The following is a 246930-nucleotide window of genomic DNA, read 5'->3' as shown; positions in this document are numbered from 1 at the left end:
CACAGAGGGAATCGCAAGTCCCATATTTCTACCCTGCCCACCTGTAAAGAGCGCGTCGTAACAATGCCTCGCACATGTACCGGATTTTATCTCCTGCACCTTCTCATTGGATGGCTTCCATTTTCCCGGGGACAGATTTAGAGTTGGCCATAGGGCTGCTATTATAAAAATATGGTTGACCTTTGAGGACCAGGGATGGTTTAGAGCCAGATTGTTCCTCCCCAATGCTGTTTGGGCAGCCTGCTCTTCTCAGTCTTATTAACATATGCCAGTCTCTCTAAATGTTCTCAGTCACTTTATTAAAAAATTTAAGTACAACAGTATAATTTTTATGAGGCCTATAAAGGCAGAGGTAGCCCATATTCATTTTTTCATGAACAGTGAACTTTCGGAAAGAACCTCAATGGGTTACATAATTAATTTGTGCTTTCTGCGAGTCCGTTGCCATCCATTCTAAAGGCCTGCTCTTTTGGTTTTTGCTTGAACCTTGTTTATCTAGCCATCTCAACAATGCTGCCATTATTCAACAGGAGTTCTCTCATAGAAGGTGTTTGATTGGGACATTATATTTTTCTATTTTGAAACATAATTCAACAAATAGCTAGATGGAAATACTTTCTGGTGTCTGGTGTGTTTGTCAATAAGAGCGGTGCTGCAGAAGCAGTGCAGCAGTAACTGTGCTTCTGACCCCATCATGCTATCTGTTCTAATGATGCTCAGGCCTCCATCAAAGTAGGGACCCCCTGTGGCTCCTGGGGGCCCCTGGGCTCAGGCACAGTTGCTCTGGTTCTGGGTTTTTTTCCTCCCCTCACTGCTTGAGGCTCGGCACAGTAATGAGAAACAGAATTTAAAGAAAAGCAAAACAAAACAACAAAAACCCCTCAATCTTAGACTGACATGCAGTCTGTGTTCAGTCAGCTTGCTCTGTTTCTCCTTGTCTGTATCAAAAACAAAGATTGTTTTAATGGAGCAGTTCAAACACACTGGGCAGCTTTTGTTCAATGCAACATTTTTTTTCTCTTCCTCACACGCACACATGCAACTCACATAAACAGAGGGGTGGGGGGTGGGATTAGTGCAGAGCGTGCACACATATGGATTGATATGTTACAGTTTACTGGACCGACGCAAGACAGAGGGGGAAAAAGTATTGATTTTTTGCCAATATGGCTGCGTGTTGATCCTGGGGCCACATTCATTTTCATCACTCAGATGTGGTGGTGCTGGTGGTGGTGGGGTGTCACACTTGTTTTGCCAGTTTCCATGGCAACGAGGATCATCCAAGTCAGAGGAGGTCAGGCCGCTGGTGAGAGGCGAATCTGGGTTCACTGAAATCAACATTACATGAAATGCCCTCCACAACTCTCTGTCTGTCGGTCTCTCTGTGTGTCCATCACCTCTTCTGTCTCTCTTTAAGCTGCGCTTTCTGCTTTTCCGCGAGCACAATCACTTATCCTCACCGTTCAAACTATTTTCTGGTGTTCCCGCATCAGCTAGGAAAAATCTCTGACGGTATGAATAAGAGCACGGGTGCCCTAGGGGTTCTTGTGGATCTAGCCAGCAGCCGCCACTAAAACACAGAGGACCTTCCCTGCATTTATGAAGTTTAAACAGATCACTTGTCTCTCTCTCTCGTGCTCCTCCACTCTCATTTTAATGTACTGACAAGGCAGCATCCTTCATCCCTCAGTCTTCTTCTTATATTAGAGTTTATTACTGCCATCCCAGATTTGTTGTCACTTTGTATTTGGGTGAAAATTTGTTTCATGGCTCCTCATCCAATTTGCTTGGGGCTGACGGGCGGCTGATTTCAGGAGAAGTGTGAGAAGAGGAAAGGATAGCTGCCAACTGACTGAGGCCAACTGACTCTCCTCAGGTGATAATTGGCTGCTGATCCAACATCCAGGCCCTCGTAATTAATCTTTGTTGTTGTTTTTGTATGTTTGCGTGTATGTGTGTGTGTGTGTGTGTGTGTGTGTGTGTGTGTGTGTGTGTGTGTGTGTGTGTGTGTGTGTGTGAGAACATCACAAATGTGATTATCTTACGTTATGTAATCTGTGTTAAAATAGTTCTCTGGTTTGGAGGTTATCCCTTGAATGCAAGCGCATAGAGTTGGATGGTTTTTTTTTTTACTTTATATCGTGATGTATTTTCTTAGGTGTAAATATTATATTGCTGACATGCTTTATCTGGCCAGTATTTGATTACTGTAAAAATCGGAGTTTATTAGACACAGTGAGTCTGAAGAAAGTTCCCACAGTTTGCGAGTTTATGTAATAATCCACTTTGCTTGGTCTTGGTGTTGAATAATAATGATAAGTCAGAAAGGGAAGAAACTCTTTGAGGACTCACTTTTAAATACCATCCCATCGGTTCACATGTGAAAAAAATGAAGAAGCAAGGATTCACTAACATTATAATCAAAACCACCATTGTGCAAAACACAAGACTGGATAGGGATGTTGCCATTTTAGTCAGCAGAACCACCATTCCCTTTGCTTAAAAAGCACTTTAGTTGCCATAACAATAACCATAGCAAATATTTTTTTCTGTTATCAGTCCACCTTACCATCCAGTTCACTTGTTTTATCTGCTATTGTGACATGAAAAGAGATAGGGGTCTATCTGCAGCTTCGCTACACGACACACACCGCCGCCACTTAAACAAACTCCTTGAAGTAAGCTAAGCTAAGTCTGTGATGGAGGAGGAATAATACCAGTAACAGCTGTCATTGTTTGTTTTTACTTTAGCAAAACCAGTATGTTGGGATGACTACACATCAGCTCCAGCTTTAAACAACAGTGGATTCAGAAAGATACAATGAGCTCTAGTGTTGGTTAGGGAAAACTGAATCCTCTCCTCAATCAACATCAGTTTGTGAAAAAGGTTTGCCACACCAAAGAAGAATCTGTTATAAACAACCCACCAACTGGAATGGTTAAAATAATTGCCAAGTCCATAAATCTAAGTTTCAGAATTATAAAAAATAAAAGAGCAGCGTTCACAACTTTGAAATGTTGGCGTCATGTCCACTGAGGAGACTAATTCACAGCTCTTAGATCAGCTCAGGTAGACTGTCCCAAGTAGGCAAATGAAGCAGTAAATCATTTTGTCACGTTGGCGCTCCTTTTATGTGCGGTCAGTTTGGACAGCTAAATTTAAAACTATCCAACAAGGTGGCTGGAAGATGTGGATGTTGATGGGATTGCAACTTATTGTCTGGCGCTCTGTGTTGGCCCTGTGATGGACTCAATGGTACCGTGAAGTGGAGTGTCACTGTTGCTAATATTAACATAAAATCTTCATCGGTAACTTTTGTCAAAGCTGAACTGTTGCACCTAAGAAACACTCACCATGACCTACGCAATCAACTAACCATAAGAATGAGATAATAATCTACATTCACCAGTAAGCGCTTGCAGAGCTGTGAGTGGTTTTAAGGCGTTGGACTCGAAAACTAATAGGGTTTTATTGTGTAGGTTCAAATTCTGCTCACAGAATTAACATCTTTACCTGGTCAGGTGACCCACTCCTCTCACAAATCAGTCCAAAGCAAAACCTTTTGAAGTATGGCTGTAGCTCAGGACATAGAGCAGGTCATCTATTAACTGGCTGGTGGTTCGATCCTTAGATGCTTCAGTCTGCATGGCAGAGTATCCTTGGGCAAGATACTAAACCCCAGATTGCTCTCTGACACATTCATAAGAGTGTGAATGTGAGATAGAAAGCCCTTAGGCGTAGAAAAAAGTGCTTGCATGAATGAGGCATGTTGTATAAAACACTTTGAGTGCTCAAATAGAAAAGTGCTATACAAGAAACAGTCATTTACCAGTATGAAGTGCCAACTGTGACCATGTGCCCATTCTGAAAACTTCCACTATTTTAAAAACTGAATACACTTACCTGCTTAGCCATTCACCCCTAACTGCATCCTTGCTGCCTGTTAAATGTATCTGCTTATTAATAAATCAGTTAAACTGGTGACAGTTGTCTTGGTCTGCTTCTAGGTGTTCTGCTCACGATTAAAGTTTTTGCTGTTTGAGGGTCTGGTGCATTAAAGTAAGTATTAACAAAATACCAAAATCTTTTCAGGAATCTCCTAGCAAAGAACTATATCAATGACAAAAAGCCTCAGTTAGCATGTCAAATGTTAAAGTTCAGGATGGTATAATTAGTTTATGGTTTATTTGGAAAGGTTGCCAGCAGAAAGCATCTACTCTCTAAAGCAAAGCTGCATCTTAACAAACCACAAGCCTTCTGCAACTGTGCTTAGAAAGACGCGATCAAAGTGACAATACAATGCACAGCAGATCAGCACAAACACATTTAGGAACTGTCAAGCATGGTGGTGGAGGAGTGATGATTTGGGCCTGTTCTGAAGCCACAGGACCTGGGCATGTTGCAGTTACTGAGTCACTCATGAACTCTTCTTTTCTCACAAATTGGGTCACACAAAAGGACAATGACACGAAGCACAGCAGCAAATCTACAACAGAATGGATGAAAAAGACAGGGATCAAGGTGTTGCAATGGCCTAGTCAAACCTCAACCTGGCTGAAATACTGTGGTGCCACCTTAAAAGAGTTGTGCATAGATGAATACCACAAACCTAAAAGAACTGAAGCAATGTTATAACAAAAAACAATGTTAAGACCAGAGTTGGTCAAGTTACTTGAAAAAAGTAATCAGTAACTAATTACTGATTACTTCCCCAAAAAAGTAATCCCGTTACTTTACTGATTATTTATTTTCAAAAGTAATTAATTACTTAGTTACTTTTAAAAACACGATTTACAACCTGAATAGGTGATAAAGCGATAGATCTTTCAGCCCAATTCTACTTTTTCTGCATAATTCATCATACAAAATGTAATCAAATGGAAAAGTCCCTTTTTAAAACTTGTTTTATTAGTTTTAATCTTTTAACTTTATGCATCAAGCAAAAATTTAATTAAATGCAACATTGTCTGACTGGAAGAAATTTGTTTAATATTTAAACCTATTTTCTGCACATTCCAGCACATAAAATATTTTTTTTATGTGTTTACACTCACTCTTTCAAATAGATGCAAGTAAAGCACAGCAGAAAATAAATAAAATCAAAGACTAGCGGTCCTTTTGCTCTATTTTCACCTGTAAAGCAGGAGTAGGTAGGCGGAGGTTTACCCTGGTGCAGGTGTGGCGCAGCGGTCAGTGGAAGGATACGGCAGTTTCTCTGTGAGTTTCCCATTACGTCATAGCGCACTCGGTGCTTGCTTGGAAGTTTAGGGGGTTTTTTTCGCTGTAAAAAGAAGTTTTCTTCCCATGTGCAATGCTAATGGACGCTAATGTTTTTGTCACTTTTTATGGAATCAAACTCAAAGTAAGGTCAGTACTTCCATGCTTTAAACGCTGCACGCTCATACTCGCTCCGGCACTCGATATATTGGGCCTTTCTCAATATGCGTACTTGTGCGTACTTGCATTCTCGTGTACTCGTGATACGTCATCAGTCGGAGACCAAGTACTGTTCCAATTCAAAGTACGCATTGTATAGGAATTTCTTTCACTAAGGTATTAATCACATTATTTCATTGTTTTAACATGTCTGACACTCATACTTAAGACAAATGGTAGGGGGTGTAGTAAGGCTGTTGGGGGGAAAACAGGAACTCCACAGGAAGAGTCTTTTGTCTCTTCGAGGACTCTGGGAGGTAGCAAGGGAGTGTGAACCTTAAGGTGTGAAACAGCTGTGTACTGCCTTTTGTTCCTGGAGAAGGTATTTAACTGAGAGCCATGCTAGGCTCAGTGAGACTCTGCTGACCGTCTGTCCCGCGGCCATGGGGGCTCCACAAGCTTGGTTGTATGTTGTGTGCTTGGATTAAAAGAATGTTAGCTACCGCTCACCGCTCGTGGCAATGGCGGACGAGCGGGGCTAAAAACTTTTAAATATTACTCTTTCTGGGTCACAAAATAAACTTTTAAGTTCTTTTTAAGCGAGAATGTAGTTGTGTAAACTTCAAATATTTGCTCAATTTATCAAGATATCATATATTTCCAAACGAGCTCCGACGTTTTCGGAGACGTCTGTGATCCGCCAGCTCCATAACAGACAGCGAGGTCGAGGATTATTACAGCCGGCGAGAACAGCGGACTCCCGGCACATCGTTTTCAACCCCCCCCCCGCGGTCTTTTTGCTACTCAGGTTAAACAAACCCCAAACCCCAGTAGCTGTCTATTGTATTGAGTGTCCACTAAAATAAAAATAAAAGCGTTCTAACATCTCACCTGCTTGTTTTTATTAAGGTATGTACACATATGTACATGTACACTATTTTTATTAATAGAGATTTCACTACTGAGGTTAAACATGATATATAAGTCACTTAGATCACTTCTAAATGTTAATGTTTGGTTTATTTCAGTGTTTTATTTGTTCCTGAGTAAACCGGTTTGGCTGTGATTAAAGTTAAGCTTCATAACATATTACTCACAGTTAAATTAAGAGGGGACGGCAGTAAAAACTCCGGACCTGTGACATCATCAAGTACGCTGGTGTTCCAATTGTACAAATCGCGACTCCGTGCTCGCGTTCTCGGCGAGTCCATACTCCCGTACTCGCCGAGACTTGAGAATTGAGAAAGGGCCGTTATCCATTGTTGATCTGCACACAGCTGTTGTCACGAACGTCGCACTCGCTTAAGTCACTGTCATGAGACATTCTCGCAAAAAAATCACAGTTTTAGTAACGCAGTAACGCAGGGTTCCTACGGGAAAGTAACGGTAATCTAATTACCGTTTTTGCAATAGTAATCCCTTACTTTACTCGTTACTTGAAAAAAGTAATCGGATTACAGTAATGCGTAACGCGTTACTGCCCAGCTCTGGTTAAGACTACTTCAACTTATTGCTGCTAAAGGTGGTTCTACCAACTACTGGATCATGAAATGTACTTAGTTTTTCACAGAACTACACAGAGACCTGTGAAAAGCATCTTTTTCACATGACTGCATAATCTTTTAGACAAACAAATATTTGAATTTTCTTCAGACTTTAAACTGGAGGCAACATCAGACTGAAGACAAAAAGAAGTGTAACAAACTGACAACTCTCTCTGATATCAAACAATATGTTTTTGCCAAAACCAAACCCTCAACCAGTACAAATAAGTGCCAAGTGCAGATAGAAAATGAAGAAAATATTGACAAAAAATGATATTGGATGTAATATACTTCATAATCAGCACTTTTTTGTTTGGCATTAGGGTAGAATTACACACGGTTATGTTATTTTTATGCATTATTGTATTTCAAAGACCAAGTTTTAATGAACAGTTAGTGTCAAATGCTGTTTATTATTTTTACCCAACCAGTGATTACAACAACACTGTTTTGCATTTCATTTCCAAATCATGCTCATGGTGATATTTGAAATACAGTATATTGCTTATTCTTCTAGAATCCACTGGCAAACACTTGAGTATCAGCTTATGGGATAATTTTATGTAAAATTTGCAAAGAATAGTGTATTATTCTACAAAGTTAATTAGAATACATTTTTTTGAAAACAATATTACAGTATAACTTTTCACATAATACAGATCCGGCAGTTCAAGTCATTACATTGCAGTTGGTGATAAGCCATGAAAATTACCTGACAGAGTACAAGGTAGAGATAAGAGGCAGATAGAACGAGCATCTATCTTACCGTGTTAATTAAAGATAATCAGTCCTTAAAGACATCCAACTCTTCAAATTAACACAAAATGGTGAGCCCAGCACCCACCTCAGAGGGAAATAGACTGAAAACAGAGATATAAACACAAATAGAGATAGAAACTGTTTCCAGGCAACTGTCAAAAAGACTTATAAAATGTCACCAAAAAGTAAAATGTTAATTACGTGTGTTTGAGCTGAGATGGTGTCATTATACACTTCTTAAACATAGAACAGATATATAACAAAAATATATGCAGGAGATGGCTAAAGCTGATGAGTACATTATTTATTCATAGCTGATGTGGTCGCGTGTCATGTTGTCTGAGAATGAGCACAAAGAAATATGTATGATAATCTACTAATTAAGCGTTCCTTAATTTCAAATCCTGTGTCACTCTAACACCAGTGGAGTTATTATAGCCCTGAAGTCAGTAGTTTCTTGTGTCTTGAGGCTTTGTTTCTCATTTTTTTTCCTATAAGATTCATAATTTTGTAAGGGCAAAACTTCAGGGTTTGAAGGAAGACAGTCATAATCATTAAGCCGTGTTAACAGGCAGAAGCAGTTATCTACCATTTTCAACAGCCTATAGGAAAGAAATAACACAAGAGCCTATTGCAAACAGTGTTGGGGTCATTACTCAAGAATAAGTATGTATTTACTTTTAACTTTAAAAAAAGCAACATATTACATAATTACTTCCTGATGAAAGTAATTTATTACTTTGTTCATTGCATTACGTATTTTTTATTCTGCAGCATGGCCTGAGATCCATTGTCACATAATTACCAGTTAACAATATAAACCTTAGGCTACATGCCCACACACTGACACAAATCCCTATCCTAATGCGGCGAACAAACAAAAGATCGTTCTTTTAGCATTAACACAAAGCTGACAGAAAAGTTGGTGGAAAATCAGCCCGAAGAGCACTTCACAGACAAAAGCTGTGGCCACTGTGGAAACAGGTATGGATAGGTTTGCTACAAGCCTGACTGCGAATCGCTATTTTGATCAAAATCCAGCTTTGGCTTCCCGCTGGAGTCTGCTTACACTCAACTTTAACATCACGCTGGGTCCTGGGTTCATTGCAACTAGCATTGTTGTCTTTGCAGATGTTTGCAGAGTCTGTGTCATGTTAACAGCAGTGCATTTTAGTTTTTAGTACGGGCACTACTGGTACTTTTCTGTTATGTTTCACACAGTAAAAAGGAAACTAACTTTTATATGCCCATTTCTCATAAGATGTAGATTGAGGTGCTATTTTTTTTTCTCTCACCAGACAAACTGACGTCAGCTGAGCAAGAGTGCAGAATTATTTGATCATTTTTATCCACTAAAAAAGGAGGCAACTGAAAAACATGATTTCTTGATTAGTAACTGTATTGTGATTACTTTAGTACGGTAATGGGTAACATTAAAGCATCATAGAAAAAATATAGTGAACTTGGAATTGAAGATTTTGGAATGTGTTACTAACCAAACCTATGGCTGATTATAGACTCACTGCACTTTGTATTTTCCTTCCTATTGTTTGTCTTCTTCTGGCCAAGCTTACATATTATTACTATTAGGGATGCACCGATACCGATACTGGTATCGGGTATCGGGGACGATACTGTAAAATGTGTGTGTACTCATACTCATAAAAGTTAACCGATACCATGAACCGATACTAACTTATTTCATTAATCAGAGGGTGGCTTGTCATTTCTGTTGTAGTTTTTTAGATTGGCCACTAGGGGGACATCCCGCGCTAAACAGGCACAGGGTTAGGCGAGTGAGACTGGCGGCTCCAGATAAAAAAGAGAAACTGGAGGCTGCTGTAGCTAGGCTAAACAAAATGTCAGCAGTGTGGACCGGAACAGCCAACTTTAACTCAGGTTTTGGAAAAGCGATGAAAAATGTCAAGAGAAAATCCATGGGCAGTTAAAATAACAGAGGCTCTGACTCATTTTATCGCTCTGGATGACCAGCCAATGCGGGTCGTGGAAAATCAGGGAGATAATGGTGCCAAAACTTTCTGATGAGGTAAAGACAAGCAGTGTGTGTGCGATGTCAGTTCTTGGTTTAACGGCACAGTGGACTGATGATCCACGGGCAGATGAGGAGTTTGTTCGTCAATGCCGAATACTTAAGTTATTTTGTTTGTTTGTTGACAGTATGGACACTCTGCAATAATTTAAAAGATTATTTTATTCTCAAACCTAATTTGTATTTATTTTATTCCAAACAGAAGTGTTTATTTATTATTCTGAAAGCTCGAGACAGTGCCAATAGTTCAGTGATATTTTGTTAAATTACAATGTGGAGACTGCAATAATTTAACAGAAGTGCTTATTTTTTATTTGAAATTTTTTTGTGGTCATTTTTATTAAGATTTTATTTTTTATCGGCAGAGAATAAAATAAAACCTGTCTTCCAATTCATTGTATTTGTGTGTGTGTGTGTGTGTGGTAGAAGTGTCGGTTTTTGTACTCGGTATCGGCAAGTACTCAGATCCAAGTATCGGTATCGTATGGGTTTGAAAAAATTGGTATCGTTGCATCCCTAATTACTATTGTTCAAATTATAACACAAAAATGGGCTGAAAATTCAGGGTTCAGTTCAGTCCAATTCAATTTTATTACTATAGCACCAAAATCACAACATCACTCCAACAATTAGAATTTTCTGGCAATTATTTCATGGTTCAGGCTTTAAGGGTTAATACGGGCACTAAAGTATCCAGGATGACTCCAGGGTTCCTCACAGTGGTACTGGAGGCCAAGTAACAGTAATGCCATCCACGATAAATATTTGGTTAGATACCATGTTTCTAAGGTTTTTAGGCCTAACAGGAAATCAAGGTCATCCTGGTATTTTTGTCTTTAAGTCATTCCTGCAGTTTAACTAATTGGTTTGTCTTTATCAATAGATAAAGCTGGTTATCATATGCATAGCAATGAAAATGTACGCTAAGCCTTCTAATGCTACTGGCTAATGGAAGCATGTACTTTGATTCAAGTATGTTCAGCCTCAATACAGTGAACAGTATTTTTACTGTATGTCACCAATTTTTAAGTATTTAAACTGTTTAATTTGCACAGTATCAGTTAACTCAGTTGCAAAATTAAGATTTTGAAGCAAGGAAACAAAATAAAAGCTGTTCGTAAGTTGCTTCTGGAATCTTAGATTTAATAAAAGTTTGCAAGCAAATAAATTTTTTTCCAAAAAAAAGTAGCTAAAATTGGTAAAATGGTTCTGAGGTTAATGTTTCCAATAATTGCATAATTGCCAGAATTATTCTTCAGCTCATCTACACTGGTTCTTTCAGCATTACACTTTGACTGCAGCCACTTTTTCTTTTTGTGTTAAGGTCACATGTAGCCAGTAAACATAGACAGTCAGTATATGGATACACTTGGCACAAATCCTATCGTGATTTGTATAAAAAACCTGGGTACTGTGGTTAACGAGTATAATTTCTGTATTTACCGAATGATAATCCACAAAATAACAGATCATTTTCTAATATTGCATGATTTCCAGAGGTAGCTTTTATAAGACAAATGAAATGAATGTCTTTTTATAGAATTGTGCCAGTTCATCACCTATGTCTTAGGCAAACCACACAAGCAAAGGCCTGTCTGGGTGTCTGCTGCTTTTTTTCCAGTGATCCAGTGGCTGGCAACAGTAGGAAGCCGGGCTTCCTCACCAGGCTTTGTTCTCTGTGACTCCCCAACGGTAGCTTTCATTTGACTCCCAGTGTGAGTTCCGTGTTAATTAGGTAAATGAATACATGTGTACAGACGGGGCTGCCCCGCACTAATAGCGACACCAGCACAATTGCAACAAAAGGGCCCCACCAGCTAAGGCTAAGTTTGTGATTAAAGAAAAGGCCTCTACGGTGAGGTGTAACAAAATGGCATACAGCAGGCTTTGAAGCTTATTTATGGCGCTTTATCTAATCCCTACCACCCGTGGCTATGGAGGAGATATGGATGTATTATTCATGATAATGTATGGTGGTGACTCTTATGCAGATTCACAACAAAGGCAAACTTTCTTTTTGTGCCTCCAAACGGCCAATTAATTTTTTTGCTCTTTTAGACTGATGTTGGAAGGATCAGATGATGAAAAAACCCTGTGTTTATGACGTTTGGCGGACCGATTTACTGTATGTTCTTGTCTGTCTTGTGAGCCTTGTGTGTGTCTCTGAGCCCTCCAGCTATGGGCTTCCTTGGCAGAACTTCTGACTACAAATCACAGTTTTATTCTTCTCACCTAGGGGATGCCAGAGATCCTCTATAGTCCTAGTAGTAAAATTTGAACTCAGTCCAAAACCACATTATGAACACACAGGTTGCAAAATGTAGAGTGTTCCTTAAAAACACAAGTCTACACAAAAATATTTAAAAAGATGAGTATTGTAATGAGTATGATGGCATCATACTTTGCATTTCTTTGTTTTTTGGTAATCGTTCTTTTCCCTTCCTCGTGTCATCTGTGGATTTGCAGTGTGACATTGAAAACATGTTGTGGATTGCTGATTATTTGATTTACATATGGAATTTTTCCAGGAATGATTTGTCACAGAGAGCTGGGAGTGAGCATGGAGTATAGTAGAATATTTTTTCTTTAACCAAAAATAACCACATTAAGAAAGAATCCATTTAATGAGGGGCTGTTAAATGCTCACCCAGTGCAAATGAGAATGTCATAAGTTAATCTGTGTCCTAATGAACTAAGTATACAAACAAACAAAAGTCTATTAAATGAGAAAGTTGGGGTATTAGTGCCATTCACTGAAGAATTTTACAGAAGATTGGAGGGAGTGAGTCCCACAACAATGATGGCACCATCAGAGAACGCAAAAAGCCCTGGAGTTATCTTCTCTGGGTTAAAAAAGAAAGTTGATAATGACCATTTTCAAAGAGATTATTAGGGCTTAACTGTTGTCAAGCTAGTTTTTGCAAAAACACACCTTTGGATAATGTCTGTATTTATTGGGGGTGAATTGCTGTCAGAGTTTACTTTACCTTTAAAACACCTGAACCCTCACACACATATATCCACTCCATTTTGTATGTCAGCCACAGGTGGATGGCTGCTTTTTCACTCATTTTCAGTCCAGATGTTGTACCTGTCAATATTCAGAAGAAATTGTCTTTATTAAGCCACTTAACAATCACCACCTGTGGATCATTCAAGCTTAATAAAAGCACGTAACACTAGAGATGAAATAATTTTGTCTCTATGCATAAAAGACAGCTTAGCAAAGAACTAATTTTAAATTGTATATTTAGGGACTTGCTAGCTGCCTGTCGCAAAAACATATCATTTGTTCCCATTTCTGAAGTTGAAACTATAAAAAAATGCCAAAGATAACACAGTTTGACAGGAGTAGAATAGTATTTTTCCACCAACAAGTTGATTAGCTGAAAACTTGGCATATCTCAGCATGGTGTGCAATGTGTCCTTAAAACTGGACACGCTGAGGACAAAAAAAGAAGTGGCAGGGCTAAAAATAATATGTACGGAAGATGAACATTGTCTAAAATAAATATCCTTAAGAAATTCAGCAAAGGCCTGACACACGACCTGAAAGATGTATCTGGCTCTTCATTTGATTAAGCTACTGTTCACTGAAGCCTCATCAGAAATGGTCTCAGTGGAAGCGTGGCTATCCAGAAGCCATTCTTAAGGAAGGTAAACAGGGAGGAAAGGCTTAGGTATGCCAAACAAGACCTGGACAGAAAATCAGAGGTGACAGGTCTTCTGGAGTGATAATTTGAAAGTTTTGATAAAGATCATTGTCAGTTTGTACATCAGAGGTCAGGAGAGAGGTGAGTGTCTGCAGTCATCTGTATAACATGGTGGAGGCTCTGTCATAGTTCGGGGCTGCATTTCAGCCAGTGGCGTTGGTGGAGTAATGAACGCAAAAGATTTTGATCCACTGTTAAATACTATCTGGAAAAGCAGAAAGTTTGACAACATCTTGACAATCATCTCAAACACACAGCCAATGCAAAAGCATACCTGGATAGAAAAACACACAGTGCAACAGTATCACTTTGGAGTCCATTTGAAAGTTATTTTGCTTATTTTTAAATACTTAAATAGTCCTGCCCCACCTTACCGCTCTGACCTGCTGACCCCTACACTTCTCTCTGAGCCAACTGCTCCAATGTACAAAAATCGAAGCAGAAGTTCAGACCTCAGAGGGGACAGTGTCTGAAAAAATGTCCTAGAGCAGCGGTCCCCAATCTTTTTTGCGCCATGGACCAGTTTAATGTCAGACAATATTTTCATGGACCGGCCTTTAAGGTGTCGCGGATGAATACAACAAAATATATAATAATAAACACTAATTCGCTGTGTAATTGTGTAACTTTATTAGCAGCGTCCTCCTGAAATGTGCCAACAACATTCAGAGTAACATCCTCCTCTCTGCCCCTTAATGCTCTCTGGTTGCTATGGTAACGTGTAAATACTTCTTTCAAAATAAGACACACAACTACAACACGGGAAAAGACCTAGGGAAACCGAGTTAACGATAAAAACCCTGAAAACCTGGACCGGTACCAGTCCGTGGCCCAGGGGTTTGCGGACCGCTGTCTTAGAGCATTTTCTATCTCTGTCCCTAGGTTATGAAATAAATCGCCTTGGCACTAAAGACAGTCACATACATTGTCCATTTTTAAGTCTCATTTTAAAACACATTTATACTCTCTATCTTAATAAACTCAGCATCTTATTTGTTTTTATTGTTTTATTATCGCTGCTTTTATTGGTGTCTTTTAATCTTTTTTAGTATATTTTTTCATTTTTGTGTACAGCAATTTGTAGTTGCTGTTGCTGTTGTTAAAGTGCTTTGTAAATAAAGTTGTTATGGTATGGTATGGTATGGTATGGTCTCCCTGGAGCCCAGACCTCAACATTATTGAAGCAGTGTGGGATCATCCCGAGAGAAAGCAGAACTATAAGCAGTCAGCATCCAAAGAAGAGCTTTGAATGCCCTTCAAGAAGACTGGAGAACTACTCCTGAAGACTGCTTGAGAAAATGAAAAAAAGAGTTCAGCCTGTGTTGAAGAATAAAGGTGGTCACAGCAAATATTGACTTTGAAGTTTGCTAGAATTGTATAAACTCAATTTCATGTGTGTTTGCACATCTTTCAGTAAATGCTGCACCTACTTCCCATGTTCCTAGCAAAACATAAAGAAATGAGGGATGGCTCATTTGCACAGTGCTATATCTCCAAGTTGGTGATTTAAAAAAAGAATATGGGTTTCTTGTTTTTAATTAATTACATGTTAGCTCATTAGTCTATTTATTGGCATATTATGACCAATGTGACTGATTAGTGATATAATGTGATGCCACAGATAGGGCTGTATATTGCATGACCCATGGGCTTGTTCATGCATGTATGCATATACTCCTATGTATGCTTAAAATAGACAAAATGGGAATTTATTCCTTAAAAACCTAGCGCTGTAGCATTTCCAGAGGTCAAAAGCTCCACGTGGAACCATAGTGTTGGATATTTCCAATACCGAGTTTGTTTGAAGAGACATCAGCAAAGCAAGCAAGAGCAGTAAGTCACTCACATAGTTTGGGGGGCTTTAAGCTTTTTTTTCTGTGCAAAGGTAGGAAATGCAGACTGAAGTTAAAAGTAAAAAGTTTCCAACAGTAGAGATTATCCAGCTGTAAGAGAATGCCTCAATTTTCAACTCATTCTAATTACAGGCAAGAGCAGAATTGCTGCTGGATGGATAAGTCAATGGCAAACAATCCCACTTGTGCAAAATAAAAGACTGTCATTAATTCAAAAGCAGTTAATAATGGATGAGGGAAGACATCACTGAAAGCTATTTACAGTTTGAGGAGGCAGACATATGAATAGATGACCCTTCCCTCTCTCGCAGTGACAGTCGAGGGTTACTTTACAAAACTGTTGGCAGCAGAAGATCTTCCTGTAGCAGACAGACAGAGCTGCTGTCACTCAACACAGAGCTGTCACCTTCTGTAGAGATACCACGAGTGCATATGTGTGTGTGCGTGTGCGTGTGTCGATATGACAGGTCTGAATTAATGAGAGGTATGTGTCAAGGGGAGGGAGAGACGTTGAGAAGTAAAGAGGGCAAAGATGGTGAATGAGTAGTGGCGACTACAGCATGTGTGTGTAGCAGTGGCACTTAAAAGAATAATTCAAATGTTTCCTGCCTGGTTATTTAAGGTGAAGTCAGAATCAGTCATCGTGAATCTTTAAAGTTACAATCCCGCTTTCCCAGTTTCATCGTAAACCATGTCCTAATACTCAATAATCCTGGTGTAAATACACCAGCAACCAGTACGTAGACTAAGATTTTGGACTGTTCTTGTAAAAGTAAGTGTATGGTTTGTTGGTCTGTAGTCACAGGGGATGATATCATTTATATTTCAGCTTGGAATACAAAGACAAACTCCTGCAATAATGTGCTGAACCTCAAAGAGACAGACAAGAAGAGTCTACAACAGCGCTACACTAGCAGATCTGTGAGGCTGTATTTTGACAAATAATTCTAAAATGTTACGTTTTGATAGATACATGCTCACAGAGTTAATGATTACATGTTGATGCACACTTGATGCAGGGGTAGATGCCAGAATATCAGTAGCTTTACGGATATTCTGGCCATAGAGATAGTATTCGGAAAACAAAAAAATCTGACATGATGGTGGGAAATCTTAAATGTTTGTGCCAGATTTAATTTCATTTTTCAAGAAATTTGCTTAAAAGGCTCCTTAAAAGCTCCCACCACAGTATTTCAATCAGCCTGAGGTCTGGACTTTGACTTGGCCATTGCAACACCTTTATTCTTTTTTTGTTTTTCAGCCGCTTCTATAGATTTCCTGCTGTGCTCCATTGTCCAGTTTTGGCCAAGCATTAGCTGACGGACAGATGGCTTCACATTTGACTCCAGAATACTTGGTATACAGAAGAGCTCATGGCCAGCTCAATGACTGCAAGGTACCCTGATCCCATGGCTGTAAAACAAACCCAAGTCAGCATCCCTTCTCGGCCATGCCTGACAGTTGGTATGAGTTGTTTGTGCAGACATAGTGGTGTTTGATTTACTCCAAACATGTTGCCTTGCATTATCTCCACTTTGGTCTCATCTGTTCAATGGGCATTGTTCAGATGCTACTTTGCGATCTTAAGCAGTGCTGCCATGTTCTTTTTGGAGAGAAAAGGCTTTCCTGGCAAAACTTGCAAACAAGTCAGACTTGTTCAGTCTTTTTCTAACAGTGCTGCCATTAACTTTAGCATCTAATGCTTTAACTGAGGCCTTTAGAGTCTGAGTTGTAGCTCTTGGGTTTTTTGCAATTTCTCTGAGCGTTGCAAAATCTGACTTTGTGGGCAAATTTTCTGGGATATCCACTCCTGGGAAGAGTGTGACATTCTGTGAACACACACCAGAAAACTGCCAAAATTCCTGCTTTTACAGAAATGCTCACACTCCCTTCCGATCAGTTAATGAAAAGCATTTGATTAGCAGCACATGGCTGCTACTTACCCTTTTAACTCCTGCAGAAGTAGTGAAGGTGCACTTAGTTTCTCACCACCGTGACATGTCTTATGAATTATACCTTACAAATTCATACGCTTTGTGTTCGATTTTTAACATAGAAAAGCATTAAAAAAAAACAACTCCACCAGAACCATTTGAAGTATTTAAATATTAATACACAGCTAACTTACTGCCTTCATATTTATGCGCCTTTCTTTCCTAACCAGCATGTCAAATATGATACCTTGCCTTTGAAAGGATGTGATGCTCCACATAAAGAACAAGATACACGCAGGTGACTCAGATGGGTAAAACTCAGTGTGTGTGTGCGTGCCAGTTTCCCCTCCTGACTGAAGGAGAAAAACAGCCAGGGAGAGTCTATCAGCGTGGCACCCTGCTCCAGAACATTCTTGATGAAGCAAAGGTTGTCTTCATTAGGTGCATTAATATTCATGACGAATGGTAATTTTGACACAGAAAAGGTCTCAGTAACCTTTTCTCGTGCATTTTTTCACTTCTCAAGGAAATTACAGTCCGGCAATGACTTAATTAATGCTTGGTTTCCTCACCAAGTCGTTTGAGGGCCTGTCACTTTGAGGTTGGGGTATCTGTCTCACACCGACAGCGATTGAGAGAGAGAGATAGAAGTAGAGGGGGAGAGACAGAGGGAGAGAGAGAGAGGAAAGTAGAATTTCAGAGAGATAGGCAGGGACAGGATCAGTTGCTTCTGCACAGGCTTATTTACTCTTAAATCCTCCACTGTTTTTCCTCCATATGCTCCATCCCTCTCATTCTCTCCTCTCCATGCCCCCCTCCTTCATTCACTGCATTGTGGTGCATTGGTATATGGAGGATGTCACCCTCAAGGCCCTGCAAGCCTCACATTTCAGCCAGGAGATGATGAGATGTGACAGGATGTGACTTTTCACTTTCCTCTCTTTATCATCTCTGGGATCGTTCTGCAACATGGCTTCAATGCCACTGAACAGAGAGACACTGTGGTCTTTGATGCGTTTGTAGTCCAGGGGCTATTGCAGAGACGGGGGGAAAAAGAAAAGAAAAAAAAACTAATTTCAAATAATACTGTAAACGAACTGGGTGTGCACATAAATGCTTTAGGTGTCTTAATTCGCAGTTTTAACGTGCAATTTGAGCTGTTGAGCTGTTTATTTTTGTGTAAATGTGGAATTGCATTGGCTAGAAAGTACACGTCCAAATGTTATGATACCCCCTTTTTTAAAAGTTGAGCCCAAGTCATAAAAGAGAGTAAAAAATTTCAGAATATTTCTAACTTTTTGCCTAGTTCTGTAAACACAATTAGTATTTAAAAAAATAAAAAATAAAAAAATATCAGTGTTTCTATACAATCATAAAGACGTAGGCCCATCTTTTGGCAGGGTATTACATTTTAAAAGCTTTATTGCATTTTAACCCTGTAGGAACACACTTTTATGAGCTTCAGCCAATGGTTGCATTATCCATCAGGCGTAACTGCGCTGGCTGCCACACGCAAACACAAAGATCAAAACCGCATGGCAATCTGCAACGCTCAATCCTTCCCATTTCCTCCAAGACAGTTACGTATCTGAGCATAAGGCAGCATTTCCTTTATCATGTCCCATAAAAATAGTAATTTGCTGGAGCCCCTTGTAGCACAATATGGTAGGCAGTGTGTTTTCCTGATAATGTAGAGATGACAGATAGGTCCATACTGGGAGGTTTCACTTCACTCTGGATACCAGTGTAATAAATTGCAGAGAGGAGGAAGGAGAAGGAAAGATGGAGTGGGAAGAGGGAAAGATAGAGCAACAGATAGAGACTCCTCCAACATCTCTCTTCTCTGGCCAGTAGAAGGCTGCACTGTGGGCAGTGATTATACGCTATGAAAATGTAGGATTAATTAGGCCGGCAAGGGAAGGCAACCCTGTCTCATTACTGGCACACTATCCCCCCTCAAAGATATCACGGCTAACACGGCCATCGCGCTAATGCCAGCAGACAAAGTCCTCTCTTTTCTGCCCATCGCCCTTATTATCTTATTTAAGGCCACTTAAGGAGGGCCCAAAGGTGGGCGACACTGTGGGTTCTCTTCACTATACGCCGCCTTAATCAGAGCCTCTCCTTTGCTCTCACCTAGAGTTTTAAATATATATATATATATATATATATATATATATATATATGACTTTCAGAGAAGAACGAGTTTCTTTTTCATTTCAGCGCTACATGTGTGATTGGGTGGAGCGAGGACAATGGTGGCACAGTTTCCACTTTGTCACAGGAATAATTAGTCTATGGAGACTTTGCCCTCACTGTGTTGATCCTCTGTTCTTCTTGCTTTATCCATTTTCATAGATAAAGTGTCACACGGCCAGAGCCTTCCCCTCCCATAACATCTGTGATTCTCCATCATACACTGTTCATCTTCCAGGTCTTTATCTTTCTTATTCATCAGATAGATCACATGACGGAAAGGCAATTCTCCACAGAGTCGCACAGATGATGTGTGACTTAACAGGGATCATTTAATTGGTTTGTCTGGCTTGTTTTTTGTTTTATTACATTTTCTTGTATTACTAGTATTGTTAAGTTGATTATTAAACAGAATTAAATTGTTTCGTGGTCACCTCACAAAAAAAGAAGTTCTGGGCTTGAATCTGTTGGTCAGCTGTGTGGAGAATTACCTTCATGTGCCATTGCGGGTTTTCTCCAGGTCCTCTGTTTTTGTCTCACAGTCCCATACCAACTACATGCGTGTTAGGTTAATTGGTGATTCCTAATTGGTTGTAGGCGTGGGTGTGAGCGTGAAGGGTTTTCTGGCTCTCCCTGTTAACAGTGCAATAGAAGGTCAACTATGATTAGCTCCAGATCCCCCATAAAAGGTTAAGCAATTGAATGGAAAGGCACATTCATTTTTTTTGTCATTTAAAGCAAAAAAAAAAAGAAGTTTGATTTCAGCTTCTTATGATTTCATTTCATGTCCTGTATATTTTTTGTGAGATAATGAATTGAATACATTTTTTTGCCTGAAATGATTTCCACTAATTTAAGATGTTTTGTGCACAATTTAGAAGGCCAATAATTTTTTTCAATCATAAAACACAGAATTCTCATTTGTAGCTCATCAAATAGTTAAAATAATAGCTGCTACCAACTGTCTTTAGAACGAGCTGGTGTTCCTCACCAAAACCAAAAGAAACTTTTATGCTGAAAGATATTCTTCCTTTAATCACAGCAACAGCGTTATTCAAGTGCGAGCCAACATTAAGACAGCGTTTCTTTGTCTGTGTGAGGCTGAGAGGCCAGAGAGAAGCCTTCCTTTGGGGTTTTCTTTCCTTTTAGATTTCTTTCAGTTACCAGCCACTGTTTGGTTACGTTTAGGCGACAAAACTCTTTCTTGGTTGAGATTAAGGAGAAAGTTTGAGTTACAATGCAATCCTTTCAGCAGTGCTCTCGGAAAGCCTGTCTGTCAGAGAACTTCTCCTCTGTGAGGTCAATGGAGGTCGCTTGTGTGTGACGCTTAAAGAATATGTTACCCCGTGTGCCATATGGGCCTCGCTGCCAATTGTAACGCATTGTGGTGCCTACATAACGAAACCTAATTAGATTGTTGAGTCAATCAGCATCCCACAGGTACGTAACATGGCTGTAGAGAACAACAAACCTGTCTAATTACCCTGAACATGATTACACCTCTCACCAGGACTGAGTGCTTCAAACACGGCTGTTTTTGTTTTTGATTGCAAAGTCGTTACATGTGCTAATTGTAGCATGCGAACCTGTGTGAGCAAGTGTCAGCCTTCAGATGGAAGTTTAAATTGCTAAACGTTCAGCGTAATAAATTGCATTCTTCCCCGCTACATATGCAGAGAGCTCTTCGCTCTGGAAGTAAAACAGCTTCTTTTGCACGCACGTTCCTCTAACTCCGCTGTTTATAACCACGCCGAGAGCCTCACCTCCTCCGAGCCAGACTTAGCCAAACATAATTACCCAGGGCGCTCTGCGATAACGCCTACTGTCACTCCTCATTTACAGGGCCTGCTGGAACTCCACTCAATTAAGTAATAAAACATGTTCTCTGCTCTCACATGCACGTTTCAATAGTGCACATCCATAACTGATGCGAGCTCCTCTCCCTTTAAATTGGCAAGTGAGCAGTCTGAGAAAGAGAGGAGCATCATTTAGTCGAAGCGCTTACGCGTCAGCTCATCCCATCCTCACAATCACCCACATGTAAGAAACAATACTCAAAAATTCAATGCAAATAAATGTCTGTTTTTCTGCTGGAAGCTTGCGCCTTCGATTTTCTACACACTTGGCATTTTAGTTCTAAGGAATTATCTGATAAAAATGACAATAAAAAACAAATGGAGACAAACAATAACTTCCAGGTTAAGAATCCGTTTTTTTCTTTTCTTAAGTTTTAACATATTACATTTAACGGCAGACACAGAATATAATGAATGACTACATTAAAAAGCAGATAAAAGTAAGTAAGTAATATGGAACAACTCGTGTTATCGCCACCCTACTGCAATAATGTAAAACAACTGTCACATGTGCTTTTGTTTACAGGGGACAGAATAAAGGGATCTTTGGGAATTAGGGATTTGTGGACTGACGCAAATATTGCTGAGTCCCCAAATGTCCTCTGGCAACCGCTGTAGCCAAGCGCGACCTAACTGCTGAAGTAGAGATGAAGCCTGACGCAAACTTTGAGTCGTCCTGCAGTCAGAGCTGTAAGTTGACCCTGAGGCGGTTAGCTAGCTCTCACACTGCCACGTACAGTACTGTGGAGTTACTGTAGTTGCACTGTAGCTCTGCTGTAGGTGCTGGGCTCACTGTTTTTCCACTAGCTGCTCTCCAGGGCCCCTACTGCTCCACCCCCGTTCACCTACAGTGATGTCTGAGGCCACCACTACAGGCAGCTGCCACACCTCTGCTCAGGCAAGAGGCTCCTTCTATAAACTTGGGTAATATTTCAAATATGTTGCCATTAAATGCCCAAGGGACCTGGCGTGCACACAGTTTGGAGGAAGGAAGTCGGCACAGGCCTTCGCAGCTAATCATGTAAAGGGAAATATGTTTTAACGCTCGTGATCACATGTAAACGTTTCTGAGCGTCATTAATTATAACAAGCTCAATCATAATCTCGTCACCGACGTACAGTACTGTGCTAAGGTTTTAAGCACTTAAGATCTTTACATTTTTATCCATCATGCAACACCATCAAGGAGACATCTGATCGATCCTAAAGTCATTCCCCTGCATGGCAAACATACAGTCATCAAGTCATAAAGAGATACTGTGTCTTTAGCAATGAGCCGGACAAGGAGCCTCGATGTCAGCATCATCAAGTCAGCCTGTAATTACACAAAGACGGAGAAGCAACTGAGACAGAATGAAAATGCACAGAACTCAGTCTAACCCTCCATGTGCTTAAAACAACTGACCTGCCAAGTACCTCGAGAAAATGTGAATAAGAGTGCTTTATTTTTTTCTGCACCTTATATGAAGTTAAACGCTAAATACAAGTCTTTTCAGAAAGCATCCTCACTGTCTTTAAACTGCAGAGTACCGTACATTATGACATCACAGGTTTTTCTCTTTAGTCACATGGCTTCAACCTGGAATTCAATACAGTACATTGGGTGTACACTTGTGCTTTTGTCTGCTTTATTTTTTAGGACAAATTCCTTTGATCATGCCATGCAAAATGGGATTAAGTGTCAGAGATGAGACATAGCCTCTTGTTTTCTATTCTAACTTGGAGCACTGTATTGAATCCTCGGAATACAATGAATACTTTTGTGCACGCTGAGTAGGTGTTCTTATTTTAGTCATTCTTTGGGGATAAATGCAGCACAGCTCGGGTGAGGTAACCCTCGTATCAACTGTATTGCTGCGAGCCACATGTCATCATGCAAGTGTTGCATAAAAAGGGCATATGATCAGCACTGAGAGGAGATGGGAGACGGATACGTTGATTTTCAAAGATGCAGTGTTAAATCATCAATCAGCGATCTGAGGTCAGTCTTTCTGCTAATAACATCGGGATTAAAACACAAGCTTCAGCTCAGCACACAGTCTTCACTTGACCTTTAAGACTGTTATGTGGTGGAAGGAGGGAGTATGGAAAATGCTTCACTTTGTAATTTGTTATTCGTGTGTGTGGTTCAATGTACTGAATTTAAAGACAGGGTTTTTTTTATTGTTTATGCGCATGTAAACCATGCTTCATCCTTGCAAATAATATGGAATCTTGTTAAAAAAAAAAGTAACTTGTGCAGTATAGCTTTACCTTATTTTTGATATTGAGCTCTTGTTTTTGTTTTTGTTTTTAATTTTCACCTAATTTTAATGTCAAAGTTCACCTGTTTTCACCTGTGTGACCAGATCTACTAATTGCAGCAGTTCCACACAGATGAAATTATTTCAGGCTGAGGCGTCCTGTTTTTTTTTTTGTTTTTTTTTAACTGAATGAATAGGTGACAGTTCATTCATCTGTGCACGTGAGTGTGCATTTTTTAGTATTTCTGTGTTACGGGATCTACCCGCTGATTACTGTGGCCGAGTCCCAGCCTTTGGGAGGTGGTTAGGCACTGGCTAAGCTCTTTGTGATGTCAGTGATGTTTAACGTAAGGGGAAAAGTCTCTGCAGAGTCGCTCACTGAGCTGGACTCTGACTGCTGCGTGTTTGTGTTGGACGTCACTGTGTGACGTTTGATGCTGAACAGACCCCGGACCAAGGCCAACACAGTAAAAAAGGGGAATGGGCGGAAGAACCTGGGGCATGCTGGGAAACGAGCTCCAATGAGACCGGGGACTGGATCATAGCAACCTGCCATGCTTTATGGTTGTGAAGTCAGAGTTCAGGGTCACCATTCCTTTGCCTCTACACTTACTTTTTTAACATAAGTCTGATGCAATTTGTGTTTTGTGAAGCTGTTAAAAAAGAGACTGGAGAGGGAAGAAAAAGCAGGTGACAAGCAGCACAGACTAGATCTAAATGTCACAGCTGAATAAAACGTACTATTTTGAAACCATAAACTATAAAAGATCAGATGTTTTGTTTAGAAGCTTCTATTAAATAAATTGCTTTGTTTCTGGTACACTCAGCCGTCTCTGTTGACTTACCAAATTCAGGATAAAATACTGCATTTAGTCTATAACAACCAAATGAGGTGAGATCAAGAGGTTTCCCAACTGTGAACATGTAAAACTTAGAGGACAGCAAACAACACAAACTCTGGCTTATGTCATTCATAGTCACAAAGCACAAAAATACACTTTGTTCGACCTACCACCACAAACTTCACTCATCACTAATCCTACTCTCCAGATTTTGCTCTTCCCCAACACAAAAATCAAACTCAGAAGTCGCTGTTCTAAAAACGGCAGCAGAGCTGAAGAGGTGCAGTGCCGCCCGGGGCTAAAGAGGACAGATTTAAATCTGGTATCGTTTTTGCTTTTTATGGGTGGGGGGTCACTCAACATTTAAGTTCTTAAATATGTGAATTCTATATCTTTGTATTTTTAACCAGTTTCTCCTTTTCATACCAATACACTTTGAAATGTCCCACTGATTGCGGTCTCTTCTTAGTACTTTTTTTCTTTTGGTTGAGCTGCTGTTGGTGAATTGAGTCACGCCCTCCACACATGTTTCACATTCATATTAAAAGCTTCCTTAACAGCTCCCACAGAAGTCTAGAAGTCTTTACTTGTGAAACCTTTGCCAGAGGTGTTGTGGTTCATTGAAAGTGAGACAGTTAAGCACTGACTTAATAATAATAATAATTTTTTTAAAAAACAGAAGGAAAACAGAGGAGAAGGTTGATTTTTGTTCTAAACACTAGCCTTTACTGTTGGCTTTATTATCTTGTAATTGAAAATTCAAACAGCTCTTGAGCCACTCCCCAATTCTTTATTATTATTATTTTGCTTCTAAAGCACAAATTTGAATTTAAAAGTAGTCTTGTGCAGTAGTTCTCCAGGCTTTCTGATGGACTTTCAAAGTATTTCTTTGGACATTGACTGCTTTTTCACTTACTTCCAATCCCCCTACCTGACTTTTTACAGAAGTTTTTTCTTCTTCTTTGTTTTCTTAAGCCACTTAATACTGATCTATGAACCACTTAAGTCTCAAAAACACCTGACTCAAAGAATGAATCAGTGTTGTGTCTGTATGTCGTAGACAACTTAGCAAAGAACCAAATTCAAATGGTAACTTTAAGTACTTACTAGCGACTTGTGGCAAAGACAGATTGTAATTTTTGGTTCAAATCATCCTCCGCGTGTACAGAGGAGGTCAGGAGAGAGGTACATTAGTGAGCGTCTGCAGGAATCGGTAAAACAAGGTGGAGGCTCTGTCATGGTAGGGGTTACTTTTCAGCCAGTGATGCTGGAGGTCTTATTGAAAACATCGCCAGTGCTGTAAGAGCATACCTGGATAGAAAATCACAATGAAACTAGAGATGGCACGATACCACTTTTTTATGTCCGATACCGATACCGATATCATAAATTTGGATATCTGCCGATACCGATACGAATCCGATATAGTGTGTTTTTTAATCAATAAAATTTTTTAATATCTTGCTGCATTTTGTATAAGTTTATACTCAAGTTTAAATAAATAACAACACTAACGCTATTCTGTTAAACCTGTATGTAAAAAATACACTGCGCCCAAAATATTTCATAGTTCAGCAACACTGATCAATCTAATAAACTTAAACCTGCTCCATCCTCCCTATTCTGGTATGAGTACTATACTAATAGGGTTGCAAACTCCCAGCAAAAAAAAAAAAGGGAACCACCCTCCACCTCATGATGCTTAATCGATGTAATCAAAATTAATTTGATGCAGGGGGGAAAATGCACAAAAATTAATTATTTTTCAAGAATAATTAAATAGATTCAACATCTTTCTTCAACAGAATTGCAGACTGCACGGATGGTATCTTCCCGAAGGAAAAAGTAGTATAGCTTACTATATTAGACTTAACAGTTACTATATACAGTAATGGACTTCTATATATTTTACATCAGATTAAAACTTTGGGTGTAAGAGTCAGATAATTATTTATTAAAAGCTAGACATTTTAAATGAGAATAAGAAAGAAAAGTATGTCTTTGTGCCCCCTTTTGCCTGTTCATGCCCTATCGGCCCCCCCTGGCTACACTTTGCTAGATCCGCCCCTGCACAGTTACCAGCGGTCAGCTGCTAGAAAAGGATCCTGGTGTAGAAAGTAATATTAAATAAATTCTAACAACAGCATATCAAGCTTAAACGTGCTGCTGTTGTTCAGCCGCTGGTTTCCTCTTTCTGGTGAGAAGTGGGCCAAAAACAAACAAGAGAGACGGACTCGCGACAGAAAAGCCGATCAGCTGATCATTAAGCAGTTTCACGATTGAAGCAGCAGCAGGAGAGGGAGAGAGAGAGGCAGTCGCTCCATATCTCGGTTGTTAAGCTTAACGTGGGAACGCTTTACAAACATTCAGAGATGAACTTACACACTTGCTTTACTTCTCTCTGGGATAACTTCCTCGGAGATGAAATGCTGGTTTGCTAGCAAGGCTACAAATACACACAGCTGCTCTATCACGTGATGCATACTGCTGCTACGTGCTACGGTTATGAGCCGAGTTACGCCGTGTCGCAAGTTTTGTGAGGTGCTTTTTTGATATTTAATGGATCGGATTACATTTTTTATTTCTCACCGATATCCGATCCAGTAATTTGGGTCAGTATCGGACCGATACCGATACGTAATATCGGATCGGTCCATCTCTAAATGAAACACTATCAGTCATGGATTGGCCTCCCCAGAGTCCTGACCTCAACATTAGTGAAGCAGTGTGGGATCTGACTACAGGTCTATCACAAGCTGGTAATCCTTCATCATCTATTTTCTTCCACTTATGCAATGCAGGGTTGGGATAGAGCGTATCCCAGCTATCACAGGATGAGGCGCTATTGTGGGACTAACACACAGACACAGACAACCATTCACACTTCTGGCCAATTTGGAGTTACCAATTAGCCTAACGTGTATGTCTTTGGACTGTAGGAGGAAACCAGAGTGCCTGGAAAGAACCGACACAGACATGGGGAGCATATGCAAACGGCACACAGGAAAGCCCCCAGTTGCCCAGTGAATTCAAACCCAGTCCCTTATTGCAAACTGGAAATCAGTACACCATTATTCACCTCCACCCCAGAATACGAAGATAATGAAATGGATTGTGGCTCCCGTGACAAAGATGTTAAGGTGGCGGCATGGAGAAGAAGTGGGAAGAGAAAATGAAGATGTGGAGCATTAAAAGGAATCACCATAGCACGACAAGGCTCCCATTACATCATGTGTCAGCTCACAAACTAATGGAAGCGTTAGCATAGCTTATAGTATGACTGCAAGACACCGAAGACGGTGCTTAATTTAGAGAATGTGGGACTAAGCCCTTAAAATGGTGATTCCAGTTTACACCGCTCTTGTTGACGAGACTCCTCAGCAGGTGTAGGAATGCACTGTTACTCATTTGTGCGTGCCTTTGTCGGCTTTATCCCACTCACACACAGACACACACTGACACACACATGCAAACACGTACACACACTTGCATCAGGAGGCTAATTACTGTAGCTCATGCGTTACTGATACCATCTCTTATTTTTTCTCCCCTTCCATGTCTAATGGTTGTGACAGTAAATGAAGAATGCCTGGGGTGGGGAGGGGCATTTTCATTGTGACACATTTAAGAACGCCATCAAAAGCACGTGACTTGTGTGTGTGCAGCTTTGCGTGCCTCTTTTTAATTCTTCAAAACACTGTCACAAAACACACACACAGATAAGATTTGCTCCAAAACTCCATCAAACAATCACCATTAATTGCCATCTGTCACAGCTGAAGCGGCGTGAGGGCGGCGTGGTTGCATTTTTGATCAAGATGAGCGCAGAAAAGTGGCTGATAGGCTGTGACGGCTCCGGGGTGCGCCTGGCGTCTCCGGGGCATCTCTCTGCCCGGAATCAAGCCTTCATTGTGGGGGAAGGAGCTCTCAGGGCCTCCTTCTAATCTGACACCCATTCTCCTCTCTGTCTCACCTGCAGGTGGGAGCTCACACTGCTAAAGGCCTCCTCACAATCAGCGCGCCGTTTCTCTCCCCCTCCTCTCTCCTTTCTCCCTCCCACTTCTTCGTTTTAATCCCCCATCCATCCATCTATCGCTCTGCTCGCAGGTGCCTTCCTCCACACTTGTTCACAATTAGTCGCTTTCATTTTCTTTTCCTTTTTTTTAGGGGAAATTAAGCTCTGCTGTTCTTTTTGGTAAACTCGCTTTAATATCGTTTTTCTCTTTGAATTTGTCTCACTTTTCTTTTTGTTTCTATCCTTCTTTCTTTTTATTTTTTCATTGCCCTCCTTCCTTTCCCTCTCCTCCCTCCCCTTCTGCTATACCTATCTATCTATAGTCCGGCAGATGCTGTCCCATTTGTACTCTCCCCCATGACATTCCTACGGGGGATTGCTTAAGGATTCAGGAGCCTCTGTGCTCATGGATCACACTGACACTTGGTCAGCATCAGCAGATTATGAACTATAGGCGCCTGACACCCCGCCATTGTTCCTCCATCTAAATATGAACAATAAGGACCATCCGACGCCCACGCTGACAGCTTATTCGCTCTTATCACTCCTGTGGAGTCGCCCGGCATGATCTGGGCGCCTCCTCCTTCCTCCTCTCCACATGTACACGCCTCCCCTTGCCTCCCCACGACCCTCCAACTCCCTACATTGTATCCCCTATCTCAGCCCAGGCATGGGACAAGGGTGGAAGAAGAGAAGCAACGAAGTGAAGACAAGGAAGGAAGTGGGCAGATAGAAAAGCTGATAGGAAGATGGTTGGAAGGTCACCAGGGCCTCATTTGGAGGATTCTCTTATCTAGAGCGGCACTTTGGCGCGGGGGTGATGGGAGAATCCTAAAATTTTACATGATTCTGTTATGGACCAGTCACATTAAATCAGCTTGGACAAGCAGCTGGGGGCATCTTTGAGGCTCACTTGGCTAATATACTTATAATTACTACACATTGAATCTGATACTGGCCCAAGACCTTTCCTTTAATTACTTATCACGCTGTTAACTGTCACGTCACACAAGAGAGAAAGAAAGTTTGTTAGGGAAGTTCTTGCTTTCTAGTGTTTTGTGGATAACAAACGAAATGTTGGTGATGAGAAAACTTGTTTTGAAAAAATTAACTAAAACAAAAAAGTGATCGGTGCTAATTCCCATCAATTTCGTCAGTCTCTACCTCTGCATGTGCACGAGCACAAACTGCAGAATCATCTAATATCGATGGTATTCATAGAGAACACTGGACTAATTCCACATCACATTTCAACCATACATCAGCAGGGTTTGTATAATGGACTGTTTCTCCATCCACTACCCTGCCACTGATCTTCACATCTCTGTCACTGTCGCAACTTCACAACCTCCACCGGCTCTTTAATGAGACTGGCCAAGTTCCCTGTTGACAGCACACCTTCTACAAAAAGAACAGAAAGAGAGAGCGAGAGCATGATAGGTGGATGAAGAGGAGGAGAGGAGAAGTATAAAAAGAAGGGGCAGGAGAGCACTGGAGAGTGGCGAGGCTTTCTGAGCAGAGCAGGAATTAACAGGACCCCAGGGACGGCCAGATCAGAGCCGGGGTCCCCAGAGAGCACTTACCACAGGGGCCCCCCCATGCTTGTTACAGCAAGGCAGGGGCCACTAGGGGACTCCCAGGGCTACACTTCACAAATGTGGGGCTCGGTTCACCATGCTAGATGGTTAAAAGGCAGACGGTCAGGGTGGCTGGGAAGAAAGCGCAACGCAATTATGCCTTGCTTTGAAAATCTCCTCTACGAGAGAGCCAGAAAAATTATAACAAGCTCAGATACGTTTAAGATCAATTTGGGAATAAATCCCCACAAATGACATATTCCACTTTTCTGAAAATATTATACTCAAAACTCCTATGCAGGATTTTTTTAGGGAGCTGAATTGCCAACTAGATCACTAGGGATGAGGGAATTAGCCAATAAAATGAGCCCTGTTGAATGACACAGACACCACCCATTGGCAGCACCATAAATTCGTGACTGCACTTCTTTCATTGCACAGTCAGAAGTAGTATCACATCAAATCCAATATCTGTGACACTAAAACTCAATCCAGCAAATGAGATCACCCTGAGAGTTGAGGCCTCACTTCCTTGTAGTACATTAGGGGAAAGATGCAGAAAAAGGAGCATAACAGACAGTAACAGATGACTAAGAAGAAAGCCTAATGCCAAAGAAATTTTTGCTCATGCACATGCACACATGGGCCTATTTTCACATTTTATACGCTGGTGATAATTGAACCAGACTGTACTGTAAGTGTACTAAATAAAAACCATTGTTTTGGAGGGCAGTCTATTTGTCCGTATGGAATCTGACACATCTATTCTAAAACTGCTCAAGTACTTTCCCGATACTGTCGGTTTGACCATTGGGCATGCAGTGAGTAAGTAGGTCAAAGTTCTCAGGGAAGCTGACATGGACAGTGATTACCTGTATTCACAGGACGGGACTGACCTCACAGTGTTACATTTAATAACAGCTTTGTTGCCATTCAACTGACAAGCACATTTTTTTAGCCAGCTTTTGAAATGCCATAGGAATTTCGTTGTGATCACTCAGTCAGCTTTGTGAACGTCAAAAACAGGCAGATCCACGAGAAAAATGGGACTAGTCTCAATACGGGCTAAGATATTCACACTATAAACAACTAGCCCTTCCCATCATGTTTCTCGTGTTTCAACCATAGTTGTAGTTGAAGTTGTGTACATGAGAAAAAATATATAGTAAACATACTGGAACGCATCCCTAAGCCACAATGAGAGCCTCACCTACTGCTTTGCTGCTCTCTGTTCTCTGTTTCACGGTGAAACAGAGAACAGAGGAGAGCAGCAATACACCTCAATAGACTCTCAAAATACTGAATCGACTGCACACAAATGACATAAATAAAAGCAATGAAAGACTTTTCTTTCAAATTCTTTTGTTTTTATATGCTCTGCAGTGCACTCCACCACGCCACCGTTTTTAGTTTCACTTTCTTGTCTCCATGCCAATATTTTAAAAGGAATGGATTTGCTTGCTATCTTTACACAATTTCTGCTTTATTAGTGTATGAAATTTGTAGAACGATGGAACAATTTCAGTCAGGTTATTATTTGTTTTCAAATGTTGAGCATATGACCAATTATTAAAGCGTAAAAAGTAAAAAGAACATCGTGTCAACAAATTAAAGTCAGTAGCTGTGCTGCTAACACAGCTGCTAGCAGAGCTGTATGCTGAGTCTTGTTACTTTCTTTCTTTCAATAAACTCTATTACTATTGTATTTGCATTGTAACCTAAGCTATTCTGTAGTGAAGAACCAAATGTTAAACTTTACAATCAAAGTTTCACTTCTGATCTCTTCAGTTCATTTTGTGCATTATTTACAGATATTTCCAGTGTTGGTACAGGTTGTTATTTTCCCTTTGCCGCATCCTGTAAGTATTTACTGCTGAAGTGACCCAATTTTTTGGCAAATAAAACATTAAAGTTTCACTTTATCGTGACATATTTTCAGAATCAAGAAAAATCAAATCATTTTTTCCTTCTCTTCATCTGTCACGCTGTTTGTTTTGCTAAAATGAATATACCAACAGAATTAACCCCTATATGGCAGTGCTGACATGAAGCAGATGGCTGCAGCAGCTATGTAGAAAGGTGTTATCGCAGGCTGACAGTGAAGATCTGCTATTTAAACAGAGTGGTGTGTTGGCGCGGGGTAGCGTGCCGACTTCCCTGAGTCTATACACGTGAATCAGACTCTGCGAGCGCCTCTGATATAAAATTGACGATGTCAAATTCTGTAATTCAAGAGTGCAGATTAAACGCCTAACATTTTCTTACCCTCTAGAGGTGTATCTAATTTTAAATATTGTAAATCTAAATGGAGACGAAGCTAAACTAAAAAGGAGAGTAGTAAAAAAAAAAGTGTTTTGAGAACATTTCCTAGATGCGCATAATGTTGAAAAAGTGATGTTCTTGTTAGGGCAGAGGGAATAGGCTTCCCACTGATCCTCTCTTTGCTTCGTCATTTGCTCTCCCTTCTGCTGGAGACACTCTGTCTTTCACTCTCTCTTTTTTATGTTTTGAAGTGCTATTCCTCAGTGTTGTGTGCCTAATTAAAAAGCACTTACAGTTGTTTCTGGTTCAAGGTTGAAATATTGCTATCTCATCATAGTGAGCTAATCAGATCCCTTTTCAATCACTGCTATTGCTTAATGAAGTGCTGCAGACTGTCAATTCCTGCCTGCCTGCCTGCCTGCCTAGTGTTTTTATTTCATTCTTTATTTGGGTTTGGGGTAAGCTGCTCAATGGTGGAATGAAGAATGCATGCCATTTTGGAGGGGGTGTGTGGGATAGAGTGGGCTGTCAATTTCTGTCAGGCACTGAGGTGTGTGTGGCAGTGAGTCTATGGCAGGAAGACTGGGGGGGTGGGCGCTAGGCAGGGATTAACATGATCAAAGACACAAATGCAGAGCCACATAGGAAAAGTAAGAGAAAGGGAGAAGAGCCACGCAGGGCTCCCCACGTACCCTCCCCTCCCTCCCCGCCTTCTCTCCGTTTTCCCATAACAACTCCCATGGAAGAGATGAACCATAACTGAACTGTGGCTTCCACTGCCTCAAACAGCTATCGATTTACAGCTACAAAAATGATGAAAAAAAACACCCCCAACAAAACAAATATACACTGGATTCTGACTGTGCGTTCATCTATACGTGTGCGGCCTGTCGTTAACATGAATGTACGTACAGACCTGGATCCGGAGTCCTAGCAAGCAGGGGACATGTAGAGGGAGGCAGACAGGAAATAAACAAACAAGTCTGGTTTAATAGAATTGTACCTGGAGCCCCGAGGACACGCACACACACACAAACAGAGCATATCAGCCGGCATGTTAATACAGCCAAAGGGAAGCCAAAACTAATAGTGGAGACATTAAGGAAATGATCCTCAGGCTGATATGTTTTCTATAGATGGCAACTAAACAGAATTGCCATATTTATCATACTCAGAGAAACAGAGAGAGCGAAAAAGAGAAACCTCCATCCACGCTGCTGTCCCTCTCCGCTGTGCCCAGGAGAGTGATGAGAGTTGCCCCAAGGAGACCGTGCAAGTGCTTGTGTGTATGAATGTGTGTGTGTGTGCATTACCCATCATACTATGTTACACGTTCGCACTGAGCCAGTGGTTGAAGGCTTTAGAAGTATTTTAAGCATCAATGTAAAAAATAAATAAATAAAGCGTTGCAAGTATATGTCTTTATATGAGAGTGTAAAGGCATTACCCTAACAAGACTGAATTATAGCCTTGGATGTCAACAACTTCAGTCTGTCTCGAAAATAAACCGGCAATTCAGAGCACACCACTGGAACCTGACAAGTAAATCGTGTCTTCAGTTGTAGGTTAGCAACGCATGCTCAAATTGGCTATGAAGTATTGGTGAACTTAACAACAGACATTTAACAAGTGAACAAACATCATGTTCACACAGCCAGATAATTAGCATTAGCATGGAACCTGAATTCCATTCTCTCTTAATGATCCAGGTTTGGTCTCCACCACCTATTAGGCACATCAGAGGCTTCAGCCGCCTCATGTGCCACTGTTTTTCACTACTTACTTGCTAACTGCGTCTGTCTGCTGTTTGTGTCCTACGTTTTTCTTTAGCTCAGTTTTGCTTAAAATTTGTGGCTCCAGCTGTGGCTGAAGTGCAAGAAAATAATAAGTGACCCAGATTTAAAGCTGCAGACCAAAACAATGGACAAAGGACAATGCAAACCTGAAGAGAGCTGCAGAATGTGGTACATTATATATGGACAATATGGTGTGCTACTCAAATGCATATACATTTAACATAAAAATAATGACTATTCAGTTCAACATATTTATAGGAAACGATTAATGGAGAACTTTACACAGTATGCTGCTAGATTTGGATTATGCCTTAACATTTTAATGTAAACCTTGAGCTGGTTTCTGGTTAGTCTAATTTACAGTGCGCAGCATTTCGGGAGGTAAAATTGCTTTGGCTATCTCTTTCAGCACCTGATTAATAACAATGACAGGAGTAATTATTATAGTATGTTAAAACTACACTTTTGTCCACTGCGCTTCATCTATTATGCCCACAAAGCCTACTGCTGATACAGAAGTTGAATTACTGCTTGTGAAACTCAGTTAAGAGTTAGACCCTTAACATTACCGTTATGACTTTACCCTGATCTCTCCATTTTTGCCCCTCCCTTCCTCTCCCACTGGCCTTTTCCGGCTCTCCAATTAAGCTTCAGTGGCAGGTTTCCATCAGCCGTCTGGTCGTCTGCAGCAGGACTCTTCGGAGCAGAGGCCTGTCAGGAAATGAACTCATCACTGGATGACAGCTGCTAATTTCTCCCTCTTCCATGTCACTCGAGTGGCCTGCTGCAGTTAATAATGAGCCATCCAGCCCTGATTAGAGAGATACACGGAGAGGGTGGGGATGCACACAATACAGTACACAATCACTCAGATGGACATGTAGAATAATCTGCATTCCTATTCAGAGGGGGGGGAAAAAACAAAAGAACATTGAACTTGCGACCTTATTGAGGGCAATAGGATTAGCCAAGGTCATGCACTGCAGAATGAAGTTTTAGAACGCCCAAATGTTTAATTTTTTTTTATTGAAAATGATGCAGTTTAATGTCTCACTGCACTCTGAAATGAAAGCATAGTACAAATAAGCAACCATGGAATCAATTTATAGACCAAAATACTTTTTAAATTTCTGACTCATCAAAGCCACCTTTGGCAGATATAACAGCTGAACACACCCGAGGCACTCTTTGTACAATAGAAATCAAATATCCTTCGGAAAGTTCTTCCCATATCTGTTGCAGAAGTTCCCATAAATGTGTGGCACTTGTCGGTTTCTTTGCATTGTCTCTTCTGTCCAGTTCATCCCAAACCATCTCGATGGGGTTTAAGTCTGGAGACTGTGCTGACCACTCTATGTTTTCAAGCTTACCATCTTGTTCTTTTTTCCTGAGGTAGTTCTGACATAGCTTGAACTTGTGTTTCGGGTTATTTTCTTGCTGTAGGATGAACCCCTGACCAACTAGGTGCATCCCAGAGGGTATTGTATGGTGCTGCAGAATGGTGTGGTAGCTGTTTTGGTTCAGGGTGCCTCTCACTCTGTCACCCTGGATCCAGCAAAACAGCCCCAGAACATCACACTTCCTCCTCCATGTTTGATGCCACACACTGTGGAACCATCCTTTCACCTACTCGACGGTGTAAAAAGATCCTGTGTGATGAACCAAATATTTCAAATTTTGATTAATCAGCCCATAATACATGCCTCCAGTCTTCAGTAATCCAATGGCGATGTTATAGCCCGTCTAGAGATGGCCAGGTCACAACATTAGGGTGATCCCTCCTCGTCAGACCTCAAGCAGCCATATCGCACAATTGGTACAGTTTGATAATGATTTATTTACAATATGTTAATTCGTTAGGGATGGACTTAATGCCAAAACAACAAACAAAAGGAGACAAAAGGAGCCTATCTCGAGGATTTACGAAATTTACATAATCAAAAGAATCAAACCAAATGACAACAACTTACCTCCCTAACTAAGAAAAACAGAAGAAAACTAATCAAATAAAAAGCCAGTCCACCCCTACAAACTCCTGTATATAACCAACAACACTGGGCATGTTTGCAAAACTCTGCTGGTTGGGATGAGCCGAAGATGAATGAATGGGAGTCCATGGCGGCATCGTCACATAATATCATCATATCATATCCAGCTAGTTAGCCAATCCATATGGGCCGTCCTCTGGATCCACCAGTCAGAGAGAGGTGGATGCACTGAGATTTGCATATTAGACAATCCTACGACAGCAGTCTTAACAGCGGTGTTTCATGGTCCAGGCAAGCCTCTTCGTCTTATTTTCATGCCTTAGTAATGGATTTCTTGCTGAAACTCATCCTGTCAAACCTGCAGCTCGAAGTCTTCTCGAGTCACAGCTGAAACTGAGACTTGCTTACTACGACCACGAGCGGTTAACTCTCAGAAACTTGTCCTCTGATTCAGTTGTGGCTTTGGGTCTGACAGACCTCTTCCTGTTGGTTTGCCCTGGTCTCTGAGTGCCTTTTGATGGCGAAGGAAACTGTACTGACTGACACCTTGACTTTCTTTGTAATTTCTTTGAAGGAAAGACCTACATTTTGATAACAGTGTCATGATGGTCTGTCTCTCTTCCATTGTTAATTGCTTTTTTCTCACCATTTTTGCAGCAACACTCTACTTTCTGCAGTACAATAGTGTTCAACTGATGCTCATGAGGGTATGGTACCACAGTTTGTTCCAGCACTGCTTTTATGCAGACAGAGGGGGCTGTAAGTAATCCAGAAAAGTTGGAACACCTGTAGGAATTAGCAGCACCAGCTTTCAAGGCTTGATCAACCTCCATTCCTGCAGAAGAGCTTTAATTTGTTAACTCATTTAAAAAAGGCCTGAAAAAGGCCTTTTTGTATAATTCTGAAATATACATTATTTTTCAGTTTTGGGTAACCTTTTATTTTAAACCTCTGGCAGTAGTAGTGTATGTAGATATCTATATCTATATATAGTTTACAGTGTACCATATTACATTACCTTCTAATATTATTCAAACATGTGCATAACCGTTATGAGATTAGCCAATTTAAATCAAAATATTATAATTAATGAGTACATACGCACCAAAATAAATATTATTCCTCAGTGCAGTGCATCTATTTGACTGAACAGCACTTCTCTTCAAAATTCATTATTTAAAGCAGCGCTGCTCAACCTTGGCATCAGGAGCCCACTGAGAGGTCACAAAAGAAGTTGCACATACTGCTGTTGTTGTGACATGACTCTTGAATAACACATATTTGGAAGCATTATAAAAACAAACTGTAAGTTCTATAAATGTGAGGCATCTAAATGCTATCGCTGCATTCTCACCACTCAGTGGGTGTTGACAAACCTTGGCTCTCACAGGCACGTATGGTTGCTCACACAGAGAACGTGACCTCCGTTAAATGCGCCCATCTCCGCTGAATAGAAGGAAGAAGAGCATGAAAAGACTGTGCGAGCTTATAAATGCAACATGAGGCTGGGAGCAGGAGACAAAGACAGGCTGAAAGGCAGACAGGTGTTATGTGAAATTACAGGCTCCCTTCTCTCTGTGTGGCTGTGGATTTCACCGCTCTTTCACTTCTCCCTGGCCTCACCTCTCTCAACATCCATCTGTAATGCTCTCATTTTTCCTGCCCACTCCTCCACCACTTTCTCCCTCTCAGCCCACCTTCTTGCTCTGCTCGCGCAGCGCGTGTGTGTTAAAGGGATGATCTTTTGATGCCCTCAGTGTGTACGAGTGCTTTCTCTCTACTTTCAGTGGTTGGCCATTGTGTTTGCAGCCGTCACACCGCTCTCCCACTCACTCCATCAGAAACCAGGCTTGTGTAGGGGCCTAAATGAATATTGATTCTCCCTCCAGTGCTGAATAGTGCTGTGGGGGGGGGGGGGGGGGGGGGGGGGGGAGGGAAAAAATGCAATGAACAGAATGGGCCTGATAGGGGGACGAGATGAGAGGATGGCGATTAGGATGATGGTGATCATGATGACGATAATGATAATGGTGATGATAATGACGGTGTTAGTGATCAGAAAGCTTGATGGGAACCATCAGTTGATGCATGTATGTGCATGTCGCCTGTACGATGCTGCTGCACTGTATGCACGATAGCATCGTGCTGATGACATAACTATCAACAGCGCTAACTGCCAAGAAAACAAATGTGGGCACACTTGTTAAAAATTAGGCTCAATCTTTATTGTCAAAAATGAAACTGCACTCATGTTTTGTTTTTTTAAACAGGCCTTCCACACAATGAAGGACTGTCAAAAATCTAAAACGTATAATTGTCATTGCTTTACTTTTCGCTACACAGAAAATATGTATAAGGTCCATTTGGGAATTCATTCGTCGTATTACTGATTTGGAACTAATAGTACACACACAAAGGATTTGAAGAAAAAGAAAAGATTGCTCGCACAAATTAAACCACTGCGTTATCAAAAGAAAAAAAACATCTATTTTGCTACAGAAAAACTTTAGGTTGCAACATAAATGTACCACAAAGAAATCAAAAAGTTAGAAAAAAAACCTGTTAGCTCTGTTATAAATGAAAAGATAGACTTTCTTTATAACAACTTGTTTAACTCTTAGCACATTAGAAGCATTTTAAAAATATTTCATGACAATGTGTACTCATTCCTTTCCTTAAGTTGCATTAATTAATTAAAGCAGTCTTGGCGGCTGTGTGGATTGCAGGTTAGCTCACTTAGCACCAAAACCTTTTTTCCTTTACTGTCACTTTGAATAAACGATGTTTAACCTGAGTTCAGTGTAGCCCAAGAGAAGATGGTAGAAGTGATGTACGAAGTGAATGAAGCAGGGTGAAATTAAACAGAGACAATGCAGAACACAACATCTGGGCTAACGTGAGCTTTAACATAGCTAAACGGGGGAAGTGAAATAAAATGCCCAATGTGCATCATTCAGGGATGTCTCTCTCCTCTACCCTTCCAGGACAATACTGCGAGCAGCTCAATCCAGGTACACCACTATCTCTTCTCCTGTCTGCTGCTCCGCCTGGTGCACCTCCCCGTCACCTGTCCCGGCCTCTCCATACACTTCTCCCTCCACCTGTAAGGTGCAGTTGTCCAGCTCAGTCACAATGTAGTGCGTGCCCTCATCATTGACGATGACCTGGGTCAGGCCTTCCTTCATCATCTGGGACGCGGCGAGTTGCAGCACTTCCTGCATGTCCTCCTGGCCGGTCCCCTGGATGACCTGCACCTGCTCCTCCCCCTCCTGCTTCGCCTCCCCCTGCACTTCACTCTGCACAGCCTCAGCTATCTCTGGGGTCAAGACCTCATGAACGATGGCTGCCTCTCCTTGTATTTCCTCCTGATGGCCCATTTCGCTGACTGCGCTGAGCAGAGCATCGAGAGCTGTGGAGGACTCTGAGACAATGTGACTTTGTCCAGCAGCAGCTGCGACTGCTACCCCTCCTCTGGCCACAGCCTGAAACTCCTTTCTGGCCTCCCCTGACTCTAGGACCACGTACTGGGTGCTGCCTCCGGCCAGGTGGGCTCCTGCGGATGCCACTTCCCTGCCCGAGGCTATGACTTGTCCATCTTCAGTGATGTGGAGCACCTCGGCCACCTGGCCGGCCATGGCCAGCGTCTGCAGGGTGGCAGCGGCTGACTCCTCGAGGGTCTGGTCGATAGCCACCTCTCCGTCACCATAGCCCTGGATGATGATGACCTGTTGGATCTCGTCATGGCCCGGTAACTCAGAAGAGTCTTTCCTGTGCAAAGGGGAGCCCATATCCTCTGCTTCCACAAATGTAGCCCCCTGGCCTTTCAGACGACACTCAAAGGACTTGGAAACGATACCTGGGAAACACAGTGATGCATTTCTTATTAGTTAATATGTTTATTATAAGCAGCCAATAATGACATAAAGAAGCTCCATTTACCAGACTGCTAGAAATTAAAGAAGGAAAAAGGTGTCTGAGAGTGACTGCAACCTTCCTGTCATTCTAGCAGCCAGTATGACACAAAGGATCTTTTTGAGGCCCAATCACAGCATAAAAACATGAAAGTCATTTAGTGGCTAGATGGACAGGATCTCATTTAAAAGTGGTAAATGAGGAGTGCCAATTACTGTCTGTACCACACATGGCAATGCATATATTATTCTTTCTTTCCTATGTGTGTGTGCATCCATCACTGTGTAAAAAAAAAGAGAGAGGGGAAAACTACATGGAAAGTTGACATAAAAGGTGATGTAACACTTCACGTATTTGTGTCACTTAATGCATGAAAGGAGACAGAATATGGAGATATTCTTCTGGCGGGAGAGTGCGGTGAGATACGGCTGGTGCTAATTGAGCCACACTGTGCCCTCTCAGATCACAGGTTGCCATGGCGTTTCCAAGGTGATAGGAACAGTGTTAGAAATGCCATTGTTTAAACAGCGCCTGGCTTAGACACTTGTAGACTAATCTATGCAGAAAAATGGGAATTTGAGAGAGTGAAAAAGGGACTCTCACACCTAGGTTGCTGAGTGCAGATGAACTTACTGTAAAATAACTGTAAAAAAACAAACAAACATACATTGTCATTTCAAATGTACATTGGTTTTACAAACCCCATAGGAAAGACTTTCCTAACTTCTTAGGAAATAAAACTGTCCCTTTTTTCTTCTTCTTCCTTTCTTTCTTTCTAAAGTTTCTAAAATGCTAACATTGGAGGTACAAGGTTTACACCCAAGGGCAACACACAAGATCATACAGATCTCACAGTACATAAAGGAAAAAACTCATCAATCATTGATATTCCTATCTACAGCTAACATTTAATGTCCTCCACTCACAGGGTGGACAATGTGATCAGAAAGTCAGAGTTATGCCGCAAACAGCTTCTGACCCAACGGTGCCACGTCCTCCTCAAACACGACCAGAGACACATTTGTTTTAACTCCCACACTTACTAGCCAAATAGAAAATGACCATTCATTCTTTGGTGACAGCAAAACAGATAATACTGCAAAGGTGCTTTTGGAATAAACAACATTTTACACAGCTGTAGGTGAATGAAAGGAGACAGAAAACCCTTTATGTGTTACAACTGCTTCTGACAAAAGAGTGAACTATTAAGGCTTAGATGGATAGAGCAGAAAATTCTACTTGGAGGCGGCAAAGTTAAAGATTTTTAATACAGTCTGGCCTTTTCTAGCAACTAAGTAGCAACCTCAAGGGCAAAAGAAATTTACTCATTCTAAAAAAGCCACTTGAGAATGGCCTCAGGATTGTCTGAAGCAAGGCTTACGTGGCCAGTCGAGGAACTGCAGCATGCTTTGGTTTCAGTTTTTAGTCCTGAAGGTTGCTGCTTGGTTGCCAAAAATATATCCAGATATTGTTAAAACTCCCAACTTCATAGAAGAAATTGTTTAGAGCCTGGTCTCTGCAGCTGTAGCTACTAGCTTTCTGTAAGACCTTGCCACAAGTTGCTTAAACAAAACCAAAGTGTATTTAGAGTCTTGCTGCCTTTTTGAGTATTTTTAATTGTTCAACAAGTAACACAGCTTTCTGTGTCACTCAGCGCACCACCGACAAATCTGAGAAATCTGAGCTCCAATTAGAAATTGTGAAATTCTAGTAAACGAGTGTTTGTTTCTTAGCATTAATTATCAAGTGTCTCTTTTTTGGATAGACAGGTTTGCTAGCGTTAGCGGATAACTTAGTGCTTCACCCTTTTTTTAAGGGTCAACTATATGGTCACGTCTGGCTCTGGTGGCAACCAAAAATACTAAAATCAAGGCTTTAAAACAGACAATAAACCATGGCTAAGCGGATCTTTTATATATAGTCTATTCTGGCAACACAGCTTTGATTAAGGCTTTATTATTATTAATAACCTTAGCTTTGCTGTAAGCTGTAAGATTTATGCAGAATGCTAATGACATGACAATGAATTAAAAAATGACTCTACACATAAAAGAAGAAAATAAACTCATAATAGAGGACTGAAGAGGTAGTGTAACAGTTGAAGTGTAGATGGACAAGGTGATTCTCTTTAAATCAAGATGTTTCCTCTCCACGTGGAATGGCAACTTTAATGAAGAGAGCAATCAGACTGCAGCTTTGTTAAGAGGGAGCAGCACCCTTCTCTTAGAAGGATATATAGTATACATTGTGCATTACAGCTTAAATACTCATAAGTAGAGTGTTCAACTCACTGATTCTAACCCTCTTTATTCAGTCTCTCCTCTCATGTTTGAAGTGTCTTTCTAAATCTACCCTATACATCGATCTCATTGCATATGCAGGTAAAGCTAACACTATGCATTTGTTTAAGGGCAAAACACGAAAAAAAAAGGAAAAAGATTATTGTGGCACTGCAGCACAGAGGCAACAAGTCTCTGTAGTAAATATCAATTCAGGCCCTGCTATTTGTAACCCAAGTGACAAGCGCTGTAGTTAGTGTGTGGAAGGAGTCAGTACTGTCAAAGGCAGCCAGAAGAAGGTGGCATTTTGAGCAGCAGAGGTTAGCTATTTACACAGAGCTACAGGGCCAGTGCTAACTGCCTACACCAAAATGCTTCGAGCTGAGAGGTCGGCCGGAGAGGACAATAACTCAGTGGCTGTTCAGTTTCTACCACTGCACCATAGAACCTGTTTGTAAGAGTGTGTGTGTGATTTTAGGAGAGAAAAAGCACATTAGTGTAGAAACTAATGAAGCTCGGGTGACTAAAGCTCAGTCTCTGCCAGTTTTTGTGTGAATCTCTAAGTTCACGTGTTGTTTATGTCAGCATTGTGGGTTAAGGTCAGGCTTTACCGATGTGTGTCTCTACCACATGTGCTCCTATTCCTATTTGTCTCTGCGTGTGCTCTCTGTGCTGCAAAAATGTGTTGGTGTTGTGCTGTGGGGGTGGCGAGGCTACGCGTTGCTAGTGTGTGTCACATTAGCCATGGGGTGCTGTCGGCGGGGCCCAGCGGCGGCCCGCTGAGGTTTATGGAGTGTCACTCAGTCGCCGCAGCCGTGAATCAAGTTAATGTTGCAGATCCCATCTCTTCAGTTGTCCTGCGCTCCCGGTGGAAGAACAACATTTGAACAGCGTGATTTGGCCCCGGCGAGAGGCTGATGCCTGTTTAATATGTGTTTTGAGTGTTCTGACTGACTGACTCCTTTAACAGGAAGAAGGAGAGAGGATGAGAGAAAGAGAGAGAGGTGCAGGCTGCTTTATTGGCTGTGATCTGAAACAAGATGGAGGCTCCCTGAGAAGAATAAAAGAACGGGAGGAGGAAAAGGATGCACAGACAGGTGATGATGTTGCTCTCATTTCCAAAACGAAAGAAACAAAAAAACCTTGAGGTATGCTTTTAATGCTGATAATGAATTTGTACAGGGGATATAACACTGTATTTGAGGAAGCACTTTACTTCTTATATCAGATAACAGGGGTGATGGTGCTTTTACTGAACTATCAGATGACTAGTTTATATATGAATTTGCAAAGCAAACAGAAATATGGAAGAATCAGCGAGAAGAGCGCAGAGAAAAGCATGATACATGTATGAAAAATATGATCAGTATTAAATCAAAGGCCAATTTTCTAGTTTTCTTTCCAATTAATACCAGAGAGCACACGGGATTGCCGGCACAACTACTTTTTGGGATCAGACCTGGCTGCACTGCTACAATAGACTCATGCTCCCAAAAACTACCTGATAAAATTTGATGTCTGCTGCTAAGAAGCAATAGCACAATTTACAGGAAGTTATTTTAATGCCTGCTATTGTTCACTGTTTGATTAACTGTTGGAGCATGATCAGAAAATAATCCAAGGAGGACACAACTGTGTGCACTGTATGGGGAGAAAAGTGCTGCAAAGGACTCTGGTCTCAGAACATGATAACTTTATATGAAATGAAACGCTACTGGAATTAAACATAACCTTATTCTGCTTGGGGGCTCCTCTGGAACCACTTCAATGACCATTTGGTGACCCTCAGACCTCAGTTTGATAACCATTCAGTGACACTTTGTTCTAGACACTATTCTGTGTGTAAGCATCAGTGCAGAAGCCTCACACACACGGTGTGTGGTACAGATGTGATTATTGATCAGCGGATCAATGTGCTGGCCAGCGGTGGGGGCCCAGGGGCTCTAAGTGGCATTACTTTAGCTCGGAGAGGCCGCCAAGGGAACGGTCAGACATCACTTACCAGCAGTTAGAGAAATTAACCTTAACACCGAGACACCAGCACACACACAATCAATTACACTCATGGTAACACAGGTCAGGGTGCTGTGAATATAAGCTTACTCGCACATACACATGTAATCAGGGGAGAGCACAGTGTGAGTCTTGTTATATTCATCAGGACGTCGCAGTAGTCAGAATCCTTAACTCAAATTTGCACCCCTCACTTTAACCTGGAAGTAACCCAGAGCAAGTCCTAGGTGGTTGCTGACAGTACAGAAGACAAAGAAATCAACGTGAATAGACACCACAGCGAGCAAAGTCAATTATACGGTTTCAAACTATAACACAAGAAAGGGAAAAAAAGGCTCACCAAATCAATTACAAGGTCAATAACAGGACCATGAAAAAGGCAGCTTATTTTTGGAATTTTGCACAAAACCCTTTACAATCCTTTTACCAGCTGATTACCTTCAATTATAGATATGAAGCCAGTGCCTTAAAATGATGGAGACCCCTAAACCTGACACACATGTGGCTGTTATTTGTGGAGGGATTTTTACAGATGAGGTGGTTTGTGAGTGTGTATGTGTGTCCGTTTGTGTCAGAAGCCTTTGAAGGTGACACTGTTAAGTAGATAAAGCATCACTTCTGGGTGGATCCAGGTCACCGAGGATGGCCTGCATATGATGATGTTCAGAGTGTGTCTGCATGGATGTCTGTGCACATGTGACTATTTTAATGCATATAAATGTATATTTGTGCGTACTCTATTTATTTTGGCTACATGATGGCAACATTTCTGTATTATCCCTACATACATTCATCCCCTCTATTCTTAAGTACTATGACTCTTCAACTCCCTGTTGGAAACTCTTTGAATTTGGCCAAAACACTCAAAGATGAAGGGATTAAATTTTAATGGTTAAAGGTCACCGAAATGTGACTTCATTAAACCGTGGCACTATATAACGAACTCACCCACTATGAATCACTTACTGGTCCTTAAAACCCTAATCTTAAAGCTTGCATTTGAAACTGAGACACCGCACGCTCATACAGTAGCATTATGACAGTTACAAGCAGGCCCGTCCTAAGGCACATCTACGTTAACTTCCTTTTATTTTTATTTTTTTGCTGGAAATCACAATCACAGCATTAACATCATGTTTTTTAATAATAATATTTACTTTGGTAATATATATAAAGTATGCAGTAGGCTCATTTTCCCTTAGACGTCTTCATATTCTGATTTCATTTTACAACCAGAGGAGTCGACCCCTGCTGGTCATTAGAGACAATGCAGCTTTAAAGAAGATATGTCCATCCTTTATATACAGTCCATGCACAAAAGATGTTTGGCTTTAACTCAAGAATCCATAAATCCTTTAAATATAGATATATTTCACACAATAATATAGTAGACATGGCATGGTGGTTATATCATTTTTTTGTAAAACATATTTCATGCCATTGTATGCACGTGCATTTTCCTTGTTTACATTTTTTAAAATGCATTTCAATATATTTAATCTTAATTTAAAAAAACACACATATGCTACTTTTTTCTTAAGTTTTATACTTTCTGAATGACTTTATTCACACACGTGTTTCCTATGCATCTCTACATATGGGCAGGTGTGTGTTTGCGTGCCTGAGTGTGTGCGAACAAACTAGCAGGTCAGCCGAGGTCCAGCTAGCGATGACTCTACTTTGTCTGATAGGGACAGCCGCTACTGTCACCTTTACAAATGCTATGAATCAATGCCAAGGAGGGACAGGCCGGCAGACCAAAAAACAACCAATTATACAGCATCCAGATTGACACTGGGTGGACAGGGCAGAGAGAGAGAGAGATGGAGGCACACTGAACTCACTCCAAGGACGAATAAACACAAGAGAATGAGGCCACAGACTGACAGGGGACCTTCTGGGCTGTAACACCAATACACTGACTTTGAGGGCCAATGTGAATCCATCAGTGACTAGGTGGACCTTAAAGAAAACGTTTAATGCTTTTTCATAATTAATCGTGTCAGAAATGAATGACTACATTGGTATTTACTATTGTATTTTCTCCAGCCCACTAAAGTTTTGTTTTATGTGCTCTCTATTGTGTTCCCTTCTTCCTGTGAAAGGTTAAATGTTTTTTTATAGATTACAGGCTGCTTTTACTTTCATTGTTTTAAATGTTCCCAGACTGAGAGAAGAGCTTAGCTCTGGCAGGAGAGCTGTAAATAACCACAATTTTCCCCTGTCTGCCCGTTTTGTCCTGTGGACTATGGAAGGTAAGCAGATCAATCAATCAACAAACATCAAAAATCTGAAAATCATAACTACAGATTTTTGTGAGCTTGCAATTTCAAACAATGGCTTGAAGACAAAAAAAACACCTCAAAACTAAAACAACAAAAATGTGGATGTTTGCTAATGTTTTACACTTCTTCCCACACACGCAACAGAACAAACATTCAAATTAGTTGTATTTTCAGAACATATACTAAATGTCAGCCACATATAATCAAGGACTTGGAAGGCTTGGAATCCACTGTAGAAAAGCTTAAGAGTAGCATAATATGTTTTAACTGATTATAGTTTCAATGAAAAGCATCATAGTGTTGTCTTATTTTCTCTTAAGAAATTCAAGAAGCCACCCACAATTTTCCAGCATTTTCTTAATTGCTTCTTCAACTGGGGTCGTGGGGGGCTGAATATCCCAGCTGACAGACTGAAAGGCAGGGTACACCCTCGACATGTAACACAGAAAGACAAGCAACCTTAAAAAAATGGACAAAGCAGCAGATTTGAACCCAGAACTTTCTTGCTGTGAGGCAACATGGCACCACTTTGCCACCCAAGTAGCAACCCCCAGGGCTGAAAAATGAAGCCGGTTGCTTCATTTTCTCTTGTCCCCCCCCCTGCATAACAACTCTATGTGAAGTGTTTTTTAAAGTTTTTTATTCCAAGCTGTTTTGGATTTTGTTAAGACTTAAGCTCCACACTGGATGTGATTTGTTTGTCGCACAGCTCTCTGAAGCTGACATATGGCCACTTGAGGACATTTCAGGTGTTGGTTGTCTAGGTAACCCTCTAATTTAATTTACTAAAACATTATATGTCAGTCATGGTATCCTACACTCTCATTGGTAGTCACTCGCTTAGAAGAGAAAAGTTTCTCTTAGGTCCCGCCCATTTTGCATCACTGGCGGTTTTCTCCCACCGTTTGAAGTCACTGAATGTCAGCCACCTGGTGTTTGGTTGCTACGCTGCTGTAGATCACTTTCCAGTGTGGAAGCAGCTTTAGGGGCAGGGATGCTTTGATTGACAGCTGTCACGATACGAGTAGCTGTAGAAGCAGCTGTCTGCCAGGTCTCCCCTCTGCTAACAGACTGAACTGGGCCACATCGCGGTGTTAAAGCATCAGTGCCTTTTGAAGCATTTTTAATTACACTAACTGACAAATAATGTGGTCTGCTGTCAAATACAGCCTCACAGTCTGTGCTTCACTTCTGGTAAGTGAAACTTGTATATTTCATTAACCTGTTACTCAGCACCAAACAGTAAACTGGGTCAGTTTCACCCTGTTTATTGATGGAGCTTGCTAACCAAGTTAGCTCCCATTAGCTTTCTTGGTTAGCAATGCTATATGGCGGTTGCACAAACTCCAAATGCACACAAGGAACACAAGGAACATTTTACACTTTCATGTCTGACATGAAAGTGTAAAATAAATAACCAAAATTATTTTAACTGTAATAACATCTAAAGCACTGAACAATAAAATATACTAGTCGAACAGCTGAGGTTGAAAGGGTTCAAGAGGTGAGAAATACAAATGCGCACACACACACACACACACACACACACACACACACACACAAACAGACTATGTGGTCAGAAGAAACACAGGTTGGTGTCCTGCTCTCAGCTCTTTTTCTGCTGACAGAGGATGACCCAGTGTGAGTCTAATCTGCTCCACACTAACTCCATCTACTTCATGTCCCCCATGTGCCCCCGAAGGGAGAGGAGGGAGAGAAACAGAGAGGTGAAAAGTGAAAGAGTAAAAGCAAGAAAAAAAAAGAAGACACAGCTTTATCTTTCTATTTCACCATTCAAAGAGCTGTTGGTGTCATGTAGTTAATGAGTTAGTTAAAGTCTGGTAAATAAGTGTTTATTTTCAGTTACAAAGTAGGTGTCATTAAATACATTATTTCGAAACAGGCTAGATTTTTATTTGAGCCACAAAGATTTAAAAGCAAGTGCTAATTATGCTCTTTTATGTGCTATTTTAATTTTGGAAAGAATTTGCAAGAAACTATGGTAACAGTGCTTTGTTTGCACATTTTTCACAAGACAGGAAAAGTCACGTTCGGACAACTGCTTTTAGAAATTAGGCGAAAACTGTTAAACATTTAAAAACTTAATGAACCAAAACAGAAGGAAAAAAATGGCCTTACAGAAGAATAAATAAGTAATAAATGACAGTGCTGTCAGTTAATAGGTGACCTGGGCAAGCAGCTATCATTAGATGTTTCAAGAAAAAAAAGTGCAAATATGAAGGTTTCATTAGCCAATACAGTTGATGCAGGATGCACTGGCTCACAGGAAAGTCCCTCCACAAGATCAATGGTATGCCTTACATCACAACATGAGCATCATGTACCACAAAACACAGGCTGCTGAGGATTCATCTGGTTGGCTGCAGATGAAAAAAAGAAAAAGAAAAGCAAACGTGTGGGAGGTTGATACAGCCGCACAAAGTGAGGCCTGATCAACCTCAACAGGGTTGTCAGTGAGAGGGCGTCTGGTGCTGAAAGGCCTGAAACACCTGATGACTGCAGGTTACATCACTGATTATGTGGCCTAGAAAAGCATCAGAAGATACATCATTTCAACTTTAAAAATGAGTAACCAGATATGACTAATGTATTACTTTTCGTTGGAGTGCCGGTTATTTCCCTGATGCTGTAAATCACAGCTATTTGCACTCTGCAGATGAAGGTCAGAAATGATCACAGTGTGATGGCCAGATGCGAGTAGCAAAGAATGAAACAGAATAGAGCGAGGAGGCGCGTAAAGAGCCCAATCCAAGAATCCAAGAGGGGCGGTTGACATATGAAACAATAACAAAGATCATAACACTTTTTCTTTCCCATATTCCCCCTCCTTCCCTCCTCTCGCTCTTCCCCATTAGAACTTCCTTCTATTCCTCTGTCCTGTTTCCTTCTTCTAACTCTCTCTCGCCTTTCTCTCAAAAGCTCTGGAGGTGGACCTTTGATTGCTTCTTTAATTAGCAATGTCAGACGGCTCTGTGGATTTACTGGGGATGTCGAACTTCTGCAGATAATTGCATGCCTTTCCCTTTCTCTTTTGCTACCTCCCTCCCTCCCATCCTCCATCCATCCCTCTGCAGTCCTTTCACTATGTCCCCCTATCTATCCCTCTCACTCACTCTCCTATGATTTAATGATTAATTATGGATGTGAGTTTGAGAATAAAAGCTTTTTCACTAATCAAAATGAAATTTTCCCCCCATTCTGGTAATTACAGTGTGAAGATGATGTTGCTGATGTCTTTTTGTTGCCAAGGCCTGAACTGCGCAGTGATCTGAGGTCCGTCAAGGCGGATGAAGTGAATAATCGCAACATAATGGCTTGCTTCAAAATTTCTAAAATAAACTGGGTGGAGAAATGAAGTCAAAGTGGTCTCGACTGGATTGAGGGAGAAAGGGAATAAACAAAGAGACAGAAGCAGAATGCTTTAGAAAATCTTAGTACAGAGGCCCAGAAAGGGAAACAAAGTGAAGCCTAAATCTTCAAGCTTGACAACTGCCATCAGTCATTCAGGAATTATTGTCTTTGTCCAGAAGCTCTAGTTTAAAAATGCAATTAGAGTTGCAGCTCACAAATATTTTCTTTACCAAACTGCAGAGCACTTAAACTAAGAGTGTGTGAAATAATCAAATATGTCCAAGGTGGTATTATTCATATTTATGATAGCTGAAAGGATTGGCTGGTTAACTGTCTAAATCAGCGGTCCCCAATCCCCAGGCCTCGGACCCGTACCAGTCCATGAGTCGTTTGGTACCGGGCCGCGAGAGTTGAGGCTCAGGTGTGAAATGTATGGTTTCCAGGGTTTTTATCGGTTTTCAGCGTTATTTTGTTATCGTTTTTTATCATTAACTCGGTTTTCCTGGGTCTTTTCACGTGTGTTATGAATAAATCTTCTTTTTTTCGGTACCAGTACTAGCTTTATTTTGTTGTATTTATCCGCGACACCTTAAAGGCCGGTCCGTGAAAATATTGTTGGGCATAAACCGGTCCGTGGCACAAAAAAGGTTGGAAACCGCTGGTCTAAATGACAGAATATGACATAGTAACATCTGTACAAAGATAGTAATCAATTTCAGACAACGCTGCTAAACAATGTAGCAGCTTCTCATTTGTAAGGGTTTGGTGGTGGTTTCTTATTACAGTGTGTTCATGTGCAACATCTGATTTAATGGCACAATTACCACCATCAACCAACTTCACAGTAATGAAGGAAATTAGTATCAAACAAAATATACTGTAGATACTGGAAATCAGCTATTGTGACACCAAAAGCACGCAAAGGAGCAACAACACAACGTGTGCTGCAAATAAGCAATGATGGAAATACAGCACATTAGAATTGTATTGCCATTTCATGAAGTATAATAAGAGAAGGTCAAGCTTGGCAAAGTACCAAAAAACACTGGATCCTGGCAAGTCACAGACCAAGGTGTATCACGATGACAGATTTAAATGAGGAGGAAATTCATACAGTAATGCTTTGCTGAACACAGAGCTGATTTTCACTTTATACAAACAGTCCAGTGGCATGTCATCTTTGGTTGAAGTAACAGTTTAGCCACCTTCTTATTTACTAGAACATCACTGATGCCAGCTAATTCAAAGCCTGGCCATCCACACAGTATATCCACACAAAATATAGTATGACAAGCTCTTATTGTTCCCTATTCAGTGACTCATACGCGACCACAACACACACTCTCAGGCACACAGGTCTGTTTAGCTTAGTTTCCGATCCTCCCTGCCATATTTACTGGGTATTTACCTAACAGAGGCAGGCTGGAGATATTTATCGTCCTGATGGCTCTATATATAGGGCTGAGGAGCTCGGTGAGAGGAGAGGCAGGCGCAGTGGGAGGTTGCTTCTCTAATCTCCATCTCCAGGCTGACAGGCCTGAGAAGGCCCTAATGAATGGCTCTTTTCATCTACACGCCTGTGTGTATGTGACAGTATAAATATTTAGCAATATTGGAGTCAGCTCGTGATTTTACACAGATGGAGTGATTGATGGCTCAGCCCCCCTGACGCATGCCAAAGACCATCCTGGAGATGTTATATAAACCACCACAGCCTCTCTCTCCCTCCATCATCATCTCCATCTCGTTCGCTCTCTATCTTTCACACTGCCTCCTCTGCTCTCCGCCTCCTTCCCAGCTTGTCTTCTCGCTGTCGATCCGCCCTCTGTGGCTCTGCCAATTTGCTTCACTGTTGAATTTCTATCATACACTGTGCTGTCTCTATGGAAGTAAGACAGGCTAAATCAGAGGAAAACAACCTGACAGGGAAAAAGCCTGGTATTGACACGTTACAGCATAAACCAGTTTAGTATTTTAAACTTTACAACAATTATTTCTCACTGGAAATAATTGCGGACTGGAGGCACGTGTTAAGAACTTTCTCTGAGAACTTTAAGCATTTAGCAAAATATTTAGTGAGTTTACAAAATGATGCATTAAAGAGACACATTAAAAATGGTGTATATAAGCTCTGTAGACCAACTCCAAATACTTTGTATGTGAACAGCAAGACAAAATGAATTACTTTCTATATTCACATAAAGGTGCATAAACAGTATATATGTATGCACAAACATACAGAAATACATGCACACCATGCTGTCATTGGTGTCAGAGAGAACCAGACCAGAGCTACTTTGTTTGAGCAATGTACACATTCTGTTGCCAGCATGCTACTGCAACTCTATGCAGAACCAGTCTGTGTATGTGTATGTGTGTGTGTGTGGATGTGGATGTAGCTTGTTTCAGCTATACTTCTGAGGACTGACTCAGGTTAAAGTTGGTTAGAGTTATATGTGTAGTGGTCTTGATAAGGTTAACTATATCTCTTTAGGGAATTAATGCATACAAACCTTATGCATTTGATTACTTGTGTGTGTGCGTAACTGTGTTGTGCTTTTTTGTGTACTACACCTTCTGCATAGCCAATTAAACTAAAATGCAAGAACAAAATCCCAAAGCAAATATATGAGGACTTTAAGGGGGGATGTTGAAGATGTATTAACCTTGTAATTGCCTGTGTAAAATATGCTCCTCTGGTAATGAAATTTCCTGCTTTAATTTGGAAAAATTGGGGAAATATCACCCCCCCCCCCTCTTTTTTTTTTTTTACCGTGTGTTTTCTCATTTAATTGCATTTAAAACTTCAACTTCAAACACCCCCACTGCTTTTATGCGAAGAAGGACCAGCGCTGGAATCGCCACATCTATTAATCTAACTGTCCTTTATCGGAATTAGCATTCAAATGTGATCGGTTCCACAGCTCCTTCGCCACCGCTTGTAATTCCAACAAAATCCACTCCTATGCAATAACTACAGTGCCCTTCAAGACCACAGCCACCTCCCCTTTGCTTTGAGAAGTATTGATTTTTATTTGTACGGTAATGAGAACAATTAGTCTTTTTCCTGCCCTCCTTCATCTATCACCTCCGAGTTCCTGTCGCTCTGCCAACCGGCCGGCCTCTGCCTCTAAACCCAGCTGGAGGTGCGTTCACCGGGCAGAGGACAACGCTGTACCTCTGCATAGGAAATGCAACAAGGAGTAATAATGAAGGACATAGCACTCTTACCATGCTACTGAGGCCTAAAAGTAAACATTTGTATAAAACTAGTTTGAGCTTCGTGAAGTATACATCATGTATCTTTGCCAGGGTATGATTGCCAGGGTCTTTTAAATTATTATGTGTATTTTTTAAAAAAAAAAGGCAAATAAAGTAGCAGTTAAGTTTGCACGCCATTTGAATATGACAATTTAATATTTAAAGGAACAGCTGGGATTAACTCTTAAGCAAGATACAATGTAATGATGACAAAAGTATCTCATAAGAATAAATTCATTATTAATCAGTGTTACAATAAAACAGAAATAAATTGTATCCTATCTATCATATTGGATGTCTTATCTCTAATTTTATTAAAAGGCCTATATCTAGCCCATCTATTCGCCCGACTCTAATTGATGCAGTTAGAAGAAATTACCAAACTCTGAGCCCAGCGTGGCTGGTGTTAACATGTATCATAAAATGTGAAAACATAATAAAACACCTACATCTATCCATTAGGAATGCTTTAATTTCCGCAGTGGCAGGCGAGTGGCAGGCAGGACTGACTGCCTACCAGCAATCAGAGGCTTTAGCCTCTATAAACTGCCTGATCGACAGGGTGATTTGTGACTGACTGACTGAATAAGTGGCTAGCTGCTTTCAACGTGTAGCAGCTTGTGCCTGTATACAAGCGAGTGTGTACATGTGTGTGCATATCGTGACGTCAGGTCCTATTTCAGCCATGGCTGGTGAGGGATGAAGCATCTGAAAGAGTCCATTTCTCTTGCCGCGCTGCCTGAGCCTTACTTACCCTAATGATGTATAATAGCCTGCAACTACACTTAACCTGAGCATTACTGTGGCAAAGACTGAGTGGAAGAGGCACATGCACACACATAAACACACACGCGCGCACATCCACAAACACACACAGAGGTCTAGTTTTTCTCAGAATGCTGTTTACCAAAGTCTGCGAGGGTTTGAAACAACCTGGCACGTTGAGAAATGAAGGACTCGTAAATCGCACTCCATCAAGTCAAATCAAATCTTAAGATGTACATTAACATCGACAGCTGTATCCTCGCTTTCTCTCTGATCCCTCACTCACACTTCACTCTGCTGCTGACTCATTCTGTAGCTATAAGCTAAACGATACAGGCAGTTAGCATGCCGCATCTGTTGTCTCTTAATTAAACTCATTTTCCTGGATGCCTGTGTATGTTCATACATACAATATGGAATCTAGCCCTCTAACCCCTTTAGCATTCATTAGGCAGATGAGAGCTAGCTCGACACTAAAAGTGAATGAATGAATGTATGTGTGTGAGAGTGTGTGTGTGAGTGCGTGCAAGACAGGTTGGAGACAGTGGAGAGACAGTAAATGACAGTGTCACGTGAGGCGGCTACTGTATGAAACCTCAGATCTAATCAATAGGAGTGAGGAGGACGCCAGGCGCCAGCCAGAGGGTCACCACTCATCACTCAGGTCAGTGGTGAACACACCCATGCGTGCACGTACACACGCGTAGACACACGCACGGGGAGGGCATCGCATGGAGCGCATTACTAGATAGGACTATGAGGCAGTAGAAGATGGGTCAGAGAGAGGTTGAAGCACATAGCAACAGAGGGGGAGCAGGATCGATGAGAGAGATTGAAGGAGCTCCGTAATACCAGAGGAGTCACGGATGTCCAGAATACAGCTAAGCAGCGCTAGAGACAGGTCAGGAGGGTTAAAACAGCCTCAGACCGCAGGGAGGAGGCATCGACAGGCCATAAAAGAGGTGAGGGAAGAGCGGAACCGACTGATTTTGACGCTCAATGTGGCTGAATGCGAATCGCGGCCTCTGCAGAGTTCAGACGAGATGATTCTGATCAAAATGTTGCAGCTGTAAAATAGCAGGTTTACTAACACGACAACTACAGCAGGCTTTTAGCAACATCTACAACAGGGGACAGCCTGCTAAGCTGTGGGAGCACGACCAAAAGTGGGGCAGCAGAGGACCACACCAGAATGTGTGTACTTTGTGTGTGTGTGTGTGTGTGTGGGCACACAGTGTGCTCTGCAGTAAAGAGACACCGAGAGACGGACTAGGCACGGTGGCATTTAGCCCTGTTCTATAATGACACTGAAAACTGGGGAGGAGACACAGGCACTGTTATTGAATTATTGAAGGTGCACAGTGAGGTATAAATCTGCCATGGAGATGCCACACTGTTCTAACAAACACACACACACACACTCACAGAGGCTGCAGACACACAGTCAGGCTGGTGTGACGACTGCAAGCTTTGACTTGCTGACCTTGAGGTTGTTAAAACAAGCTCTCCGTCAGCTTTTCTGCAAAATATGTTTACCTCGTAAGAGGGAACGAGAGAGAGAGAGAGAGAGAAGAGGAGAAGGAGAAAGGGAGAGAGTGAAAGTGTGTATGCGCTGTACTGACATTGCCGGAATAAACACAGCTACTCTATCAATTCTTCCGAATTTGTGAGGCAGAATAAAAAACATGAAGACACCACAGAGGCAGACATATAAAGTAACTACTTCTAGTTCTAGGCAAGCTTTGGTCAGCTTTTACTACACAGTGCCACCAAGATTGAGAGAAGAGATTAAGCTCTCAAGACCACAAACAAACATTCCAATCCAGTGAAACCAAAGCACGTACACAGCTGATATATTTATATATATATTTATGTACATATACACACACCTGTAGTGAATGCAGCCTGGAAACCCTACATCAGCCACCAATTACTGATGTTTATCTCTTAAATAAAAAGAGACAGAGTAATGCTACATGCATGAAGACAGCCCTGTATGTGATAATTCCCATTTCTTCCTCCCAGCGGAAAGATTTTTAACGCGAGCACAAACACATTTTTATTCCCATTATTATTTCTTTATCTCTGTACAGATAGTGTTTCACAGCTCAGCTGCTTCCCACCCTGAGCACACAAAACACAGGCTTTCCGAAGAATCGTAGATATGATGCGCTGTACATGTGCACGAAAGAACCATACGACTGCAGAACACTGTAAAATGTTTTTAAATGTGCCTTTACTTTTTGCAATTTGTGCTCACACAAGCATGCTTTTGCATGTATGGGCACGTGTGTCCTACCTGAGCTGTGTAGCCAAGGGGGGCACCTCTTCTTATTAACATCATCAGTCTGCATCATTACTAGGCTGCCTGAGTTGGGCAGCAGGTGCTATGAGAGTGCCAGGGTTACAAACGACCACGGGATTGCTCTCGGAACACACACACACACACGCAGGCTGCAAACCCGCCTTTCAAATCCCCAAAAGGGATGTGGGGTGTCTGTGTCTATCTGTTATCCACTGGGTTAGCACTTGGTGTCTGGCCAGGTTTTCACTGGGGGGGACGGACTCCATCCATTCTCCTGACAACAGACTAGTGATACACAGCGGAGACTGGGAGAAACTCAGCTCACAGCAAGGGAGGGTCCGAAAGTCAAAATAAATATATATGTACACGACTGTGTGCAAGTCAGTGTGCAACAAACTGGAACATAAGAACGTGCACAAGAGACAATGCAAAGACAAAACTAAAGAAAACAAAACGTAGTAAAAACATTTGTACAAGTCAGAGAACTAAGTTAGAGTGATCTTGCTCTTGTGGCTAAAATAAAGGTATCTTTATGAATAACTGCAATGTTGTAGTTTGCTTGTTTACTTACAGGGTGGACTAGTGAGAGTCAGGTTTACCTAAAGGTTTATCCAAACTACAAACAAACATATGTGTTTCTGGCTATGTGACAGTTTTGCTTCAGGAGATTTCTGTTCTGATACCAAATCCTCTGGAGAAACTATGTGGCACCTAACATATTCTTCCCAGAAAACTGTGGGTGTTCTGAGAAGGTCACAACAGAAGGTGGCACAGCGAAATTTATCTGCATGTATTTGTGAAATATTTGGCATTTGAAGCTTGGGGATGCTTGGGCTACTTGGTGAACTATTATAGCTGGTAAGATTAAGGCATACTAGCCAACTAACAAGATGCCGCTTGTTGATTATAATAGTTCATGTGCATTTGTATGTTATTATTTGTCTGTTCTTGTACTGTGCTTCTGCTCATTTGACTGTACATACCTTCTATTAAAAAAACAACAGCAAAAAAGTTTTTCACACGAAAAAAAGTTCAATCAAGTCAACTTGCTAACTGTCTGCAACCTGTCAGTTTCTAGCACTTAGACAGTGAGTTCTCAGTTTATTCTACTGACTACTTTGTACCAATTACCTCATAACGGTCTTAAAAATTTGTTAATTCTCTGACAGGCTTCAAAAAGTAAATGAAACACAGTGCATAACAAATAGTGTCTTCGCTTTTCCAGTTCCTTGAAAATTAGCTGTTGTTTAAATCTGTAGCTTTACAGAGTTCTGAAAAACGAAACAAAGTCAAATCTGGGTAATTTCTGGTTGAATGGCAGCACAGCTGACATGGTATGTATATATCTTTGTCTGTTCTACTTAATGATCCGTCTGTTTAGACTTAACTAAAATACACATGTGGAGAACTTTTATATAGACATACAATTTATTTCCTGTTTGAGTTTGGACTCTTTCATTGTTGTGCCAACTTTCAATATAAGTAGAAAAACCTGAAACCATTTGCTAATAACCATATCAATCTTTTCACTACATTAAATAATGCTCACATTAATGATCATAATTTGATTAATGCATTTCTAGTTCCTACAATCCTTGTGTTGAAGTATCCTTGAGCAACATACTGGACTGAGCTGCCCCCAATACATCCGTCATATAGATGAAAGCACTATATGAATGTGACTGTGTATGATTTTAGGTGAATGACACTTGTAGTAATAAATGCTTTGAGTGCTTAAATTGTGCACTATTTAAGTACCAGTCCATTTACCAATAAAGCAATTTCTCTGTTTTTCCACTAGGGCTGTCAAACAATTCTTCTGCTCACTTAACTTATATTATTTTTCTGTAAAAAGGTCCTAAAAATGCTTAGAAAGGTAATGAGAACATTGGCAAAGTATTACAACATGGACGAGTGAAATGTGTTTTACTTTCATTTTCATATCTGCAACTTGTTTGAAATTATATCTGTATACCATACAAAGTTGATATATATAAAGTAATCCTTTAGCACTAAAACAAACATGTGTAGCATTATATTATATTATGCAGAAATAATACAAATATTTATGTTGATACCTACCGAGGATGGTTGCTTAATGAGTCTTGCTCTAACTTACGATGTGACTGTAAAAAATCTTTCAGTAAGGGTTGGGGTTCAGTGCATTTCAGCTTACATAAAAGCATCAGACGGCAACGTCGATTTGTATCAAGTTTTAGAAATCATAATAGAGTAAAATAGATACAATTACCTATGTGAACACACAGTGGTGCACACTCACCAACTCAGATGTAACAAAACAAACACATGGACATTCCCTAAATGTGAGCATGGTCAATAGACAAGAGTTTGCATATCGACAGATGGATATCTATACCAATAAAGTTAATGCTGATAAAATGCTCCATGTTATTGTGGCGCGTAACCAGAGAATGATCATAAAAGCTATAAGAATGGGAAGTGGCCTGTTTCTCAGGCGCCTCTATGGCACCACCCATGACACCAAAGATGTGTCAAAGACAACAGACACTGAATACAGTGCTGCAGTGCTCTACCCTACCAACTATTATGGATTAGGCAGCCAGCATGTGTTCTATTAAGATGTACACATTGATCTGGCATTGACAAACCATTTCATATTAGCCATGGTTTGCTCTTTAAGGCATCAAGGGCAATCAGATACACTGTACAGCATCGGGCTAAATTTAACCTCCTATCAATCCAAATGTGATACACTCAAAGTCATCCTGCTTTAATCACTCACGAGGGTCACTTTCAACTAAATCTCAAACTCTGAATTAATTGAAAAGGAAAAATAAAATCCAACTTATTTTGATTATTTAATAACAGGATTGAAATTAGATTAACAGGCTGAGGTGGAAAAATCAGTTTTCTTGATTGTACAATTTACTGCTAAATTCCTTAACCATGAGTGGAGATAGGTATATGTCTGTGAATAAATCAGGTTTTGAACAATGTTGATTCAAGTACAATTCAATAAAAAAGGAGAATGGGGACTGGCTGGGGGTGGACCAAACAAAATGATAAATAAATAACAGAGTCACAACAGGACAAAAATTGTATTTGGTTCTCTAATATAGAAGCTGCAGCAGAAATTAATGTCCCTGGTTAGTTAGTTCTGTTAATTGGGCGTGCAAAATTAAAATGTTAACATCACTGCTAGCTGGAAATGCAGAGAAGGCCCCTCCAGCTCTATTTGACCTAACAGAGCGTGTTTCTTCCCCTTCCTTCTCTTCCTGCTTCAAGTGTCTCCAAAACTAATAAAAAAACCCTCACAAATCCCCCCATGAAGCCCCCCATATGAACTGTCACATTAATAACACTGCACTCGTATTCAAATTTTCTGTCGAAAAGCTAAAGAAAGATTGAATGCCCTGCCGTCGCGCGGCCAAAGATTGAAGACGTGTCTCATTGACATTGTTAAAAGTTTATGAAAATATATGAATTCTCAAACGTGGCAGGCCGCCGTGCAGCTCCACTCCCAACACTTCTGTTAGAGACCGCGGCTTTTAATCAAAATGATTGAATACCACAAGTTTGGATTCAGGGATTCTAATAGAGGACGGATAAAGTGTCACGGTCCAGAACTAGAAAAACCACACGGGATCACACATGCATGCATAAAAACCTTTCTACAATTTTTTTTCTTTTCTTTTTTTTTGATAACATATTCCTCACTAGTAGGTATCTTGTTTTCCTCTGTTACTGAGTGCTTGTGTATTTGCTGTGTGTGCTGACTGCTATGGACAGAGGGTGAGTTTAGTCTTTTGGCTGATATGAAGCTGTATCTGGGGGAAAGAGACATATGGCATCAACATGTACACATACATACTCATACACTTACACACTCATGCACAGACACATGCACATAAAGTGAGCTGAATGTAGAGTAACAGCTGCTGCAAATGTCACGTGTGAAGACTAGCAGAATGACAAGAAGCTGTGTCTTTATGTGTCTGTGTGGTCTGTCGCAGTGTTGCACTGGGAGCACAGGACTTAGGTAGAAATGCTCCAAAGGACCGCACTTTGCATATCAGACTAAGCTACCACACTTTTATATGCAACTGTATAACTATTTTTATTCCCACATTTTTGCAATTTTGACATCCCCTGTGGGTAAGTATGCATTCATACATAAAAAATAACTATACCTAAACAAAAGTAGGTATTCAATGAAAAGGAAAAAATGATCTTTTTATTGGATTGAATTATACTCGGGACACATGAGTCTAAAGCTGTGTCCACAATCTTTGCTCATCATCGGATAACGCTTGAACTTTTTTTTACTTTCCAGCCATATGTCAGTCACTGGTATCCTACACGCTCATTGGTAGTCACTTCAGTCAATCCCCTTGAAGTTGAGAAAAGCTCAACTGAATACAAGCGCGCTCATGCTCACAGGGTGCTCACAGATACAAACTACACCCTTTTTGGCTGCTACCTCAAAGCACACTATGCGCCGTCGATCTTACATGCTGCACAATAATATCCAATATTTAGTATTTACTGTTATATACACATAGATTAGCGCAATGATGTTGTTTATTATATTGCTCTCTTTTTTGCTAGTTTTCTCTTCTTTTTTCTCTGTCAACAGGTGATCCAGGTGATTGATATATATATGTATTTTTTAATCCCCCACCTCTTTTTTTGTGCCCTTTATCACCATTCCTCTTCCCCGCTGTTTTTCTTTCCCTCCCTCTCTTTCTTTCTCCCTTTCCCTTCCCCCAGTCATGTCTGTCCCGTATGTAACAACTGAAAATAAAATCAAATAAACAATAAAAACAAAGGTCAATCAAATGGACCGATACGGCAAGGCCGGGATGGTCCATTTGGTAAAGTTAATCCGTTGGGCATCATTCTTGGCCTTTAGACAATAGTTCTGATGGCAAACGAATCAAACGGGACAGGTGAAAAAAAAAGAAAGAGAAAAACTCAATGGTGTTTGGACCATCCATTTTTCTTTTCACTCACTGTTGTGGCTTCCTGTGGTCTCTGGTTGCCATGTGGCTGCCAATAACTTCCTGTGTGGACACAGCTAAACTACCTAGTATCTGCACAGCAAATGCCCATATCTTTAGGTAGTGATGTTTGCATTTATTTATTTTATGCTCCAGCATAGCTAGCCAAAGACAGACAGGACTTGTTTTGCCTAAGTACCTGCATGTTGCCTCAGATTGCTAGAGGCACAGTGAAATTAGCATTATACCCTAACGAAAATATCAGTGAACTGTCTTTTGGACATTTAGTTAACATATTCTGTTTACTGCTCTCTATTGCTGCACCATCATCTTTATGTATAATAGATTGAGAGATAGGCAGTGTAGGTAGAAAAAGCTTTAGATTGTTTGTTATGTTCTACATAATTAATGTAAATTAGAGTCAGTTACACATTGCCTTTTGCACCCTGATAAACAGGTATTAATTGTATAGCAGTGTTTATTTTACACTGACGGTAATAATTGTCTAAAAAAACCACAATGAGCAATCACTTGTCTCATCTGATTTATATTTGACTGCATTTGAATTCAATTTACCTGACCTACTTTAAGCAAACGATCTGGCATTCTTCAACAGCAGTGAGATATACTTGATCTGATATGCCTGTTTTTGTCTACAGTAAACAACAGCTGTTGAAATCAATGGCTAAGTATAGAATTGGGTCTAATGTTGTATTAGCATAATTGCTGTTGATTTGAACCTCTCCTGCATGGTCAAGTGGTTGGGTAAAAAACCGTGATCAGCATCTTGGCTGAGGGGCATGTGTGTACTGTATACATACACGTGCGCTCTCATACTGCTACAACAGCCAGGTGTTTTTTTCCCTACACACTGCAGGCGGCTGCTCAAACAAAGGGCTTTTAGCGACAACTTATCAATCTCTGCTGTGTTACAACTAGCAGCTGGGTGGATGGCAGGTTGCGACACACACAGCCGTTTCCATACATTTGCACATAATACAAGGGAACAAAGATGGGTACAGAAGCTGAAGAGTAGCTAGAAACAAAATGAGGTGAATGAGGACAGACTACTGGGAAGTAACACTGAATTCACAGGAGAGCTTAAAACAGGATTCCCTCTATGACACTGATATTATTTAATATTCAAAGATCAAACAACCCTCACAGCACCATGGTTATATTGAAGAAAAAGCAAGATAATCCACAGAAAGCATTGTTTGTTCTGCATTCATTTTGTTTTGTGTTTTAAATCCAGTGAATCTCTTCCTTCAAAATGGTGATGCAAAGCCTGATGCTGAAGGTTTTTTCAGTGTTTAGTTAAGCTCAAGCAAAGATGACAAGCAAGTCTTTGGTCAGCAAGACGTATCTACAGGAAATACAAACTGTAACAAAGTTAATGCTACAGTCACACTGGAGAAAACAGTGGTTGGAGATGGTGGTGTGACCACCACCAACTTGCAATCTTAATGCCTTTGAAATACTTGCTTGCATTGAACACAGGTACCAGGACTGTGGCCACTCACAGTCAGATTTCGCCATCAAAATGACTTTACTGCATCAAGATGCCAATAAAAGGCCAATAAGGTAAAGTCAGTCTTATCAGTTCTATCAGTGTACGAGGTGAATGGGGCCAAATTGCCGATTACATGCTATCGGTTTGTGATATTGTATCAATTAACTTAGTTGCAAATCTGCTGCCATCTACATACACACATTATACAGATTATACACTGTACAGAAATTTACACTAACTACTTACATTCATAGTCCTGCCAGAACCACAAAGAGCAGTAATTCCTCTAACAACAGTGATGTAGTTGCTGCAGAGCAAGATGGGACTGCAAAATGACAAACTTGGCAACCTCACTTTTATATACAAATATGACAACAATACAACCAGCTTGTTTAGAGACAGATGCAACTGCCTTATGAAAAGTAGTTGCCCAGGGGTTGAAGGTGTCTCATGCACAACCTGTGGGCGACCAATTGCTCACTGCAACTATTTGTAATCGGTCACCAAATGTGAAAAAAACTGAGAAACTACTTATTCTATTTGAAGGAGAATGTCATCCAGTGTTTATTCATTTGAGTGAGCCATAACAGTTGCTTGCAGTGTACTCTTACCCAGTCCACTGGCTGAAAGCCTACTCGGGACTTTATACTATGTATGGGTCTCATGAAACCTACTGTGGTGGAGACTATCACCAAAGGGCACCAGTGCTGTTGGTCGATTGACGTGGACTTCACAGTCAAAAACATCACTTAGCCTAAGCACTATGTATTTATTTCAGTGTCTTTCAATTTAGAGAGCAAATTAAGGAAAACCTACTCATAGAAGAGATTTTTTTTGTTAGTTTAATAGTGTTTAATACGTTGAATAAATTCACATTACTTCTAATTCAATGAATAACCATTTTAAATCACAATCTCAGAACAGACTAAAATAACAGTTGAGCAGCTCTATCTACTGTGGGGCTCACACTTAACTCTGTTTCTCCGAGAACAAAAACTGCAATTCAAGTAAAAGATATAAACCCACTAAGATGGTTTGGACCTGGGTTAGAGTGCACATCTATGTTACATGTTTGCCCTTAGATGGCATATAGTGATCCTGAACCTTTGTGCCATGCAAAAACAGGACACTCGTTCTCATAGGACATGAATATTGTAGCAACCCTTGAGTAGGAAGGAAGGAGAAAACAATTAAAATCCACCAATGGTCACCATGGGAAGCTTTAAGTACATCAATGATGAGTGTGGTTCAGCCGTAAATCCTGCCAGTGACAGGTAAGGTAGAGATTGAGGCCCGCCCAGTGAATGATGGGGTGAGTTGCAGTCAAATCCATCTACATTAAAAGCTTCAGGCCTTGTCGTTTTTCCTCCTTGGCTCTCTGAAGAGGCTCAGGAGTCACAGCTATCACTCTTTTCCTAAACCTCATACCTACAGCCCCCCGGATTCGCCCTTTCATTATCTCTGCAGCAAAAACAGAGAGAAAAGGGAGGAGAGGAAAAAAAAGAAGAGGAGAGTGGAGAGGTCTGAAGAGGTTTTCAAATCCAGTGAAGCCTGTCACATTACAAAAACATGTCGCTTTAAACTAAATGTGAAATATCAGTAATTGAAGCCATAAATCCACTGTTGTGTTTCCCCTCACCTCCTCCCCATCCTCTTTCTCTGTCTTTCTCCTTCTCTCTACCACCCCTTCCTTGCTCACTCTCTCTCTCTCTCTCTTTTCTGTTTTTTTTTTTTTTTTGTGAGTGCTTTTGATGAGCGGTAAATTGGAAATTATTTTGTGTTGTAATGCCGCCCTGAAACGTCTTCCCATTACCATGCGTCAGTCAGCACTGACAGTGAAATTACTCAACTGTCAATCTGGCTATCAAAAGAGGTGGGTGGGGGTTGTTCGTGGATGTGGGCGACGGAGGAGACGGGAGTGGGGTGTGTACTAGGCGTTAGAGATTGATCAATAAGGAGAGGATGATAGAGGAATGTGAATGGGTAGAGAGTGGGGGGCAGAGGGGGCAGCTGAGGAGGGTGTTCGGCCTATCATAATATTTCTGTTGTGATTGAATAAATGAACAAAGGTGTTGTGGAATTTAGCTGTCACTGTTGCCCTCCTCTGGATTCTTCTTATTGCTGTGGATGTGTGTGTGTGTGTGTACGCCTGGTGTGGGTGCCATTACTAGTACAGGCACCAGCTTGCGAGGGCAGCAGCAAATTAACCATAATTGCAGATAAGGGACAATAGTAGCAAGAAATGTATAGAATCAAGTAAATGGAATAATTCCTTTGCATTGCAATAATTTATGGTCTGACCATAGTTCTTAAATCCTAGCTTAGATTTTCTACTACTACCACATCCCACAATGCATTGAGTATTTGTTTGTGTCCCAGAGGGCACAGCTGGGTTGTTTTGTGTACATTTCTCGTGATATAGCTGGGGAATAACAAGCTGGATAAAGCATTACCTCCAACCGGTGATCATTATAAAGCGGGTATCCACCAATAAAATCCATATTTGTTAGCTTTTCTGTTTTATGGCTCTTGACTCTTGCTGAAATACTCTTTGAGCTACTCTACTTTGAGGAAAAAGCAGAGCAGGTTTCAATTCAAAGCTCTGGCCTCACCTGCATCCTTGAACGCTATACAATAGTTCCTGAACATTCTGCTATTATTATTAGTGCTGCAGTATGTGTGTTGTTGTGATGTGTGTCTGTAATGACTGGTGTGTTGAGAGGTTCCATGGTGTATAGGCGGAGAGAGAGAGGAGAGTGAGAACTCCTTTATTGCTCAATGCTAAATTAATTGCACCAATTATTCACAGAGAGAGTTGTCTAGTGGCGGCCTTTGGGGGGCGAGGCCCTGACCGCTCTCCCTCATTTTTAATTGGCTGTCCTGTTGAATAATTGATTGGAGCAAATGTGAAATGGATGGGAAGGTCCAAGTGTCTTTCATCACAACAGGCCGGCTGCTCTGACAGCCGGCCACAAACAAACTCTGCTGCTGTATGCAATAAACAAACCGCACTCTGTTGTATTCGGCGTGGCCACTGCAGAGGGGTTAGAATAGCAGATATGATTCCTGTACAGGACACTGCCCTCTGAAACCCTGACAAGGTCCACAACACAAGTAAAACTGATACTGGCCTTAAAGGAATCAAGCAGGGGGGATGTGTGAGTGAGCCATTTATAACATGGTAAACGGCAAGCTCAGCTAAAGTCTGCTAATATAATTTGAACCAGTAACTGAATACTGAACTCTATTAATGTTAGTGACTTAGTGAAGAAGGAGCATTTCAGGTAAAGTACTTAGTAGTACTGCTAAAGACTCGGAATCATTACTAGTACTCTGATTTACATGCTGCATGAAAGAAGAAAGACACTGCTCCTCCAGCCAAACTTCCCTTAAAGAAAAAGTAAAGTGCATTGCAGATTTCGCAATCATTCAATCCACACACGCTGTTTCTTTTTCTATGGGCAACTATTGGAGAAGGAGTGGCTGAGCACTAAAAATCATTAAGTTAACTTCACAAATCCCCAAAAATGACATTCAGCCAGATATTATTATTATGATTTTTGGTGCTATTAAAATGTCTTACAGCAATAAAAATCATCTTTACAGCCTTGTACAAACAAACAGTTTTTGTTTCTATAGATAGTTTTCTCCTTCCTATAAGCCGCACAATGTTTATTTTATAACTCACCCATGTGGATTTTGGTAAGACCTAAAGTTAAGGGCAGTGGCCCTTTATATGGCAGGTGTGCCAACACAAACTGCAGTAGCTGGATTGCTGTCTACTAGGTCTCACCTCCACAGAGCAACTTGTAAGCAGCCGAAATGCTTTTTCATATAGTCTATGGTTTAAGTCAACTCAATCAACGCAAATTTTACTTCAAAAGCAAAATTAAATGCACCAGGCTTGCGGCGCTTGTTCGCCTGTCTCATGTACAGGCGAACACATCATACGTGTCACATATGATGTGACATACGTATCACATCATACGTGTGATAGTAAACTATCATACTATCACACGTATGATAGTTTATCATATTTTGGTCTACGTTATATCGCTGCATAGAAACTGATGGCAAAAACATCTGTTCATAAAGACAAAGGAATCGATTACAGGCACTATTAGTGTCATAGTTCGATGAACACTTATTTACAGATATGCATGGCAGCACATTCCAGTGACCCCAAAGCTCCAGTACACTAAATATTGTTCAGCAAAATTTATTTGCATACAACGTACATGTAACACACACATAATGTAACATAAATGTAACCCACATGTTATGTTACGTACAGTCTACAGGTTGGTTTTGAGATCAGCTATTACACATTATATCAATTTGAGTTTTATAAATAAATAAAGCTACGCAGATGTTGATAATCCTGGCACTCTGGTTTGTATAGTAAGTTTCATCCAGATTGATTCAAATGTCTAGGAGGAGTTAGGGAACAGACCTACCCATAGAGTGAGGTCACTGCATACTCTGGATATTAAGTTGTGCTTTAAATGAGGCACCCACACCAGTTTTCCAAATATTAATAGTGAATTTTGGAATAAAACGTGATTGTACAGACAATCACAACAAAAAAGACATGAGTGCCTATTATACATTTATACATCTGTCAATTATCTTCTACATCTACAAATCCTTGATTTTCTCTTACACACACACACACACAAACACACACACACACAAACACACACACATAGATTCCCAACTGGAGCCTTTTTCTCTACACACCTACACACACACACACACCCCTCAGTAATCAAAGGCTATTAACTCCCGGTGCTTTCGCAACAAAACAGATGTAAGATTCATGAGTCTCTGCCCGTGACTGTTGTCTTTGCCACAGGCTAGTAAAGAAACAATTAGTGCAGAGCTGGCCTCACTGTCCGCCACAATCAATAGTCCCTGATGGTCTTCTAAGCCTATTGACCGAGGCCTGTTCCTCTCCCTGACCCCCAGTCTGTAGTAGCCGACAGCAGCTTCATTCCACCGATCTGAACCTTGGGAGGGGGTTACCGGGTTAAACAAGGCCTGTTTCATGCAAACAAGCATTTCTTGATACCAACTACATTTGTATGCATGGGATGTAGTAAAGGGTTAACCTGTTAAATAGCTTACTAGCTTCACAAAGACCTAAAACCCCCCAGACCAAAATATTATCAGCCATACATACAAGGTTTGTATGTTGTTTAAGAAAAAAATGCCAAAAATGATCAGAAGCTGTCCACAGGTAAGAAAAGTGGCAACACAATTTTTCATCTGTTATTTAAAAGGAAAACTCTTGGATGAAATTTGCAACAAATATACAATTCGGAATACCAAAACAGTTATTGTTTCTAAAACCAAACAAACTGTATTCAAAACACCTCAGAGGTCCACCCTCACCTGTGTTTGTGAGTCTGTGCGTGTATTTGTGTGGCTTATGCCAGTCGACTTACACACAGCATCTTGTACCAATCATCTCACTTAACAGCAGCCTTAGTGGCACCGAGGCAATCTGCTGATGTTACAGTAATTGTCTGAGTTTATGTTTGCGTCCTGACAAAAACCTCCTCCTTCCTCGCATGTAACAACATCTGGACCGGTCCTACTCACTGCTCCCCAGCCTGCTGTGACGAGCTTCTTCAACACTCTTCCTGCTATGGAGGGGGAGCAGGAAGGCAACAAAGACGGGAGGGAGGGAAAGGTTGAAGCGAAGCAGATGTAAGGATGAAGGGGTGGGCAGCGGAGAACAGGTGTCACTCCCACTGACTGGCTTCCTCTGTGCCCCCCACCCTGACCGCCCGCCCCACCTGCACACCCACGCAGGTATCGGGGGTAACAGCGGTTAGGAGAGGACCCATTTCTCACTCATTCCTCTCCCCACGCCTACCTTCCTCCTCTTCCTCAGATGGCATTCTAGCCTCAGCTCAATCTGGCTGCTGGGCCCACAGACTGACATGCAAGCACACACATGCTCATTAGCACACAAAAATGCCAGGACTTATTCATAAGTGCGGCAACATGAGAATACATGGGCAGGAGGAAAACTCTGGCCTGCTCAAGTATTTTTTTTTTAGACACTTTTGAACCTTAACCTTTAAAATTTTTACAATATTCACTATGTACTGTATTTTATTTGCTTTACTTGTGCTGCCTGCACACCAGATCTTGTTTTGTGAAACACTCTTAGATTTCCAGTCGCAGGTTTAACAAATGTCAGCTTATTTAAACTGCTGTATTTTACTTTTCTCATAACTATGCAACAACTTAAGGTGAAGAATTTAAAAAGAACAGATAAAACGCTGTTGGATCAAAGGAGAAACGATGTGATTTAGAAGAAATATAATTGTGTTATGAAGCAGCGACACACACATGACCACTTTCAAAGGCTCACTTGGTTACAGCAGCCAAACAAAGAGAGACAAATTAATTTCACAGTATACTGATGTCCAAAATGATGAAATGGTAAAAATCTTTATGGGGAACAAAAGAGGCTGTCTGTTACAGCCGCTCCCTGTATCTGTCTATACATCTGTCTGTGTCCAATCATCACAGGCCCTCCAGCTTTCACGACCCCGGCCATTTTTACACCAACGGCGTTACAGGACAGTGTGGAGGGGAGGGGTTGGAGAGAGGTGCAGGTGTGTCTATAAAGAACCCCCCTCCATCTCCACCTCCCTCCCTCCCTCCGTTGCTGTGGCGAGGAGGGCAGTAATTACTCTGGTGTCAGCGTTGCCGGGTGCGACTCCTCCCCCGGCAAGAGGCGGCGGGCATCCATAACCCATCGTCCTGCCATGGGGTAAACGCCGGGCCATCCATCACGCACCCACTTGACAAATACCTTCCATAATAGAAGTTTATTTTTATGGGAGGCTGAATCAAGGACTTTCCCATGCATACAAAAACGTGTCAGAATTATTTATGGCTTGTGCTGAGACGCACAATATGTCATATCAAAGTCCCATCCCGCTTGCCGGCGCTGCTGGAAGCTGCCGGCGCTTGGCCTGTCGATATCTCCGCTCGCTATCAATAATGTGGAACACCACCGCGATAAGCCTTAGGATTCGGAGGTCATACTTGACACACACAAATGCAAACATTATGGGAGTTGACACACACACACACACACACACACACACACACACACACACACACACACAAGCATCACTTGCATATTGTTTTAAAAAAGACACTCACACGATGACAGACCTTTTGTGGGCTTAAACACACACACACACACACACACACACACATAATGGAGGGAAATATTGAAAGAAGAGAAGACAAAGAAAATAAAATTTAAAAAAAACACATTTTGGGCAATAAATTGCAAAAATATAAACTCGAGTTTAGTTTCTTAAACCTGCCTACCTTGAATCATCAAGAATAACACAATTACACAAACAAAGGCTCAGCTTGACCTGCTGTGTGGCGGGCAGGACCGTCATTCAAACTTACAGGTTAGATGTAAACAAAACAGTGCGGAAAGGATGAAGCTGGGCCATTTGCTATGTTTTTCGTGTACGTCTGTTAAGTGTGTACGTAGGTCCAGACGTGATAGAATAATCCCCAATAGCGAGGAAAACATAACAACTTAAAGGAAATCCCTACACTGCGGCAAGCAAATCTGAGAGCTGTCAATCACTGTGAGTGGCAACCTCTTTTGCCCAGAGAAACAGCAATAAATTGGGTTTCCTGATAAGGCCTCGGCAACGTCTGACCAAAAAAAACGAGAAAAAAGAAAAAATGAGCTGCTTTTTCCGTAGGCCACTTGAGTGCTGTCAGTCAACATGATTGGCAGGCTCACATGTCGCCAGTGGAAAGAGCAATGAAGGGAAAAAAATAGATTAATGTACAGAGAGAGGAGAGAGTGCGTGAAGAAGAGGGAGGGGAAAAAAGACAGCATTAAGCCCGGCTAGGAGAAAATGAATAAACATGATAAATATGATAATTGAAATGATGAGATTTTGGTACTTGGTATTTGATTCCGCTGGGTGCCCAAAGGGATTAGCCCTTCATTCGCTCAGTCATTTTCAGCCTTCCTGTCTCCTTCACACACACACTCACACACACACGCACATAAACACCCAGTGCCCACACAAAATACTTACTTTAACAAAAAGATCTAATTCTACTAGGTGGGTTGTTGTATGTGTAAAACTCTGAGGCAGCAGATGGTGATAAACCTAAAAGTAGCCATACACAAACCCACCAGTAAAGTTAAAAAAAAAAACAACAACAAAAAAAAAACCAGCAGCAGTAGCAGCGGAAGAACTTTGTCCTGTGAAGACAGAAGATGTATGGCTCAGGGGAGATAGTGGCAACAGTAAATGATTACCTTTTTACAAACTGGGCCTTTGTAATAAAATGCGTAGGGGGGAGTATTATCAATTCAGCAGCCCGGTAAAGATAGCATTTTTGAAGCCACGGCAAGGCTGATCACTATCTAGAGAAGAGCCCGAATCTGTATTCCTCACTGCGAGTCCAGGAGGGAGAGGGGTCTAAGACCTGTTCGTGTGCGTCTGTGTGTGCGTGTTTGTGCATGTAAAAGAAAATGTTTGTGTGTGTTTCACTGAGAGAGACATCCGTTAAGGCCCCTCATGCCTGCAGGCCCAGCCGTGACAGAACCAAGATCTATTTTCTTACACCCACAAACAGAAAGACATGCAGGAGTCTGTGTACATACGCACACAAGCACACAAACACACACACACAACCCCACAAAACCATATATGTACACATAAAAATCTGTTATACGTGCAAACATACACACTTGGTCCTTGGGGCGAACTATAAGATTGGAGATGAAGTTCTCTGTGAAACTGTGTGAGTGTCTGTGTGAGTCAAGCTAAGATTCTCTGTTAGATGTCTGATTCTGGAGAAAGACACTGACAGATGACATGTACACAAAAAACAAAACAAAACAGAAAAACCTTACACACTCTCTCAAACAACACACTTGTCTGATAGCAGTCAAACAGAGTAGAGACAATACAAAAGAGACAACAGACAGACCGGCAAACAGATAGAGAGGCAGATAGCAGCGAAGAGCTCAGCTGCTGGCCCAGAGTCACATCACTCACTCAGCGCGCGCGCACACACACACACACACACACACACACACACACACACACACACACACACACACATACACACACATCACTAAAATGTTAAACCATCATAACACACACAAACCACAAGACACAGGCAGAAAGAGAGTGATGCAGAGACAGAGGAGTAAGGGGGTCAAAAAAATGAGCAGACAGTTATAAAGAGATATCAGCGTAGCCTGGGGAGTTAATGCACACTGTTGGATTGTGGGAGAGTTTTATAAAATGGGGTGACCGATGATGTGATGTGTGTTTGTGTGTGTATATATGTGTGCAGGTTTGTTTTGAAGTGTAACATGTACAAAACACTCCTCAATACCTTTTAGCTTTTAGAAGTCACTGAATCTAAAAAGTAAAGAAAAAAAGAGATCTTATTTTCTCTACTGTAAACACTGACGCTCAATGCTCGAAATCAGGACCTACAGATATTACAAAAGGCTGAATTTGAAGCCATTTCTAAATTCTTATTTATTGTAAGTTGTACACTGGCTTTTGAAAGGAGACAGCTGAGGTGGTTTGGGCATCTGAGAAAGGATGCCTCCCGGGCACCTCCTGGGTGAGGTGTTCCCAGCATGTTCTACCAGGAGGAGGCTCCAGGGTAGACGCAGGACATGCTGTATGGATTATAACGCTTGGCTTTCCTGGGAACGCCTCGTTGTTACCCCGGATGAGATAGAGGAGGTGGCTTGGAAGATGGAGGTCTGGGCTTCTCTGCTTAGGCAGCTGTGCACGCGACCCAGTCCCAGATAAGTGGGAAAAAAATGGATGGATGGCTACACTTAATTGTGTAAAATCCAACTTTTTGTATGTTCATGATTCTGCTTTATTGTTTTTAAGGAAGAATGTCACTGACATTCAGAACATCACCAGCAATGAATCTGAAGGCTTAAGCAAGGTTTCAAAGCAAACTTGGCAAATCTAAGTGGCCATGCAACATTGCAAATGCAAGTTTACCTGCTTTAAGTTTGACATTAAACATTTTTCACCTGCTTACTCGGTATATAGCTGTGTATCTTGTTTTTTCCATTTAATATACATATTAACCCTTTAAAACCGGTCGGAGCGGGCACGCTCTGTTTTGCGTAACTATTTTTAAATCCCGGTAGCTCTGCAACCACATAAGCTAGCGCAATAATTTTTTTTGCATATGAAACCGGAGGAGTTGTACTTACATCTTATGCCATCAGCTTGCCCTAGGTCACAGTTTCCTTCCACATACAGCTTTGCAAAAACTGCATAAAAAGCACTTGCAGCAACAAAAACATAATATTCCCGAAACACGCTTTGCCGATCCGATCAGCTGTTCATAACACTTCCTATGTTGGAATAGACGTCAGCGCGAACTTTCGCATGTCTGCCATTACCTGCCCGAAACCGGAAGTGACGTCATTTCGCGGAAATGTAGTTTTTTTTTTTACCATCAGGGCCTCATGAGCCTATACTGGTGTTTTTAAAAGTTATGTTTGACTTTATGACTTTCTGTGTCGTTTCTGGGATGCTTAGGACTCATATTGCACTGCAGGAAACAGTTTATTTTGATGCATATGCTGCTTTTTTGCAAATTTGCATTATAATATTTATTTTCGTTTTTCCTGCAGTATATAAAAATTGGTGTATTTCAAAAATAAAACTATAAAGACACTCAAAATAAATTTTTTGTGGTGGGAAACTATTTTGTGCAACTTTTTTGTATTTACAGTTTTGAGGGATAAGCCTCTTAAATTTCTCTAACTGGAAATATATGTTAAAAAAGCAAAAACGATTTTAAATTTTTTTGTAGTTTATTGCACTTTTTTGCAATTTATGTAATTACTATGCACTTAATGCATACATATTTTTAAAATTTGGGCTATAATGGTTGTATTGATGTATAGCAACTTGAAATGCTCCCAAAAATGGCACTACAGCATGTAAAAATATAATATAAGCTCTGGCGGACTTGGTTCTATGGTAGGTCTTAAAGGGTTAAGTACATGTGAGTTATTCTCTTTAAGGACAGCGCCCTCAAACAAGTTTATCTAACTGAATCTCTTTAAAATGTGTTTTGTCTGTCTGCAATTTACAAATAAACCAAATTATAAATTGTTCTCGATGAATTCCTAATTTTACTGGAAATAAATGGGTTCACTGTGATATCTGTAGCAATCGGGGGTTTGTATCTGCAAGGCTAGAATAATGCTGAATTTTTCAAACGTGATAAGAGCAATGCTTTGAACTTCACAAAGTCTGTGACAAGGTTTAAGCTTCAAGCTAGACTCAAAAAAACCAACAAAATCAAGTTAAGCTCAAGTTTCATATTTAGATGTGATATTGAGCTTCCCATTCAAAGACACTTCTGGCCCTACAGTCATTAAATATTATTACATCGACTCGGCAGACACTTTCATCCACAGTGACTTACAATGAGTAAGTAAATTAATAAAGAATATAAACAGGTCTGATTAGCCAATTCAAGCACATCAAGAATCCAGCAGCCTCCCAAACTCTCAAATAACGTGCTCCTCATCTTAACAAATTCATAACACATAGATCTGATATGGATACACAAAGGTTTTTCTCTCTTTCTATAATCTTTAATTTCTCTTTTTCCCCCTCCACATGTGTCAGAAGAGATTTCCTGGCCAGTGCATATGTGTGAATTTGCCACACCCCTTTTGAGTACTAATTTAGCCTTTTAGGTTTAATCTCCCTGTGAGTGGCTTTTCTCGCCCTTTAATTAGGCTATGGGGAGCCGACACCAACAGTAAACGTGCACACTTACACTTCAGGACACACGCGCAAACTAATTCTGGCTACCACACATATGTACACACTCCCACACAAATGCTAAAGAAACAGTCCTAGACTCGAGACACGCTTTGGTAAGACAGTCCTCATCAGCCCTCTGTGGGCCTCTTTCACACTCTGGCTCCCCTCAACTGCACCAGTCACCACGACAGGACAGGAAAAAAAAGAAAGAAAGGGAGAACTACAAAAGGGGGAAAATGAGATATTTTATACTGGTGAGAGAAGAAAAAGAGGTGCTGGTGTTGAAGGCATTCATCTCTGAACTTTTTCCATTTCAGATCTATTTGTCAAGTTAAAGTTGCATTAAGTAGCATCGGTATTTTGGCAGACTCAAGTGGCAGTGGGAGATAGATGTTTGAATGTTTCTCTTTTAAAGCTTAAAGACTTCAGTCCCAATTAATTTTCTAACAAGGTTTTGGTGGTATGAGCACTTCATTGATCCATTATGAAAAAAGGTCCCTGCCACAGACTGGCAAGGAACTGTCTTATGACAGGAAAAGAAAGCGTTACTGTTTTTCGACTTGCGTGGCCATCACAGCATTTTATAGGGTTTCCATAAATCTCCTTTATTTTTCTGTTTTGTTTTATTTTTACTTTTTTGGTTTTTCTTTGCTTATCCAACAGTATTAGAACAAAACAACCAACTCAGTTTGTAGCTGAGCCAGATCAGTTCCATTAAAATGATCAAGCTATTGACTTTGGTGAAAGACTGTAGAGTCTAAATGCCCTTCTAGATTTTAAATGATCCAAAGTTTCTTGATGCTATACCTCTGGCAAGAACTGCTGCTAGTACCTAGGCTTCAAAAAGAGATTTCATTGTGAAGAATGCCTTGCCTTGGCTACTTATGCCTTTGATACCAACAAACTACATCTGAATCCTATTTTACAGTATTGCATTTGTGCATAGGTATTTACCTATGCAGCGCCTACAAAAGGGATATGCAACCTACACAAATGGGCTTGTGTGCAGTCCTTTAAAAGAAGAAAAAGAAAAACAACAACAAAAGCCAACAGCACCCTACACTGCCCCTGGTGACAGAATACAGTCACAACATGTAGACAAAGCTGGTCAGCAAAGCCGTCCATAGGTTCAGTGTAGGACCAGTGAAAAACATGAAATGCTGGATATTCCGAATAGTAGTATACAACCATAAAGCTACAACAATCACACTGAAGAAATCAGGCAGATACTTGCTCTCTAGACTGCCATCCAAACGCCTAACCATGCATGCCCACATTGATGTCACAACTGCAGGCTGCTCTTTGGTGTTGTTTCAGCGTGCTGCACACCTCTGGATTTTTGGACCTGGTTTGTGTGGTGCAGCCGGTTTTACGAGACGAATGCATGTTCGTGTCTGTCTTAACTACCATTTCAATGATATATCAGTAGTACATACAAAGAGACGTGCTGCAACAGCTTAAACAGTGGAGACTTTTTAGGAAAACGCTGAAAAATCACTTCGCATTTCAGCCTCTTCTATTCCTGGCGACACCTATCATTCAAGAGAAGACTGCAGTCACTGTGGTGAGCCTGAAGTGACAGTATAAATGATGATGGGGCTCTGGTGACTTCATCCTCAGCATATGACACAACCAAAGCAGTGAATTAGTCCTAAAAGTCATCCTTTAAAACACTTCACACAGAAACTCTTTATTCCCCTGTTTTTCTCTTTGTTTTTTTTCTCCTCTAAACAGACCACAGATTTACACAAACAAAACTGAGCACTAAAAAAGGAAATGCAATAACAGCAGTACAGATAGTGGCTTGTTATGCTGGAAATAAGAGGCCACTTAATTGGGGTCTGATAGTCTAATAGGCAGCCCCTCTGATTACCAACTCTGCACATTGGCTTAAATTAGCCCACTGATGAGAAGCCAGGGGATTCAATTATGCTGGGGTAGAAATAAGGGGCCCTAATAGGCCACTGTATCAGGAAACATGGGACTGGGCTGGGCTAAAGTGCTGATAATTGGTTGTTTAGTTGGGAAAGTTGAGCCTGTTGGTAATTAGAGATGCTGAGACGTTTGGAGAGCCACCAAACAGACGACACAAGGAGGACAGAGGGGCGAAGGAGGAAGACAAGGGTCCTTGGTGCAGCAGAGAGGGCAAAGGTCACGCTGGAGATCTCAGAAGTGCACTTCAGCCAATGAGGTTGCAGATGAGGGAAAACATGTTATGGTACTGTGGAGCGGTGTTGATTCAGTAAAGGTCAAGATGGGGCAAAGCAGGACTGAAAGTAAAAATCAGGAGTCTGGCTTTATCTCTCAACACGCTCTCTTAACAGTTCCTTCCTTCCTTCCTTTCTTTTCCTTTTAACTTTTTTTTTTTTAATTTGTCTTTCTCGCCAATAACTACTACTTTTTTCCCCCATTGTACCTCATCTCAGGCAGGTTAGCTACTAGCAGCAGCTGGAAGTGTGTACAGTGTGTCTGAATTGAAGGAGAAGGAGGACTGAATTATGGATGAGGTTTTATAGGAGCCGGCGGCCTGTCTGGTCCCATATTCACTGTCCCATACTTGAGGAGCAGGCCTGCCTCGGAGCATCCCTGCCTCATGTCACTCACGCGGGGTGTCTGTGTGTGTCTATTTGCCTTCCTGCCAAAATCAAGCACTTGTATAAAAGCACACTCAAAGTCTTTTTGCAAAAACAAACAAACAGCAGATACTTTTCAACTAATTTCCTGATTAAAATGAAAACTATTTAAATAGTTCTGCGCACAGGCGCACCGCAATTAGGGTATTTGAACAGCAGGAGTTTGTAACAGGACTGGTGCATCGAAACAAAACTGGTGTTTTCCATGAAATATTGCCATAACCTTAAAGACAAAAATCTTATTAACTACTGAATCAAGCTCAGCATCACTGAACACAATCAGTGGCCTGGTAATAACCTCCAAAGACCATGATGAAAATAACGCTTTTGTTTTCTAGAAACCTGTGCAGATCCTTACAGTTTTCACTCCTCTGTCTTGCTATCACACTGTGCAAGTGTCCTACATACGCCATCTGCAACATTTTAGAACAGTGCAACATAAGCACTCACCTACACTAACTGCGGTGCTGCAACACCGGGGAGTCTACTATATCGCGTGTCATCAATCTGCTTCAAACCTATCCACGGGCTCATACAGAGGTCGATGACAACACTCTCCTGGTCAGGATTTACCCGAGTGAAAAAATCACGACTGCCACGGCCAAAACAAATAGAAAATGCAGAAATAATGTCACGCGTGTGGCAGCCAGAAACCTCCTGCTTCTGTGTGCCCAAACCAAGTGTATGGAACTTGTCAGTTAAAACTCTAAACGGCCACTAAATGGCAGAGAGGAGGCTCTGAGATTGGCACCAAGAGGAAGGGAATGGAAGAAGTGGATGAAACAAAAGGCCGTTTGTTGTAGCTTATGTGTGATAAATGCAGCCGGTTGGGGAAGTTTTCACGCTCATTGGAGCAGGTCATTATGCAGGAATTGCTGCTTGCTCGGCCCAGACCGGCCCTGTATTGGTTTTCTGAGATTCATGCAACTGATGGTTGTGCTTTGCTAACCCCCACATCAGTTGCTGCTTGTCTCCTGGGGCACTGGCAGTGAGCAGCTGCTTTTCAGTTATAATATCTCAAAGAAGACAGCATAACGGGTGTGTGGATGTAAAGAAGAATCTATTAAACATCGATCGGCTGCTTTAAAGTGTGGTATTTAAGGCTTGAATTTAATTAATATTTATTTAACCCTTTATTTTGCCAGAAAGTGTCCAGTGAGATACGAGATCTCGTCTCTTCTTGTCAAGACAGTTTCAAATTATAAATGAAGAATATTCCTTAATTAGATTTGTTAATGTAACTAAGTGGGAGTGTTATGAAAACTGAGATACTGTACGTACAATCCATATTTACTCATAAAGCCACATATGGACGGCAGAAATATCGCTTATGGTGTATTTTTACTAGATTATAAGTCAAAAATTCCAACCTATTTCGATCCAGTTTTTCTCTTTCCTTCTTTGGTGAAATGATTTTTATACTTTTCTTGTTACCAATTAAATCTTCAAATCTCTCATTCTTAAGTTTTGTTTTTAAGCATTAGCTCAATATAACTAAATCACCCCTGAGACAGCATCAGCACATTTAGTCTTTCCTTTTTTTTCTTAATTTTCCACAGTGCTGAAAAGAGTCACTTTTTTCATTAACGTCTATCAAATGAATGCAACATAAGGACGGTGACACAAAGACACGAGTTTATCTCGAACAATGAAGACTTGATGTCCTATTGGTGTTTAAATAAAAAAAATAAAAAAAACAGTGACGGACTGCGTGTTTTTGTCTCCCCCCTCCATCGCCGACACATATCCTATTCCACATAGAAAAGTGTCACATATAACACACGGTTATTAGAAACAGATGTTGATTTTATCACCGGTGTCTGTGGCTTCTCTCACAACGTCGACACAATGTCATATGCGCTGGGATACCAGGACACATTTGCATGACATACACACCTGTCCTCCACAATCCAACACGCCGCGGTAACACAATAGGCAAGTAGAAACTCACGAGAGTAATGTTTCATTACACAAGGAACAGAAGGTGAAAGCGAGGAAGGGTAGCCAGGGAGGAGCACGGATGCATAACTTAAGTAAAAGCCATCGAAATCCATATTTGTTTACAGATTTGTTTAATAAGGAAAAATATATGCAAACAAATGAATTTGCCTGTGGTTATAACTGTGTATTAAGATCATCACTTACAAGGCCAGGCCTCCTCTAGCCCTCTACAGTAGCCATCCATCATGCATTATTAAGGAAAATAGAATCTGCATAAAGCAGCAACAATGCCTTGAAGAAGTTTATTTATTTATTTTTATCTTTTTAGGCACTAAGCAGCAGATCCTCAGTCGCTGTTAGCTAATTACAAAGCATTTGATCTCTATGCCCCCAGGATGTGCAATTACAACCTTGGTTGAAAATTAGGAAAATATTTCACAATTAAAAATAGTGGGATGAAGACGCTCTGACAAAGCTAATGGCGACATCTCACCTGTGCGTGCATGTGTGCGTGTTAAATGTGGATTTTCGGTGCTGGACTAGACATGAGGCTGTTTTAAGGAAGCCAATGCCCGGCAAACACAGCTGACCTCGCTGGAGGGAAATAGCAATAAAAAGAGAATATACCATCTCCCAAAGCTGAAGCAGACATGCCATACTTGCTGAATTTTAACTAAAAGAAAGTTCTAGTCAAGGGGTAATTTAGCAAAGTCGCAGCACTCTTGAGTACCTGTAGCTCCAGTTCTGCTCCGCTGCTATCTACGCTTAGATCACACAGGCGTCGCCACTTCTTTCTGGCATATCTCTGCGCATATCGCGCAAGGAAGACAATTGTCATTACCGTTTTATTAAAATGTGTCCTATCAGCAACATTTGCACATCGCACATCTAACCTTCCTTTCTTCCTTCCTTCTTTCTTCCCCTCAAATTCTAATCATCATTCCCCTCCATCACTAGCTGGGTCTAATTCCCTCTCTTCCTTGGTTTGCAAAGGACCTCTGCTTTCATCCTCGAGAAGGGCTCTAATTCGAAGTGCGACGCTGAATAAAGAAGGGGGGGAGGAGAGAGAGAGAGTGATATGGAAAGACAGAGCAGCGGAGGAGTCGTTCGGGTGTCAATCAATCCGGCGCGAGGGGCTACAAGGGCCCGTGACTAGGGTGCGTTTGATCTGTGTCTTTCAAAGAGAGAACAGCAGGAAGGGCCATCACAGACGATTTGCCTCTCGCTGCTGGCCCTGGTGCCACTCTGACAGAGAGCAATCACAAGCAGGTTAATTCAACATCTACCTTCTTAATCTTTTCTTCCCTGTCTCTTTCTTTTGGTCTCGTTCTGTCTACTTAGATGAAGAATTGCTCCTTCTGCAACCACCTCCTTTTCCCCTCTTTTGAAAGACTGAGAGATCACAAGTGTGCTTCCAGTGCCCTTTCAAATCCCTCTATAGTCTGAGGGCTTTGGTCAGGTAAAGAGTTGTTGATTTTCCCGAACTCCTACAATGCCGTATTTATGCGATTTATGATGGCAGAGTGGGATTGGAAGTTTCCTTCAAAAAACTTTGCAATGGAGGACTTTTTTTTCTGGGGTAAGAAACACCATCAGATGCATTTTTAAATATTTTTCTGCCATTCTTTGGTTCACATCTGTGGTGTGCCGTGAGCTGAATATGAATGAGAGTGTAACGATGACATCTTGAAAATATGCTGCTTAACTTGACTGAAAGAGGAGGATGTGTTCCCTCCAGATGACTGAAAGGCGACGCACATTCCAGACAAGATCTGACCTCCGGCAACTCTGAAATCCGAAACCCACACTGTATGAAGCCTGCTATAGCACCGGCTTGGACACATAGAGAGAAATGTCCTTTACTTGGCATAAACATTGTGTTCTCCTATGGCTCCGCAGGTCATTTGAAGAGAGACAAGGACATAAAATTAAACTGTGAAAAAGTCTTCTCCATCAAAGGTCAGCCATGCATGAGGACAAACAGAGGTGAGGGGGATTCTGGGGTGAAAGGGTAAGAAGAGACATAAAGGCATGCTTTGGTTAAAGGTGAGAGGGTACAGAGCATATTGAGGGAGGCGTGTTTAAAAGCAGCTGAAGGTAAAAGGTTGAATAGGGAGGTTAGGAGGTGGAAGAAAAAGAGAATCAAAGACAGAAGTTTGTCCTTAAATTTGACAAATGGAAATCATGGGAAGAATAAGCCTGTTTCAGAAATTCATAACTACAAACTTTTCAAGGACACCATCCAAATCCACTCAAATTCACTAGGAAATACACCACGGCGTCGCCAGAAAGCAGCCATTTTCCAGCATGTCCCTGACTGGCCTTTTCTCCCATGGTGCTCTCCTCCAACTCTAGTGCCTTTATGTAAGGTCAGAGGGATAACAGGATAAAGGCTGTCTTCTCTGCTCCTCTGAAGGACAAGCACTCTGCCGATTGGATTTGGTGGCCTTCAAGGACAAAAGAAAGAACACTGGGATACAAAGGAACCAATAGAGGAGGAACAAGATTTCATCTGTCACTATGGCCTGAGTGATTGGCAGGGATGGCTACAGCAGCAATCTTTGAGCGCTGCCTTTTTGTGGCTGGGTGCCCTCCATCAGCACTGAATAAGAAGACTCGATCCACTGACAAAAAAAGCACTCAAAGAGGCTGGAAGTTCAGACCTCTGTGAAATAAAAGAGCATAGACAGGTGCTATAGAGGAAACTAGGTGGTTTAATTCAGCAGAATGACTTCAAATTTTCATTTACAAATTTGTGTGTTTGTGTGTGTGTGTGTGAGTGAGTGCACATTAACATGGAAAGCAGAAGAACAGAAAGGCAATTTAGGAAGGGGACGCGGCCGATGCAGAGCACACAGACTGGTGAAAAAATATGAAAGTCCAAAGAGAAAATAACCAGACAGTTGCATAACGTCAGTGTAGGGTCACAGCTTGTTGTCTTTATCATGAAGATAATTTTCTTTGAGGTGTTGATTTAATCCAGACCTTTCTTCCTGTTAAAAGGCAGTTTTTCCTTCCCACTGGTACCACATGCTTGCTTATCGGGAGTCGTTTGATTGTTGGGGTTTTCTCTGTATTACTGTAGGGTCTTTAACTTACAATATAAAGCAGCTTGAGATGACTGTTGTGATTTGGTGCTATATAAAAAACCTGAATTTAATTGAAAACTGGTTTTCGACCCTTATTCCAAAGACATGGTGAATCACTGTCAAGTCACACTGAAGGTGTTTCGGTGGCACTAAGACCCTCTGCTGGTTTTTCCTTTCATTTGTAATGTATCTCTATGTTTCCATCCAGGAGCTGGTTAGAAGGATTCATAGATATGGATTCAAAAGACAAATAGGCTGAAATAATGGCACAAGAATAATAAGATGACCTGTTATTTTTATCATGGGTTAAAACCAGAGAAAATGAATTAAATTTCCATAAAACATAATGCTGTGGCATCTTTTTATTTTTTAACCTATTTTCTGACTTGTGTATCAAATGCTTAAGCTCCGTGTTCTACAAATGCATCCACATGCTTAATGGTGCCCCATGACCTCTCTGCCCATGTTAGGATGCCCCCACATTGCCTGTTTTTAAAGTCTTAAAATGAATTTTTATTTCTTGACTTTTAACTCAGAATGAGTTAAAACGGTGTTTTCTTACCTTCTATTCTATTATTGTTTTCTGTTTTGGTACTTTGTACAGCACTTTGTTAAACTTGTGTTTTTAAAAAGAGCTTTATAGATTAATTGGAATGGATTAATACTTAATACATAAAAATAACAAAAAAACATCCTTTAACTTTCAGCTACGCAAGTGGAGCTGCACATCACCAAAGAAAGAAAAAAATGTGTGCAACTCAGGAAAGGCACTGTTCAAGTTCATTTGAACTGTTCAAGTTCAAATGAACTTGAAACACAGAAGTGTTCAGAATTTCTCAAAGGCACTGTTGTTTTTAAATGTAGGGACAGTATGTTCTTAGAAGTCCTTCTTTTTGTGTTTTTGTTTACGGGGAACGGATATTTCAGATGCTGTGAAGGGGGCACTACGGACCAAAGTAGGGGGTACAGACGGATGTCAGGCTAGCTGCCATGGTCCATTAGTGAATTCTGCTTCGCCGCGCAACAGAATCCTTGATGATATGGAAACATCTGTGAAACACTTTCTATTTCTTTTAGCAGCACATTACCTGCGTGCAGGTAGGCGAGGTCTGGGTTCTCAATATCAGGGTGATTGTCCTTCAGGTGGTTGCGGAACTCCATCGGAGAGTTGGTGGCATAGTCACATTTGGGGCAGTTGTACATCTTCACGCCATCGTGTTTTCCCGTATGGAGTATGTGCTTTCGGATATTCTCTGCACAGTTGGATCTAAGTGAGACAAACAAAGATAAAAAGGCTTAATTCCATTTTGGAATTAACAAAAGAAACGTTGGAATTAAAGATGAGAGTCATGAGGGAGAAAACACAAGATCAACACTTGGCAACATTCCCAAAAAAAGGTTTGCTGTACTAACATTTTCTTTATCTGTAATGATGTAATGACACACAGACACACATGGGCACACATCACACAGTAACACGCAATAAAAAAAAAAATCAAGCTGGGAGAGAGGAGCCATGTTTGGACTACAAGCAGCACATGACTAAAGACTCTTTCATGAACAGCAAACACACTTGTTACAGAAACAATATTTACATTTTGTAGATATGTTTGATATTCTTTCACGCCTTTATATTTTGCTCTGATACTTTCTTTTCTTATAGTTTTTCAGCTGTTTGTGTAACGGTGCTGGGGACAGCGCCTGCTACGAGACCGCTGTGCATCTAGAGGCCCATTGACTGCATTACAAAGATATGTCTGAAGGCATCTGTTATTCAGTATGTATCATTTGCAGCTGTATGAAAGCTATATAGGATTAGTGTTGTATGCTGTGTGTGCCTGAGTTTGTGGGTCTCTGGGCCAGTCAGATAGGGCAGGGAGCTACTGCAGGGTATACGATGTAACTATGTCAGCCCAGAGAGTAACACACAAACCTCTGCTGATTAATGACGCTGCCTGACCTGCTCCCAGGCTCTATCTAAACCTGCCCATAGACACACACAAACACACTCACACACATAAGTGAAGCTCTGAATGATTAAGACAAACATGCACATACATACATATGGAATACAGACATATAGAAAGGCCAGTTTGAGCCAAAATAAAAACAATAAATCTCTGACACTGCTACACAAGTTCAAATATACAGACATGAATCCGTAAACACACACAAACGCTCGCGCATTTAATGCATCATGCAAGCAAGCATGTGCGGTGTAGAGCACACTTTCGCACACAATCATGTGTTGATGGATGGGGCACTCGTGCTCAGTTTGGACCTGACATTCTCGGACAGTATAATACGCAATTACTCTCCCTTATCACCTTGGCTGGGACAATAAAGCCTCACAGTACCATAGCTCACACCAGCCAAGGAGAGAATTTGTTTTCACTTTTGCAGAGACACCTCTCTCCATCATGGGGGCCATAGTCCAGCCTGGCTCCACTGCGGCCTAGAAAAAAAAATACAGAGCGGGCCCTCACTGGTGTCTGTTTATGCTGTACAAAACACATAAGGACCAGCCAGCAGTGAACAATGAGGGCTCTTCATGAGGCTGAAGACCATGTTTTGGATGCAGTCTCAACAAAAGAATGAATAAAACACATTTTGAGAGCGTTGACCCAGAACACTAACAAATAAAGAAATGTCTGTTTGGCCAGTGGATTGCAGAACACTTTACAGATGAGCACTCAGGAGCCACTTTATTACCTACACGCGGTCAACTGCTCGCCAAAGCAAATATCTAATTAGCCAATCACAAGGCACTTAGATATGGTCGAGACAACCTGCGAAATTCAAACTGAGCATCGGAATGAGGAACAAAGGTGATTTAAGTGCCTTTGGCTACGTCCACACTAATGCGTTTTTGTTTGAAAACGCATCGTTTTCTCTCCGTTTTGGCCTCCGGTCCACACTGAGACACCGTTTTCCCTGAATGAAAACGTGGCGTTTTGAAAACGCTCTCAAAAATGCATACATTTGAAGATGCATACATTTGTGCTTATGCGTCGCAGTGTGGACAGCAAAAACTGAGACTTTCGAAAACGATGACGCATGTTAGTCATATGATGCAGTCATGTGACCAATTAAACAAAGATAGCGGAGGGTTTATACAACAGTTGTTTTGTTTGCTCTCAATTTTGACAGCCATATTAAAGATTAATATCAGTCTGTACATGCTTCAGATAGCTTTTCTTCGAAGTCTTTAATTCTCACTGGCTTTTGCAACTTTGTACTTTTGTATTATTCGCAGCAACAACTCCACCTCATTGTTAGTCCATTTACAAAAACTCTGTGCTTTTCCTCGTCATTTTATCGCGACGTTTCAACAAGCTAGAAAGTAAATAAGCGGCAGACAGAAATGAGGCAGGCTGAATCTTCTTACATTTCACGCATGCGCAATACTGGAGCGTAAGCGTTTTCGTCCGTTTCAATGTGGACGCACAACTCTGTGAAAACGTCTGAAAACGCTAGTGAGGACACGGAGCGTTTTCAGACGAAAACGCCGTTTTCAAATCTATCTGGGCTACTGTGGACGTAGCCTTTGAACATGGTCACTGGTGCCGGTGGGGTTGGTGTGAGTATTTCACAGACTGCTGATCTTCTGGGATTTTCCCACACAGCCATCTCTAGAGTTTACAGGTCCAAAAAAAAGAAAATATCTATTAAGCACCAGATCTCTGGGTGAAAATGACTGGGTGATGCTGTTGGAGAAGAACGGCCACACTGAAAGGAATGCGAACATAACTCAGCCTCTAATTACAGCAAAGGCATACAGATCGCTTTTTTGAATGCCCTACATTTTAACCTTGAAGCAGAAGGACTAAAGCAGCAGAAGACCACACTAGACCTGTCAGCTAAGAACAGGAAACTGAGGCAACATTTTCATGGTAGGTTCAGAATTTGGTGTAAACATCATGAAAACCTGGATCCATTTTTTGATCTTCAATGGTACACGCTGCTGGTGGCAGTGCAATAATGTGAGGGATATTTTCTTAAAACACCACAGCCTACCTGAGTATTGTTGCTGACCATGTCCATCCCTTTATGACCACATTGAACACATGATGTGATGGCTGCTTCCAATGGGAAAATGCACCATGTAACAGAGATCACTTAATATCACACTAGTTTCTTTAACATGACAGTAAGTTCACTGCACTCAAATGGACTCCACAGTCATCAGATCTCAATCCAATGGAGCACCTTGGCTGTGGTGGAACAGGAGACTAACATAATAGGCTTAAGGCTGACAAATCTGCAGCAACCGTGTGACGCTGTCATGTTAATATGGACCAAAATCTCTGAGGAATGCTTCCAGCACCTTGTTGAATCTGTACCATAAAGAATTGGGGTACTTCTGGAGGCAAAAGGTTATCCAACCACGTACTAGCAGCATGTGCTTTATAAAGTGTCTACAGGAACTGACCTTAGTTGTCATTTTCATATTTTATCCAACAAACTGTCAAAAACTGCTGTGATTACTTTCTTATCAGCTTCATAAGCAAAACAATAACAGATTCACGGGCAAATCACAGCCATCTGTTGACTTTTCATTGGCATACGGACAAAAAAAAGAACTTGTCTCATGCTCCTAAATTAACACAAATGATGCTGTTAAAAAATGCATTTAATACCAAAAGTGAGCTGACTTCTTATTCGAAAGCGGGAGCATAAATAGATAAAATTTGAAGCGGAGCTAAAAGGTTCTAAAGAGAGCGCGGGTGGATTCCTAGGGGGGCCATGCTATCTCTCAGATATGGTAATGGCGTAATTGTCATATTAAAACAACACAACGTGCGTTTAGGAGTCAGCAGGTGTCACAGTTAGTGAAAGCCCACACCAGCCCTCCTACTATACACTGTATTAATTAGTCCAACGCTGTTTCAACTTCCTCCCCCACCCATGCACTCACCATGGGAATCAGCCATACTGATGCTCATCGGATACATCACCCCTTCTCTGCCACTTTCTGCTTCTCCCCTCTCTCCCCCCTTTATTTAAGCCATTTCCATATTCCTCCTCCCAAAGACTGTATGGTAATGGGAGAGGTGTAATTGAGAGGCGCTTCGTTAGAGGAGATTTAAATGCGCTTCTTTGTGTGCGTTAAGAGTTGTGGGGGGTGCAGGGTCTGTATTTGGATCACTGGTGCTATTTGGATTCTTATTCTGCCAGGGAGGCCCAGTTATCATCATTAATGCCTCTCCCTCCTCCTTCGTCTCTCACTTCACTTTTACAAGGTCACAAACCTTCCTGCCACTGACAGCGAGCGTGTCGTCCTCAAAGCCGCCGTCGCCTTGAATTGGAAACACTGCTTTAACAGGTAGATTGAAACATGAATGGTGCGGCATTCAATAAACAAAACCAGCCCCACAGTCACGCCGACGTGCAGGATTCAGAGGCTACATATCAATTAGACCGTTTTAGATGCCACTGTGACTTTAATGAGAAAAAAAAGAGAGTGGGGAAAAAAATCCTCCTCTTTGTGAGCGATAAAAACGATTTCTTAAAAATTAAAGTAAAGAAGTTTCGCAGCTTGCATAAACAGCTGCAGAGTAGTCAAATAGATATCATTAATTGACAGCCCAGGACTCCCGGTGCAATATCATTAGAATATTTTTACCACTATTTCCCATCTATAATTATCCCCCCTCTATTATCTATCTCTGTCTGAATGGTAGATGAGTGGCATTTGATAGATCATTTACTCCCTGCTCATTTACATGCATTTGAGAAGCAGCCTTGATGGGGATAATACTGCATTAAGTGAGAAACATAGCTGCCATTTAACATGCTACATCTATAAAACAGATACATTTTCTTTGGGCAAGAACTGTCAGTCACCTAGCTGCTTCATTAATGCTTCAATACTCAATATTGCTCTATGGCTGCATCCTATATATTTCATAAGCCCGGCTTGTATTACAAGGTCAAACAGGCTAACTCATCTACCAGCTCCTTATCACGGTCAGGCCACGAGAGACGTCACGGTTTTAAACATGCATTCAGACAATAAAAGCCGAGCAAAGACGGGACCCCTCACGGCTGTCTAGGGCCCCACACATTCAATTCCTCATCCTCACATTAGCGAGCCCAGCAGGGCTTTTCCACAACGTCCCTACACCTCCTCCCACCTTTCTTCCTCCCTTCGGGACCTCTCTAAACCCTCGGAGGCCACCAAAATGTTAATTGGGCTTCTAATTTACTGTTTCATTTGCTGCTATCTGTAACAATCATCATGTATCAGTGAAGGATCACAGGTCTGTATACAGTATCTTTCCCACTGTGAGGTTCAATCAGTGGAGCGGTTTTATATGAGTTTAAAATTTAAACAAAAGTAAAATGTAGGATGAGGATCTTATAAAATCTGATCCTTATGTGACTCTTTTGCACGTACACCCACTGACCTGATGAGAGGGACCTCTGTATTTTTATAGTGCTGTGTGTCTTTAGTGTGCAGAATTTTAAGCAACAAAACTTAAAAGAATGCTCCTAACATTAAAATGAAAGACAGTGAAATCTGATAACTTTCACACGCATTTTGCTTAAAAATAAATGTTTCACCTCGTGATGATACTTAGAGCCAGGAGAAGAACGGGGTACATCACACTTAATGCTAGAAACTACCTAACAACAACAACGAAAAGGTCAATCTGAGTGTTGCACTCTGACAAAATATTGGGAAAAAAATCTGTAGTAGTAAAACACAGAGTTGAGCCAACCAATCAGGAAGACAATACAGTCACTGGTTATGTTAACAAATTAGATTAAATACAGGGCATAACCAAATATAAGCAGGATTTATCGTCTCGGAAATGAAACTTAATTAAACTTAAATTAAACAATAAAAGACCTATGCTAGTCGCTTCCTACACGATACCCAAAAGAGACGTTCTGTGATAACTTTGGACACCGGGAGATAAAATCCTTTGATAATTGCTGAAGAATAGCCTGACTGCAGCTATTACTTCTCAGCATTTCATTTTTTTTCCCCCAAGTTGAACTGAATACAAAAGACAGATGAAATGAGTCAAGTGCTTCACTACGGCGGAGCAGGTGTAGCAAGCAGCTGAAATGACTTTGTCACAGAGGGGAAAAAACGAATGAAGAGTACATCTAAAACCAATGATGGGTTTGAGATCATTCCCTTTCACACTCTTCTGCCACATCCTGACGAGGAAGCGCGGGGTGAGAGAAAGACAGAAGGGGGGAGGAGAGGAGAGAGAGACAGAGAAAGATCGAGAGAGATGGAGATGTGCAACGCCAGCCAAAACTTTTTCAATTTCACCGACAATTTCCTGTGTAATTACTGATGCGGTATGATGGTGTTTTAATGACAGGGACCTGCCAGTGACAGTGACATTGTGTGTGTGTGTGTGAGGGAGAGTAAGAGAGTGTGTGTGTGTGTTGGGGAAATCTGGCTGGGCCTGTTGATGATGGCAGAGTGATGAGATGGAGCCGTGCTGTGGAGATTAGACCTGTCTGCCCTCAACGTCTCCCACCCACCCGCCACACGCACACAGATATACACACACACACTCAAAGCCACTAGCATTAACACCCCACCCTCCCCACCAACCCACCAAACTACCCCACAATGCCACCTGCTATCTCACCAACACACACACCACACTCTTACAAACCCGCCCCCCCACATCCCCATCCTATCCCCACCTATCAACCCTCTGATCATCAGTGCCACGGTGGCAGCCATCAGCGCCACCAACCGTGCGGAGGTCAATGAGGCGGTACCTGTAGTCGCACCAGGGGCAGCGGTACGGTTTCTCCCCGGTGTGAACACGTTTGTGCCGTGATAGGTGGGACTGCGTGGTGGAGGCGAAGTTGCAGAGCTTACATTTGAAGGGCCTCTCTCCTGTGGGCGGAGGGATTGAAAAGATAAGAGACACAGACAAGACAGCAGTGATGAGACCGCAGTGACCCACTAATGTGAGCTAAAACAAACATGCATACATTGAGAGATAGCAGGTAGCAGGATTTATCTGACAATGGGTGCAGGTCCCTGTGGTGCTGCAAAAAAACTTTAATTAATAACTAAATATAAAATGAGGCATGTGTGTGTTAAACTCGACTATACAAAGACTGAACAAAAGGTTTTGTCAACTGTTGTATGAAAGCTGTAATTTTAAATCAGTTAAACATATGAGGGAAAAGCTCTGGCAGGGTTTGTGTCTGCTGAAGAAAGGCCATTTAAGGATGTAAGTGGAGAAAGTTTTCTTATATTTTTAAGTAAAAGTTGAATAACAATAAAGGCTGGGATTCAAAGAAAAGTATAAACGCATACAATATAATATAAGGTTAATGGTAAAACTATGTATAATCAAATACAGAAGAAGTTGAAATGTAAAGTAAGAGTTAAACACATATTTTAGAGCTGAAATGTGTGTTCTGTAAGAAGTGGAAGTATCAGTTGGTTGTAGTGCTGCGTTTTCAACCAAATCAGTTTATCTCTCAGCAGGACTGGAAACTTATGTATGGATTTCAAAAAAATACGATGAGTGAGATTTTGATGGTAATCCAGATAAGGCTTTTTACTGTTTGTACTGTAATTTCCGTAACTGAAGCACGGCCATTAATCTAACAGAAATAGCATATGGGCTGCACAGCCAAAGACCTGTAAAGAAAACACACACAGTGGGTATCTATGTGGTACAAGGATGAGGGTGGCCTGGTCTGATGAGACATTTATACAACAGAGACACCTGAATGGTTATTGTTCACCTAGGGAAGAGGTTGAACCCGCATGAACTGTGCTAAGAAGGCAAGTTGACGGAGAAAGTGGGACGAAACGTTGGGTCCCCTCATTTAAGTGGACGTCACTTTGTTCCACTTATCTAAACAATGCAAACATACAGCCCTCCTATTAGCAGGATACCAAACTGCAGACAAAATATGTCCTATCCATGAATACCTCACTTCACAACTACAAGAGTAAAAGGATCTGCTGCTAACATCTTGGTACCTGATACCCTCAGAGGACTTGTTCAGTCCATGCTATGATTGGTCATATCTGTTCTGGCAGCACCAGTGGGACCTACACAAGACAGGTATCTTTAATGATGTGGGTTATCATGTTAGTCTGGAGTGTAAGAATAAAAAACAAACAAAACAGGTTTTTGTTTTTTTACTTGTAATTAATTTTATTTGTGGCACTTGTGTATTTTTGTTTTTAACGTGACATTTAAAGGAACTTTGTTATGTCCGCTGTTTCTTTAGTACTGCTTCAGTGACATTTATATATTGAGCATAAGATCAGCCATTCAATTTCCAATTGGAAAAAAACACAAAACACCTGAACAAAGCTGCTTGAGGAGACTTCAAACACAGAAATATTCATATTAGCACTGGTCGTTAAAAATCTGCACCTGTCAAACTGAGGACAGTCCCTTCATGTGAACCCGTATCGTCACAGATTTGGACATGTGGCTAAATCAGTGGAATTGACACGTGTCAACGTGGCAGAGGAGGACAGAAATTGGCGGTTTTAGGGGGAAAAAATGGCAGCAAAACTGAGGAGCAAACAAAATGAATAATGAAAACCTAAATGAATATTTATAACAGGATTCTTGATCCTTGGACGCCTGCCAGACAACGGCTAAGAACAGTATTTGTTTCACTATCTCAATTTCCCCCCCCAAAAAAACACTCGTTATTGACAGCCTATCTGAAAAATGCAATTTCCCTAAGCGACAGAATGACATGGTGAAATGATAACTGAAATTAAAAATCTCAGATTCAGTCAGCCACACTGGTACACATGCCTATCACTGACAGCAGCGTGTCACACTGATGCGCCTGTGTGTGAGTGTATGTGTGCGACCGAGGGAGGGCAAACGGTTGCCTAAACTACACGGCTGCTCGGATCTCGGTGTCAAACACCTTCTGACATGGTGAAGGCATGAACACGTGGGAATCAGTTTGTGCGACAAGACAAGTTTCCAACATGAGTTCAGGGTGTGTGAGTTGGTGCTTACCTGTGTGTTGGCGTCTGTGTTTGGTGAGGGCATGTCTGGTGCCTCCCGCAAAACCACACAGGTCACATAAATAAGACTTTTCTCCTGCAGAGATAGAGAGTGAGAGAGAAACATAGTGCTTTAGGGATATCAGCGGTTGTGAAAAACAGAGTGGATGAGAAACCAGAATTCTACACGGGGAAAAATATTTTGCTTAATTTGCTTTTGTTTTTGCAGAAATGCTCTCATTCAAACGCAAATCATATTCAAGAGATTAAAAAATGGTTTAAAGATTAATTTCAGTCAATTAAAAATTTGAAGCTGAAGCAATTAAAGAGGTGCAGAACAAAGCCAAGGTTTACCATACCACCTTAAGTGAACATAACATGTACACAGCAAAAAAGCACTTAAAAGCTCATCTAAATCTGTAAAAGCAGGCATCTGCTGGTAGCTATGGACCTGAGAGTACACCTGAAACACCCTATAGTATTCTATGTGTTTTTAAAGGGGGGATAATTAAAGATGTCTTTGAAAAATGACATAAAGCAACAAAAACTGCTTATTTTTAATTTCTGAAAATGCAGAAGGACATCAAACCTTTACGATCTGTATTTAATATGTGTATTTAGTCTGTTCTGTATCATTCTTTAAGTGGATGCCCTTTTTTTTTTTTACTTATTTTGATATGCTAGGAATGTGAAGTCACTTAGAATGAAAAAAACAACTGTGGTTTTACAGCTGGTTTCATTCGAGCATGTTAATCTATACTGTTGATGAAACTGATCCAGGTTTCAGGTGTTTTCCTTCTGTCTGCCTCAAATCAAGATCAGCATAATTAATCTGTCCTTTAATTATACTTTTAATCGCTTTTAATTTTAATACTGAATTAACACGACTCAAAAAACGATCTAGCTAAACAGTAAATTTGCAGTCTCAATTATCACAGGGTGGTACTAAGTGAAGGGTTGTTGAATTTGATTTATGAAATCCCCTGAGTGGAAAAGTTTGATGCGGGAAAGAATGAGCAATCCCACTCTCGGTGGAAATGGTAGCCGAGGAGCCACTGAGCAAAATCTGAGAGCTCAAGTTAAGACAAAGAGGAGAGAAAATGGTTCGACAGGGAAAATGTGTGAAGTGGGAGAAAGGCAGAAGGCGAGAAAAGAAGAGACAGACTGAACAGATGAGCAGAGGGTCTAGTTGGCTAACAGATGAGCCAAGCAGAAGTCACAGATCACTAGTGTATATCCATCAGAGCTCTCATAGCTAACTAATTCCTCCAATCAGATGGATCCGTGTAAATATGTCAAATGGGGGACGGGAAATTGCCAGTGTGGTTTATTGACTGTGATAAAATCTGAAAAGCACCGCTGAACATAATTACATACTTGTCAGAGCCATAAAAATTAGCTTTATTATCAATGGGATGGTTTTGTACAACTTCATTTGGGGGCGATGCCTTCCAGATGGGGAGCACAGAGAGCTTTTTTACACTCCTCTTCTCTTCTCTGCATCTGGCTCTGTCATTAACAGCATGATGGTCTTTTCTCTCTCACACTCCCTCTGTCTACCTCTCTCTCTCTTTCTCTGTGACTGCCATTGCACACAGCCAGTCACACACTCCTGCACACACACACACGGCAGAAACATTTGTGATAAGATGCACTCGGGGAAATGCATGCGTGCATTTAGAGAATGGACACAGATGTGTATGCAAATCCTCACACAAATCAAACTGCATGCGGTGTGATATATGTCCATGTTGTGTACCTGCACATGTATGAAAACACTGTGGGCGCCACGTCGTCCATTTTAGCACACACGGTACGTGCAGCTGAGCTCTCCATCACTTAAATATTCAGCTAAATGCTGATGTTGAACTCCAGCTCTCGCCACATACTGATAACACATTTGGGTGACTCTTCCAGCTGGGCCTCAGTAGTGCTCTGCTCCTCTCCTGCACAGATAGCAGCTTTCACTGAATCCGCAGAGACAAAGCAGCCTCAAGTTTCCTCTATTATACCCATTTAAAGCCACTCGACTGTGAGAAGAGTTTTAATGCAGTGCCACTTAGAGGAGAGAAAAACAGCCTTAAAAAAGGTGCATTTGTTCACCAATTCATACAGGTTCACTTTTCAGTCCCTGTGTGGATGGCCTTTAAAGGAGCAATGATTTCATATAAATGAATGTCCAGTCTGCTTTTTTTATGTAGCTACACAAAAAGAAAACTCTTTGTATCAGGTGTTCTAATAACCTGAAAAAAAAAACAAAAAGATTCCTTGAATTTACAAACGCATTATAGAACGATAAGATCTGCAGAGCAAGCTTGCAGGACAAGCTGAATCAAAGTATCGCAGTTCTCTATAACATGGATTCATCATGATTAAACACCGTACGCAACAAGACTACTTTGCTTTGGTATCTTTAGCATGAGTTTCAGAGTCAAAAAAGAAGGCATTAACCTTCACTTGGACTGTGCAGTGTGCTTTGATGCAAAAAAAAAAACCCAAAATCAACAATGATTCTGTATCAAGCACCACAAACAGGACCCACACAGAACTCTTGAAACATAACCACAGCTGTAATTGTGAAACAAGGTTTTTTCTTCCCCATCTAGCATCCTACTGATTGCAGAAAACCTGGGTTTTCAAGACCTTTGACTATAATGAATCAATAAATAAATAACACCTATATTCCACGTGTCTTTAAACTCTACATGAGTTACTAAGCATCTCGATCAGACCGTTTCTCCCCATCAGAATAACAGCGCGGGTCCCCTCCTCCGCCTTCTCCATCTCTCATTACACCCAACGCTACAAGACCCCACCACAGAAAAATCTATAGCCATCGATCCCTACGCCCAGCCGCGGTCGCCACAATTATTCTTGAGGAGGAAACGTTGGCGATAAATTACATGTGCGCTTTTCATCTGTTGTTCTCCGGGGTGGAGCACTCCCAAGACCAGGGTGGGGATGGTGAGGTGGGGTAGTTAAAAAAAAAAGGTGACACGTTGCTATCAACATTGTACATCTAACTGCTAAAAGCAACATAGACCTTTCAGCCACCTTGTAACCTTGAATTGACTGCAAGCATGCATGACTCGGGTTAACCTTTGCCTTTAATAGGTACACTAATGACTCGTATAACTTCAAAAAAAATTCACCTAAAAAACATATCTGTATCCTTTACCAATTTAAACTTTGGATCTAGCCTGAATTCATTTGAGACTGTGAACCCTGACCTCATACATCAGTCCTGAAGGCCAGATATACAAAGCTGCAAACAAATGCAATTCAAGTCACAGATCACGAACAGCTATGCAACTGAGTGTGCACAAAATCCACACACTAAAATGTCCTAAAAACACAGCTCCCGCTAATACATTTGCACTGAGAGCCCTTAAACTTTTTTTTTGGGCTATTTGAAAATAGCTATCACTTCGTCTCCTTTGTTCCCATGGTACACCTCAACTCTCCGCCCTTTACTGGAATTAAATACGCCTTATTGCGAGACAATAAAAGAACTTTGAAGTCAAAATATACAACCCTTCTTTGCACGTGTGTGCGGATACATATATATGTGTGCGCCTGTGTGCGTTTTAAATAACCCCGGAGGAGTCTGCATGCAGCTATAATTGCCTCCCTCATTAGTTATGTTTTAGCAGGAGCGGATGGGAGGGCAATTAATTTTACCGCTTAATTTTTGACACGGAATCCGCTGTTGTATTGATGTGCTCGCCATTTTGGGTCTCATTTTTCAGGGAAATTAATTGACAAAGTGTGAAGATTTATCAGCATATCGCCAGATTAAGCGACAAACTGAAGCAATGAGGAAATCAATTGTGGCCCTGTCGCTGCGTCCAGACCTCCTCTATGCACTCCACCACCACCACCACCACCACCACAATGCCCAAGAGCCTGGGAAAAACTGGGTGGGTCGGATTCAGTCCACTTATTTATTTTTTGAGCTGCTCATTCATCAGCCATTACAAATGACCCTGGCGGCTGTCGACCACTAGATCCCCCATCCACGCCCTCTACCCCCCTCCCTCGGACTGGTCTGTGAGCAGGGAATGATTAACATAAAAAACACACAAATCAGAGAACAACAGTGAATTCCATTAGAGGCAGGAGAAGGAGCGCAGAGATTTTAACTTTTTTTAAGCTGTCCTTTTAGGGAGCGGGGCTCGGCATGTCACAATCAGCAACTCTATCCATGGGATCCCACTAACTTGATTTTGGTCATCTAGACGTTGCGTTTTCAGTGGGAGAAACCTCACCTGACTGCAGGTTTCCCCAACCTTATAAACAATATATTTGAATAATGGCCAAAATTAACACCACTGACTAACAATGGTCCATGAGGTCAGTTTCAGGATCATTAATATGCAAATTTTCATGACCAATTATCAGTGGCCATGAGTAAAAAGTCTTTCCCTTTTCTCGTATCCATGGGATGACAATTATCTATCAAGCAAATGTTAACGGCTGATATCTTAGAGAAGAAAGCAGTCAGACAAATGATGTACAGGAGGGAAAGGAAGAATAAGAAGAACAAAAGGAAAAAAATATCGTAGGCGAGTTAAGTACTCATCAACTGACTCATTAGAACCATTGATGACTTTCATGCCAATCACAGTTACAAGTTTGCAAGTAGTTAAAGCAAACCCTCATTAATAAGTACTTATTTCTTGTAGTCAGTAGAATGTTTTCTCAAGGATATGAGGTTACTGAAGCTGTTGGGAAAACAGTAGGAAAGGTGAAGCTGGTGGTGCAGAGCTGGTGGGTGTGAATGTTTCTATTTTGAAGCATGTGTCTGAAAAACAAGTATTGTAAGATTTAGACTGACTCTGAGATGACCAATGAAGTTTATGTTGAAACTCCAGCCACTTCTCTCTGAGACAGACACAGTGGGCAAAGGCAGTAAACGCAGGCTGAGTGTGAGAAAAGGTTTTTCTGGGGTTAAAATTAAAATTAAAAACAAAACAAGATAAAGTAGCCTATGTGCAGTCAACAAAATTTAGTTTGCCACAAAGTTTAAATTTGTCATATTTAGTGTAAACTTTGCTGTAGGCTGAGAGAACTCATCCCCCCCTCTGTCCCTAATGCCTCCAGAATGCAGGGGTGTGTCTAAAGGTGGTCATTGGGTGTCCACCTCTGAAATTAAGCTTTAGTTACTAAATGTCGAGCAGATTTCAATTGTTAAAATGAAATATGCACCTACTAATAAACTATGCTATATTATTATAGTTTAAGCTATGCAAAGAAACAACTTTTTCCCCCATGTATCAAATGTTAAACTGAAAACTTGATCGGTCACAGATGCTCTGCTGTTCATCTTATGTCACTCTATTGTACCTTTATGTACCACTGAACATTATATTGGCATATGAAATGCTAACACTCATAAAAGAGGGCATTAAATATTTTGTAGCTTCTGAAAAAAGTGGTTAAAAATCACCACAAAGCAATATTAAAGTCCAAAATAAGTTAAATAAAAGCAGGCTTCTCATTTCAAACCAACAAACAACAAGTAACAACTGTTGCTAGCACATTTCAACAGTTGCAGCTAGCTAGCAAATAAAGAAGTATCATCACCTAATTTTGGTTTCTTGTATTATAAGTGTAATAAGGAAATATACAACACTAACTGTCTCACATCCAGTAAAAAATAGTAACTGTTTACACTGATTAGAGATAACTATCAACAGGTAGTCACTACTGCTGCTTTAATGAGTAATATCTAAACGAGGACTGCCGCAGAGTGACTTTTGGTGTGCTGAATTATTGGAAATCCATTTTCAAAAGAGTTCCCTGAAGTTCGGAGAGTGGTAATTCTCTGGTCCTGGTCAGTGTTTAAGAAGACATGCTATTGCTAATCCTAAACTTGTCCTGCTATGCAAAATTATATTTTTTCAGAGGAAGGTTTCAGCATTACTCAAGAATATACATGTTTTTGTCTTTGCATGCCGTTTGATTCCTCAGCCTACGCCCAACCTGCCCATAGTGTTCCAATTTGATGCTCTAACTGCTGTTTTGAGCAATTAGGAATCTTATTTTAAGTGTTATAAACCAATCAAACACACCTGACAAAAACCTAGTCAATCAGAACTTGTAACTGTGATGACGTTCTCGATGTAGGGATGCTTTGGTTTCTCTTTCCTCGCGTTGTGACGTTTAATTTTACACTTTTACAACTAATGAGCTACGTATCATTACACTCTGCTCCAGTGCAAACACAGCAGTTAGTCATCGTCCTGCGAGCCTCTACATAACCCAGATGCATGTACTCTAACTCGCACCCCCTCCATTACTGACTGCTCTGTTCCCTGGGCAGATTAGTTCAACTTTTAAATCTCCTACTTATTTTATTAGTATTGCATCTTAGCCCTGTGAAGGAGACGATTTATAACTTTTAAACAGATCACACATATGCAGATAATATTTCAGTGTGTCAGGTTGGCTGCTGGAATGTGATTGCAATGATTGTAAAGCTGTAGCTAGCCGCCCTAACCCAGCACCAATTATAACTGGCAAAGGAGTGTCGGAGGTCACAGCAGAGCAAATTGTGTTAGCTTCTTTTGGGGCGTCGCTAATCAAGTCAGGTCTTGCTGCTGACTAAAATGAGGTTGTTTCAGGTTCAATCTTAATTCTCCTACTTTTATATTTCTTTTTTGGTCACCCATGATCTTTCAAGTTCCTATATTCAATCACCCCCCCCCCCCGCCCCCCCAATCGCTTAACTCACTCTCAAGTCTGTGTTTCCCCCTGCCAAATTCACACAAACACACACCACAGCATACCATCCCACACCTCTTCAAATGACAGCTAAGTGACAGTGTGACGCCAGCCACTTGATGGGGAATGATGAGAGCTGGAAACAAATGAAAATAAAACATCTAATTATGTCAGAGGCGCCTTGACGTTACATCACTGTTAAAACACATTTAAAATAACATTCAGCATGCCTCGCACTGACACACATAGAAACCCGCGCACACAGCAGGCACCCGTGACGGATGGAGGGCTCTCCTGCAAGCACTCAGTCAGGCTGTCAGGCCACTGGCTGCTGCTGCTTCTGTCATTGACTTAAAAGGGCATCAAGGAGCCATGTGTGGGACATTACTGAGGCCGAGGGGAAACTGCTGGGCTGCGGCATAAAGACACTTTCAAAGAAACTGACTTGGGCTCCTATCGAGGGACTATTATTCAAGACAATATCCTCCCACTGCACCATCTGTCCATCCAAAGTTTTTAGCAAGTTAAAGAAGAAAACCACACAATTCAAAGCAGTCCTAAAGTGTTCTTTACTGTATGTACAGAAATGAAAGGGAAGGATGGAATCAGAGGGGAAATGCACAATTAAAGTAATCATTCATCTCAGTGCAAAGACTCACTGGCTGGTTTCATCGCTTCTAATCAAGCGATTCACTTTGTAGTGGAATAAGAGAGCGGCTAAATTACTGATTAATGATTGGTTATTGGTTAGTTATAAAAAGTAGTTTCCAGGTGAGGTTAGAAAAGATCTTCTGAATTGCCCGTTGAATCAGTGTTGTATCCAAAAGCTGTCGATAAATAACAGATTTTTAAAGAAATGGGAACCTTCTAATTCTTAATGCTTCTCTTTTTGGATCAAAGGTTGGATACCTATATGAAAGGACAGAGAATCATAAGTGGGTTTTTCCTGCTTTTTATTTTTCTGAGGCAGCGGCAGCTCAGGCAGTAAAGCAGGTTTTCCACTAATCGGAAGGTCAGGGTTTGATCCAATTATCGAAGAAAAAAAGCCTGTGGTGTAAAGAGCTTTCAGCGGTCAATAAGACAAGAAAAGTGCTACATAAATGCAGTCCATTTTGCATCACTGAAAAAAACCCATACACACAGGATTGGTGTAAAGCAAGGAAAAAAAACAAAAATACTCCCGACGATCAGATGGACTTGATGAACACACACTCATTGACCAGCTGGATTTGAGGAAGACACACTTGGCGACCAGATGGATTTTTGGGGAAATACACATGACAACCAGTTGGATTTGAGAACTACACACTACCTTAATTTCCACAACATTCAAGCATCCAAGTCTGGAGGATGGCACAAAACAAAACAAACACAAAAATTCAAACATCCCCGTGCTGTTTTGCTCGTCCCTTTGGCTATTAATTGGCCGATACAATATCATATAACAGTGACAGTCCTATCGGGTTCAGAAGGTGTGTTTAACCATCTAGCAAGTGTCTGCAAGAGTGCCAAGAACTAGTTCTCGACTTTCCCTGGATGTTGAAAATCAGTACAGATGGACAAGCTGAGGCTATTACCGGCCAAAAACTTGTGTATATTTATTCCAAACAAAGCTGTGAAGATTCATAATTAATGTGAGAATTTCACAGTTCACATAAACTTCATTTTGTTGAATAGCAGATAGCAGCTATAGAGGAATGAAAAAGTACATTTTGTCTGATCCAAGCAGAGCCTTTCTTGATAAATAACCCTTTGTCCCAGACTCATAAAAGCACTGATTGCCTGTATATACATATAAAAAAAAAAAGAAGCTAATCCCATGAATTTTGCACTTCAGAGTGTCAGTCAGTGTGTTTATGGAGGAGCAGCAGCAGTAATGGTTCACAGTGGAGCTTGCTAACTCTGTCTCACCCGTGTGCGTCCTGTAGTGGTCCTTCATGGCTGACAGGTTGAGGAAGGCGTAGTGGCAGGATGGCCAGGCACACTTATATGGTTTCTCTCCACTGTGCAGTTTCATGTGGTTGTTGAGGGCCCATTTTTCGCTGAAGGAGCGCTCGCACAACTCGCATTCAAACTTCCTGCAAGAGAATAAGATGGGGCAGGTAGGAACGAAGAGGAGGAGAAGGAGGGGGTGAGGGGGAGAAACAAAAATGGTTATTTACTGATCCCAAAGCTGACGCAAAACGCTAGAAAAATCCACCCTGTGAGAGAGGAAATGGAGGTTGCTGGGTAGTTGCACTCACAACCACGGACCAGAGGGCCATATGATTGTACGCTGTACATCTACGCCCACACTCGTGCACACACACACACACACTCAACGCACACAGAATGCAGCTGGCTGCTGGTGTGTCATGTCTGTATAAGCAGGCATTGATTTTTCTGTCCTGGCCTGCCACCTCCACCATTTATTCTCTGCTTTGCACCAGGGCCCAAAGGACTAGAGAAATTCTGTTACAGTCCACACACACATACACACACACACACACACCCTGCAGGGCCAGTGGGGAGAATAGAGTTCACCTGTCCAGCGTCCCTGACCACTTAGCCAGGGCTAAATGAACAGTTAGCAACATTTTACCTCCCGCTTCATTCTCTCGAGGCTCTTGTATTAGAGCTTCCCTCCACCCAAACTAATCGTCTTTTTTTGTTTTGCTTTGTTTTTAACTAACCGCTAACATCATCAACATCGGCGCTCTCACCTAGCTTTAGATTATCAGTATCAATCCAATGAATGTAAAGCACTATGTAGCGTTTGTTGAGGTATTTTGTTATAAAAGCCCTCGTTATGCGAATCAGGGCAAAACTGTGAATATGCATGTCATTCTGTCTTCGCTCTGGACATCTGTCTATTTTCGCACCCACGCCTACGACCAACAAAAGCTACATGTTCGCTCTCTGTCTTTTTAAAAATATGTATTTATTTATTTTAATTCAGTGTGTAGGATGTTTGCACCTATATTCATCTGCTGTGTTATTAAGCTTCACGAATAAAACACAAAGAAGGGGGAAAAAAACAATAGAAAAAGCGCGCGCTTGAATTAATCTTTACCCCCGCGCTATAATTTAGCTGCAGAATGACTAATGTGCGAGTCATAAACAAATGAAGTCGGGTTTTGGGGAGCATTCGTCTTGCAGCGAGGGCCATGTTATTTTAGGGAGGGCGGCTGTCTTTAAGTCCTGATTGTGTCGCTTAATCCCCGTGGTATCTGTTTCATAGCGAGCAGCATGACACTCACCTGAACAAATAATGACTCCGAGCAGCATGTAGCATGTGTCTGAATCAATAATTCAAACTCATACATCTTCCTTACTGGAAAGGGGGTTGTTGTTGGTGGTGGGGGGGGGGGGGGGGGGGGCAAAGGAGAAAGAAAAGGAGGCAGGGAAAAAGGAGAAAGGAGGGAATTAAAGCTGGGGTGGTGGAGGAGAGGAGAGGAGAGAAGGGAATGGTTCTTGGGGGGGGGGGGGGGGGGTCCTGGCTTCCGCATCAATCTATATGTTCCATAAAGATGAGTCAAAATGTGATATGGGTGTCAACCTGCACCGGTTCAGACTAACCTCACGTTACCAGACAGGATGGAGGAGACTTAAAATGGCACCTTCATCACCTGGCTGTAAGTGCAAGTGCATTTATAAATAGTTCCATTTTCCTCTTGTTCTCATCAACGGACTTGGCAGGCATTTTATTTGACCAACAGATGTATGTCTGCATCTGCATTTCCTTCCCTTTCCTTCCTCTCTGCGGTATTTATAGAACAGCTCGTCGCCTGTGCCACCACGGGAGAGGTAAATAAGATGAGTGAAGAGATGCTATCTTTTATTGTAAGCATTATGCACAACACTCCTGCTTTATGAGCTAAACGGGCCATTGTTTATCACAGGGCGTAATCGCAAAGTCAGGCAGGCAGGCAGGCCTTTACGTGGGAACGAGGCATGCTGGGATGGAGGTAAAAAGAGAGAAAAGGAAGAGGAGAGGAGAGAAGATGGAGGAGTCAGTGCTGGCAGAGTTGACTATCAGTGGGGGTTTTGTAAGGATGAGAGGAGGGTTTGCGTCTGTTTTTATGGGATCAGATGGAGCGCTTTGATCTTGTCCCCGCATGTCAGATCCCGTCACGATCCACCGTCTCGCCCATACATATGCATACTGCCTCTAAACAGCTAGGCACCATGCAAAAGAACCACGGTGAAGGGAAGAGAGATAGAGAGAAAGAGAAGCGGTTTGGTGAATGGATTTGTGTATGCATGCGTGTGAAAGAGCAGGGAAGGCGAATATGGGGAGAAAGAAGTAAGGCAAAGATGAAGGTTTGGAAATGAAAAATATTTGGAAACTTTTTATAGGGGAGGAAAAAAACCAAACAAATATGTGCCAATTCAGAGTCAACAAAACCCAACAGAGTTCTCAAACTATTTTAAGAAGGACTTATTGGGCGGGGAGTGTGTGGCTTCAGGAAATGACCTGTTTTGCTTTCAAACTTCCACGTTTATCACTCCTTAACGGGGACCCTTCATGCTCACTTCCTACTCCATTTTTTTTTTTATCCTTGTGCTTTGAAAGAGCAGCTTTATGTGATACATGGTTCAAAATAATCCTTTTTTCTCTCATACCAGACCTCAGTTCATCAACTACGCAAAAGAAATTATTTTAGCTGCTCTTGCTTTAAGGCTACTTTCTTCTGATTGGCTACCTTTTGCAAACAGAAGGTTTGAACAGGTGGGTGGAGCTTCTCTGATGACAGCCAGAACTGTACACCTAAAGCGACTGCATTAAGGATATGCGCTCTCAGTGCCCTTGACTCATGAGGATAACGCACATATACACTGACCACTGTAACACTGTAATATCGTATAAGTCAGAAATGAACGAAAATAACCTAAATGTAGGACAGGCACAGTGATGACATTTTTTGCAGAATACTGTCTCACAAATAATTACAATAAAGTAAAATAAAACAATCTAAACATTAAATTAATTAGATTCTGCTTCTGCTGCCAAAAAATTGGGGTTAGACAGAGTTTTACACATAGATCCTCCTTGTATTTGGCATAAAATCAAATACACTGAGTTACCTGCTGTGGCGACCCCTCGTGACAAAGGAGCAGACAAAAGTAGTTGCACTGGAACTTTTAGTTGCGAACACTTTCAAATAAAGTTCACGTTCATGGTCTTTTCGCCCTACTTTGACTAAAATCCAAAACTGTCCCACACTCGAGCTGTGAACTCCAAAAATCCATTTGGACTGGAATCTTCCAATACTTAGCTGGTTCACTAGTTCACTAGTGTGTCCTTGTGTGCAGAGGAGCACATGCAAAAAAATCTCAACACAAAGCAAACAAGTGGACAAAACCAGCCTGACGAGAAATGACAAAAACATGTCGCAGCATATTTGTTTTCCTCTCAGCTCAGGCTCGTAATTTTACCATTTATTTTGTCAAGAATTCAGGCGACATTCTTATGGAAACAAAAACACATAGAAGCACAACACGCAACTCCGAGGCCAGAAGGAATTATCATTTTTGTCAGCGTATGTGCACAAGTAAATGATATAATCCATCCATCTATCTGAGCTCATGTAAAGGTTTGTTTGTGATTGTGCCACTTGTGTTTCCAATCTGTGTTAACTATTCATCAGGTATATTAATGTATAGATTATATTTGTTCAGTTCTAATCTTAGTGGCAAATATGTATTAAAGTCATCTTTGGATCAAAATAGGCTTGGTCCTCTTTATTCACTTACACTAAATTAATGATTATTCACTTAATCACTTGGAAGAGAATTAAATATCTATATCTATATATATATATATATATATATATATATGAATAGGGTACAGCTTTCATTTTTACATATGACGTTCACAACGAGTGACCATGCTGCTCTCGCTGTACAGGAATGCAAGCATCACATTGTCCCTGCTGGGATGTCCCACCATGGTTGGTGCTGAATTTCTTGGCCTTTGTTCGCTCACTATACTGCAGTTTGTGGTGTGTTTTCGAGAGGTTAAATGACTTGGATTTATTGGCTTATGCTTTGTTCTTAGCACCACTTCACAGATCTCAAGTATTTCTACCCGAAAAATTAAAAAAGATGCTGATCCACTTCTTGGTACAATCTCTTCTTTCTGTTCTGGTATGTTATTTGTTGTATATCTGTCTTTTAGCGTGGTGTTACTCATCCAGACTACATCTAGGAAACGTGGAGGGAGCAGCTGTGATTGGCACATGCAGGCACGGGATCAGGAGCTGATTTAGGGGGTGTTTGATTTGGATTTTCTTTTTGCTTTGCTTTCTGTTGGCTGAGCATGCATTCTCAATATCTTTCAATCGCAATCAATTATGGGAAGCCAAAATCATGTCTAAAAACTGCATTACAATTTCCGGCATTTAAAAAAAAAGGTTTGTTAGTAGATAACAAGTATTCTTGAATCTGAAAAACAATTTGGCACTCTATTTATTTGGTCTTCTTGGTTTTAAATGACCACATACAGAAACGGATAAAGCCAACAGATGACTGTTTTAACTGTGAAAATACATTCAAATATAAACAGAGACAGAGACAGAGAAACCCATTAGTTAATTTTTTCCCTTCTTGTTTTGCATGTTTTATTTTCATATTACTGTCAAGCACTGATTAGCTAAGGCCACAGAAGGCAAAAAACCCATCTGTAATCTGAAGCTACTTCTACTTCTACTCGTTATATCACTGCCTTTCAGCCTCTTGCGTGTCTCCATCTCCTCCTCATGTCTTTCCTGCTCTCTTCCTTTTTCCCTTCTGATCACAAACCAACATGACATGATTGACACCATGTGTGGATTTATTCAGAGATGCAGGTGACTCTCCTCCCTCCTCATTCAGCAAACTGCATGCTACTGTGTCTATACTGTCACTGATTACCATATCTATACAGTAATGTGATCCTGCTGTCAGATCAGCCATATAGAGCTACTGTCAGAACATCACAGGCCACACTGGCCTTAATTGTGACAGAAATCCCTCAGGAGGAGCCTCTATACCTCTTAACAGGCCCAGAAAGGAGGACCTGACTCATTACCATATACTCACTATCACCCCCTAGTGGTGAGGTGGTGCCATGTTTAGGGGTCCTCACAGAGGATGTGTTAGTATAAACAGTAATCATGTGCTGTTGATGTAAACTGAATGACAGAGTGTTAAAAAAGAGCACGATTTTAGTATGATTAAGACAAAAAGATGCAAAAAATAATTCTCTAACCAAGAAACAAACATTCTCTGATGTCAGAGATAAGAGTGGCAGTGTCACCTCTGCTCCTCCTGACTGCAAGTGCCCATCAAACTTATCTATTTATTTATTTTTTAAATCAACTGTACTAATTATGTTGGCTGTTTTTTTGTTTTTTTGGATGGCTAAAATTTCTCTCCCTGGTTTCCGTGCTGTGTTGGCCGGTCGCTGTAAGAGGAAATAATCTGTCGATGCTCTCACACTGTAACACAAAGACAGAAAGAGGGAGAGAGGCCGACTCTCGCCTCAAGCCAAACTGACACAAACAGACAACTTCAAAGTGAAGACTGTTGTTTATTTGGCGAAGGGAAAGAGGGGGGAGGGAAAAAAAAAGAGAGAAAATTTATCTGATATGCAACTGTCAGGAGAGCATTTTCACATGCAAAATAGCGAGTGAGTGAGAGAGATTACCTAGAGGGAGGAACATGACAGCATTCACTAGGGTCAGGATGGATCATCATCTTCAGCCCCCACCTCCTCCTCCTCCATTGCCTCTCTCTTTCTCCCTCCATCGCTCTAACTTTATCTCGCTTGCTCTTTTCCCTCCCTCCATCCTTCCGTTTTTTTCCTCTTCCCCCCATCCCTTTTCTCTCTCATCCTGTTTTCAGACTCCATCACTCTGCACTTCGACAACCCGGCAGCTTAAATCCAGACTAAATTAGCTGAATGAAGATTAAATCATTTGGCCCTGAGCTCTCCAAGATATTGGGAGGAAGACTGAGTAAGCCTTAAATGGTGTCTGACTGGGTTCGGACCTATATATGTGTCTGAGGAGAAGCTATTCCTTCAATGGCAGTCAATTGAAACCTGATTAGAGGGGGGTGTTGGGTAAAAAATGGCTAAAAGATTAAATTCCTGGGACAACTGTTTCCTAAGTAAGGGCGCCGGCTTCGTTATTTTTCGTTTGCGCGCACTATGTTGACCGACGACAGGCTTGTTCCCGGGCTAAGATATTGAGCGGGGCAACATCATCGCTCACAGCGCTTAGGAGAAACGCTTCAGAGAATGCGCTGTAGTCAATGTGGTCTGTGGGTACTCAAATCCGTTTCCTACATGGTGCTAGTTTAACATACAAATGAACAAAGGCATCCATCCCTGGCCTGCTGCATGAAACAAAAAGGACAAACACTGCAGTGAGAAAAAAAAGAAGAAGAAAGAAATAAAGAAAAAGAAGAAGAGGAGACTCTCTTAGGAGTAGGTCTGCGCAGAAGGGCATTTTAAAGTGAAACAGCTACTGAGTTATATCACACTGAGACCAGCAGGAGTGTAAAGCCAGCATGTCACACAAAACAACAGCTAAAACCTCCATGAAGAGGCCACATGTGTCTGCAGAGCATTGTAGATGAATCTCCTCGGAGAGGAGTGCCGCTGCATATGACTGCAATATAAACAACGGCACACAACAGAGATGCAGCTGCTGATTTATGTTTACCTTCAATCCCGAGAAAAAGAGGAGGAGGAGAAGGCAAAGAAGAAAAAAAAAAAAGATAATGAAATAAATAATAAAAGACCAGGCCCATCAGATAAGCTCCTGTTTATCCCGCTGTAGGGCAAATACAAATTGTCAATTTAATGAACACGGTGGACGTGATGAAAGCGGGGTGAAGGAGCCTGCTGCCTGACAAACAATCAGGAAATGTTATCTTAATATTGTTGCGATGTTATTCAGACCATAACTTAGGGGATGGGGAGAGGCCATGACTACAACGAGGTGGCATGGAGGGGAGAGGGAAGCAAGCGGAGGCGCAAAGGCCAGGTCCCTCTGTGGTGGCCGTGTTATTGCCTATTTTTATTATGAGCCATAGCTCAGTAGCCACAAACACACTTTTAAAACGCACAAAGGGTAAACGCGAGCATGCGCACAAACTTAAATTACAATTTATTTTGTTTTTGGGTAAAAGAATGCAACACCACAAAGCTTAATAAAATGAATAAAAATGCCCCCCCCCCCGCATGTGTACGCACACACTGGCCTGACATCTTGCTTCCAGATGCAGTTAACTTAAAAGCTTAATAGGGTTTTTTTTTTCCAGACTATTAATCACAATGTTTCAAGCAAAAGAACTGCAAATCAAGAGCTCCGAAAAGCTTCCTGCTGAAATTAGCAGCCGCTGAAAAGTACTGAAAGTTTGATTTGTGTGACGCGGTTCGGTCAAAGGCCTCTTCCCAGCACCGCCACCCATCCTTTAAACGGCACTTTAAAAAGCGTCCAGATGCTTCGCAGCTCAAAGTTGTTTTTTTTCCCTTTTTTTTTGGCGAGTCCTGAATTTAAAGCGTTGCAATCTGAGCAGCCACCAAAATTAACTATTATCTCCATATTTATATATCGCTGGCACTAAATTGCGTCGGGAAGAATTACTATCAATATGAATATCTGCAACAATAACTCAGCCGCTGTGCTGAGGACAGGATACTCTTTATCAGGCTTCTGATAGGCCTTAAATACAGCACAAGGCAGCCATATCAGAGCTTTTTCTCTCTAATATCAGGCCGCATTAGCACCTCGTAAATCAAATTACACTCCTAGAATTTCATTAGGCTCACCTGCCAGCGCTGCTGTGCTGCAGAAATATTTATGTTTTTATGCTGCGATTGTGTTCTCTCAGGTACACAAAAGGGAAGCAGAGGGAGGGGCTGCGAGGGGAAAGAAATGGGTGATAAACCTAATTATCTTTTAAGAATACGGGGAAAATGTGTCATAAATTGTGGCGATCCTGAGGAGGGCTGGCGTTTTGGAAGCCTGTGGGGCTGAGAGTTGGGGGGACAAGCCTGCTCCACTGTTTACCATCTTTAACCGGGGCTAGACTCCCACAATCCAATTAGCAGCTTCCCCAAATTTGCTCTAAACAGAAATCAAACAGGATGATGTATGACGCCGATCAGCGGGCCCTCGACAACCAGCTAATCTGATAAAGCCCGAGCAAGACTGCTAATAGCGCAAATACTTGTTCAAACTGGATCCAAAACGTTATGATAGGAGTCTGTCTTTATTATTTAATTACCTCAAAAGAATTTCACATTTCCATTTGTTTATTTGCTGTTGTTGCTTGTTCGATTGCATTATCCAGATCATAAGAATCTCGGCTCAAATTTGCTGAATGCAAAAGCTCAGGCGGAGGAAGCAGGAGAGGAGTTGGCTGTGGGGAAGGAACGCTGATATTCCGTACTACTTTTTTCTTTCCCATCTGGAGCAGCCAGGATGGCGGAGTGTCTGGATATGGATTTTGATTAGACACAAAGGGAAATGACTGAGCCAGTGAAAGTAACGACAGCCACTTAATAAAAGGTACAGTCTATACATCAAAGAGCATCTAGCTGTAAATCATTCGGCCTTGTAACGACTCGCATCCCCGTCCCATTACTGAGCCCTTAACAGGCCGCTCATATTTACTCTCCAGCCCCAATATAATTTTAGAATAATGAGCTTTGTCCCTTATCTAATTAACAGGCATAGGTTCATTCATTTTTTGGTTTTCTCTTCCCCGTCTTCCCACCTATTCCTTACTGAAATTAGGTAGCAGGGATATTTGCTTAACTCTCAAATATTTAGCAAATTTGCCCCGTGCCACGAAACGTGAAAGTTACACACAAATACGACTGATGTGACCGCGTTGCATGTTGTGCATAATTGCAGTATGTTGCAGCTGGAGGGTGTTTATCTAGGATTGTGTGTATGTGTGTGTGCGTGTGTTTGTGTGTGTAACGGGGGTAGAGGGGTGGGGGTTGTGCTCCAGTGGGCAGAAGTAAAAGACCAGGTCCATTCTCCCTCTTATTACTGGAATTGTAATTCAATGATCACCTTAGATCACATGCGTGCCATAAATCAGATAGGCTTGACAGAGGATGAAAAATTGTATTAATAATGTGAAACTTATTATACAGTCCCAAATGCTCCCTTGATAAATGACATTGTTTGGGCCTGACAATGATTGCATTTAAAACATTATTTCTGTTTTCTGCTGGTGTGTGCGCTGCTGGACACAGCAGCCATGGCTTGCTGGGTGGGGAAGACAGAGGTGGGGTTCCCGAGCTTCATAAAATATTCAAGATGTTTCCCACCGTTCTCTCTTGAGTCAGTGGGCAGGCGATGGCCACGACAGTAAGGGTATAAAATCTGTGTGTGCGTGTGTGTGTGTGTGTGTGTGTGTGGCCAGCAGAAGTGAAATGGCTGGTGGCTCACCGCAGCGCAAACACCCAAACTCCCAAACCACAGAAAGGAGCCGAGTACATCTTCAAGTCATAAAGCAGCATAGTCCCACTATTATTACTACACACTGAAGTCAGATTTGAGCAAATGTGAGAAACTGCAGAAAGGAGCTGCGCCAGGCTAATCGTTCATGAACCACTCTTTTATTTTTCCCCTTTTTTCCAGAATAAGTGATTTCGGGGGAGTTTATTATTCTTCCTAACTCAATTTATACAAGAACGCTAATATAAGAAAAACAAGTCTAGACCTGATTTAAACTAGAATAGCTTGAGAGAGAGCCAACAAAGACATGAAACCCCTAAAAAAAACTAAATAAAATAAATAAACAGCCAAATATGGCGTCTGCACTATTTCCTCCTTTCATTTCTGCATCATATCAGAACAAGCAGAACAAGCTGGACTGGACAGTGCAGGGTTTAATTACACGAGTGCGATTTACACTCACTAACACTATGACTGCTCTGGATGGAGCACGTTCAGAGCTACGGCACAGTATTTTACGAACACTATCTATTTGGACTTCTAAGTAAATAGGACTTAGTTGTTTGGAGGAACGCTGTGCAAAGACAAAGACTGAGGCCTAACCTGTTTGCCAGTGCAGCTAGAAAAAACAAATCAAAACCCACTGCACAAAAATGTCGCCCCCTTAAATGTGTTCTTACAAACTGTGTCCTTTGTGTTAAAGTATTACATGAGACAGGCCTTTGAGATTAATACTGAGTAGTTAGTACTGTAGTAGATGAAACACTGTATAAAAAAATCATCAAAAAATAACAATGATGAAAGTCAGAGTCTGGCATATGTGAGTGCCAAATGTACTCAGTTTGGGGGACATGTTGGAACTGTAACATCTCACGTATACGGTTTAAATGAACATCCTGAGTCATTTCCATGTATGACAGCAGACTCGTTAGTCCAGATTAACACTACACAGCTTAGTCTCAATTACTAGAATAATACACTGCTGCTCATTTTTTAATTAACTTATTTGTTCAACTGTACTGCAGTATTTTTATTATTTGTTAAAAGAGAAAAAATATCTTTTTAGTAGACCACAATTAACTTTGATCCTGCAACAATTTTTTATTTAAGGAAAATGATGTACACAATTTTTTGTGACTCATTCATTACTGTTGCAAATGTTAAGTAGTCCTATAATCTGTGCTCGAACTACACAGCGTAAAACTACCTGTTACTCGTTTTGGCTCCAGAATAACTGACATCACACCACTTTGGGTTCACGGAAAGTCTAATTAAGGTTGTAAACAGTTGAGGTCGCTTTACAGGGACTGAGACCCGGACTGCACTCTCCCTACAGACTTGGCTTTACCCTGGCCCCGTCGTGTCCACGTCCTCTACCATACTGTATGTGCGACATTACAACCCCCCACCACTACCACTCCGCTCTCCCTTCCTTTTCTCCTCCTCCTCATCTCTGCAAATGACCATGATGGGAGGCCATTCATCTCACTCCTTCGGCCACCACAATGAAATAAATCAAGAATTTCCCCCCCAAATATAACAATATTTGTATTTGGGGTGGGGCAGACGTAATTGATGACTGCGGCCATGCTAATTAAAAACGGCGGAGGTTTCATTAATCTTGGTCATTGGGTAGGGGGGATAGCAGTGTAGCTGCAATAGCATTGGCTGGACAAGAGGGACAGGGCCGCCTCGATCGTCCTCGCTGCTCAGGTGATTTGGGCCATTGTCGAGTATATTAGCAGAGTGAGGTTAATGTGAAATGACCATTAATAACTACAACAAAAGTCTACGGCATACAAACTCAGCGTCTCTGTGTCTTCTTACACAACTGAACCAAACAAGACAATAAGTGAACAATCGCGTGTTTACTGCCATGTCCTGGCTAGAGAAGTTAATTGTTTCTCTGACTCTTCTTTGCAGAATATTTTTTCTGTCCCTTAAAACACACACAAAAACACAAAAACACACACACACACACACACACACACACAGGGTGGTATGCTGCTTTTGAGAATTAATTACAAGGCCAAACTTCTGCTGCTTTGCCTGCGTTTGCATAGTCAAAGCATTTGGAAATCATTTGAATATTAGAACACAATTAAAACATACTTCAGTGACTCTGGCATGTTGTATGAGCGCAACCACACAGACCAAAATATTAGAACAAGTTAAATCTGAGCAAACAGACAATATCGTTAACATAGTGCCACTACAGCCTAGACAATTTACTAAGTAGCACCTATGAACAGTGCAGATGGATATCATCATTTTGTAATGACTCCTACATGTTAATTCACAACTTTAGCTTCTCCACCAGGACTCTGGCACAGAATAATGACTAGCGTGCATCTGGTAGAGGCAGTGTAGGGCAGTATTTGAAGCACAGAGAGAAACAGAGAGAGGGACAAAGAAAAAGGGAGAGAATTAAACAGAGAGAGAGAGATGGCTGGGTGGGTGGCTGGGTGGGTAGAAGCAGTAGCATATGGTGCCACGCTGCCATAAACAAGCTTTATGAAAAGACCAGGGACGTTTATCTAATCATGGAATACCTGAGGAATCGCAATGAGACACACACTTTGTCCCATTATTGTTAGCCCATAAATTTAACTGCTTTACCAGAACGATGAGGAACCCGATAGAGCCGCTGAAGACAACGCAGGGAAGCAGGTGAATTTATGTCTGTGTGTGCTTGTAAGTACACTGCGTCGCAGCTATGGTAAAGAGTGTGTGTGGTGTTACAGATGAATAGCCATAACTGCTACATCTTGGTATCTGTGTATCTGCAAACACAGAGAACAATGCACTCTAGGAAGCATCTAGTAAAGAACTCACAGATACAGATGTGTACTGTTTTTTTGTTTTGGTCTTTACTGTGTGCTATATTACTACAGTCTAATTTTTATTCTTCCAGCAGTCTCTCTGCATGTAGAAACATTTATTTTGTTTTTTGTAAACTTGTTTTACATGGCATCTCACAGCCAAGAATAAAACTCTTGCTGTTGTTTTTTGTTAGACTGAATTTTGTTGCATTGTCTGAACTGAACATTGAAACGGGAACACGTGCCCAAAAATGACCGTGTAAAAATGACCGTGTTTACCCTGCAAATGGGCTCACACACGTACGGCACAGACACAAAGTGCGTGTGCAATTTTGTATCTGCAAGCCGACTTACAAACACACACACATGCAGAGTGCTGGGTCAGGGGGACAGCGGTAGCTCAGAGCCAGCTGTGACCTGCCGGTCCAGGTGCTCAGGAAAACCGTTGTTAACGGCCACGATTGATGATCTAATCAAACTGTCACCACAGCGACCTGCTGCAGGGGGAGGGGAGGATGGGGTGGTGTTTGGTGTGTGTCCGTGGGTGTGTGTGTTTGGGGGCAGTGGGAGGTGTGTGTGAGAGCAGGTGAGGTGGGGCCTTGTGCATGCTTACCGTTAGCCTAAATTGAGAGTGACAGTCTCAATAGTGAAAAGGCCTCTTTTTTTCCCCCTCTCTAAGTAATGGAGGAAACAACTTCAGCGGTCTTCCGGAGGATGTCACATAATCAAGGGAGATTCTCTCTAAAATGTGTGTGTGTGGGTGGGTGGGGGGGTTGAAGGTTGAGACTTTGAACACTGGGAGATGATGCTGTACAGTGCTGGACAACAGCCGACACAAAACCAAGTATATAGAGTTTTTATAGAGACTGTAAATAAAAGATGGACATTGTCGCAATAACATTGACTGCTGTTATGTGGATTACTGCCTTGAAGCAAGTTTGGGACCAGGGTGGCCTTCCCCACCCTGGTCTTTTAAACCAGACAGTAGTAGGACAATGAAGTAAAGCTCAGGTACCCAGATGCATCTATTAGTAACTGGGATGCTAATTTTTATGGCGAAAAAACATCCTTAAAAAAAAAAAACAACCACACAACAAAAACAAAACAAAACAGTATTCTATAACCGTCTTAATCTTTTTATATTTTGCCAGAAAAATTTGGAACTAGATACAGCAATTCATTGAAATATAGCATATAAGGCAAGAACAGTTTGTAGAGTTCTAATATGCTTTAAAGTCAATACTTGGTATGACCACCTTTATTCTTCAAAACACCTCAACTCTTTTAGGAAAGCTTTCTTGCATTTTCTTTAAAAAGTCTTTACGAATAGTTCTTGAAGGAGATTCAAAGTTCTTCTTTGGATGTTGGCTGACTTTTGTTCTGTTTGGTATCAAGATGATCACACACTGCTGCAATAATGTTGAGGTCCAGGTTCCGGGGAGGCCAGTCCATGACTGACAGTGTTCGAGTGTGTGTTTTTCTTTGCATGTATGCTTTTACTGCGTTAGTGGTGTGTTTGGGATCATTATTATGCGGAAGAATGGAGCCGCTGCCAATCAGATGCTTTCCAGATGGTACTGCATGGTGCATCAATGTTTGAAAGCTTTTGCTTTTCTTTTTCTGTTCATAATTTCATCTTTTTTTTTCCCTTTTTTTTTTAATCAACCACGACAGAGCCTCCACTGTGTTTTACAAATGGCTGTAGACACTCACTGTTGTACCCTCCCTGATCTCCTCTGTACTTATCCTTTTGGTTCAAACTTATGACAATTTGAACCAAGAGGACGAGGAGTGTTTCATCACTCCTTAAGACCAGTATCCACTGATTTCAGTCCAGCTCTTGTGTAATTAGGCACACATCAGCTTTTTTCCCCATTTCCTTCCTTAATAATAGCATCTTGACAGCCACCCTTCCATTGAGACTGTTTCCTCAAGTTATTTTAAGGACACACTGCACACTATGTTGATATATGCCAAGTTGCTGGGTAATAGTTGTTTGGGAATCACCTTGTTAGTCCAAAAATATTATTTTGTCAGACTTCGTTAGCGTTGGCATTTTTCATAGATTCAGCTAAAGAAATTGGAACAAATCATGTATTTTTGCGACAGTCTGCTATGAACAAAGCGCCTAATGATACAATTTAATTTCTTTCACTTTCTTTGCTAAGTTGTCTGTTGTGTGTGGATACGACACTGGATCATCTCTTGCATAAGGTATTTTGTTTTGTTGTTTTTATTCATATTTTAGTGTGAAATGTCCATCCGCTTCCGCTTATCCTTTCCAGGGGAGATGCTGGAACCTATCCCAGCTGTCATAAAGCGAGAGGCGGGGTACACCGAGGACAGGTCACCAGTCTGTCGCAGGGCTAACACATAGAGACACAGACAACCATTCACACTCACATTCACTCACAGATTCACACCTATGGGCAATTTAGATTGACCAATTAACCTATCCCCACTATTGCATGTTTTTGGACTGTGGGAGGAAGCTGGAATACCCGGGGAGAACCCGCACAAACACGGTTTGTCCAAACTTTGAAAGACCATCAGAAAACCTGGAAAACTGTAGCTCAAGATCATTTTAAAATAATTACAAGAAAGTCTGGCTCCTTGGAAACAAAATATAAACAAATGAAGGGTCACTTCGCCATTCCAAAAAAGATTTCAGGATTCAGACACTTTGCCTAGTGTTCACTACTCTTAAGACTCAGAATTTGCCTATCTTTTATAAACAGGTACAGACTATGCCCTATAAGATGCCCAACATCTAAATACAGCTCACATGGGAAAACTGCAAAACTGCATCAAGTCTATTGTACATTAAGGCCTTATATCAGTGAGTGTGGAACAGGTATGTTTTCAGGGTACACAAGTATCTGTAGTAAAATACAAACATGAGCAATTCTTTAAGCATTTAGATTAGCAAAAAAGTCTGATGAATTACAGTAAGGACCTGAGTATCATTTTATCATTTTACTTAAACTATGTAAAAGTCTGATCAATCTGACAATCTAAGACTTTAGAGATTCACGTATTATTAAGCTTAACTGTGACGTACTGGCAAGTGTTGCTTAGCCTTTAGAACATGTTATAGGGAGGCAGAAAAGAGATAAAAGCAACACACAAATGATACATTGAAGCACAAATGGCAATGTCTGCTGAAAAATGTTTCACAGCATAATAGCATCAGCATGCAGTCACAAGGGGAAATATAATAATTCTCGAGTCCGCATAAAAAATAAAATGAATTAAGCAGTTCCATATTTAGCTGAAAAGAGAAAAGTTCAGGAAGTTGTCCAACTTAATGGTGGCCTTGTTGATCGCTGCCTGTTCTGTGTGTGTGTGTTAATCACCTTCCCCAGGATATATCCACGACTGCCGCTTGCCCGTCCAGCTTACATTAATTTAATCGCTGCTCAGCTAATTCATTGATTAATTGGTTCATTAGTGATGCCTGGCAACATCCGTTTCTGCTATGACAGTCTGATGTTTCAATAGAGAAGAAAAACAGGCTGGCAACAGCCCAGTTTTTCCACTGTCCCACTGTGCATAATGTCCACCGCTGTCAACAGTTAGCCGCACAATTGTGTCACTGAATAACTGCCTGGTTTTCTGCCACAGGATGTGAAATGAATACGAAGGTGAACTGTGCACATTCTCTGTTCTTGTCTGGTTGAGTAATGTCACTTGGGCTTCAGCAGTGGGTGACATCATTCTTAGGGAAAGGAAAACTTAAAAAGTTGGAGGGACTCTCGACGCTGCACTACCCAGATGAGGTAGGTGTTGCTATGAGAAGATGAACTACTGCTGCAGATTAATTCTGCAAGTCAAGGTCACGCCGCTCTGACATGACGAGTGGCTTCCAACTCTTGGACGAGCTGTCGACTCCTAACTATAATTATTATTAGTAATAGGAGTCGATAGGACCCCGCTGCACCCTGCGACAAGGAGCTGGATGTTAGAGTGACCAACAACAACACACAGCCTCTATAGAAGCGCTGATGTAACAGCACTGATACCCATAAAGTGGCTACAGCGTGCACGACCTCTGACCGCTCTGCTTGAAGACACCAGCTTAAATTTATAATTGGCATTTTGTCACGGCAGTGCCTCTCAAGCACTGGTATTACTGGGCTTTAACTAATGTTGAGTAAGACCACAAGGGGTAGAGATTTTAGCATTAAACTGTGTCAGCTTTTCAGAGAAGCAACATGCCTCTCTCACACCCCTACAAACACACACGTACACACACAATTCTGCACCATATGCCCATGACAAGTGCATAAAAATCGTTCCCAAGCGATAGCACAGGCCAATCCATAAAAACTTAATGCACCTAATTTTCCAGTAATCAAACTTTTATAGACTGCGATGGCTTTTAAACTAACAAATTTTAATTATCGCTTAATTTTAACAGCAATATTAACGCGATCCCTCATTCTGCGAGTGTTCATTCCCCATGAAATATTGAGTAGGGTAAACAGGGAGGAGCTGTCCACTGGCTGCTGTTCAAACAAGCAGCCAGCAAACACAAAGGTGATCTGGGGGTTGCTGAGGCCTTGCCAGTACCTCGCCAGGAAAATGTGGACTGCACAGACCTCTGGGAAAATTGAGGCTTTTTCTTTTTCAGTTCACTGCAAATTGGACTGAGAAGTACATTGCATTGAATTTTGGCCTATTGTGATTCTTTTATGCCATTTTCATATTATTAAAGAAGAAAAAAAAGCAGATTTGTTTTTTTTCAGGGGATGCTTAAGAATATTTCAAAATCCTTGACTACTTTTAAGTTAAGACCTTGCTGCTGTTTTTTTCTTCCATGCTTCTTTATGCTGTTTTTACATTCCTGCTTACACAACTAGCAGCACAGGATGTTATTGACTGCTGCCCTTGGGTGGCTGAAAACTAGGCCTTACCACCCAACACCAAACCAGAGAGGCAAAGTGCTGACACAGGCAGATAAGGGGAGGAAGAAAGAGAAAGATTAAAGAGCAGATTCATTATCAATAATTAAGGGAAAGGATTTATTCTAATGAATTAGGGGTTGTCTTTATCTACTCTTTATCTCCCCATCACACCACTAACTCTCTCCTTTCTCTCCCCCTCTCACAAATACGCACATGCCCTTGCACACACACACACACACTGGTTCGTGGTTTTTGTGTGACTTGACCCCTGCATGCTCCGTGCGGTCCATATTGCCACCATGCTGGCTCTAGGCAGGGCTCTTCCGCCCCCGCTCCTCGATTCCAGGCTGGACGGTCTCGGCCCTCTGTGTTGGGGCAATATGGCCGCACTGCATGGCACGCTGGGATGCGGCTGCGAGCCCGGAGCCCAGCACCCCCGAAGCCAGATGCCTGCTCGGCCAAGTTTGGCCCCTGGCACAGCAAATTATGTATCAATTCTGTCACGTGAACATATAAAAATATTTTCAGTGCATTATCTAGAGTAAAATAGTGGTTCACCGACACATCAGGGCAATTTTCAAAGCTTAAAATAACGTCATGGAATTGCTGTTCACTTCTGATACTGTGTGGTATTTTTACAGCTGATTTTATTCTACACATCAGAATATACACTGATTACAAATGCAAAAAAATAAGAAAAAAAAAGTGGGACAAATAAATTTATAGCATATTTTCCGCACACGTCTCACTGCAGTCATGTAATGCTGGATGCTCTGAATATCCCTGCCTTCGTTTTGTTAGTCATCACACCTGGCCTGCATGCATCATGCTAGCTATTTCTGGATTGTTGTTCATGCCTTTTCACCTGTTTCCTTCGGAGGGATTTTACCACCCGCATATTTGGCACAGACATACAGCAGTGCTAGGAGAAACAAAAAATAGCAACTGCACTTGCGATCAGAAATCTCCCAAAACACTGAAATCACTCTCTCCAGCTGCTTGTATCACGTGTTACAGTCCCACCACCCCACCCCATCTACTTAAAACAAATATATCTTTCTTCTGGGTTGTCAGCACTGCTGTTTCAAGAGTGATGAGTGTATTAGTTCAAGGAGTTTATTATTACAAGCGTGAAAATGGCAGGCGTTTTAACAATTACCTATGAAAACAGGTATGCGAGACAGGTCAGTAGTCTTTTGGCACCCTGTTTTCAAAGAACTAATTACAAGCAGTTGAGTCAAGGTCGATGCTGTCTGTCACGCTCTCGAGCCACTCCCCTGTTATTAAAGGGTGGATTTAAGGTGCTTGCAGACCCCACAGAACAACAGAGAACACACCGAGAGGTTCACCAAGTTTATGAGGGTAATATATAACAACAATAACGAATAAAGGGAAAAGAAATCGCGCTGTGTTAAACAGTCCTAGATAAGTTCCCTAAAAATCTTGAAACACACATATATACAGAAATCATTTCCAGTATGAAGTCACTTGTTCATATATAAAGTATCAGGGTTGTTACTTAAAAGATGTGATGCTCATTATTCATTACTGACTTCAAATGTGATTGTCCCTCCATGTTTCTCCTCAGGGGCTGTTAGTCTTTGCTGTACTAGTTAACACCAAACACTCAAAACCGATGACTGCAACCTCGCCAGATTCTAGCTGCTTTCATAATCAGGATAACTCTATTGTTCTCCTGCGAGTGAGCATTTTTGATGTGTAAAACTAAATCAAAATCAAAACCAGCAGGGATACTTTTACACATTTCAGACACTTTGCAATAATTTTTTCCCACTAGGCTTGCTCAGACCCTGCATCCGTTAACCGAATAAAGGAGATTATGTATTCAGATGAAAATGGGCTGAGGAACACGGATAACTCAACTCAGTGAGATATTACAAGTGGGCGCAAGAAAAGAAACAAATTCTTATTATCATCCCGAGCTGTAATGCAAAATATTACAATGTAAACCTTTTGAGATGACTGCGAGCTATTAAGTCAGACACCGTGCAGCCAGATTATTGTAAAACTAGGAGGACACGTGGTCCTCCTAAGCATATTTCTTTGAGAAAGCGCAAACATGCGAGCAGATAAAAGGACAAAAAGCCCTCATCTCCGCTCGATGCCTGCAGTGAGGAGTAGTGGTGTGACTGAGACGAAGACCTAGTTGTGTCACTTTATAACAGTTCAGGCTCTATCTCGCTCTCTCTTTCTCTCTCGCCCAGAACCTGTCAGATAGTTGGGAGTCTGTCATCACACCCTTCCTCCCCTCCAATTCATCTTCCTCATTTATTTCTCCCCACTGGGGTTAGAACAATATAAGTGTCTAATATTAGCCGTTTACTATTAAGTCAGATCTGACCATTGCTAGCCCACCGCTGCCCAACACATTCATTAGTAGGACGTGATGGTAAGGAAAGAGGAGAGAGGAAAAGAGAATATCATAGAGATATCGGCATAATTTATATTTATAACTCTTCATATGAAAAAAATCATTTAGATCTGTGTTGTTCCGTCATCTTCAACCCTGGGTCAGAAGCAGGGAAAGAAAGTGGTCTCCATATGACAAGAAGATTTGTAGTGGTCCTTATTATACACTTTTAGTTCAGCTTAAATTTCATATTAACAATTTAGAAAACAAGAAAAGCCATCTACACTTCAGTGAAACTGCCAGCTTCCAAATTTCTTTGATCCGAAGGAGGCCAAACAGATTGGATGATGAACTTCACAAGAAGCGTGATACGAAAAACTGTCGGCAATGTCAGGCTTAAAATTCACATCAGTAGAAGTCCTCCTCACAGATACCCCCGCAAAACAACTTGGCGTTTGAGATCCCAGACAGATTTGGCTAAGTGGGACCCGGTGTAACCGTCGGCTACTCAGGTCTTTTCCTCCTCCTCTCTTCCTTTGACTAACAGATCTCCCCAGTGTTCTAAAAATACCTGGTGAACAGGGCTGTAGAGATGGTGATGAAACTGCCTCTCTGACACTGTCCCACTGCAATCCATCTCTCCACCGCCTGCCAGCCAGCATATGTTTGCAATTGGCTCTCCCCAACAACCCCCATTGCCTCTCACCCCCCACCCCCCTAGTCCCCAGTTGCTGGTTCAGATACCCACCCCTACACACAGACACACACACACACGTGCACAAGTCCCCATCCTTTACCTCTCCCTGTCTTTCTTTCTCCCTCAGCTACTGTCCTCGTCTCCAGGTCTGGGCTTTCAAAACCAGTGCAGTTATCAATCACCAAGGCAGCACTGTCAGGTCAGCCCAAACCATCTCTCCCTCTCTGCCTGTCTCTTTGTCATCCCATCTCTTTCTATCTCCTCTCAGCTCCTTCTCCCTCTTCCGTCCTCCATCCTCTGCCTCCTCTCTTACACTTGCCCAAATTTGTTCCACTTAAAAAGCCCTCCCCAATGACCTTGTGCTAATTAAGCTGCACTGTGTTAGAAATATGATGGTTAATTAATGATGAGATAAATTCTGTCTGCGGGACTGTCAGAAAAATGATGACACCGTGTTTTACAGGTTTAAATAGAACAAACCTTGTGGCCGTCCTCCGTCTAAGTGTGCATGTAGGGGTATGTGTGTGTGTGTGTGTGTACGTATGTGTGTGTGAGGGCGGCTGTGCGCACGTCTGCACATATTTAAAAGGAGTGCAATAAACAATGAGAGAAAATAAGAGATAAAAGAATGAGCTTTTGCTGGTAGAAGTGGAAGTAAAGAGTTTCTTTGCACTTGTCCATTAACATAACTAAAATATCTACTACACATATGTTAATATAGGTGCAGTATCTGTTAATTTATGTGTGTGCTTATGTAATGATATCTGGCATAATACTTTAGAGTTTAGCAAAATGTAGGTTATTTTTGTTCCTATCTCTTAAGCTAAACACACTCCAGCTCATTTAAAAGTATCAATATTATCATTCCAGTCACTGCCATGTTAGTGTTAGGCATGACAGGTGGCCACATGTGGATTAGAGGGTGGTGGTGCTAAGTCAGCTAACACTAGCTAGCGTGGTAGAGGTGCATCCACAGTGTGCATATCTGCTAATTAATGCTAAGTAACAGAATACCAAAATAACAGAAGAACTATCAAATGTTAAACTGAAGAACTTTGTGGTTGGCCTGTCCTGTACAGCACGTCATGTTATTTGTCAGTTGGCTCCACTGATAATCCTCCAAAAGGCTCCAACATGGGCAGTAGTTCCAGTTTTATGACTCAAATTAGAAGAAGTGAGGCCTAGGCGACCATTATTGGCTGTTATACAGCTGACTGTGCCGCTACATCTTTCAGTTGAAGCAAACAAACCTTAAATTTTGCTAGCTCTGGGACTATCAGACTGTTAACATACTTTTTAAAGCTTTTTAAAGCAGGGCATTTTAACACTGGTGTCTAGTGGGATTGACTTGTGTCTGAAGACATCCTCTAGCGGCTTCTCCACAAACTGCAGTCTGAAACGCTGAAATTAAGCATTAGCACAAATTAGCACAGGGCCTTGTTGCATTTGGGGGCAAAAGTAAGACATAGATAAACCATTAGCCTAGCGCTGGTCAACTAAATATAAAGTTCATCTTAATAATCACAAAAATTCAAAACCTGAACTAAAATCTGATGCTTTCATGAGTTTTAGCAGTCTTTTCAAACTATCAAGAAGTCACTAATGTGGGGGACACAAGAAGTATACTCAAAAAGATGCCAGATTTCATGCACAAAACATACCTGTTTATAAATCTGGCTGGTCTCTTTTTTAAATTTGTGCCACTCACAAGTTCAAGTCAGAATGGGACTGAATGGGAATCTAAAAATTGAAGCTGTGTGGTACCAAAGCACACAGGAAGCAACTAGTAGGAAAATCTTCCATATTTAAATCAGGTGTAGTGTTCTGTTTTTTGTTGTGATTTTTTTAAATTACAAATCATGTATAAGTCCAATATTATTGGGGTAGCAAAACAGAATTTAAGTTGGACACTGTCAGCAATCGCTTCTGCAGTCTGGATGTTAAAATTGTTGCTCTTTAAAGCTTTACCTTTTAAGTTATGATAAATTCTGATCTCTTTTATAAATGTTATAAAAAAGATCAGAAATAAACTGAGACATGAAAGGAAAGCAAAGATGGGAAAAAAATATAAAGTTTACCCAGTCTGGCCAACAGGGCATCAGCTGTGTACTGCAGCCTGACATAGTTCCTTTGCTTTCACAGTTGGCCTTGTAGACAAGACGCTAATAAAGCAAATGTGATTGATTTAATAAATGTTTAAGTGATTTTTCAGAGGCGATACTTTTTGTTACCATTACTGTGGAGAAAGTATAGTTTTTGAAAAGACGTCTAGACAGTGATCAAGACTTTACTCTGATCAAATAACGAGAAGCAAAGTCTGAAGAATTTTCTGAGCAAAGTCCTTTTCAAAAGTTGTTTAAAAATGAAGAAAAACTTGCATGAATTACAGCATTGTTTGCATTTACTGGGATGGGAAATGCCACCCCAGTACTGAAACCTTTTCTACTGCAGTTTTCATCTCTGAATTTTCTATCAAGCCGACCAGTACCTCAGGTTACGGCAGATGGTCCGACATTATTCATGCATGCCTGTTACCTCTGTCTTTTCTCTTTATGTAGATTGTAAAACTCTCTGATTTGATGTCTCTTAACTTTGGTCCTTTTTTAAAAAAATGATTTCTTTAGATGTTAAATTATATGACTGCTGTTTGACAATGTAAACAGGAGAGACATCTGATCTGTCGCAGCAAAAACAAGATTTAACCCTTTTAGAAAAGCAAAACTGCTGGTACTCTTAAATCTCCTTTTTGTATCTGCATCCTGTTTTTCATTCATTTCTCAGTGGACATGTGGCAAGTGTAGAAAAGATATTGGACCCCACGTTAATTGGTTCAAGTTCCCTGTAAGGCAAACATCAGGATACATGGTTGTAGTGGACGAGTCACATATGTAAATGTATGTAACTGAGAGGCCATATGTATGTATACTGTTACATAAGAAAAAGCATGGAGTTCTGTCAGCAGACCTTGGATAAATAAAGGTTACAATAACAAAAAAAACAAAAACAAATGTGGATGAAACAGAGACTTGAAGCAGTTGAGGATATGAGGATTTGTTTCCATCTAATCCAGATGAACAGCTGACAGTAGGAATTTAGATGATAATGTCTGAGAGATGGAGAGGCATCTGGTCGGGATGCTTACTTCCATATCTGAAGCCACTTGTCATATCTAATACTGCACGTTGTCAAAAGTATCAATTTGGTTGCGGAGTAATGAAAAAGTGGGTCTGTTTCTATTTTAGCGGCTTGCTTGACAGATTGAGAGGTGTTTAACGTCTCATTTTGACTTGTCAGGGTGGAGGAGGGGGGGCTTCACAACTTCATCTCCTCATCTTTCGTTTTCTCACACACGCACGCACACTCACACACACACACACACACACACACACACACACACACACACACACACACACACACACACACACGCAGACAGCAGGGCTCTGTTTCTGATAGACAGGGCCAAGCGGGAGACATTACGCATACACAGAGACACACACTCGCGTGCACAGACAGAAATGGTAAAAGAAACATCATTCATCTCTAATTCAAGAGGGAGAGCAGAAAGTAAGATGAGGGAGAGAGCCAGATAAAGTTTGACAGAAGAAAGGGATGCAAGCAAGAGAGCGAGGAAGACAGAATGAGTGAAAGCCATTTAACTCGTTAGGGAAAGGGAGGATCTCAAGTTATATTTAACTTGAAATTTAACTTGTGGGAAAATTTTGTGCTTAAAAGCTTGCAGGCCTCCACCGGGGTTGTAGCAGTCATCCTCCACCATCTAGAATTAATTGCCTTCTGTATCGCTTACTTTCATTTCTCAAAAACACAGATGCTTGGAGAGCCGAGTAAAGAAATACTTTTTAAAAAGGTTTACTTCTTTATTTGCCGACAGGTTTTTATGCACGAAAGTTGGGAACACGCAGAAACCATTCTGCACGCGATCCAAATAATTATTTTTTCTACCAAACTGAAAGCTGAGCATGATGTGTGGAAAATTCTGTTGCATGTGTTTAATTTACCTCTCTTTACGCTGTCCAACTCCGTGTTTTCCCAGCAGATGGGTGCTGAGGTGTTTCTTCATAACAAAGGCCCACCTGCAATACACGAAAAACACAATGCCATACTTTTAACAAAGGAGTTTTAATGAAATTTATGCCACTTTAAAAACACATTCGAACCAATCAGCACTCGTGGAAACCTGTTCCAACTGCTCATTAATACAAACATCTAATCAGCCAATCGCATGCCAGTGACTCTGAGAATTTAGGCATACAGCTATGGTTGAGATGACCTGCTGAAACTGAGAACTGGAAAGAAAAGTGATTTAAGTGGCACGGTTGGTGGTGCCAGACGAGCCGATATTTCAGAAACTAATGATCCACTGGGATTTTCCCCACAAAACCATCTCAAGAGTTTACAGAGAATGGGTGCCACTCCTGTCACCCTGTTCTTTTCTTTGTTTTTATCATCTTATCGTCTAGCTAGCTACTCCCTTATTCACAAGGGGTCACCACTGCAGGTAGCATGGCATTAAAAAAAAGGGGAGTTTTTCATTGCCTTTCCATGCAGAATCAAACCGACAGCTATACTTGTGGCTGTAGCTCAGGAGGTAGAACACGTCATCTACTGATCGGAAAGTTCGATCCCTGGCTCCTCCAGTCTGCATGCCAAGTATCCTTGGGCAAGATACTAAACCCAAGTTGCTCTTCGAGGCATCCACTGGAGTATGAATGTTAGTCAGGAAGCACCAAAAAGCTTAGAAAAAAGTGATTGGGTTAATGTGGTATGTTGTATAGAGCACTTTGAGTACTCCGGGAGAGTAGAAAAGCGCTATACAAGAATCAGTGTATAAAATAGTAGACTGTGCTAAGAAACCTTTTCTTGACACTCTAACAGTGTCCATAAGTGTCAGACCACTGACTCTGGTGTACTGAACTTAATAAAGAAGAATTCTAGCAAACCTTGTTTTGTGCATTTTCTGTTGTCGATGTTTAACTGTCAGTTTTAACATTAAAGGCTTTAGTACTATGTGTTGCCAGAGGCGCAACAAGTTTTAAATGTTCACAGTTCACATAGTATTCACTGTGAAATGTTATTTCTGATGTGCAGATTTAAACTAAACTATGTGAGGCCACTGCTCTCTCTCGCCTTCCTTTCCTGTCTTCCTTCCACTGCCCTCTCTCATTAAAGGCTAAAAAACACCACAGAAGTAAGACAGAAGTGTCCTAGAAATAATATCTCAACTGAAACATAATAGTTATGTAGAATGATGTCCTTGCAAAGTCTTTGTTTTGGTAATCTATTTTTCCCTTTATTATGAGGGATTGTCTTTTGCTTGTCTTCTGTTTTCCAACTGTTTTAAATAACTGCATGACAACATGAACCCATCGTTCTCTTACATATGTAGTTTTTGATAATAAACGGGTTTGGGTAAATAAGTACTGCTGTAGGTGAAGTAGTAGTAGTGTGGCACAAATGTGTACACATGTGCGAGGATTTCTAAGCTTGTGTATCTGCAGTACTTGCAGTAGCACGCATACACACTCAAACATACCAGGGTGCTGTCGTCTGACAGTGACCACAATGTCCTGACTTTGTTGAGCGCCCTGAGTTTACCGTGTCTCCAAAACAGAATCTGAAAACATAATGAACGGATGACAAGACTAACTACTCTGACATCCAAGCAGCTTCACCAGTGTTTTCATCCCCTGGCCTTTTCATTTAGCACCCATCACTTCCCATTACTGCGCAACTGAGAGACAATGACCACATCTGAGAGCTGAGGAAGGAGCTACATAAAAGAGGCAGCGGGAGTTGAACCAACAGTCATGTGGTCGGCACTGTCGCTGCACATGCTTGGTTCCCCCCGAGTCTCGCTCCGCCCAATTTCTTTTTTCTTCATATGGATGTTTTCACTTTTCATTTCTTTGCAAGGACATCATTCTATTTTCTCTTCAGCGAGCCCGTTTGTACCTTTCTGAAGCTTTCAGTCTCTCATGAAGCAAAAGCATAATTATTTCACTAATTATGTCACTACCCCACTCTACCCCAGCTCCTCCAACGTCTGGACACACACACACACACACACACACAGCTATGTCCTCCATCCCATCATGGCCCCAGAGTCCCGTCCGTCATCAAGGCCCCCGAGGCAGACTCTAACTAACACTACCACATAAATATTCAAACATGTTCCACTGTTTTGCCTCGTTATCATCACTCAAGATTTTCTCAATCCGCTCTAACTCAATCCATCCATCCGTCCAGAATGCTGCCTTGGAGTTAAACTGGGAGCAAATGTATGACTAAATCCTGTATGCTCCAATCGGCGAGAATGGCAAGATCAAAATGCTGAGCCTCTCTGGCCCACTGGAAGCGCCTCTGACTGACACGATCATCTATAAATAAACAAACAGCATAATTAAGACATTTCTGAGAGGGTGGGGGGGGGGGGGGGGGGGTTAAAAGAATTAATCAATACATTTGAGAGAATAGCACGGCCTTGGAACACTTCACGCGTGCTTGTTTAAGTCGTCGTGTTTAGACGTGGAGAAAAAAAGAGCTTGCAAACATTTCTGTTAATTATGTATTACAGCTGTCCTTCATAAACCTAATTACAGAGTGCTGAAAGGCAACAGGGGCAATTTGCATATGCGCATGAAAGACAAGACATATGCAAAATATGATTTTAATTAGCATTCTTTGATAGCAAGGGGTACAAATTAAACTGGCATGTTGAGAGATTCTCATCTCACCCCTTTTTTTACTGGATTATTCTCCGAGTGGCACGAGTGCAAGACGGTTAATGCCCTGTGGAGGCACCTGGCACAGGCTGCACACACACACACACACACACACAAATGGATCTTAAAATGCATAAATGTGCAATAAGCACACATGCAAACCTAAATAACCATACACAAATGGAAAATTCCAAAGACACAAACTTACAAAATCGCAATTAGCTGTCCCCATGTGATTATCTAATACACATAAATGGCTCTGATAAGGAAGCAGGGAACAAACACACATATATGCACAAATAGTGATACAAAAACAGATAAATAGCAATCGTTGCTCACAAAAAGACACCACAAGTCCCCAATTTCTCATGCATACACACGCACACACTTTTACACACAGAAAGATCCCATATCTAAATGTTAAAGGGGCAAATCCATTTGTTTAAGGCAGTCTGTAATCAGCCCCCTGCCCCTGGTGTGTGTGCATCCTCTGCCATCCAGGTCAAGGCCTCAGCTTGTCGTCCTGCTGCCTTGGGCTGCATCATCAGCCCAAGCCATCAGCCTTGATGGTTATTGTAACAAAGGGATACTTTAACATGCCATTCATCCATATCAATTCTCTTCCCCCCATGAATTGAACTAATAAGGCTGTGCCTCTGCCCTCCAGGGAGGCTCATAATATCCATTGCAGATATGAAAAAAGAAAAAAAAAGAAAAAGAAAAACCGAGGCGCTGGTGTTTCACGTTCGACTTTCCCTTCAGACTAATCGGCGCGCCACAGCTCGTTAGGTCCGTGACGTGCCAAAGCTTTACCGATAAGCAGGGGAGACACGGCTCAATTACCCACAGTTACAATCTTTCTCTTTTTCTTCCCTCCCGCTGCCTGACGATGAAGAGATAACATGTCAATATTTGATACAAACAACTTCATTTGCCTAATGGCGTTCCTGGATAGGCCCATGTAAAGGTCTAGAAGGGATGGGAGATCTAAGAAAAGGCCTCAAGCAAATCTCCGCTTAGACGTACCGTGGCCACCCGCCCCCAAATCACACAGTCCTGTTTCCAACAGCTGTACGCGAGGCGTTGTGGGTTGGAGCCAGATTGGACAGAGGACAGTTTTCCAACTTTTTCTTGAGTTGCTTTCAACTTGTTTCATTAGGTCTTGACAGTGACACTTGACTGTCAACAACCCACGTGAGTATTATCATCTTTCTATTAATAGAGAGGCAATGCAAGGGAAGTGAGCCAGTGCTCATAGTGGCAGAAATGGACAGCTGTTAAGTCAGAAATAACTTCAAATTCAATGTCAAACAGAAACTAGTGTCAACATATAATCAGACAAGTCTGCAGAAACACTGACGTGACTGTATTCAAGTTACATCGCTAAGCTCATGCACTGTTACTACATGTGCGTCAAAAAAAGTGAAGACAGAATCTGTTTTCTAAGTCAGAGTTTTCTCCAAAACATTTTAATGAACAATGGGAAGATGCTTGAGCATCTAGGTTGTTGCCTGCTGTGCATGGCAACAACAGAACGCAACATGGGAAAAGCTATGAGGTGAAAAATGAAGCTGAAGTCAAACAAAGACGTGTACTTTACTTGGTTAGAAGGTAACTGAAAAGCCATTACGAGAGCTACCATATGTAGGAACTGCTCAACCCTCACTGGGCGAAACCACCGAAAACCTCGGCAAGGAAGAGCAGTTCCATCGGGGAAAAGACGAAACGGGAGGTAGGGTTGAACTCTGAAGTTATGGCACTATGGTTCAGCTCACACACACACACACACACACACACACACACACACACACACACACAGGCTCTGCAGTGGTCCGCTGGGCCCCAAAGAAATGAGTGTGTGCGGGCTCATCCAGCCTCCTGTGCAAGCCCTAATGATGGCCTCCACCTGCTGCTTTAATGTCACAGCTGGATCGCCCTCCATCCTTCACTGACTCTGACTGCCATCAGCAGCAGGTAGCTCCCCTCTGCACACTCCTCCCTCCATCTCAGCTTCCTTTATCTCCCTTCACTTCCATCTTCAGTTTCTCCTTTTCAATACATCCTCATACCTCCGCACTCCAACAGCGTAATGCTTGATTCATACTACTTCTATACCCTATGCCATAACCTAACAGCATGGCCTACAGAGTAATCTGACATGCACCTTCTGAAAAATGTAGCTACACGTCGCATTGACGCAAACCACAACAACTGCGATACGTCTGCCTGTAAAAACAGTATATTCATGAGTAAAAAGACATTACCGCCATGAAACAAAATGTAATAGCAGCAGCTGTATTTTTCCATCGGACACATAAGGCATTTTTGGAGTTTTCATAGTATAGACTCAATTCTTTCTGATGGCTGGTCTTCCTGCTTTTCATTATAAAATAACTATTGTTCAAGATTTATTAGATCCAAGTCCCACATGATCAGCTGAGTTTCACCTGTGATGGCAGATTACTGCAGACACACCAAACACAAATGGCATCACACAGTACTATGCATGTGTTTAATGTATAACATCATTGCAGTTAATGACAATGCTCCATATGGAGCAGACATGCTGCACAAACTAAACACTATTAGTTCAAGGATGCTACAAACACATGCTATGCTTACAACCAAATAGGAAGAGCCATAGGAGTTAAAAAAAAAAACACCCCACTACGCCACAACTAATTCACTCTTCAGAGTAAACACAATGTGCTTTTTCCTTGTTTATTTATTTATTTATTTTTTATGAAGCCATCCCAGAGAAGCGGAAAACCTGGAGGTAAGTTGACATGTCTAATCTGCGAAGCTTTGACAGGCAGGTGAACTGACAGAAGAACAGAAACCAACACTTGGCTGACAGCAACCCTGGAGCGCCGAGACAGCTGCCGACATGTCAGACAGACAGATAAACAGACAGGAACCAGAAGTTGGAAGATAAGACATTTATTGACAGAGAGAGCGACTTGCTTTTCTGACACAGAGACAGACAGGCAGACATCAAGAATAAGGACTCAGAAAGGAGGGATTCTGCTGAGTTTACAGGCTGAGTTTAATGGATGTTCTGCAAGTGAGCCCATAGCGGTAGATGGGGGAGAACTAAATGTGATGTCAAATTTTGCAGATGTGGAGATAGATGGTGATAGAAGGGTGGAAAAAGAAAAGCCACAGGAGGGAAAGAAGGGAAATAAAGGAATATGAGAAATCATGATGGAGTATCTGGATAAGTCGGAGTGAACGTGAACTAAGGTGAGAACCAAAGGCAAATGCAGTTTGCGGTGTTGTCGCTCTGTTTGACAGAAGCGAGAGGCGACTTCACATCAATATTGCTCAGGCTTATAGGAGATCCACTTATGGAAACATCCCATAACGTAACAGATATTAGGGAGGGAAAAAATAAACAAATAAAGCATCCAGACTGATTTTGTGTTTTTGAGCTAAAGCAAGCGCTTGATCTATTCTAAGATGATCCCGATAAAAATAAAAGAGGCAAAGCGTTTCTCTGACGACAGATCAACGTCGGGGCTCTCACTGAAACAGACACCTCTCACTTGTGACGCCGCCGCTCGTGTGTGCGCACAGGCCCGCGCGCGTCCTCTAGTTTTAGAGGGAGGTACATAAAAAGCTCACTTCGCCTCTCCAAAGGGTTTTTTTTGGATCATCTGCTGAGGCAGGTGATGGGGCTTGACGGATTGATTGAGGAGAAGTTCTCATCGACAGTGGCAGCGCCCCATAGAGTTCCCAGCTCCAGTGCACACTGTTCCATTAAAGGATCATTTAGAGGGAGAGCAAGTTCCACCTGCACTTATGCAGAGCACACGCTAATGTGAGATGAAACAGACATTTTCAAGCTACAGGAAGGGAGAGAGAAAGTGCAGGGGGAGAAAAAAAAATTATAATAATGAAAAATAAAAATTCAGTCCCTTCCCAACAGCGCATTTCCATCTTCAAGAGAACGGCGATTGATGAAGTAATCTATTATTGATATCATCATCGCTATGCGCCGATGGCAGTTTCGGCGTTAACAGAGCCCCCAGCTCTGAGCGTCATAGCACTGTTTGCATATTATGCTACTCAGCTTCATTATATTTTCTAATTAACTCCTTTAATTTGGGATTTAAATCCTGAGCGAGAGAAGAAACTTGAAAATGCTGAACAAGAAAGAATAATGCCGTATTTGGTGTCGAGATGAAAAGTGAGATGGAGAAGAAAAGAACAAGGTACAGGACAACTTGGAGCAGTTTTCAAAACAGATTTCTAAAAGCTTGGCATAGCATGTGTGGCATCAGCACAAATATGATTCACTTTTATGGATTAAACAAAAGTGCCGAGCACTATCCGCTACGAAGACAGAACATGTCCTGAGACACATTTTAAATGAAATACATTACATACTAAAATTACGCTGTGCTGGGAGGAGGTGAAAAAGTCTCATTTTACACAACAAAACAAAATGAATCAAAAAACGCCGGTTGTTAAAGGCTGTTAGCTTCTGTTGCTAATGCATCTTTCTCTCCTTCCTTCCCTTCCTCTCTGCAGTGCAGTTAAAGATATGAAAAATATATGTGCTTTTTATCCTCCCACCCCCCTTTCTCTCTCTTTTCCACTGCGCCGTGTTAAATCATTAAAGAGAAGTCCTGCTCATTATCTCTCTAAACAAAACTTCTCTTAAACCAAATAAATCACCGTTGCGCTGCGCAGCTAACAGCCGTGAAGGGATAAATTACAAAGCGCCTCACTGGCAGCACTGGTATTTTAAAAAGCTTGCTGCACAATTTCTATGATGTGCAGTAATTTGTAATGCAGGTTTCCTTATGTTTATATGGTCTCTTCAGGTGTGTGTGTGCGCGCGTGTGTGGTGTATGCTGGGGAAGAGGTGAAGGGTGGGGAGTGAAATAAGAGTCTGTTTGTGTTTCTTCAATATTAAGCCCACTTTGGCACAGAATCTAGCACTAAGCAAAATTACTTTACAACCCTGAATATATTTTTATAAAGTAGATAATACTGCTAAGACAGCAAAAAGACATCACACGGGATAAGATTTTAAACGCCAGTGCTAAAACTTTATGTTTGGACTGAAAGACAGAACGGCAGTTAACATGGATACAATTAAAGGACATACTGAAGGAATTCATGTAAGAGGTTCTTAAAGACAACATGTGTTATTTGAAGCTTGGCACAATGGTTTTATATATACACGAGTGTGACTGACTGAAGGAAAAAGATGAAATAAAAACTGTCTCTTTGGTCCGAAAGCCAGATCGTGTGACCACTGCCATTAAGACTAGCTTCATTATAAACAGGAAAACACCCCAACAGGGTCGCAGCTTCTGTTAAACCGTGTAATTGAGGGAAGAGACACCAGCCACCCCCTTTCACCTCTGCAACCCTCTGGACTCCTTCATGAACCAAGAACTGTGATGAGCCCCTCCCGACCTTTTTCTGGGCCCCCAGTGGGTACATTACGCTGCAGATTACAGGGTTGCACCAGGGTCCATTTACAACAGCGAGCCTCCCTTGTGCCTCCTGGGGATGAAAACCAATAGCAGCCCCAGTATCACGCCCCCGCACCCACAACAATGAAATAAAAAAAAAAAAAGGAAAGAAGCTCAAAGATGATTTATTCAGTCTGTTTGCTTATACACTCCATCTGCGTGTCCTCTGAGAACAAATTAAATGTACAAAAAAGAGGATGAAGAAACAATGGTTTAATATGAAAAGAAGGAAACGCACTGAAATCCCGATGCTAAAGGTCCAGAATAATAACTTTATTTGTGACACACGCTTACACTGTATTAGCAGAAATGCAAGACAAATGTTAACAAACCGCAAAACCCAGACCAAACTACTGCTCCTGAGAAAATTTTTAAAAAAGGATGCAAAAGAAGTTTAAGTAAATCAAAGAACACCTGGTGACCATGTTAACCCCTGAGCAATTGCCGGAGGGAGGGCCGAAGGTGCTGAAAACTGAAAAGATGCACAGAAGACAGCCTTTAATTTTGACCGCTGTTGTTTCTGGCGAGTGGTCTCGCACATTAAAAAGAACTGAAGCAACATGACAAGTGAGAGTTGTGTTTCTCTCACTATAGTTTTGCTAAAGCAGACAATCCATAAAACATAAGGCCTCTGTATTGACGTTTTTCTTCAGCCGGCTGAGTGAAGGGCGTAGCTGGGATGTCAGGACTGTCTGTCGGCCAGCTACCACTCTCATTATCCTCGCGCCTCTGTGAAGGGCAGCTAAGGTCACACTCCAGAGGAGCAAAATAAACCGCTCTGGTACTAATCTAATATTCAGCGATCCTATCAAAGAATGACTTATTAGGCTCAAAGAACTGGAACTGTTGATGGAGAGGAAAGATTTCTCAAAGTGGAAGTTCACACTTTTTTTTTCTTTCTCTGAGTAAGAAAAGTTGAAATGTAAAATGTGACACCTGTCATCTCTGGGTGGCAGAATTAAAAAGTACTTTCTCTAACCTGGAAGTGAGTGAATATTTCCTTAGAGGTTCAGTGGGGTGTCAGCGCTCTCAAATGGTATAAAAACAATGGACTTTCTGGAGATTGAGCAAGAGTGCAGCTTAGGAATTTACACAATGCACCGTTCAAGTGTTATTATAGATGCTGCTGCCTCCTACTCAAAGCTAGCGCACTTCTACACCTCTCAGAAAGTACGCATGCACGCACGCATGCACGCACACACACACACACACACACACACACACACACACACACACACACACACAAAGGATGTCTTTGTTTGGCTGTTGCCGCCATTGTCTTGACACCTACCATCTGCCGCCCCAGCAACAGAGAAGAGTGAAGAGATGAGTTTCTCTCTGGAAACTTGCCCTCCACCCCCCCCACCCCCCACCCCCTCGACAAAAAACACCCTGCAAGGTTTCACTCAAACGAGTGTCGGCCTCCCTCCCACTGCCAACACTTTCTGATGCTCCACAGGTTGAATCGCTGCTCAATAAACAGCCAATTCCCACCTTTTCTAATACCTTGCCTAATGAAGTTTATGCTGCAATGGATACAATGGTAAATAAGCCACAAACAACACCACCACCAACACCATTCAAGAGCAAAGAAAGCCTTTGTGAAAACTCCCAGGTTCCCACTCAGCCACTTAATAAAACCTTGTCTCATTGAAGTGTGCGTACAAGCGTGTGGGAAGCGAGTGGGGTAAATTGGGACGAGCCTCCTCAGTCACCATCTACAGACGCGAGATGTATCAAAGAGAGCGGGCACTCAAAAGTAAATTAATAAATAAATAAATAAGTAAATAAAGCACGCTATGCAGATGAGGGTGACGAAGCCTCCATCTCAGCCCATTCTGCGACACGCTGGCCATTCATCACCTGCACATGCAAAGCGCCCGGCTCTGGTCCTTAGCATATTCGCATATTCTAATGAAGTCTCACATGCAAATGAGGACGACCTTTTCCTTTTGGCCTTTTCTTTTTTTTCTTGCTCTCTGATTCTTTTATTTTTATATTTTTTTTTTTACAACTTTACATTAAGACGAGGGGAGTGGAGAGTGCTGGCTGTAATGGCTATTAGAGCGACAGGCTGAGTACGTGACGTTGTGATCTAAACTCAGCAACGCTGTAATTAGGCTAATCTATTACCAGACGGCGCCTGTCAGGAGATCTTTATGGCAAAGGACAGACTTGTCAGGCACTTTATTTATTAAAACTGGCTCTGGATTTTCTAAAGAGATGGTCAGTTAGTTCCACAGAAAAAAAAAGAAAGTACCCACACATTGACATGGGCTCAGACACAGATAACAGCAGCACCCATGGGACCTTACTGCTGCCCCTGGACCTTTGAGGTGCTACATGCTGTGCAAACTAATATCGACTAGGTGTGTCCAGCCTTGTATCTGTACAGACTGACATCAGCTTCAACTTGCATATTAAATATCATCCATTTAGGGTATTAAAAACCTAATAATGTGAGGCTGATTTTTCCTCCACGTGTATACACATTTTAAATTACTTGTTATTTTATTCTTTTTTAATATTTAATATTTTTTTAATATTTTATTTTATGTATTGGTTTTTTAAAAGCAGAAAACATTTTAAAGAGGTTTGTCACTACTGGCTTTAAAACCCCTACTGATGACAGTCCAACTGTCTGGCCACTTCCCTCTCTGGCTGTCACGAGTGACCAGCAGAGGGGAGGGGACACCAGCCGTCACTAGCCCTTCCTCTCTTCTGTCCACCGGGCAGGGTCTTGTGCTGTCGGCGGGGAGGCGGGAGAAAGTTATGCCTCCTTACTGTGACTTTGAACTTTCTGAGATGAGGCATAAATATTGAAATATTGAAATGAAAGATGCGGTGGGGCACAGAGGAGGTGGGAGGGGGAGTAGAAGGAAGAGGGGGAGGAAGGGAGGGAGGGGGGGGGGATAGACGGATTGTGGGGGAGAAGAGACAGGAGGCCCACTGAGAGAAAAGACAAGGCCCTCACCCTTCTGCCAGGCTGCATTCTAGCAGGCCGACAGTTATGGATAGGAAACATTACTGCTGCTGGTAATTAAAGCAAAAACTAATACTGTCTCTTGGATGAGGGGGTTTCACAGTGAGCATCCATTTGTCACTGCTGTACACTCGCCAAGGCCAGATTAAATCTCACACATATTTAGTCCTGCTGTGCACTGGGGTGCAATCTATCTATCTATCTATCTATCTGTCTGTCTGTCTGTCTGTCTGTCCGTCTTCTTTTTAACTAACGTTGGGTGTCAAACTAAAAATCCTTCCATTTTAAATATAATAATGTAGATTCTGAAAAGATTCCCACTTAATGAACCAGCTATTTACAAAAGAGTGATGCCTAAGGTAGCTCAAGAAACACACGTGCAATTGCATCAGCATGTTTCATTTGTTTTCCACATTCAGTCTACCGTCACTGCAAAGAAATGCTACACTGGTGAATCAATGAAACGCGCTGGCATGGCTCCTTGACTGTGCCACTTTACTTCCCTGAAGTATGGCATGTGTAATCTCTTTGCCAGCATTAAGGCTCTAAAACTGACAATTATTTAGATCCCACGCCTCAGAAGAAATTAAAGGTTCAGACTTTCATGACGTGATCCATCAGTAACGAGTTGCAACACAATTCTGAGCAAACAGTCAAAAGTCTGAACAGCGTGGCCTGTTTCTCTGTGACACTGTGCAGAGCCATCCGACGAGCCAGACTGGACCTGTGGTCTATCTATCTATATCTGGTCTAAAAGCCAGACAAATTGTATGTGGATAGAAAAATAAAAGTTTATGTTTAAGATATTGGTTTCCATCTTCAGGGCTTGTTTTGCAGAGTCTGGACATTATAAACTGTGAGAGACGACAGATGATTCGCCCTCCATGTAGAGGTGGCTGAAGGTGAAAGCCAAGAGAATCGTATCAATTCAAAGATCTTAGTATCAGCTTTCAGAACACATGTAGGTCAACTCCTACTAAAGAGTCCTCAGTGAGGCAGTTAGTGACTGACTGAGCGACTGACTGCAGAGTGGCAGTGAAAAGGCCACTGGCTGCGAGGGGGGGGCTGTAGTGGAGTGGTGAGCAAAGACGAGGACAGGGGAGGAGGGGATGCCGTGTCACCAGACGGAGGGGATCGGTGACACTGAGCGTGTCACAGGGTGACGGCTGCACTCTGCTAGGACCAGCAGCCCCTCCAGCACTGTCAGAGGAACCAGCAGCTCCAGATACTGACACTAGCAGCCATACTGACAAGCCAAACATGACTCGTCTCTGCTCTCGCCACAGACGAGGCCTGACGGCACACAGAGATGAAATGAGAAGGAGGGACAGAGGGATGACTGGGGAGAGAGCAAATAAACACAAACTGAATCTGTGTATGTTGAAATAGGCAGACAATACATAGCGATGTATGGATGAAAAAATAAAAACTAAAAAATCAGAGAGCAAAGCCAGCTCAGCCTAGGTAAAAACACATTAGAAAGAATGCAGTCCACAACCATTGACTTTGAGCTGACTGGCTGAATTCATGCCAGTCTGTTTTAACCCGACAGGGACCAATCAATGGCCTTCACTTTGTTTTCTATTCAACAGTGTCAAATTATTACCTCCCCTTTGTCCTCTCAACGAAACTGTTCTTTTGCCAGCTTGCAGAAGTGCTTACTCAATTTTCTTCGATTCGTAAAAACCAAACAAGAGGTCTTTGCTGTGCTCAAATGTAAACTAACAGTTGTGCACAAAAGAAGGCGTGGCCAAATTATCTATAGATTACATTAAACTGAAGCAAATGAATATGAAAACACTTTGTACAACCCATTACCACAGTAAATGGCACATTGTTTCATTCCCCTGTAGCCCTTACACAGATGTTACAAATGAAGAGATTATAGCAGCAGGTTACCACAGACTCGAATCAACACCAAAGGTTAGGTTTAGTTGTACTATCTTAGCTCCTTTTTCATGATTTCAGATTTTAGTTGATCTCAATAATAAGAGAAAAGGGACTGCAAGGGAAAAAAACAAACACACTGAAAGGTGGGAGAAAAGAAGGATGACAATGATAACATAGAGATGAAAATATGATGATTTGAGGGGGAAACCATGAAGGGCGGGAAGGGAAGTAATGTCAAAAGGGGAGAGGGCAGAAAACAGAAAGAAGAGAGAAAGAGGGAGTCGATGTAGAGGACTCAGACAGAGGAAGAGAGGGAGAGAGAGCGCGCAGCAGCGAGAATGATCGCTGTTGATCTTCACGATAAGCGCTCCCGACAACTTGTGACCAAAGTGGCGCTTCGACACTAATCGGCCGTGAAAGCTGACCTGCAGCGAGGCAGCGCAGTTCAGATCGCATAGGGCCAGCGCTGCGGCTCAGACGAGATGGACCCAGACAGGAGACATCCAGGCATCAAAACTCACTGAGAAATTGCGACATGGCTTCAGTGCACTGTGAGAAGAACATAAGAGGAGGAAAAAAACTAAAAAAAAAAAAAAGCAAGCAGTGATACTGGTTGCTCTTGGCAGTCGAAGCAGACTTATGTGGCTTAAGATGAAAGAGAAGGACACAGCCAAAGGAGAGTGGAGTGAGGGAGTGAAGGGAAGTGTCTAGGGGAGGGGAGGAGAAAAAATATGAGGCGAGTGGAGGGGAAAAAAATAAATCACAAAGATCAATTTTATTGACAATTATCTGTGAGCCGGACTGTGCTGAACTGCAGAATAACCTTGAACTGTTAGAGTCCAAACCTCTGCAAGACATAAAGAGTGTGGGCACACATACCAACAGGTCTGGTTACTCTCTTGAGCAAAAAGTAAACAGGTCAAAAGATACAGGTGGTGAATTAAACACATGGCATGCTGCATGGACTGCATGTACAGTGGCCAATTCATTATAGCAGCGCTGCTGAGATGAACCACAAGATGCAACCCTCGCCCAAAAAAACCCAGCTGGGCCTCTGTGACAAACATCACCCACCAAAGTGGGATCACATGCGTAGCAGTTGTGGGACATTTTTTCAAACTGTTGCCAGTTTGTTGCCTTTCCTTTGCCTTTGGTTTGGCGACTGATATTTAAGGACATCGCCTTGGGCTCTGGTTGTATGTGATGAAAAGTCAAACATCAGTATCAGCCACTGATACTGACACACAGGGTGGCATTTACAGGGGTTGATTTGTCTTTTTCTTTTTCTTAAGTTAATTTTACACAATATTATTGCCAGCAAATTCATTGTGCAGTGACATAAAGGTTCAAATAAATATCTACAGTAATATCTGTGTTACCCATACACAGTATTGCCCAAATGTTGTAACATCAGTGTAACCCCTAAAATCGACCAATATAAAAAATACTGCCATGAAAAATTTAACTTTAAAAGGCTGTCTAGATGATCCAAGTATATTATCATACAATGATATTTTTCCATTCATCTCTTTCTGCTAATATGCTGTCAATAACCTGCTTATGACCCTGTAAAGGACAGGCTGAATAGCTATAGCTCTAGAAAACCATTCAGTCCATCACCCAGTCAGTCAGGGCTTTAATTTCCCAGAAAATGCCGAAGTCAATTCCATACTGCTTTTTCCCCACACATGCAGGCCTTCTGCAGACATAACATACATTCCTAGATAAATATTTTTACTTTCAGCCGGAGCAAGTTGTTCTCAGTTGCCAAGACGCTGCCGCCACGACAGTCAGGGTGGACGAATCATGAAGGTCTTTAATAAGTAGGAAACATGCTGTTTGTTCAGTCGTTAATGACCACTGGCTCCCTCTTAAGGCACCGCAAGCACAAAAAAAAAAAAAATGTGTGCACTGTGCAAAAATACATAGGATTTAATCATATCTGGCACCATAAATCATGTGTGTCTGTGTCCCTTTAGGACAATTTACAGCAAGTGAACACGAACTAGGGGAAGAGTGGGGGCGGTGGTGGAGAATGTCTGAGTAAGACAGAGATGTACCCACATGTTTGTCGATATTTAGCGCATCTTTCTAGAGAGGACGCGCGGTTCTGCCAAATATGTGAGCTGCCGGGGCTGATCGCAGGAATAGACTGACTGATGAACGGGTCACAAACCAACGGGAAGCACGGCTCCAAACGACGTCACCGATGAAACAAAACGCAGCTCTACGCCCCTTTTCTGTCTGATAATATGCCAATAGATTCAATAAGGGCAGCAAAGTTCAACCTAACCACCAGGACACAAGTGAGGTTGTCAGCCAGAGTATTCTTCATATTTTTTTATTTTATTTAGTTCTTTATTTTTTTGCATGAGCGCACACACAGACACTCATATTTACGCAGACACACACAGTTTGGTTAAATCTGAGACAGAGGCAGGGATTCTAGAAATATTCCCTTATTGATCTGTTGTGGGAAGATGCTATCTCTTTACATGAGAAGCAGACCGCTGGAGCCAGTACACACACACACACACACACACACACACACACACACACACACACAAAATCATGTACAGACATATATAAATAGCATTCCTACAAACACATGGCACAATGAGTGTATCCTATCATCTACAAGAAACACAAACACGATACATTTACACACGCATAAACCAAAGCTACCCACAAACTACACTCACACACACACTTTACACACATGCCCACAGAAATAAAGCTTACAATGTAAAAAAAAACAGTAGTCTCAAGACACAAATACCACTCCGTGCAATTACAAACCGGCCCAAAAACTGTTTACTTATTCATTGATGAAGTTAATTGCTCGTTAAAATTGCACATGAACTGCGTAAACATTTCATGTTGTGTCTGAAGCAAGGAAAGTTTGTGAGGAATGGAAAGCAATATCTGGAGAAATTAAAAAATAAATAAATAAAAAAAAATCACGGCCTTCGTAACAGATGTGCACATCTTCAATTCTTCCCCAACACAAATTGCTTATATTTATGCTGAAAAAATTAGTAGGACCAGTAGACTTTTTTTCCTCCAAAAACAACACAGCAAAAAAAAAAAAAAAAAAGCAGTCTGGGAGATATGTGGCACAGTACACGCTATTAGTTCTGACTGCTCGAGCTTCCCATTCCTGTACTTACAGTATACCACAAATAGGACCATCACTTTTCATTACCTGCTGTTTCCAGCAGAGCTTCACTCTATCATTGCCACGGCATGCTAATGTAAAGCAGGCTACTGTCATGTAAATTAAACTGTTTGTTTTGTTTGCCTTCCCTCCTTCGGCTGATTGTCAGAGCGACTTGCCAGGAGCAGCAGGTGTGTTTGTTTGTTTGTGTAGGAGTGCACCGGTGTGCCGGGTTTTGCTGTTAGTGTGCTGCTGCTGCTGCTGCTTTATGCACACAGGCTCCGGCTGCACAGCAACAAGTGAGCTCTGAATGTGCGAGTGCGGCTTGTGTGTATGGAAGTTACGAAATCTGAAACACACACACACACACACAATCTGAACCCCTCCCCCCTTAGTCAACCAGATGTGCTCCTGACCCTGAGCTCAGCCACTGAAATGCAAAGTTGCATGCCTACTTGGCACCCCCCCACCCTCACCCCTCCCCTCCGGCGCAGGTACAACCAACTGTCACAAACAATGGGGGGAATATGCATACTGTGGGATAGGGTTTGCTACAACATGCTCTCAATGTAAATCATATTTCAGAGGTTTCCAAGAGACAAGCCAGTCAGCCACCTAGTCAGCCAGCCGGCGCTCTGCTGTATCTGCAACGCCACAGGGTAATTGACAGTGCATGTAACAGGAAAAAAAGGGGAAAAAAAGCCAAGCAACCCTGTTTACACCACTGCCTTAAAATATGGAAACTTGTCCCCTGTTCATTTGTAGACACAGTGAAATATCAAATGGCACTAGAGAAAAATAAGAAGGCTTCATGATTCCTCATTATGAGACAGATGACAATGACTCCTGTCTTTCCTGCCTGTAATTAGACAGGGCTTTTTTTGTTGTTGGGTTTTTTTTCTCCAAACGTCAACTGGCATGTGTTAACTAGATAAACAACTCTTCAACATCTGTAAGGACTGTCGTAGGAAGATGCAGTTTCTCACTCTCAAAACAGAATCGGTTGAGGGCTTTCAAACAGACTCACTGTGGCTGCAAGGGCGGTATGATAACTAAAGACTTATTTACACCTAGTTGCTACACAAGTGGTTGCCGAGCCTCGAGGGATTTCTCATTTGGTTTGGTCATGTGACAGAACAGCAGTTGTTGAGAGGGAGGTCTCTCGCTGGCTCTTTAACTGGACTCAAAACTGTGATTTAGCCAGAGATGGTAACGGCTCAAGAAAACAACTGCACCTGTTCATGGCATTTGTTGATACTTTAACATGGCTTCATCGGTCTTTAGCTATTAACCATGTAGATTCATTACATGAACACTTGTTCCATCTGGTAAGTGTTTTTTTACGCATTGGTATTATAAATATAACATGAACAATCGCATTAAAAAATTAGGCATATAAATTAACAAAAGAAAGTGGGAAAAAAGCAAATTAATTTAATTGCAAGAATTCCACCAATTTCCCCCAAAATGTTTATTCATCATTCACGTTTTTAGTTGCAGGTTTTTTAAAATCAAGTTAATCTTCATTTAGGGCAACACGGTGGTGTGGTGGAGAGCACTGCTGCTGGTTCTGGGTCAAATTCAGGATGGAGCATTGCTGTGTGGAGCTTGCATGATCTCCCCGTGTCTGCGTGGGTTCTCTGGTTAATCAGGCTTCCTCCCACAGTCCACAAACATGCGTGTGTTAGGTTAATTGGTAATTCTAATTTGGCCGTAGGTGTATGAGTATGAATGGTTGTCTGTCTCTCTGTGTTCCCTGGCTGTGAAAGACTGGCAAACTGTCCAGGGTGTACCCTGCCTCTCGCCCTATGACAGGTGGGATGGGCTCTAGCCTGACGTCTAGAACTCACGGGCATCACCAAATTCTGTATTTCCTCCCTCGTTCTGCTAGGCATTTACTGCAGCCACTCCAAGTTGCTACTTGTTTGTGGGTCTTTCTTTCAGTCATGTATTTAATAGTCGACTAGGTGAGATGCTCTGTTAGGTTGAGATCAGGTGACTGACTTGGCGACTGAAGAATATCCCATGTCTTTGCTGCTTTGGCACATTAATGAAAAAGATGCTAGGTTAATGCTGACTATGTCAGCCTCTGGCAAAAGGTTTCTGATCGGCTCTGCAGCATTTAGTTGAATCTGGGCAGAGAGTATAGCCCTGTACACTTCACAATTCATCCTGCTACTTCTATCAGAAGTCACATTATTTATCAGCACTACTGACCCAGTTCCACTGGCAAGCCACACATTCACATTGCTACAACACTGCCTCAATCATGTTTGACAGAAAGTGTGCTATGCTTCGGATCATGAGCTGTTTCTTTCCTTATCCATACTTTTCTCTTCCCATCATTCTGGTGCAAGTTAACTTTGGTTTCATCTGTCCAAAGATTTGGGTTTTTTTCCTGAACTGTGCAAGCTCTTATGAATGCTTTCTGGCCAAGTCTAATCTGGTGTTCCTGTTCTTGAGTTTAACCAGTGGCTTCTGTCTTTACATTCATGATTGTAGACATGTACAATGACACCATTGCCTCCTTGAGAGTAATCTGGACTTAGTTAGATGTTGTGAATTTGCTTAAACACAGAAATAACTCTGTCATCATGCCCTTTAGTTCTGTGACATCTTGTTAATGTATCCTCTCCAAAAGCTTATGCTATAAGCTGGTAAGTTTATTTGGTTTGGGATTTTTCAGCCTACTGATGGCCTCCTTCATTTGCACTCACATCTCTTTGGGCCTCATATTTTCAGTTCTAGTGAAAATCAAGCAGCTTCAACACTTGTATTCAACAAGTGTTCTATTCTTAATTTGTCATGGAATAACCTTGTGGATATAAAAATGCCGAAACTTTATAATTTTATCCCATTAGTCAGTTCTGTTTTCTCATAATTAATTGATTTGTGCCTTGTTCTAAGAAAACAACCCTCATTTGGGACGCTACATTCACAAGAATGGGACAGACACATAAGCTGAAAAACTTAAGGCCTCTGGCCATAGCTGGCATGGAAAAAGGTAAGAGTAATCTCATTTACACAAGGCAATTTAATCCATGTAAATCCAAGTAGCTGCTGAAGTGCTTTCAATGTCTTTGTTAAACAGCTTTATGAGAGTGGCGGAAAACAATCAGGGGAGAAATTCCATGGAAAGACTGTATTCCATTTCTTTTTCATGTAACTAACTTATGGCCTCACACACACACACACACACACACACACACACACACAGACACACACACACACACACAGACACACACACACACAGACACACACACACACACACACACACACACACACACACAGAGCAGTCACAGCCTGTGCCAGCTATGTCCACCAACAACAGGCCCTGTCTGTCGGAGAGCATTATTCGTCATGCCTTATCCCAGTGCTTTACTTTCTTAGTGCCCAAAACAAAACAACAGCATGCTATAGCAACGTCAACGTGATCCCGTGACACATCTGAAGCAACACAAACGCAGCCGAACCTAAAGTAAATCAGCCCTGCGTGATGAGTCGACCACGTCCGTCACAGTGAATCGCTCAGCTCTCCTCTAAAGCAAAGCAGATGCCATCAGAGCAGCACTGCGAAAAGGACACTTCATACCACAATGATAAAAACAACAGAGAGCCTTTTATATGAACACAAAGTAATGTCTAATGGCTTTTTTATGATATCGGATCCAAACTGCTGTCTAGTGGATTACATACTGACAGCAGCTGTAAGACTGAAATGACCTTTCCACATGTAATGTCATGTAATGTCACCAGAACATTACACTCTGATGACACACCCTTTCGGATCTTGAGAGTGTGTGCTCAGAAACACCGACAGAATGATGAACACGAAAAACAAAAATTCTGGTGTTATTGTCGCAAACACGAGGTCAGCTCTCTGTGTTAATGAGGAAAACACAGGAGTACATTCTTTGTGTGCTTACACATATCATACTTGAGTCACCTTCACAGACATCACCTTCCCCTTGCTTTCAAAAACTCTTTGTAAATCCTCGAAAACACGCCAGTGCATAATTAAAATAAGCCAATGCATGTGTCAATAAAGACAAACATACACTGATAACAATAACGAAAAAAAAGGTGGATAAATGAGAATTGTGCATTAAACATAAAAAATATATTAAAATTACCTGTTAACAAAAGATTCTTTTTAAAAACACTTTGAAACTGGTGATCCTAGCACCTGTGCAGCTTTTCTTACCAGGGATGTGAACACTGCACTCACCCATTCAGAATAACTAAAACAATAAATAAATATAATTAAATGTAAATAAATTAATAATAATAATAAAAGAAATGCATTCAAAACTGCAAATGCTGAGTCCCTCCTGCCTAGGGATTAATAACAAATAATAAAAGGAGTGAGGTTTAAGTTGCTAAAAAACAGAGCGCAGAGTACAAGAGGTATAAATATAAAAGGAAATGGGTGTGCCTGTTGCTAATGTTGGTTTTAGCCCGGTAACATATCCCCAGGGCTACTGGTTCTTACTGGTTAAACAGAGTCCAAGTCTGGGGGTAACTGGGAGCATTTGATCTGGAAGTTTCCACTGACCCAGGGCTCCTTGTGTCGCTCTGCAGAGGTTATGCTAATGCCTGGCTGGGTCTCCCTCACCGTGGGCCGGCCTTAATGAATCTCAGGATGGAGGGGAGCAGCCAAAAACAAGTCTCCTTGGTGGGTATCTTGTTAAATTAAAGACGGGGGGCCACTCAGGGGACGGTTTGCTAGTCTCTGAACTATTGAAGGACTTGCAGCGGGAAAGTCGAGAAAAACAGCTTCACTGAATAAACAACAGCGGGAGCTCAGCTCGAGGTGGGTTATTTGATACAAACAGGCAAATGAATATGCAAAAAAACCAAAGGTGTCAGTATCTTAAAACAAACATATGCTTATTGGTTTGTAAGGCATGAAAATTAGATTGTGCAAACGAGAATTTCGCGAATACTCTGATACATCAGGTGGCGTGCGTCTGACTTTAGGTTATGAGAGGAGGTCAAAGATTGATAACTCAGAGACAATAAAATCTACGCGTGGGCAGGTGGAAGTGCGGCTGAATAGGTCAGTCAAGGATGTCCAATCTCTACCGGTGTGGAGGTAGGCAGAAAACAAAGTGGGGTGGGAGTGTATAAGATCATTCTTCTCTCACACACACGCTGACAAACACACAGACCTGCACTCTGAAAACTACTCTCTCTCTCACACACACACACACACACACACCACAAGACTCTTTGCCCTCCTCCATCTCTCTTATTCTAATCTCAAGCTAATCTTTTCTCATTCTTACCTTCCCAAACCGACTCATATTTCACCGCCCGTATCTTTACATTTTCTATTATCCACTACTGAAAAATGTGACCAATGCGGGCACTGTTTTGAAATAAAATATGAATCATCTTAGATAAAGATATGGTGCAGTTACTGTTTATTTATTTATTATGCTTTCCGTTTTGTTTTGTTTTCTAATTCCCAGTTAGCCATCTGTGGCCTGTTTGCTGCGTTTGCCCTCCTCTTCTTTCACTCTTTGAGAGAAGTTATTCTGCCCCTAACTTGCTGACATTTCTGTCAGCGGTACAACTAATTTTCCTCAATTTTTCCCGCTAAAATAAGCCTTTCTTATTTATTTATTTTTTTAAACAGGAGACTAAGAAGCAGCAATGTCTGCTGACCAGCCAGTGGTGTCTGATCAGATTGGAAACCTAGAATATAACAGAGCACACACACGAACGCACACATACACACCAAGTCCTTGTATCTACAGCTCTGCCAGATATATATAATAGAGAGAGAAATAGGAAATATGAAGCCTTCAGCCATAGCGCGGCGGTGTTACATATGAGGGGAGATCCCATCGGTCCGGCTCTGTATTTAGTATTTCTCGAGAGTAATCTTTTGTCATTTTATCACAAGAAATGAAATAATGGGGCAATCCTCTAATGAAAAATGAGACAGTTGCTGCGGCATGGGAGAGACCGAGAGACAAAGAGGACAGAAAGAGGTTTGGAATTTAAGGCTTTCAAGGAGAGCAAGCGCCCTCCTTCTACATGAAAAGCACTGTGCAGGATCAGCAATTAGACTAAATTAAATCGTATATGTGATGAAAGCAGGAATATTATATAAATACATACATACATACACACAATCAGAGAAAAAAGTAAATAATATTTACAAGTCTTAAAACCACATTTAAAATTGTGAAAATGAAAATTTATGAGATGCAAGTTAGATGTAAGTGTAAAACACCCCATTTGATTTTTTTTGCAATACTCATTCATAAAGAAAAAAACACGCGGCTCCTTCATTTAAACACAAACATATTATCACAGTTTAATGGTGCAGCTGGTTGAACTGGATTAAATTCAGCTGAGCTGAGCTCAATTCAAAGTAAATTTAAGTACGCACGCACTAAAATGTATATATGAAAACGTCCATTCAATTTACTTTAAATATACAGTGTAGAATTTTATGACCCAGCATTTGGGGTTTTCTGTTTAAAACATTGATCTGCAGCTAGTAATAAGATTTGTCAGATAAATGTAAAAGAAGAGTAAACAAAGTAGAATAAAATGTTAATACAATTACCTCAACACTATGCTTAAGCCAGAGAGCACTAAAGTAAATGTTATTAGAAGCATGCTTGTGTTCCGTAGTTATTATGATCACTCAAAGCCTGTATTATGGCAATTCAATTATGGTTTTAGACATGAAAATAATTAAAAACTCGGAGCTGCTTTGAGCGACTGGACTCTGTCTGCTCTGTTTGACTGTTTTTGGTCTTGACGTTTTTTTTATCAAAGGCTTGTCAGTGAGAAACACTGGCTTCCTCTGCGCTTTGCAAATTGATTACGTCAATCAGCTGTCGGGTGAGGGAAGATCGAATGCCGTCAGAACAATGAAACAGAAATCTGGATGATGTGCAAAAGTAACAAGTAAACAAGTGAGAAGATCAACAGTATGGAAATGAGAAAAGAAAAACGTATTGACAACAATAAAAAAAAAGGAATATATGGATAACTAACGAGATAGCTACAGTGACTTACACACTACACGGCAAACAGGCACACACATTTAAATATTCAACTTTGCTGCACCTTTGAAAGCCAATCATTTTCAAGCTTAATTTAGATTAAGATATTTATCCTGCTGCAGAGCAGAGATGGAAAGCAGTTGTTTCCGCTTACACACAGACACACACATACACACACACACTTGTACACCGAGTCTGTTACGCCCTTTCATCTTCTTCACTCGTGTATGTGTCCATGCATGTCTGCATGCATGCAGCTGCGGGTAAAAGTGTGTGTGACAGACAGTCTCTCCTTCCATGCATCTGTGTTTAATTAAAGGCAGAGATTTGGCATCCCAAGCCACTGCTGCAGCCCTGTGGACGTGCAAGCGCGCACACACACACGTGTACACACACACACGTACACAGAGACTGAGAGAGCCAGGGAGGGAGGCTGGCCCTAATGTGCATAATTAACTTAACCCCCATCACTTGACTTTAAAAGGGCTGTTTGGAGGACTGAGCCAGGCAAATGGAGGCTGGGAGAGTGGTCCTTTATGTCTAAAATATTCATTACTGCATTTCAGAGGATTTTCGAGCATCCTCTGATTTTTGTTTTCTCGTTCGGGAGGACAGATTGTTGCTAAGCACCTCTGAGACGACAAAATAGACTAGTGGGAAATGGGACGAGTCGCCGTTTCAAATAAACACAAAAAAACACACACACACACGTGCACGCGCAGCACAATGGACAAGCCACAACGCATCTCATGTGATTACACTCTTCTACTTCTGACTTTGTAACAAGAGCCGAGAGTTGGTCTTCGCATGTGAAACATGGTGTACACCGGCCAAGAAAGCCTGACATGACTCCAGCCAAAGAGGAGTTGAGAGCAGGAAGGAGGACAGGAACAGGAGTGACTAGCCAAGAAAATCTCTCGCCCTGAGGCCTGGTCCTTTTCCTCCTCCTCCTCCTCCTCATCCTGCTGTGCCAGTACTGACTGCTACCAGCCACATACTTCACCTCCCATCAGGGTCAGGGCAGCAGTGAAAAGGTCAGCTCGCCGACAGCTGATTGGTCGGGATGGCTGTAGTCGGCGGCTGGTAGCCAATGGGCATCCTGACGCACCTGATGTGACACACACCGCTCCGAGCGTCCTCTCCGCACAACAGGCCAGAGAGGATAGGCACAGCGAAAACAACAAAGCGTGCAGCGCTGCTAACGAAGAGAAACGAGAACAGACTGTCCAGTCCTGCAGCAATGCATGAATCAAAAATTTAAAAGTTTATTAAGTCCTTGTTTAAAATTCTGAGCTTGAAGTGAATGTATGGAGATGTGCAAAAACAAATGGGAAATAAGCATCAATAAGAGCACAGCACTGAGAGAGCCCCACTGAGGGCTGAATTAGACCTCACAGCTGCAGCTGCTGGACCAACTCTCGAGGTCGCCTGCAGGCCACCAGCATCAATTGCTGCTAATGAAGTATCAAACCGACTATGCATGGAATACCGCAGTAACTGTTCATACCTCACTCACTCAGAAAAGAAGCCATAACATGCAGTCTAGTTAGCAAAGCTCCGATCCCCAGATTGTGGTGAAGAAACCCACAATAGTCTTTATCAGCCTCATGAAAAGCATGACAAGTCAATTGAGAAAATTAGAATGGATATATTCATATTTCTGCGTATTAAGCAGTGGGAAATGCATATTCATAATTGTCCGGTTGCTAATTATCCAGTAACAGGAGTGTGTGAGTGTGTATGTGTGTGTGTGCGTGCATGTGGTTATTTAATGGGTAATTAGCTGAGATAAGAAACTAATAAGCACTGTACCTCAAACACTGGCTCATATTACAGTGAGCCTACAAATGTATCTGAGAAAAAAATCATGTGGACGAAAAAAAAAAAGAAAAGAAAAACCAAGATGCCGGAGTAAGTCAAAACCACACACACACACACACACACACACACACACACACTGAGCGGGGCTATAAAAAGTGCAAAGGGCCAAACTGCAGGGCTCTGTGTGTGTGTGTGTGTGTGTGTGTGTGTGTGTGTGTGTGTGTGTGTGTGTGTGTGTGTGTGTGTGTGTGCGCGCGCGCCTTGCGGCGGTGCTGTTCATGTGGCTCACACTGGAACAGATCAAAGGAGACGCATCATTTTTAGGCATGTGTGCACCAGCACACCCCTCCTCTCCCTCCACATCCACATCCTCCGCCCCTCCATAATAGAACACAATAAGAACCAGCAGATCCGTTGGCGGCGGCTGATGTGGACGGACAAGAGCAGGAAATGGATTTGGAAACCTCCTCCAGCGCTCTGTCACATTTCCTTGCACTCGGCTGCTGACAAACAAGACGCATCACCGTTCTGTTTGACCGCCCCCTTCACAGTCTTTTTCCCCCTTTCTCCCTCTCTCCCAAGTATTTGACTTATGCAGGAAATGTGGGTGGAGTTAACGGGTCCTGCTGCTGCTGCTGTTGTTGTTGTTGTTGTTGTTGTGCCCTTGAGCTCTCATGCCAACCTGAACAAGTTAATGTCCGGCTGAATAAATGCTATGATTTGTTTGGGAGTACTGGGTGGGCTGGTGGGTAGTTCTGCGTGTATGTAGGTATGTCAGTCACGGTTTAAATGTTGACCTTTATTTTCCACAGTTTTGTCTTGAGCTTACATTTTAGGGTTAGAGATCATAAGTTTATTATGGTTCTTAGGAGCTGTGAAAAAAAAAAAAAGAAAAAAAAAAGAGTAGAGCAAGTGGACGAGTCAAGCAACAGAAAACTGATGTTTTTTTCTTTGATTTAAGAGACTAATGGTTTTAGCATCACACAGATATTCTGTTTTCCCCTGTTATATATGATTATACATTTACATTTTTTAACAATGAAATAAAGAAAAAATATTTTTCAAATGATGAATTTCAGTAATTAATAATGTTAGCTAAAAACATAAAATCTTTTACCAATTGTCTTATTTTCAGGCCGTGCTATTGTTCTGTTTAAACAATTTTAGCGCAAGAATCTCTACCTTCTTTACTATGTTTGCCATGTAAGAAGACAGAATTTATGAAAAAAAATGGATATGTGTAAGCCACTTTCGTATTTTGTGTGCATTACAAATCTGCTTGTGTTACACAGCCCAGTAGGCTCCTCCCATCCCAGTACACACACCTCCATCCCCACACTACCACTCTGCCACTGTAAGGCAGTGCTAATATTTGCCCGGCTCACTTCTAATACACATCAGCATCAGGAGTGTTTTCACTGTGCTGTCACAAGCCAGAGAAAATATTTGCCTCCCTCCCTCCCTCGCTCACCCACCCTCCCTCCCTTTACCTCCACTAAAAAAAAAAAAAAAGCCCTCCTCCTCCTTTTCCTCCACCAGCCACCACCCTCCCAACTTTCTCCAGACACGCACGCACACCTCCCGAAACCACACCGACAGCCTCCCCGTTGATAGATAAATGGTGTGTGGATTTGCTTAGCAAATTGTTGTGCCGCCTAAAACGACAAGACTTGTGTGGTAAAGATACATTTAAATGGTTGACGGGCAGAAAATCATTTTCCATGATAGCCGGCCATTAGACTGGTGCTCTCCAGTGTGGAGGGGTGTTATTGGAAGGGAAACCCTACACGACTGCACAGACACTCTCTAACCAGCGAGATGAGGTAGATGGTCCGCTAAGGCTTTACACACACACACGGGAACACAGACATATGCTTAAATACTCCACAAATGGTGTGTTTTGCTTCTCATTTTTCCCCTGGCTTGTGAAACATCGTGACATTGTGGAGCCAGCCCCATTAAGGTAGAGCTTTAACGCAAACATTACGGTGTCATCACACCACTTCAGACCTCCCCACTCACTGAATATCAAAGCCAGAAGGGCTGTCAAAAGCCTATATTAATCAATTTCAAATTGAACAGAAAATTGTTTCCCACTCTCCGCCCCTTAACGGCTCTGATTTAGAGCAATCTCGGGCCCGCTGGAAAAAGAATTCACCTACGAAACGCCGGAGTGAGAAAAGAGAGGAGGCGAGGAGGAAAAGAAGGAAAAGAAAGAAGAAAAGAAAAAAGTCAGGGTCTAATTAGGAGTAATTACAGCCTTTTCATTTCCAACATGATGAAATAATTTGATTCTTTTTAAAGACGGGGGTCTGGTTTGCCTCAACGCAGACAAAGCGCCCCTACGTCGAGAGTTGAGAGCTGTAGCAGGACAATGGCGGTCCTTCTGAGAGCTGAACGTCACACCGGCCCATAAATCATGCCAAAGGTAAGTTTCAGACACAGCTATTTGACTGTTCCTCACTGATGGCCGCCATACAGAGGTGACCCACATTAGCAAGATAAAATAAATATGGGCAATGGCAGCGCTGAGATGGAGGGGAAGTGACATGTTAGAAGGAGAAAGGGGACATACGTCACCATGAAACACTTTGGCTCAAACAGACATCCCATAGCACATCGATAAAGGGGCATGTTCTTCCAACTCGCTCTCCAGCTATGAAATAAGAAACAAAAAAAAGTATTTTGTTTCATCTAGAAGGAACTACTCCAATAAGGATGGATATAATCAAATCCTCTTTAGTGAACAGAAGAGGAAGGTCTAAGAGACGCAGCTGGTATTTGAAAGTGACAAAGATGGAGCAAAGCAAGAAAATGTTTCATCTACAAGAGGAGACAAGAAGGGAGGGTGCAGTTAAGAGAAGAAAGGAAGGAGGGGGAGAAGGACAGAGAGAAAGAAGGATGCTGGGGCATAATTACAAGTAAAATGCAGCGAAATTAGCATAGAGAAAAAGGGCTTCTAGTTTGTCTCTCTCTTAGGCATGCTCCCAGAGGTTCTCCCATTGGAGGAGCTAAGGTAAGAAACAACTCGGGCTAACTTCAACTCCTTTTCATCTTACTAAGGACACAGCACATTTAGGGCTTTCACAGCTTAAAAGGCCTCCTTAATCAACACCAACTCTTTCATGTGCTCAGCAATAAAGAAAAGAGATTCCTGTTTCCAAAGGCTAACAAGAAGAGTATTGAGTGCATCTTGACTCAAGTTCTAAACTGAAGATTGGTGGAGTGCTGAGCAAACAGTGGGAAGAAATCCCCTACTTTATCTAATATGTTTATAAAACTACACCAGTTATATACAAGACCAATACATTTTCCTGGATTTTACTTAACAGCCTCATTTATGTGAGTCTGCATCTACAGTTATTAAGCATCCTAAAAAAAAAAAAACAACACTAGCCTTTTAGGATGTACTAGCTGATCTAAACTAAAAAGATGCCGGTTACAATAGATGGAGAACATCTATTTAAGTGAGTAATGCTATAAAGCAGTAGTTTGAAAATAAGTTTGGTATTACTTTATGTTTTTCTTGTAGCCAGCAAATGCTACTAAATAGCAGAAATTTAAGTGTGCATAAGACAAAGTTGTATAAGCATATAACAAATATAGAGTCAAGCCACTGTAGAGTTCATCAACTGAAGGAAAAGATGCTTTTGGGAACTATTTTGGGCTATTTACATCAGTAAAACGGATTAAGCCAAAATAAACTAATTTTCTGTGCTCATTGTGATGAAGCAATATGTAACCCCTTACAACAGTGTGCCTCATTCATGCATTTTAGTCATTTCTGGATTAGGTCTATGGAAGAGAGAAATGAGCTCTGTCAGGCTTTAGCACAGGCAGAAGCTGTTTGTGGGATGGAATCATTATTGGGTTTGGTATTTTTTTGGGTGCGGGGGGAGGGGGTGGGGAGCAGTTCTTGCAAAAACAAAGAAAATACAGAAGATTACCAGACATGCTTTAAACTCAGACACAAAGTGGCAGACGGGGCTTTAGAGCCTGACTGAGCCCAGACAGAGAGGCCAAGTGGAGAAGTTGAAGACCAGTACTTCTGCTCAGCATCAGCAGCCTACTTACAAGCAGCTTGGAGCAATCTCCTCCAAGTGCGCCTGCCAATCTATGGACCAGGGCCTAGTCAGAGGGTGGACCTGGTGAGTTCCCTAAGTGGCACTTTTATCAAGGTAAATAGTGAGGAGATGTAAGATAAGCTTAACCAGTAGTTATCTACCCACTTGTGTTCCAAAGAAAGCAAATGATCTGTCAATGTATACACAAATATGTATATATTAGAATAATATATCAAGTAAACAGTAGCTAAAGTGTTAGGGCACCTTTGACATTGATTTAAGGTGAGAATACTTAACAAAAATGTATTTTCTGTATTGTTTTGTGGCTCTTTTGGCTGAGGTCTTTGGTTATCTGAGGCTGTGTTCATAACTAGAAATATCTCGTTAGTCGTCCTGTCATCGTTCGTACCCTTCAAATTGCACATTCTGTTCTTTTCCTTTTTTCCTCCTGCAGTTTGCCAATGTTCATCTTATACTGTCAGGATACTGCAGTCTCGCTGCATTAAATCTTTTTGCAGTTTCCAGAAAGATGTGTGGATGTGAAAATCTGTCACCAACAGTTAGACCATTTGGCCTTCGGTTGCTTCATTCTCTGCAGGTTCCAGTCAGAACCTGGAATCACCAAAAGGAAATCTGCTGTATGAAAAGTGATTTTGCCTACAAGATGATGTTTGACTTTCGTCAGGGCAATATACCCCTTGTCTGCACAGCTTCACATTTGTCTGTATGTATGTGTGCGGGGGTATGTCTGTGTGTATCTGTGTCTGATTCCAAGAGAACCGGAAAATAAAAGCAACAGAGATGATGGAGGTCAGAGCCCCCTTTCATGCTTACAATCATAGCAGAAACCCCATTGGGCGTGTAAAGCTGAGCTGAGCATCTGTCTGTCTCTTCTCTCCTTTCCTAACCACACACACACACACACACACACACAGACAGGCTGAGATATAGACGTAACTACCCGCGCAGGCCTTCCCTTTCTTGCCTCTCCGTCCACCTGGCCGTTTGATGATGCCTCACTCGCTCATGACAACGCATCGATTTTACTTCTAGCCGCTGTGTAAGCCGTCCGCCTGGAGGAATCCATTAGGGCCAAATAGTTCTCATCCTCTCATTGAGTGACAGCCATGACAGCCCCCCCACCCCCAATTGCCTCATTGCAGACTGACAGCTCTGCACTCAAACAGGCCTTTTTCACAGCAGCTCTAATAGTTTAAAACGCTTACCATTACCAAGCACAGACACATGGGGGCCAGATAGCGGCGGTCTGAGGCACTGTGTTTTTGGCAAGCCGGCCTCTAGCTGCAGCCTCAGCTCCTCCCCTCTCTTGCATGCTTGCATCCAGTGTTTCTATTCCCTATCATTTTCTAACAGCAGCTATCTGGAAAAGCTCTCATAAGAGGAAATCCTTGATCTTTCGAACAACCTGCCATACCTTTTCAGTAAAAAACAAACTGACATAAATACTACTATTTAGGCCCTCCACCAGCGAGAGGTAAACCACTGACAGCTCTAACAGTGAGACATTTATTCGCCATTTTTGACCATGACCCCAAGGATCAGCTTACACCTTTGGCAAATTGTGCTTCCCAAGGCTACTACAGAAAATATGAATACTTGCTATGTGTGCAACAAGCCAGCAGTTGTCCTTTTCATAGAGTTTGACGAGTATAATTTAATATAATGATTAAGGCGAGTGCGTATTACGCGTGAACTCCTTCATATCTGTGGTTGCGTGTGCACGAGCGGTGGTGAGGTGGCCAGTTTGCCACATTTAGAAGAGGCAGTCAGGTCTCCAGGGTTAAGGCCACATCACCTGGGTGATTGGGTACAGAGTTTGGGTGGGTATTGGTAAAATTCTTCTTTTCTCACCCTTGTGAGCAAATGCTTGATGTTTCAACATTTGGATCGTCTGGGAGAGGTTTGTATGCCCTGTGGGCAGCAATCATATTTTTAAACCTAAAAAAGGAACCCCACATGAAAACGAAATCTCGAGGTTACTGCTATTCAGGCTCCAGCACAGAAAGTAAGAACCCAAAATCCACCCGGGTGAGATCTTTTTCACACATAGCAGGAAGAGGAGTTACTCTAAGGGCTTGTGAGATGTATACTTCTCCATATCAAACATTTAATCCTGTCCTGAAAGTTATATTAACAGTGCCAGTATAAAAGTCACACATCTCATCCACTTCAGTGTGCTTTTACCTCAGGTGTGTCGCCTGGCTCTTACAAAAGGTTTCTGCCGCGCTTGGTCTCCAGCTCAACAGCCACTCAGGAGGAAAACGCATGACCTCACATAAAAATGACCCCGAGAGGAAATTCAAGTGTCACACGCACACAAAAAAAATATGCCCTAAAAGAGGAGGGGGCTTGGAATATGCGGTGATTAATTAGCTAATAATTAAGTCACAGGGTAATATGCATTTTTCAATTAATTAAACCTTGCCTTGCACCATAAATCAAGCGAAACTGTCATTGTTTCACAAATTAAATATATACATTTCCAAGCAATAATAGTGTTGATTGCAGCACTGCAGGGCTCATCAAGGGGGGGGGGGGGGGGGGGGGGGGGGAGAAGCATGACGTGTGTGTGGCAGGCACTGACTCAGTCCAATGCTCCAAAACCTTTGACAGGCCCACAAGTCAACGGCAGCCAACATCCCAGAGGCCTTTACCAGTCAGACTCCACGACACATGCGTCCTGCCTTCTGCACTGGAAGTCACCAATGTGTCTGAACAGCATTAGAGTCTATAGGAAAATGTATGTACTGTATACAGATCAGTTACTTAGTATGTTTTTTTACTATAAGACAAGTTTTTTCCCTCCCTTCTTTCAGACACAGTTCGTTGTTAAATGACAGACCATTGTGCATTCGGTAGGCCTGTTCAAGCAAAGTGACATAATATGTCTGTTTGCTTTCATTGCTCACAAAGGAAATTCATTACCTCACATTTACAAATGCAGAAGCCAATAGATGCAATCATTATCCAAAATATATTGTTTGTCACCAATGGCAAATGATGGTATATTTTTCTTCCCAATGGTTCAGACGTTAATTTGCTGAAACATGAAAATGACAAAAACAAAGACACACACACACACACACACACACACACACACAAGCACCCACAGACGTATAAATTTGCAAGTGCCGTATGACACCCAGACGTATAATGAACAATATGAACCACTGCCATCATTATCCTACACAATGTATTTGTTATCACTGCTCCCATAATGAAGTGTCTGTTTGATGGTTAGTACAAAGTCCCATTGCTCAATTGCTTTTCATAAAATGGCATCAATATATCCATGTGGACACACACACACAGACACACATACACACACATGGACATGGAAACTCAGAGTTCAGATGCAATTAATCAGAAATAAAATGCTTGCATGCACAGAGCCACGTACGGCATTATGCTACATTTGTTTTAGCTCTAAAACTGTTACCTTGCCCTATTCCTTTGTATTTAATAAGAAAAATGTTAATCTTTAATTTTCCGTCCATTAATTATTACTACCTGTACAAAGGAAATCTAATATGCTATTGTAGCTTTGCTCTAGAGTGATTTTACCCACTGAAAAAACAAGCCTACAGTTTTTCTTTATTTCTTAACAATCCATTGTAGCTAATTAGTTAAAACCCAATCCTAAATTCAGTCGGTGTCTACAAGTTGCAGCCTGATCTTTTCACTCTCGTTTTATACATGTCTAAGTTTTTTGAGGGAACTTGGTCTTGTCATAATCATTTTGCCCTTGGCTAGCATACTAATATGGCCTTGGGTTGGAATAAATTACTGCTCAGATTAGCAGGAAGGATGAAGAGGAGGTTTTATTTTTAGAAATTAGAATATTTGTTACATTATTAAAAGGGGGAACATCCTTTGATTCCTCTCTGGCTCTTTTTTTTTTGTACCCCCACCCCCTTCTTCCTTACTGAGATAGTCCCCAAACTGCCTACCTGTGTAAAAACAGAAGTCTTCAGTGGACGTGAACATGGCTTAGGGACACAAAGCAGCATGTCTCTCTCTCCTGTAGCCTGGCGTCGTGCTCGGCACGCCACGCAAACTCTGAATTTACTGCCACAGCAAATTTCTTCCAACCCTGAACCCCCCACCCCCCCACCCCAACTTTTCCCCAAACTACCACCCTCTCCCTCCCTGCCTTCTACATTATTCAATCAAATCTTTTTTTTTGTTGAGGGTATTAACGTGTGTGTTATTAATAGCGGATCGACAACTATATGCAAATGCAAACACATAAGCAAGGAAACGCTGGCCGAGGCTGATTAATAATCTTTGTGAAACCGCAGTGAATAAGTACCTCTTTAAAATGTGCTGAGGACCTTTACGCTCCTTTCAGTCTGGGTGACCACATCACACTCAATCCAGCCAGATTCAGGTGTATTTCCACTGACTAACATTGTTAGCTGTGGCAATAACAATTAACTGACAAAGTCTGTTTGGATGACCTATCAAGAGAGAGAGAGAGAGAGAGAGAGAGAGCGAGGGAAGAAAAAATACTTCACCTCACTAATGCTGTTTTCTCAAATGATTTTATGACAAGGGAGCAACAAGGCTGAAACAGGATTAGTCCACTCTGTCTGGATCCATTTTAGCTAAAAATTGACCGTGTACTGATTTTATTTTAATCACAACAGACCATTTTAATTATTGCAGTAATTAGTAAAATATATGTGCCTTCACCTAATATTGATCTACATTGTCTGTACAGTTAGTGATGCAGAGGTCTAAGTATTGACCAACACCCCCCACTACCTCCATCAGCACCCAACTTCCAACTACGCAAGCACACACACACACACACGCACACACACACACACACACACACACACACAATCCCTCTGACTAACCCCCCATGGCCCTTCGCTAACCCCTCCAGGGCTTTGATATCTCTCTCTCTAACACACTGATTCTCTCGTCTGCCTCCAGCTGCTTGGAGGGGTTTTTTTTTTTGTTCTGTTTTGTTTTGTTTTTTTTTTTTTTTGGGGGGGGGGGGGGGGGGGGGGGGGGTCACAGAAGTATATGTGTCTTTGTGTGTGTGTGAGTGTTTTTGTGTTTGGGTGGGCTGTTTAGGCTGACAGGCCCTGAAGACGACAGATGACCAGCAGAGCAGAAGAAACTGCAGAACTTCCATCCACTCCGTCACGTCAGGAGGAATTCAGTGCCGCACGAGGACACCCGGCCTAAGTGTTGGTGACGCCTAATTACCACCAGCAGCAGCACCCAGCGGCACCTACGGGCAGAACGGCTCCTTCAGACGGACAGCGCTTTGTACTTTCACACGCGCAAAGGGAAGAGAGGAAAAGAAACAGAGACGCCCATATGATGCCGATGGGGTGCGCGCATGCCGTTGAGTGTTAATGCGTGTGCTGGATGTAGTTTGGTACAATGTGAGGTTCTGTTGAAGTCTGGAAGTTTTTGCTGTTTTTCTTCCTTATTTTCCTCACAAGAGCCGCTTTTCTGACTCACCAGAATCCTTCCATCTTTCCTTCTTTTTCTCCTTTGTTTTCAACGTTTTTCTTTCCCTCCATTGAAAGTGACACTTTGCCTTTTTGCCAGACAAGACACCTTTAACTGCATCTCTAAAGACTCAGTGGGGCTCTTCCCTATGCACTGCAAAATGTGTGCGGATCTCCTGCTTTGAATTGGCACAGTCGGCCAAAGGTTAGGGGAAACATTAACCAAAAATATTTCTGTGTAGTTTTTAAAAATGCATTTATTTGTCCAAATTCCTGAAAACATGGCCTCTCTTTTTTATTTTAAAGGCTAGCCACACTGCCGTATGACATGCGTACAGGACGTGGCATGTGTTAAGTGGTCAGTGTGCATCATAGCCAAATGATTTGTTTTCGTGCTCTAAGGAACATTCCAGCAGAACCAGTCCTTTGCCATTAGTAATACAGCAAATACGATTTCACAGCATCCATTGAGTCCTTCACCAAGAATTTGTGTTGAGGCATTCATGTGGGCTTGAACATGAGGAGCAGCAGGGCCATCACACTTTGGTCCATCTCATTTAGAGCTGGCATGCTTAATGCGGTCTCTCTCGCTCTCTCGCTCTCGCTCTCCCTCTCTCTCTCTCTCACACACACACACACACACACACACACACACACACACACACACATCCTGTGGGGAGGGGGTGTGTGAGGGAGCAGAGCGGGTGTTCCCTGGCACACTAATCGGCATGACAGAAATAAAATAAAGAGAGTTGGACTCCGTCAAAACATGTATGGCCCCTTGAACAGAGCTAATAAAAGAGCTAAAGCTGCTTGTCCTTTCAGCTGAGCCTGCCTGATCACACACCAACAGTCACATTATCTTAATTCACAGGATTCTTTTAAGTGTCTCCTTAAACAACGGCGAGAACACTGCTTAGGAAAGACAAATGAGTTTACCAGTTTTAGCAGGGGTAAGTGCCTAAATCCAGTGCCATCGATCCCTATCTGGGTTATTATGAGGCTGTGAGCTGCCACTGGAGCTCCGCTGGTCGAAAAGGCTTAAAATATTACAGGCTAAAAGAGGGAGGAGAGGATGCGTTTGAGGCAAACCACCTCGTCCCCTGTGCTGGTCAATACCTGCAGGCGCCACGAGAAGGGCATTCACACATGCGAATGCTCGCAGCTGACGGTTCTGGCCACCCCTGTGCTGCTCACACAGACACATGTGTATTGGTGAAGGGATGCCTTCAGAACCAACAGATTACCCTCTGACTCCACAGGCAAAATAGATTTTTTTTTCTCCCCCTTTCCTCTTGTGCTTTATTTTTTATTTTTTTTATTTTTTTTGCAAGGAGGTGCTGGGCAGATTTCTAACCTAACAGTCTAACCTGAGTGTTAATGCACAAAGAAACATCATGTCCATTGATCCAGTGGTGCCGCCAGAGCGTCTTTAAATGTCTGAGGGGGAAAAACACAGGGGGGTTACGCTAAACTAGTGGGACCAGAGCCTTCATGTGGAAAATTATTTACAGCGCATTTAGCAGTGCTCTTTTTTTTTTTTTTTTAACTGAAGCCATCATTAACATTGGATAGGAAAAAAAAATCAACTCTTTGTATTAAACTGTGCTGCTGCCTCTTGTTTGGGCTTCACATATGGCACTTCTGTTCTATGTAGTGTTTCATATCACACAGAAACTGATTCAGATTCAGCAGAAAGTTTGGCAAATATGCACTACCTGCAAGAGCGGGTAGGAGTAGGACAAAGAAACAACACTAACCCTCCAGTGTAGCACATCCTTTTTGCTAATTATTGCTAAAAAAAAATAATAAAATAAAATAATAAGGATTAATAATACATTAAAAACAACCAGGAGAGAGGGAAAAAAAATCCCAGCCATAAAACATATGTATTTTTAATATGAATATCACTGAATCAATACCCTCAATTAGCAACACCAAGCAAATTGCCAAGCGAGGCGTAATTACTCGAAGGTCAGTAGGTATTATTCACAGTCACTTTAGTTTACCACATTAGAACGAGACAGTACGTCGGGCTAAAATTATAAATTCCATTCCCATATCTGTCCTTTTCTGATTTAGATGGATGAAGAATAATTAACTCCTAATTATTCAGATCACTTGAGGCACTTTCTGGATCCACAAAAGAGATGCAGTCGTGTCTGTCAGCCCACTTCAGCTGCTATCATTTGGAGCGATCCAACAACTTGACCAATGACAACGAGAAAAATCTTTTTAAAAAAATAAAATAAGGGGGGATCCGAGCTGCCTGTCTGTGTCGTCCCCTCCCCGCTAAACCACCACCACCGCACGAACCCCCTCCAGCTTCACCCGTTTCTACCTCAGAGGTTCTTAAGGAAGCACACTTCCTTTAAATTCACCCATATGCAAATTTTAAGATGTGATTTGCATTTTAAAGTATTTAACTCCCCATATTTATTGGGCTCTGAGGCCTTGCTGATCATTGATTTATGTGCTTCCGGCAATCATATTTCCATATTTTGTGTGGTTTTTAACGACAGTAATAATTCAAATATGCAAAAAGTTGTTCTTTGAACGATATCTTTAATATATCCTCAAAGCATCATTCCTTTTCGCTCCTTTTTTTTTCCACTTGCTAGATTGTCTTTGAATAAAGAGGCTTGAGGAATCATAATTTGGAGTGCGCGATGAGACACTGACGGGCAAAACTCGGGTTACCTTGTGCACCGGGAGACGTCTTAGCATGTTTTGCCCATCTCCAAAGCCACAAACAGACTCGCGGTGCTCTGGTGTACAGGGACCCGTGTGACCTTGTCCCCAAAGCCCTTTATTAATGCTGACATTCTTTCACCACAAATCCAGTCTCAGATTGTGAAATTCGTCTCTTATGCTCAACCAAAAACAAAAAAAAACCACACTCACACACTCACACACACAAACGCATTTAAAAAAAAAAATAATGACAAGACCTTCCCCCTCTGTTTTGCCGCTAACACAGAAACTTTCTCTGTCACCTCTTCTTATTAGAGTTGTCAGAGTCGCCGCATGCTCTTATGAAAGCCGTCACCCTCCACATGATTAAAAGTGGCGGGTTCCCACCACCGTTTGGCCTATCAGCGTCACCGAGCAGCCGTCAAAATGTGCATGCGGTCCTCCTTGGCCATATTCCCTTTGTCACCTCGGCACGCTGTTGAAACTTTTTAGAATAATAGCCCGCCTGTTCGTGAGCACGGCCGGCTAATATATCAGATTAGTGGTGTTTGGTTGCAAAAGAGGGGGAGAAAAAAAAGGGGGTGTTTCATTATCTTGTTCACTTGGTAGGCTGCATGCTGTGAGAGTCGATATGAAAATAGAGATTAATTTAACAAAGGAGCCTGCACATTAGGCCCCCTGACCATAATGAGCTGCACAATACCCTACTTCACTGAAAATTATGGTATTATCATGCTGCATGTCGGAATCCTGCAAATCAATATGCCGAATTTAAAAGGCATTTAAGTCAAGACTATTAGAATTACTACTATTTATGCGTTAAATGTGAGGAATATGATCCACTTTCGCTTTGTGTGTATTTTGTTACCGTGCATCACTTTTTGCATCTGACTGTAAAACCTGAAACAAAACCTGTTTACAACAACACAGGTCTGCACATTTCCCCATTCTCTCTCCAGCTTTCTCTCCCTTTCTCTTACACACACAAATGCACGCGCACACACATACGCTCATGCACGCACACACACTTTTTTCTAACAAGAACACAAAAAAACCCCACAGTTACAACAGCAAGAATAATGCAGAATAATCACAATATTTATTTCCTGAAATTATACTTAAAAAATAAACAGCAAATGAATCAAAAAACACATATTAGTAGCATCATAATTATTACTAATAATTACCATTATACTGTAATATTTTTTTAATTATCTCCATCAAATACATCCAGCGTGGTTGATGGTTTTTACAGCGTTGCACTTCTCTAAATGCAGGGATGCAGAGAGGCTGACTTCAGTACAAGCCAAACACATTAACACGGAGCCCCTTGGAGGATGCATTTCACCCCAGTGTTTAACTATCACTGCCGAGTCTTGCACCGAGTGCACGCAACATATGTTAAAACACCCCCCACCCCCACCGACACACACACACACACACCACCCGAGACTCACTGGCACACCACCCTCCACCCCGCAATTAAGCTTTAAGCCTCACTTCAGATTTCTGCACGGTGGCTTTTTAAAACTGATCACTGCGGATCAGCGCTCTTATATTTAATTGATTTAATGTGATGCTTGTGTCTGTTACATACACATGGACAGACACAGGCTATGCTCAGAAAGAGCCCCCGAACTCTTGCAGTACACTTGTGCTTTCAGTGTTTGAAGAAATCACTGTGGGTGAATGGTTAAAAAATTTTTTTTTTAAAGATTTATGTTATATTTGGATATGCATTTAACACAGAAAATGATCTACTTATTTACACACTTGCACTCATACAGACCAGATACACACAGGGCTGAAGCAGTGAGGAAGTTGAAATTAATTAATTACAAAACTCTTAGATAAAATCACAGAAGTATGTGGCCAAACTGGTTTGTGCAAACTCCTCCAACATCTGTTTTAGGTCCCACTAGTGAAAGAAAGGTTTTTGTGGGGGTTTTTTCCCCTTCGCTTTGTTTCCCCCCCTTCCTATTTGGTAAAATTCTATATCAAGCAAATCAATTAGACCACGCTGAAAATCACTCATCTGGTGTAGCAGAGCTGTGAAACAGAGTGTAAAACTATTCTCTCTCTCCCTCTCCAGAAAGGTTATCGCGTTGTATCTTATTGCCTTTACCTGCTCCTATTCACTGTGAACATGCACTGATTTGAATAAGCGCCGCTCCAGAGGCTCTCTTATCAGATCCCAGACGGGTGTGCCAACACAGCAGTATCAGGTACACACCATCTCTCTTTCTGCCTCTTCCCCAAAAAAAGAAAGAAAGAAAAACTTAAGAGAAGAAAAGGAAGAAAGCAAGAAGAAGAAGATGAGTTGCATCTGGGATCTGTTGTCTGATAACACGATCTGGCTATAATCACATCCAGGCTGGTTATGCAAAAGTGACCAAAAGAGGAAAGCAGTTAATCCTTCTTTGGAAATGATTCCCCTTTTCCGTGTTTTCTTTTCTTTCTTTCTTTCATTTTTTACATTTCTTTTATTTTGGCTTCTTTTCATATCCAAAATATATTTTCTACATCTGCCGACGTACAGACTCTTAATTTATTTCATGTGTAAAATACAAAAATATAATACACTGAATTTTTAAGTGGGGTATTATTAAAAAAATCATTATGTAGTGTGATAAAAACAAATTGTAGACCCGTTAATGTGCAACAATTACCCACCGAAGGCATTTTTTTTTTTTTAAATTTCATTTCATTAATAGCCTGCATGGGGACTTTTCTTTCTTACTGTACACAGCTAAAGGAATATAATTCCCCATAGATGAACTGGTTTCCAGTTCCATGTTGTTGTTTGCTTTTGCTCTATAAGGAGAAAACACTAGCTTGCTGAGGCATCAGTCAGAGCAAAGGGGGGTGGGGGGTTAGCGAGCAACATGACCTCAGAAAATGTATCCTCCTCGGGTAGGTTAAACATACAAACACACAAACACACTCGCTCACAAACAAACACGCACTGAGGCCATGCTCGCTTCCCCGGTCCTCTTAACAGGCTAACCTGCTCTCTTCATTAGGGTGCTGTGGGGACTTATCACTGTGTAGTCTTTGTCCTTGCTGTAATTGCCCTCTCGGCATGTCAGCTCCCACCCACCCAACACCATCATAAGCAGCCCCACACCCAGCCAGCCAAGCCAGCCAGCACAGCATCAGACCCCCTCGTGACAGGCCTGGTGAGACGGCGGTGCGGGAAGTCTCTCCTGAGACCTGCTGATCGGCCCCTGAGGTCCGCCGGTATACAGAGGCTTGTCCTAGTTAAAGCAGCACCAGCAGGGACACCCCCCCCCCAACCCCCCCTCACCGACCAAACGCTACGTCTGCCCTGCCATAAGCCCAGCCTCTAACCTGACTCATTTATTACTGCACCAACATCCAGATGTACTCTATCGTCTCAACAATGATATGTGGAAATGTTCTGTTAGCAAACTTTGTTCTTTTTCCTCAATATGACTTCAGCAAGAAGTGGACAGTGAACTACATTTAAATGAGCCTTCACATTTCTCACACTTTAAGGGACGCACACATTTAATGAAGCGTTTAAGCTGCTTGTAAATGAGTCACTTCTGTCTATAACAATCTTTCACTTCATTATCCGACTTCCATCAGCTTTGGCATTGCAACTGTCTTTAAATTAAACCCCCCTTTTTTTGTTTCATCTGATACGCATTCTGATTCTATCTTATTTAAAAATGACAAATATCAGTTGAAACAAATGAAGAAAGAGTTACACATCCGATCTTATCTTTTAACAAAGTGAACACACTCTCAACTGCATTGCTTTCATGCAAGGCATCCACATGTACCACACACCCAGCAGTCACATATTGCAAATGAGCTCTGTGACTGTGGCTTTCTAGCAAGTTGAATGGCGCCATCTAATGTTCAATAAAAAGACCACAAGTCTCAGCGGTACCCGTTTCCTTTTGAGTTTAAACTGCGTTCAAAGTAAGAAATTAGTTCTTTTTTTAGGGGGGTAGTTGCTTGCTTGACGCTTATGTAGCCTATAAAAGTCCAAGCGATCTGATTTTTGCTGCAGGGCTTGGAAGGAAGCGTGCGGGCAGGCAGGCTTTGAAATGACCATAAAAGTGGGCAGAGTGAACTCCTTAATTTGAAATTTAACTGTAATAGACAACAAGCTATCAGTGTTGCAGCATAATTCTGACCTCTGTTTGTTTTGCTGAATACACAGAATAAATGAAAAAATGCTTCCTCTTCATACGGTGCGTTCCTCCTCATCACACTCAACGCTTTTTCTCCCCCCCCCACCCTTTGGGGTAATCGATGTGTCAGCGTTTTCACGGCTGACTGCAGGGGTTCAGACCTACTCCTTGCCTCGGAGGGTTCGGTGGTGCAGAGGTTAACACGAGTTGCGTTGGACAGAGCAAAGACACTGTAGCTGACAACGGGGGCTTCTACTTTCCTGGCCACATGTCCTCTCTTTTTACAACAGGCCTGACACTTGTGGATGCTGGACTGGGAGGGCAAGAACCCCACCACCACCACCTTACAAATTGTACTCCACAACATTATCCCTGTCACATGGTTGGGCACAATTTGGTGGCAACTGTGTCGATGAGAAGATCTTTGCGGCAGCCGCAGAGTTTTAACCTAACCTCTCTGCCGCTTAGCACAACACCAGCTATCAGGGCCACGAAACAGCGAGGCCTTTAAGATATGTGATGCGCAGTCTGACGTTTTAATAACTTTGTCGCACTGCATCTGTAAAGCAAACACATTAAAGTGGACACAGTGCCCCCCCTCATTAAACACACAGCAGTGTAAACCCTCCTCCACACTTGCATAAACACACACGTACACAAAGAAACTCATTGCCTTTCTGCATCCCTGCATCCATCCAACGGATGCCACCAGCAAGCCTTGGGAGTTTTTCTACGGGGGTGTTTTATGCATCCCACAGGGCTCAGAGACAGTGAGATGTGGCTATAGCACACAGAGGATCCCAGTCAAGGACACAGGCAGCATCACTCACTCCACCATTATTTCCTCATATTTAAAGCTGGGCAGGCGCAGGGGTTTACCTGGGGGACTGGAGCTGCACATGCAGAGGAGGGCGGGTGATTTCAGGGTCCGACGGGTGTGCTGGGGGACCGAAAGCTAAAGGAGACGCGTGGAAAGGAGAGAGAAAAAGAGAGGGAGTGACAGAGGGCTTTATATGTCAGGCCGGTGATACCAGCATTTTTATGGCCGAATATTTTTCCTCTTGTCAGAGCTGGATAAGGAATCACCATAAGGTTGGGGAGCATGAATATTGCCCTTGAGGGCCCACTGTGGCTGCTCCTGTTTATGGTTGACTAGCAATCAGCCACCGATTCAGGACCTCCAACCCCTCATCCATCCACGTCAGCAATTAATCAATTAAACGGGCAGCAGGGAGGAGTTGGATCGGCTAGGTGTGTTAATACAATAGCCTGTTAAGGCTGATGTAATTTCATCACTAATGTCACCCATTCATCACGGCTTATTATCTGGTTCGCATAGACAATGGTCAATATCACTTCATAAATCTGAGAATCATGGGGATCTTGTGATATTAAGCCCGAAGGATGCCACCAAATGATGGGCCGCAGAGCGTGAGGGCCAAATTTAACGAGAAAGGCTGCTGAAACAAGTGTTCAACATAATGTGACGGATTACACACGAGGGCTACAGACTTTTTATGTAATCCCTGAGCAGAAAATAGAACTCTTATTATGAAGACCAAGGCAAACAAATGCCATCTGAGACTACTGCTGGTTTGATAATATACAGATCACATAACTGTCCCGGCTGTAGGACTTGTTAGTGTTGAATGTAATGTATGCAACGTCGGATTAATCTGAAAGGGTAAAAAATAATAAAAAAATTAAACCCCACCATGGTCCCAGCTGGTTCCGAGACTTGTGAGGAAACTGCAAGCACGGAGATATCATGCTGTTTAAAATCACGGTGCCATCTCAATAGGCTTTTATTATAGCAGAAAAAGGCAAGTTGGTGTGTGTGGTGGACGACAAATGTGTAAATAGCTGGTAGCATGTGGGCGGAGGCCCTGTCCGCATGTGTGCCTGGCATGATGCGCGTGTGGGCCAGACCACATGTGATACCCAAAGTGAGAGCGGGATTTGGCGTACCGGTGGATATGAAGCCTTCTATCCCTAACAATGTTTTCTGGACTCGAGCCGCTGACAGCTGGACAGTTTGTGCTAGTACTTCATAACTTTAAATGTCACTATTTTCAGGGCCAAAATATTTGAAAACTTACAACTCCGTTGCTTCTTGGAGGAATTGAGTTGAAGCAAGGGTAGAAACAGGCTAGGCCATTACATCAGGTTAATGTAATGTATTGCAATGTCACAGCAGTATTCCAGAGCTTTTATAGCCCTTACCAACACCGCAGCTGTTTGATAGCATGTCTTGTTGCTCACTGTGGATTTGCAAGGCTCACCGAGGCACCGTGGTAATGGGCTGTACAGATGAACCCGACTTGACCTAACAACTGATTGTAATCTATGGATAATTGTTTGGAATCTGATCAAGCTGTTTCATTAGACTTAAGGGTTTAGCTCAGACAGGCAGCAGTGTTGATTCATTCTACAATAAATAGAGTTTGTAATCAAAGAAACTACATCATATCCATCATATCAGTTGGACAGCACTGACTGGCCCGCATCCAACACTTAACAGAAGACCAATACCTGCCCCGCACATCGCTCTAGTGCTACTAACAGCTTCAGTCAGACAAAAGAGCTTCTTTCCACCCAAGCCAACATTTCCCCAGCACTCCCAGCAGGTACATCAGTTCAATTATGATGATGGCAATGACTGATTGCATTTACGTCTCCCCTGTTCCCTCAATAAGTCTGGCCATCACATGCAGAGAGAGCGAGAGAGACGGAAGAAGGAGAGGAAAAAAAGAGAGACAGAGACAGAGATAGCGGCGTCATCCTCGGTGAGCTACAAACATCCCAGATGCCAGTCTCCGGGACGGTATCAAACATCTTGGTGGCGGACTCGCCATGAAAATAATCTATACCTACAGGAAGTCAATTAAAAGTGCCAGGGGAGATTAAGAGCAGCGTGACGGCTTTTCGTCAGGCCACCGGTTTGTCTAGGAGAACCAGCGTGTCGCGTCGCTGCCGTGTGAGTGAGTGGAAGGTAAAGTGTGCGCGTGACGGTAGTAAAGACGTGTTGGGAAAGCGAGCGGCAGCGGAAGAAAAGGAGAGCGTTACCGAACACCCTTAAAAGCCCCCTCATGAATATTAAAAAGGCCTTTGGCAGTCGGCAGCTCTGCCACAAGTTTGCAAACCAGCATAATGTGTCTGTTTGGGCTGAGAAAGGCTCAGTCCGGATATCAATTAAATCAAGCTTTGTCAGTCTGATGGCCCTCTCAATGGAGGGACAGCCCATTCCCCTCTACACATCAGCTCAGCTTTGTGTCAACCATTCATCTCTCATCCTCCCCTCCGCTTCCTCCTCTCTCCCTCTTGCCATCTTTATCAGCCTTGACGCACGCTCCCTCTCTCCCTCTCTCTCCTCCTTCTTTCCTTTGCTCTCTCTCTCTCTCTCTCTCTGTCTCTCAAGCAGCCGGTAACTGAATGCACAAATTACTCTCCCCTCCACCTTTAACTCCCACTAAATCTTTCCCCTTTTCCACTTTGCTGAGCTGGGATATTTTATTCCTCCATCAAATATGCATCCCATTAATTAAGTTAAATTACTCCTGACTGCCAAATATCCCCTGCCCCGATGGGTGTCAACACAGAAATGCATGACTGTGAACCTGCAATGACACGGCCCCAACACTTAAACATGAGTTACAGCCTTTTCCAGCTCCATCCACGGGCAGATTACCAGACACTTTGGGCTCCTGGAATTAAGCACCCGTTCGCTCCTTCCCCCCCTCCTCCTCCACCCAGCTTTTTAATAAGTGCACAATGGATGACACTCGCACTTCTGACAATGAGAGGACTGATATTTTAATTACACCCCTTTTTTCATCTGCCTTCCTCTTCATCTTTTAATTGCTGTTGTTAATCACTCATTAACTTCCTTCTCTCTATTCCCCCCCCCTCCTACAATATACCTATGACATGATTAGCTCTATAGAATGGATTGTTCAGCAACATTTTTTTTGAATCATTTATCAACTTTTCAGGATAAAGTTTGAAACCTCCTTTGTCCCAGTTTGTGGCAAAGGGATTAAAACTTATCGTGCTCGTGCTTCCTAACTAACAGAGCGTCTGTTTGCTGCTATCGGTCTTTAGAAGGTAAATTAAAAGTGTAAAAACCACTACCATGAAAGGGGTCTTGTGAGACCAAAGTTAGTCTACTTCTCTTCATTTTTGCCTTGCAAGTTAAGATTTAGCAAAAACAAAGTGATGAAAAAAAGAAGAAGAAAAACTGAGAAAGGGCTGAGACCACAACAAGTTTAATGTTTTAGGAAAGAAGCTGCATGCGCCTCTTAACTTAGCCGGTCCTCAAGAGTTGTATAACTCACAATCATACGCTTATGTGCTGTGCTGGCTGCTTAGCTTAACTACTGATGTTGCCGTTTAAGTGTCTGAGCCCAGTGTTTGTTTTGTTTTGTGTTTGATTAAAGGGAAATGGTTTGATTATGAAGCCCCGAGGCCCCTGTTGTGGACCCGCTAAAGAATATGAGATTGTTATTAAAACCTAATAGGACTGATATGCTGACAGAGATTTCTCTCTTTGTCTCTCGTACTCAGAGATGCTGAGTGGGGTCCCAATCCGAACTCTTCAAAAGCATCCTTTCGCCAACGTGAGACTAACCGAGAAAACAGACTTTGTCTTCCGTGAGCACCTGCACTCGTGTTAATTTGAAGTGAAAATTTAATAGCATTTGTTGCCTTTCTGCTGAGCGTGAGGCTCCGCGACACAAACGCAACTGATGAAGCCGCACGCCTGTTGGCACCTCACCTCGGAGATACCTGTGAGGACACGTCACTAGCAAGGAAGTAAGAATCTGACAGTTCACTATAAAAGTGTGAAGCTGTACACCGGAGGATTTATACTGATGCATCGACGCTGTCTACATTTTGCTCTCCCTCCTGCTCTTTTCTTCTTCTTTTTTTCTGTGTGTGCACATGTGCCTGCGCAAGAGTGTGTTTCTATTGCAAAAAACATTAATTTTACAAACATCAGCCCAAGGCTACTAAACACATCCAATCCATTATGCTGCGCTTTATCGTGTTATGGGGGGTAACGGGCTGTAAAGCTGTCTTGGTCATAAAGAGCGATCGCGGAGTGTCGAGTCAAACCAGAACGCAGAGCTCTCCGAGCCATACGCAGGCCTCGTTATCATCAGAGCAGCTCCGTCACATACTTAACCTTTCCAGACCAGACTTTCTGCATTATTTTCCAAATGACCTTTAGCGTTACTTATTTCATTTCCGATAATGGCACACTAAATTTAGTTAAATGCATCAGTGCAAAATGTGTTTATTTTGGTGAAGGGGTCCACACTGACTGACAAGGACCGTGTTCCCAGAGTGAGACACTAAAGTGTCCGGAGCGGTAAACAGCGGTACATCTTCCTGATGGGAGCAAGTGCCAGGCTCCGTGCGTGATGGGCAGAAATCTTAGCAGATTCATCAAGTAAGTAGGTCATAGGAATTGAGATAAGGAATACATAAAACAGATATATGAATATGTGGCTGTCGCTTTATCCACGCAGATGTTCATGGATCTACTGGAGGGTCAAGGTCAGTACACCAACTTCTAGGTGTGACACAAATATTAATGAAGTACATTCAAATACAAAAAAAAAAAAAAAGATTAGTAGTGTTCTTTCAGATGTTCATGCTTTATTTTTCTAATTCTCTTACTTAAAGTGCATCGAGTTGCATATTTACAAGCATCTGAAGGCTGCAAACGAAGCCAATGAAATATGCAAACACTAAAGGCTTATTGTTCTGTGCTAATAAATTCAAAATTCCTGCTTACAGTTCCTGCCAACATGCGGTGCACACTCTTGGTCTAAATCATTAAGGGCACAATGAGTTTTGAAAAGGTCTAACTCTAACACAAATACATAGCTATCCTGGAGCTGTTTTATCACACAACACAATCCCTCAGCAGCCTGCGAGGAGCAGCGTGCTTCACGCCCTTGCTGTACGGGCGGAGGGGCTTGGGTGGAGGGATCTTAGCGAAATCGCTAATGTACGTGATGATTAAGTGTAACTCAAATACCGAGCGTGTTGTTCGTAGGCCTGACAGGCAGTAATTTGGTGTATTATATTCTCCGGTTTTAATTGCACGCCACCAACGTGTCCCTGTGACACGTTATGAAGCGATGATGTACAATTATTTCAGGGCGGCGGGAGATCAGCGGAGTGACATTATAATCATCCTCATAGGGATCCTTCCCTTCATCTGCAACAACCATTAATGTTTAAATGGAGAAGAAGGAGAAAAAAAAAAAACATAAAAATAGTTCTCAGGGAGTTCTAACCAGAATCTGTTTAAGGATTATAGAGAATCACTTCAGGGGAGAAGGAGAGGGGTGTGGATAGACAATAGAGGGGCTGAGTTAAGTGACGGCTTTCTCTGGATAAGCAGCAAGCTAAGATGCTCCTCCACTGTCACTGCCAGGCCTCACACTACTCATACAGGCCCGGGCATTAAGGCACATTACAGCGGATGAGCCACGCAGGGCGGAACTGATGGGCTATTCTGGGAACAGACCAGACAATCTCACAAGACAGGGGGGACATAAAAACCCTGACATGAGCCAACCCCATCCTGTTAACAGTCAAATCACACACACACACACACAAACACACACACACCCGACATGAAAACATGACTATATATACTCCAACGCTAAGTAAGGGGAGGGAGGGAGAAACACAATCCAGCCTCCTCTACAGTGAAGACAAACTTTAAGCATGCTGGAAACTTTTTGTGTTGCAAGAAAGAAACTTTTTCTTTTCTTTTTTTTTTTTTTTTTTTTTTTGGGGGGGGGGGGGGGGGGGGGGGCGAGAGAGAGAGAGAGATGAGAGAGATGAGAGAGAGAGAGAGAGAGAGAGAGAGATTCCTGAAGTGACACTAGCAAACAGGAAGCTTATGACCCACAATCATAAAACCGCAGTCCACAAGAGGACAATCCATGTCCATGATGGTGTTAATACTTCTAAGGCCTGGGCTGAGATATTAAACCAATGCCTCAAAGCATTTAGACTGTTTATGCATAATTTAACACCTACAACAGCACTGGATCTCCATTGCATCTTTGGGGAGGACAAGAGAGCGGGAGGGTGAAAATGCTGAATCCACGGCCTTTCTGTTAGATGATGGAGGAGAGGAGGAGGAGGTGGAGGAAGCTCATTAAGTGGCCAAGCCCCAATGTGGACAAAACATGCCAGGAGGAAATGCAACAATCTGCCATCTTGCATGCTCTGAGGGTTTTTTTTAACCAATTAAATATGAGAAATCTTATCTCTCGTGCTAATAGCAAATATGTGCTTTTCTGCTTTTTTTTTTTTTTTTTTTAAACACCTTAAGAGATCTTTATAGCAAAGTTTATACAGATGGGTCTTTAAAATTAAAAAAAAATCTCTGTTTATATGAGCAGACAAACAGATGTGGGGAGGGTAGAAGAACTGGGGAGGCAGAAAGCTAATAAAGTGGTCGGGATGATGAGCGCGGCGCTGACCAGCACACTCAAGTTTGACTGGCAGCATGGTCAAGGGTTCCAATCTGTCTTGGCCTCGCATTTGCATTTGTTAATTAAATGCCACAACAATATGATCTTTAACTATCAACAACTTCCCTGCCCCACCCCCGCTTTGGAAAGAAAGCAGCGGCAGGCGAATCGAAGCTAAAGTGAGGTGGACAGCCGAGGTGCAGCACGTCCCACTCGATCACAGAGTCAGAGCTGGGGTAAATTTTCCAGTCTGAAAGTTTAACAAGGAAGCGCTGGCAATCGATGTGAGTGAGCAGGAAGGAGAGGGTTTTTTTTTGTTTGTTTGTAAGAAAGAAAAAGCCCCAGGAACAATGTGCTGAGTTTAAACAAAACGCCAATAAACCTAATCCAAGAATTCTGTGCCCACATGGATGCCTGAGAGTCTGCAAGAGTAAAATAAACTGATACAACTACAGTAAGATAGATAGTTAAGAAAAACAGGACCCAAACTGAGTGTTGTGTTGACATGATAAACTGCGATTACACAACCACACAAAAGACCAAAAAAATATTTTAAAAAATCCTCCCCAAACAAACGTATTTGGTTAATCAAAAAAGTTGGCCCGTTGAGAAAGCAGAGCTTAATTGCGCTATAATCGCACTTTTTCTAGGTCACCCGAAACAAAACGGGTAATCACATTACACCTGAAACACAGTCATCCATTAGTAGCGTGCTTTGGATCCAGATTAAAGGACATATCGTGAAATGTGAAAAGTTTGGGAAGGGGGAGCAGGTTATGTGAATGTATGGCTCTGGCCTTAATGAGGGTGTGTCTGTGGGTTTCTTTGTGTTTGCTGCTCTTTAGTCAAGACGAGGGATGGCCCGGTGATCAGTCAGTACTGAAAGCACACACAGGGGCCGATTTGTCACCAGTGGCTGGCACTGGCAGCACATAGCTCCTCCATCTGCATGATTTGTGAAACCAGAGGCCGTATTTAGTAGTCCCATTTAAAGGCATATTGGAGAACCGTTCTGTACGTATATGTGTATGCTTTATCATGCGCATGCATGGGTGTGTGTGTATGTAAAGTCAGACACTTGGTCAAAGCGCAGCACATTTGCAGCACTTGGGAGAGAGGAGGGTTTTTCAGCTGGAGGGCTTGTGAAACATGAGACTTTCCTCTCATTAAAGGAGAAGCTGTGTTTAAACCAAAGCTTGTTTGCTCCTGCTGTAATATGTTTGCGAACATCAGCGGGAGCAAATAAACACATTTGCTCCGCTCAGCTTTAGAAGAACAACAACGGGGAAAAAACGTCGGCCTGTGACTGAACTAAACGGAACGGTTTATACAGAATCACACAGAGGGAGAAACTAATAACGCTGCATATGTCTTCATCTTAGCGAACGTGCAGCTGCAGAAGCTCGACAGGAACAAAGCCGGAAATCCCACAATTTATTGTATTCCCCGTCTGCATGTTAAACAGCTTAACACGTCCATCTGAACATGGCACGGCAATGAGGAGGTCTACCACGGGAATGAAAGGAGCTGAGCGCAACATATGGTCTACATGTAGGGGGTAGACGGTAGTGCAATAATAACTGTACTCTTGCACTACTGGGTATTTGTGGGCTGGTGGTTACCTACATAAACTTCCAATTAGGATTATTTGTACAGAAGAGAAAGCAAAATAAATGGATAGTTAAAAAGCAGCAATACAATTGTCTTTTAAGGACTGCGAAACACTGGAGTAAGTGGATTCACATGTTAAAGGGATGGTACGCACCAAAATGAAATATACGTGTTATTAATTTCTTTTTCAGCCTGTCCTGTATAATAGAAGCAAACGGCACTGGCCTGGTGGTGCTCAAAGTGCCAACAGGATACATTTGAACTCAGCTTTAATTGTTGCTTTCCAGAAATCAAGACCCAGCTACTCGCAAAAAAATAAATAAATCTGCAAACCTTGGTGTGAAAAGTTTAATGTAGAAACCATTTTTCTTTTTGCCAAACTACACCTGGCAACTATATCACAATGCAGAGGGATATAATAACATGATTAATAAATGGTCAACTGATAAGATATATAATTTTTGTTATTGTAAACTAAAATGTATAATTATAAAGTGATATTTAACAATCTTGACAAACCTGAGGTTATAACTAACAATATATTTAATAATAATATATAATATATATAATAATAATAACATTAATTAGAATTACTAACAATAATGAATACTTGATTAAAATTACTCACGTTAAATAATCATTACTATAGTATGATTTCTGTTCATATTATTTACACATACTGGTCATTTTATCAGGTACATCTGTTCAACTGTTCGTTTATGCCAGGGGTGTCCAAACTCCGGCCCGCGGGCCAGCTGCGGCCCGCGATCCATTTTTAATTGGCCCGCAAGTAATTTTATAAATAGAATCGAATATGGCCCGCACTTCAACTTTTGCTTGAGTGTATTGCACTTCTTAGTTTTAACACCAGGGGGAGCTACTGTCGATCGAGGCAGTTGCTCCACCAAAAAGGACAATCACAGAAGAAATTTAGCCCAAGTTAGTTACTAAACATGGCAGAACCAAAGAAGCGAAAGGTAGAAAGTGAATGCAGAAAATTTCAGACATGGTGGGAGAGTGAATATTTCTTCAAAGAATTCAAGGGGAAGTGTGTCTGTTTGATCTGCACTGAAATTATGGCAGTTATGAAAGAGTATAATGTACGACGTCATTATGAAACCAAACATCAGGCCTATGCATCCTACACTGGTGCTGAGCGAGAGCAGAAATTAAAGCAAAGGGTATCTCTCCTGCGGGGTCAGCAACAGTATTTTTTTCGTGCTCAAAAGGTCCAGGAAAAGGCTACAATAGCCAGCTATGAGGTCGCCCAACTCATCGCAAGACATGGCAAGCCTTTTTCAGATGGAGACCTCATAAAACACGGCCTCGTTAAAGTCACCGAAATAATGCGCCCGTCAACAACGTCAGCATGTCCAGAAATTCAGTTGTTGAAGACTTGTCAGCCAACATTAAACTGCAACTGTCTGATAAAGCTGTGCTTTTGATCTTTACTCCATCGCATGCGATGAGAGCACTGATGCCACAGACACCGCACAGCTGCTATTTTTTTGCGGGGAGTGGACGAGCACTTTAGGTGAGTAAAAAATATATTCCACAGTACCCGTGTGTTAATGTGCAGGTACATATGCTTCAAATATCAATAATGCGCATCAATTCTGTCACTACCCTGCTTTTGCACACCACTTTCTTATATGCGCTTTTCTTGTTAACACACAGAGTACACACCGCTGTGCACAGCGCACGTACACGCAAAGTCAGCTGATCTCATCTGATGCAGATTTGCTCCTTGATCAAGTGACATTTGTCTGGATTTTTGGCACGAGTGGCGATCAGCACCGCGGCTGGATGTCCCGATTTACATACCCAGCGCAGCTGATACTCACCAGAATAATTTACTAAAATTATATGCACTCCTGTTATTAAGTCCAGTTCAGTCTGTTAATGTTGATAACGGTTTCAAACGAACGTTAATAGGTGTGTTGCTAAGCCTAATCACTTAAATAACAAACTTGAAATGTGCCCGTCCCATTTCCCCTTTATTGTTTTTTTCTCTGTGCTGTAAATCTTCTGTCTAAGAAGAAATCTGAGGCTGCTGTTCTGAGAATGAGCTACCAAAGCTTTTTTCTGAATAAATCAATAAAGATCCATTTATGGAAAGCTGTGATGAAGGCAGTTTTGTCTTTAATTATATTCAACAATATAATATATTCGACCACTTGTAAGTGATTTTTCTAAGTTTAATACACTAAAGTTAAGGTTATATACCTAATTTTCTAGTAAGTGGCCCAGCCCCTCCTATATTTTTATGTATGTGGCCCTCAGTGAAAAAAGTTTGGACACCCCTGGTTTATGCCTTATCAGCAGCAAGTCAGTGCATTTAGGTTTATAGACATGGTCAAGACAGCCTGCTGTAACTGTGTCCTGAGTCTGAGGGCACCAAATGCTGCAGTTTAGTAGAAGTTGTTGCAACATAGAAAAACAATAATGGATTGCATTTATATAGCGCTTTTCTAGGCACCCAAAGTGCTTTACAATTCCACTATTTATTCACTCTCACGTTCACACAAAACGCATGTTTCTTTCATTTTCTGAAAAGACTTTGTGAACCAACTAAAAAAATACTGGCAACCACCAGTGCTGCCTTTCAAGAAGTGGCTTCTTTCTTGAGTAATCTATTTCACAAGATTTTCAGAAAACTTGACCTATGAGATTTGAACTCATCCAAGATTTAATTAGATGCAGTATGGTATCAATTTGAAGCTCCTACATCACTTTGTTCTCGAGTTATCACATTTACAAACCTAGGTGTCCAAGCTGCTTGCACAGCGGGATGATGACAATACCCCAAAAGCCTTTTACAGCCGAGGGGTCATAAAAACCAGAACAAAAAATAAATAAATCAGAGGAAGTTTTATTCTTTGTTGGTTTAGTAAAGTTTTTATGACATATGAGGCACTGATAGACAGTCTGGATGTTTATAAGACTGTGAGTGAATTGCTTTCAAAAGGTTGAGCTTGAGCCTTGAGCCAATATTTCTGGAATAAAAAGACATCGCTGCTCAGATTTCCAGGTGTTTTTTGTTGTGTTTTGTCTTTTGGTGTTGTATTTATTTCTTGTGACGCTCATAGGCCACTATGAGCGTCACATGAAATAAATACAAGAAAACTGCCTTTACCTTGTTTTGATTATTTTTGCACCGCTACAATTTTTTTGGAAATTGTGATTCCCTTTACATTGATCGGTTTACTTTCTTATTAAATAGCAGAATATGGATTTGGGTTTTCAAACAGAACATTAATGCATTAACAGCAAGGTTCTCAAAAGGCAAACTAATCACAATCTGTGGACGTGTGTGACAGATAAGTATAAAAAGCTGTCTGCATCACATTAGCAAATGAAGCAAACCAATGCCACGTCTCTTATTATGACCAGGCAGGGTTAAATGGGTTTGAATTATGAATTAGCCTGAGACAAATGCAATTTAAAGTGGGCTGTACAATAGATAATCAGCAGGCCACACTCAACAGGAAGAGCAAACCAAACGCTTGTCTCAATTTCGAGCTTCAACTTGAAAACTGCGGCAGCTTTTCAGCAAACTGTGAAATATCTCTATTAAAAATTTGCATCCAATCAAATGTGAGACAAGTGACTAAATCCGTTCTTATTGATTTGCAATTTAATCCTCAGGTGAGAGTCATTAGATGTAACACTAAAACAAACACATTCCCCGACTCGTAGATTTTCGTGTTATTGCTTGACTTTTTCTTGTAAATGTCCAGAGCTGTAAGGATTGGATCATCCTTCACTCCAAATTTGTGTGAGCAAAGCCGTTGTTTGACCTCCCTCGACTCTGCGAATTGTTACCCTTAAGAACGGCATACTCCGAGTAACTCACCCACATATGTCGCATTTGTACTCTCGCATGCCGAGATGTCTCTTCACGTGGTTCCTGGCGTCTCCCAGCTGAGCGGTTGCGAAGTTGCAGATCTTGCACATGAAGGGCTTAGACCCTGCAAAACACAGCACGGAGAAATCACATGCAACAATAATATTATGTTTGAAAGAAACTGCAATTTTAATAAAACACGACTGCATAAGCGCTGGGCAGAAATCTGATTTTACATTACGGATCATTTTTCAATGCCAGGCGTGGAGAACTGTTATTAGTTCTGTGCTAGGGCTTCAATCTACTTCACAGCTACGAAATGACTTCAGAATTATAGAAACAGATGCCCTTACTCCAGCCCCCATAAAAACTACAGTCACACTCCAAGTGCCAAGCAGCTCTTCTTTCACTCTCTATCTATCCTTGTCACTCTCCTTCATCTCTTACCTACTCTTCCTTTGCCTGTGGATGCGTAAATTGGATTCCAAAGGTCAGGGCGAATACGTAAATCAATTCTGTGTGCGCTCACTACCGCCCATTCCATCATTAAAGCGCTAATCACTCTGGCGGGCTTCGCAGGGAGGTTTCTCCCTAATTATTGTCATTAATAAGTCCTGAGGGCGGGGTAGCATTTGAGAGAGTGGCAAAGCTTCTTCCTGCTATTCATCATTTAAGAGCAGAGCGAGGGTGAGGGCCAATGCCTGTACTATCTCTGTGATGCACTCACATCTACCAGCTCAAAGAGAAGGAAAAAAAGAATGTTTGACATGCTACACTCATCTCAAATTTTAAATATAGAACACAAAAAAAATGCATATTACAAATGCAAGTTTACATTTCTTCAAAGATTCAAGCTATAATTAGTAAGTAACATAAATATTTTGTTCAACAGCGGCACGGCACAGTATGACACTCCAATATAAGTGGCAGCTTGGTGTAATATCCACGTATGCATCTTTGAGCAAACCCTCAGCCTCTCCCGGTGAATATCCCAAGACGTTGTACAATATTTATTCCAGGGGCAGCCGCTGATTTGATTAAGCACTTTGTGTAGATTACTAATTCGTTCATACACGGTTCACTTGCTGTGAGCTGGAAGTACGACACATTGAATTTTATGCCGGTAACGAAGATTGAAAGGCAAGCCTGTGCTAACAAGGCCCATAAACACAAGGGACGGGAGTGGGGGCGGGGGTGGGTCAACACATGGGCAAAGACAACCTCTTCATTTCACATGTCCCTGTAGTATAACACACACACACACACACATCACCACAGCATAAAAACAAGAGCAAATAAAGGCAGAAAACAAATATCTCTGTCCAAAACTCTACCCTTCACACCTTAATAAAGTGACACTTTCTCTCTCTCTCTCGCTCTCGCTCACACACACACACACACACACACACACACACACACACACACACACACACACACACACACACACACAAATTAATTAAAAGAAGAAGAAAAAAAGATTACAAAACAAACTCAGCAACACCCATAAAAAAGACAGATGCACACACTCACACCACACCCACCGTCACACCTACACCTACCTGCATCTAGATTCAGAGCCCCACCTCACACCTTTGCATGCGCTTGCAGACACACACATTATATTCATAAACAATAATCACCCGTGGACAAACAGAAGGGGAGACAATCATTCTTCCCCCTTCTCACTCACTCACTCACACACACACGCGCAGTCATATACAACCTAAAGTTGAGGTGTGAGAGAGAGAGAGAGAGAGAGAGAGAGAGAGAGAGAGAGAGAGAGAGAGAGAGAGAGAGAGGCGTGTGGGGAGCTGATTTGTCCAGATGGCTGGCTGAGTATGAAACATGGCAGAAAGGAGAGCGATGTAACGTCCCTCAGTTCTCACATCTTATCACATTAATACTCTACCACTCCACTTAAACAGCCTCCGTGAAACTGAAATTGACCATCAATGCAGTGTCATGTTAAATTAATATTGCCATCCACATAGGGGCGATGTGGCTCCTGCACATCCCAGATGAGACAGGGAATGACTAATTAATTTCCTGAGAGGAGAGAGGAACCTCTTGCAATGTTTCACTACGTGCACACACACACACACGTCTTGCACATGATGCACACCCCTGTCACAGCCTTGGCTTTAACTTTCATGTTTAGAGGAAAAGAATAATAGCTGATAATTTCATACAAATAAACACATTTTGCTTCCACTTCCACTATTCTGCAGTTTCAATACTGCGGTTTCATCTGTGAACAGTCTTGCAGGTGTTCAGTCAAAGTTTATTTTAATCGGTTGCCTTGTTTTTACTTGTTTTAGCCTGCAAAAATAGATTTACTCTGCATTACAGTGGGTGCATTGGAACATGGTTAATGCGGTGCCACAAGTCACATGAATATTAAACATGATTCTTTAGAGGAAGATTTTCACCTGTTCCTGTCAGCACAAAGTGTGAAACACATACTTTAACAGAATGCAAGAGGGGGAGGATAGGAAGAGAAAAGCACCACGCATAAAAGTCTGATGGCAACTGTGAACACACAAAAAAACAAAAACCCTTTAAAATATGTGGCTTTATTAAAAGAAGCGCTATAGGAGTTCAGCATTATACTCCAGAAAGTTCAGAAACAGACACCGGACACATTAAAGACAAACTGAAACACTGAAGCAACACAGTCGAAAGATTCTGCCTCTTAATATGGCCCAGGATCCAAAATGACATTTAATTTCCCATCATGCAACTCCATACCACCATTCTTTAGACACCCAGTGCGTAACGCTGCCACTATATCCCCCACTTTCTATTAAAAGGACTCAAGCCTGTAAGTCAAAAGAAACCTCATGACATTATCAGACATATACAGTGGGGCAAAAAAGTATTTAGTCAGCCACCGATTGTGCAAGTTCCCCCACTTAAAATGATGACAGAGGTCAGTAATTTGCACCAGAGGTACACTTCAACTGTGAGAGACAGAATGTGAAAAAAAAATCCATGAATTCACATGGTAGGATTTGTAAAGAATTTATTCGTAAATCAGGGTGGAAAATAAGTATTTGGTCAGTAACAAAAATACAACTCAATACTTTGTAACATAACCTTTGTTGGCAATAACAGAGGTCAACGTTTACTATAGGTCTTTACCAGGTTTGCACACACAGTAGCTGGTATTTTGGCCCATTCCTCCATGCAGATCTTCTCAAGAGCAGTGATGTTTTGGGGCTGTCGCCGAGCAACACGGACTTTCAACTCCCGCCACAGATTTTCTATGGGGTTGAGGTCTGGAGACTGGCTAGGCCACTCCAGGACTTTCAAATGCTTCTTACGGAGCCACTCCTTTGTTGCCCGGGCGGTGTGTTTTGGATCATTGTCATGTTGGAAGACCCAGCCTCGTTTCATCTTTCAAGTTCTCACTGATGGAAGGAGGTTTTGGCTCAAAATCTCACGATACTTGGCCCCATTCATTCTGTCCTTAACACGGATCAGTCGTCCTGTCCCCTTGGCAGAAAAACAGCCCCATAGCATGATGTTTCCACCCCCATGCTTCACAGTAGGTATGGTGTTCTTGGGATGCAACTCAGTATTCTTCTTCCTCCAAACACGACGAGTTAAGTTTATACCAAAAAGTTCTACTTTGGTTTCATCTGACCACATGACATTCTCCCAATCCTCTGCTGTATCATCCATGTGCTCTCTGGCAAACTTCAGACGGGCCTGGACATGCACTGGCTTCAGCAGCGGAACACGTCTGGCACTGCGGGATTTGATTCCCTGCCGTTGTAGTGTGTTACTGATGGTGACCTTTGTTACTTTGGTCCCAGCTCTCTGCAGGTCATTCACCAGGTCCCCCCGTGTGGTTCTGGGATCTTTGCTCACCGTTCTCATGATCATTTTGACCCCACGGGATGAGATCTTGCGTGGAGCCCCAGATCGAGGGAGATTATCAGTGGTCTTGTATGTCTTCCATTTTCTGATGATTGCTCCCACAGTTGATTTTTTCACACCAAGCTGCTTGCCTATTGTAGATTCACTCTTCCCAGTCTGGTGCAGGTCTACAATTCTTTTCCTGGTGTCCTTCGAAAGCTCTTTGGTCTTGGCCATGGCGGAGTTTGGAGTCTGACTGGTTGAGGCTGTGGACAGGTGTCTTTTATACAGATGATGAGGTCAAACAGGTGCCATTCATACAGGTAACGAGTGGGGGACAGAAAAGCTTCTTACAGAAGACGTTACAGGTCTGTGAGAGCCAGGGATTTTCCTTGTTTGAGGTGACCAAATACTTATTTTCCACCCTGATTACGAATAAATTCTTTACAAATCCTACCATGTGAATTCATGGATTTTTTTTTTCACATTCTGTCTCTCACAGTTGAAGTGTACCTCTGGTCCAAATTACTGACTCATCATTTTAAGTGGGGGAACTTGCACAATCGGTGGCTGACTAAATACTTTTTTGCCCCACTGTATACTTAAACTTCACACTTAATAAACTCAGCTTAATGGGAAAAAACACACACATGCTAATAATTTATCAGTCTCATGACTGGTTATAGACAAAAAACACTCTTTTCTACCAAGTATAACATTTCCAAAAATCAAGTAAGCATTTAGGGTAAAAGTGAACTGGGATTTCCTCCTAAACAAAATGTAAAACCATGTTCCACGAATAACCAAGAAGGCAAAAATAAACAAAAAGAAGATAAAGAACATTTCTGTTCTGCCTTACTGATTTTATTTTCACAAATCAACTACCTTCCATTATAAGTCTGAAATATCCTATAAGATAACTTCAGACTAAAACTCCTGCAGAGGCCTCCTTTTCTGTCTGAACAACTCCAGTTCGCTTCCTTCACTCTACCCTTTCAAGCAAAAAGTTTAGAGTCATCATAAACGTCTTTTCTTCATAATCACCGCCGTTCCCATTTGTGTTTCTATAGTGCTAAAATGTTGTCTTTCTCCCTCTGGATTTAAGGTCTATAGAGCAGCATATGGTAGCACCTCAAGGGTGGATGGTGATGGTGTGTAGAGGTATGAATAAGCATCTCCCCCCCCCCCCCCGAACCCTAAAGTGAAAGGTGGGTCCTGCAGCACGACGCATTGGCATGGAAAATGAGCAATTAAATCCAAAGCTGTAAATACTTCAGTGTTGCATTGGTCCGCTCTCTGCTTTTGTCCAGCTTTCAACTTTTTATTTGCCAAAATTCAATTCGCTGATTAGTTTAATGCTGATAAATCAGCATCTCATCTATTCTGATAAATCAGCATCTAATTTTTTATCCTTAAAAAAAAACTTCTCTTTGGGACCTTTTTTTTTGTTTGTTCTTTTTGTGTTGCATGGAGTGGTTTAATGTTGAGGGGTTCGCTTAAGAAATAAACATGCCATGGTTCAATTCTCGGATGAGACACGTATTCCGTCAGGAAGGGAGCCCAAATCGACCGTGAGAATCTACACGCTGTAGCAACCTCTCGACAATAATGGAGCAGTCAAAAGCAGCCTTTATGTAACCTTTCTGGGTATTCTTGGCTACCAAAACAGGCTAGAAATAAAATACACACTGTGATGATTAGAAATTACAAGAGTCAATTGCTTTTTAATTTCTTCTACACATGCTAAAAGACAAAAATCATCTGTAAGGATTTAAAGACCCTAGAAATGTTTGTATCAAAAGCCAGTATGGGTTAAACCATCACTAAAGTGTTTAAACTTAAAACTATACAGCAGACCATTGGAGCACCTATCATTTTAATTCCTGGCTATTGCTACAAACACAAATTACATCCTGCATACTAGCAAGAGTGGATAACATGTGTTATCATTGCTTTAAGGCTCGGTCTGAGGTCAGACAGCTCACTCCAGTGAAAAAGTGACCAATTTACCTCAAAATGCAAATTCTAGCTGCGCCCTCGTTGGCAAAATGCGAGCATGTGTATGCGATTCCTTAAAGGGACAAATTGACAAATCTGTGTGCAGCCTCCCACTGCCGTCTCCTGATTTCTCTGATTAATCAAGTGAATAAAAACTAGGTCTTAATTAAAAGGATCTGGACATGCTCCCAGCTCAGAAACTGGCAGACCCCCACCGTGCTGCTCCACAGTCGGCCCCACAAACAAACTCCCAGAATAAATGACCAGCACATAAAAAGGTGAATAATTCACTGTAATGAGGGAACTTAGCAATAACAACAACTGACATATGTCGTCAAAATGAAGTGAAATGGGTGCTTTCTGGAAACAAGACAGCATTGAGGAAAGTGGAGATGCAGTCTCATAAACAAGAAAACAACTCTACTGAATAAAAATAGGTAAACCTAAATAAAAAAAAAACAATAATAAAAATGAAGTAGTGATCATTTGAAACCCTGGAATGTGCCCTTGACTCGAAGCCTCGAGTTGGGACCTCAGTGTCAAAGCTTTCATTTTCTTAAGTAACACTACGTAAGTGCCCTCAAAACTCAAGAATTATGACAGAGGGTGGAATTATGAATACGTATAGACTAACCATTAATAAGAAGAAAGTGGAAGCTCAACATTAATCATCAAGATTTTAACCTCTAATTCTTACAGCTTTAAGCAGTTTGGTCTAAGCTGTGAAAAATATGACTTTGGCACACAAGGTGACTGGCAGAAAGGATGTTTTCTTGTCTGTAAAATTCCAGTACTGCAGTTTCACTAATTGAACAGTATTTACTATACAATCGTTTTAGCCTACATTATGAAGTATGTACTTAGATAAGACATACTGGAAGTATCACATCTGTGTTTACTACGAAAGCAGTACGTAGCAAAACTACAATCCCCACACAAACCATCCACTGTCACAGGATATCAAACCATCCTGTTTTTACCTTTTCTTCAACACACATTTACATACACACACACAGAAACACAAGGGCACAATCATACACACACATGGTAAGCACAGAGCATGGACTTCAATTAAAGTCCCATTAAAGTTTCGGCTGAAAGGGGGATGGACCATAGGAGGCAGAGAGGGGCATTTATTGATGGCGCCCTCACATCTCGTTCCTGCATTAAGTTGATTTTAAAAGCAATTAATACACATGGTCAGGGAAAAGTAATGGAGAGCCCCATGTTCTTAACCTGCCGGACATTTCCCAGCCGAAGTCCTGACCAACGCAGGCCTGCTTTGCATTATAAATGACAAGATAAATCTTAATGGATTGAGGATAATCAGCTAGCCATGAAGGCTGACATATACACACATTCACCAGGCATACGAGCGCACAAACATGGACGTACAGACACGAGGGAAATTAAAGGCTTTGAATACGTCTGCATTGATTATTTTAAATTATTAGCCCACCTCTCTTTGGACCTCCAATGCTTTTAGCCTAAGCTTTAACACATTTACAGAGACTTATTGACTATAATTACAACTGAGTCCTAGTAATGGACACATCAATTATGAGTCGCACATGTCTCTGACCAAGCGTTGCTCAGGGAATCCCAATCTGGGGTCCATTAGCGTCTCTCCTGCTGGTCTGAAGCTCAATCAGTCTTTACCTTCACCTCTACTGAAACAGCTATTACCTGGCTGAAGTAGATAGTAGCTCTAACATTAGCATGAACTGCCAAAAGAAGAGGCGCCCAATACTTTGGGACCTAAAACAAAGGCCTAATAGCTGAGGAGCTACACAAATGACAGCTTTTCTTTCCTTTTGCAATTTCTGGACTGAATCTGATAATAACCACCAAGCCAATCTGTATCACTTATAGAAGGTTTAGTCATTTGTGTAACAACTGGGAAGTGCAATTGTTAATAAAGTGTATGTGAATATATGATACATTTTCACTTTTTTAAATCACAAGCAGCTTTCTAAGCGGAAATAAATGGATAAATTGCAATTCCAAGCACTTAAAATATGCATTACCAAGTTAATAATTTCAATATTTGCAGTAAAGATGAGGTTTACAAAGGATATACAAAGGATTATGAGCACCTTCCTAAAACTATGTTGTCATGTAATGTTTTAGCAAACTGCAGGTGCCTCATTAATGTGCCCTTGTTTTTAATAGCGCAAGTAAAAAAGAAGAATCATAGCTGTGGCTTGCTTTTACACAGAAAAACAAACATACTGCATTGATGCATATTCACTGTGTGGGAACAAGGTCCAAAAAAAGGGGGAGAAGGAACAGTTCAAGAAAGCAAGCGTACGTACCGGTGTGAGTGCGAATGTGTGCCAGGAAGGCCATAGAGTTGCTGCTCTTGCACACCTTGCCACAGTATTTGCACACGTTGCCCTGGTTCTCCTCCCGTTCGCGGTTGATCTGCTCTGTGTCCTCCAGCACGTACTTGTTGACCTCCCTCAGGAGCTCCTCGTGTTTCTCCTTGATGTGATAAAACAGATCCTGCTCTGATTCAAATCGATCCGTGCACTTGACACACTTGAAGCTTGCGCCCCCTTCGGGCAGCTCCTCCACACTGTTCTGCTCGTTGCGAAGGTGGGCAGCGCTGGTCAGGTGCTGGTGCAGGTTGCTCTCGGTGTAGAAGGACTTGCCGCAGACCAAACAGTGGAAATGCCTCTCCTTGGAAGGATGCTTCATCGAGATGTGGACGTTGAGGCCGCTGATGCCGTCCGCCATGAATCCGCAGTCCTCGCAGCGTATGCGAGAGTTGCTTCCTTTGGTTTCCTCCCTCACCTTTGCTTCCTTGGGTTTGAGCTTCTTGACGTATGCGGAGCTGGGAGACACTAAGCCAGAGGTCACTGGTGATCCTCCAGTCAAACATATCATGGTGGCTTCACCTTCCAGAGACAGACCTTCCTGTGCAGCCTGCTCCTGCTCAGCTAGGAACTTCACAGATACAATACAGGCATCAAAGGGAAGGGCTTTGGACATTTGTGTGTCTCTAGTCATAACGTCTACCTTTAAATGTTCATCTTCTGCTTGTTTCCCCTCTTGTTCCTGGCTCTCTGGCTGTGCCAACTCAGAGACTGAAAGCTGACATTCTTCATCCTGCTGGGCTTCAGAATCTGCTGTTAGCTCAGTCGCTTCAATGGTCATCTCTGGTTCACCACAAGCAGGAGATGTAATTGCATTTGCTTGCTTCTCATCTCCACCTACAAGCACATCATTAACCAGCTCTGTGGTGACACCGGGTGCAGGTGTATTCTGGCCTTCCATAGATTGACCGTCTATGGGACAGGATTCAGACACTTCTGCGGGACTCACAGATTCAGATTCAGGGTTAGAATTTGCTGCAGGAAGCTCCATAATATCGTTCAGCTTTAGAGGGAGTGCTAAGGCTCTTTGTCCTTCGCTCCCTTTTTGTTCCAGATATTTCTGACTTTTCTGCTTGTGTTTCTCTGTGCTTGCATGGCGGGACATTTCCCTGCTTGTTACAGCATAGTAACTGCACGCTAAACAGACATACTCAAAATCTCTGGTGTGTTTTCTCTTGACGTGAAGATGGAGGGACGGAATAGATTGAGCAACAAAATCACAGAGGCTGCAGGCATTGACAGAGTCGTATTTACTTTTTTTCTGGTTTGCCTCTGGCTGAGTTTGCTCGTCTCCACCGTGTTCTTTGGAAGCTGTGTCATCAGATTCTTCCTCTGTGCCGGTGGTCTCTACGGTGTTATTTGGCTCCTTGGTTTCCTGAATTGATGTACTTATGTGATTTGTGATTGGGTTCTTACTTGTGCATTCTTGTGCACGTCTAACATGCTTCTTTGTTAAACAGTGACGATCCATGTCTCCTTTGGTCACACAGCTGTAGTTGCACAGAGTGCAGCTGTAGCCATAATCTTTGCTGTGTTTACGGCGAACATGAACACTGAGGTTGGTGGCGTTGGACACCACCAGGCCACAGTATCCACATGTGGTTGTGGAGCCTTGCTTTGGTCTTCCTCTTTTCTTACTGGGAGGTCCCAGCTCTAACTCTTCCTCCTCAGCTAACACGGCTTTGGCAGCCTCAGCTGCCTCGTCAGTTTCCTGTTCTCCTCCTGTCAACGTATCTACCCCTTCTCCCCCGAGCATCTGAGCTACGTCATCTATAACAGCACCATCTCCAGCACCATCTCTGCTTACCCTGTCGACATATACTTCAGATTTTGAGCTCTTGCTTTCTTTCTCCTGCTGCTGCATGTGGCTATCTGAGGACAGGTGAGAATCCATCCACTCAGATGTGGCAGAAAGAAAGTTGCACAATTTGCAACGGTACCAGTCCTGGTCAAGGTGTTTGACACGAGCATGGTTCTCCAGCAGCGTAGCTGTGCTGACCCTAAAATCACAGTTTGCACACTTCAGCTGGAACCTGCTGAGGGTGCGTTTGGGTGTCACTCGTGTTGAAGTAGCCTTCATGCTACTGCCAGGATCCACAGCCTCCTCCCTGTCATCTATGCTTTCATCAGCATCAACTGAAAGACAGTTCAGAGATACAATTGTTAAATAAAAATTTAAAAAAAGAAAAGAAAAAAAGACAGGCACATTTTTTATTCTACTACCTATTACAAATATTATATTAAGCCAATGCTTAATTCACATGTAATGCTAAAGGCTTAGAACTGTGGAGAACAGGATATACTCACATGTATACGGGGTGTCTTTGGTGTGGTATCTCTGGATGTGAACATCTAGAGGAGCCTTGTCCCTAAACTCTTGCCCACAGTAGTTGCAGGAATGAATAATCTTGGGTTTTGGGATTCGCTTGCTCACTCTTCTCTCTTGTGCAGGGATTGTTCCTTCTTGCTCTACCTGCTGTTTGTCTAATACACTTTGCTTTTCAGTTACATCCTTCATGTTTGTGCCATTGTCACTTGCGACTGATCTCAGTTCATCACGATCAGAATCTTGTTCCTGTTTAACCTCAGCGCCACTCTCTGCCTCCATGTCTGCCTCCTGCTGGATTCCAGCAGGACTCACATTAGAGATATTTGCACTTTTCTCCAAAGGTTGTGCAGCTTTGTCAGACATCTTTCCGTGCTTTCGTGCAAAGTGGATCTTCAGTGATCTCGGGCATTTGGCTGAGAAGCCACAAACTGTGCAGAGGTTGTCGCCGTCTTTAGGTGCAGAATTCGGACTTGCTCTCTCAGTGACTTCTTCATCTGCTTCATCGAGCTCAGCAGCACTGGGCGAGTCTCCTGCAGTTTCCTTCATTTCCACATCCTCTGTATGCACTTGCCCACTGATGTCATTTTCAGCCACTTTCTCCTCAATGGCTTCCTCTCCTGATATCACTGTTTCATCCATATCATATCCTGCTATGATTACACACAACAGTGAAGCTGATTGCTATCATCAGAGCTGGGTCAGAATCCTGAAAGGGGGGAAGATGGAAGACAAAATGTTAGACATCTTTATTTGTCTGAAATACACTTTAGTGTATGCTATAAAAAAAGAAAGAAAAGAAAATAGTAAAAAGTTAAGTTCAGCGAGACAAACTAACAGCTAACAACAAGCTTCTGAAAAGTATTCCTTCTGCAGCATTCTCGGACCAAGCACAAGTAAATGTTGCCATCTAGTGTTTCCAAACAGACATTGTTAGTCACAGACATCCAGCATGAAAATTGGCTGCTGCTTATTTAAGTTCTGCTGGAATTCAAACCTTTTGTGTGATAAATGTACTAAAAATGTTCAATGGCCAACACAGATCAGTGGACTGCAAATCAAGTATTGTTCCTCGAACTTTATTTACTTGACATGTCTGTATTTGCAGTGTATTTCATTTGCTTTTGTTACCCCATTTACTCCAATATTGTATCCTCTTTAAATAATTGGATTATTTTTGATTGAACTTCTGTACATACAAGTTAGACAGACTACAATGACATGTTTCGTTTTGGATTTTAAAATGAAAAAACTGTTTAGTGTCAGTTAGTTTCCACAGTGGATTTTATTTTTTCAGTTTAGTTTGGAGGGCATGTGTCTGAGGCAATATTTAGGAAAATTAGTACAGGTATTGTAATAAAAACACAGAATGAATTAACATCTTTAACAACTCATCAGGCAAGTAGTAATAAAATATTTCACCAAACTAACAATTACCAAAACTAAGGATATTTCATTTTCTTTCATTTTAGTGTTCAAAGTTCACAAAATCATTTCAATTATTTTTTCAAAATCTAGTTTTTATCTTTATTTTATTTAACTAAAACATTTTTCACGTGTACTTTTAGTTTAGTTAGTTAACTATAATAAACCTCTCCCCGTCAGTTCTTTGGCAAACAAGTTGGACTTCATCTGACCAAAAAGGTTTCTGTCAATACTAATCATTAAACATTTCAATCTCCCCCTTTTTTGTGTAATTTTATTTGTAAATAATGTATCTCAGGTTCAGTGGCTAACCAACACTCTCAAATCCTTTCCTATCTTTGTGTTTTTCCACAGTCTACTTTCTCACTCATATAGCCAATGAATTAAAATGTGCAGCTTTTTCATTAGACCCACAAACAAATTGAGGACATATCATATTCACAGGAACTATATAAAAATAAAGTAGTCACTATCCGGTCCTGTGGAAAAACTAAGTACCCCCTATGATCCACCTTTAGCAGCAATAACTTAAAGTAAAGATTTTCTGTGTGACTTTATCAGGCTCTCACATCACTGTAGAGAAATTTCAATTCACTGAGGTTTTTGCAGGGCTTATTTAATGCACTGCTTTATTAACGTCCCACCACAGCGTTTCCATAAGGCTGAGGTGTTGACTTTGGCTCATTGCAACACTTTTATTCTTTTCTTATTCAGCCATTCTCTCGTAGATTTCCTGCTGTGCTTGGGATCATGGTACTGTTGCATGACACAGTTTGAGCCCAGCTTTAGCTTGATCTAGTCTGACTATGGGGTGAATTTTCTAGGACATCCACTCCTTGGCATTGCTTTACCACACAGCTAAAGGCCCCAGACCAAAAAACTTTTCAAAGGTGCTAACACTTGCTAATGATCAGTTAATTAAGTGCATTTAATTAGTGACACCTAACAGCTGCTCACCTTCTTAATTCCTATGAAAGCAGTAAGGGTGTGCTTAGTTTTAAATATTCACAATGCAGTCTACTTTCATTAATTCCATTGTAATTATGTTATATTGAAGTTTAAATTTAGCACTTTTGTGCTCATAACTTTTCTTTGATAGCTCACCTTCACCCTGGATTCCCTGGATAGGGAATGTCCATCCATGGATTCACCATGGATGGACATTCCCTACACAGCAGCCCTGAGAGCTCAACACGTCACAACTTTAATTACATGAAAATTTAGAAAACAATTTTACTAATTTAACAGCACAGACACTGCAAATTTTGAAAGTACCGAAATGTGCTGCAAATATAAAAACATAATCAAATAAATACATAATCAAATATACAGGCAAAAAAAAAAACTACAAAGAGGCTACAACGTTATTAAATTCGACCATGCATTAAAATAAAATTTTAAGAATCACAGTAATCAAATATTGACAGTAATCAATCAAATATTTTTCTGTGGAAAGAATTATAATGCACAGAAATTATTATTCCATGTATTTGTGGGTGAGCTGATGGGAGAATCTCACTTTCTTCATGTGTAACAACGGTAATTGTGAGTGTGTAATACAATTACAGTTTAATACCCTTACATGTTGTTTTAAGGGGCCATAACACAGACCTCAGGGGTTTGGACCCAATCATATTTAAATATGCAGGACATCCAGTCAGACTTTTAAAGTATCCAACTTTGAGAATATCCTAGGGTGTGCTCACTACCACCAACTACCGTTTATTTTGGTAACATACGATTACAGGATTAACTGAAGTATCACCATGTAAAGACTGTCCATATAAAGGCTCGCAAACAGTGAGTTCACTATAACAGCAAAATTCTATCGGTGTTGTGTCTGTAGCTAATGAAGGCGGACAGCGGTCCGTCTCCTGAACAAGTTCGTTACTACCTTCAGTGCACAACTCCGCTTGAATGCTCACTTAAAAAAACAACAACAAAATAAAAAACTGCCAATTTTATATGTGTCGATATATAAGCAGTTTAACGACTGGGCGTCAGTGCTAGCTTGGAAGTACTGGTAAAGTTAGCCACAAATGTTTTATACAACATGATAAAAACTGCAGCGAAGAGAGAGACAGCCAGTGCCACAGTCCTACATGTTCCTTTGCCGCTCATTTCATCGCTTGAATGATTCACACTCTTAAACACTAGAAGACTGAAACATTACAGTCCCACTTCTTAATACCGCTGCTAACTTGCTAGCAACATGTTCTCCAACGGTCTTCTGATATACGCACAACGCATCCAATTAAACGTCAACATCGGCAGAAACATCCAATCGGAACGGAGATAAGGCGGGTCTACGCAGGTCCTAGGCTTGGAAAACGACGGCAGCACAGAGGCCCAAAAAGGAGGCTAACGTCGACCTCGGAAACGGTCTACTATGCTGCAGAAACAGTACTTTATAACACTCAAGAGAGTACGCAATCGTTTAAAAAAAGCCAATACGAGTACATAGATGTCTGTACAGTGAAATACTAGTTGAACTTACCTCTTGTTATATGCTTATTTCCACTGTCCGCGCTTTTTGATGCTAGACACAAATGGCGTACCGTAGCGTGAGCCATGCGTCACAGAAGACGGCCTTCCTGCCCGCGGCTTCTTGTTTTTTTTTCTACATCAGCTGATTTCATCACATGATGCATTCTGGTTCTGTGGGAAAGCGGAAAACGGCGTAACAGTACTGAAATGCGTGACATTTGAAGGCTTAGTTAGTCGTTGGAAAGCCGTCGGTAAACATATGTTACTAATTGTTCTTACTAATTAACACCAAAAATGTAAAACTATTGAATATGCTGTAGAACGCCATAAGTTAGTACGTGATGCATGCAAAGTCACCATTTACAGAAAACCAATATAATCAGAAATTCAATACACCATGCATGGCTAAAATTATTATAATTTTTTATGTATGTATTTATTCAGTTTGGTTTTGTTTGTTTGTTTTTTTTACTTGAGAATAAATTCTGTAGTTTTCTGGTAGACTACTCTTTTCATGCTGTATTAATAATAGATTATGGCATACAGCGTTGAAGTAATTCAGTAAAATAGCGAAAACTATTTCTCTTAGTGTGCTGGTAAAAAAAATTGAAAAAAGACAGAAGAAAGAAAGAAAAGAGAAAATTAAAACCACAGATTATGAAAGGGTTGTCACAGTGAATTATTTATTTATTTTCTAAAATGGTTGGGTCTATGATGAATCACCACTTCCATGTGACACACACTGTTAGCATTATAACGACTAAAGATAGATTAATGCACCAGCATTAATTGATTAAGTAGTCTGACAGGTCAGAAGGTGATAAATGAAACCTCCAGGAATGAATATGCAGTTTATTTTTCCAATAAATGTCTTTAATTCATCACAGTCAAAATTCTATGACATGGATGGTTTAAGACACAAACGCCATCTTTCCCAGGCTTCATTTTTCATAAGGATTAAACATTCATTTTTCTCCAGCTGTCTAGTAAAAGAATCCTTCATTCCTAAACATATTTAGTGTTATTCATTCCATGCTTCCATACTTCATCAAACTTTTTTCCCCATTAAAACTGGGTGTATAATAATTCAACACTGATTCATATCACACCCCATATTGAACTTTCATTATCAGTCATTACCTGTAAAAGGTCTCTTTACAATAAAGCCAGATTGCACAGTGCTTAGTCTGAATTTCTGTGACTCGGGAGTCAGAAGGTCACAGTCTACGTCACTGCCTCCGTCACTGAACGGAAAACCACAGGTGTTTACTTGCCTGTCCTTAGACAACATACCAAAACACCTGCATCATCATGTGTGACTAATAAATAAAAAATACTGTATTAATGTGTGTTTGAGACCATTTCTGCTTTATTTATATAGCACAAAATCACAAATACAGTTACCTCAAGGTGCTTTTTATTGTAAGGTAAATCCCTACAGTATTACTTCAGTTAACAGTATCTGGATAGCATAGGGAAAGGTGTCAGGTCTTTGCCAGATTTGTTTGTGTTTTCTTAAGGGCATGACATTCCGATACTGTTTATGTGCTGTTCTCAGACCTTCTAAGAACTCACTGCACACCAGGTGGATACCAAGTTTCAGGTACCTACTCTTTGAGAATTACATTATGCTAGATGTAAGTAAAAAATCTCCCATTAACCCATCCCCACTAATTGCACGTATATATATATATATATATATATATATATATATATATATATATATATATATATATATATATACATATATACACACACACACACGCACGCACACACTTGCTTGTTAATATTGTTGAAGTGCTACTCAGTATATTAAATGACAAAAAAAAATGTATTCTATTAATTCTATAGCCTTAAACAGTTATTCCAGCATGGTCCATTGACACAGGTTCATTTGTAACCTAAGACTTCTTCTTAGCAACAAATCTCTGTGAATGTCATGTTTAATAGAAGGATTTCACAGCAGACGTCTGAGTTAGCTGAGCAGAAAAAACACAGGTGTTACTTGTAATATTAACAATGGCACCTATTCCATTTGAGTATCCCAATATGCAATAATGACAGTGTGATAGTGAGCCAGCACACACATTGATTGGACCCTGAAGCTGGAAACAGAAGCAGCCTGGAAATTCATTCATCATTTTTAATCTCATTTTGTCAAATGACAAAATTTCTTCGGTGATAAAGGACCATTACCTTTTCTCTAGCTTTAATTCTAGTATAGACCTTGAGATTGAATAAGATCACACCTTAATTATTCTTATTAAAGCTCAGGTAACTTTAAACTGAGCCACTAAGATCAAAATAAATAACTTAAAACATATGCAAGGGCTTCAGGGGCTTAAATAACAGAGTGCAAAATAGTTCATGTGAAATATTATGTGCTCATAATCAGTGCTTCCACTAGTTGTCAGTTCACTAAACTCCAACTTTCAATCAGACTTTGAAGGCTGTTTGTACAATATGCATTGCTAGAGTTTAACATGTTGGTGGGACACATGGGAAACAGGTAGCAGGAAAACATATGCAGGGAAATGTTATCCTAGTCTTACGAATAGACCTCCAATTTCCAAGAAATGGATATCCAGTCTAAGCTATCTGGGAGGAACGTGTAAGAGTGGACTTGCATAGCTCACCACAGAATTACTATACCTTCTTTTCTCATTCCTCTTCAGTGCTTTTGACACTGACTATTTTCTACCTGGCTGCTCGGGGACTTTTATATGAGTCAGTTTACTCTGCTGTGAGGGCACTGGTGATGCTACCTGTTAAACATAATCGAATATTATGTAGCATTGGGTTTAGCTCCATAGGTTTCAACGGGTTACTTCACCCCACCAGATGGAGCAATCTGCACGTTTTCTTACACTCTGGCAGTCAGCAACCACAGCTGCATCACGTCTGCATGCGCTGCTATGGCAACCACTACAGACACAGCTCACAAAAAGAGCGAAAGAAAAGTTTTATGTTAGAGTAAAAATGTTGTAATGTTGTGTTAAGGAAAGACGTTACAAAACCTCTTCAAACACTGGAAACCCATTTCCATAATAATGATAACAATAATGATAATAATAGTAATAATAGTAATAATAATAATAATGATGTCAGAATCCCCATTGTTTGCCTCAGATTGTTTGTTTAGTTAGTTCTTTACACACTGAGTAACAGTACCAGTGGATTTGCACCAGGATTGGTGCCGTTTTGATATTGTACATGAAGAAGTCTTTATCCATGGATTTTTTTTTTGTTGTTTTTTTAGAGACCAAATCATTACACTGCACACAGCTGAGAGCTTTGCTGACGACACAGCATATTCCTTTCTTTTTAAAAGAACATTAAAAATCTGAAAACGCCACAAAATCTGAATTTACAGCTAAATTAAAGTTCTTCTCTTGTAAATTTTTACATTTACAGTCATATGCTAAGTGATGAGTCAAAGAAAAGGCCGACGGCTAAGTTTTTAAAGAAAACAGAAGGTGTTAGAAGGTGAGAACTTTGTCATTTCTTATTTTACTCTGAGTATACTTCCTGCATGTAGTTCGTGCCTGTGCACTTTACCTTTTTGTTTTTACTTTACCTATAATACATATACTTGTACCAAGCTGTTTACTTACACGCATGAAATATTGTACAACACATTATTGCTTTCTACGCCTCAGTATTTCAATCTGGTCCAGTTTTTTTAGTGCTTTCTTTAGAATGACTCGGGGTCTCTGCAGTGCCCCACATCTCCCTCCAAAATGCACATGTGTGCCTGCATTAGTTTTTCCTTTATTATAACAGTACTGGTCAAAGAGCATGAGGTCACAGCAGTCCCAAAATGCATCACCTCACTGCGTAAACACACATCTTTGTTTTATAGGTTAGTCTCAGTCAACAGGGTGCTGTAATGTCTGAGGCCTCCGAGAATACACACACCTTGATTTAGTTTAAAAGATAACATTTTCAAAAATGAACAGGATAACAGAAACGCACAACCTCTTTATGAATTTTGGGGTTGTGGGAGAACCTCCAGGCTATATGTGTCTGAAGGTTTTTAGGACACACAGCAACTACTTTATTCAGTGGTTTCCCTCTCCATGTTGACTCGTGCTAAAACTGGAAAACTGGACTCATTTGAATCATGTTTCTTTATCATACTTTAAACTCAGCTATGGCGTGCTCCTTTACACTTTGTCCCGTCCATAGTAAATAAAGTCACAGCTTGCAAATGGATGGCATGTGCAGCAGCATTCCTTCAGACTAGGCTCTTAATCCTTGTCACTCCAGTTCTGACATTTTCTTCAGGAGATCTTGGCCAAAATGGGGCTGATTGAGTTTCAGATGGATCTAAATAAAGCTGCCTTTCTTTCTTAGAATTCAAGGCTAAATAAGTGTAAGGGATTAGAGTAAAACTCAATAGCGGGAAAGAGAGATGTGTCATTACAGCGTGACTACTACCTACAGTAGCTTGGCTTGGTATGGAACCTGTCAGGGCATCATAATCACAATGAAAGCTTAGAAGACATATTGAGCAGGGTGACCTAATATGAAGGCCTTAAGTTTTCGATAAACAGTTTGAGCATGTGAGTTAAAACAGCGTGGTGATGAATTCATGGGGGGAGCTCCTTAGTTTTTTGGCTGCAAATACAACAACATATGCAGACAGCACAGCTGCAGAAAACTAAGGGTCTCTCAACCCTCAGACACCCCCTACCCCCACCCTTCCCTACTTTCCAACGTCTCCATACTTTCCTAGAAACATTACCTCACACCACATTAGAGCTTGAGGTATCACCTGGGGAGTACATTTCTGTGCTTACTTGAGCTCTGTATCTATGTGTTAGTGTATGTACTGCATGTTTGAGTGTGGGGAAAGTTTTCTTCTTTTTTTTTTTAACCAAAAAAAGCAGCCGCTTCTAAAACGTGTCTGTTTAAAAGTGGCATTTTACAACACTGGGTGGAGTGCAGCAGACTTAATCCTCCTTTCTCCCCTTTCTTGGAAATTTGGTTCTCCAGCTACTTACCCCCCCCCCCCCCCCCCCAAAAAAGTAAATAAATAAATTCTGTAACCTTTGCCCCCTTTGTGATATCAAAACCTCTGCCACTCAAGATTTTTTATCATAAACACCCACAATAAAACCATCCAGGTTCCTATCATCATGCAGCTGACAATAAATGCATGCTCACTCCATCACTGCGCTCAAACTGCACTCAGCACAAGATGTTTCTGCATCAGCACTTGCAATGAACTGCAAACCAAGAGGTGTTTCATTTCAGCCCCACCTTTTCATAATATGGCGAAACAGGCTAAATATTGCATAGAAAACGAATGCCATGTTACATCTGGAAAGACAAAGGGTGTTTCCACTTAAATATTGTGATTTGGGTTAATGCAAATCTAAATGAAGGACATAAGGAAAGAGGAGTTAATTACTCCTACAGGAGAGGTTGCTGTTCACAAAGCCATGAAAAACACTGAGCATAACTCAACACGTTATGACTGCTGCTGGTCATCTAAACATCCTCATGGCCAATGCTTTTGTGAGTGACTGTGTATAACAGCAGTCAAACAGCCATGATTTAAATTTCAGTGTTTCCCCAGCCCACCCAGAGAGAAGAGACAAATCAGACCAAGAGTAGTTTTTCTCTTGATCTCACTATATATTTATCAGTCTCTTTCTGTCCTATCTTCACTATTGTCTGATCTCTCGTTCTGCTTTGTAACCCAAATCTCCACTGTCTGAGAGACCCCTTTCATCTGCAGGGCCCATATAAACCTGTTTCCTGCATAATATCTCAAAATACTACATTATTTTTTTTAACATGAATCAACATAATCACAGTAAAACTGCTCTGGATTACAGTTCAAACCAGGTTGGTTAAGACGTGACACTTTATTACCCTTAGGTATAAATATGCGTGTGAATGGCTGTCTGTATATAATATATTAGCTCAGAGTGGTAACCAGTCTTAGGTCTTAACATGACAAAGTCTAGCTCACTCTAGGAACTATGTTAAAAATAACTGGACATTTAGATCTTAAACAGCAATGCATTACATGATGTCTATGAATCTGAAGCAGCAGTGTTCTGTCAGGGCAAGCAAGGCAAGCAGTGAAATTGAAAAAGAGTCATCAATTACAACAAGTGAAAGCAATTTTTCTCCTTGGATCTCGAAAGGCTTCTTGCCCGTTTCCATTCATCTTTAAATCACTGCCATCTTGTGACACAGTTGGCTATTGTCTCTGGAAGCAGTCGTGACTTTGCTTGACCCTGAGTCACTGGAGTCGTATAGCATCTGTGGTTTTTCTGTGCATGTCTGCATGCATAAACAGTGGCTTGAGGTTGTTAAGCTGAGAGCACAGCTGCTTCTTCTGGTTGTGTGCACATGTGCATTACGGATAAAACAGTGGTGTTTGATGTGAGATTGATGGAAGTCCAGTATGCAAGACAAGATCCACCAGCTCTGCCTTCACTGCTGTGAAACAAGTTAACCAGCACTTTTAGATTACCAAGTATGAAAATCACTTGTTTTTTTCTCTTATTAGAGAGGTGAAAGGAAATGTCATGTAAAAAACATGTCTATTAATTGGTATGGACACCACAGAGCTTTATGAACATTTATTCGTACCATATATAAAAAAATGTAAAAGATACTATGGGTTATAGATTGCTTTTCAAAACCTTTACATGTTTTGATTTTCCTTTGCAAATCAGTATCATAGTGCTGAGTGCTTTGTGTACACCCTTCGTGTGTGAGGTTAATTATGGCATCATGATGTCTGCTGGTGTTGGGGCTGAACCTGAGAAACTAGTTAGTTACCGTCTTTCCCCTCAAACGTACACACACTCGTTTGCCTTCCTCACTTAAACGCACATACAAGGGCACTCACACTTTTAAAGTATGTTAACAAACAGTTGCACACATGTGAGTCCCACTAAATGGGCCTTCAGAGTGCCTGAGCCTGTTTAGTGTTCCTGAACGGTTGCAGACCCTCAACAGCTGATGTTTGGAAAAGTTCCTGTCAGTCATGCTGAGAACGTGTGACTCAGTGTGTATGTATTTCTGTTTCAGTGTGTGTGTGTGTGTGTGTGTGTGTGTGGTCAAAGAAATGTATATGTAACTGAATAAGCATGTAGGATCACTGCTTTTATGACACTGTGAATTAAACCCTGCAGTGAACTATAGTGTTGTCTGCTCTGCAGCACTATTTTCTAGACTCTAAGCATTTTTATAGTTGCTTATTTTCATTATGGTGGCACAGTGGTTAGCACTGCTGTCTCACAGCAAGAAGTTCCTGAGTTCAATTTCATCATCAGGCCAGGGTTTTTCTGTGTGGAGTTTGCATGTTCTCCCCGTGTTTACGTGGGTTCTCTCCAGGTACTCAGGCTTCCTCCCGCAGTCCAAAGACATGCAGTCAGGGGGGATAGGTTCATTGGATTAAATAATTTGAAACTCTAAGTTGTCCATAGCTGTGAATGTGAGTTCTCTGTGTCTATGTGTTAGCCCTGGAACAGACTGGCGACCTGTCCCGGATGTTCTTGGCCACTCTCCACAAGACTGGATAGGCTCCGGTGGGAGTTCAGCTGCAACAGGAATATTAAAATGTTCGGGGACCAAGTTTGCAGTTACATGCAATCTGTTTGTGATAACATGGCAATGAAGTCTGATTAATCAGTGAAAACTGATTTACTTAATTACTTTCATTCAGCAACATAGATGCTCACCAATTTGCCAATAGAAAAATTACTTGAAAATCACTTGTCAATAAAAATGTATTCTTTTATCTGGAAAAATCTTTGCTCACATCAAGAGGACAAAAACAAACAAACAAAAACAAAAAAAACAAAAACCCCAAACAATTAGCCACTAGAGTTGACAGAAGTGCAATTCAATTCAATTCAATTCAATTCAATTCAATTCAATTCAATTCAATTCAATTCAATTCAATTCAATTCAATTCAATTCAATTCAATTCAATTTTATTTATATAGCGCCAAATCACAACAAAAGTCGCCTCAAGGCGCTTCATAGATACAGAGAAAAACCCAACAATCATATGACCCCCTATGAGCAAGCACTTTGGTGACAGTGGGAAGGAAAAACTCCCTTTTAACAGGAAGAAACCTCCGGCAGAACCAGGCTCAGGGAGGGGCGGCCATCTGCTGCGACCGGTTGGGGTGAGAGAAGGAAGACAGGATAAAAGACATGCTGTGGAAGAGAGACAGAGGTTAATATCAGATATGATTCAATGCAGAGAGGTCTATTAATAAATAGTGAGTGAGAAAGGTGACTGGAAAGGAAAAAAGGAAAAAAAAGTGCAAGCTTTCAGCTATCCACTGAGGCCAAGGCATGCAAACCTCCTCTGTTTCCTTCCCTGTCATTTTGTCCGTCTCTTGTAGACCCTCACTGCTGTGCCGGCTGTGAATATGTTTATATCTGTTGTGGTTTACCGAGTGTTTAGTCTAGCATAACACCAAAGCCGGCCAGCAGCCCTACAGCTTAAGTGTGTCACAGTCTCAAAGGCCCACTTTGCCCCTGGGCAGCTACGCTGAGAATTTGTGCAATTAAAAAAAAAAATGCCAGCAGCATGTGGACAAAGAGAGAAAGACAGAAAGAAAGAATGATGGCAATCTTGAAACAAACTTTGTGAAAAGGGATAATTCCCTTTGTGTAATTCCCCACATACTTTCAACAAAAAGCATTTCTGACTGACTACATGATGAAAAAACACTGCATGATATTTAGAGAATCACTGTGTCCCTCACCACTTTAAACAACTGTAAAACTGCTAACTATAGTCAGAGTGGTTTACAGAATATGAGCTATATCCTAGTAGTTATTACACTTGCCTTGTTCCCTTCCTTTTCTTTTTTTTTTTTTTTAAAGACTTAGCTCTGTTATTAGATAACCAGGTTAGACCGACACCATTTGGAGGGAGTCTGGTAGAGTGAGAGAGAGCAGGGGTGATTTTCCCAAACAGATTTAGTGCCTTGATCTCCTTCAGTCTATTGTTCAGTGGATGGAGGACTAAGGGTTTATAATGTTACTGAGCTTTTGGGAAAGTCACCTAATGCAGCCTTGCTTGGGAATGAAGTGTAGTCACTTCACTGATGTGAGTGTAGGAACAACAAAGAGAAACTGACCCTTATTTTTCCAGCTTAGAAACCAAAACATTTAAAAAAAAATTAAAGTTTTATTGCTAACAATTAGAGATGCAGCACAGTGGAAACACCCACAAGAAGAAGGGTTTTTCTGAGCACCCATTGCTAACTTTTTAAACATTTAGAAAAACTGACAAAGAAAGTGGTTCAGCTTAGAGTATGATACAGTGCAACTGATTATTTCTTACTTTCTGTTCACTCGCACTTCTGCAGTAGGGCGCAGCATCATCACTGACTATTGCCTCAATATTGACATAACCTTAGCATGTTTAATGTGTTTAACTTCTGTTCAGCTGCTCTTTAAAGTTTATATCTAACAAGTCAATCACATGCCAGAAACCTGTCACATTTAGATGCAAACAGGAGGATCTGCTGAAGTTCCAGTTAAGATACAGAGTGATGAAGGAAACGTGGTTTGGTTGTCAGTGCTGGACAGGCTGGAAAGTGCTTTTCAGAAAGATATGTATGAATTTGACTGATCTATTATTATTGCTACAATTTCCTTTATTTTCCAGATTTTCTATATAATCATTTTTATTTTATTTATTATTTATTTATTTATTTTTTATTTTTGAGTGATTGTTCAAGCCCAAGCCCAAGAAAAGGGCTGATGAATGCCTATAAGGATTTGAGTGACCATATCATCAAAAACTGAAGTTGAGATGATTCATGAAAAATACTCCACTCTTTTCTTACCTGTGTTGAGAGTCTGTATTTGTTCTGGGTCTGATCTTCATTTTCTGGATTTTAATCAGTACGTGAAAGGAAATGATTAAAAGAAAAAAGCACACTGAATGTACTGGAATTCAGAGGGGATTAAGCACTTCTAAAAATGATCAGATGGAATGAGGATTCAAATGTCAGTAGACATTAAAAAGCTCTTTGGTTTCTAGTAGTTTAATTCCCAGCAACATGGCACTGCGAACTTGCATTAAGGTTTTTGTTGCTCAGCTGTGTTTATTTCATCTGAAGGAGGGTGTGGCAGATTGGCTGTAAAGCCCCGGAGCTGTTTCTTTCTGTTTTGGAAACAGCCCTGCATTTCCATAAGCGCATACATTTTATGAACTAGCAGTAAGTCGTTTTATGTGTCAGCAGCTTATTTAAGTAAAACCATTAAAAGATGAAGTGAGGACCATGAAGACAACTGTTTCTTTCATTATGTCTTTATAGACAAGACGCTGTCCAGAGAGAAGAACAGCATCACGAGTGGCCAAGATGGTAACCTGTTATCCGTTAAGATCCACAATCACTGTCAGTCTTTTGTGGTCTTGCACAGATGTTTTATCATTACTGAGCTTATTGAATGTTTTATTTTATGTTGTTTTGAAGGAGATCAGTAATACTGTAAAAAAAAAAGAAGAAGTTAGACAGCTGCTGTTTTTAAAGAGCTTTTACTTTCCACTTTCTATTTGCCACTTATAACAAAATCAAATCCCTCAGTGGTGATTTGCTCACGGAGTGTTTTGAGTGATTCTTGAAGTGGAGAATCCTTATTTGTCCATATTTAGCAGGAAGTGCACATTCATATCCACAACAGACAGGCTGTTGAATAAGCCATGGTGAGACAGCTTCCAACGACTTCTTCATGAAGTGTGCATTAGTGGTGCATTATTTCCACAGGTGAACTCTGAAGGTTTTAAGTAGGTCCTGATTAATCCCCATTTACCTTCTTAGGCAGTCATTGTTCTGACTCAACAGAGGTCTAACCAGCCAATCAGAATCCAGATTATCCTAATGATAATAAATATAAATGCAACAAATATAAGCAGTGTCAATTTAGCACTGAAGAACGTGTGCTGCATCTCAAATAAGATGCAGCACACCAAAGACTAAGAAGATTTCTTATTTCTGACTCAAACTTGATAGACTAAAATGTTTTGCACATTTTAATCATCTTCCTGCAGACACATTTTCTGCTGTTTTTGGCCTTGATTATGCTCGATTATGCTCCCCCCCCCCAAACAATGATGTAAATTTCATTCTTGCCTTTCATGGATTAATGACTGCATTCACTGTTTCAAGTGTAGTGGTTGGAAAAGCATTTGTGGAAATACACAAACCTCGAGGTTCATCGTAATCATGCAAGAGAGCTCTTTACATTCTTTTAATAATATTGTGAAAGAGGCAAGAGCCTCGTATTTTTTTGGATATAGAACAGAAACACACAAAATGTTTACATATTTACATCATGGACAATAGTTACCAAAACAGTACTTTACAGTTATTAAAATTAAAGTACAGGTAAGTGGCAAACCCAGGTTGTAGTGTGCAAATGGAGCAGGATACTGAAAGATGTTTAAATAGTTAAGAATATTTAGAATAATTAGAAAAGTACAGATTGTGTATTGTACCTGTGCAAAAGTAATGTGCAAGTTATAACAGTAGTAGTTGTTCTGTTGATTAGTGCAAACTACAGCACTGATGTAAACATCTATGTTTGTTGGGAGCAGATTTGGTTGTGCAGTCTGACAGCTGCAGGGAGGAAGGACTTCCGGACACGCTCCTTCATGCATCTAGGATGCAGCAGTCTGTCACTGAAGGAGCTCTACCGTTCAGCAACATTTACACGCATGGGGTGGGAGACTTTGTCCATCAGAGAAGTTATTTTGGCCAGAGTCCTTCTGTCTCCCACCACCTGCACTGGATCCAGGGTCCATCCCAGAACAGACCCACATAACAGACAGGTGTGGCCCAGATCGGGTGTCAAGCCGGCACTGCTGGCTGACTTCTGGTAAGGGGTATGTCATCAGATATGGGCCAGGCCTGGCATAGATGGCACTGTTTATGTGATGGCATGCGACTTCTGGCCCAATTGTGGTTTGGCTTAAGTTCCCCAGGCTCATAGAAAACGGGTCTGGCCCGGATCCGGCATCAAGCTGGCATGTCTGACTGACTGGTGTCATGGCAGGGTGTATGTCAACCAGATGTGGACCAGGTCTGGCAATGATGGCACTATTTATGTTCCTATTTTCCTGTTTTAGTTAGAAGACCCAAATTCCATGTTGCAATACTATGCTGCTATGGTATCCAACGTTTCAAATGCAGGTTTGACAGGTTTGTGAGCCTACACTTTATCCAAAACCTAGTGAGAGTTTACCACTGGGTGGCTGTAGCTCAGGAGGTAGAGCACGTCACCTACTGGTCGGAAGGTTAGTAGTTCGATCCCTGGCCCCTCCAGTCTGCATGTCAAAAGTATGAATGAATGAATGTAGTTAGAAAGCATGCAGTTTGAGGAAAGGGTGTGGATGTGAGGAGCTGGCCTTCCTGTTTATTCAACCTCTTTCTCTCAGCTGTCAATAAAGTGCTGCTCCAACATACGACACTGCTAAAAAAATACTGATGCCACCACATACACCTCATAAAAGGTATTTAAAAGCGCTCCCTGGACTCCAAATGACCTCAGCAGTCTGCTCTGACCCTTCCTGTAAAGATTGTGGCTCCAGTCCAGTTTATTATTCAGGTGAACACCCAGGCATCTATAAGAGTCCACTCCCTGGATGTTCACCGGTGTCTGCGTCTCTGGAAGTCCACCACCAACTCCTTGGTTTTCCCAAGGAGTGCATTATTACGTGTGTTGCTCCTGTTCCAACTATTCACTAAAACAAAGAGTGCAAAAGCTTTCTTTCCTTTCGGGATTTTAGGCTGATTACAAAATTTCCTTTTATTTCCAAATTTTTAGAAAAAGCGGTGGCCAACCAGTGCACGGAGGTTCTAACTACACATCTCATTTTAGATATGTTTCCGTCTAGTTTCTGTTAGACACAATCTACTGAAACAGCTCATCTTAGATTTTGAAATGATATCTCAGATCATAAAGATGCAGGTGGATGTTTGATTCTTGTACTCTTGGATCTTTCTGCTGACTGTCGATCACAGTATCCTGACTGAGAGTCCTAAAACTTGGGTGGGCATCTCCGGGTCAGCTCTTAATCGGTTCTTTTCCCCTTTCTCTCACTGGAGCGTTTCAGTTGCTTCTGATAATTTTGTGTGCTCTTCTGTTATGTGTCACTATCTTGCGGTGTCTTGTGTGCCCTTGGCAACTTTGTTCCCACGGTAATTGGAAATCTTGGATCCAATTCATCTTCATTTCTTCTCTGGATGTAACTTTTGATCGGGCGTACAGTTTTGATAAGCATGTTGGGCGTCTTGTACAAACTCGTTTTTGTCATCTAAAGAGCATTTCCCACAAATATATTGCATTTCAGTGTGAAATGGAAATGATTACACATGCTTTCATTTCATCACACCTTGATTATTGCGATTTGTTATTCACTTGCCTGAGCAAATCATCCCTGTTTTCTTGCAAATGATTCACAATGTGGCTGCAAGGCTTCTCATCAGGTCGTCTAAAACACCACTGATTCTGTTCTCTTTATGCTGGCTCCCCATAAAGTTCAGGGCTCAGTTTAAGAGTGTGGCGATCACTTTCAGAGCTCTTCATTGTCAGATACTTATTAATTCACACATAACTACCATTTCCCTGAGATCACCTGACCAGTGCTTGTTAGTGGTATCCTGGTTAAGGACAAAAAGAGACTGTACTTAATATTGCTGGACACTGTTGATGCCTTTAAAAAGAAACTTAACGCCCATCTGTGCAGTCATGCTCTTATTTGGTTTTAGCAATTTATACGATTTTAATGATCTAATTTCATATTTTAAAGCATTTTATACTTTGTTAATGAAAAGCACTGTATGGATAAAATTTACTTATTTACTTTACAAGAGGAAGTCATTAATAAACTCATACTATGACCTCTTGTAATATGTAATCTCAATGCTTTACACCAAACCCTCATGATGTATAACTATGTCTAACTGAGTCTCCACTAACACTGTGTTATCAATGTCATGCTTACACATATTACACATACATATAATAAAATAACAGCTATAGCCAGACACCACATGCTAAATAATCACATCAGTGATTAACGGTAGAGTAATAAATAGTCTGAAAATGAGTCCGAAAAGGTGTAAAGTGATAATCCCCACCAGTCTTTCCAGGGTAGTGGGGTGTGAGAGGAGCAGGTCCTCAAAGGAGCCATCACAAAGACCAGACCCACAGATCTTTCCCGACAGTCTCCATCCCAGTGGTTTATGCAGCGAGTTTTTCTTTCACACCATGAAACGAGGCAGCATCATACAGCAGAAGCTTGGATGGCTGCCAGAAGACTTTGTGAGCTATGACTATAGCAAAAATGAAAGCATCGTCTTACTGTCAAGCATGTGGGTTGACATGTGATTTGAATTAACGCAATCTCAGGTATTACCAAGTAAAAATGGTTGCCAGTAAAAAAAATAACTTTTTTACTCAAAAACAGTTTGAGGACATGGCATATCTGTGAAAACATGTATAGTCTAAACACATTTCCCTTTGTAGTCTTCAGGTCATACTGACAGTTATTACATGCAGTAATGTATAACGGACTACGTCTTTAAACAAAATAAAGGATATTGCTAATACAACGCAATAAAGGAATTAGGGTGATGATTGCTTTGTTAATGAGAGCATTCAGCGTCTACCAGTTGCAAACTGCAGAACTGGTATATGGTGTTAGTATTCTGGGTTTGCTTTAATCCATGCGGCCTATTCATGCTCCAAGAGGGGCACAGTGGTGCATTTGTTTGCACTGTTCCCTCACAACAAGGAAGTTGTTGGTTTAAATCTCCCGGCCTGTCGGGAACTTTCTATGTGAGGTTTGTTCTTCCCGAGCCTGGGTAGGTTTTCCTTGGCTACCTTCCTCACACAGTCCAAAGACGTGTATTTCAGGGTACTTGGCGATTCTAAATTGCTCATAGATGTGTGGTAGATAAAACACTTAAGTGTACAGAATAAAATGTTGCATGAATCTTTGGGCTGTACTCTAAAGTACTTTGAGCGGTCAGCAAGACCAGAAAGGAGCTACATAGATGCCAGTCCATTTCAGTCGCTGTTAATATAAAAGTGTGTTTGTGGTTCAGTTTTAAGTTAGTGGGGAATGATGTGAAGCCAGAGAGCCGCTGTAGCTCACTTCTCTAGAGTGCATGCTTTACTTTGCAACACAGACATTTTACAGGTGTCAGACCAGCTGCTGTGCACATAGTTGCTCTCCTTAATGTTCTTTCCATTACCATCTAATATAGAAATCGTGTAAGAGGACGTTATATTGGTAAGAGGCCTGTCCCTTAAAATCTAAGATGCTGCTCAGTGTGATCTTGTTATGCTGGTACTGACCGTAATACAACTTGCTCTCTCTTTCTTTTTCTTCCTCTCTCAGAGTGTCATGACTTCTTCATTTCTGACTTTTCTTTTTATTGGTTTGACTTTTTTTTCCCTTTCTACTCACCACTCTTCCTCTTTGTGACTAGGGTGGGTAAGAATTTACGTCTTTACTCCTTTTTGTGTGGCGAGAGAAGAAAACATGCTGTCCTGCTGGGAGGAGATGGATGTGAAAAAGGGTTTACTCTGATGTCACACACATGCTGGTGGAGTTACAGCTGATGAGCATTCAAAGCTTCTAAGAAATACAAACACACACACACACACACGCACACGAAGGCTGACGTGCGCTTTCAGTCCTCAAGGAACCAGGAAGTCCCCTTGTTGTTCATGAAACATCTGGAGCACATCCCTGAATCCCAGGTCCCCATGGCAACCCTAAATCAACACCCAGCACACTGCCTGCCTTAAGATACAACATTTTGCAAGATATGTTCACCCGACCTGCTATGAACCAACATTTGTAAGTGACATAAGGTGAGATTTATGTGGACTAACAAATTTTTATCTGTTCTCAAAAGGAATTTGCAAGCTTTTCTCAGCAGTAAATAACACCGTCCTACATGGCAGTTTTAGTTAGGGAGCTAACTAGTTGTTGTGTTTGCAGTCAGATTATTTTTTTAAGCAGCAGAATGAGTTTTCCTGAGTCTCATGTGTAAGGCTAAATGGGGCATGTCTGAACTTTACATGTTAGCATTGAGTCTGAGGTCATTTCCCCATAGTCTGATCCCAGCCGTCCCCACTTAACTTCCCTCGAATCCCTTGACTCCCCTAAGGGTAAAGTCAAATAGTTTTTCTCTGCTGGTTCTTGTTTAAACATGTACAAAAGAAAGTGTTTCAAAAGTAACTTATCACGTCAAATATTTATTAGACGCACCACTTACTAAATTCACAGTAACCTCTCCTCCTTTATTCTCCGAGCCTGAAGTCCATGACTCATTTCCGATCTTCCCTTCCAAAAGGGAGTCACAGTGATAGGAACCACAGAGACATCTGAGACCAAAGTTCACTGTGATGCATCAGTTATAATCAAGACACTGACCACAAATGAAACTTGTCTAGAAATCTCAACGATCTAATCTTTCTGTTAGAGTAATGTTTCATCTGGCCTCATCGAGACGCTCCTGATTTTTACTGTGAATTGAAACCAAATATCATCTCAGTTTGGCCACTGAGAACAAAGAGGGTGTGTGTCACTGTGTGTGTGAGTATTTGCAAGTAAACATTTGAATTTCAGCATGTTTGAAAAGTCCCAAAGGCTCAAGTCAAGGCTATGATGAATGGATTCTACAGGGGGGCTCAAAGTCTTTCTCCAGTGCCGGTTTTCTCCAGCAGTCTTGAAGTGTTGCATCTGTCTTTATAATATTTACTTGTGTCTGCAGCCACATAAAGGTCACAAATCTGAGCTGTGGGCAAAAGTACTTTATCTGAATGAAGGATAAACAGAATCATTGTCTGAAGTACAAAAATGCTTCTGGTGGGAACCATTGAGGAAATATCTCATAAAAAAATTGCACAACACCTAGAGATATTAGAAGTAATTTCTAAGCATTAATACCGACCTATTATCTACTCACACATGTGATTGCTAAAATTGCACTGACATGGCCAAGTTTTTGATTCTTATCGCATTTAGAAACTCGAGTTACTTATTGACTTCCTTTGGGCATGCAAAGAGAAACCCCAGTCTGAATGGCATTAAACTAACAGCTGTAAACTTCATTTATTAAGAACAGTTATAGACTAAGTGTCATGTGTGAAAGAGAGTGGGATGTCAGGAAAAGTTTAACAGATTAGGTATGGCACGGTTACAACAGTTGCGGCATCTCAACTTCTCCATCAGCACATTATTCACACAAAGCTTTCCTTGGCAGAAGAGCGTGACTTAACAGCCACTCATCGTCATGAGACACCCATTCAGTGTCCTTCCATTGTAACAGCTCAGGAAAATTATTCCGATAACACAAGACTAGTCATGGTTGAGTCACGCCTCCAAATCTAGCACATAAATTATATTGCACGTCACCTTGTTTTCTACCAGAAATCCATATTCTGTATGTCTTCTTCTATCCATGTCTATCTATGTCTATCTTCCTTAATAAAGAACTGAAGGAAAACTTTGGGCTTTTTTTGGCCAAGAATAAGGCTGAAGTCTCTTCTGTTAAAAAAAATCCCTGTAAAACAATTTATACACTGATTTTTACACAGCAAGCTACAAATACAGTTTTTCTCGATTGCTCAAACACATTTCTTGAAACTATGCCTCATATTCTCAAAACAGTAAACACAAATCCATAACATCTCACCCAATTTCCCAAACATTTTCAGGTCAAAATGAAGCTCTAAACTCAAAACCATTCACTCTTCCTGAAAAACCAAACTTTGCCCACAGACAGCAAACACAAGGCCTCAAAAACACACACACACTACAACATAGACTTACACATATGTCTGTGAAGGTTCTCAGTCATCCAGGTCATCGTAGTCAAAGGAGCTTGCAAAGAAAAGCGTCTGGACTTCTTTAAGTTACTTGAAGACGTTTCACCTCTCATCCGAGAGGCTTCTTCAGTTCTAAGGTCAAATGGTGGAGAGTCCCAGATATAACCCTAGTGGGAGTGTCCCCCCACAGAGGGACAAAAGGACCCCCTGATGATCCTCTAATCGCCTGAGCCAAGGTGTGGAACTGGGTGTGGGTCCCAATCAGCCAGAGTTTCGGGTAGACTTACACATTTTTGCAATAAATGTAAAACAATATTTCCAAAACTGGCAAGTTATGTTGCGTGTGGTTCTTCCCTTCAAAAACCTTTTCAGACGATGAACACAAAAGACCCAATGTACATACAGTGGCACATTTTTATTCATGTGCCAACACACACCAAGAACATTATTCCACCTCAGCAATCCTGTCTGTGTTATGGGTCAGGGCAGAGAATCTCATGCACATCACAGGCTATATTGGCCCTAGCCAGGCAGCAGGGTTAAAATCTTCTTGCATGCCTGATCCACCCCGGCATGCATCTACTGATATGTCTAGGCAGGCTACTTCCACGGCCTGGAGGAGGTGAACACGGACATGAGGTTCTCTGTCGTACATTTTCCACCGCCATGCTGAAAATAACTCCTCTATCGGGTTTATAAAGGGAGGGTATGCAGGCAGAAAGATGTTAGACAACCTTGAGTTATTGGTAAACCAGTCATGAACCAGAGCAGCGCGATGGAAGCTGACATTATCCCAAACAACAATGTAGTGAGGCTGCTCTGGCTGTGCTGGTTCCCTGTAGTCCAGCTGGAACATATGTTGTCTTAGACCATCAAGAAAAGCAAGGAGAAGCGTTATAGGGTCCTAGAATGGCATGGCGGTGGAGTACCCCTCGTTGGCTGATGGCTGCGCACATAGTGACATTCCCTCCACGCTGACCAGGGACATTTACAATAGCCCGATGGCCAATTATGTTCCTCCACCTCCTCCCTGGTGCCCTGGACCTCCTTCTCCTCCTCGACCTTTTCCTTTGCATCGCTTTGGATCCATTGTGTCAAACCTGAATAAGCCATCCGTCAAAGTTTCTGATTGGTGTGTGATACATTTTGACTCCTAGTGTTTCCACTTGGTTAATTGTGTGCTAATTGAGCTAAAGCTGTGCTGATGCGACTTAACATTATTGACTGCTAGTGCTTTCTAAATGACCACATGGTGTCAGCACTGAAAAATGTAGGGATTTGTGTTTAGAGTTTTGCAGTAACAGTTCACAGTTCTCCGACTCATGTGTTAAAGCAGGGGACTAGTGTTTATAGTTCAGGGAAATGGGTGTGCTTTTTGAAAAATAGCATTATAGTTTTGAGATTTTAGTTCAAAAGATTGGTTATAGTGTTTAAGCAATCGAGAAAAACTGTAACATGTTAAGTATCCAGATCCAGTATCGTTTGCTTCCAGCTTTTGTTCTGAGCTCAGTCAGCCAGCAAAATGTTCTATGGGTACTCTGATCTTAAGCGCAAATATAATATATTTTTTTACTATAAATATCATAAGATGTTAGGTGCCAATGTTTTATTCCAAACATGACCTTTTTCAACACCTAACCGATACGTTTTAATGGAAACTAAAATAAGCAGTGACATAAAAGTTAACTATTCCAAACAAATATAGAATCAATATTAAAAAATGAATTTGACGAGCCTGATATTAAAAGCTGAATTAGAGCGGGCTCAAAGGCAGAACTCAAACACAAGCAGTAAGCCGAGGCAGAGGATAGAGTGAAGCTGGGAAGACTGGACTGGAAAGCTGCAATCTGAGCAACCTGAGGAGAGCAAAGACATGCCTGGCGAACAAGGGTGTGTAGTTTTGTCTCTGATATGTGGGTGCATCACCTGAAGTACTCAACATACTACAGAAAGTGATTGGTGAATTAGTCACAGGTGCACAGAAGGAGAAGAATTGAGGAACAATGCAAGAATAATGAAGAGCAAGGACAAGAAAGTGCAGTGCAGTGTTAGTCTAGGGCTGGTTAATGCAGCTTGTCCACTTGTCTAATTATGCCTCCCCTGTCTTTAAGAATGGTAGTATGCTGGGACCAGGGTGATGTGTGTAGGACTGGAAGCAACAGCTGAAAGAGGAAAAAACCTAACAGTTAGTAAAAGTCAATAATAAAGGTCTTTGTGAGACTGGTGTCTGTCACACATTCCCATCTTCCCCTTGACGACAAGGTGAATACATGTGTTTCTGTAAACATCAAACTTTCCCTTCAAATATAATCATATGACATCTCTTTGAGTAAGCCCACAATGTTCTCCAGAAAGTAAATTTAATTCATTTAGGACATTTGATGCAATTAGAACCAAGCATGATACCTTGTAAAATGTTTATCAGTGCACTGCTCGCTATTTCATCTCAGTCCTGGTGGAGAGCATTTTGGGAGATATGAATAGGTAGCATTATGCGGTCTTAGAACAAGTTATTTGAAATTGCTCAGTGCAATCAAGGCCTCGACACCCTGAGAGAAAAATGTCTCTACAGTTTCTGCAACATGTGCTCGCAGATCAGAGACCTACAAAGACCACAATCCAAACCACTTTGGCCTTAAAATTGTTGAGGGTACATATTATGGGCTAAAGCTCATGCTCATGTGACATTCTAGGCAAGGCACATCTTTCCATCTCTCCTGCTTTGAAGCCTGAATGTGCATCTGTGACTGGTAAATGACACGCTTCCACTCACTTTGAATACATTTCTCTTTTAGACGATCCTTGTGACTTCTGTTTAAATGACTACTAAAACTGGCTGTGAACCTTAACAGAAAAATGACCAAATTCAATTTTGGGGGGGATGGAAGGCCATTTGACCTCATGAGAAAATGCTGGAAACAGGGCAGATGTCTCAGAGGAGAGTTGTGCATGTTCACATGAGAACCTGGGAGAGAGAAAAAACACAATCATAGCAATCAAGGGGTCAGCTTGGATTTCACAGAGCCTTCTGATACATTCACATGGGTTTGGAATACCATAAAATGATGTAATTATACAAATATATAATGACATTAAATAGATATAGTTACAGTAAATTCAAGATTGGTCATAAGACATCACTGGATTAATTAAAAGCCTTCAGCAGTTTTATAGTGTCTGCGCTCATGTGCTGGTAATACATTTCATTCATAGGGCACTAATGGATGTGGAGCTTCGTGTCATCTTTGACTTTCTGACCCTTTCACTGTCTTAATATGTGTGTCTTTGGTATTTTTTTCTGCTTCTTGTTATCAAAAACATGCAACATTTAACTAAAATATTAGGTACAACTCAACACCTTATTTATTAGAATAGTCACTGTTGTAATCTGACAGTGATTCTAAGAATTTGCCACACAATATAACACTATTTAAAGTGGGTTGTGACAGTAAAATCTGTATAACGTGTAGCCTGTAAATGACCCTTAAAAAAATCTGATTTAATGTATTTTCTTTCTCAGGACTTTTTAACGATATCTCATCCAAGCCATCAAGAAACGAAGTGAGCTTAGTTTTTGAGTCATCATTTGGTGAGATATCGTTAAAAACTTTTCCACATATGTCAAATAGCTATTGTGGGTTAAAGTGAAGAAAACCAAGAAAACCCATAATAGAGAATTTCATATGTTTCCCATGGATCTAGTGCAGTTTCTGTTTTACAGTGATTCAGTGTCGTGGAGAGTGGATGCATTTTGGTACACCAGAGAAGCCAGACTTGTGGTGTTGGTCTCTGCTTCGTTTCAACAAAACACAAACTGTCCCTCTGCATTCAGTTAGAACTATCTGTTGTCATGATGTGTGCGCCTCATGCCTCCTTCATCTTAGGGCTTTCCCAGCCTTTGACAGTGTCCTTTACATCAACATTGGTCTTGGTCTTCAAAACACGTGAAACCACCCAACCCTCATTATTCATTATCATCACTGAAAACACCGAAGAAACACTGCATTTGTAAATAGTTTTAACTGTGGATCTTAGGCCCACAATTAACTCTAGCCTCAGCTTTAGCATCTGTTCCACACGGTTTTTGCAGAGAATTTGATGGATCCTTTAATGTGTCCAAAATCCCCAAATTGTCATCATCTTTATCACCAGATCCAGAGCCTGTGGTGAGTAGACCTTCCTGTACAGTTTACAAGAGTCAGTGGTCCTTTAATCAGCCTTCACTGGGGAGAGGTCAAATTCATTATGCTTTGTCAAATCAGACATTGTGCAACGTGCACTTTGGGATTGAGCTAGTATGTATTACACAAAGAAAACAGAGAAGACACATGGCCATGGCAGGGACACTGGGTAAACTTTGCAACTTGATTATTTAAAACTGAATATAAATGTATTCATCTAAAAGGAACAGTGCATATCAATCAACATACCCATACCATATAAACATACCAGAAATATTCAAAAGGCTACTTTTGACCTATTCAAGCAGGTCAAACAATCATTCAGTAAAAAAAACACACATACACACAGAATTGGACAGTGTGCGACAAAATATAAAATAACAGTATTACAATCAGCAGCACACTAAGAAAGCACAGGACAACAAATAAATATGAAAGCATAAAGCACACATATCACACACATACAGTACAAGCAGGGACCTGAGGGACAACGTACCAGACAAAGCCAGAGGTATTTTTTCATCCATCATATTGTGTTTCCGAGATAATTCTTCCCTTCGGTCTGTCTTTGAATGCTTCCTTCCTTCCTTTAAGGAACCTTTAACATTAAAAATGCTCTTAAATGCAGAAATGATTGTGCATATATTTTGTGTACTTTTTATTTGCTATATTTCCTCTAGTTATGTCTTAAGATATTGGCTAATTTTATTTTCAGTAAAAAAGATTAAAAAAAGCTTTTCAAATTTAATGATTTAAAACTTCGGGAGCTCTTTCACCCTGAAAGTGGGCCAGGTCCTCACAAACTGAGTATGTAATCAGTATTATGTCCCCATAATGTGATAATTACAGGTGCACACACACACACACACACACACACACACACACATTTGTGCACGCAGACTCATGCAAACTCATGCCCCCCCTCGCCCACACACACACACACACACACACACACACACACACACACACACACACACACACACACACACACACACGCAGACTACAATCTTCCAAGCACTGTCTTCCCAGATGTGATCTCATTTCCACTCACAATCATCATGAGAATCCCGCCACAGCTGGAGATCTCCTTTCCTCTCATGTTTCTCTCATATTAAATGCTTCCATGCACACACCATCCACAGAGAAAAATGTGCATCACTACATACAATTGAGCATAATTTTCTGATGCATTTAAAACCACATGAAAGAGTGGTTCACCAGCTTTTCATCATTTTCATTGTTAGACTGAAGCTTAAATGTTTGTGCCACTAAAATCAGTGGGAACAACAAAATCTCTTTTGTCCTCATTCTTGTATCTTATTTCTTTGGCGGCACTCTCCAGGAATTAAATTTGTAATATATTTTCTGACCCAAGTGAGTTTAAAAAAGATTTCAAAACTTCCAACAAAGTATGCTTTACATCACAGGATTTTGTGTGTAAATCAAGAGTCAGCTAAACCTTGGGTGGCCTGTTATTTAGCCCTGGGGGAACAGACGTCTGGACTCTACCAATGTCGCCCATCAAAGCTCCACTCAGCAATTCCAGGTACCACAGACAGACAGACAGACAGAATACAATCAAATATTTGATACTGAATACCACGGACAACTGGTATAACATTTACATGCTATAACGTGTTTGAAATGCAAAAAGACAGCTACTTTGAACACCATTAAGGACCAGTTGAATTCCCCCTGAGGCATAAGAACACATGGGAGTTTTTAAAACAATTAGCTCTGCTGAATGAAGCTCATTATGTGGTTACAAAGCTCTGAAAGGAGGAAAAGGAAGTGAAAGGTAAGATGGGGATAAGGAGAGAGTAGAAGCCATGGGAGTAAACGGCAGACTACATGAGTGAGAAGAAAATGCCAAAAGGGGAACTCATATTAGAGGAGAAGCGAGTGGTGAAGACTGGAGGTAATGCAGAAGGTGGAGGCTCTGCTAAAGTTATACAAATTAAAGTTGCTATAATTCCCCAACATAGTTAGAAAACCCATGAGGCAGGGGTGTATGGGGTGCATCAAACTGAGGAAAAACACTCCATTCTGACATGTGGATTTGCAAAGACCCCAGACCCAAGTTATTGTATACTGATTTAAAATCCACAGAGAAAATTGTGTTTATAAAGGAGCTAAACAGATGTGAGCTTAGACAACAAAAAAGTATGAAAAATTGTTTTTCAGTAAAGAAAACAAGAAACCAGTAAGCAGTCTTTGAAGTGAAGGGACCAGTTGCAAAGGCAATGTGGTCACATTGCCCAAGAAAGGCTCTCAGAGAGAAATCCTGATGGCAACTTTTAGTTTTTTAATGCCACTATTCCTTAATCCACAGATGTGTATATCTTTGCTGTGAAGTTCATGTATGTAAACAAAGAAAAATTAAATACCAGTAATTAAAAATCCAAAGCCAGTACTATAGAATTAACTAAACTAACTAAACTGTATGGTTTTAGACACACTGTAAATACTGTATCCAACTTTGCGGGCAGTTTGCCCTCCAATTGAGGAGGTTATAGTTTAAATAATCCTCTGTCAGAGAAAACAGATCGCTACTGTTGCATCTGTTTTCCATGCATCATCTTTAATCTAACGTGAGTCGCACGTCTCTCTGTTTCTGGTCTTAAATTTTCCATCCCAAGCAAGAACTTTATAATCATATCAGCTACAGTATTTAGACTGCACGTTTTTGCAACATTATACTTTACACAGTGCAAACCTAGTGTTCACTTCAATATACTTACAAATTCACCTATTTACCTACAATTTAAATCCACTAGCATTTTTTTCCAACAGCTTGTGTTTTACAGTTTTGTTTTGGCGCACATGTATTTTACATAATTATTACTAGCAGTCTGAGAGTAAATAGAGTGTTGGATGACCATGATGCATGCCAGCAATCAGAGGCTGATGCACTTGACTGGGACAAAGAGAGTTATTGAATCAAATAAACTTTAAGTCGTGCATTTGCTAAAGATGTTTTGTTGTGTCTGTCTCACTCTTTCTGATGCACAGGGTTAAGTGTATTTAACATTACAAATGCTTAGCTGTGTGATCAAGGTATTGCAACTTATTCCGTGAACATGTCATTTTATGTTTGTCTGTCATGTGTTGATATAGTCAAACGTGATTTACTACCTCCTAAGCATTATTCCATAGTTCCTTCATGGCTTAAACTTTGCCAGAGGTAACTGTAAATAGACCAAAGAGCCATCATTTGCAGGCCTAGTTCCACTAACTATTGGTCCTGGTGTGTTATACTTCATTAAAGTTTCTTCAGGTGATGTTTCATTATTCCAGCGCTTAAAAGCCAAAAACATGATATTGCCATTGGAGGTTAGTAAAATATGCAAAAATGAACTCTGTAGTGCAGGTAGATTAATGGTAAGAGTAGGGCTGAGGCTTAAGGGTAGGCATTACAGTTACAAAACCCTAAGAAATGCATCAACCAGCTGAGAGGGACAAAGAGGGTAAAACTTAGTCAGCTGCTGGAGTCAAATCGCCAGAAGGGAGCCATTATCCAGCAACGATGCTAAGCAGTGTTGTAATCTATTTGGCAGAATTAAAGCAGTGGTGGCGTTAACTGCTGACGCACTGAGAGAAAGTCTGGCTTCTTCTGTTCTTCTGTTTTGCCCACACGTGCTGTTCTCCTTTATATCGTTGACAGGAATATCATGAGCAAAACAGAGAAAACACTACTGGGCGCAGTTGTAAAACCAACCAATGTACTATTTTGTTCTGTGTACTATGTACTTGTAGCTGGGCTGAAAGAGATGATTTATCTAAGCTTGTAAATCGGGCTTTACAGTTGAAATTTAGAAATGTTTCTTGAATAAAAGAAACAGGAACACAAAATAGATTTGACATATGATTTTCTATTATGAACTACAGTCATGTGAAAAAGAAACTGTTCACAGAACTCTGTGTAGTCATGTGAAAAGTTCATCCTTAGTTTTTACAAGGGTAAGTATAACTACTAGGTGCTGCTAATCACATGCACGGGGTTAACTGATCATTAGCAAGTGTGAGCACCTCTGTATGGTCTGGAGTATTCAAAAGCCCTTACTCAGACTCTACAGGTCTGAATTAATATTATCATACTTGTGTTCATGATAGAAACAAACTGAACAAGTATGGTTTGGTTTAGAAAAGTTGGCAGGAGAAGGCCTCTTTTCTCTAAAAAAAAATAGCATGGCAGCATAGCTTAAGTAAGCAAAGTTGCCTCTGAACAAACCACAAGACTGCTTTGCTTTAATGCATGGTGCCATAACATAGCACAAACAGCTCATACCAACTGTCGAGCGGGGTGTTGGAGGAGTGAAGATTTGGGTTGGTTTGGCAGCCACAGGAGCTGGGCAACTTGCAGTCATTGAGCCAACCGTGAACTTTTGAGTTAAATATGAAGCCATTTGTTTGACAGCTAAAGTTAAAGTCTAAATTGCGTCATGCAACATGACAATGGTCAAAAGCACAGTATTATAATTGCCCTGTTAAAGACTGACCTCAACATGATGAAATCTATGCCTGTAAGCCTCAGTGAAGGTTGTACAGGAGATTATCCCAAAGTTCTTCAATAGCAATGTGAGAGACTGATAAAGTCATACAGAAAATGATTACATCATGGTATAGAAGCTACAGGTGGTTCTATAACAGTTGAATCATGGGTTGTACTTCGCTTTTCACAGGACGACGCAAAGTCCTCTGAAAACCTTTGTTTGTCACATGACTGTATATCCTAAAGTATATATGAAGAGGGGCTGTGTGTTCATAGTCACATAGGAACATTTGACCTCATCCAGTGATTGATTTGTACTACTAGCTTTTGGACAGCAGTGGCACAGAGGAATAAAATGAATCATGATTTAAATGCATTGACAAAACTGTATGGTGCGATCAATCTATTGCTGGTCCCTTCACATAGAATGTTGGCAGAAGTACAACTTAAGAACAAATCCTACTTAAGATCAATATCAACAATGACATGTTGATATTATTGATGGGTGAAAAAACATGTTGGGACAGCTGACCTTCCAAAAACACAAAAACTGGCATCTCGCAATGTTTCCATTGTTGGAGACAGAAAATAATCAGTAGTGAAAGTGAGACAGATGTTTAAAGCAAACGTTCAAAGAGAGAGAATTACGTCACTATCAGCATTTTATAATTTAGAAACATATTGCCCAGTGCCAAACTCAAATTCCTGATATTATGTGTGTGCATACATGTGTAAATAATACATGTTTGCTTTTTCCTTCCCTGACTGCTGTGTATTGCTGGATAAAAGGTTCTCCAAATTGACACACACAGATATATGCACGTATCTCCAGTCAGCCAAATCACGTTACATGAGTTTAAACATTCGTTTGTTTTTTTTAAGGCCATCATTTTTGCTTTGCTTGATTGTGCATGATAGAACACATCCGCAGTCAAGTTTCTCCCAGTTGATCTAGATCCAAATTTGTGCTTGGATTTGCCTTTCTTCAGAACTCTGGCAAAATCCATATGCTGACTTTCCTTGAGGCTATATACTTTACAGTAATGTATTTAGTCATAGTAGTTGCACTTGACATTCATGGATACGTCAAGCTCACAATAACAGACATGAGTTGAAGAAAAAAAGAAAATGCAAGTTGAGAATATGATGGATCTTGTGATGGATTTTGAAGGTTGGAGCAAAGTAACAGCACAAACAAAACGATTCTAAATTTAGGAATGTGCAGGACTAGTCAAGTCAAGACTTGCTGGTTGTTTAATCGAATTATTAAAATTTTAATTGATGCCCAATGCCGTAAATGATTGTCCTAATGTGTTATGCAGCCTTCTGCCACCAGAGAAACCATATCTCTGTTAATCATCTTTTTGTTAACATTGTTAGAATGAGATTGCCAGTAAAAGTTCACTCATAATGCATGACAAAATGGGCAACACTTTTCAGTCACTTTATTAGTTTCTCAGATGTTAAATGTGTCATATTTTAGTAATATGTCTTGGCATGGCATCAGCTCAAGGGTTGTCAGGTCTTGTGCAGACCAACTCTGTGGGGTGATGGAGCGCATCTTCATCCTGAGCCTAAGGCACAATTGTATCATAAGAGAACAACATTTTGAGGAAACGAAGACTATGCTCTGATTTTTAACAAACAACTCCTTGGCTTATCGGATAATTAATAAAAACTCTTGACAGCAAATGAAAAGAATAGTTTTTTTTTATTTGGCACGACACAAAAGTGCTTTACGATAACACTGCCCATGACTAGTTTGACATGAAAACATTTTTGTAGGTTAACTGTCAGTCTCATTCAATACACATCGGAAAAAAAATGTGATCTTTAAAATTGTGTAAAAATGCCACTTGATATTTCATTTGTCATCATTCTGTAAGGCACGTCATAACCTTAAAATAAAAAATTTGTGCAAATGGTTTTGAAATGATTTTGGATGAAAGTTCTCAGACTGCTTGGCTTTATTGCTTATTGTAGAGAAGGCATTGCTTTATATTCTTTAAATACTTCAGTTAGGTTTGGATATGATCTGTGTTAACCAGAAATTTGTCAGGATGTATTTGCTTTTGCTGTGTGGACATATGGAGCAATCAGAGTTGGATGGATACCAGAAAACATCTAAGTACAAAATCCTACAAACCACAGAACAGCCTTCAATAAATATTTTGCATTCTATCTAAGTACAAAGTAAAAAAAAAAAACAAAGGTTCACCACTTTTCTTCAAATCAATAACTTATCCCTACAAATTGCATTTTTTAAAAATTGTTGCTATTGCAGAACCTCCCCCCAGCTCAAAATTTCACATTATTTGGTCAGATATACAAGTCATTGTCAGAACAGTTGAAAGCACACAAATACATTTTTTCATTTTTTTTCTTACAAAAATGAATGAAAATAAAGAATCTTTGGTAGCTAAGCAAAAATAGAATGAAATGTCTATATATAAAAATGCATTGAAATACATAGTAAAATAAGTACACGGCTACAGCAAAGGGCTGAGACGGCATAAAAAATCCAGCTTCGCCTCAATAAGGTACTGTGTATAAAAAGGAGCCCATCGTATCACAAACAGATCATAAATTACGTGAAACCATCAAAATGCATCAGTCTTTGGAGAGCACTCTGACACCTTGATGCAATGCAAAGAGAACCACTGAGGTATTTAATCTTCATTATGTCAAGCATCACGCAGAATGATGAGAGAGACGTAAAAGTGCATATGAATTACGGTCAAAAAAAGTAAGTTCATCCCATGAAAACTGTTGCCTTTCTTAATGTATTTGAACAAGCAAACATTTAATATCTTTGTAATTCTGACAAAACGTTGGGAATGTTGAATGTCAAAGGAAATGCTTTTTCCTTAAAAAGATATTAAACATTGACATTCCTGTTGAAAAAGTAACTTTCCTTTATGGTTTTCTTGAACTATACCACCTTTTCAAAGAAGATCAAGTGGTTGCTTGTCAAATAATAATAATAACAATATTAATCTGACATACTTACTTTTTCACATGACTGTAAATTCATGTCTGCTTCTGGTCTATAGCAAACACTGGACTTATTCCAAAATATTGCTTCCTACTATCAACTGCCCTTATTCACATTCCTATGATCAGGTAGTACTATTCCCAGTAGACACTAACATAATCTCACATCTACTTTTTCCCTTGCTAGTGAACAGAATGCAAGGCAGCTTAGAGATGTAACCACTTTATCCTTGTGTCACAAAATCTTTGGGCTGGAACTTGTCCATCTTGTTTGCTTGGTGGTTAAAATTCATACTGGTAGAAAGACAACAATAATAGTGTTTTAGCCACTTTTGCAACATACATCTAAAATAAACCTTGTTAAAAGACGAAAAAACAAAAGTCACTGTTTCTGTAAAAGTAAAACAGTCACAGCAGCAATGATACGTCATCTCTCTCTTGTGGTCATCCTGGTCGCCTGATCAGACAGATATAAATTCTGCTGGTCAGTGATCAGTTTCACTTTGTAAACTAAAAATACTGCAGTCATGTCACATGGGAATAATAATAAATATACCACAACATTAGGTGATGATATGTTTTCACATTGAGCATACATTAAACAGCCAGTCCATTGGTTACATTCTAACCAAAGCTTTTTCCAACCAAGTGCTTTCTTGTTGCTGACATAAGAATCAAAGTAGTCTGGCTATCTGATTCTTTCGGCAATTCCAGATGTTATATTTGCTCCCTTAAACCGTAACAGGTGAAGAGCACAAGGAAGTTTGCATCTTTCCCATATGACATGAGAGCATTGAAAGAAAGAAAGCCGCTTTTCATTTCAAAGCCCTTTCTACACTCCTTCTGGCTTCATAAATTGATACTGTAGCTCTTTCCAAAACAGATTAAAACACTGAAAAGGTACACTTAACTTGAACATGTGGCAATAAAAAAAAATAAACTAAAGTGAAATAACTTTAGGTGGATTTGTAAGTTTTGAAGTGGTAAAATAGATCACCCCTATCTATTTATGAGATCTACACAGACTAGACACTGTGTATGTGGTAGAGTTACACTAATTATATAGCCCTGGTGATAGCCTCTACCAATACCTTTTATCATTATTAATGTCGATTTTTGTCAGTGTTGTTCGGTCATTTGAGACTGGAGACAATCGGGCAGTCTTTAGGCTTTCATTTGACGGAGGCAACACAAAATGTTCTTTAGTTTAAGTGAGAAAAAAACACATTTACTGGAGAGAGTGCTCTGGAGGGAAAATATTCTTACTGGACAAGTTAAATCCCATCTAAGAATCCAGTTTTATTGGCTTAGTTGCTAATATTAGATGAAGCCCAGTGAAAATGACAAGGGTAAGAGGTAGCTAAAATTATAAAGCCTAGCGCTCTTGCTGCCAAATGCAATAAACACAATCTTGCCATTCTGAGTTATCCAAATTAGCTAATCAGCCTAAACCAGTTGATCTTCAGCTAAACCTTATTTGAGTATGTCAAATGGCTAGCTTGAGGATGTACAAGGATCCTGGATGCTATGGTCACAGCCACTGGCATTTAGTCTAGAAAATATTTCTTTTTCTTTGTCCATTTTAGTTGACCTCACTTTGCCTCCAGAGCTGCTCTACAGCTAAAATACATTTGTATAACAACAAGATGATGTGTGAGAGAAACCCCCGGTTTCATTGGGAAATCATGATTGTAGTCTGTAAGTCACACATCCAGCACCATATCATAGTGTGTTTCCTTCTTCCTTTTCCCACATTTATTTATGAGCACTGTGTATAATGTCAACAGTATAACCCAGTAACTTGCATAGACCACTGCCCCTATTATCAAAACAATCTTTTCTGAGTCGGGGAAGGGTTTTCTAGTCTGTTGTATTACTGTGTATAAAATTCCAATGAAAAGGATAGTGAACCATACTGATATTGGAATCAGACCGATAAAGTTCACCACAATTGTTTTCCTCCCAGAAGTCCCCCATCCAGACTTGTTGATTGTTGCTATTGCAAACATTTTCGCTGGCAACAGGCTTGACATATACAGTACAGAATAAAATGACATGAACACCATGACAATGTTACCTCTGAGGCAGCTAGCAAATGATGACTTAATCAGCGCCACTGCTTGCACAATGAGTAGAAACAAAAGAATATTCCAGAGCCTTCCTTGGTAAAAGAGTTGGATCGCTGTGGCGATGAGGAAAAATGGGAAGAAGCCAGTGATCACAGCCTCATAAGTCATCCAGAGATGGTGTTTGTGGAACCACATGGAGTTGTACAGCCATTCTCTGAAATATGACTTGCTCCATCGTGTCTGTTGATTGAGCCACCGCAGATATGTAATTGGTGTCTCTGTAAGGCACTTTGACCGTGCAGTGTATTTGGTTGCATACCCGAGGCTGAGAACTCTGTTCGTGAGATGACGGTCATCCCCAAAACTGCAGTGGGATCCCATGAAGGTCTGATTGTACCAGTCCTCAAGAAACTCATGCAGGAGAGAGTTCCGGTACATTCCTAAAGGCCCGCTAATGCATTGAACGCAGCCGAAGTAGGACTGGCAAGCCCGCTCAATGTTGAAAGCCATCCAGTATCGAACACTGCTCAGGAAGGAGATCCACGACTCATATTTATTTAGGATCTACAGGTAGGTTGGCAAGCAGAGACAAAAAGTATGAAGTTTAAAGCACAACATCCTAAATTGTATGTTTGATGCAGAAGATTCAAATTTCACAGAACTTTTAAGAAAACTACCTGTACATCTCCTCCAACTCCTCCCACCATAGGGTCTTCCTCCAAAACCTTAACCATCTCCACTGATGATGCTGGGTCCAGCATGGTGTCAGAGTCACACACCTACATAAAAACACAAATTAAACAAGAAATTAACTGTGTTTTAGCAACACAGGATACATTTCTTTAGATTTTCTTCAACATAGTTCCAGATGTCTTCTTTGTTCAGCTTAATTCTGCAAAACATAACAGATCTCAAATTGACCTAAACTCCCCAAAGAGAGGGAAAAAAACCCTTTCTTGCTGAAAAAAATTTGCTTGGATAATCGGAACAGAATTTGGATTACAGAATAATTTTTTGTGAAATCAAAAAAAATTACATAATGACACAAGAAAAAAAAAGATATCATGCATCCAACAAAACACATAAATGCTCTGATGAAAATGCAACAATATGGACATTTTATAATCTCCGCCAGCAAAGACCAGAGGGGCTGCTTTCAACTCTGTTCACCACCCACTATAGCTCTAATGTTGCTCTTCTGCTCTCCCTATTTTCTTCTATAAATGGTAATTTTCCTGACCAACAAAATCAGGTGATGAAAACAAACCTAGAGCCCAGTCCTTTTTAACAAAATACATCTGTTACAGGCAGAGCCTGATGAAAGTGAAAAGGCATGAAACATTGTCCCTCCTGTAAATAAGGTTGAAAAGTATTGGCATGACTGTTGGCAGTGCAGCAGTAAGCTCTATTGAACTTTTTGTGAAGTAAATGATTTTTGGCAGGCTGAAGCCAGCTGCAGGTGTTAGACAGCATTATAGCTCTGAGTTCATATTCTCAAAGTCCCCTTCTTTGTTATACAGACCCGTTTGAATCATTTTGATGCTGTTACATAAATTAAGCATCAGTTGAGCCTTACTCTTTGATCACAATGCTTTTTGTAGCACTAACAACTGAACATCACAGAAGAAAATGACATAATGATACTTGGCATTTTGGACAAAGAACTGTTACTTGCGCTTAAGTCTGAAGACACGAGAGTTTTTGAATTAGCCTGAGGTTTCTGCTTTTCAAACGTAATAACAACAGATCTGTGGAATTGCAAAACTAACTAAAAATGCTGAAACGTCATTAAAGCCTTAGACTGAGCGTCTGGTAACAAAACAGAGGAAGTCTTGACAGAGCATGCCCATACAAAATATTCTGTGTACTTTAAACGCAATCATTTAGTCATGGAAAGAAAAACACTTTCATTGGAAAATAACTTTCATGCACTGTTTAGCATTAACAAGCAGATTCAGGAAAAGGTGTGACCTCATGTGACCTCACCACCCTTCAAGTAATTTTTATTCTTTAGGTAAACACAGTTTGAAAGGTTGTTATTGTGGCTGAATTATATGACACCACAATGTGGTTACATATCATATGATAGTAATACAAGCTCTCATTAAGTATGATATGATAGCTAACATTTGCCATTGTTAGCTACTGCTAATACAAGACAAAGTAAGTCTGGAGGATCAAAACCTCTTTGTATTTTGAACTGAGAAAGGTTCCATTTATTTTTAATTACTTTTATGCTCCTGAATATGACAGTACTATACACCTCCACAAGAGCCCATGACACGTTTAACAGTCAGTGCCTGCAGGATATTGCTTTACCAAGCAGTTAATGTCTTTAGCCACTGTTTATTTTTTAAGCCACACCAACACACTGTCGCTAGCCAAACACACTATTGAATTTAGTTTTCCTAAAGCTATTAGGCTTTTAGTCCTTAGGTCTGTGTTACTCAAGTATAACCTTTGATTGTTTTTAATTTTTCTGAACAGGAGACAAACACATGCTAACCCTTTTAACCTTTCTTTGATACAGATTTGTAGATGACGTAACGCCCTGTGAAAAAGATCTGTTATTACACTTAGACATCAGCTACCGCTGCCCTCCTTCACGCCACACTTCACAACACGGTGCACATGCTAAAAAGCAAAACAAAAGACTCTTTGTAGACCCCATATTTGGCTTGGCATAGCCTCCCCTCCTCTCTTTCCAGCCATCTCTCGTTCTATTCCCTTTCACTCTATCATCAGCTTATGTTTGCCTAGTTTGCATCTCCCACAGTAGCTTACATTTTCTCTCTTTCTTCACTATGTCCTTCAGATGTCAGCTCTGTGTGTGCATGCGTGCAAATCTACAAAGACACACACAGGCACAAAGTAATATTACACCTGTTGTACAGTATTTTTAATCTTCTAATTTATTTCATTGTTTTTTATTTAAGGGGCTATTGTACTTGAACATTACCTGCATTAACTGATTTTAAGTGATTTAACTACTTAGCCTTACCTGCACATAATCCACGCTCCTTCCCAGTGCTTTGAAGGCTGTATACATGACCTCTCTCTTCCCTCCCCACTTCTGCATGATGCACACACATTTGCTGTTCAGCACAACCCTGGACACCTGCTGAAGGCTCTCAGCGTAGCTCTCATCTGTCTCCTCGGGTCCTCTGCTGTGATAATTACTCCTCCACACATACGTGGCCGATCTGTCCGATCCCATGACCTCCTTAAAAATCTCCATCATGTACAAGTCGTCGTCTGAATTTCCATCGATCACCATGATAACTTTGATACCAGGATATGTCAGCCTCTTCACCGACACAAGGCATTTTCTTAGGTAGTTTTCATCCTCCTGATACGCAGCGATGCACAATGCCAAGGTCTTGTTCAGTTTAATTGGTGTTTCTAAGGAGCGCCGCATGTTACGGTGTTCTAAGAGTGCAAAGAGGCTCTGGATAATAAGGTGAACAACCAAAATGGCACCATACAGCCCAAAAGATAGGTGATTTTGAGCTGTAGTGAAAAATTGGTAGCCCATGATATAGGCTGTAGAGATGCCCACCAGGAGAGACACGCCGAACATGGTGGTCCCAAATATCCTCAGGTAAGTGAGGCCTCTTTTACACTTCATCTGTGGACAAAAACAAAAGGGTTACATGTAGTAACAGTGGTGCAGAAAATGTTACTATGAATCACGGCAACTCACAGTGAAACATTTGTCACCTTTTATACTCAATTGGTAGTACAAGTAAATGACCTCCTAAGACCCGAACTCTTCCATGGCATGCATTTTTAATTTCTCTTTGATTTTTGGGCTGATTGGCTCCTAATGAATGTAAAAACAAAGTATTACCAGATTTTTTTTTACCAAATTTTTGTTTGTAAGAAAAATAAGAGCCACATATGAGGATATTTGTTTAAAATTTTGATCGAACAGTAGCAGTATAATGTCCTCATAAGTGGATATCAGGCGCTTGTAGAGCAAAATTGAGTATTTTGGTCTAAATAACCCAAAATGTGATGTCCACATATGTGGATGGCAGGTCGTAGGAGGTTAAAGTGAATACAATCACTTATACGAGAGCGTTGGAACCATTTTCACTGTACGTTTCACTAAAGCTTTTATGTTTTGACACAACAAAAACAGGTACAGACTGCTGTAAACTTTCTCCTTTTTTATGCCCCATCCCTCTCCCTACCTTCCCCAAATCCCCCTAAATGCCAGACAGTTGTGAGTAGCCGATTGTTCCAACTCTCTTTTAGTGTGGGTGGCCACACATTACAAGATTTCTTGACCTAATTAACCAACAAGTTGGCTGCCTCTGCCAACCATCAAGGTCTAAGCACATGCTAAATGTTGGTCGTGGTGGTAGGGTGGCCTATAATGAAAATTATTGGTTTCCGCTGTATTTTGGGGACACATTTCAAAGTTCAAAGACCAAGTATGACAAACTCCGACCTAGAACATGGTTATTAAATATTTTTAAGAGAGGCGTTTGTGCAAGAGGATGCTTTTGCGCCTGCATCCTCTTGCACAAACTCCTGAAGTTTGTTTCCAACCCTCATTATGTTGCTACCGCCATCTGTTTGGCAGACCAACGGAGACCCACTCAGCGTGGCTCATTTTGACTCAACGCAGAGAGCGGACCACCCTGTGATGTCATCTGTTTATATCTTTATGGGAAGAAGAAGACAAGAGACTTCTAATGCTGCACGCGTGCTTCTCTCTCCCTGAATCTTTGTATAGAGAACATTGCAGGGAAATGACTTCTGTTAAACAGAGAGAAAGAGAGAAAAGACCTTTGACATTATGAAGGTCAAAGTATGCTGACCTTCAGTAGGGCTCCCTCTTGTGGGATAAACTTTTCATCAAGGATTTAGACGCATTTAGTGCCATTTTGTTCATTGAGTGACCAAAAATATTTTGCGATATCACGCATGTTGTACATGTACATTTAATCAAGTCAAGGGAAACAAGTCAGAACAACAATAAAATGATCAAAAGAAGCGTATACAAGGCCGAGTGATGTTTGTGAACTGGAGAGAGTTCTTGGGACCACACCTAAACACATGACAGATGAAGGGAGGGGACGACTAAAGGAGAGAAAGAAAAAAATATATACACAGAGAAAGCGAAGATAGCATGGAGAATCTTTAAGAGAGAAAGTGAAGAAAGTTGGTTAAGAAAATTGGTTAAACTAGCTGAAAAGCAGATGCATCTTGAGAGACATAAGGAAAATGAAAGTAAAAGACAGTGAGGGAGTAGCAGAAGCAGGGAGTGAGAGGTTGTGCTCATGGAGAAGAATACACACAAACACACACTTTGGCTCAGACATAATGTCCACATTATGTCTTTGTTCATTTGACTGTTGGACGAGAAAGCCACAATCAGTGTAGCGGACCTCCTCTGGCATGTGGTTTTAATGTCAGGCCATCTTTTACAAGACCCCTGACATGCACAGATATACACCAAAATGCACATATAAAAGCTTATTGTACCACTGCATTTGTGTGTTTGTGTAATTGAACAAGTTTAAATTTTGGCCTCTTTCAGCTTGTGTGAGAATGTCTATAATGCTTTATAAGCCCTGTATCCATGTCTTACTTTTGTTTGAACTCAACCACTGCTTAGGAGTAAGCATGAGTGCGGCAACAAAACACAACTTTTTGGGGCTCTTCATTGTCAGCTTACAAGTTCATCATGTCTGACACAAAGTGACAAATTCAACTTGAAATGTACACCTCTTTATTTCATCAGCTGGGCTTTGGGAGAAAACAAAATGAACTTGAGAAAACCACTGAAGATAACAAGGACAGGAACCGTCCTCAGTGTTTGCTCCTTCTTGACTTTCTGTTAATGATCTGCACTTTAGTGATACAATCTGTTTGCTCTGATTTAATGTTTGGAATGAAAGTAAAAATCAAAACTAGGACATTAATTCCATCATCGACAGGCTAGGCTCATGGCAGGTAAATGTGATGTCGGAAAATGTCAAGTCTACAGTAATGCAACCATTGCTGCTGGTTACAATGATCTAGTCTTTGCAGCATCTTATACGCCATTTTGGGTGTGTAGTGCAGTTCAGAGGTCGGGTTGACAGTTAGCTCAGACTGCAGACAGATTAACTGCAGACTTAAAGTGAGGCCAAACTCTGGCCCGTTCTTATTGAGATAAAGCCTTTTTAATCACAGCAGTATCTGTAACAGTGGAGGTGTCATCCACATATGGATGATGTAAATGATGTCACATTGGTTAGTGAGTATCTTCATGTGTTTGTCCAGAGCATTTATCTATGCAAGTGGAGGGTGTCATTAACACATGAAGATGATATCACCCCAGCTTTCTGTTTGTTGTTACATCTTGGCACTTGAGGGTTAGAACATCGCCATCATGTCCTTTTTGCTGTACATGTGTGTATGTGTGGCCAGCCCTGTGGTGACCTTGGGCTGGAAGCTTGAGCAGTCTCACTCTGACGTTATTAACAGTCTCTTGAGTGAAACTCCCACCGGCTCTCTCTCAGAGATAACATTGCAGTAATGTTGAGTCTTGCGTGGATGTACATGGTGAGTTAGTAGATAAATGAAGCGATGACTACAAAAATTAATGGATAGATTAATTTGACCCAAAAAAACTGGGTCCTTGGAAAAAGTGCATCTGGCTGTTCTTTTAAACTGAGACACGTGGATTTGTTTGGGATGACAGCAACAATAAAAAAAAAAATTTAAAAAAAGTAGTGACAGGGAAATGTCATTGTGTTGGTGAGGTTTTTATTTTGAAAATATGATTTAGGAAAATCAATGAGTGTCTTCCCTTCCCGTTACTCTAAGTGTTCTTACAGTACAAATGAGCAAGGCACTGAACTATTTAGCTATAACAGGAATGAGAGACTGTGCCTGCATCTTCCTCTGCTTCTGAATGAAACAGCATATTATTATGCTACAGTATGCTAAATCAAAATCCTGACCTCGTGACAATATTAGACTAAAATTCAGGGATCACTATACTATGGTTTATTTTGTTCAAAATGTGCTCACTACATGCACACATTCTGATGGAAATCCATCCAATATTTTTTTCGGGTGGAGCCACTGAGTAAATCAAATGTGAACATCAAAGTTTCCCTGCTGGAAAAGTCAAGGAAACACCATGTGCAAACATTGCACAGACTTTGTAAATAAGTGAATTTGTTGAACTGCTGGTGCTCAGAGGGATGATAGGAGTTCACCGAATACAGAAGGTACATTGCTACACATAGAGTCAAGTTACTTGCAATGCCAAGAAAAAAACATTGCATTTAAATGGTTTGACATGTTTACAATATTCTGCAAAAGTCTTGAGCCACTTCTAAATTCTTTATATTTTGTTTCCAATGATCCAGACCTTCTTCTTTAACATCTCATACTTTTTTTTTAAAGTGGTCTTGAGCAACAGTTCTTCAGGGCTTCTTAAGGTCTTGTAATGCTTCTCTTTGGACATTGGCTGCTTTTTCACTAATTTTTAGCCAAGGATTTAGACCTGTACATTAAAACAATAAACACTGACCTATGAATCGATCAAGAAGGCACCTAACAAGAGAGTGTTTATTGACCAGTGTGAATCCTTTTCTTCTGATTTGTTTAGCGGAATCTATGAAACCTGCAAACACAACACAGGTTGACAGTGATAATAGTATTACATAATAAAATTTTTACAGGAACAAGATGATGATGAGCTATTGACCGCCTGATGTGCAGTGTGCCCTTAAAACATTTGAGGAAACTGAATGAAGGGCAAAAGAAGAATTGGCAGAGCTAGAAAACTACCTACAACAAATTCCTGACACAGGACCTGAGAGATAAATCTGAAGCCTCAGTGGAAGGGTTGGCTGTCAAGAAGTCATTCTTAAGGAAGGTAAAAAGGAAGAAAAGGCTGATGTACGCCAAATTACACTTATGGAGTGATAATTCCAGTCATTTTTGGTTTAAATTATGCATTGATATGTATGGAGGAAGTAGTACAGATGTACAACACCCAAAACACGGGGGAGGCTCTGTTATGGTTTGGGACTGCATTTAAGGCAGTGGTGTTTGGGATCTTGTCAAAATTGATGAAAATGTGAACACAGAAAAGTACAATCAGATTTTGATCTACCATGCAGTACCATCTGGAACGTGTCTGATTGGCTTCATTTTTTAGCCTGACAACAATCTCAAACAAACAATGCAGTAAAAGAATATCTAGATAGAAAACCACACAATGGAATCAGTCATGGATTGACCTCCCCAGAACCTGGACCGCAACATTATTCGAGCAGTGTGGGATCATCCTGACAGAGAATGGAACAAAAGGAAGCCAACATCCAAAGAAGAGCTTTAAACATCCTTTAAGAAGCCTGAGGAAATATTCCTGAAGACTACTTAAAGAAATTACAAGAAAGCTTGTCTAAGAGAGTTCAGGCTGTGTTGAAGGTGGTCGTACCAAATACTGACTTTCGAGTTGTACAAACTTTGTTTTTGCTTTACATACCGTACATACTGTATTTCCATTCACACTTTTGCATGTTTCAATAAATCACTGCTCCAATTTCCCATTTCCTTTGCATATCATAGAAACGAGGGAGTGGCTCAAGACTTCTGCACAATACCGCATATTTTCATTCTGTTCATTCTTTTGGCCACAAAGAACCGACAATAAATCTCAATCACCAATTAAAATATGAGTGCTATTTGTGCGCAATAAAATATGGGACACATTTTGGTTTTCAAATATAATGAATATCTTAAAATCACCACATGTTATAATAAATTGCATGCGCGTTACATCAGGGAGAGCTTTTAGATATGCAGAACAGGCTGCTTAATGTGAATGCCATATGTACCTATGTGCAAATCTATCACTAATGTCACTATGTATGGCATATGTGTGTGTGTTTGTGTGTGTATATACACAGCATGAGGCATATGTGAGTGTGTGTAAGAATATGAGTGTGTATGCAGGCTGTCAGCACAAAGAGATGCCTTGACTTAACTCACATGAGAGCCGTTGAAGCTCTTTCAGCAGGGTTCCAGCTCAAGACCTCTGATAGAAACACAAATTATGACACGGATCGCCAGACTCTGTGTGTGTGTATGTGTGTGTGTGTGTCTTCATACACTAAAACTACATATCTGTGTGAGTTTGCACAAGTGTGTATGTAATTACTGTGTGTGCTGCCCAGAGTATAACAGTGAAGTGGAGCCAAAGAAAGACAGCCTGCTGGCCTGTGTGGAGCTGAGATAACATAAAGCTTACATCTTTACATCTCAGCAGTCACTGCTGGAAGTGTAACATTCACAAATCAGCAGCTCTGGCTGGATAAGTACTTATAACAAATCAAACATTATATGTTGGGGGCCCAAGCTGACACTTGTGGCTGGTATAATTTAGACCTGAATCACAGTTAAGGAAATGAACAGTTTTCATGGTATTTTTCATGACAATGTTCAATGAAGCCCAGATAAGTATGAGCTAATAAAGACAGATTAATGGTATTTGGGGTTTTTGTGAGGAGTCTCTGGATCCATTGAAAAAATAATAGTACATTTTATATCAGTTTAGTATAAAACACCAGACCTGCTGAGGTAATACACACCTTTGAAACCTCATGTGCTTTGACAATTTCCAAGAATAAAAAAAGACACGCATGTACAAATGGAGAGATATGCATCACAGATAATGATTTTATATATGCACTAGGTTGTCAGTGTGTGTTTAAGAACTTTGCAGGGTTAGAAAAGGCCACGGTGGATTGTAAAATTAAACATTAAACATGGAGCTGGCTCTCATGACAGACATAGCAGCATGCAGCAAAGGGTCACATCTCCCCGAGAAGCTGATGAGGCAAAAGAGTGGAAGCGGCGGGGAGAGACTTTGAGAATTGGCTGCAGTCTTTGGCTAGACGTACTTGACACATTCAAGGCTGGGCTGCATGTCTATTTACTATGTTAATTTAGTGACAAGGCTCCTTTTCTCTTCGCTCTTTCTGGGGGCAGAATCAGGTGTGATGGGGCCATAACTGAAAAGCAACAAAAGGTTAAAGCATCTTCTAGACTGCAACTGTTTCTTCATCACGCAATTAGCATCTCATTACACTGTTACACCAACGGATGTTGTTATATACATGATTTAATACAACACTGAGGTAAATGTGTTCTCTGTTTCAAAGCCAGACTATGCTGTTTGGTATTTAGGCGTGTCTTTTTCCACCTTGATTCATCCATGTAGTAGGAAGAAAAGGGGAGGAGGTGAAGTTGGGATGAAGCTGCTCAGAGATGAATGGGTGGCACACACTGAAAACGAGGTGGGGCCAGGACATTGAAGGCGTGGTGCTGTACTTGGATGCGTTCACTGCCAGCTGAGGCACGGGACTTACATCACTGTGGCAGACTCCAAGAGACCAAAGTGCAGATGAGGTTGAGTATGCAATTCCTCCTTCTTAAGCTATTTCTTTGTGTGAAAAAAAAAAAAATACAAAAATCACTGAAAGCTCTTCTTTTACAAACACAACCTATTTCTCTGTATCATCCAATGATCCAGCAGTTCCCTTATCAGATTGATAATAGACATCCATCCATCAGCAGTACCCTTAAATAAATGTCTTCACCTCCATGGGATGGAAAATTCTATTAATAGCACTCTTTAAAACCACAGCCCAGTGTGGCTAAGAGATAACAGAGGCTCATAATCACACTCAAGTAGTAGATAATTAAAAAGAACTTTATAATTATTAAGGGGAAAAAGGGAAGAAAGAATCACACTAAGATTTCCATGAAACGTTTTGTCAGTTTGTCACTCTCATCTTTCCACAAGATACACAGAAAATATAAATAACATTAACAAGAGCCACTTTGTGAGCTGCTCCTGCCCGGTTTGCTTTGTAAGGGGCCTTTGTTACTTTATGGTACACTCTAACTGCTGGATATATGAATTAGATTTGGCGTCAAAACTACTCTGTGTGACTCAGCATGAGGTAGTGAGAATCTAACTGACATCCAAATTTTCACTTTTACTGGCTGGCTGCAGTGTTGCTTTACTGTTAGTATACTGAAGGAACCTGGAAAAAAACTGGTATTAACACAGAGTAGATGAGCTAAGTGGTACGGCTCGGGAGGGGCTGCGCCTCTAAGATCAACAGTTGTACCCTGCCAGCCCCATGGCTCTTTACACTAAAAGACCCTTGCTGGGAGAAGTAATGGCACGTGAGACTTGTTGTGTGCCTTAATGGAGGCCAGCCACGGAAAGTCTTCTTCTCTTAAATAGTAAAATGCTCTTTGTGCTGTGTGGGAGTGCATGCTGGAGCACTGATGCAACTCAGACATCAAAAAGGTTTTAAAAACTTCTTTGTCATTATAGTGGACAACTGTGACATTCACAGAGTATTTCATTTAATAGTACTAAAGTCGTATTGTCTTTCTCATTGTGCACTAAGTCCTGCACTCAGCAAAGAAACTCCCTGGAGGACTGAGATTAGGAACACCACATGGGTATTAGGTTGAATACATGCTGACATGGGCATAAGGTCCACATATGCTCCAAATCTACAGCAAATGAGCAGTGAGTATTTATTTGAAGTTTACAGTTTCCCTGCTAACAAAGTACTGTGCAAAAGGTTTAATCCACAAGTCATCCTGGAAGTATTTTTTCACACTGGACTGAATGCTCATCTCTTCTTACAAGTAAATATGCAGGATATCACCACAGAGTTAGGGTGCATTGTGAGAGCAGCACAATGCAAAGTAAAATCAATAAAATAAATAGATAATCCAAGTCAGCAAGGAGATTCTGCTTGTGGGTTGAAAAGTTCTACATTTTGGATAAATAGCTGTAATATTTATCCACTTACTCACACATGGCTTCCCTTGTGTGGGCAACACAACAGCGATCTGTGCACACTCAGTAGGTGGATGGAGAAAGAGATTATGTCAAGGAGAATGTGACAGATGTTCATTAGCATTTGTGTATATGTGCCCGTGTGATGGGTGTGCAAGGGGACAATAATGCTCAGAAGACTTAGGTGCATGGACCACGTGATACCTCACATGAGCTTCTCTGGTTTTGTTTAAGTCCAAAGTAAGGAGGTTAGGAATAAACTGCAAAACTTTTCAGCAAGGCAAGTGCCTGCTACCACTTTTTACAGAACACGGATATCAACAAAGGCTAACTTGTCCAAAAGCTGAAGGCTGGTCAAGAAGCTATTCACACGCATGCAAATGTTAGTCCTCCACACTGGGCGTCAAATTACGCGCCCCTACCACAAGCCACGCTGAAACAGTCCCCATTCAGTCTTCTCATTGGCTTAAAAATCTCAACGAATGACGTGTAACCGGTAACGTCACAGTGTAGTTATATTCAGGCTAGCATCACTCTTACAACAAAGACTAGTCATTAATTTGACTGATCAGAAGATAAAAGCTTAGCATATTAAACCTTTTACACCTGTATGTTGTAGTGTCATAGCATGAAATGAAACACAAATTGAGTTTCACCACTTCTTGCTGTGGCTCCCAACTTTTAGCATCACTCACTTTGTGGAGCAAACACGCTGAACAAACTCATGAAAAAAAGGCTCTATGCATGCACTTTGCTAGAGGCGCATCGTCACGTTCACACACACGCGCGCACACGAAAACTGATTGCGCGTAATTATGTTCTAAACCACTTTATGAATGATTTAGTGGCTTGTGGTAAAATATTTGGGGCTTATTGGTCTGTCAGCATGCTGCATGATCGCCAGACCAAATGATCACCGGCTACCTACCTTGAAGCAGCTGTTGTCCTCTGATTCCTCCTGATAAAGGATGCGTCTAACTTCTGGGACTCTGGTCCCGATCCAAAGAGGAAAAAAGTAGACACAGAGCTTGAGCAGTGACGACTCTCATGAATTCGCTTAAAATGGTCCTCATACGCCTATTTTTGTTTGTTTGTTTGTTTGTTTTTTAAAGGGAGAAAAAGAATAATTTAAAAAAAGTCGTGCCAGTCCTTTGTATGTGTGCTCAGTTTGGATGCTTCAAAAAGACAACCGGGATTGCTTGTCTTCTCTAACTTCTAACGGTTTGTCTGCAGCCTTTCCAAGTCACTTGCATCTCTGGTGTCCAAAACCAAACATCATATCAGTCAGCTTTGGCATCATTCATATAAAAAAGTATAAATAAAACATAGACTATAAAAATATGATAAATATTCTTCTCCATCAACGTCTGTTTCATTCATTCTTAATAAAACGAAAAAAATTACGATAAAGCCGTCAACTTTGGCAGCTTCAGTCACATTCAAAGGTTTTTTTTAAAAACAAAAAAAGTTTCAGCAAACAATAAAATATGAGCCAGAGCTTTTTTTGTATTCTTCCTGTTTTAAGGGGCGTTAAGGTAAGTTTTTCTAGAGTTTCCTCCGAGCATCCAGGTTACACAAAGCGCACAGAAGTGGCCAGAAGTCTCTCTGCCGCTGTTTCAGCTGTCTAATTCCTTCCAGACGGGTGTGTGTGCATGTGTGCGAGTATGTCTGTGTGTGTGGACCCTCCTTTATGGCTCCTGCGGCTCCCAAACCCCTTTTACCGGGCAACAGATTGGCGTGTTGATTTAATAGGAGGGGGAGGTTTGGGGGTGTGTGTAAGGAGGAGCGACGGAGAAGTGATGGGGGAAGAGAGAAAGAGGGGGGGGGGGGGCGACTCTCTCATCCAAACTCATTCAAACTTCAGTGAGTGGGTGGGTGGGGAGTCTCTCATCCAAAGTCATTCAAACTCCAGAGAGAGAGAGAGAGAGAGAGAGAGAGAGAGAGAGAGAGAGAGGGAGAGAGAGAGAGAGAGAGGCTAACATCGACTGGAACCCCCTCTCCATTCATTTTATATTACAACTTGAGGTTACATAGTATGAAAATTACTAAAAGATCAAAGATCAAAGGTCAAGATCTCTGTCTAAATAAATAAATAAATAAATCTGGATAAATCTGGGTAAATTCCCAGATGATTAAACATGCAACTATTTTGCTGGTAATACCTGAAATGAGTAAAGAAAACCAACAGCCTATTTATGCAATTTAATTCATAATTTTATTGGGGAGGGGGGATATTGTTTGGGTCTGATTATTGGGGGGGTCATAACCCCTCCTAACCCTCCTGGAAATGACACCCCTGGTACAAGACGTGCACATAAGCACGTGTGAGCTACACTTGGTGATGTTACAGAATTTCAGACCGTTCATGTCATCGTCAGATGCAGTTCATACATTTCACCAGCAGGCAGTGCTGTGCAATACAGAACTCAGAGCCAGGGCTGTGAGCTGTACAGTAGCTCCTCTCAATCCTAAAGGGATTATCCAACGAAAATCACGACTCATGTTACTCATATGGCCGTGAGTCAGTCAGCATCCACCACCGTCACGGCGGCTATTACCTGGAAAAGTTAAAAGTTAGGAAACAAAAGGCCCGTATGTTACCATTCTCAAGTCAAAACCACATGTTTACACACATTCCAGATAAGATGTTGGAATAAAAGTTATTTTATGGGTAACAAATATCTCCTTCTTAAAATCCCACTGGAACATAAGGAAGTACGCAAACAGGGTTAATGAACAGCTTTAGTTCATTGATTTCTGTCGCAAGTTTTTACGTATGAATTCTTACTGTGACTAAGATCTTTTTTGTTACATACAGTATGCATCACCACCACAACAAGACAATTTCATCCCACAAAGCAATATCAAGTGCCGCACCACAGCAATTGTTCCTGAACTGAGGTGAATGTTACGAGAAACAAGTCTTCCCCAGTTCCAGTCGGTTTGAGAAACTCTTAAACCTGATCTGTTCTGTGATTGGACGTCACGGTTGTTCACTTTTAACTACTAAACAACAGCAACAACAACAAAAAAAACACGTTAAATGGATGCTTGTGTAATACTGTATTTTATTGCCATGAAAGTGGGGTCTTCACAGGAAACACATCAAACTATAAATAATGACAAAATATAATAAATGTGAAACATTTAGATAATAATTATTTTATATTTTGACACTGAGACTGAAACTTTTTCTGCAGTCTTTTTTTGTAAACCTCCCATTCTGTGAGCATGCACAAGCCAGTGTGATGAACACAAATGAGGCCTGTGGTAAGACCCCCCCACCGCCCCCCCAACCCTCCCTAGCAGACCTGTATTGTTTATGTATGGTGGAATAAAAACACACAGTTTCCTAGCTCATGTGGATCTATTCCTGATTTTACCAAGTCAGTGGGCAACATCATTGTCACAGGGGACATATATGTTTTAGGGCTAAATTGCTTTTTTAAAAAATAAAACAAAACAAAAAATCCCACTTTTGTGCAAGCTCATTTACTCGAGTATTTATTTAAACAAGGAGCTACGTAATGACTTACAGACTCCTGGAAGTGGCTGTCGAGTTATCACAGCACAGAACATATAACATAGCCTCAGCAAGGCAGTTGGGTCACACAGCTTTTCTGAAACAAATCATCAGGTGCTCAGAAAAATAAATCAAAGCACTGACAGCTTTATAGCCACTTATCTGACTTTTTTCTCTATTTTTTCCCCTTTTTCTTTATGTTACTGAACATTTCATTCAGGATAGCAAGGCGTATCTGAAGCAAATAATAACATGCTGCCTATGCCAGTACGTAACAATAATTATCACTGCTGCGTATCATTTTTATTTCCAATAATATTAAAAGAATATCCATATGCACTTCATACATGCCTAGTATGTGTTCTATGTCTACTACTGTAAGACTTGATGTACAGGAAACAGCAGAAGTCCATGGGGAATATAGTACACTGAGTAATTATTCTGGGGCGTATATGTGTATATATGATGTGGGCCCATGTTTCACAAAACATGCCAAACTGTCACTTGTATTTTTGGCATGTCCTGGATGGCAACCCGAGACTGAACACAAATCTCCCACATGGATGCAGCATAGATTTTACTGATACAATTCTCGTATTTGTCAGGAAAAGACTGCAATAACGCAGGATGGAATGAGTGATACACACACTTTGCAGAATCCACGTCCTTTTGGCCTTTGAAATACAAATTTGTTGATTGATGGGTCATAATGTTTGTTGATACTTCAATTTTTCATGTTCGGCAGCTTTGCCTCAGGAGGTATTGCAAGTCATCTACCAATTGGATGATCGGTGGTTTGATCCATGGATGCTTGGGCAAGGTACTGAGCCCTGAGTTGTTCCCGATGCCTTCATTGGGGTGTCAGTGTGTGTATAAATGATAAACTTTTACCACTTGGACATGTAAAAAGCTCTTTGAAAAGTACATGTTTAACAAAATGAAGTTCAGAAATCTTTTTTCATGGCTAAAGATAAATAAAAATACTTAAGAAAAAAATCGGGATTGAGGTTGTCATAATTCATGCACGAAAGGGTTAATTATGACTGCAACATGAACAAAAAATAAATCCCATATGATGTATTTTCACTTAACTTTATGTGAAAAATCATTTAGATTTCAGTGTTGTTACAAGCCAACAGTACATACACCACTTGTGTGGTGTGTGACAACTATTACTTGAAAATGTTTTTGACTCTTTACTTGAATCTTTAGTTCAAAGGATGAGGGAACTTGAACACTAACACAAAAGCCTGTCACAAATAATTCTGTAAAAGACTGTGACAAAGTGTGTAAGAAGTGAAAGATGACGAACACTTATGTAGCCTCTGGACAGGTTACCAGTCTGTTGCGGGGCTAACACAGAGAGGACAACAACCATTTCCACGCACATTCACACCTATGGGCAATTCAGAATCACCAAACAAACTGGAATACCCAAATACCTCTTATTCACCAGTACCTGCTCAACTCAGCTTGACTTGGATTTTAGGGTTTTCCATTAGGTGGTAGTACCTGGTACCAGGTACTTTTTATACTGGCTCAGCTGGGATTCAGAGTGAGCTGAGTCTGTCCAAAAATGTGACAACTTGCCTCCAATTGGCCCGTCAAACTGGCCCCTAGTCAAAGGAAACTCCTTCACAAAACATGGCAACAAGGGAAATAGATGCACAAAACATAACACCGTGGTCCCTGGGTCTGACAAAACCAAGCAGCAGGTATGCTATTGCTTCAGCATCCTCCATTGTTGTATTTGTGTTGCATATGAGGTGAAACTGTAATAGAAAATGAGCAAAAACTAGCAGAGTCAGTACTAGTGGAAAAGAGTTCTGGGGAGTTAACTGTAAATTCTACACAGAAAGATCCCAGCCAAATGGTGGAGTCAAACCTTCTTGGAGTGAGGCAAAGGTGCTAACTGCTAACAGTGATAATCACAATGCCACCATGCTACCCTTGCCGTTAATCAGGGTTCCTTAAATACAGCTATAGCAACGTAAGTAAACTTTATTTGTCTAGTGCTAGATGCTTTAATATTGTAGTAGGTCATGCATTTGCTACTCATTTGAAAGCTGCTGGGTTTGAAATCAAGTCTGCTCAACAAATATGTCTGCATTTTTTGTAGGTGAACTCACAGGAATACTGTATTAGTCAAACATGAAAACTCAAGTTGCCACGTTGATAAAAGTTGAAAAAAAAAAGTTATGAATCCAGTTCAATTGATATTTGGAGTTTTTCATGGCTTTTCTTTCTCATACTGTGGAAAGTCCTTTTCTTCATGACACATGGGTAAAGTTGCTTTCATCTGAAAAAGAAGTGTTCTACTGCTTCTGCTGATATAACTTTACCTTCAATTGTCAGATGAAAGGCAGCAGGTGTCTTATGGTGATGAAAACGTTGTAGCAAGCTGTCTTCTCCTTCGTCTCCTCAATCTCATGTGAGGATGTGTGTGCTTTTTAAGTTATCTGACAGTCACCTCTTTCAAGTCCAGTTCTTTAATCGAAAGGCAAATAATATCTCTCATCAATACCGACGCAACCAACCAATCAAGTAATAATATAAAGAAATCTGCTGTTTTTTGCAATGTGTTTAAACCCTTTTTTTTAGCTAACAACGTCACCTCTGTGATTCCACTGGCTCTTAATCTATAAAGTTTCTCTACACCATTACAACCATTTCAGAGGTTGCCAGTTTTCTCAAATGTTTCCTGTATTTTTAAAATGCCAAAATAATCTTTTTGCAAAGTAAACAGCCATTTTTTCTACATCATATTTATGCAAAACATTTGATTTCTTTGTTGCTTGCACACACTTTGACAGTGGGCTCGTGGCAGGATTGTAACAAATTACATCACAGACTTTATTGCACAAGTCATATATCAGAGTGTGTGCGCAAGAATTGATGGCTTCTGGCATTAAAAAGTTTGAGGGATGGGTTTTAAAGAAGCTGAAAGCTCTTACTGAGAGTAACTGAATGCGCGGATGGCATAAGTCAGAGTTTAATGTAGTTTAATCACAGTCTCAAATCGGCAGTGTCAAGGTGTGGTTTTAGGGAAGCACACTTTCCAGACAGCTTAATCAGAAAACCACCAAAAACAGGCGCTGATTGGATGTCAACATAGAGCCTTGTGGCTGGTGGGATTATGTCAGAGACAGAGAGCGCGCGCGCGCACACACACACACACACACGCACACACACACATAGAATGGATTGAGCTGGGTGGGATACATTCATATGGATCCACACACACAGTCATAGAATAGGCTACCATGCTAGGCTCCCGTCCTCACTCCTCCCTGACATAAAGAGTGTTACTGAGAGGAGTTTATATCCAATTGGTACCATCTGTCCTTGCTCTTAAATTTGTTGCAACCTTCTGTCTATGATTTCCTTACGTCTCTCTGGAGAGCTTTATGTTAGGCTGTGATTTTCTTAAATTTAGGACAATTAAGAAGATCTTCCTTGCCCTCCTTTCCAAATATGCAATCAGTCATTATAAAGAAATGTTTTGTGAGGGCAGAAATCAAGCAGTGATTATCTCATTCAAAAAATAAAATTTGATTGTTACCTTCAAATAGACGCATAAAGACAAACATATTTGCAGACAAGGCTGGCTGTGCTCAAGTTCACTTTGAAGTAGACTCTGGATGCACTTTGACTTTGGAGAAAAGGTAGATTTCATAACAATGGTTTACAACAAGAGTGTCACACTCATTTCACATCATGCGGCACATGCAGCACACTTTGATGTGAAATGGGCTGGACCAGTGAAACTCTCTTTCCTATGTGGAGAATTTTAACTACACATTTTATCCCTGAGATAGATTAATGTAAGAAAAAGAACTGGAATTCCAATATTATGTCACAGTTTTTTTGATTGATAAAGAAATGCTGGTCTATTAAAAAAAAATCTGTCAGCACTTTGGCCTTAAATTATAAGAAATAATGTGAAAATGACATAAAAAGGTGTGGTTGCTCATTGCCCACATTGTTTTGAAGTCATGAAGAAGTAGTTGTGTGTTAATTCCCAGAAAATAGCCGGACCCATTGTAAAAATAAACCTAAACAAAACAAAAAAACATAAATTTCTGAAGTAGATTGTGATGGGGAATGAGGAACCAAAACGCAGACTTTGCGAATCAAACAGTGCTCTTTATTTACAGTGAAAGCTGTAAAAACAATAAATCCCCGTTGCTCCCTCTAATCCCGAGTGTGTGCTTCCCTCCGATGTCTGTGCTTGTGCTCGTGCTCCCCGCTGTTGTGTTTCCGCACACCCCGTGCGTGCTGCCTTTCTTGTCCACTCTTCCTCCTGCAGGAAAACCACAGAAACAGCCGTCAACACTAACCCCGGCAGGCATACACGAACAGCACTGTCATACGCTGAGACACACTGACTTGGGATGACAACTCAATGATCCCACGCCGGCGGGAGCTCCAACACTCTGCTAAGTAGCTCCCCTGACGAGCCCTGATCACCAACAGGTGTGTGGCAGGAACTTCAGGTGTGGCCAGTCCTCCTGCAGGGCCACACCCACCAGGCCTGCATGTGGCTGTTCTCCATCCTCCAGCCACACATGTACACACCCACACCCACACCCTGCCTATACATATAATGAGTGGAACACAGACTAACACAGCATTGTGCAGAAAGACACACACATCACCAAATAATAACGATAGTAATAATAATAATAACAACAACAGTCAAAACTGCTCATGGACCCCCGAGTCCTCCAGAGCCGGGTCCGTGACAGTTTGTGAAAAATCAGGATTTGTTTTTGTCATTTAATTGTTTATGTATTGCTCGGTTACTCTAATTTTGGATGAATGACCATGGAGGAGGTTTGTATCAGAGGAAAAGTTTGGACTTTTTAAAATGATTAAAAGTCCAAAATTTATGCCCTCCTTCACATTATCCAAGGTCATCCAGTGGGCTGGATTGGAATAAGTGCTGGGGCAATTCTGGTCCCTGGGCCTTACTTTTGTAACCCTTGGTTTACAGAGTGGCTATTCTTCAGAGTGACATTAGGATTGTAATAGTACAGAAGGGACGAGGAAATTAGCTTCAGTATAAACAAGCATCAAAGTCATTTGTCACTGCCCTGTGAATTTTGGCTATATGAGAGTCAAAAACCGCTTGCTCACTACTATCTGTTTGGTTAATGGGGTTAAAGATGTTCACCATAATGGTTAAAATGAGGGAATAATTGACTATCAGTTGGAAACCAGAGTAACTGGTCTTTTGTATCAAATTAGTATTATTGTATTTATTTATCTATTTATTTACCCATCACGCCACCTCGACTTCCTCCCTGTGTGGACATTGAATAAGCAAAATAGCAGATTCCCAGATGGCAGACTCCAACATTAAGAGCCATTCAGTGACAACAGCCAATATTTTTAGGGCTTTCTGGTGTAAGCCAGGAGCTCCTGTTCCTGTTAAAAAATAAACTAATGAAAAGCGAAATTGTCAGCAAAAGTCATCTCCTGTTTGCTTTCCACACAGACTGTTTACCTCTAACTGAAATCTGCTCTGAAATGACAGGTCAGAACCACTTAGACTACGGTGCAAGTTAACATGAAACAGAAATCAGAAATTCCACATATTAATAGGCAGACAGCAGTTTATAGAGATTATTATAAAACAAAATCCCCACAAACCCTCTAACACTGAACTGCATTGCGTTCTGAAGGTGAATTTATAGTTGAGTATAACTGCAGAGCCGCTTCAGAACTATTTCACTGATGCTGGCTTCTTAAGAAATCTTGCAACACATCAGATCTAGAGTGGTTGCAGAGATACAGTGTGGACGCTGCTGCATGTGTATTGCTTAGTTTGGGTTTGTTATGTTTTCCTTAAAGGTTGCCAG

The 246930-nt window shown here is 41.2% G+C and overlaps 2 protein-coding genes across 4 annotated transcripts; both read right to left on the bottom strand.

Annotated features, from left to right (window-relative positions):
• Positions 1-27055: 27055 nt before the first annotated feature.
• On the bottom strand, positions 27056-194250 carry znf407 (zinc finger protein 407). Of its 2 annotated transcripts, none has more exons than XM_085176530.1 (10): positions 194126-194250; positions 190185-190912; positions 187815-190013; positions 179650-179764; positions 125173-125247; positions 100824-100990; positions 92200-92283; positions 89960-90080; positions 83293-83471; positions 27056-39861 (listed from the first exon to the last, which is right to left on the bottom strand). In XM_085176530.1, exons 2-10 carry the CDS (start codon positions 190843-190845, stop codon positions 39008-39010), a joined length of 4455 nt encoding a protein of 1484 aa, XP_085032656.1. In that variant the 5' UTR covers positions 190846-190912; positions 194126-194250; the 3' UTR covers positions 27056-39007. The 2 variants fall into 2 exon arrangements, 1 of the variants encoding a protein (XP_085032656.1); XR_014876714.1 differs by lacking the exon at positions 27056-39861 and adding an exon at positions 60901-71765 and having other exon boundaries at positions 71800-83471.
• Positions 194251-218608: 24358 nt separating this feature from the next.
• has2 (hyaluronan synthase 2) lies at positions 218609-239249 on the bottom strand. 2 transcript variants are annotated; one of them, XR_014876929.1, is made up of 5 exons: positions 238472-239249; positions 228700-229326; positions 226376-226477; positions 223960-226262; positions 218609-223748 (listed from the first exon to the last, which is right to left on the bottom strand). XR_014876929.1 is itself a non-coding variant. In XM_085177955.1 (4 exons), the coding sequence occupies exons 2-4, from the start codon at positions 229324-229326 to the stop codon at positions 225333-225335; spliced, it is 1659 nt and encodes a 552-aa protein (XP_085034081.1). In that variant the 5' UTR covers positions 238472-239249; the 3' UTR covers positions 220385-225332. The 2 variants fall into 2 exon arrangements, 1 of the variants encoding a protein (XP_085034081.1); XM_085177955.1 differs by having other exon boundaries at positions 220385-226262.
• Between the last annotated feature and the right edge of the window lie 7681 nt (positions 239250-246930).

Source organism: Neolamprologus multifasciatus, chromosome 11, assembly GCF_963576455.1.
Source record: "Neolamprologus multifasciatus chromosome 11, fNeoMul1.2, whole genome shotgun sequence".
NCBI classification, from domain to species: domain Eukaryota; kingdom Metazoa; phylum Chordata; class Actinopteri; order Cichliformes; family Cichlidae; genus Neolamprologus; species Neolamprologus multifasciatus.
Note: the sequence above shows the minus strand (reverse complement) of the source record. Positions and strands in the feature narration are given on the sequence as shown.

Coding starts and splice junctions, on each gene's coding strand:
- znf407 (XM_085176530.1), bottom strand. CDS start 190,845: ATGGATGAAACAGTGATATCAGGAGAGGAAGCCATTGAGGAGAAAGTG. Junction 125,248..179,649: donor TACAAATGCGACATATGTGG/GTGAGTTACTCG, acceptor CGTGTATTGCAG/GTGGGCCTTTGTTATGAAGA. Junction 100,991..125,172: donor GTTGGACAGCGTAAAGAGAG/GTAAATTAAACA, acceptor ATTCTCTTGCAG/GAAGTTTGAATGCGAGTTGT.
- has2 (XM_085177955.1), bottom strand. CDS start 229,326: ATGAAGTGTAAAAGAGGCCTCACTTACCTGAGGATATTTGGGACCACC. Junction 226,478..228,699: donor GGAGCGTGGATTATGTGCAG/GTAAGGCTAAGT, acceptor GTTTTTATGTAG/GTGTGTGACTCTGACACCAT. Junction 226,263..226,375: donor GAGTTGGAGGAGATGTACAG/GTAGTTTTCTTA, acceptor ACCTACCTGTAG/ATCCTAAATAAATATGAGTC.